Below are 255,004 nucleotides of genomic sequence, written 5' to 3'. Positions count from 1 at the left end.
ATTTTCCCTTTCACATATAAAAGACAAATATGAATATTAGAGAATTACATCAACATATTTTAAGATATATTTTCATAATTTTTCTATAATTATTATTCTAATAAAATAACATTAGGGTTTAGTCATAAAACTGTTACTTGTGGTATTGGTAAAATTTTGAATTTATCTAGTGTTTTATTATATTAATTTAGAATATTGTTTTTTAAAATATGTATTTAATAGTTGAATTTTTTATTTTAAAAATAAATTAATTTATTCTAGCTTACACAAATAAACATGAAAGATTTACAACCAACTTGAAATATCTATTCATTAACTTGAATGTAATTTCTAATCCAAGATTTATCTCAATAAATTCTAATGATATATCATATTATATAGGAGGAGTGTTCATAGTTCGGTTAAAATCGAATTAACCGACCAAACTGATCTATTGGAAGTCAATTAATGATTTTTTAGAATTTTGATTATTGATTAATTAACCGAATTAATCAATTAACTTTAATAAATAATATATAACTTTTGTTTGGTTGTTAACTTTCAAATTTTATGTGTGTTTCTAATGTTTTATTTATTGTTTTTACCTCCATTTAAAGTTTTTAAACTATTAAAAAATGAACATTAACAATGTATCTTTTATATGTTTTATACTAATTTTAATAAAAGACAAAAACATAAATTTCCGTTAATTTGGTTATCCGGCGAATTAACTAAAATATTTCAATTCGGCTAATATATTTAAAAAATTGATTCGATTAATAATTAAATTTTTTTACATTTCAAATAATTCGATTCGACTATTTGAACAGAACTAATATTATACCTGTATATGATGTTAATGATGAAGAGTTACAAAAATTATGAATTAGAATTGCATTATCGGTTATCTATTTCTTTGTTCTCTCTTCTCGAAGAGTATGATTCTCTTAATGTTTCTTTGTTCATCCACCACATCTTGTGGCTCTTCCGGAATTTTCTTGGCTTTGCTTTAGAGATTTGACTCATCCAATTCTTCTCCAATGATTTGGCCAGTCAATTCTATCTCATTCTTGGGTTTCTCTTTTCTCCCATTCTTTTTAATGATTCTAAGGTTTGCTATTCCCATCCCATGCCATCTTGGTTTTTTTTTTTTGTTCTCTAGCTGCTGTTGGAGTGTGTGGGCTTGAACTCCAACTAGAAGTTTCGGCGAGGGTCACTCTTTTGAGATCAAAGGTTTGTTCTTTCGCATCTCATTGGCATGTTTCTTCCACTATCATACACTCCTTTTAGCCTTTACAATGCAATGTTAGTCTTTTCATCATTCATCATTGAACCACTCATTAGTGTCGGAAAAATATCTCATTTGTTGATAATGGTAAGGAGCAAAAGGGAATTGGTCCTAAGCCTTCTTTATCAATATAATCAAAACTTGAATTTTAGGGTTATTATGTCGTTACAAACGCATCGAAAGATAACTATTAGTGGATGAAGCCTTTTACAAATTTTGACAGAGGACATGGCTTAATCCTAAGATTAAGGATTTTTCTTTATTTGGTTCTCTCAACAACTATTGAGCCTTGATGAGTGAAATTTGATCTTTTGTTGTTGCTTTCTTTTTTCTACTTCATGTAAGCCCACCATCGTTCTGTAATGATTTTGAAATTAAATGGAACTCTCTTTGGTCAAAATATATACATATACAGGTAGGGATAACACAGTTTTTTTACTAGACCAGTGTGTTTTGTTATACCATTTTGGATTTATTAATATTTTTAAAAATATTAAATTTATTTATACAAAAATATTTAAAATATCAAATGAATGATTAAATAATTTTAAATATAAAATGTTTATCGCTTATGTAAAATATTAAGTAAATAAACTGTACAAATAAAAATTCTATCATTCAATACATCCAAAATAAACAAAGAATAAAATATCCTTCCATACATTAAACAACAATATTATCGACAACAAATCATCCTATATTAAGGGTGTGTTTACCATTGAGGTTGAAAAATACTTTTAACCAAAACCATGGTTTCAAACAAAAAAATTTGGTAAACAAACAGCTTTTCAAACTAAAATTTAATTTTAAATTCGAATTTTAAACCAAACTAAAAGGTCATTGTAATGACCCAAAATCTGTGGGCACCGGAAAAAGTGTGTTATCGGGCCTCCGTTTTAGTAAACCGAGTTAGTAAATAATTATTAAGAGTAATTAAAATTATGAGTCTGATAGTGTGTTTAATTAGATTTTTTTAGTGAAGTTAGTTTAATTTAAAGTAATTAGGAAAAAGGATCAAATTGAATAAAGAGTGAAAGTCTAATTATAGATTAAAAGAAAGTTAAAAGGACTAAATAGGTAAATATGCCAAGTCCCATAAATGATTATTATGTATTTACTTATTATTTAAGTAAAACTGTTATGTTATTATTATGTTATTATTATTTTAATGTAAAACATAATAGAAATAAAAGAATAGAAAAAGAGAAATAGAACAGAGTAGGCAAACGAAACTGAGGAAGGAAAGAAGGAAAAAGAAAGAAAGAAACGAAAAATGGAAAAATAGGGTTTTTGAGCTTCAAGCTTAAATTGGTAAGTTAATTTAGTCCCTTTTCTTTTAGTTTTGATGTTTTTGGAATCCTAGAACAAAGTATTTTTGGATTTATGTTGAAATTTTGTAAGATATTATATTTTTTTAGACATGGTTCATGTTTGGAAAGATGATGAATTGGGGTTAAATTAATTTAATTTCAAGTTAGAAGTTAGTAAAGGATTGAATTGTAAACTAAGTTATAAGTTTTGAGTTTTAGGGATTAGATTGAAATAAATTCGAAATTATGAAAATATGATAAAAGTTAGATAGTTAAATGTGAGTTTGGCAAGAAATTGAGTAGCAAAAGGGTATGAATTGAGAAAGAAAAATATATAGGTTTAATTAGGATTCAAATTGGAATTAAAGTAAAAGTTAGATAAAAATTTCAGCAATTAAATTGTGTTGTGCTAATGATTGTGAAATTATTTTAATTGTTCGTTGCTAATATCGAGTCTGAAGCATCGGCCCAAAAAGGAAAAAAAAAGATCGTCGAGGATTAAATCTGAAGAGAATTCTGGTTTGTATCATTACAATTCAAACTTTATCATTATTATGTGTTTAATTTACTAATTATGTGTTGCAAGTATTTTAAGGTAAGTGTTTAGTAAAATGAAAATTTATGATTGGGTATTGAAAGTGAGACTGATACTGAGCTGCATTATGAAATACTGAATATTGTTTTTGAGTACTGAATTGAATTGTGAAGTTACTAAATGTTGTTATGTGTACTGCATTGAATTGTGAAATTACTGAAGTAATGAATTACTGAAATACTGTGAAACTGATTGAAATAAGGAATTATAATTGATACTGAACTAAGATAGAAATTGTATTGAAAAGTGAATTAAATACCCTATTAACTAGTCGGGCTAGTCGGATATAGTTGGCATGCCATAGGATATGGAAGAATACGGGTTTTTGTCAGCTTACTGATCAGGCATTTATATGCCGACTCTATTATTCTTATATCGATTCGATACTTTGTGTGTGGGATCTTTATCATTCTTGTTACAAATTCAGCACTTTGTGTGTTGAATACTATTATCATTCTTATTCTTTGCTCAATTCTTGATTACTATTTAGGTGTTGTGTACTGGGGTGTTGGTTGGAATCCGTGTATCGACCGAGTCCGAATCAAGTTAATAGGGGCAAATGAAATAAATTTACTGATAAAACTAAATTTGAATGATATGACATATGTGAAAGGTGAGAATTGAAATAAAGAATTAAGAATGGTATTGTAATAGCCCGATTTTCAGAAATGTCGAAAATAGTGGTACGAGATCACCAAATTCAGAAAACAGGCTCGTAAATTTTATTATCAATAATTACGAGCCAAATATGATTTTTAAGAGATTTTTAAATTAGTAATTTGTATTTTATAAAAATTTATTAAGTCAAGAAATTGAGGAAAAGAGGTATCGAGACTTGATGTTATAAAATGAGCCGTAAATATTTTTATAAATATTTTTGGAGTGTCAATATGGTAGTGTTAAAGTTTAGTTAGAAAATTTTAATGTTTTAGCGATAAATTAATTAAAAGGACTAAATTGAAAAGATACAAAACTTACTAAAGTGATTAAATAGCTTAACAATTAAATAAGGAAGAACTAAAAGAGAAAATGGACCAATTTAAGTGGCTGAGATGGCATACCGTTAAAAAAATCTAAGATTTTTATGTATTAAGGACAAAATTGGAATTACAATAAAGTTTATGTGGCCAAATTTTATTTTAAGCATTTCAAGACCATTTCTTCTTGAAATTTCGGTGGGAGACAGCCATGGAAGAGGGTTTGGAGCTGGTATTCCATATTTTGGCTTCAAGTAAGTTTAATTCTTGCTTTGTCCTTGAAATTTTTATATTTTTACACTTTTACAATTAGGTCCAACTTAGTATCCTACTAGTTTCTCATTTTGTTGAAAGTTTTGGAAGATACTAATGATAATTTCATATGATTTTTGTTATTTTGTGATGAAATTGAGATGTTAATGGATGTTTAAAGGTGTTTTATTAAAAAATTAGTTGAAAACATGTTTTAGGGATTAAATTGAAAAGTATTGAAACCATGGAGAAATTCTGAAATTTCATGGAATACATGGGCTGTTATTGATATGTATGAGAAATACTAGGCTTGAATCAAGGATTATATTGCAAGAATTTCATTTTCCAAGCCTAGGGACGAAATTATCATGTATTAAAAGTTTAGAGTCAAATTGGTAATCAATATATTACACTAAACAGTTTTGGGCAGCAGCAGTGGTCTAACTTTGAAAAATCACCAAAAATTGTGGGAATTGAATTAGAAGATGAATAAAATATGAAATAAAAGCTTATTGAGTCTAGTTTCTCATAGAAGAAATGGTGTGAGCAATAGAATTGTAAATCATGAGATATAATAAGTTTTGTGAGACAATGTCAGAATGATTTCGGGTTTCCCTGTTCTGACTTTAGAAAATCATCAAAAATTGAAGAAAAATAATTATGAGTTATAATTTATATGTTTAGAATCCTTGATGAGTCTATTTTCAAAAGAAATAAACGGAAACATCATCCGAATTTTTTACAATTAGACAATTCATTTTTAGTAGAGAGTGGTCGGAACTGTCAGACAGCAAAACAGGGGAAAGTTTAAAGAATAAATTGTATTAATTTGCTAAACAAAAAATTCTAAAAATTTTATGGTAAGAAGATATGTGAGTCTAGTTTCATTAAAAATTTACGGATCTTAATTTGGAGCTCTGTAGCTCCAGATAAAAATAATTTAGTGACTCTGACTCGGATAAACAGCTTTGAATATACATGTGAGTGAATAGTGAAATTATAGTTAATGTTGTTTAAGTGTGGTATATACATTAAGAATGTGGAATGGAGAGGAGGAGGAGGAGGAAAATTGGAAAATATATGAATGATTTGTGTATAATTGGTCATAGGCTTGATTATAATTGATAAATGATGAAATAGAAATGATGCTTGCATTTGTGCATTATTGGTCACGGTTTAAGCTTATTTGTGAAAATAAAGTTTTATAGTATGTGTGTATGGTATATTCGGTATATGATTTGGTATGAAATAATGTCATGAATGGTTTATGAATTAACACATGTCGGTAAGCGTGATACATGAATAAATGTTGTGCTCATCCATGCTTATAATGCTTGTGCTATCTGTGTATTTAGTTAACGTATTTGGTGTACATGCTTAGGCTTTGGCCAAGCAGTGGCTAGATTATGTCACGTTAAATTTGTAAGTTATGCATTGAAATTGTAAGTGCCTAATTGATATGGTGCTTGTGATATGCGTAGGAAACGGGTGTGGAAAGGTAATGAAATAGTAAGTTCATATGGCTGAAATTTAATGATTAAATGTTAATTTCATGAATTATATAATGTATGATGAAATATATTTAGTGTTGAAATGAGAGTAAAATAAAAATGCGAAAATCGAATAAATGATCAAATTAAGCGGAACGCCGGATTTGAGTACTTCTGATCAAGAGATAAAGTGATAAGTGGTAGCTTTAGCTACACTTATCTGATCAAGTGAAAAAGTGATAAGTGCTACACTTATCTGATCAAGAGACAAAGTGATAAGTGGTAGCTTTAGCTACAGTTATCTGATCAAGTGACAAAGTGATAAGCGTGATCAAGTGACAAAGTGATAAGTGGTAGCCTAGCTACACTTATTTGATCAGGGACAAGTGATAAGTGATCATACGTAATACCATAATTATACTATGGCAAAGTGGAAGTGAAGTACTCAATTTTCCGTAACTGTTCCCTAATTTGATTAAGGATGGTAAGTGACAAATTGGCCCAAAAGAATTATAGTAAATGGATAAGTGGTAGTGAGTTTATACAATGGGACTCACCAATGATTGTGGTTGACATGTGAACTTAGTAAATGTGTTAATGAATGGTATAATCGATAAACATTGAATTAAATGGTAAATACGTATTAGTGTTGAACTTAATGACATTGAATTGTACGTGAATTAAATGGAAAATGCTAATGATATGATTTAGATTGTAAGCATGAGAAATTGCGAATTGAATGAAATGAAAATGAAACATTGAGTTACATGAGTATGTATCGGGTCTCGTAGGACCTAATTATTATGATTATAATATTTTAAGGATATATTGTGAAAAGTTATAGAAGCATGTTAATAATTTTGAAAGTTTTAATTTAGATGAAATTTTATAAATCAGTTAAATACGTTTACAAGTGTATGTGTTCTGGTAATGCCTCGTACCCTATTCCGGTGTCGAATACAGGTAAGAGGTGTTACAGGTATATATATAATCAAATGATAATATAAAATATTGAATTATTCATTAAGTGATGATAATTGTAATGTAAAAGTTTGTGTGTGTGATTCAATGTATTTAAATATAAATTAAATTATAGTGATACCACTGAGTATATGCATACTAAAGCATCTGATTATTTCCATGCATGAGTTGTAGAAGTCAAATCTTGAACCGACATTCAAAGCGGACCAACTTGATAAACTTTTGGTGATGTACATTTTCTTTTGGTAATGTGGCATGTACATAGGATGTATATAAAGGTTATTATGTTTTGAATATAAATGGTTAAAAATGTTAGTAGCACAAGTCTAAGAATTATAATGAAAGAAGTTTATCCGTTACAATTTAATTAGTACATTGATAAATTTAAATTGATATTATATTGAATTGGTTGAATTGGTTATGTTTGGAAATGGATACAGATTTAATTGCAGGGGGTTTTATGTAAAAATAAGCAAAAATACTGTAGAAATTTTTACAAAAAAAATTACGAAAATTTTTTTGGAATACTCGAACAAGTTCCGTTCTACTTTTAATACATGTCTTGGGCTTCGAGAGTCCATTATAGGGATTTAATTATTAAATTATACTATGAATGTCATTTTATTTATGAATTATTCGTAAGTTGTCTGATATATTCTGTAATGCCTCGTAATCCAGTTCTGGCGGCGATTCGGGGTTAGGGAGTGTTACATTTAGTGGTATCAGAGCTATCAGGTTTAGCCGACTCTCGAACTAAATCAAACTTGTAAATGAGTTTAGAAGTACATGCCACATTTAAGTCGAAACTGAGTCGGGTTTTTAGATGCTAATATATTTATTTGATTTTGTTTTATAGATAAAATGTCAGATGAAAGAATGTATGAAGTTGAACAGGAAATGTATACTGGAAGTCGAGAATTTGAAGAAACTGAATCTGCTACACATTGTGTGAATCCGTTAGATAATCAACCTCCTAACGTAGGAAGAGAAAAAGATGACTCACAACTATTAAGAACTATAGCCGATGCATTACGTGTGTGGAAGAGCTATACACTACTACATCATTACCAAGCGTCGACGGGCCTGATTAAAGAGCTACAAAAATATGGTGCCACAGGGTTTTTGGGATTAAGAGGAACTGATCCGTTCGCAACTGAAAATTGGATGCAATCAACAAAAAGAGTTTTGCAACAATTAGATTGCAATCCCCGAGAAAATCTGATATGTGTTGTATCACTGTTACAAAGAGAAACGTATCTCTGGTGGGAATCTGTGATTAGGCATTTGTCGGATGATCAGGTAACTTAGGACTTGTTTCAAAAAGAATTTCAGAAGAAGTATATTGGGGAAATGTACATTGAATAGAAAAAGTAAGAGTTTTAGTCTTTGAAGCAGGGTAACATGTCGATCTTTGGATTATAATGCGAGTTCTCTAGGTGGCGGTATGCTTCAGAATATGTTCCAACCGAGGCTGATAGTTGTAAATGATTTCTACAGAGACTGCGAGATGAAATCAAGATTCAATTAGTAAGTCTCAGAATTACTAAACTTGTTGATCTGGTTGAACGAGCAAAAATGATAGAACAAGTATTGGGCCTGGATAAAAAGTCAGAAATGGGTAAATCAGCTGGGAAACGTATGGGAATTACTAGTTCTAATCCATTACCAAAAAGATCCAGAGAATCAAGAAGTGGTTGGAGATTAAGCTTTCTGATAAGTATGTAGAGGAAAAGCAGATTCTTGTTTCCCTTTGGTAGTGTAAAAGCTCATAGGAAAAGTGAAAATTCTGAATGCGATTATTGTGGGAAAAAACATTTTGGTGAATGCTGGAAAAAAATCGGAGGATGTTTCCATTGTGGCTCTATTGAACACATTGTTAAAGATTGTTCGAAAACTCGGATTTTTTTCCAGCATTCACCAAAATGTCTTTTCCGACAATAATCGCATTCAAGATTTTTTTTCTAGTATGAGTTTTACACTACCAAAGGAAACAAGAAACTCATTACTTCTATCGAATCAAAGCTTGATCTCCAACCGCTTCTTGATTCTCTAGATCTCTTCGGTAATGGATTAGAATTAGTAATTCCCATACGTTTTCCAGCTGATTTATCCATTTCTGACTTTTTATCCAGGCCCAATACTTGTTCTTTCATTTTTGCTCGCTCAACCAGATCAACAAGTTCAGTAATTCTGAGACTTGCTAATTGAATCTTGATTTCATCTCGCAGTCCCCATAAAAATCGTTTACACCATAGAAATCGTTTACAACTATCAGCTTCGGTTGGAACAAATTCTGAAGCATACCTGTTCAGTTTAGAGAATTCTTACTCATAATCTAGTACTGACATATTACCCTGTTTCAGCACTAAAAACTCTTGCTTTTTCTCTTCAATGTACATTTCCCCAGTATACTTCTTCTGAAATTATTTTTGAAAGTCCCAAGTTACTTGATCATCCGGCAAATGCCTAACCACAGATTCCCACCAGAGATAAGCTTCTCCTTGTAATAGTGATATAGCACATATCAGATTCTCTCGAGGAGTGCAATCTAATTGTTGCAAAACTCTTTTTGTTGATTGCATCCAATTTTCAAGAAGGAACTGATCGCTTTCTTAATCCCAAAACCCGTGGCACCATATTTCTATAGCTCTTTAATCGGGGCCCGCTCGACAGCTTGGTACCGATGTAGTAGCAGTATAGCTCGCCACATCAGTAATGCATCGGCTATAGTTCTTAACAGTTGTGAGTCATCTCTTTCTCTTCATACGTTAGGAGATTGATTATCTAACGAATTCACACTAAGTGTAGCAGATTTAGTTTCTTCAAATTCTCGACTTCCAGTATACATTTCCTGTTCAACTTCATACATTCTTTCATCTGACATTTTATCTATAAAACAAAATCAAATAAATCTATTAGCATCCAAAAACCCGACTCAGTTTCAACTTAAATGTGACATGTACTTCTAAACTCATTTACAAGTTTGATTTGGTCCAGAAATCAGCTAAACTTAATAGCTCTGATACCACTAAATGTAACACCCCCTAACCCTGAATCGTCGCCAGAACAGGATTACGAGGCATTACCGAACATATCAGACAACTTACGAATAATTCATAAATAAAATGACATTCATAGTATAATTTAATAATTAAATCCCTATAATGGACTCTCAAAGCCCAAGACATGTATTAAAAGTAGAACGGAACTTGTTCGAGTATCTCAAAAATTTTCAGATTTTTTTGTAAAAATTTCGACAAGATTTCTGCTTATTTTTACATAAAACCCCCTGCAATTAAATCCGTATCCATTTCCAAACATAACCAATTCAACCAATTCAATATAATATCAATTTAAATTTATCAATGTACTAAGTAAATTGAAACGGATAAACTTCTTTCATTCTAATTCTTAGACTTGTACTACTAACATTTTTAACCATTTATATTCAAAACATAATAACCTTTATATACATCCTATCTACATGCCATAATACCAAAAGAAAATGTACATCACCAAAAGTTTGCTGAAGTCGGGTCTGGCTTTGAATGCTGGTTCAGTACTTGACTTCTACAACCTGCGCACGGAAATAAGGTTACGCTGAGTATGCATATACTCAGTGGTATCACTATAATTTAATTTATATTTAAATACATTGAATCACACACACTTTTACATTACAATTATCATCACTTAATGAACAATTCAATCTTTTATATTATCATTTGATTATATATATATACCATTCTTAATTCTTTATTTCAATTCTCACCTTTCACATATGTCATATCATTCAAATTTAGTTTTATCAGTAAATTTATTTCATTTGCCCCTATTAACTTGACTCAGACTTGGCGGATACACGGATTCCAACCAACACACCAGTACACAGCACCTAAATAGTAATCAGTAACGGTAACAGTAACAATAACAGTATGCGACACACAAAGTGTCGAATCGGATTCGTCGCCGAAATAGAGTATGAGGCATTACCAGATTTTACCGAATTTTTTTTTTCAAGATAGATTTATCATATTCATAAGATAATTTCATCACATACCAATACCAAAATTTGTTAGCCATACCAATGACTAACCATACATTCATTTCACATTAACATCTAATTTACTAGCTTATACATGCCATTGATTTCCAAAATAAAGTCCCTTTATGTACCGAGATCTCGAGATTGATAGTGTGATGTGTCTCCGACCAAATCCGACTTCCGAGCTCTTAACTCTACAAACAGGGGAAAAGAAAAGTGGTAAGCACTTTGTGCTTAGTAAGTTCATGCAACAGAATTATACTTACCATACTTATACATCCATCATTTAATAACACAAGCACACATCCAATTCACATAAACATATACCTATCACATACAAACTCAACCTCATACAAATTCATTACAAAGATAAATGATTGATGAGCTCATCAATTCCATGATTTCCATTTCCTTGTTATTTTCCATATTTATCCCGTTGAACTACTTGGAATTTCGATGGATATTCAGGGTACACCTAAGTGTACAAATCCGTCCGTCAATTCATATTCATGTGCACATTTCCATTTCAGAGAGCACACTCCATGAACCTCATCCTTACAAAGGATTACCGATCGAGCTAAATCCCCTGTAATATAAACTCACAGAGTATTGTCGGGATTACCAGTCCAGGCTAAATCCCCTGCAACGACAATTACTCTAATGAGCTTGTATCTGAATTACCAGTCTAGGCTAAATTCAGACCCTAATTCGGATTACCCGTCCGGGCTAAATCCATTTTCCACATATTCTTCGGGAGGGCTATATCAGGATAGGATCACCCGTCCAGGCTAGATCCTTTTTACCGTCAATTCCTTTTCAGAGATCCATCGAATTTTCCTTTCATTCAACCGGGATTTATTTCCTCTTTTCATCCAGAATATCAATACTTCATCAGTTATCATACAATAAACATCCAAATCATATTCACATCAATAACAAACATTTCAAGCATTTATGAATATAATTCAAGTTACACGAACTTACCTCGACAATTGTTCGTAAACAAAAATCTACTAATCCCGAACTTTTTCTTTTCCTCGATCTTGCTTCGTATTTGAATTTTCCGGATCTAAATAGATAAATCTAATCATTAATCTAATACATTTCATGTTCATATGTAACTTTCTCTACAATTCCATTATTATTTATAGTGCATTCAAAGCTGCCTCACTGAGTCACATTCACTAAACTATTTATATCTTGAGCTACAGAACTCCAAATTAAGATCCGTTAATTTTCCCTGAAACTAGACTCACATATCTTCTTACCATAAAAATTTCAGAATTTTTAGTTTAGCCAATAAGTACATTTTATTCTTTAAAGTTTCCCCTGTTTCACTGTATGACAGTTCTGACCCCTCTTCACTAAAAATTAATTATCTCACTGTATAGAATTAGGATGATGCTTCCCTTTATTTCTTCAGAAAATAGACTCATTAAGGATTCTAAGCATATAAATTATAACTCATAATCATTTTTTTACAATTTTTAATGATTTTCCAAAGTCAGAACAGGGGAACCCGAATTCATTCTGACATTGTCTCACAAAATCTATTATATCTCATGATTTACAATTCCATTGCTTACACCGTTTCTTTTATAAGAAACTAGACTAAATAAGCTTTAATTTAATATTTTATTCATTCTCTAATTCGATCTCTACAATTTTTGGTGATTTTTCAAAGTCAGAGTACTGCTGCTGTCCAAAACTGTTTTAGTGCATGGTGTTAATTACCATTTTTCCCTTAAACTTTCAACAATGATAATTTCGTCCCTACTCAATTAACCTCTCAATTGAGCTGATTTTTCTCAATCAACACTTTATCCCATCACTTTAAACTACCTTATAACTTTTGGAAATCAGAATTTTAGCACTAGACTTTAATTCCAAACATTTTCACAATTAGGTCCTATAAATCAATTTCTATTGAAATTACCTAATAAAATCATCTCATAAACCAATTAAAGCATCAATTTCATCCTATTTCCTCATAAACTTCCAGCACATATTCATATCAACTTTCAATATCATTCATAAAATCAAAAACTAATGAATTTAGTAATAGGACCTAGTTGTAAAAGTCTTAGAAACACAAAAATTACAAGAAAAAGGCAAGAATTAACTCACTTGGTGCAAAAATTATGAAAAACCAGCTTGAAGAAACCCTTAGGATGTTTTTTTGGCTGATGAGAGTGCAGAAAAATAAAGAGAAATCTAGATAATTCCACTTTAGTCCTAACTTTTAAAGCAAATTTTGTAATATTCCAATTTTACCATTATTTCTTCAATTCTCCTGATTTTTCTCGGCGTATGCCGCCCAAAATATCTCCTTTTGGGGTTATTTGCAATTTATGTCCCTCCTCATTTCACAATTGAGCTATTTAATCCCTCTAGTAACTTTTACACCTTTTTCAATTTAGTCTTTTTTACTTAATTGACTACCCAAACATTAAAATTTTCTAACGAAATTTTAATACCATATTACTAACACTTCATAAATATTTATAAAAATATTTTGACTCGGTTTTCTGAGATCGAAGTCTCGATATCTTATTTTTACCTAATTTCTTCAATAATTTCTTTTTCTAACTAACCGCTTAATCAAGTAAAATTTTTCTATCGATATTTTCATACGATTTTTCCTATCATATCAATATTCATGCAAAAATATTAAAATAAATTTCTCTTTAAATTGGATTTTTGGTTACTGAAACCACTATTCGATAATTTTAAATTTGGGCCATTACATGAACCATGTCTAAAAAAATATAATATCTTACAAAATTTCAACATAAATCCAAAAATACTTTGTTCTAGGATTCCAAAAACATCAAAACTAAGAGAAAATGGACTAAATTGACTTACCAATTTAAGCTTGAAGCTCAAAAACCCTATTTTTCCTTTTTATTTTCTTTGTTTCTTTTTCCTTCTTTCCTTTTCTTTCTTTTTCCTTCTTTCCTTTCTCTGTTTCGTTTGCCTATTCTGTTTTATTTCTTTATTTCTATTCTTTTATTTCTATTATGTTTTATACTAAAATAATAATAACATAATAATAATATAATAGTTTTACTTAAATAATAAGTAAATACATAATAATCACAAATATATGTATTTTATTTATACACTTGGATTTATTTCTACCACACACTTGTCATAATTTTGGTTTATTTTACATAATAATATAATATAACATAATATAATATATTTTATAATTAAATAATATATTAATATATTTAAAATATAAAAATCTAAGATTTTATCATTTCCTCATTTATGGGACTTGGCATATTTACCTATTTAGTCCTTTTAACTTTCTTTTAATCTATAATTAGATTTTCACTCTTTATTCAATTTAATCATTTTTCCTAATTACTTTAAATTAAACTAACTTCACTAAAAAAATCTAATTAAACACACTATCAGACTCATAATTTTAATTACTCCTAATAATTATTTACTAACTCGGTTTACTAAGACGGAGGCCCGATAACACACTTTTTCCAGTGCCAACGGATTTTGGGTCGTTACAGATATTAAGCCTTTGGCTTTTGCAAAAAATGATTTTCAATAAAATTATCTTTTTTATCCTCTCATTAAACCTTCTGCTTTACAATATCGTGTCTAAAATAGACATTTATCTTCCCATAAACACTTAAGAACAGTAATGGTAAATATTATCAAATTTTCTTGACAACACTTTTCTAAAATACTTTTTCACATCACTTTTCAACATCAATTGTAAATTGGCCCTAAATGTATGTAATAGTGTCACGGGCCAAAGTGCAAAGCCCGTGACCATGCCGCAAGAAGTGCCCCATGGAGGTCTATCGATTAGATGGGGGACATTTAGCCCACAAGAACTGGCCCGATTCAGAGAGCTACTAAAGAAGCCTATCAGATTGAAGTCTGGTTGGCCCAATGATGAAGACATGGCAGCTTAGGTAATTTTGGTAACTAATCTTAGAAGATAGAATAGAATCATATCTTGTAAGATTAGATTAGATTTGATATGGTAAATATTGTAAATCCCTAAAATCAAGGGATATAGTGAATCTCGTTCGTCGATGTACATGTATCTTGACCGTCGGTTTTGGGGGAGCTCAACTATAAATAGAGAGCCTCCCCCTCATTTGTAAATCATCCATTGTAACTTGAATTCTTAAGAGTAATAGAATTCTTGAGCATTTACTTAAACACTTTGTGTGCTTTCTTTCTTTAGCTTTCTGTTGTTCTCTTGTGGCTTCTTTTGGCACAATCGCTTCCGCTATACAAATTGGTGCCTTGGAGGAGTTCTAAAAGAATCCTCTCTTTTGGGAGTTAAAGGTGACTTGGCGAGTTTGGACGAACGGATCGCTTAAGGCCGCACGGATTGAGACGAAAGGTCTAGCCCCGTGACAAGTGGTATCCGAGCCAAGTTTGAACCAAGTTATATTCGAGTGGTTCGAAGGCACTGTTGGGATGTCGAAAGAAGTCGTCGGTCAGAGTGAACAAATGGAGACCCGTGGGAGGGCCAGAAAAGCTAGTCGCTCGAGGGAAATGCTGACAGCTTTAGAAAATCGAGTGGTCAATCTCGAAGAATCCGTTGGGAACGTGAAAGAGACGCTTGAATTGGTCGAGGGACACACGGATGGGTTTGACTCCATGGAGGAGCAACTCAGAGATTTTGTGTTGGATTCTCTCGGTGCAAATAGGGAAAAGATAACGGAATTACTCGAGTCCACTGAGGTAAAGCTGGCAGAAAGGGATGAAGCTCTCGAGGATATGGTGCTAGCCATGCAGAAAGAAATGGAGGAGCTCAAAGGGGAGCTCGCGATTTACAAAACCGCTTTGAGTAATGGGATGTTGTCTTCAAGGCCGAAGCAACATGCAATGGATGTTCCCAAACCGGAGAAGTTTAAGGGTGCACGATCTGCGAGGGATGTGGACAACTTCTTGTGGGAAATGGAGCAATACTTCCGAGCGATGGGCATCGAGGATGATGGCATTAAGGTAAACACTGTTTCAATTTACTTTACTGATGTTGCTCTCTTGTGGTGGCGACGTAGGTCCACGGATGAGAAACGTAGAGGAACGGCTATTGGAACTTGGGAGGAATTCCAAGGAGAGTTAAAGAAGCAGTTTTACCTTCAATATGCCGAGAAGGAGGCTCGAGCTAAGTTAAGTCGTCTCACGCAACAATGCCTTTGCTCGGGAGTATGTGCGGGCATTTAGCGAGTTGATGCTTCAAATCTCTGACTTGAGCGAGAAAGAAGCATTCTATTGGTTCGAGGATGGGTTAAAGCCGTGGGCAAAGTAGGAGTTGCGAAGGCAAGGAATCACCGAACTTACTGTAGCCATGGCCGAAGCAGAGTCCTTTATTGAGCTTGATCCGGCGGGAGACAAGCTTGAGGAATCTAAGCCCAATGGAAGGGGCAATGGTGAGAGAAACCATGAAGAAGATGAAAGGGACATAGCGATGGGGCAACAGCAGATCGATAGCACAAGTGGCAATGGAAACCACGAGATGCGAAGCGGGGATTAGACAACCCAAGGGACAAGAGGAAGAAGATGAAATGCTTCCTTTGTCAAGGACCACACATGGCGTAAATGTCCAAATAAAGTGATGATTTCGCAAAGGAGGATGAGTCAAGGAGGAGGCGAAGCCTACTGAGGGAAACACATCGAAAGTCAATTCGATGGTGCTCATTCTGGGAAGAGGAATGAAAATGGGTTGATGTTTTGGACATCAACATTGCGGGTCGAAGCGGAGTGCTCTTATTGATACGGAGCATCGGACTTGTTCATGTCGGAAAAGGTGCGAAGAAGCTTGGTGCATCGATTAGGAAATCGAATAAGAAGATCAAGGTAGCAACTTCCGAGAAAGCCCTAACTGTAGGAGTAGTTCATGATGTGGAACTACAAATCGGCGAATGGAAGAGCAAGGAAGAATTGAGGTAATCCGGTTAGATGATTACGATTTTGTGCTTGGCTTAAACTTCCTTGTCGAGATTGAGCAACTCGCAACTAGGGCCGATCAAATCCATATTGCCACCGATTCATCAACAAAGAGTATTGTGCCGGTGCATCGGGATGTGAAAGTTGGGACTAAGGTGTTATCGTCAATCCAACTAGTCGAAGATGTTTCGTATGGGAGAAACATTAATTCGTCAAAAAGGAATGCTACGAAAGCCCCTTCGGAAGTGTTAGTGGCGCAAGGGACCGATATGAAGCCTGCGGGATCGACTGTGGAACCAACACCTTTGGGAAATGTGGGTTGTGCATCGGGCTCCAAGGGAAAAGGAGCAATGCAAGGACAGTCGAGACGAGTAAATGCTGCGAGTAAGGTACAGTACAAACACTCTGATAGTGTTTTGAATTCTGACTTGTTGGCTTGGCAAGGTCGTAGGAGCCCTTTCAAAGTGGGTGGTACGAAGCCGAGGTATGAGAATCAAGGGGATTCCAACAGAAACAAGTCAAAATTGGGGCAAGTTATAGCGGAGACTTCTTGCCAGCAAAATGTACCAACGAGTGGAACGGTTCAAGATAAGAGGCGACGGAAGTCGAGGCATAAGTTCCGAAGGAAGGGACAACCTGATCGCAAGACGAGTCGGGAAGAAGCCGAGGCAACGAGAAAGTTTCACAGTGAATCAAGTCAGTGTCATCCAGAAAACGCAACGAGGGCGTTGCGAGATTGGGTGGGGGAGAATGTCACGGGCCAAAGTGCAAAGCCCGTGACCATGCCGCAAGAAGTGCCCCATGGAGGTCTATCGATTAGATGGGGGACATTTAGCCCACAAGAACTGGCCCGATTCAGAGAGCTAAGAAGCCTATCAGATTGAAGCCTGGTTGGCCCAATGATGAAGACATGGCAGCTTAGGCAATTTTGGTAACTAATCTTAGAAGATAGAATAGAATCATATCTTGTAAGATTAGATTAGATTTGATATGGTAAATATTGTAAATCCCTAAAATCAAGGGATATAGTGAATCTCGTCCGTCGATGTACATGTATCTTGACCGTCGGTTTTGGGGGAGCTCAACTATAAATAGAGAGCCTCCCCCTCATTTGTAAATCATCCATTGTAACTTGAATTCTTAAGAGTAATAGAATTCTTGAGCATTTACTCAAACACTTTGTGTGCTTTCTTTCTTTAGCTTTCTGTTGTTCTCTTGTGGCTTCTTTTGGCACAATCGCTTCCGCTATACAAATTGGTGCCTTGGAGGAGTTCTAAAAGAATCCTCTCTTTTGGGAGTTAAGGCTGACTTGGGCGAGTTTGGACAAACGGATCGCCTAAGGCCGCACGGATTGCGAGACGAAAGGTCTAGCCCCGTGACAATAGAAGTTACATAAAAACATACACAGGAAGTTGAGTGAGAGTTTATTGATTGTCTTCGAGTTGCATATCTAGTTGCAACCTACTTTACTAACACTGCAAGAGTAAAAGATGGACACATAAGTTTTGTTATACAATTCGGAAACTTCTTAAGCATGCAAAAGAGAGCTTTACCTAGAGAGTAATTCACTATAAATCTTCATATACAATGCATGATTTTTGAACCATAATATGAAATATAAATATAATTTATATATTCAAATTAAACTTTACAAACAATTTAAATTTTTTTATTTAAAAAGTATTTGAAATTTATATTTCACATATCACAATATTAACAATGGGTTACCATAAATTATTTTATTATATTTGTGGTATAATATAAGTGAATATTTATTAATATCAAAATAATAATAAATTGGCATTGTGGTAATAATAACACATGAAAATAATGATACATAACATTTGAGTCAATTATAATTTAAGTTTATATATTTTATATATCATGATATTAACGAATTTTAGTTTATATATTCCATAACATAATAGAAATTCAATTCCATCATTATTAGATCAATTCATAGGATTCGATGAAGAATGAGAAAAGAATGGATTTTTTTGAGAAATGAGAAATTCAAAATGCTCGGGGATGAAAATGGGGAAATGTCTACAATACCTGGGTTGAATCAGATACAATTTGAAGGATTTTGTGGGTTCATGAATCGGGACTTAACTGAAGAACTTTATAAGTTTCCAAAAATTAAAGATATAGAGCAAGAAATTGAATTTCAATGATTCTCATAATATTAACAAATTTAAATATCATTTAATATTAACAAACTTGTTATATTATTTTTAATACCTTTATTACAATTTAAGTTATATATGCTATATATTTTAATATTAAAATTTAAATATCGTTAAAAACATATTTTTACTTTATAACATAATGTCTAAAATAAACATTTTATTTTTTCAAAAGTACTTATTGACAACAATAATAAACAATATTAAATTTAAAAAAATACTTTTCCATGACACTTTTCAAAAACAATTTTTAATTACAGTGGTAAACTAGTTCTAAGGCTTTCCCTTAAAAGCTATGTTGCCACATAAATAATAAGAACAATTTGCATACAACAAGTATGCACTCAAATAAGTTCTTTTACAAATATGATAAGTGCTTTCACTCTCAGATATAAAAAAGATAACAAGTTCTCTTTAAATAAACATACGTTGGCTTGCAAAATCACAATAAATGTAAATTTCTATCTCCTTGAATTCAATTCGATAAAGCCTTCAACATAGAATAGAATTAACAAATATTTTCTCGATGTAATCTTTTTTGGAAATCAAATCTTTTCAAATAAAAAAAACTTTTATAAGTTAAGTTGTATTTTGATAATAATTAAAGTTTATTAAATTTTTATTATTTATTACTATAAATGATAGAATTTTTTACATATTTTTAATATTATTCATGTATTGAACGTTGTATTCGAAGGAGTTGATGTCAGGCCCGGCCCTGGGCAGGGGTCATCTGGAGGTGCGGCCGCCCAGGGCCTAAGGTTAAAAGGGGTCTAAAATATTTGTTTTCCAGTTTTTAAGGGCCCAAAATTTTTTTTAACTTTTAAAGGTCAAAAAAAAATTTTATCAACTTTTGATGGCCCAAATTTCTTTTACCAACATTTAAGAGACTTAGGGCTCCTTTGGTTTGTCATTGCATACCAGTGAGGTGCGATTGGTGGGGAAATGGCAAGAATCAGCTTGGTCACCCTTTGGTTCAAGATGCCAGTCCGGTGAGAAGCGACCTCCACTGCATGGTCATCCCCAAATCAACTGGAGATTGTTGGTCCGGTAAAAATTTAGCAACTCCAGTTGCTTTTTCTTTTCCTCTTTTACCCATATTATTTCTTTTGTTTCTTTTCCTCTTTTGTTTCTTCTGATCTTTGGTTACCCTTCTTCTCCCCTTTCCCCTTCCCCTTCCCCTTCCCTTTCCCCTTCCCCTTGGTTTGCTCTGTAACCTCTGTTTGCTCGCTTACACAGTAAGTTTATAGATAGATATATGATTTTTTTTTGTTTTGTTTCTGCTTAAAAGATATGTAGAATGATGAATTAAGTAACTAAATTTAGTTCAACTTCATTGAAAGTGAAATTTAGGAAGATCGTAACTCTCTTTTGCTTCGTTTCCTGTTTCATAGAGGAATGATTTGTTTTTAATCGAGATAATAATTTAATTGGATTATTTAAGCAAACTTTTTTGTTTTAAAAATAATATTTAAGTTGTTATTTTCATGTAATTTTTAAGTGTGATTGAATTTTTGTAAATTCAATATATTTTATTAAATTATATATTTTATTAAAATATATTTAATAATAATTTTAATAATTTATTAATTTTGTAATTGTTAAATAATTTTAAAACTTCTATGATATATCATTTTAATCTAATATCCTTAAAAGTCATTTTCTATTTTCACTCACGCTTACAAATTGCGTTTGAATCCAAACACACACTCCAATCGATGTTTCTAATCTCACCGCTACATTATCCAATCTCACATTACAAGACCTAATCTCACCGCCACCGCTGTTTTTAACCTCACCGGAGCTAAACACACCGCCCATCCAAACTAGCCCTTAAAATTTTTTTTCTCCAACTTTTAAAAATTTTAAAGTTCCATTTTATTATCTTATGAACCCAAAAATATAAAAAAAAAAGGGGCATAATTGATGTAATGGTTACATGAGAATTGACTATTTCAAAATTCTACATGTTGATGTATAAATCCAAAGCAAAATAAAGGAGAAAAAGTTAGTAGAATATAAAAAGGGGATAACAAAATGATTTTCAATGGGCCTACAATGACAAATACCAGTCCAGCAAAAGGTCTTCGATCATAATTGTTATAATTACAAGAAACTCCCTTAGGTTTTGATAAATAATGAATTAATAATTTCCCAAAAGAATAGATAATGCTGCTTTATGCTTTGAATTGAGCTCGCCAACGTTGCCCTGACCCACTCACTCCTGACTCACCAAGCACCTTCCCTCCCAAGTATTCTTATTTATTTATATATAATCTATATGGATTAATTCGCTTAATTTATGATTTGACCATTAAAATATATTTATTTTTTCATTTCATTTTTTATTTTTTATTTCAATTTAGTACGTAGAGTACAATTAAAATTTCAATTTTGTACTTAAAATATACTTTTGTTATATTTTTTAATCCATTTTCTGACAGATGTTAAAAATAATAATTTTATAGTCAATTACAAAGCGCCACATGATGTTTTTACGTAAAAAAACAAATATTTTCTTTTTTTGGTCGAAATTGAGGTGTCCATTGCAGGTAATAATGACTAATCCCCTCATCACGAGTGCTCTCCAGAGAGGTAAATGGCTAGTCATGAAATGTGGTTCATTCCGTTAGGTGAGATCAAACCCCCAACCTTATGGTTACAAATAATTTATTTTATAAAATGTATATACACATTAAAAATATAAAAAATTCAAAAAAAATATAAAATCTAGAGAAAAACATATAAATTATAAAATTATAAAAATAAAATTCACAAAAGTATGATAATTGAAAAGAAATTAGTTGAAATTAATAATATTATTACAACAAATATAAAATTGTAAAAATAAAAATAAATATTTTATAAAATTCTAAAATATATAATTCTAAAATTCTAAAAGGTATTTAAATTTTTAAGTTTTTTAATTTTATAATATTTATATATTATTTTCACTTTCTAAAATTTATAATTATATATTTATAAATTTATAAAAAAATATTTTTAAACTTTTTATATATACTATACATGATTTTTTTATATTTTTAATCAATATAATATATAATACTAAAAATAAAAAAAGGACAAATGGTTGTGCTAATAGCGCCTCGTAAACGGTCAACACCGTTAGTCAATTTGATTAACGATCAATCAACACCGATCAACAGTCGGTCAATGATCGATCAAAATAATATTAAATATTAAATATTTTTATTTTAAATTTAGTATTTTATTTTAAATAAATCTAATTGCCACATAACACTTTTTCATTGGTCAAAATTGCCTAATAATTTTTTCAACATCCGATACAAAATGGACCGTAAATAGAAGGAATTGCTACTTTAGATACCAATTTGAGACAAAAAAAAATTTTAATACCAAAGTGAAACAATAGGGGCACGTTTGGTTCGCTGTAATGGAATAGAGACGTAATGGAATAGAGGCGTAATAGCAATTCAATTGTTTGGTTGAATGTAATGGAATAGAGGCGTAATAGTATTCTTGTGTTTGGTTGAATGGAATGGAGGTGTAATAGCATAAGGGAAAAAATTGAAATGACTAGAATACCCTTAGCAAAAATGTGTTTAGGTAAATGATTATTGTTATTGTTATTAAATTTTGATAAGATTATTAATATCAATAATAAATAATTTATTCATATTTTAACATAATTATTATTAAATATAATTTAATTAAAATATATAATTTAATAAAATTCTTAATATTAAATATTCTTATATGAATTTACTAAAATCATAATATATAATATTATAAAATAATATATAATATATTTTATTATTTTTAAACCGCAATACATATTTAATGTGCTAAAATATCATTAGTGAAACAAATAATTTAATTATTCTACAATAAAAACAAAAATATTAGAAGTAATAAAAACTTGAGAATTATATTTTACATCCAAACATAATATTCATATATTAACAAAAAGTTACATAATTTCATTAGTTTACATGTCATAATATCCAAACATAATATTCATATATTAATAAAAAGACTAATTTACTTTTTGATTTAATGTATAAAGAGTAATTTACTCATTTTTCCAGTGGAAAGGGCAAAATACAATGCAACTCCTAATATAATGGCTTCTATAGTACTTTTACCGTTTTGTTTGTTTTTCAAGTATTCTGAAAAAATTGGATTGCTTTTAGCATAGAACAGAGACCTATTACTGTGCAACTTATCAAATGGAGAATTGGAAGGTTGTTTTTTGGTAACTTTGATGTGCAACATTTGGATTATAATTTCTTTTGTAGAAATGATCATATGAACGAATTTCTTCTTCTATTTTTTTGTTCATTATAACTTGAGAGAGATTTCCACAGACAATATGGCTGTTGGAATAAAGCCTCATGATGAATTTTATATTATATATTGGGATGCCTGCACATAGATCGGCCAAGTGCTAAGAAAAGCCAAGTAAACAACAAGGAGAGTTAAACTATACTTCATTTTCTGTCAAATTAAGACCATCTCAAATATGCACAAGGACTTTGACAAATGTTGGTGAGGCAAATTCATCTTTTGCACAAGGTAACTTAATGAAATTTACTGGAGCAAAATCAGAATATAAAATTGATGAATTCACTCAAGGGTATGTCAAGTATATACCTATATCTAACGCTCATCAATTACATCAGTTATAGATGTGGAGTATCTTTGCTTTTCTAAACTCAAAATCAATACTTGACATTGGTTTGCTTAAAAAATGTAAATAGTAATAATGTCTATCAGAATATCAACAACAACAATAATTAGAAAGGTTTGAGAGAAAAATCTGTGAAAAAAAATTAATATGGTCATTTCATGTGCCAAAGAAGTCCTACAAAGTGCATTTATATGAAATAGAAACCTTGGAAAATCAGCCTATTTACTGCTGGAATTAAGGTAAATGATCAGCTACACAAAACCAGCCTAGAAAAGTAAATCAACAATACAAAGACAAAAGATGAATTTTTCAATGAAAATATCCATGAGATTGCACATTTCCCATCCTGAAAGTTATTAAGACTATTATGGCAGCTCAAGATACAATCTATTAAATATATGCATAAAACAAAGTCAAATCAATACCTTTAGGAAATCTAAAGCGGTGAGGCGTAATTGAACCCGTTCTTGGATCTTGACTAGAAATTCTTTCATTGCTGCTTTCGACAACCGCTTCGAGTTGCTTTATAATGTTGTCCTTAAATTCTTTGTTTGAATCCTTGGTTTTACTTGAGAATTTCTCCAGACAGTTGGATTCAACTACTAAAGCAAGAGCCTCACATGCTGCTGCACATAGTGCTTCATCATTACTGTCTAATATGTTGGAGAAGTATGTAATTGCCCTGCATCCAAATTTGCAGATCTATCAATGACATTTCAAATTTGTTTGTAGATGGAAAACAAAACGAAAGACGATAACTATCTAGAGGTTGTAATTGTTAAAAATTTACAATAAATGGGACTTTTTAATTAAAAGGCTCACCCTTGCCAATTTTTGTGACTTAGCCTCCACCCATCAATGGTAGAAAGAAGAAAGGACCAACCGGATATCATGGCAGTTAAAACGGCTAATGAATCTTTCCTTTCAATCTGATGAGACATAGAAGGAAACCTATCCTTTTAGGCTCCAATTTAAATTACAGAATATATAGATAAAAATATCAGTTAAAATTCATACACTAGAGTCAGTTCCAGGATTAATTAAGTCCCAAAGTAACTTCATTACTGATTCAGTCTCATCCGAGTTGCTTGCACCGAAAAATGCAACAAAGTCAAGCAACCAAGAATCTGCGCAATACAAGAAACTAAACCATACATCTAATGCATATGCATAACTCTGCTATATGCATATATATATTCAATGCATAACTGTTTGACTTCATTCATTCAAACAACTAGCATTAGTTTTCAACATATTTTCACAAAATTTCCTTCTTACCACATTATCATATAATTTCACGGCAAACATTAACAAATCTCCCTCTAGATATACATATAATAAACATAAATATCACTTATCACATTAATCAAAAACATAGGATTCGGATGCTAGCCGCAGTATAGAAGCAATATTTGAAAACGAAATTTCATTATTTTTCCTACTGAAAACATGAAACACCATCAAGATACATCTAAAAACACAAATTACAATTGCAGGTTCATATTGCTTACAAGCTTCTGATTTGATGTATTCACGAAAAAGAAAAGATAGCAATGACAGCTTTATGATGTTGGAAATCTATGAGAACTCGAAAAAAGATAATGAAACATACTATTTCTCCTCTTGTCCATTATCTTCTTTGACTAAAGAGATCAAGTAAAACCCTAAACTTTTACAATTATTGCAAATTAAATGTTAACTACTGCATAAACTCTAAACTTTTACTTATGCACTTCTGGAGAAGTTCAAGTTCTGAAGCCAATGGTTCGAAAATACTCGGCTAACATACTTTCATCAGTTCCCTCAGGTAAATTACAAACATAGATGGAACCATTTGTAGGGTATCCTCTTCCTGAATTGCTTGCCATAGTTTCTTCACCTCATCAAAATCTTTCTCGAAAGTTCTAAACAAAATTAAATGATTCGCTAAATTTATAATTAAAAATAAATGTAAAAAAATGCTTAATTGATACTGCATAGTGGCATTAATAGAAAATATTATAAAATTTATTAATATTACAACGAAATAAACACAGATAGAAAAAGAAAAGATTGAAGCTAAATCGAAATTTTAAACAAAATAAATTAAAAAACACTAAAATTTAGGATAATCGGGAAACATAGATAAAGATCAAGCGTAGAAATTAAAGGAAAGGAGACAAGGTATTCTCACTTTGGTAGTAGAGGAAAAAGCGGTGCTAGAAGTTCAAATATGTGAAAGTGATGACATTTTTCGTTCCTGATAAAATGAAGAGCAAAAACGTAGGAGAAGATGGAGCTGAGGGCAGAAATCGGTTTTAAGTTCTCAAACGTAAGAAGGAAAAATCAATGAAGAAAAGAAGTAAAAAGATTACCTCTGCAATCAATGGAAGGGAAACGTCGGAGAGGATGAAGCTTGATGAGGGCAGAAAAAGATTACCTCCCTTCCCGCTACTGTTTCTCAGTCGCTGCAAGAAGCGGAAGAATGGTGAAACCCTTTGGTTGGAAGAAGATGAAGCCGAATCGATTTGGCTTGATTTGAGGATATGAAATCGATGGGAAATTTTTGGGGAGAAGAAGGCAGGCTATTTTGGTCTCAAAATTAAAGAAGAAAACGGTGAATAGCTATTACAAACTAAAACCCCGGAATACCTATTACAGCTGCTGAGGGAATAGCAAGGAATAGCAAAACCTCCGAATCAGTAAACGGTGAACCAAACGGCGTATTAGGTGGGCCACCGAATCGGGGTGTAATGGCTAATCCATTACACCCAACCAAACATAGTGTAGATATTTTTTGATAGCTAAATCGCAAGTTAAGCCTATTTAATTTAATTCTTTTTGTGTCCCACTTTGGTGGGGGAATACTTACAAGCCTCGTTAGACTGTCTTTATCTCTTCTAAAACATAAATAAAAAGAATTAATCGCATTTTTATTTTTATTCAAATAAATATTGATAAAATTAAATTTAAATAATACTAACTTATAATAGTTTTTTTCAGATATATAGATTAAAATTTAATAATTTTATTCAGCATAAATTAATTTTATTTATTTAAAAAAAAAACCGTTTCATATCTTAATAAAAACAAAAAGTGGTTTAGTTGCTGTGGGCAATATACGTAAATATAAAAGCCAAGCGGGCTCATTCATCAAAATTTACAAAAGGACAAAAATGAATTATCTATCTGGATGCCCTAATTTTATTTTCATTGAATTTCGTCGCTAGCTCGGCTCAGGAACGACTATGAACCAACCCGTTCTGTTTTCATTCTAAAATCTAACTCTTTTTTCTTTACCACCAAAAACAAGCCATTTATAAAAACCTTTGCGCTCCCAAAACCCAAATCATTTGATTTCTTCTCATTGAACCAAAAAAAAAAAAAAATCATTTGATTTCTTGTCCAGAAATCGTTCATTTTTTTTTTGAAAAAAAAACCCAGATCTGTGTAATAGCACCCTCGGTTTTCTCTCAAATTTATGATCTAACCTTCTTTTTTTTCCCCTTGAGCTACCAGAGACTAGTTTCTTTCTTTTTGTTAGGACGACCCTCGGTTTTGCCACTATTTACGGCGTTACCCCTTTGGAAGAAACCCTAGCTTTGTTTCTTTCTTCTTTTTTTTTTGTAGTTGCGTACGGATTTCGGTTTTCTAGGGTTTCGAATCTGTTTTTTCGGAGTTTAGGGTTGTGATATGAATAGTAGAGGGAGGTATCCACCGGGAATCGGTGTTGGCCGAGGGGGCGGAGTGAACGCGAACCCTAACTTTCAGTCGAGGCCTTCGCAACAACACTACGTGCAGAGGAATTTGTTGCAGAATCACCATCACTTTCAACAACAACACCAGCAGCAACAACAACAGCATCAGCAACAGCTGTGGCTCAGACGAGACCAGTTGCCCGGCGGCAATGACTCCAGTGTGGTCGATGAGGTCGAGAAGACCGTACAATCTGAAGCCGTCGACTCTAGGTCCCCTTCCATTTCTTCTCCTTTTTTTATTGTTATTTGTATTTACGAAGAATCTTCTTTTCCATTGTATTTTGTTGCATTATCTCTCTAGAGAAGACGATTTAACAGGTTTTGAGTATTCTAATAACCTTAAGTAGTCATTTTAGGGTTTGATTTGGTCGCGAAATTTCCATTTGTTAGGAGGAACTCGATTGTACAGAGAAAGGACTTGATGAGGGATGGGCAATTTTAATTTATTTATTGCTTTTTTGGTTACCCTTTAATTTGCTTTTTAACTGTTAAAGTTTTATCTATGAGTTGTGTTCTCTCTTGTATATGCTATAGAGTGAAACTTAATATTTAGGTGATTTTATCAAATTGAATTTTCTGTTTTGCTTTATTGCCTATGGTTTCAGTCTTATTTACCTCTTTCCTTACCTCCTCTTTTAGTTCGCAAGATTGGAAGGCAAGGCTGAACGTACCGCCACCTGATACACGCTACAAAACAGAGGTATTTTTGTTAATGATATTTGGTTCTGGTGTTGAATTTACCATTTCTTTGGTAAGGAGATTGCACGCAAGAGAACTGTCATTTTAAAAATTGCTTGAAAGATTTTATATGTTTTACCATGATAATCATGATTTCATACCTTCATAAAATAAAATAAAATAATTGGTTAAATTCTGTTATTAGTCCTTGTACTTTATGAAAGTTGTGGATTTAATCCCTGTACTTTAATTTGGTCATTTTTAGTCCTTGTACTTTTCAAAATTTAAAATTGCAGTCCTCACCAAACTGTAACTGTTATATTCATTAAATTAAGTTATGCTATTTCAAAAATTTTATGCATTAAACATATTATCATACATGTAATGTCATGGAAGCTTGTTATTTCCACATATTACTCACAAAAAATCCAGTTAATGGATTAGTGACGGTCATTAGCGTCAAAAATGAAATTTCAAAATTCTAAAAATATAGGGACTTAGAATGATCCAATTGGAGAATATGGCCAAATCTACAATTGTACCATGGTATAGAACCAGTAATTGAATTTAACCAAATAGATTAACTGTCACTGTTTGTGTCAGGACTAAAATTTCAGATGTCGAAAAATACAGGGGCTAAAATTGACCAATTTGAAAAGGATAGGGATTAAAATCGATCAAATTAAAGTAAAAGGACTAAATTCACAACTTCTGCATAGTATAGGGAGAATTGTAAAATTTAACCTAAAAAATTCTTCCCAGCTCTTTAGAATGGTATAGGACAAATTGCTGTCTTATGTTATTCTGGTGTTGCAAGTGATTATTCTTTTTTAATTCCTATTATCTTATGATATAAACTATAAATGCACTTTCTAAAGTTTTTAACTTGGGACGCTGATAACCTAGGGTTTTGATGTTGACCTGGTAGTGAAATTTTAGGTTTGTATTATTTCATCCTCGGTAGCATATCATTTTATTTTTGTGACATATATCTCATTACAAGGCATGAGGGTAGTTCTTTGTCCTTTGAGATATTTGAAAAAGTTTAATTGCATTTTTATGCACCGATCTGCCATTGAATTGCTGCCAGGACGTGACAGCTACCAAAGGAAATGAATTTGAGGACTATTTTCTGAAACGTGAACTTCTTATGGGAATATATGAGAAGGGTTTTGAAAGACCATCCCCTATTCAGGAAGAGAGTATTCCTATTGCTTTAACCGGAAGTGATATTCTTGCTAGAGCCAAAAATGGCACTGGGAAGACAGCAGCATTTTGTATTCCTGCCTTGGAAAAAATTGACCAAGATAACAATGTTATTCAAGGTTAGATCGCCGTCTACTTCTTCCTTTTTTTTTCAATTTTTTTGTTTACCTGTGTATCAGCTATAGGTCCAGTTAATTGGCAATTGGTACTTCATAGCTCTCCCATTTCTATTCTTCATTCTTCTTCTAGTTGCTTGATTTGCTTGTCAATCAGATATTGGCGAAGATGCATGAGTGCTGTTTGCTGCATTTACTATTAACTGAAATCTGAATAATGGGCATTTATATTTATCGACATAGTCGAGTGAGGGTCAAACTTCTGTACCAGTTTGTGAAATGAGTGCATCAAGACTTCTTGCAAATAGGTGCAACGTTTTGCGTCAGTCCAGGCATAAATTTTGATTCTTCTTACTGAAACTTGCACAAATGAAGTTCTTCATTTGAAACTTTTTTGGCTTAAAATGAGATACGTATCAGTTCCCTCTCTGTTGTGTTACTTTTGGCACAAGAAAGTTATTATTGCCACTCTTGGATTTTTTATTTTTCAATATCTGTTCAATTACTTGTTTTTACTCATAATGCATTTTTTTTGGCGCAGTTGTCATACTTGTTCCAACACGAGAACTGGCTCTTCAGACATCACAAGTGTGCAAGGAGCTCGGGAAGCATTTACAAATTCAAGTCATGGTCACAACTGGAGGTACCAGTCTCAAGGATGATATCATGCGACTGTATCAACCAGTTCATTTGCTGGTTGGAACTCCTGGCAGAATTCTTGACCTTGCTAAAAAGGGTGTTTGCATTTTGAAAGATTGTTCAATGCTTATTATGGACGAGGTAATAATTTGGTAGTTTCTCTGTATTTTTCTTTCAGTTTGATTTTCTTTTTGCCTTTCAAGTTTAACATGAGAGAATTTGATGAAGTTATCTGGGAATCTTGGCAAACGGTTTTTTATGGGTTTATGCCTTTTTGATTGGGTGGGATGAGGATAGGTTTTGGTTGCCTCATGTTTACAGCTTGGAAATATTTGCCGCAATTGAGTTGGCAGAGACAATATGAATTCTCTTCATTTTGTTCTTACAGTTTTCTGGTTTCTTTCAAAGGTCCAGATTCTTGAAACTATTTTGGCTGCATCATTTGTTGGATTTTTTGCTTAAAGATTTTAAACATAATTAGAAGTACTTACCGTAAGTTGAGGCTGTAGCTAGCTGCATTCTCTTTGTGCTTACTCTCTTCATTAGGTCCATGAGTCCCGATGTCTGTTGTCTGTAAAGATTGAGATCTTCTTTCCTCATTTACCCCTGATTTTTTTTTCAATTTCTTATCTTTATATAATTGCTTGGTTGGAGCTAGATCTCAAGTGTAAGTCAATAATGCATTATAAGTTTCTGTAAAAAGGAAGCAATACAGTTGTAGGATGGAGAAAATATTTGATTATTTTCCTTGCCTTGTTTATGCACGACTTTTTTTAACATTGTACATGCACAATATGATGTCCTCCTTTTTGGTTTCTTTCAGGCAGATAAACTTCTGTCTCCAGAGTTTCAACCTTCTATAGAGCAGTTGATACATTTTCTTCCAGCAAATCGTCAAATTTTGATGTTTTCAGCCACATTTCCTGTTACTGTTAAGGACTTCAAAGACAGATACCTAAAAAAACCTTATATTATTAATCTAATGGATGAGCTTACTCTGAAGGGTATTACACAATATTATGCTTTTGTGGAAGAAAGACAGAAAGTCCATTGCCTGAATACCCTTTTCTCTAAGGTTTGATGTTATAAAAAACTTTATTTAGTTTTCTCTCTTTACCTTTGTTTGGATAAGTGATGGTATTTATTTATCTCCAGCTGCAAATAAACCAATCAATCATTTTCTGCAACTCGGTCAATCGGGTGGAGCTGTTGGCCAAGAAAATTACGGAACTTGGCTATTCTTGCTTTTATATTCACGCAAAAATGCTTCAAGACCATCGTAACAGAGTATTTCATGATTTCCGCAACGGTGCATGCAGGAACCTTGTTTGTACTGGTATGTTACGCCATGGGAGATGAGCTAATCTTCATCTGCAGTTTGATTCTTTACAAGTAAATCAGTGTTGTATAGCTAATAGTTCAAAGTACTTTCTTTTACTGTGTCTTCTGTATTAGGCTGTAGTTTTCTTTTCACCTTCTATTGCTTTTTCTTTTGTTTTGCTAGAAAATAGCTACTTATTTGAACTCAACGCTGCTGTCTTTAATTATTTATTTCAAGCAATGTACTTCACATGTTAGTTTCGTTAGAATTGAATTGTGATGCATGTGCAGAAAAAGGTTTTATTCTTCATAAGCATTCTATGATAGTCAACATTTAAAGAATAATCTCCTAATGATGCATTTATACATTCTGCAGATCTTTTTACAAGGGGTATAGATATCCAAGCTGTGAATGTTGTTATTAACTTCGACTTCCCCAAGAACTCAGAAACATACCTTCATAGAGTATGTTGGTTAAGATATTGTCTCTTGCAAATTGCAGCATTTGTACCATTTATTTTGTAATCCTCATGGAATTTCTTTTAATGAGCAGGTTGGTCGATCAGGAAGGTTTGGTCATCTTGGATTGGCTGTGAATTTGATCACTTACGAGGACCGCTTTAACTTGTAAATCATGACGGTTAACCTTTCTGAAGCTATAGTAATATATGCATTGAGGTTCTCCTGATTCATTGAGAATTTGCCTGGCCTTTTGTAACAGGTATAGGATTGAACAAGAACTTGGGACTGAAATTAAGCAAATTCCTCCACACATCGATCAGGCAATTTACTGCCGATGATTTATGCAGGATATTTCCTGCTTTGCCTATGGTGGTCAACAACGGTGAGCAACCATCCTCGTCTCCAGTCTTAGATTACATGCATGGAGTAATTTCTTTGTTGTTTGTAGTCGCGATTTACATGCTACAAATATTGATGATGTACAATGGTTTGCATGTTTATTAGGGTCAGTGGAGCTGATCTATCAAGGTGTTTGCCTTGGCAAATGGGTGTGCGTTCAAAAAAGTTAGGTGGTGATGGTGCTGTATGCATGTGTAAGCCCTCAATGCTACTAGCAATTTCTCAAAATTCAGTAGTCCTGAAACGTTGACAGGATAGTAGGAGAGAATGTAGAAAGTTGTGCTTTTGATTTTGTTAACATGTGGTTTGGTACTTCCTACCCTTATGCTAGTCGGATCATGGTGGAACTGTTTCAAGGGTTGTAGCTTTGTGCAAGAAATTTATTTTTTGATTATGCTGGCTCATCTTTTGTCATATGAATAAATAAAGGCATCTGACATTTAAAAAGAAATGACTTGTGTACGCTTGCCATCCATTTTAAATTTGTCTAAGACATTGCTAGTTGCTACTCTTGTAATTCATTTGGAGTGTGCAGAAGAACCAATGTTCAGACTTTGATCCGTCCCTGCCATTTCTGATCAAAGTTTGGCTGGATTTTGGTTGTAAAATTCAGGTGTCATCAATGTAACGCCAGGAAGCTTGCAAATGGCACATCCAAACCCTGGTCTTGGTTGGATTGGAAATTAATTGTATGCTTCAATGTTTAGCCCTAGTTGAATAATATTAAGAACGTGATCTACCGAATTACAGCACTTATCTTTTATTCCACTTTTCTTCAAGAAAATGCATTTCCAAATAAGCTGAGAGGGAAACAGAGAACGAAGCATTCAAGACGTCATTTAATTTTGCATGTTGATGAACTGAAAGCTCCTCCATACCGCCAAAACCCTACAATCTGTAGTTGTTTCCTTAAGAGAATCCAAGCACAGACATGAATGGAATCAGCCTTTCTTTCTTCTCCATAACAGATAAACGATACATCTTAAAGAATGTCTACCGTGTCTATGCTGCACCCATCAGAAGGATACAAATCTCAAAAGTCAATCCTTAAAGCAAAGAGAAAGGTATATATGCTTTAATCAATTCAACAAGTCCAGATGAAAAACCTCCCAACTTGTGTCTAAAAGAACCAAAAAGAAATCTATATCAATCAACGAATACGATGGTAGATTAAATATTTGTGATGTTACACACTGTTTACACACAAAACAAACATAGAAACCGACAAGAAATATACAGATGAAAAACGGGAAGCTTCAAACAACAGTCAAAATTCACATTTGCTTCAACCTCAGACCCCAAACTTTTGAACTTCAGAAACACCCAAGGACCTTTTTTGGAGTTTGTCCGGTTGCACGGTATTTTGCAGCCATTTCCTCCGCCTTGAGAACCTCTTCTCCTCGTTTGGCTTCAACCATAGCCCTCTTTTCTTCTGCTTCCTTGTGAAGCAAAGCTACCTTGTTTTTCATTTTCTCTGCACATTCTGCTTTCTTCTTTTCCAATTGTTCCTACCAATATTTGCACCTCGTTAGAATTAAAACCAATTGATAACAGACCCCCTAAGTAAAATTGATTTAAATCATAAAAAGCAAAGCATGGATGCACACACACACGCACACAAAAAAAAGGCAATAGAGAGCCAGTTACCTCAATTTTTTTCAGTTTTGCTTCCAGAGATGCTTTCTTGCTGTTCTCCCATGCTACAATAGCAGAGAGCTTTTTCTGGGACCTGCTCATCGATTTTAAGTCAATAGATTATTTAACAGTTAAACTCCTCACAGATGGTCATGAGAACCATAAAGATAACTTTCATAGTGATAGAATACTTAGCAATAAACCTCTTCATAGAAGATCATGGAAATTGTAAACTATAAAGAAAATTTTGTATATAGCTACAATTAGTGGAGAACACAACTATTTCGTAAGCTTCAGTCTTCTGTGAAAAGATGGAAAGGGGTTTTTGGCCTTACTTATTCTCTGCTTTGGTCTTTTCACTTTCTTCCCATGCCTTGATGAATGACAACCTTTTTGCCTTTTCAACCTCTGCAAGGGAAATATCTAAAAAAATAGAAGCAATAGATCTTAAACCTCCTCCTTTCATAGATCTTAAATACATTCATCAAATCACCAAGTAGTATCTAATGATAATAAAGCGATAGTATCACTTCATACTTACCTCTATCATGTGATCCTCCTGAGATTTTCTTTGGTTCAGGCTCTGGAGCCTCTGTCAAAATGAAAATAATGTTAAAACCACCAGAATAATTTTTAGCAATGACTAATGATGACAAACGTCATTAGCCCATGTAAAATATTAAAGTTATTACAAAAGACTAATCACTTCAATTCATAGTATGTCTGGATCAATCTAACTTACTACATAAACAAATAAAATTACGCAAATCGGTTCTTTAAGTACATTGATAAGATTCAGGTGTAGTAAGACTTGCACAAAAACTAGCACCGAATTGAGGATTACCTGGAATTTCTATCAATACAGAAGAATATGACACTAATTCTTCATAAAAAAAGATATACCATAATTGAAGCTTCTTTTTCAATCTTAAAAGCTAGTTAATAAGACAAGATATAGCAACAGTACAATTCCTGTTGTCAAAGCAACTTTAATCTTTCACCTAAAAATAATGAAAAAAAAAGGGGTCCATAATCATATTATTAGATGCCCACGACAATAATTGATGGGCAATAACTACAAATAGTGTTAAGCTAATCGACAATAGCACCTTCGAAAAAAAGAAATCACCAATAGCAACTTGCCAACCTAACCATATTCTTGTAGAATCTTCAGTGTTAAATCGGATAATATTCTTCACAATATAAAACGTATCATCACATCAGAGTAAAGATATGTTTCAAATTTGATAAACAGAGAAAAGTAAAGGAATGGTATGGCTCAGAAAGGAAAAAAAAAAGGAAAAAGGTCCCATGGAAAACCAGTACAGTTTACTTTAACTCTTTATTTTCCTGCAAGTTTTCGTGTTTAACATATATTTTCAGATACGAAAAAGAAATTAAAATACATCAGCATAGACAAATGGTCATTTTTAAAGAGAGTTCAATTGTTTCATTCAAAAAGTTTAGTCTTTCTCAATAGGGTTCGGAGTTGAAACTCTACTCAGTCCAACAAAGCGATCAAGTAACTGTTCAGTGTTCATTCAATAAAGGGTAAACAAAAGAAAGACAGAGAAAACTCGCACAGAGAAATCTGGAAAAGGAAATTTAACTGTTCGTTTTATTTATTTTCCCACTTTTGTGTTAAATTTGATCGTATTCTAAAAGAACATAGCACTAAAACAGCAATTAAAGGTAAAGTTTTATACTAATTGTCTTGAGCTCTGTTTTCCTTAGATCAGTTGATTTAAGAGATTCTAGAAACCAGCTTTATATGAATTTTAACTGAAAAAAGGATGGAAACTCGAAATCGAAGTTTTGATTATATGAAACTATCAATATTTTCTTATACAAATTTGAAAGAGAATTTCAGCAAACCATAAATGAAAAATTACTTCACTGAAGAACAAAAAAGAGAGATAAATCCATCTGGAATGAGGAAAAAAATCTGAACAAAATGATTAATCGAAAAAAAAAAGAAAATTCTCAGACTAGTGTTAATTTCCAGTAAATGCTTAAAAGAAAGCATATAAATTTTCATGATTTTCATGTTGAAAGTTGAGACTATATATGTAGAACAAGCGCGAAATGAGGTAACAGCCAAGCTTACTCTCAACTACAACAAGAGCTTTGGACTCTTCAGGTTTCTCCTCTGCTGGCGGTGGAGATACAGTTTTTTCCTCAGATTCAGCTTTTGGAACCTCCACTGCCGGCGGTGGAGCCGCCGTCGTTTCAGCTTCAGCTTGCTTCTTCACTTCCTCCGCCATAACTTAAACAATTTTATGGGTTTGTGAAAAAAATACTCGATAATTTCGTTAGGAATTAAGTGATACTCAAGGTTTTGCTGAAATCAAATTATATAGCCAGACACTCATAATAAATCCACTCTGGATTTTGATATCCTACGCTACGTTCACGCGTAAACACTGTTGATTTTGGATATTATTTTATTATCGTTTGATCCAACGGTTCCCATCTTTTAAACTAGACGGTCGAGAGTATGATGTGGAATCTTTCATGCCGACAGGTAAAACGGTTAAAATGTGTGTGACGTATATCGGCTAGTAGGAAACGACGACGTAGAGTAGTTAAAACACATGATCATTGCTTTGACTAATTGATGTGAAAGTAAAACTGGGGAAAAAGCAAAGGAAATGGGAAATGACAAATAAGAAGAGCGTAGGTCTAGGCTGGTGGCCAACTAAGCTGAGCATACAAATAGGGATTTCATTTCAGTTATTTGTGTGAATGATTTGGTACACCGCTGTTGGTGATTGGAGTGGCCGAATTGCCTTTTGATTATAAACTACTAAACTTTTAATTAAAGGCATGGACTTTAGACATTGCAAGCTTTTTAATCAACATAATTTAATATGAAATGAAAATACAGCATGGGTCGGGGGGGGGGGGATGCTTCAATTTAATACAAGGATGGGCCTGGTCCGTCAGCCTAATGTATATATCCGGATTGTGATCCAATGGCCTTGTTATATGTAAGGCAGCTTCTTGCTAACAGGCTTTTCTAAATTCTCAAATTTCCTACTATTACAAACCATGTTTCACATCTCTTCTTAATCAGAGCCCATTAGACTGCCTGCCCGTAAATTCATACTAAAATATTGGAATATAATACCATCTAGAGTACCTGTCCATGGGCCGGGCTGGATCTGTTCGAAAAGTAGAAGGATTTTAAAAAAATATACGCTTAAAAAATGGTCTTGGGCATAAATATAAAATCTATTTAGGAAACGGACCAGCCTTGGGTAAGACTTTTTTAATTTGAGCCTGGCCCGAATATGTAATAAAAAACTTGTTATTTTTGTTGTTGTTTTTATTGTTTTGTTGCTATTTTTTTATTTTTTTCACCATTTTGTTACCGTTTTACTATTATGTTGCTACTATTTTGTTGTTATTGTTTGAATATTATATAACTCTTGTTTTATTGTTAATTTTGTTACTATTTTAGGAGCATTTGCTTGTTAAGTTGCACCTATCTTAGTGTTATATATATATTTAATTTATTTTAAATTTGTTGGGAGACATTTATTTTAATGTTTTTAGTATTTTTGATGTATTATATATATATTTAAAAAATTATATAAAAAAATTAATACGGGTGGGCCAGGCTTTAGCATTTTTATCCGGACCGGGCTTAGGCAAAATTTTATGTTATTTTTCGAGCCGGGCTTAATAAACGGGTCTAAACTTTTGGTTGGACTCGACCTGACCCATGGACACCTCTAGTCTAGAGGCGATCATGGACTGGACCGGGTTCAACAGAATTTTAGGCCCGTTTTCTAAGCTCAGGGCTGACCCGAATAAATGGGCTTAAAATTTTGTCTAAGCTTGGCTCGGCCCGTTTGTATTACAATTTTTTATAATATTATTTTTATATAAAAACAAATTGAAAAAATATAATACATTAGATACACTAAAAACATTAAAATAAATGTTTCCTAACAAATTGAAAATAAATAAAAAAATATTTCTATTTAAATAACACTAGAGATATATGTAACTTAGCATGTAAATACCTCTAAAATAATAGCAAAATTAACAATAAAACACGCGTTATACAATATCCAAACAATAACAATAAAACAGTAACAAATAGCGAAATAATAGCAAAACAACAGATTTATTTTTTTGCAAATTTGGATTGGCCAGGCCCGGGCAAAAAAAAAAAGCTTACCTGAGGCTCGGCCCATTTAGAAAACGAGCCTTATTTTTTTTCCCAAGCCTATTTTTTAGACCTATATTTTTTGCCCAAATCCTCTCATTTTTCGAGCGGGCCGAACAGCTCAGCTCATGATCAAGTCTAATACTGTCATAGTATGAATGAAAAAAAATTTATACCAGAATATATTTTATAAAAAAATATTTTCAATTAAATCAAGTGAGGTTTTGTTTGTTTAAAATAGCAAAATTAAAGCTATAGTGGTTTCGATATTTTAGGTTCAATTCTTAGTATTTGTGGATTTATTTTGAGTTTATAGATTTAATAAAGTAAAAGCTTTGAAGTCCGATTTTAAAATATTCATTTTAAATTATACAATATAAGATTTAATGTGTTATTTAACAACTAAATAATTGTTTTAGTAACCTAAAGACGTAATTGATATAACCTTAATAGTTTGGAGAAGTTTAAGGATTAATTTAAAATGAGGGTCATGATTTGTGGATGTTTACTACTCTCTCAAAATTTTTTTTCTAATTATTTCCTTTTCCTTGTCCCCTCTCTTTTCTTCTTTCTCATCAACTCCAGATGAAGATTCTATGGTTATTTGGTTGATAGGAATTAATATTGACTTCATTTTTTTATGTTGGGGAGAAAGTTTTTAAGTTGCAGTAATCATTTTTCATTCATCAAGCTTCTGCCTTATGCACCCTAATATCCAGAAATGGCTCCTTTGATTTCCAAATATTGCTAGCAATACAGCTTCTAGGAAGTTAAAAAGTAGCTAGTGTGGATTCTCCTAATAATCTCTTGTTATGTCTATATTCTTTTGTTTTTGGATTCTGTATTTTGTTATTTCGCTAAACATACTTCACTTTGTTTCACACTGATGTGGGTCTCTTTCTCTTCATTTCCATTTATTTACTTTCTTTTTCCCAGAATGTTTATGCATGAAGCATTAGAAGAATCTTACTTTGTTTGAGGCAGCAAAATGGAATTCACATGTTATATGCTCTTTCTTAGTCTAGAAATATTAAAATTCTATTTCATAATTGTATAATTGTTGAAACTTGAAGTGCTGATGGTAGCCACAACTGATTCCAGTACAAGATAATTGTAAACTAAAGATGGAATCTGTATTCGTAGTTGTTTGCTTTACCTATGGTGGTAGAGTATCTCAAGTGGTCAAGACTAAGAACGTCAGTCAAATTACCTAATTGTAAACCAGTGATTGAGAATTCTCTTCTACAATTAATGGAGAAGAAGAAAGAAAGGAGAGACGAATAGAGGGGGAAAAAAGGACAAAAAATATGTAAAATCACGAAAATGTAAAGTGAAATTAAATATTTTAAAGTTTATATGGTCAAAATTTCTTTCAACAAGTATAACGTTTGGCTACCAATTCTATAATAAATTACTATATTCGTAGTGAAACTTTGTGATAGGCTTGGCCATGTCTCGTAGCCATACAACGATGCAATCCTTACGCAAAGCCGTCTTGTGAGATTTTTTCAATAAAAATTTCGATTAATGAAGCTATACGAATTACGAAATTTCATGAGTTCATTCGGGATACACTATTGTCATGAAGGGAGACAACAGCCACCGATACTTATCTTTACTATCCAATCAGCAACTTTGTTCCCGGTGCAAAGAACATGTTGGAAACAAATAGAACCAATGTTAGACGTATGGGAAACAATGTCCCCAATGATAGCCGAGACCTCCCACAATATTCTCATCTTTTCGTGGATCATTTTAATGGTTTTGAAGCTGTCAGATTCGATAATGACATTTTGCCATCTGTTGCGATATATCAACAAGAAACCTAACCTTATTGCCAAGGTTTCAGTCACAAACACATTTAACGACCTCGTTTGTGCTTTGATTCCGTTGATAACATCACCGTTGCTACTCCTCGCAATAGCCACATTGGAAACACCCATAAAGGAGGCATCACGATTGATCTTAGTAGTGTTAAGAGGAGGAGGAGGAGACCAAACAACATCTTGGTTCCTAGTCCTAATATCAGCCCGGTTAAAGGAATTAGCAGCCTCCGAAAACTCAAGAAAGCTGTCCATGGGTTCATTCCATAACTGAATTTGTTTAACAGATACACCTCGAAAATCTCAATTATTCCGAGCCTTCCAAATATTCCAGCATAACCAGGCAATGATATATGCTGGTACCCAAAAAAGCACCAAAATTAGTCAGCTCTTGATTGATCTTCATCCACCCGTCGACAAAGGAACCCAACCCCATTAAGGCCGGAGTATAGTGAAAGGATGAAGCTCTCCAAACAGCTTGGGTGAAAGGGCAGAAAAATAAGATATGTTCTAAAGATTCACAGCCCGCTCTGCATCTCATACAACTTATGGATTTTGTGTGGTGTCTTCGAACTAAGTTTTCATTGGAGGCTAAGGCATTGTGACGAGTCCACCAAATCAATGTTTTTATCTTTTGTGGAGTCTTGAGATTCCAAATAGTCCTCCAATCGAATCCCTGAAAGTGATGGCTCGAACTAGAGCCAATTGGTGGAGGATTTCCAACATTGTATATACCATGAGAAGAATGGTGCCAGATAAGTTTATCTTCTTGATCAGCTCCTCCAATCGGGATCATGGAAATGGCCTTTCGTTCATCTTTGTTGAAACAAGCTCGAAGTAATTCAAAGTTCCATTGTCTACCACAAGGTGAAACAAAATGTTTAACAAGCACCAGTCCCTCTCCCTCTGATTGTGGTGTGGAAAGCATGAAGTTTGTTGTTGTTGGGATCCATTTCTCCTCCCAAATTAGAATATCTTCCCCATTTCCGATATTCCACCTCAGCCCTTTTTCAAGAAAAACCAACCCTTCGTAAATGCTTTTCCACGTCCAGGAGCAGCCCCTGCCTTTTCAAGTTTTAGCATACGATGAATTCGAAAAATAAATGGCTTTAAGAATCTCAGCCCATCTAGCCTTTGGTTCTTGTAACATTCTCCAAGCTTGTTTTGCAAGAAGCACCGCATTAAAGGCTTGGAAATCTCTAAACCCATCTCGCCTTTCTTCTTTTGAGTTGCAAGTTTGTCCTATGACATCCACTGTATTGAGTTCTTGGTGGCATCTAATCCAATCCACCAAAATTTATTAAGCAATACGTTCAGTTCATTACAAAGTAACGGGGACTTTGAAACATTGCATGATGTAAATCAGCATAGCCGACACCACCGATTTGATGAGAACTTGGGCCCTACTTTTGATAGAAGTATCCCTTTCCTACTACCAATTTTCATAGAGATTTTTTCTTTTAAGGGAAGCGAGAGCCTCTTTTTCCCCGTCCCCCAAATGGAAGGCAAACCTAAGAACTTGGAATCTTCTAACATTCAGTACATATTTTGAATTCCACATGTTGAACCGATAGTATTCAAATAAGTGTTGGGGGAGAAGAAAAACGGATGATTTGTCCTGATTCACCATTTTCCCCGTGGCATTTTGGAAAAGAGAAACAATCATGTATGGTTACAACATTGGTGCAATTAACCTTGCAGAATAATAAACAATCATCCGCAAAGAGGAGATGAGTAATTGGCAGACATCAGGGTGTGATTTGTAGCTTTAGTAATTATAGTTGAGAATCCGTTTGCAATTAAATTGAATAAATTTGGCGATAGCGAATCTCCCTGGAATAAAAGCTCCAATTTCCTCTCCATCAACATTAAGCGAGAAGGATGTAAATATGACGCACATCATAATTCTCTACATCCAAAAGTTACAGAATCGGTTTTTATCTAGTTGCGAGGATGTGAGCAATGATCTTGTAAATGAAGTTACAACAACCTATAGGTCGGAAATCACTAACATATTCTAGGTTTGTAACTTTCGGAACAAAAACGAGATTGGTAGCATTAACACCTTGTGGCACGGTGTTATGAATGAAGAAATCTCGAATCAAAATACAAATCTCAACTTTGATAACATCTCAATATCATTATAAATTTAGGGGTGTTCAAACTTCGGTTAAAACCGAATTAACCGATCGAATCGACCTAATTTGGTTAATCGGTTGGTGGCCGAACTTAGTTCCAGAAGCGAATCTAGGGGGTTGGCATGGGCCCCACCCCCCTAAAATGGAAAATTACTATTTAGGCCCTCTAATTTTTTTTAAAAAAATTAAATTAGTAAAGGTAAAATTTCACTTTGCCCCCTAAAATTATAAAATATTAATTTAATCCTTTAAAAATTATAAAGATATACTAAAAATATATATTTCTGTTAATCTTAATGTATTTTTTTAATATTTTTTAACCAAAAGATAAAAATATATAAATTTCGATTAATTCGAATTAATCAAAATATTTCGATTGGGTTAATTTTTTGAACACCCTTAGACAAACCCATTCCATCCGAGGGCCTAAGTGAAAGCTTGATTTCCTTTTCAGTCACGTTGGCCTGTAGATTTTCATTCATTTCACTCGTTATTCGCAAGTAACTCTTCCACTGTAGGACATGTTTGGTCTTTTTCTTTTTGAAATTAAAGTGCAAAGCCGCCAAGTGTGAAATCCTTATTCAACGCGGCTTGTTTGCGGAAATTTTTAGATTCCATTATAATAAAAAAGTATGACAAATTATTATCGTCTTCATAAGGGCACTTTTTGGGGTGTATTTGTATTTTCCCTCATGATGTCAAACTCTGTAAATTTGTTTTAGCACTCATTTTGACTAAATTGAAATTATTTAGATTGTAATAACAAACTGAATCAACAAAATTATATTAATATAAATAGTAAATGCACAAAAATTTTGGATCACGATGTATAAACTTAGTCTCGTCTATTGATTGATTATGTAAAACCAAATTTAGGGTGTATTTGGATCTAAATTTATTTTACTGCAATATCATTATAATATTTAATTTTATTATTATTGTTATTTTTACACTAACTAGTAAACATGTACCATCCATCCAAAAGAATCCTTAACTCTTGGTTAATATTATATATATATATCATCCTATTTCGTTTTTCTCTTGAAAGGCCTAAAATTAATAATTGAGATAGACCCATATATATATATATTCTTCAAGTTGCCCCACCATATATTTTCAAAGAAAAGTCTTGGTTACTAATTAATTCATCATCATCTTTTTCCCCTATTCCAGAAAAACAAAAACCTTATGGGTTGCAGTGATAAAAATCAAATCTTAACAAAATCAACTCAAGTTGAACCAAAAAAAAAAAAAAAATCTTAAGTAAAGAATTAATTTAATAGTTTTTAAAATGATAAAAAAAATTTAAGCCCATATTTTCTTCTCAAACGCATGTCGTCATGACTATTTCTTGACCCAAGTTCCATTTAGCTTAAAACCTCTTCCATTCCACAACATCAACAACACTTCTGCTTAATTTCGATCTTTGTTTTTCCAAGTTTTTACCAGCTACTCTTCATCTCAGTTTTGCAGCTCCATCTCCAGGAATCCAACGCCCCCACTTTATACGCCTCAATTACTGTACTGTGTGCGTGAGCTCGCGAATACAGTTTCCATGGCGGAGCATGTTAAACATGTTCTTGGTGATCAAACAATTCATGGTTGCTTCCCAAAGGTTGGTGTTGGACGCCTCAAGGGATTCGTCTCTACAACTACTATCTTCATATTCTTCTTCTTCCTCCTTGCTATTGCAGCTCTGCTTAATTGGATGGATATTGTAAGTCTCCCTCCAAACCTGTTGCTTACTCCCTCATGTTTAGTGAATTTATATATATTTATATCAAAGGCATTAGATTTCCATATCTTAATAGAATATTTTTTTCCCTTTTTGGTATACTTGCTTCTCAGCCTATCATACAGGGTATTCCACTTGGGCAGGCACGAAGTTCTGAAATTCATCATGAGAGCGTTGAATTTCCTTTCAACTGCTCTAATTTAGTTAATTATCCGTCGGTGTTTGAGCCCAAAGAATCATCGACTAATGGAACTTGCCCAGACTACTTCCGGTGGATCCACCAAGATTTAAAGCAATGGGAGAGTACGGGGATTACAGAAGACATGATTGAAAGGGGAAAACCCAGTGCGGATTTCAGGCTCGTCATTGTCAACGGAACGGCTTATGTGGAGAGGTACAGAATGTCATATCAAACCAGAGATGTATTTACAATATGGGGCATTTTGCAGCTTCTAAGGTTGTACCCTGGAAAAGTACCCGACTTGGACCTTTTGTTCTTTTGTGGAGACGATACTGTGATCAAGAAAAGAAACTACAAAGGACGCTATGCTGCATTAGCACCGCCGGTGTTTCATTACTGTGGAGAGAAGGCAGCACTGGACATTGTGTTCCCTGACTGGACCTTCTGGGGATGGTATAGTATTACTGTTAGATTCTTTGCCCATTTTATTTACATACCCTGTTCATGTTTTTAACTCGTATTACCACAACAGATTTCTAATGCAGAAAAAAAAAAGGCAAATGTTTGATTTTTTTTTCACCTGCAATTAGCTAGCTAATCATATTTGCTTTGCTTTGTTGTGGCAGGGGAGAGGTTAATATAAAGCCATGGGAGGAGACGTTGAGAGCAATAAAGAAAGGGAATGAGAGGATCAAGTGGGAAAAGAGGGAGCCTTATGCCTACTGGAAGGGTAATCCACTAGTTTCTAGAGATAGGAGGCTAAGTTTTATGAAATGCAACCTTTCAGCTAAACACGACTGGAATGTTCGGCTTTATAAGCAGGTACTTCCTGAAATATTATGTTTGTTTTTTTCTTTCTTATGCCAAGCCAAATGGTTAGCTCTGTAACTGACTTGTTAATTCAGGATTGGGGTCAAGAAATCCAAGGAGGTTTCAAGCATTCTAAATTGGAAGATCAATGCACCCATAGGTATATAAGAAACCCTTTTTTCTTCTCATTTCAATTTTAAACAACTTTGACTCTAATGAGATTTTGAACTTTGCTGTGTCCAATCGATATCAAGATATAAAATTTATATAGAAGGAGTGACATGGTCTGTAAGTGAGAAGTACATACTGGCATGCGACAGCATGACCTTGATGATACAGCCTAAATACTATGATTTCTTCTCGAGAAGCATGGTGCCAATGCAGCATTTCTGGCCTATTCGTCGCAAAAACAGATGCAAACATCTTAAGTTTGCAGTTGAATGGGGCAATAATCACCCTCACATGGTACTATATGATTCCCAGCAAATGAAAACTTGGATTCCAATGAATTCAATCATTTAGTTGTCATAAGAAATATAGACCCTTGCCTTGATTTCATTCCATAAATTTGCAGGCAGAGGCCATAGGGAAAGCAGGAAGCAAATTTATCGAAGAGGCTTTGACAATGCGAAACGTGTATGATTACATGTTCCATTTGTTGAACGAATACGCTAAACTCTTGAAGTTTAAACCAACAATACCTCCAAATGCCCAAAAGCTCTGCTCCGAAACCACGGAGCAAGGTTTATGGAAGGAATTCATGGTGCAGTCAATGGTGAAGTCTCCTAGTGATAAACCTCCATGTGCATTGCCTCCCCCATTTGAACCTCAAGCCATTCAAGCTTCTCTGGACGCAAAAGAGAATAAAACTATCCTCAAGCCATTCAAGCTTCTCTGGACGCAAAAGAGAATAAAACTAGGCAAATGAAGACGTGGGAAACCGAGTATTGGAAAAAAACTAAAACATAAGAAGCATTAGATGGTTAGAAACCAAACCTCTTTAATTAGTTTAGCCAATTAAGAAAATATCAGTATATTCTAGGCTACAGCAGCTAAAGCTTGGTGTTTATATGTTACACATAACTGTCTCAAAGTTCGAAGAGCTATGGGATCATATTAGCGAGTTGAAATCTAGTAGCGAGAGGAGAGGACGGGCAGTTCATAGTTTAATTCTGGAACCTCTGATTTTAATGATTTTATTGATCACTGTGAACTGTTGAATTGGGCAAAAGATTCTCCTGGTTTGGTGGATGGCGTCAACTATTTGGAGTGTATGATTAACGAGAAATATAGCTTTGGAAGGTAGAAGAAATTATTCATTTGGCAATACGTGGAGCTTTCCACTGGATGGGGTGATCTTAGCTGAAACTTGGTGGTGGCAGAGTGTGTAAGGGTTAACTCGATGGGGAGGAGCTCCTCAGTTGGGCTGCTAGAAATTTAAGGTGGATGCGTCGGAGTCATGGAACTAGGTTGTGCAAGGGTAAAAGGTGTACTCCGTCCGTGATCATGTTGTGTGGTTGGCACACTAGAATTTTTTGGTGATTAGCTCCTTGTTTATGGTATTTTTCACTGTTTCTTATCTCTTGTTCAGTTTTCATTTTGCTTGTATAGCTAATAGGTATTCTTTTCGAAGGTTAAAATATAAAATTTTATTGTTTAGTTTACAGAATGTAAAAGGAGTGAAAAAAAGTTGTTAAATTTTACTGAGTTAACTATAAAAATATAGAAAAAAAATATATATTAAATATTAAATTTTGTGAACTAATAAATGTTTAATAATTAAAATTTCACTTAAAATAATTAATTGGATAAATCGATATGGTTTAAATTATGTTTCTGTCAATAAACTCTAAAATATTATGATATGGCCACTAATATTATCAATTTGTTATATTTTAAGCATTGAACTATATTAGTGTAACGGAAAGTTGACATGATATATTATTATGTTATACGAAAATTTTAAATTAAATTGCACAATTAGTCTCTGCTTTTAATTTTAAAAATATTCATATTTGATAATGATAATTGTGACATATATTTGGGTATAAGAAATTAGAAATAATATTTTGAAAACATATTTGTACTCTCATGTAACATAAATTATTATTTTTCACTAAAGTTACTGCATATTATAATTTTCTAGTAATGGAAAAAAGAGAGGAGGAAAACTTCATTTAAGAAAGCCAAGCACCATAGCAAACTCCTCCAAATCCACTCCATCTTACGGGAACTACATTTTCTGTGAATACAAGATGCCTGTTTCATACAATATAACCAGCGATGGAAGTCTATATTAGTAGGTCATGTCAAGGTCCACCTGAAACTCGCACCTATTCTTGCACACATTATGAAACTGAGTCCATCACTAAATATTTCTATTGAGCAACCTTCACACCACCTCACTCATACAGTACACAGATGATGAGGCCACGGGACAACTTGCTAAGGATTGGGAGCCTAATTACCTAATGTACTACTGTTTGCTAAATTTGCTTCTACCAGAAAAAAAGAAAGAAGGCCAAGCACCATGCGTTACATATATAAATAAACTCTATCTAATAATAATAATAATAATAATTTTTTTCTCTATTATATAAAAAGATTCTATAGACATAGGGGATTCATTTTTTTTCTCTATTACTGGACCAGACGATTATATAATAAGATTTTACATACATCTCGATTTTTTCTTCTCTATTACTAAACTAAAATCTCCTCTATCATGATGTATTGATACAGCGTATTAACAATAATAATAATATAGAAGAAACAAAAAGGGACAACAAAAACGACAGTAGAGCATGAGTCATCATCACCACGAAAAGAAAAGTCCTACATTGTCTAATACTTACGGGGGAAAATTAACATGAGAAAATGGTAATTAATTAACAAAAGTGCTTTTACACCCTGTTTTCGTCATCCTTCTTCTAGCAGATCCCAAAGCAATCTAATCAACGAATAAAAAAAAAGCAGTCATATTCTCGGCTTTTCTATAACTTTTTATTATTTATGAAAATATCCATTTTAAAAATTATGTATGTAAATGATTCATTTTAAACAGTAAATGTTAGTGATGTCATTTCTATTAGTGTCACCACCTCCAACTTAAAAAAAAAAAACAATTTTTTTAGATGCCGCCATTGTCATTGACGGTGAAGTATGATTATATAAAACATTTAGGGCCTGATGAAATAATTATCCTTTTAAATTGGATGAAAATACAAATGCTTTTATACTTTTGGTCTATTTGCATGTTAAGTCTTTTCTCTTTTAAAATTAAATTGAAATAACCTTTAAAAAATATTAAAAACAATAATCTTAAAAAAATATATAAAAATCTTATTTAAATTATCCAATATATCCCTAAAAAAATTTCCTGAAATAAAAAAGTAAGAATTTAAAGCTTGAGAAGGATATATTTAGGTAATTTAAAAAAGGTTTTCTTTTTCTTCCTCACATCGCTCTGCTTTTTCGTCTAACCAAATCCTTTGACTTTTCCCTTCTAAGAAAAGCTGATTCAACTGTGCAAGTGGGGATGAGACTTGTAATTGTAGTTTGTATGAGGTTCACAAAATTTGGGATGAGGATGCATAGTCCCTTCTCGTCCAGTGATTATGCAAAACCAAGTTTGACTGTTAGATAATATCCTATCTCAATTTTCTCTTCATAGGCCTAAAATTAATAATAGCTGAAATTTTAGGTTCATAAAAACTGGGATCATGATGCATAGTCCCTTCTCGTCCAGTGATTATGCAAAAACAAATTTGACTGTTAGATAATATCCTACCTCAATTTTCTCCTCATAGGCCTAAAATTAATAATTAGATCTTTATTTTTGTAATTGAGTAATGTTTTATAATTAAATAATGTCTTGTGTAAGCAGTAAAGAATTATAATAATTTGTATAATTGAACCTCCCTAAAACTCACCCTCCATCCTTATAATTAAAAACTCGACCTAAAACCCAACCCTCTAATTCATCATCCTTATTGCCTTTAAAAAATATAAAATTTAGATTTAAATATGATAAAAGTCCATATAAGTTTTAATTTTGGAATATCGACTCTCTATACTTGCAATGATTTATTAATCTTGATCTAATTATTGATGACACCATCTAAATTTGTAGTTAATAACAATAACTATAGAAAAGGCAAAATAATCTTTTAGCCCTCTACATTTTTTAAAATTTGTTCCTTACATTTTAAAATAAGAAATTAAAACTCAAAATTTTTAATTTTTTTATATTTTAAAAATTCATGATTTTTGGAGATATAAAAAATTATGGAAGATTCTTTTTAAAATTAAAGATTTAAAACAAGAATTTTCAACAAGTTTTCATATTTTCAAAAAAATCCTTAAAAAGTATAATTTTCCAAAACTTATGAAAAATTTTAAAATTTTAAAAATAAAATAAAAATAAAAATACATATAATTTTTTAAAATCAATAAATTAAAATATATAATAAATTTAAAAATAATTTTAAAAAATAAAAATGAGTGCCAAGAAGTTATTTTTACTTTTATAATTGCCACATGGATAATGAAATTTTGGGTGGTGTATTAATGAGACCAAAATTATTAAATCCTTAAAATAATTAAACATTTTAAAATTTTATAAATTATATATTTTAGATAAAATTAAAAATTAAAAAATAAAAATAATTAAACATTTTAGAAATTTAAAAATATATAAATTTTAAAAATAAAATTATAAAAAAATTTAATCTTTTAGAAAAAGTTGGTTAAACTTTAGAAAATTAAAAAAATATTGAAAAAAAACCTCATATATATTCTAAAGAAATTTAAAAATAAATTAAAAGTGACTGAGATTGAAAGTTGTTCAACATTGACCTGTATTGAATGAATGTTGATCGACAATAAATGGTTGTCGATCAAAGTCTAGTAAATATTCAATCAACATCAGTCAATTGGTCAAATGCCCGATAAACTTTTAATTTATTTTAAAATTTAAATTTCTTTTGAATGTATTAGATTTTTTTTTGAATTTTTAAAAAGTTCATCTAAATATATATTTTTAAAAAATTAACTAATCTTTTTCCTAATTTTTTTTATAAATTTTATTTTTTAGAATTTATATATCTATTTTGTAATTTCTAAAATTTTTAATACTTTTGAAATATATATAGGATTTTTAGAATTTTTAAAATATATTTAAAAGAATTACATTTTAAATCATTTTCAAAATTATAATTTTTATTTATGTGTATACATATGAAATTTTAGAAATTTTTTTAAAAAAAATTACATATTTTTGAAGTATTTTAATCGACGTGGATGTGATGTACTGATGTTATGTTGACATAGACAAAAAAATAAACCACATGGCATGCTGTTGTAGGCGGGCATGACCTTTGAGGGTTTTCTAATAACGCCGTTAACTGGAGGAATGAAAGAAGTGAAAAAAAATGTTAAATGTGGTTAGATTAGAAGCATATTTAAACCTTGTTAAAGTCTCTGTCAATGTTTCATCATCTTTATTGACACTTCCAGACACCTCAAAAAGTCATTAGTTATGGTCTTCGGAATTGAATTTTCAGCAATAGAAGTTACAAGTCATGAATTACATCTAATATTTTTCAAATAAATTTAAGCCCATATTTTCCCCTCAAGGCACGTTGTAATATAAAAAACACTGCTGCTTTGCTTACTTTTGACCTTGTGTTCTTTTTTTCCCCAAGTTTTTACCAGCTGATCATCTACCCCAGTTTTTGAGCTCCATCTCAAGGAATCCAACAGTTTCCATGGCGGAGCATGTTCATGCTGACCATGCGATTCATGGTTGCTTCTCCAAGGTTGATGTTGGACGCCTCAGGGGATTCGTCTCTACAACTACCATCTTCGTCTTCTTCTTCTTCCTCCTTGCTATTGCTGCTCTGCTTAATTGGATGAATTTTGTAAGTCTCCCCCCCAAAACTGTTGCGTACTCCATTACTTTAATCATTTTTAATGAATATAATCCCAGGAAAAACAATCAAGCATTATTATAGACATGTATATAATTATAATTAAACAGATTATTTCTAAAATTTATAATATGACCAATTTTTTTATTATAATTTATAAAAAAGCCTAATTTGATAATTGAATTGAATTTTAAGAATCCAAATTACAATTTACATCCATCCATCCATCGTCTTTGTCGACATGTGTATTAGACGAATGTCTAACGTAATTTGTTCATATAATTATTTTTAGAAATACCATAAAAAGAATATTTACGATACATATTTATAGTTAAGAAAATGATTTAATCTACTCATGATGTTTTGAGATTTCACAAATAAGGTATATCCCTTTAGAGTGGAATAAAAAATAAAAATAAAAATAAAAATAAAATTTTTAACCGAAACTGAAATTTTTCAATATCAGACTATCAAATACTAAGCAGCATCAAATTTTCATGAAAAATTGATTCAAAGATTTTTTTTTTTTGGGGGTTGGGGTCAACTTGTTTCTCAGCCTATCATAGGTGGCACTCCACCACCACCACCACCACCACTAAGCTCTGAAATTCGTCATGAGAAGGTTGAATTTCCTCTCAACTGTTCTAATTTAGTTAACCATACGACGGTGTTTGAGCCCAAAGAATCATCCACTAATAAAACTTGCCCAGACTATTTCCGGTGGATCCACCAAGACTTAAAGCAATGGAAAAGTTCGGGAATTACAAAGGACATGATTGAAAGGGGAAAACCCATTGCGGATTTCAGACTCGTCATTGTCAATGGAGAGGCTTATGTGGAGAGGTACATCAGGTCATTTCAAACCAGGGATCTGTTTACAATATGGGGTATTTTGCAGCTTCTAAGGTTGTACCCTGGAAAAGTACCAGATTTAGACCTTTTCTTCTATTGTGGGGACAACACTGTAATCATGAAAAGTGACTACAAAGGACGCTATGCTGCATTAGCACCGCCAGTGTTTCATTACTGTGGAGAGGAGGCAGCACTGGATATTGTGTTCCCTGATTGGTCCTTTTGGGGATGGTAATTTCTGCTACATCATTAACGACTTGCACTATAGTATTAGAGTTGGATTGATCTACAAACCCTGTTATTCGATAATAATAAAAAGATTCTCATGCCTCAACTTATAGTACCACAACAAATTGCTAATGAAGAAAAAGATTGCCATATGTTAAATATTTACACAGGTAATGATATTTAGTTTGCTTTGTTGTGGCAGGGTAGAGGTTAATATAAAGCCATGGGAGGAGCAATTGAGGGCAATAAAGAAAGAGAGGGAGAGGATCAAGTGGGAAAAGAGGGAACCTTATGCCTACTGGAAGGGTAACCCAACTTCTCCAGATAGGGGAGATCTTTTGAACTGCAACGTTTCAGATAAACACGACTGGAATGCTCGGCTTTATGTGCAGGTAATTCCTGAAAAATTATGTTTCTTCTTTGATGGGGGCAGGGCCAAGCCAAATGGGTAACTCTTGTTATTAATTCAGGATTGGGCTAAAGAAATCCAAGAAGGTTTCAAGCATTCTAAATTGGAAGATCAATGCACCCATAGGTATATACGATCACCTTTTTCTTCCCATTTTAAACAACTTTCACCCTAATGACATTTTTAACTTTGTTGCGGTACAATCAATATCAAAGATATAAAATTTATATAGAAGGAAGGACGTGGTCCGTAAGTGAGAAATACATACTGGCATGCGATAGCATGACCTTGCTGGTAAACCCTAAATACTATGATTTCTTCTCGAGAAGCATGATGCCGATGCAGCATTTCTGGCCTATCAGCAATGAAAACAAATGCAGAGATCTTAAGTTTGCAGTTGAATGGGGCAATAATCACACTCACAAGGTGCTAATTTTCAGCAAATGAAAACATGGATTGCAACGAATTCAATCATTTAGTTATCATAAGAAATATATACACCCTTGCCTGAATTTCATTCCATAAATTTGCAGGCAGAGGCCATAGGGAAAGCAGGAAGCAAATTTATTGAAGAGGCTTTGACAATGCAAAACGTGTATGATTACATGTTCCATTTGTTGAACGAATACTCTAAACTCTTGAAGTTTAAACCGACAATACCTCCAAATGCCCGAAGGCTCTGTTCCGAAACCACAGAGCAAGGCCTATTGAAGGAGTTCATGGTGCAGTCGATGGTGAAGTCTCCTAGTGATAAACTTCCATGTACATTGCCTCCCCCATTTAAGCCTCAAGCCATTCAAGCTTCTCTCAAGGCAAAAGACAAAATAGCTAGACAAGTGGAGACGTGGGAGACTGAATATTGGAAAAAACTAAAAGCATAAGCAGCATTAGATAGCTAGAAACCAAACCTCTCTTTCTCGTTTAGTTTTCATAAACTTCAATTAGTTTTCATAAACTTCAATTAGTTTAGCCAATTAAGAGAATAAATATTCCACACTACAGTTTGGTGCTTGTTAGCCAAAGTAGCTTCCGCCTTTTTCTTTTTAAAACTACAAGCAGTTAGTCTACATAAATACCTATTTTTTGAATAGTTTTTACTTAGGGATAAAATTCCGAGTCAAATCTTATTATTATTTTCATTATGTGTATGTAATTTTTTATTGTCATCAAATTCAATTGATAGATGACATTAACTCAATCTGACGGAAGTAGAATGCTTACGTGGGGGAATACTTCAATTTGATACAAGGATGGGCCTGATCCGTCAGCCCAATGCATATTTCTGGAATGTGATCCAGTGACTTTATTTTATATATATATAAGGCCTTTGTTTGTATGACTTCTTAATCAAGGACATGGTGCCATTGCGGTGTTGGGCACTACAGAAAACAACAAGTGTTGCGGTGGAATTGGGTAACCCACCCTTATCCTACTAACAAGTTTGGTTTTCTAAATTCTCAAATTTGGATAGCATTTTCCGTCACCAGCCATAGGAATGGCTGTCCGCAAATTCGTACAAAGCGATCTATTACTGTAATGTATATGATTACATGTGATCCGCTTATCAAATGAGGAGTAATGGCATGCTCGCAACCTTGTAAATGGAAAAAGAAATTATGATACATGTCCCGTGGTGATTGGACTTTCCATTATTAATCGAAATTTTAGACTCTAAAAATAAATACAAATAAAAGTACAATATGTCAATTAAGTTTTAACTCGGTTGGTATGAGTTTAAGTACATTGAAGCACATTATCTTCTATTTTATAAATTGAGGAGGGGCTATAAGTATTATATCAAAAAGAGCAGATATGATTAAAACTTATAATGAAATTATATAAAATAATAATAATAAAATAAAAGTACAACATATGCCATAAATAGAGGTTGGGCCGAGTTTGAGTCTAGCCTATGCAAGGTATTTAGATCAAATTTTCAAGTCCGGATTTGACTCGGCCCGAAAAATAGGCTTTTTTTTTTGCCTAAGTCCAGCCTAATTTAAGAAAAGTAAATCTAGGTCTGGCCCAACCCACCCATACTTAATTTTTTAGATTAGTTTTTATTTAAAAATATTTTAAAAAAATATATATAATGCTCTAAAAAAAGGCTAAAATAAAAATTTTCTTACACACTAAAAATTCTTTATATTAAAAAAACACTACCATCGATATAATAAATATTTTATTGTAGTAAATATAAATTTTAAAAATTTACATTTTGGGTTGGGTTATTTAGTTGAATTTTTTTTTAGATTTTGGATAATGAGTTTAATTGTTATTAAGTTAGTGATTTAATATAAATATAAAAATATATATAATTAAGGCTCAAGTTAAAAAAATAATTGCCCAAGGCTTGACCCATATAAAAAATGGGCCTTAGATTTTATCCAAGTCTATTTTTCGGCCTCGTATTTTGTCAAAATCCTTTTTTTTTCTAACAGACCTTCGAGCCTAGATAGATAGTCCGATTCATAAACAAGTCTAATTACAAATTATTAACTTCTTTTAAATTATTAATTATAGCATATAATTACCATTTGGATGATATAATCTCTCAATTTTTTATTGATAGAATTAAAAAATTAGGATAATTATTTAATACATTAGAATGGAAACTGGACCTATTTATTGTTAAAATGTTTAAATATAACTGACAAAAATAATTATTCAAAAAAGTTAAATCAGTATTTCTTCATCTTTGTCCCCTCCTCTTGCCTGAGAAAAATCAATAGCTTATGGTTTACGGAATTTAATTCAGTGATGAAAGTCAAATCGTAACACTGCTGCTTGATTTTGACCTTGTTCTTTTCTCCAAGTTTTCACTACCTGATCATCTCAGTTTTGCAGCTCCATCTCCACTTTATACGCTTGAATTACAGGTATATGATGATCTTCGTTTTTTTTTTCTTCTATTTCTGTATATGATTAATGATTACTCTCATACAACAAGATCAGACTATGTTTTACATGCACGATCAAGTTTTTCAATTCTTAATGATTTTAGAGATTGTTCTTTGATTTGTTTTGTGAATATGTATGATAGAAGTCTCCTTCAAACGTGTTGAATCATAAATATTTCTTGAGTCTTTGAATAACGTTAACATAGATTGGTTTTGCCCAAACATTTATTTCTATGGTTTAATAATAGTAGTGGTTTCAAATATAATTAAAAAGCTAGGACTGTATCCACGTCAACTAAAGTCTCTACAAGCAAAAGTTAACCCTCCAAATTGAATCGGGTTGAATATGCATGCCAACTCATTAATTAGTCAAAATAAATATTTAAGGCAATTTATAATGTCTTGCCTTATAGGGAGGATATGCATTTATATGTATATATACCAAGGCATTGAAGCAGGAATAGGGCTGTGGGGGAGCTTGGGAAATACGGTTTCCATGGCGGATCGTGTTCAAATATTTCAAGGGGTTAGGGCTTACGGTGATGAAGTCATTCATGGCTGCTTTTCAAAGGTTGGTGTTGGACGCCTCAAGGGATTGGTCTCAACAACTACTACCTTCATATTCTTCTTCTTCCTCCTTATTGCTGCTCTGCTTAACCGGATGGAAATTGTAAGTCTCCCTCAAAACCTGTTGCTTTCCTTCATCATTTCACTTTTTTTTTTTAAATCATTTTTTAATAGGATGAAAAGTACTAAAAAAACCCTTCATCAATTCAACCTTTAATCCAAAAATAAGCTCTTTGAATTGTCATTTTCGTTAAAATCAACATGGCGGGTGACGTGATGGCTAAGCGTGGATGGTTTAATTTTTTTTTAGGATAGCTTAATTGATTTTTAATTATTTTAGGAGAGTTTAATTGATTTTTAGGGATTATATAAAAATTTTCAACAAATTATATTTAATTATTTAATATTATAGAATTATAGAAAATTATATAAATATAATTAAAATGATAAAAATTCTATAAAATTAATAAAAAATTATAAAAACTTATTGAAAGTATAAAAATTTGTAAAAAAAAATAAAAAATAAATATATGTATAAGAAAATTATAGTTTTTTTTAAGGTTTGGATTAGATTTTAATGGAGGAGCTTTAAGTCTGATGATAATTTGATTTGGATGGGGTCTCGAGTAAAGGATCTTAGAAATAATGGATTTAGTATTTGGTGGTTTAAAGTGAGTGATAAGTTTTAGTTGAGGATAGGTAATCGATGCACCTTGATAAGGTGAAAAAACAAAAAATGAGTAGTAATTTTTATTAAAAAGTTTTAAAAATTAGTAGAAATTACTAAAAAAATCAATTAAGCCCTCAATGTCATCGTTTTTCCACGTCATCCGCCATGTCAGCACTTAATGGTCCGTCAGGGGCCTTAATAGAAATGACAATGCAGAGGACCCAATTGATTGTTATTTTTGAAGTAATATTCTAATTGCGTACACTTTTTAAGTAGGGGTCCAATTGATTTTCGAGGAGTTTTTTCATTACTTTTAACTTTTTAATAAATAAAATTTTGAGGGAAAAAATAACTTAATAATTAAATTAACTGTCAAATTATAAAATTCATCTTTTATTTTACTGAAATAAATAAATTAAACCCTTTAATTTTTTATTTTAATTTGTCAAAATTCGATCTTTTCACTTTATGAAAATTAAAAATTTGGTCTATTTATTAATAAACATGTGAACTTGATTGGTTGGTTTTAAATAAGTGTTGAATGTTTTGTGTATTCTTTTCACCAATTATACTAAAAGAATTAGTTTATTTATTTTTATAAAATAAAGGGTAAAATTCATTATTAAATTTTAAAAACACAAATTTGCAATGATAATTAGTAAGGTATAGTAATCGATTTAATCGGTTGGTTCGATCAATTTTTTTTCGAATCGACTTAACTAATTTTAATATGAGAAAATTGATCCGACCAACTTTAATTGAACAAACCGGTCAAACCAAACTAACATTGATTTGGTCAATTCAGTCGAATTTTTAGTTAACAAATTCGAATTTTGTTGGTTAAGTTTAAAATTATTGAGTTGAGTTTATATGATAAAATATTTATTATATATTACATAAAATAAATATAGTTTAAATAATTAGAAAATATTATAAAATAAGTCCCTACCCAACTAAATAAAAATAAAAATATTCTGTTGTGTTAATTTTTCGATTTTTCAGTTAAAATTGAGTATTACTTCCTAGTAATTACCACATATATATTTGTTGAAATAATTAATTTTTAAAAAAGTTACAAATTTGAATTTTTAAAAAATATATTCATTAGTACAATTATAGTATATATTAAGTGACTGATTGAGTTAGTGTTATTTATTAATTGGTTTCATCTCAGTTATAAAATTATCAAATTAACCAATCATTTTACAAAGTAATAAATGTGGTGTGAGGGCTTTTTTTTCTTTTCTTTTCTTTTTGTGATAAATAAGAGAATAAAGAAACAAAATTACAAAACACAATTCAAACCCCTTAGCGGAGAAGTTTCAAAAATTTGCAACCCTTGCTCATTTATGTGAGCCAACTTTGTCAATCCGTTAGCTTCTTGATTCTTTTCTCTAGGACCAATATTGAGTCTGTGCTAGCAGTTAAAGTGAGTCCATCTGATTAGTCTCTTGGATGGCACTAGCCACTTCAATAAAAATAATTTTACATAAAAACATATCTATAATAGTATTTGAACAATATTTTAATTTTACCATTTTACTGAATTGTTTTTATATAAAGTTTTAGGAAATATATTTATTAAATAAATTTTTTGACAGTATATATCATAATTATTTTGTACAACTTTACAAATAAAATTGAGTTTGTACCATGGGTCTATAACTCGTATTTAAAATTTTAAAAATAAATAAATTAAATGTGTAGCAAAATCTCACTGAGTTCAAAATATGTATACCATTAGATTTCCATATTTCGAATTTTGAGAATAACAGAATAATGCAATTTTTTTTTTTTGTTTTTTTTGTTTTTTGATCTACTTGTTTCTCAGCGGGGCACTTCAATTGGACAGTCGATTTTTGACTCACGAACTTCTAAAACTTATCATGAGAGGATTGAATTTCCTCTAAATTGCTCTAATTCAGTTAATTTACCCCAAACATGCCCGGAGAATTACCCGTCGGTGTTCCAGCCCCAAGAATCATCGGCTAGAACTTGCCCAGATTACTTCCGGTGGATCCACCAAGATTTAAAGCAATGGAAGAGTTCGGGGATTACAGAAGACATGATCGAAAGGGGAAAACCCAGTGCGGATTTCAGGCTCGTCATTGTCAACGGAAAGGCCTATGTGGAGAAGTACAACAAGCCATATCAAACCAGGGATGTATTTACAATATGGGGCATTTTGCAGCTTCTAAGGTTGTACCCTGGAAAGGTACCAGACTTGGACCTTTTGTTCTATAGTGGAGACAAGACTATGATCATGAAAAGAGACTACAAAGGACTCAATGCTACATCACCACCGCCGGCTTTTCATTACTGTGGAGAGAAAGCAGCACTGGACATTGTGTTCCCTGATTGGACCTTCTGGGGATGGTAAATTCTGCTACATATTGCCTAAATTCACACGACGTTAATGGAGAAAAAAATGCCTAGTGTTTATAACTTTTTACTGCAATTATCTAGTTAATCATATTTACTTTGCTTTGTCCTGGCAGGGCGGAGGTGAATATAAAGCCATGGGAGGAGACGTTGAGAGCAATAAAGAAAGGGAGGGAGAGGATAAAGTGGGAAAAGAGGGAACCTTATGCCTACTGGAAGGGTAACCCATACGTTGCTAAAGATCGGGTAGATCTTTTGAAATGCAACCTTTCAGATAAAAACGACTGGAATGTTCGGATTTATAAGCAGGTGCTTCCTGAATTATTATGTTTCTTCTTTGTGTCATTGATGGGCAGGGCTTTTATAAATGGATTGAAATCATAAGAAACTTAGGCAACGCCAAGCCAAATGGGTAACTCTGTGTTTGTAACTCTAATTGGTTATTAATTCAGGATTGGGGCAAAGAAAGTCAACAAGGGTTCAAGCATTCGAAATTGGAAGATCAATGTACCCATAGGTATACATATGCAAAACCCTTTTTTTCTCCTCCTTATGGAAGGTTTTTAAATTTTCAATTTTAAGCAACTTTCAGTCTAATGAGATTTTTCAACTTTGCTGCGGTACAATCTATATAAAGATATAAAATCTATATAGAAGGAGCAACTTGGTCTGTAAGTGAGAAATACATACTGGCATGTGATAGCATGACGTTGTTGATAAAGCCTAAATACTATGATTTCTTCTCGAGAAGTATGGTGTCGATGCAGCATTACTGGCCTATCCGTCGCAAAAACAAATGCAGGGATCTTAAGTTTGCAGTTGAATGGGGCAATAATCACCCTCACGAGGTACATATCCTCAACAAATGAAAACATGGATTGCAATGAATTCAATCATGTATATCTATCTCTTAAGAAAATATATAATGTACCTTCAATTTCGCTTTATAAACTTGCAGGCACAGGCCATAGGGAAAGCAGGAAGCAAATTTATCGAAGAGACTCTGACAATGCGAAATGTGTATGACTACATGTTTCATTTGTTGAACGAATACTCCAAACTCTTGAAGTTTAAACCAACAGTCCCTTCAAAAGCCCACAGGGTCTGTGCCGAATCCGTAGCATGCTTGCAGAAAGGTTTATGGAAGGATTTCATGGTGCAGTCAATGGTGAAGTCTCCTAGTCATGAACTTCCATGTGCATTGCCTCCCCCATATGAACCTCAAGCCATTCAAGCTTCTCTCGACAGAGAAGACAAAATAACAAGGCAAGTGGAGACGTGGGAGACAGAATATTGGAAAAAAACTAAACCATAAGAATCAATAGAAAGCTAGAAACCTCTCTTTCTCGTTTTTTTCTTTCATCAACATCTGTAATTAGTGTAGCCAAATTAAGAAAAGCTTAGTCTATTTCAGATCATTCTTGCACTGATCATATGGAAGAATTTGTAATTGTAATCAAATACAGGACTGATTTGTAAATAGCATTAAGAAACAGAGGAATTCCTAACTTTATATCACCATTTAGACTACAAGGGTTTACTTGGGATATTAGAGGTTATGATGTTAAGTTTTCAGAGGAAATACCCCATTTATGTAAAGTTCCTTCTTTATGTTAAAATTTAGCTCTAGAATATATATTATATGATTTAGTATAATTACCAAAAGTTATGTGAAAACTTTGCTATAGAATATATATTATATTATATGATTTTACATCAATAAATATTATTAGGGAACATATCAGTCCACTGAAAGAGTGGTAATAATACAAAAGACCTTAAGACCGTTTCAAAACAGCAACACAGAGAAATAGAACATCTAAAACTTCTTCAAAATAAGCTCCAGAAAACAGAAGCAGCAGCAACATAATTCCAAAGTCAGTGCAGAAAAGGCCAAAGGCAATGAGCTAAACTCCCTTGATACATGTCACCGCAGCTCTTAAATGGAGAAACAAGGTGTTGAAAAATATTGTACGATTTAGTAGGTAAAAAAAACACTCTATTCCCTGAGCAAATTAATCTCTCTAAAAAAATTCAAAAAAATTTATTTCTTATTAATTTTAAAGTTGGGCAAGCGAGAACAATAGATAACAACAATGGCATTTTCCGTCCAAAAATCCTACGCGACAAAAAGAAAAGATAAAGTTTTATTTCCAGGTGTTGAGTTCTTATTGGACCATGTAATTTAAATCGAAAACTTCATTTCCAATGTAACAACAAAAAATTAAATTTCTAACCCAGTAGCCCACTTACCCACCACCCAAACTCGATCTTAGCCGATTGCCTAACATTTTCGAAATATTTTTTTTGGATTGCATTATTTGTTATTGTTATTTGTTGATTTTCGAAATTAACAAAAATGAATTTATCCTTAATTTTATGAGAGGAATTACTTTCTTCAATTTCGAATTTGTACTAATTTAGCATAAAAATTATTAAATAGTGTAGTTAATATTAATATCGTAAAATAAGTCAAAATTTGATTTACTCACAGTAAAAGTTAAAGTAAAGATATTAGGTAATTAACATTGAAATAAATAATTATAATTATATTCAATGTTTCCGTAAATTATATTATATTATATTACATTTGCAATAACAATATTTTAAGTATTAAAATTAGATTTACTTGACAATAATATAAACGTAGAAGTATACAATATAATAAAATGTTTAAGTAATACTATATTATATTTAAAATAATATTTAAAAATTACTTAGTTAAATATAACTTTTTATAAATGAAGATTGTTTTAATTAACGTTAAAAAAATTCCATGTTAAAGTATGTATATTAAAAAATGTACACTTGGCACAAGAAAAAACTATGCAAATGAAGTCAACTTTCCCTACTTGCGAGAATTCCTTGCCATATAAATGTATGGCAGGTTTGGTTTTAAATCAGGAATAGAGTTGTGGGAAATACGGTTTCCATGGTGGAGCATGTTAAAGTACTTCAAGAGGATAGGGCTTTTCAAAGGTTGGTGTTGGTCTCAACAACTACTACCTTCATCTTCTTCTTCCTCTTTCTTATTCCAGCTCTGCTTAATTGGATGGATATTGTAAGTCTCCCTCATATCAAAACTTGTTGCTTTCCTTCATCTTTATACTTTTTTTAATCATTTTTAATAAATAAATTTTGAGAAATTTTGTTTTTACTACCATCGACTTATGTTATGATAATAATAATTGAGAATAAGTTATATTAATATCATCCTAAAAAGTATCGTTTTAAGCACAAATAAAATAATATCACGTCATTAAATTTTAAACATGACAAAATATTATTATACACTCATTTATATCTAATATATTCTCCAACTTAATTTAAATATAATAAATTAATTTTAAATTATAAACAAATAATTTTATTCTTTTACAATTTTAATAATTTTTTCCATAATTATGATGGGATTTTATCAATATTTTATTTTGTCATTTCAACCAATACTTTATTTATTTTTATTTAAATTTTTAATAAATATATTTGTTAGATAAAAGTTTTCAACCATTTTGTGTCATAATATACTATATATTATAATTAGTTTGTAAATTAACGGTGAAATTTTTTAACTCTAGGGTTAAATTTGTCCAATGCATTCTTAAATTATATTTTAAAATTTTAAAATAAATAAATTAACTGTATAGATAGAATTCTATCTACCAAATAATTACTCTTTTATATATTTCCAATCATGTATAATATATTTCCATATTTCGAATTTTGTTAATAAAAGATTAATGCAGATTTTTTGATCTACTTGTTTCTCAGCTTGTTATACGGGGCACTCCAAATGGGCAGTCGATTTTTACATCATGAGAGGATTGAATTTCCTCTAAACTGCTCTAATTCAGTTAATTTACCCCAAACATGCCCGGAAAATTACCCGTCGGTGTTCCAGCCCCAAGAATCATCGGCTAGAACTTGCCCAGATTACTTCTGGTGGATCCACCAAGATTTAAAGCAATGGAAGAGTTCGTGGATTACAGAAGACATGATCGAAAGGGGAAAACCCTGTGCGGATTTCAGGCTCGTCATTGTCAACGGAAAGGCCTATGTGGAGAAGTACAACAGGCCATATCAAACCAGGGATGTATTTACAATATGGGGCATTTTGCAGCTTCTAAGGTTGTACCCTGGAAAAGTACCAGACTTGGACCTTTTGTTCTTTTGTGGAGACGATACCGTGATCAAGAGAAGAAACTACAAAGGACGCTATGCTGCATTAGCACCGCCGGTGTTTCATTATTGTGGAGAAAAAGCAGCACTGGACATTGTGTTCCCTGACTGGACCTTCCGGGGATGGTAAATTCTGCTACATATTGCCAAAAGTCACACGTTCTTAATGATATATCAATTTTTTAATTCTGATTACCGCAACAAATTGCTAATGGAGAAAAAATGTCAAGTGTTAATAACTTTTTATTGCAATTAGCAAGCTAATCATATTTAGTTTACTTTGTCCTGGCAGGGCAGAGGTGAATATAAAGCCATGGGAGGAGACGTTGAAGGCAATAAAGAAAGGGAGGGAGAGGATCAAGTGGACAAAGAGGAAGCCTTATGCCTACTGGAAGGGTAACCCATACGTTGCTAAAGATCGGGTAGATCTTTTGAAATGCAACCTTTCAGATAAAAACGACTGCAATGTTCGGATTTATAAGCAGGTACTTCCTGAATTATTATGTTTCTTCTTTGTGTCATTGATGGGCAGGGCTTTTATAAATGGATTGAAATCATAAGAAACTTAGGCAACGCCAAGCCAAATGGATTGGGGTAAAGAAAGTCAACAAAGTTTCAAGCATTCTAAATTCGAAGATCAATGTACCCATAGGTATATATATGCAAAACCCTTTTTCTTCTCCTTCTTATGGAAGGTTTTTAAATTTTCAATTTTAAACAACTTTTAGTCTAATGAGATTTTTCAACTTCGCTGTGGTACAATCCATATAAAGATATAAAATCTATATAGAAGGAGCAACTTGGTCTGTAAGTGAGAAATACATACTGGCATGTGATAGCATGACGTTGTTGATAAAGCCTAAATACTATGATTTCTTCTCGAGAAGTATGGTGCCGATGCAGCATTACTGGCGTATCCGTCGCAAAAACAAATGTAGGGATCTTAAGTTTGCAGTTGAATGGGGCAATAATCACCCTCATGAGGTACATATTCTCAGCAAATGAAAACATGGATTGCAATGAATTCAATCATGTATATCTATCTCTTAAGAAAATATATAATGTACCTTTAATTTCTCTTTATGGGAAGCAGGAAGCAAATTTATCGAAGAGACTCTGACAATGCAAAATGTGTATGACTACATGTTTCATTTGTTGAACGAATACTCGAAACTCTTGAAGTTTAAACCAACAATACCTTCAAAATCCCACAGGGTCTGTGCCGAATCCGCAGCATGCTTGCAGAAAGGTTTATGGAAGGATTTTATGGTGCAGTCAATGGTGAAGTCTCCTAGTCATAAATTTCCATGTGCATTGCCTCCCCCATATGAACCTCAAGCCATTCAAGCTTCTCTCGACACAAAATACAAAATAACAAGGCAAGTGGAGACGTGGGAGACAGAATATTGGAAAAAAACTAAACCATAAGAATCAATTATTACAGATACTGAAATAGCATTGAGAAACAGAGGAATTCCGACCTTTAGACTACAAGGGTTTACTTAGGATGTTATAGGATATGATGTCAAGTTTTCTGATGTAGCTTAGATACAGAGAAACTAAAAACGGGAAATACCCCACAAATTAATAGAGATTATTGAAAAAGGAAACGCCTTGAATGGAGTTTTGAGTTATATAGGAAGGAATTAAAGAGCTCGTGCTTTGATGATGTCCAAGGTCATCTCACTTGGATCTGTTGCCTGCAACTCAGCTTGAATCCCATCCAACTGTCTCTTGAATTTGTCCTTGGAGCTTGCATAAAGCATCTTACTCCTCACCCTTGACCCATCAGGTGACCTGTACATATATTATACACCACCACAAAGGAACAATATTATTGTAACAATCAGTTTGAGTTATTGGTAAGGGAACAATGTGTTTGTCTTGGTACCATGCAAAGAAGAAAATCTTGCTTTTCTGACAATTCTCATCTGTGGTAAAATCATAGTCGAAGACAGCATAGCGGCATTCATGTTCGGGCAAGGAGTTGGTGAAATCTTCGTAAGTTTCTTGGGGACCTCCCAACTTGTCTACGATCACCTGTTGTGTCTGCTCGTCGATCTTGTACACGATGAAACGATAATTTCGTTTTGCTTTTAGTTCCAAAAACTTCAGCTTGCAATCATCGTTCACATACATTCCAGATGATGAATTTGCCTATTTATAGCACCACATATGTATTAACACCACTTAATAATAAATAACATGCAATGTTAAAACCGTGGTCATTATTTGTTTCGGATCCGCATAAAGATCATACTAACTTTTTTCAAAATTAATTAATGGAAATAGGATATGCAATTGCCACATGGAAAAATATCTGGTCCATTGAAATCAATTTCTCTAAGCTTCCTTCATCTTTCATTCTCATTCTTCTTGTTCTCTTTTTCACAATTACTAATAAATATTACAAAGTTATATAGGAACCAACAATTACAATAAAAGAAAGATTTGGGAAGCATACCATTTTGTTCTGGAAATGAAGCTTTGGTAAACCTTTTGGCAATGGTCAGCAAGGGAAATAAAATCTGACTGAGAAAATAATTAAGAGAAGAGAAAAGAAATTGAATGATTTTAACTAGGGAAAACAGAAAATAAGAAATGCGAGGGAGGGGATGAGAGATATTTTAGGGTGGGAATAAAGGGTGGATTAATCAGAATTCATTTGCCTGAATTGCCATTATTTGTGGTCGATCTGTTCTTAGATCAGGTTAAATTGTGGTTCAAAATTTTATTTTTCAGAAAAAGAAAAATATTGACATTTATTAATTAACTATATTTTATCTATATTTATATATTTACACACTTTAATTGAGTTTCACCTTATTTCTAATTCAGTGCAATTGAAAAGAAAACTATATGAAAAATACTATATTATTTTCAAAAATCTAACATTCTTTTCAATTTTAAATCAAACCAAATTTTGATTGTGACTTATCAAACAAAAAGAAAAGGAAAATTGTATTAATTATTAGCATTTATTTTATTTAAAATTAATTGATTCTCTTAAGGGTATGTAATAAATTTACCACTTGATTGCATTTGTGACTCAACTCGTTATAATATTTTGGTTATTATTATAATTATAAGTTGTACCCTGATTAAAATATATATTTAACATGACTAATGGTTTACGAAGTCTTTAAAATTTTCGATAAATTCAATTAAATCCTCTAACTTTTTTATACTTAATTGAGTTTTAAATTAATAAAATTGGTCAAATAGACCCTTTGACTAATATTAACTGTTATAATATTGGCGTAAGGAGACACAACACAAAATTATAAAGTAATAAAAACCATTAAAAGTTAAGTCCATAATGAATTTGGACATAGGATTGTCCATATTCAACGTAAATTTGGGCAGCTCTATGTCCATATTCATTCAAAATGATTTTTTAAATTATATAAAGTTTAAAAAATATTAAAATTATTTTTCTTTAAAAACTGATATGTGTATAAATTTTAATTTTATTGGTACCTTTTAGAATGTATAAAAATATTTTATAAAATAAACATAAATAATTTTAATTTTATTAATTGTATGTGTAAAGATTTTAAAAACATATATGAATATATCCAATTTAAAAAGTGTATCAATTATAGTCTATAAATAGCTTAAAAGTTTTAAATAATTGGACATTTTCACACATTAAAAAAAACTTTACACATACGATTAGTAAAATTAAATTTATTTATATTTATTTTATAAAAATATTTTTATACATCCTAAAAGGTATCAATAGAACTAAAAATTATATGAAAATTAATTATTATTATTTTTAAACTTTATATAATTTAGAAAAATCGTCCAAAATGGACCTGAACATATGGTTGTCCAGATTCATTTTGGACTTAACTTTAAATAGATTTTTAAATTAATCTCTTTAAATTTTAAACTTTATTTAATATTTTATAAATTTTAATAATATTTACAAATTTATAAAAAAATAAAAAAAATATTTTTTACCACGTCAGCAATTGTTACTTACATAAAGCGCCATATCAGCCTCGTTAATAGTCACGTCACCATTCTAACGGTTAACGTTGGTCAAAAATTTATTTAACCAGTGATTCAATTTGATTAAAAAAATAGTAAAAACTTAATTTATTTTTTCCGAGAAAATTTCAGGAACTTTTAAACAATTAAACTTATTTAATGTTAATCGAAAAGAACAAAAAAAATATAAGAAAGTAGAGTTGATGTCATGGTCCACTAGAATTGTATTTACCATATATATAAATAATTATTAAACAAATCACCTTAAAACGTGTGGAAACTTGAGAGTTAGACATCTGAATTTTCTTTTCTATCGCAATCTTGAGAGGATAAGCTCAATATAATTAATAATCAGTACTTATTCAATCATGTAAAATATTTTTATTTTTTTAAATGTTTTTCCGGTCAATTGGATATATTATATTATTATATTTCCTATCTTGATTATGTGGAATCTTTAGATTAGACTAAAATGTTTTTGCTTTGTAAAGGAGGACAAGAATATGCATGATTGGGTAATTTAATATCTTATTTACACGGTACTTGTGTTTTAGGGACTAGATTAAATTAATTCTTCTATTATTAAATTCATCAATTTAGTCCCTATATTATTAAAAAGAATAAAATAAGTTCAAAATCTAATTGAGAGCACTTCAATTCCAAACAAAAGGTTTCATTTACATAACCATAAAAATTTTAAAAATATCAACTCTATTAAACGATAAATGATCTTTTTAAAGCAGTAAATGTTACCTCTATTTTAATTTGACATTATTTGATTCTTTTAATAATACAAGAACTAAATTGATCTATATAATAATCGAGACACTAATTTGATCAGAGAGACCTCTCAAATATATTCATATTATTTTCTCATATCACAAGAGGTAAATGATATTTCAAATTACATATACGATGGTATGCAATAAGATTTTATTTTGATTTATAAATTAATACAATTTAAATAGTTGATTTTTTATTATTATTAAGATGTTTGATAAAAACTTTGAGGTTGAACTCGTTGGAGGACTTAACCACAGTTTTAGGAACTTTTCAGTGATGCAAAATGCAACTAATTGATAATATTCTCTGCTTTTCCTTTGTAAAAAGTGCCTCGTACAGAAAAAGACATCTTATTTAGATAAATTATTTATATTTTTAACTTCTAATTTATAAAAATTATTTTTTAACCTATACTTGCATAAATTTTAACATAAATTTATAATTACATTTTAGTTTATTCAAATAAAACCAAAAAAAAACCCAAAATTTATAAATATAATATAAGTATAAAAAGTTATTTAAGAAAAATAAAATCTAAAAACAAAAGGTAAAATAGTAATTCCGCACGTTAAATGAAACGTGTAGAGAAAAGGAAGCGAATATATTAATCGCAAAACATTCAGAGGAGTGTCGAAAGGGTGAAACAATATTAACTACGGTATAGTTGCCGTTACAATTGCCCATCGGTCGGTTTAACTTGGTCCAAAAAATAGGTTTGATTTTTTTATTCAAGTCTATTCTAGATAAAATACTAAAATTTGAGTTTGGGCTGTATTATTTTTTTAAAATTTATTTTATCTAAAATAATTTTAAAAATAATATATCAAATACACTAAAATATTAAAATAAATATTTTCAATAAATTATAAATAAATTAAAGAAATATTTATAGCACTAAGATAAGTACAACTTAACAAGCAAATGTCTCTACAATAATAATAAAATTAATAATAAAATAAGTGTTATACAATATCTAAACATTAACAACAAAATAGTAATAATATAAACATTAAAAAAATAATAACAGAACAATAAATTTTTTTATTATAAATTAAAGCTAAGCCTAAGATTAAAAACCTTACTCGAGATCCAATCGATTTTCTTCACGAACTTTATTTTTTACTCAATCTCAATTTTCAAACTTATATTTTCACTAAAAAAAATTATTTGGACGGTCTACCGTGACATGTAGAACTCTAATTGTCGTGAACGGTCACGATTACGATGGCCAAACAACAAAACAAAACGGAGATTGATAACTAAATAATAAACTATAGACCCGCCCTTCCCGTCTCTCCTTCCTCTTTGTTTTTTATTCCGGTTTTGGTCACTACTTAAGACACCAACCATTTATCTCTCAGACTCAGTCACCTCTTCCCCTTTTGTTTTCCAGAAATATAGTTGTTACTTGTTAGTTCGATTATATTCGATCATCTTCTCGGCTAAGTTTCTGAGATGCTGGTCATAATTAGTCTTCAAGCTCTCTTTCACTTTCCTAACAGAAGATTTCAGTCTTAATATCAAAGGTCAGTTTGTGTCTTTCTTATTTTCTTTAACTTGGATATCTTCTTTTTTGTCTTTTTTCTGTTGCAATGTTCATTTAAGGTTTTTGCAAGTCTTGATTATCTGATGGTTGAGTTTTCTTTGATTTGGACCATAACCTTACACAATTACTTCTGACTCTTTCCCGTTCTGACATGGAATTTCCATTTGTCCATATATGCATTTCAGTTTCTTGAATGAAGTTCATCTGTTTTAAATTCATCCATGCATAGAGATTGATACTTCTTGTCGATTTCCTTATATGATGCACATTTCATCATTGTTGAACTGTTAGTTTTCTTCCTTTTTCTCAGGTGTTGTCGTATCGGCCGCCGATTATCTTTAGCACTGCAGTATATTCCTTTCCTGTTTTAATTAAGATAAACCATGAGTAGTTTCAAGTTAGGGGTTGAAGTCGTGGGGGCTCATGACCTTGTAGCCAAAGACGGGAAAGGCTCGTCTAATCCATTCGTGGAGCTTCATTTTGACGACCAGAGATTCCGCACCACCACTAAAGAAAACGATCTCAATCCAGTCTGGAATGAGAGTTTCTATTTCAACATCTCTGATCCTAACAACTTCATCAAGCTCCCTCTTGAAGCCTATGTTTACAGCCATAACAAAGCAAACAACACCAAAACCTGTCTTGGGAAGCTTCGTCTCACCAGAACGTCTTTCGTGCCCTACTCTGATGCGGTTGTTATGCACTACCCTCTTGAAAAACGAACCATTTTCTCCCATGCAAAAGGAGAGCTCGGTTTGAAGGTATTTTTAACTGATGACCCTTCAATCAAATTATCAAATCCACTTCCAGCAATGGAATCTTTTTTGGATACAGACGTAGGCTCAGGTTATGCACAAACTCCAAACTTCCCGAGTTCACTTCCTAAAGAGAAAACTGATAAAAGGCATACATTTCATCATCTTCCAAATGCAAACCACTCGCAACAAAAGCAAAATTTTACCTCAGTGCCACCCCAACAACAAATGAATTATGGAGTACATGAGATGAAATCCGAACCACAGGCAGCGAAAGTTGTTCACATGTTCTCAGGTTCATCATCACATTCACAACCATCTGATTTTGCTCTTAAAGAGACGAGCCCATTCCTTGGAGAAGGACGAATTATTGGAGGCCGAGTCATACGAGGAGACAGGCCAACAAGCACTTATGACCTTGTTGAACAGATGAGATACCTTTTTGTGCGAGTGGTAAAAGCCCGAGATCTTCCTTCAAAAGATTTGACAGGCAGCCTTGATCCATATGTTGAAGTAAAAGTTGGAAACTACAAAGGAATCACAAAGCATTATGAGAGGAACCAAAATCCCGAGTGGAATCAAGTGTTTGCCTTTGCCAGGGAAACAATGCAGTCAACTGTGTTGGAAGTTGTTCTCAAGGATAAGGATTTAGTGAAAGATGACTTTGTTGGGATTGTGCGCTTTGACCTCCATGAGGTTCCGATGAGAGTTCCACCGGACAGTCCATTGGCTCCAGAATGGTATCGGCTACAAGACAAGAAAGGAGAGAAAAAGAAAGGAGAACTGATGCTTGCAGTTTGGTATGGCACGCAGGCTGACGAGACTTTTCCGGATGCCTGGCACTCAGATGCTTTTGCCCCCGGCGATAGCACTTCCATTGCCTCCGCATATATCCGTTCAAAAGTTTATCACTCTCCAAGATTATGGTATGTCCGAGTTAATGTTATCGAGGCACAAGACCTTGTTCCATCAGACAAGAACAGGTTTCCTGATGTATATGTTAAGGTTCAGATTGGTAACCAGATTTTAAAGACAAAAACAGTTCAACCTCGAAATTTGAATCCAATCTGGAACCAGGAGTTTATGTTTGTTACTTCAGAACCCTTTGAAGATCATCTCATATTTTCAGTTGAAGATCGTGTGGGATCTAATAAGGATGAGACCATGGGAAAGGCCGTTGTACCATTGAACTCTGTTGAAAAGCGTGCGGATGACCGAGTTGTCCGTACTCGGTGGTACAACTTGGAGAAATCTTTATCAGATGCCATGGATGGGGATCGTGCAAAGAAAGATAAGTTTCATAGTAGGCTCCATGTTTGTGTTTGTCTTGATGGAGGATACCATGTGCTTGATGAGTCAACCCAGTATAGCAGTGATCTGCGGCCAACAGCAAAGCAGCTCTGGAAATCATCAGTCGGTGTTCTGGAACTTGGAATTTTGAATGCCGATCGGCTCCAACCGATGAAAACAAAGGATGGGAAAGGTACATCAGATACGTATTGTGTGGCAAAGTACGGCCACAAATGGGTTCGAACTCGAACCATAGTAAATAGCCTGAACCCAAAATATAATGAGCAGTACACATGGGAAGTTTATGATCCAGCCACAGTTCTCACTGTGGGGGTCTTTGATAATTCTCAGATAGGTGATTCCAATGGAAACAAGGATATTAAAATTGGAAAGGTCCGGATTCGTATATCTACTCTAGAAACTGGTCGAGTTTACACACACAGTTATCCACTGCTGGTTCTTCATCCATCTGGTGTCAAGAAAATGGGTGAATTGCATTTGGCAATACGATTTTCATCGACATCAATGCTTAGTATGATGTTTCAATACTCACGACCCCTTTTGCCAAAGATGCACTACAAAAGGCCATTGAGTGTGATACAACAAGACATGCTGCGATACCAGGCTGTGAATATCGTGGCAGCTCGGCTTGGTCGGGCTGAACCACCTCTCAGGAGAGAAGTAATTGAATACATGTCTGATGCAAATGCTCATCTTTGGAGCATGAGGCGCAGCAAGGCAAACTTTTTGCGCCTGACATCGGTTTTCTCAGGATTATTTGAAGTTGGAAAATGGTTTGGTGAAGTTTGCAAGTGGAAGAACCCAATGACAACAGTGCTGGTGCATTTCCTATTTGTAATGCTGGTTTGTTTTCCAGAGCTGATTTTATCAACAGTTTTCCTATACATGTTCCTGATAGGGGTATGGAAGTATCGTTATCGGCCAAGGTACCCTCCCCACATGGACACAAGCCTCTCTTGCGCAGATGCAGTTTCTCCTGACGAACTAGATGAAGAATTTGAGTCCTTTCCTGCATCAAGGAGCTCGGATCTAGTTCGGATGAGATATGATCGTTTAAGGAGTGTGGCAGGAAGAGTTCAGAGTGTTGTGAGTGACATAGCCAATCAAGGCGAGCGTTTTCAGGCACTCTTAAGCTGGCGGGATCCTCGAGCCACTACCATATTTGTGATATTCTGTCTTGCAGCAGCCATTGTATTGTATGTGACACCTTTCCAAGTGTTTGCTCTTATAGCTGGACTTTACTTTATGAGGCATCCCAGGTTTCGCCACAAGATACCCGCGGCACCAATTAACTTCTTCCGACGTTTGCCCGCCAGGACAGATAGTATGTTGTAAATAAGGTTATGGAAGATTTTCATGCAATTATCAGTTTTAGATTCTGGTTGTCCAGCTATGCTTTTAATGCCTGATTTCTTGCCAGTAGTTGTTTTTTGGTGAATGCTGATATAAAACTTTATGCATTCAGTGTTAGCCAAATAAATGGAAAGAATCAGATATGTGATGCCTTTGACTTAACTGGAAGAAATTGTCCCCATTGTCTGGTATCCAATCTGATCCATTGACTTAGGACACTCCCAAGGCATGTCAAGTCAAACTATTGTAGTCATAATTACAATTAGAGAATTTTTAATCATTCCCCTGGAACTGTTGTATTGGCAATACAACAAAGTAAATGGAGAAGGAAAAACTAAAACGCAAACTGAATCATGGGACCCAAGCGGAGTTATTAATGGGGAGTTTGATTTCAGGCCTCAAGATAAAAGCCGAATCTTTCTTCTGCTATCTAATATCCTTATTCTCTTTGCTTAAATCAATCATGCATCTGACCAGTAATTGTCCATCCACCCCGTTGGTCAGTAGTCACTCCCAAGGCCTCCCAGACCGTGTCATCGATGATGTTATTAACGCATGGAGGTTGGTAACTATGTCCACCATCACAGCCCATTGTGGCGTCACATTCATTGACAACTTTAGCTTTAACAGTTTTTCCGTTCCCATGTATGTTAATATACTTGAGACACCTTTTTTTTCCTTGTTGAACCATCCTGTTGAAAATGCCACCACAAGTTCTTTATTGGAGTGGTACTTGTTATCACATTCAGATGGTCCGCGGCCATCCTCACCATCATCGAAGCCGTACGTTGAGAGTCTGGGTTGCCTTCATATGGTTTGAAACTTGTGGGGACAAATGTCATAAAGCTTGCCTTCTTTGCAGCAATTGGAGTCATGTTTTGTATTATGTTCCTTAGGAGGCTTTTCCCTCTTATCTTGCCACTTGGCTTGCAAGTCTTTGGATCTGCTTCAACTGTCTAACAGTCTGAAACAATCAAGAGAAAACAGATGAGAAGAACGAATGCAGAACAAGCCTTGTTGTTCATTTTGACTGAACTCTATTGTTACTTATTATATGGTTGGTGAGGGAAACATGAAAATGGTGGTGGGGTTTATATACAAATGAGCATTGCATGCTTCTTAAGACAACTACCATGTAATTTTAAGACTGAGACAAGTTTACAGTCTGTTTTTACAAGGACTCCATTATTTAAATTAGAAATATCGTATGAGCAACATCACCAGTTACAAAAAGGTTAAAAAAGAACAACTGGAACCATAAAAACCCATCAACATAAATAAAAAAAATCTGTACTTAAATTTGACAATCCAAGAGTATATAGCTTAAGAGGATGACTTAGAGAAATAAATAAATCCTCTTACTCTTAGATTCTTTTAGGTTCTAATAATTGAGATTCTTTTGGGTACTTAATTTGGTTGCATATTCATCTATGGAGGCATCTTCCTGGAACGATTTTGCCGTTATTATACCAAATTAAGAACATTTTCCAAGAACAATTAATTTACAAGAGAAGATGTCTGATTTTGATGCGAATGTGAAATATATCATGTAAGAAATTTTCAGACCTCGAAATCTCACGGATATGTTAAGCTAAAATTAAACAAGCTAAACACATTTTTTTAATAAAATATCCAATTACAATTTATAAATATTTATAGAGTTTGAGAATCTGAAATTAAGTTTTGAGATAAATAAAGTAAATTGAGACTTTAAATCAAAAGTTAAAATTTGAGTGGTGGTATCCATTAATCTTGAAAATCTAAGTATCATCATTTTAGAACTTTCTAAGACAATATATCAAGTCTAAAAACGTCACTCCCCAGATATCCCACGTACACAACTAAAACTTGAACTTGTAAAATAGTAAAAGAGAGAGCGAGTACAAACTACTCAATAAGTAACCGATATTCCATTTGGTTGGGTTAAGCAATAATAAAAGTATTTAGGCCAAAATGATTTATTAAAGGCATGCATGAGAACATCTTCAGAAATTCATCAAAAGTCGAATTTCATGACATAAACATGTATAGGTCAAAATAAAAATTCTAAGTGCATACCCAATTAAGGCTGTTCAAACGGTCGGTTCAGTTATTAACCGAACTGAATTACTATTAACCGAATTACCCGAAATGTAAAAATCTCTAACCATTAATCAAACTGAATTTTTTTTCAAACACATTAATCGAACCGAAATATTTCGTTAATTCGATCGGTTAACCGAATTAACCGAAATTTATATATGTTTTTGTCTTTTGGTTAAAATAAGTATAAAACGTATAAAAAATACATAGCTAATGTTCATTTTTTTAATAGTTCAAAAATATATATTATATATTATTTATTTCTATTAATATAAAAAATAATTGTTCAAAACATACATTGATAATATAAAAAATCTTATATATAATATCTTATTTATTTCGATTAATTCAGTTAATTACCCAATTTCAAATCGAATTAACTGATAATCGAAATTTTAAAAAATCATTAACCGACCTCCAACCGAACTAAATTCGGCCACCGACCGATTAACTGAATTAGATCGGTTCGGTCGATTAATTCGATTTTAACCGAACTATGAACACCCTTATAGTTTATTGAGTCTTAACTCGATTAATATTAAATTAATATCTCATATTAATATTAAGAAAATACTATCTAGATAAATATTAAATTTAATTTAATATTAAATTCGTTAAAACAATATTATGTTTGGAAAAGTTAATTTGAAATCAAGTTACCCGGTAGAGTCCCACTAGGAGTCTAATTTTTTCACTCCTCTACCACCGAAGAACCGCCGCCGCCAACCATCCGTTGGCTGCCAAATCGTCACCGTCATAGTCGCCATGCCCAACTGTGCCATTACCAACGTGCTCGAATGGGCTTGATCGGTTTAACTGTTGTCGGTTCAATTTGGGCTAGTGACGACCCGACCGGTTCGGTCCAGCCACTAGTTGGATCGTCTACCCTGCTTCATACACAAGGCCACATTCAATCAGTTTTTGGATTTTAGTCTCGGGTTCAATTTTCGATCTCAGGTCCAATTTTCAAGTTCAATTACCCTTCAAACCAAATGTCTGACTTGAAAATCAATTTCCAAAAATATCATATTTATTTTAATTAATTTGATTAATTTAATTTTACTTGATTAAACTTGATTTTCTTAAAAATCACTGAGATTTTCCTAATTAATTTTTCAAGAAAATTCTTCAATTAAATTCTCTAATTGAAAAATTCACAAGACCACCTAATTTAATTCCACTCGAATAAATTGACTCAATTAAATTATGTCTAAAGTCGTAGAATTTTTTTCTGATTCGAATGCAGTTCGATCGAACTTTTGTTGAGCTAGCAGAAGGACCAATCAAATACATAATGTCTAGAAGCATCGTCCCGCTATTTCGTAATTTACTTAATCATGGAGTCAGTCCACAAAAAGTATTATGATTAAAAACTCTTTATTGTATACTCTTTACCAAAACAATTTATCCACCTACTTTGTCCAATGATCTCACCATGCGTGTGTTACCCTTATATGATATCATTGATTTCTTTGAGTTAAATCCGTCCACTCAATACAATTATATTTTATCTCATTGTCAACATTGTGTCTTCTTAATGGTTAATATGATCACTGCCAACTAATGACTGTGATAAATTGCTTATTTGAGAACAAGCAACTCGTAGCCACATTCCATATTTACCAATACACACAATGCCAATGAGAGGATATCGTTAACTCTTTAATTGAGCAATGAATTTCATTGTTGCTAGGAAAGCCATGCCATACACAAGTCATGTACCAAACATTCTGGCTATCGATCATCTTTAGAGCATAAGCCTCAAATTATATCAAAACACATGAGTTACATACGCATGGTCAGTGATTAACTCGGGATTTAGGAAAGTCACACTATGAATGCCACAAGTAAATTAATTCACAAACGGATTCAGAATTAATTATAATTGGGTCAAGTCTAATGTGAATTAATTATACTTGGGTCAAGTCTAATGTATCATTCTTCCAATGAGTATATTTTTGTCTCTACTCGTGGAGTCAACTGCTCTGATAGCCAAGACTAGCTATCTCCCTAATTGGAATTGTAGACGACATAATAATCCTTCTATATATTTGAATTAAATGTTCACTTTGATTCTTTTACGGGATTACGAAATCGTTTAGATTATCTACTGAAATAAGTTATCTTTCTCGCAATATAAACATTATTATCGTGCCACTTATCATCAACTTGAACTTAGACAATCAATGAACTAATATTTGTTTGTCACAATTTTGCTATGTATGCAAAACATGAAAGATAGAAACATAAAAGATATAATAGTGAAATGTGAAATTAACTTTATTTATTTATCCATCATTCAAATACATAGAAAATAGTTACATGTTTACTACAATATGGACACATTTCCCAACAATCTCCCACTTTTCCCAGTGAAGTAAATGTGTCATGTTTCGCATTCTCATATCCTCAATTGTTTGTTAAAACTCCTAGTTAGAAGAGTCTTAGTAAATAGATCCGCAATGTTATCTTCAGAAGCTATTTTCACCATATTTACTATCCCATCGGCTATTGTCTCTCGTATCAAGTGATACTTTCGGTCAATGTGTTTGATCCTTTTGTGACTTCTCATTTCCTTGGTATTAGCTATTGCAGCATTGTTATCACAATACAGTGTTATACCTTTTTCTATACCAGGAATGACTTCAATATCGGTTAAGAACTTTTGAAGTCAAATTGCTTCTTTTGTTGCCTCAAAAGTAGCCATATATTCGGCCTCCATAGTAAAGTCGATAGTGCAAGTTTGTTGAATAATCACAAAGATCATATCTGGATTGAGATAAGATTGTAGATTATATCTGACCCATCAGTGAATATCATATCACCTATAGAAACATATTTGGAGAATAGGATCATGTTTATCTAATTCCTTGGCTCTAGAAAGTTGGATCAATTTGGAAAGTTGAAGTGTTTGCTACCAATAGTCCTTTTTTTTTTACCTTGATTGTTGTTATATTGTATTCAGCTAGTTTAGTTGTTGTTTAATGGAGATTGTGATAGATTTTCGTTATGTTAGAAGTCTCGAAAAAGTCTATACAATTGATAAACTTGTATAAGTTGATGTACTAATTTTTTTAGAGCACTTAATCTGTTCAAGTGAGGAACATTATTTGTGTGACTACATTTGATTGTAAAACATTTGTCTTGTAATTTTACAAGCTAAGTTCTCAGGGGAGAATTTAGTGGTAAGAGTTCTAGTCTTCAAAGTACAAGAGCGAGAAAATTATCACAAAACTATCATTAATGGATCAAATATGGTCAACTCAGTAGTAAGAATGTATGAATTTCCTGTTAAATTAATTATAATAAACAAATTAGTAATAAAATAGTTGAGGATGACTCTTAAAGTTTGCTTATGATCCTAATATAGTCAAATGATGGAGTTTCTATAGTTGTAGAGACATAGGAGTTTATCATATATGCCTAGGATTGTTTGGTTGCAATATTCAATTTTCAACTATTAAAAGTTGATGATGAGAATCATGTTATTTGAACCCATGATATATTTGGTTTTTATTTTAACTAAAGTCATATTTGAGTTTTTATTTTACTTTATTTAAAATTTTTACATATTTTTTCACTTACATCATGAGTGTGCCATAATATAGTCTATATATAGGATGTGATAATATATTTAAAGAAATGATATAGATGATACTAATTAATATATATAAAGTGAACTCTTTTTGTTCTAATCACAATAAAGTGGCAAAATAAAGACCCAGAATTAGGCAACCTTAGAACGATCTCTAAAAGCTTGCAAAGAGAAAATCTATGATGAAAAATGATGCGCCTCCGTTTGATATTTCTACATGCTAAGAGAACATTATAATGTTCTTTTACTTGTTTAAGTTTTTGTGATAATTGATTTCTCCAATTTAATTTGTTAGAGTATATAATCCTTAATATCTCAACGCAGTAGTGAAAGGAACACCAATCAGTGGCAACCAATTCTTTTTGCTTAAAAGGAATGATTGGATAGTAAATTGCATGGCAGTCACCCTATCGATCTTGTGGTAACCCTTCCAATTGACCCTTGCATTGAGGTTAGCACCAGGGCCACGATTGTTGTACTCAGCATAGTAAAGGGTTTCTTCATAATTGACTTTATCAGGTCCTTCAAAGAGTATCCACCCTTCAGGCTTAATGAAGTCACCCAATGTGGATTCCATGATAATAGTTGTAGAAAATTTCTTCCACGACCTACCCAAGTATGTTGCTATTTTGAACCTATCATTGAAGAGCTTTTGCTCAAGGACGATCTTGCAATTTTGGATTACAGTACCAGTGTTCTCATCAATGAAGTCCTTGCCTTGTGTTGTTACTGTGTTGAATTGATTATCCATTGGCCTCCTTACAATGATCAATGAGTTCTGGATAACAGTAGGAGAGTCACCGAAGATGAAGTCAATGGTTCCAGAGATGACACAATTGCGAAATAACTGACGATTTGCTTGATTGTACAAGGTGTCTTGGTAGGCATCTATCCTGCAATTGAAGAAGGCTGACTTATCTGATTGAATGCGAAGAGCTACTGCCTGGTGCTTTTCAGGACCAGCGGTGTTTTGGAATCCCATGGATTTGGCAATGAACCCATTCCCAATAGCAGCTGCACCATTAAAATTATGAAATCATTTTATTGTAAAATACCATCATGGGTAATAATTATGATGGATTAACTAGCTCGAGTTGTCTTCTACAAGATTATGAAACTATATAGGTTGTTTTATAATTATATGTTACCTATGTTATATTGGTTGATATGGAGGACCTTTTCTATTAATCAAATCATTATCCTGATTGACTAGAAAAAAATATAATCGTTCGAGTTCTTAGAAACTTACAGAAAGTGGCAGTTTGCCAGGTGGTAATTCCGCCACCATTTTTGACACCCTTGCGACCAGTGACAATAGTTTTTCTTGGACCATCACCATACATCATGATGTTGGTGTATTGTTTGTCTACGGTGATGTACTCATCATAGATTCCAGCCTTGATATAAATCACATGTCGAATATTGGATTTTTTTGGAGCAGTAGCTAAGGCTGCACCGATGGTTTTGAATTGGCCGTTGCCATCCTTAGCCACAACAACATTTGGTTTTAAGTTGCTATTATCAATCCTAGCAAAGATGGCGGTTTTTAGCTGAGAACCATGAGGGATATACATTCTTCTCAACGGAATAAAGTTTATGGGAGCTAGTATTATTTAACTGGATGCCAAATTTGGAAAGAATATCCGACAACTTTGTTGTTATTGTCAAGGCATTACCTGTGAGTTCATGAGCATCGATAATACCCTTTTGCATGTTGTTATCGTGTTCGAAACCATCCAAGCATGATTGTTGGTATGATATAACAACGCTCAACCAGGTTCTAAGATCATTTTTGTGATCATTAATGTAGGGCAATTCACTACCACCAATTTCAGAGTACGATGCTTGAAGTGAATCAACAGCATAGTCCATCATATCCTTACAATCATTTAAGGCCATCTTTGTAAGGTTGTTGTTCTTAACTTGAACTATTAGGGAATCAGAATAGTTGAAAAACTTCTTGACTGCTTCCTCAGCTGCCAATATAGCCTTCGAAATGAACTCTTTAGGATCAGTGCTATTAACAGAGCTGAGAGTCTTATGGCAAATGAGCAAAAGTTAGACACTGCCTTCATTTGTGGAGATAATGTTTCATTATCATTGTGATTTCGATGAACTGTTGACACAACACCAATGGCGACTCCCACCACAAAAATGATTGAAACCCCGACAATCATTTCTTTTCTCAACATCTTTGTTTTTTTAGTGAAGATATTATATATTTGTTGCCGTTTAGTGATGACAAAAAACCATATAGTAGAAAAAGTATATGATTCCTACCAACCAAAATAAATAAGGAGAAACCTTTATTGAGAAATAAAGCTTCCCTTCCCTTTGTTTTTGCTTTTGTTGTTTGACGAAATTCATTATACAATGAGTTGATTTTACAGCAAGTGAGAGCCTTTAAAATTAGGACTTTTTGCATGTAAAACGAAAATGATGTCTTAACAAATTATTGTGAATAGGTTAGAATGTATTGGTTTTAGACAATGTATTTAATTGATCAATGGTTGTCATCTTTAAATTTAGAAAAATAAAGTACGAAAATGCTTTTTGTTGGAGTGGAAAAATTTTATTTATCTTAGTTATATATTTAACTTGTTTTGGATGTTTTTATTTATTAAGATCTTAAGATCTAAAATGTAAAAAAAAAAATCAAGAATTCAAACTTAATGAAAAGATGTACAAAATTATGAATTTTATATTCTTGGTCATGTAAGAAATATTTAGGCTTAATATGCATTTGCCTTCCTAGGAAAACTATATATTAGCTACTTAAAGTTGTATAATCATAAAAGGAAAAAATCTCAAATTATAATAACACAAAAGTTGTAATTTTTTAAACCATAAAATTATTTAAATATACTCTAAAAATATCATACAACTATTGAAAAATAAAATAAATATAATTTTTTTAAAAATTAAAAATTAATATATTTTTTTTAAAATAACAAAAAGAATTTAAAATTATAATCATGATACAATAAGTGGCGGAGCCACTAAGAGACCTAGAGGGGCCATAGCCCTCCCTAAAATGGTAGATTTTTAATTTAGGCCCTTTATAATTTATAAAATTTTAAATTAGTAATGGTAAAATTATACTTTGGCCCCAAAAATGATAAATATTTGATTTAACCTTTTAAAAGTTATAAAGATATAGACTATTAAAATGTTGAAATTATATTTTTACTGTCGTAAAAATATACAATTTAATTTCGGACCCCAAAAAAGAATTTCGACTCGCCATTAGATACAATGATAAATTGCTTGTTTTGAAAAAATTACATAATCGTTGAAATTTCTAAAAGTTGTGCAAATTTTTACAATTAAAAAATAAAAATCTTTGAAATTTAATATTATAATAATGCAAAAATATATATTTTAAAATTTCACAATTTTCTATTTTTTTAAAAATAACAAAAATCCGAAAATTAGAAAAGTGGAATTATTTAAATCTTGTTTGTTTGGTTTTGTTACAGGAAAGAGGAATGGGTTTTTATTTTATTTTATTTTATTTATTATTTTATAGCTTCAATAATCATGATAAACAATTTATTATTTCATTTTTAACAAATTTTTAAAAATTATTAATTTATTCTATTTAGTCAATTAAAATTTATTTATCTTTATTTAAGGTTTTGTTAAATTTAGTGTCACGAGTTGAATGAAACCAACTCAGTCACTAAAAGTATAAAGGTCATTTTTATTTAAGAAAACTAAGAAATAAAAGGTGTAAATGTGAATTAACATTAAATTATAAATAAATTTATTAATTATGTTAAAATTATAGCTAATTAATTCATACTAGAAATTCTATCACAAGTATACATATGTGAAAATCACATGTTTAGAACACAATTATGTTTATAAATAACACAAACATTTGATTTGAAACTAATTAATAATAACATATTAAATTTGTAATATATTAAAATGAAAAATCCAAATTAATTTGTAACATGGATTGAATCAACAACACTATTAATATAAATATAGTTGACAAAGATAATAAAATGAATGAAATATATTAAAATTAAGCTTTGGTAGAGTGGTAAATTAATATTTTATTAATGTAATTGGCATGGGTTCAAATCTTATCATATGTATATTTTATTATTTTTTCAAATCAAAAGATTAAATTACCCTCAAACAATATAACTTATTTTAATTACAAAAAGATTTTTTTCGTAATTTTCCTAATTGAGTTGGCGCTCGGTTGACACGTGACACCAAGTCAGTCAAGAGTTTAAATAATAGTATGGATATATACAACTTGTGGAGGTAGCAAAATCTGCATATTAAAATTAAAATGTATAAAAAATTATCAAAATAAAGCTCGGTTGAACCTTAAATTTAATATTTTACTAATATGGTTCCCATGGGTTCAAATTATACTATATGCATAATTCTATTGCTTTTTTTTAAATCAAAAGGCTAAAGCATCCATAAATAATATAATTTATTTTAAATGTGAAAGGACATCAAAGTAATTTTCTTAATTAAATTAGTATATATTTTGTAATATTTCATTTAATTTTGTATATATTTTTATGTCTTGTTATTATTACTTTTCAACTTTAGGTTTCATTATTTATTATATATTACTTTTAAACACGCATTTATATTATAAATATGTTATTTCTACACAAATATGTGTGAGATAAATTTTATAGATTAAATAAAGATGTTGATTGCCTGCGATGTCTGTCATACCAGATTTTACGAATAATCAAATAAACGTGTAAATTATATGTAATAATGATTGCATAAATATATTTAAATATGTAAAAAGTAGGAATGGTCCGATTCCAAAAGTGACACCATAATCTAAAAAGCTAAGAAAGCTTTATTCTAATATTAAATTAGATGAGATATTTATTTAATATGGTAAGATTTATCAATTAGGCATCGGACCAGGTAATATCTAGTTCGCCTTGTTCGCTTTCAGGCACTCCTAAAGCCGTCCAAACTGCTTTTGAAGCATCAACAATATTATTGCGGCACGGGGGCTGATAAGCATGCTCATCATTACACCCTTCTTGAGAGTCACATTCATCCACTACCAAAGCCCTCGCACTCTTTCCATTCCCATTGATGTTAATAAATTTATTGCAACGGCTGCTCTGGCTAAACCACCCTGTTGAGAGTGCCACCACGGGTTCATCATCTGAGTGATATTGGTTGTCACATTTTGATGCGCCACCACCATCTCCACCTTCCTGGAAGCTGTTAATAGTTAGGGTTGCCGGTGTATTGTCGGACACCGGCGGTGAACACGTGTATGTTGTGTAAACTTCGCCTTCTACACAACAATCAGCATTATTGTCTTGGTTGCATTGCCCTGGTGGTGGCGTTGTGCCCGGTATGGTGCCGCTAGGATCGCATGTCTGAGCTTCAATACCTAGACTGATGAAAAGAAAATGAAAACAAAGAAAGATGATAAACTCAAAAACACTAAATAAAACTTGCTTCTTCATTTTTCCTCTGCTGCTATTTTTTGTTTATTATGAAAATTTGCAACTGCATAGAGCTATATATAATGACCCAACATCCAAAAAGAAAAAAAATGAAAGACAGTAGGAAGATGACTAGGGAAAGATTATGGGTCAATTTCATCTAATAACGGATTTGAGGGGGCATTTGATTTAACTAAAAAGTCACAAGCAGGACTTTTACTACCACATATTAATTTGAAGTCAAAAAGTTTTCAGATTGGTTGAGGGATGAAGGGCTGGGGAAGTTTCCTGATAAAGAAAAAGCTTGGACGAGATTCATATATATCGTATACGTGGATTAAGTTTTGAAGGATTCAAGGTTTTGACCACTTACATATTTGTTGAAGGTTTAATATGTTGTTTAAAAGTTTTTTTTTTATTTAGTTGGTATGTTGATTTGTATTTCGTTATTTAAGTTTGTATTTTTGTAATAATACCGATTATTTGTATTGATGTGGATTGATAAACAATTTGATGGTGAAAAGTGACAGCCTCACAGTATGCCACGCGGCAAACCAAAATTAAAAAATTAAAAATCTATAAAATGTATAAATTAATTAAAAATATAAAATTTTCTAAACCAATAATGAAATTGGACAAATGATTATCCAAAATATCTAAATCTGGGCACTGATTTGCTTATATTCATTTTATATGTATGTTTTAGTAAATTTATATATTTTAATTTTTATAAAATATTGATTTTAAGTTATTATTATTTTTAAAAAATAAATTTATAAAAATATATTCAACTAAAAGTATATAAAAAGTCTATAATATTTTGAATAATATAAAAATTTATAATATATAATATATAAATTTATAAATATACATACATGTGTATATATATATATATATAAGAACCAAAAGCACGTCTAATAAGGATAAATGGCTGTCCACATGCATTTGAACCTAAACAACCTTATGCATAGGTTTACTTTTGATGTAAAAACTATTTTATATATTTAATTAAGAGTGAGTATTTGGTACATGGCAATATACTTTATTATTTTAAAAGCAGCCTTAAAATTGACATATATTTTTTAATATTTTACTATATTTCTATAGGACACTTGTCAACTCTCGACAATGTACCAAATATTTTTCTTTTTGTTAATTTATATATTTTTAATTTTTATATATTTTTAATTTTAAAATAATAATATAAATAACCTTACATTTTATAAAATAAAAATAAAAACATATAAATTTACTATAAATGCATTTGAAATAAATCTAAACAAATGAATGTTCAAATTCAAATGTATCTGGACAACCATTTGCCCAGGTTCATTCTTGTGAAAAATTATACTTTTTTTTATTAGTTTATATATTTCAAGTTTTTTTAAAAATTTATGTCTGACGTGTAGCATACCGAGAGGTTGCCACGTGTCACCACTAGGTTGGCTAGCAGTGCCACATCAACATAAATTAATGGTCTTAGTACAGTGGTATCAACTTAGGTGACAGAATACAAGTTTAGGTACCGACTAGGTCAAGAAAAAAGTTTAGGTACCAACTAGATACTTTTGGACAAGTTCATGGGACAAGCTACATATTAACCCTTTTTAAATAAACATGAATAGAAAAAAAAGAGCAAATAATTAAGATTTAGGACATAGTTGTATTGCTTAAAATATAGAAAAACAAAATATGTACAACTTTTACTTAAATAGTAATATGTATAAACATTGCCTTAAAACACACAAGAAATCTTTGTTTTAATATATAATATTATAATCTAAAGAGATTAATCAGTATCAGACCAATAGATATTCATTTTGCCCTAATCACTTTCGGGTACTCCTGAAGCTTTCCAAACTGCTTTTAACATGTTGACAATGTTATTCGGACAAGGAGGTTGATAATCATGATCAAAATCGTACCTTATCGTCAAATCATGTTCATCCACAACCTTAGCCCTCATAGTGTTTCCATTGCCATGATGTTGACATACTTCAAGCACCTCTTTTTTTTGTGGTTTAACCATTTGGTTGACATTGCCACCCCAAGGTCGTTATCTGAGTGGTACTAATTTTCACATTCTAATGGTGTATCAGTGTCACCTCCTAGTTCGAAGTTATTAAGCATCAATGTTGCTTTTGTGTAACTTGACACAGGTGGTGAACATTCATAAGTGGTGTACCCTTTGCCACTTTTACAACAATCAAAGTTATTTTCTGGGTTACATTGCACTAGTGAAAAGGTTTTTTCCTCTTATCTTCCCACTAAGGTCGCATGTTTGAGCTTCAACACTTAAAACATAAAAAAGAATGCAAAGGAGAATAAAACACTTGAACAAACTTGCTTTATATTCCTTTTCAAAAATCTTTTTAAGTCACTTATGTTTTGATGTTTTAAATGAGAAACTAAAAAATGAGTGAAAAGCAATATATAAATATTACCCTTAAGTAATTCAAAATATCAATCTTATTAGGACAAATTTGAGGCCATATGGTTTTCCAACAATAAGATTTGTTTGCTAGAAATATTCTTGTAGAGATTAATAAGGTATATAGAAATAATGTGAAATAGATTAATAAGGTATATGGAATATAATATTTAAGTGAACCCTTTTGTTCTAATCATAGTAAAGTGGCAAAATAAAGATCTAGAGTCAAGCAACCTTAGAAAGATCTCTAATTAGAGGCTTACAAAAAGAAAATCTATGATGAAATATTGCCTCCATTTGCTATTTAGACATGCTAAAAGAACGCTATAACATTCTTTTGCTTGTTTAAATTTCTTCTATATTTTATAATTGATCTCTCCTATTTAATTTGAACTATATGATCTTTAATATCTTAACGCAGTAGTGAAATGAATGTCAATCAATAACAACCAATTCTCTTTGCTCAAAAGGAATGACTGGATAGTGAATTTCATGGCAGTCACCCTATCGATCTTGTGGTAACCCTTCTAATTAACCTTCACATTGAGGTTAGCACCAGGGCTACAATTGTTGCACTTAGCATAGTAGAGGGTTTTTTCGTAAATGACGTTGTCAATTCCTTCAAAAAGCATCCACCCTTCAAGCTTAATGAAGTCACCCAATTTGGATTCTATGAGAATTGTTTTAGAGAATTTCTTCCATGGTCTGCCTAAGTATGTTGTGATTTTGAACCTATCATTGAAGAGCTCTTGCTTAAGGACAATCTTGTAATTTTGGATCACAATGTCAGTGTAATACCCTGAAAATTATTACAGTAAGAAAGTAAGATATTATCCTTGATATTGTAAAGTAAGGAAATAAAGTGAGAAAAAGGGAAATTTTGAGTTAAGTCAACTAGGGGTGAGCAAAACTCGATACGACTCGAAAAAATCGAAAAAAAAATCGAATTTCGAGTTAAACGAATCGAGTTATTCGAGTTAATCGAGTTATTCGAATCAACTCGAATTTTTTTTCGACTTTCGATTTCGAATCGAGTTGAGTTTTCGAATTCGAATAACTCGAATAATTCGAATATCAAACTATAATATTTACATTTTTACCCTAAATTCCCAAACCTTTTTATTTTTCCCTCAAAACTTTTACTCCTTCCCACTTCCCCCAAAACTTTTACTCCCCTCCCTTCCCAACCCCCAATCTACCCAAAATCCATTTCCCACCAAAAATTTACTCCCCAAAACCCTCAAAACCTTTTATTTTCCCTCAAAATTTTTACTCCCTCCCACTTTTCTCCTAAAACTTTTATTCTCTTCCCATCCCACCTCCCATCTACCCTAAACCCCCCCTCCAATTTTTTTTTAATATTTTCCCTCCAAAATTTTACTCCCCTATTTACTTTCCCTCAAACTTTTATTCCCCAGAACTTTTTATTTCCCCCTTAAACTTTTACTTCTCACCCTTTACTCTCAAAGAAAAAATCAAAATTATCCAAAAAAAATCACTAAGCATAAATAGTAATAATTTTATTTATATCTACTATTTATATTATTAAATTAAATTTCACATTTTATATTATTTATATTATTGAATTGTTTAGTCATATTGAATATTTATATTAAAATTGAATTATTAATTATGCCATAAAATATTCATGTTAAAATTTTATATTGGTATCAATTTCACATTTTATTTTTAAAATAACTTTTATTTAAAAAATCATATTTTTACATTTAATATATTTTTAATTCCAAAATACATAGTGACAAGAATCAAGATAATTGAAACAACTAAGCAAGCAAAGAAGCTAACCAGTATATAAAAAATTAATAAATAAATTATGAGGTGATGAAAGTTAATAAAAAATTGATTAATGTGGTCAAATTTTATTACGATGGGTGACAATGGTTACAAGGACCCAAAATTATTTTTTAAAATTTAACTCAAACAAATATATTCGATTCGATTCGATTCGAATTCCATCTCACTCGACTCGATTCGAGAAAACTTCAAATAAAGTTAGGATGATAAAATGAGATTCGAAAACTCGATTAACTCAAAAATTTTCGATTCGATTCGATTCGATCGAATGCTCACCCCTAATGTCAACATTGGGAAGTATATTATGATATATTAATTCAAGAAAAGACTAAATCGCAAAAGTAAAAAAAATTGTGGCCCAAGGGTAAGTACTCAAAATTTGAGGAGTTAAAGTGTAAATATGAAAAAGTTGAAGGACTAATAGTGAAAATATTTTAAGGGTGGAATGATCTAGAAACTAAGGAAAATGGATGAATTAGGACCAAATTGAATATGTGAAGAATTATGAGGGACTAAATCGTAATTTTACCAAATTAAGTGATGACTCAAGGATGAAATTTTAAAAGATCATAAAGGGAAAATTGGTCAATTAGAAAGAGAGAGAAATCTAGAAGGCAATGATGATATTAGAGATATTTTAATGATATTTTAATGATATTTAATTAGATAAATATTATTTTATTAATATTTTAATGAAATATTTTATTATTATTTTATTTAGTATATAAGGAAAGAAAGAGGAAGAATTCTCTTCATCTTTCCATGCACCCATGTGAGGAGAGAAGAGAAGAAAGAAATTTTCTTTTCTTTACAATTTGGTCCTTTTACCAAAAATTCACCATTTTCACTTAGAAATCAAAAGAATTTCCATAGCTATCAAGAGAGTAAAATAATAAGGAGACTATGGAGAGCTACAATATCAAGTTAGATACAAGAAATAGAAGCTGGAGGAGAGAGAAAATCAAGTTAAAGATTGAAATCAATAGAACAAGGTAAGAACATCAAGATTTTAATATATTTTAAGTTTGATATTATTGAAAAAACATGAAAATGATGTTAAAGTAGAGTTTTATTATATAAGGTTCTATGTTCTTGATATGTTAGAGAAGGGAAATAAGAGGAAGTGATGGGAAATATGGTAGAGAAAGGAAAAGAGGGTGTTATAAACTTAGTTATCAACATTTTACACTAAAGCAGTTTTGGACAGCAGTAGTAGTCTGAATTTTAAAATTTACCAAAAATTGTAGAAATTGAATTAGAGGTTAATTAAAGTACTAAATTAAATCCTATTGAGTCTAGTTTTACATAGAATAAATGGTGTAAGCAAAAGAATTTCATATTATGAGATATATGAATTTTTGTGAGACAATGTCAGATTGATTTCGGGTTCCCCTGTTTTGAATTTGGAAAATCATCAAAAATTGTAAAAAAATAATTAGGGGTTTAAATTTTTATTTTTAAATTCTTAATGAGTCTATTTTCAAGAGAAACAAACAGAAACATCATCCAAACCCGTACTAAGAGATAATTAATTTTTAATAAAGAAAGGTCGAAGCTGTCAAACAGCAGAACAGGGATAAATTTGAAGATTTTACTGTACTTATTGGCTAAATATTAAATTTTTAAATTTTTATGGTAAAAAGATATTTTAGTCTAGTTTCAAAAACATGAAGCAGATCTTAATTTAGAATTCTGTAGCTCAAGATATAAACAATTTAGTGACTATGACTCAAGCGGACAGCTTTGATATGAACATAAGTAAATAGTGGAATTATAGATAATATTACATATAAGCATGTTATATACATTAAGAATGTGGAATGGAGAGGAGGAAAATATATGAATATTCAGCTAGCATGGGTTTACATTAAAATGGCTAATTTGCATGTTTTAGGCTCATGGACTAAATTAAATAAAAGTAAAATTTTAGGGCAATTTTGTAAAAATATCAAAAGACCAAATTGCATGAAATGAATTGTTTTATTGTCTAAATTAATATATATTGAAAGAAATTATTAATATCAAGTGGGTTTAGAGCTTTAATTTTGTTGTATGATGATATTATAAAGTGATTTTGTTAAATATTAATGTTAGTATCAAATTGTGAAAATAGTTAAAATATTAGGATTTGGTATTAAATTTATGTTTTATTAAGGGTTGTATGATAGCTTAGAATATTTGGATAAATTATTAATTGAGAAAAATTAGTTGATTTGATAGATTAACTAGTTAAGGGACTAAATTGTAAAAGTTAAAAAGTTGGGGTAATTGTGTAAATTCAAAAATTGAAGGGTATAAATTGTGAAATAAATTGGAACTGGAATATATGCTGATGAATGAGTAATTTTATATTTTAGATTAAGATTCTCAGAGATACTTGTGAAAAAGGAAAAATAGTGGAATAGTCCCCGAACTCCTGCAATTATTACAATTCAATTCATGAAAGTTTAATAATTATATTGAATTGACGAATGATGTTACGTATTTAATATATTGTTGAAAAATGGAATGTTGTTAAATTATTATGTATTTAGCATATTGTTAAAAAAATGAAATATTGTTAAATTATGAATTGAAAAGAATACCCAGTTAAAGTGGAACGCGGGATTGAGTACAATCGTTTTGTGGCAAAGGATCAATTGAAGACAAATGCAAAGGATAAATTGACAGCAAATTACCCAAGTAAACCGAGGTTCAGCATTTGTTGCGAACTTTCGTGTTTACTTTCCATTTAGCTCTCACGAGCTTCTGTTAACTCATATGAGTTTCAGTTTAACCCTTATAGGTTTCTGTTCATCTCTTTTTAGCTTCAGTTTAACCCTTATGGGTTTTTGTTCAGCTCTTACGAGCTTCAGTTCAAACCTTATGGGTTTCACTTATGTGCTTCTGTGCAGCCTTTGGGCTTCTGAATACAATGTACTCATATCCGTAAGTTGTTCCCCGATTCGGTAAGATCTGATAAGTGACATATGAAATTAATGTTTGAAGACTTAAGGTTATTATTGGTGTTGATCTGAAATAAGTGTATTCATCGGTTGAAATTGTGATGAGTAATAAACTCAAGTGTGATATGTTCATAAAATAAGTTTATCAATGTTGAATTTATATGAAATATGTTCAAGTATGCTAACAAATTTTGTTATTGATGCTTAGACAAGTGCCAAGCTACTGGTTAAATGGTAATATGTTTATTTATATGATGCGTTGAAAGGGTAAGTGCTTAAATGAAAACATACTTATGCTCATGAAAGAGTGGTAACTTTTAAGTTATGCAATTTCTTATGAAATGGTTTATCATGTGATTAATTTTAAAAAGGGCTATGTTCAAATGCATTAGCTTGTGGTTATGGTGGTATGGTGAAAGTAAAGAAATGCAAATGAAATGAAAATTTAGAAATTTGGAATGAGTGAGGAAAGTAAAGTTGTTGAATATACTTTATGAATATTGGGGTATCAATATTGGATTATTCTGGATATATATAAATTTCTTATTTAAAATGAATTGATATGATTAAAGTTTATATAAGCCTACTAAGCATTCATTGCTTACGTAATTGTTTTCCTTTACTTTTCATATTATCGGAAGCTCGATTAGGTTGGAAGCTTGTTGGAGATATATCACACTATCTATTGGTTCTATCGATATTTTCGAATGTTTTAATTTTAGTCATAATGACATGTTTAGGTATTTTGTTTAATGTTGGTTTATATGTAAATTGTTGAGATTAGCCACTTATTTTAGCTTGTGTTGAATGCCATGTTATAGTTTGTAGATTTGTGAATTGGTAGGGCTAGGTTAGTAACAAATTAGGTGAGAAATATGGCTTGTAAAATAGCTTATTTTCGTCCACACGGGCAGAGACACGGGCATATGTCTCAACCATGTGTGACACACGACCAGGTGACATGACCGTGTGTCCCTTGTATCTTAAATTTGCACAAAACAGAATGCTCACACGGCCTAGGACACGGGCATGTGACTTGGCCGTATGACCCAAGTCAGTATACTCACACAGGCACGGACACGGGCTGAAACACGGCCGTATGTCCCTATTTCGAATGCCCACACGGCCTGAGACATGGGCATGTCTCCAAACCGTGTAAGTCACACGGCCTTGTGACCCTTGCAATGTTGAAAATTTTAAATATTTTTCGAAAAATTTTCTGAGTCTTCGATTTAGTTCCTATTTGTTTCTAATACGTAATTTTTGCCTCAAGGGCTCGTTTAAGGGACAATATGTATGATTTTGATTGGTTTTTAATATGAATGCTAGATGGAATAAAATGTCTAATAATTAGTTTGTAAACTTCGGTAATACTCTGTAACCCTGTTCCGGCGACGAGTTCGGGTTAGGGGTGTTATAGTCAGTGTTCACATCAATGAAGACCTTGCCTTGTATTGTCAATGTGTGAATTGATTATCCATTAGCCTTTTTACAATGACCAATGAGTTCTAGATAACACTAGGGGAGTAACTGAAGATGAAGTCAATAGTTCCAAAGATGATACAATTGCAAAAGAACTGACAATTTGCTTGATTGTACAAAGTGACTTGGTAGGCATCTATCCTACAATTGAAGAAGGTTGACTTATTTTATTGAATGCGAAGAGCCACTGCCTGGTGCCTTTCAGGACCAGCGGTGCTCTAGAATCCCATGGATTTGACAATGAACCCATTCCCAATAGCAATTGCACCATTAAAATTATGAAATTATTTTATTATAAAAAAATATCATGGGTGATAATTATGATGGATTAACTGGCATGGGTTGTCTTTTGTGAAATTATGAAACTATATAGGTTTCTTTATAATTATATGCTACCTATCTTTTTTTTCTTGAGAGCAAGGACCAAAGGCTAAGCAAAATATTATTAATAAACAACATCATTAATAACAAACGAATGGATCGAACGAGGGTAGCACTTATATGCTACTTATGTTATTGGTTGATATAAATGACATTTTCTATTAATCAAATCATTATCCTAATGGCCAAAAAAAGAATGATTAAAGTTCTTAGTAACTTACAGAATGTTGCAATTTGCCAAGTGGTAATTCCACTACCATTATCTACACCCTTGCAACCAGTGACGATAGTTTTCCTTGGGCCACCACCATACATGATGATGTTGGTGTATTGTGTGCCCATGGTAATGTACTCATCATAGATTCGACCTTTGATATAAATCACAATATCACATGTCGGATATTGGAGTTCTTTAGAGTAGCAACCAAGGCTATACCAATGGTCTTGAATTGGTCGCTGCCATCCTTGGCCACAACAACATTTGGTTTTAAGTTGCTATTATCAATCCTAGCCAAAATATGGTGATCTTTAGCTAAGAACCATGAGGGTATTCATTCTTCTCAACAAAAATAAGTATACGGGAGTTTGTAACAGCCCGATTTTAGCTAAATCAAAATAGTGGTTTCGAAACCACAAATCTGAGGTCGTAAAATTATTTTTATATTATTTTGTGTGTTTATAGCATGTGAATTAATATGTGTGAAAATTTTATGAATTAATTTTATTAATTAGTTGTCTAATTTGATAAAAGGACTTAATTGCGTACAGTGAAAATTTCGAGGTCTATTTGTTAAAGGCATCAAATTGATATAAAATGGAAATGTGGAGCACTTTCATGTCAATTATACCATTAATAATAGTGATGGACAATATTGGACAAGGTTAGGTAGATTTTTATGTTAATTTATTTAGGATAAAATAGTAATTTATGTTTTAATGTTTATTAAATTAAAACAAAACAATTTCTTTCTTCATTATCATCATCTTTGACCGAAACTTGAAGAAATAAATAGCTTAAAAAGTTTGCTAGGGTTCGGCACATTAGGGGGTTAATTGGTAAGTGATTTTGACTCGGTTTTTGATGATTTTACGTTTTTGAGATCGTTGCTTTGTATTCTAGCTAACCTGTGTACTAATTTTTGAATTGGTTGATGAATTTGTGAGTTGCCATTGATGATAGCTTGATTTTTTTGTTGTTTAATGATGAAAAATAAATATTTGTTGATAGATTATTAAATTTTGTTAAGTAATTTTTGATAAAAATCCAAATTAGGGATTTAATTGTGAAAATGAGAAATTGAGGGGCTAAAATGTGAAACAAATGAAATAAGTGGGCCTATATGAGCTAAAGGAATATTCGGCCAAGCTATGATATTGTCAAATTTTGAATGTTTTGTGTTTTGTGAAATAAGGACTAAATTGTAAAAAATGTGAAATGTTAGGGGTTAAATTGCAATTTGCCCATTTATGTGTTTTTTGAATAAATTTGAATGAAATGTGTTATTAAATAGCCAAATTTGAATTTATATAGATCAAGAACAAAAGAAAATGGAATTAGATCGGGGAAAGTCGAAAGTGGTCGAGTAGTCGATTCCATCCGCTTGTCTTCGTCTAAGGTAAGTTTGTAAGTAAATAATTGAGGCTAAATTTAATGTACTTATTTTATATATAGCCGAATCAAAATATGTGTATTTATACTACAATGCTGAATTGTATTTAACATAGGTTGACTAATTACGAGATTAATTTGATTGAATTACGACATCCAAAAGTCATACGAAGCACAGGAATGTTGAAATGTGTTATCGTGTAAGACCACGTCTGGGACATTGGCATGGATTTGAGATTTACGTGTAAGACCCTATCTGGGACATTAGCATCTTATATGATTACGTGTAAGACCCTATCTGGGATAGTGGCATTGATATTTGATTACTTGTAAGACCACGTTTGGGACGTTGGCATTGTACGAGATTTTTGGAGATATCCGAGTATCTTTATTGATTCTGAATAGTTTAACGGGCAATGCCAGGTTACGATCGAATGTGAAAATCTAGCTAAATGGTTCAGGTACGTGCAAATTAAAATGTTTATGAAAATATGGTAAATTTAGCACTTGAAACAATGATGTAATTTATGCATGTTATGAAAGGTAATTTATATGTACCTGTGCCTATTCACATTCGACCAAATAGAAAAATGTGGTGAATGTTCTTATTATACTTTATTTGCTTATGACTTACTAAGCATTCTAAGCTTACTTTGTGTGTTCATTCGGTGTATTATAGATTTTGGAAAGCTAGTTACGAGCTCGGGGATCGTCAAGGAAGTTCATCACACTATCGACCGTTAATTTGGTATTTTAAAAGCTTGAAGTATAATCCTTTGGCATGTATAGGCTAGTGTTCGTTTGGTGAAATTGTGAATTGAGTATATATATAGCCATGCGAATATGGCTTGATGATGATGTTAATTATGATGTGAACCGGCCATGTATTTAGCTTATTTTGAAAGTAAGTTTTAAGATATATTTTATGTGATGGATGATCTTATAATTCGACTTAAGAAATGAAGTAAATGGTGGATGCATTTTGACTTATGATATGTGTTTATAATTTGCCTTGTGAGTGGCTTAAAAATGTTGTTCAAGTTTGTGTGTATTCGGCCTTGTACTTAAATCATTTTGGGGATTATGTTACATGGTTTAATATGTGGTTATAATGTTTTAATGAATTGGAAATGTTGAATGAATAATTTTGGAAATTGGTTGATTATGTATTAGTTAAATTATTAATAAAAAATTGATTTGGTCATTTGTGAGATAAAATCTGGTATAAAATATGTCTTTACAATTCAGCTAATGACATGTGGAATTTATATGTGTTTTATAATGCCATGTGTAATTGACTAAATTAATATAGTTTTATTGTTGGTTAAGTGATCGATTAAGTGATGATGGAAGTTGATATAATATTGGATGATATATATATATATATATATATATATTAGTATGAAATGCGCCTGAATTGGTGTGTCTTTGGCTGGAATTTATATGTTAGATAATGCCTTGTAAATATATATGCTGTCCAATTTTGGTATGTTTGGTTTAGGTAAAAATACATTTCGAATTGATCGTATTATTATGGTCCGAATTGGGCATAGTTTGGATATGTATTAGCTGCTTATTTGAATGAGATAAATAGTATAAAAATGTATTGTTAAAATGACATGTTCAATAATTAGCTAGTGGATTATATATATATATATATATATATACAAATGAATGTTGTGAAATATGTGCATAAAATATGAAATAAAGTATGCTTGATTTTCATTAGTTATTGAATGTTATGAAATTTGATGAATATAAGGTTTGAATTATGCTTTATAAAGCAAATGTATTATGAACTTAATGCATGATAGTTGATTCGATATTTTGCTAAATAAATAATATTGATATTGTTGGATTTTGAAGCATGGATTGTTTATGTATTATAAACAATAAAGCATGATTATCTTTATTTGATTAAGTGTTTAATATATGCGAATTTGAATTTTATATTTGAAGTAGGAGGTTGATGTTCGAGATTGAAAACTATTAAAAGAAGTTGTTATAACTTTGAGCATGTTTTGTATTAAATGACTGTACTGAACTGTGTTTAGATCGGTAATGCCTCGTGAGCCTAATCCGGCAACGGATACGAGTTAGGGGTGTTACAGAGTTAGTAATATTTTATTGAATGTCGAATTTGGAAAGAATGTCTGACAACTTTGTTAGTATTGTCAAGGCATTACTTGTGAGTTCACTAGCACCGACAATACCCTTTTGCATGGTTTCTTTCATGTTGTTATCTTGTTTGAAACCAACCATGCATGACTGCTAGCCAGTATGATATAACAGAGCTCAATCAGGTTCTAAGATCGGAATGTTGTGCAATTCACTATCACCGAAGTCAGAGTATGATATTTGAAGTTGAATAAACAACATAGTTCATCATATCCTTACAATCATCTAAGGCCATCTTTGTGATGTTATTGTTTTAACTTGAGCAACTTCTTGATTGCTTCCTCAACTCAAGATAGTCGTTGCATTGAACTCTTTAGGATTAGTGCTATTAATAGAGCTGAGAGTCTTTGGGTAAAATTCTCGATAATGAGTAAATGAACAAAAGTTAGACACCGCCCTTTACTTGAGGAGATAATATTTCATTATTATTGTGATTCTAATGAACTTCAGACACAACGCGAACGACGACTCTGACAATCATCATTTTTCTCGACCTTTTTGTTTTTTTGAGTGAAGATATTATGTCTCTACCGCGGTTTAATTGTGACAAATAACCATATAGTAGGAAAACTATATGATCCCCAACCAAGCAGAATAAGTAGGGAGAAACCTTTATCGAAAAATGAAGCTTCCCTTTCTTTTGTTCATTATACGCGTTTAAAATTAGGGTTTCTGACTTGGAAAACAAAAAATAAGGCCTCACATAATTGAATAATGATTATCAGCTTTAAATTTAGAAAAGGAAAAGTTTGGAATGGCTGTTTGTTGGAGTGGGGAAATTGTTGGGTTTAATTGATTTTGGATGGTTGGGCCTGATGTGCAAAACATTAGTTTTCAAGAATTATGCTTAATATGTATGTTCCCTCTTATTCTATTTCCTACTTAAAACTTGTATAATTATAAACATATCTCAAATTAAAACTTTGTTTGATAAAAAGAAAATAGAATAAATAAAATTCCAAAAATAACTCTCAAAATTAAGATAGTAATACACTTGTGAATTGCTTGTTTTGAAAATCTTACAAAATTGTCTAAATACATATGTATGTATAAATTCTTTACAATTGATAAATTCTTTGAAATCTAATATATACATTGAAGTTTTGAGTTTCATAAAACTCGGCTTAAATGAACAGTTCATAATTTATTCTTTTCTAGCATGAAACGACCAATAAATTCACATTTTTCTGACTTCTAATCTTAATTTAAATTGATTTCTTCATGGACCCCCAAGTCTGGAAAGTTCTTCAATTTTTTAATAAATATTTAATCTTAAAAAAGAAAACCTCCAATCCTCCATACAAAACCAAGCTTGCAATATTGTCTACCCATAGATTACACAACACTAGAAATTTGCTGAGGAAAACAAAACACTAAAGCCATGGCTGTCTACAAAGAGAAGAGAAGCATATCTTATTTGGTTCAAGCAGGAGAAATGAAATGCAAGTCTAGGATCAGTTGAAACCACGACCTACTAAAATATTTAACTAACTGGTCATCAAAGCTACAAATATCAGAGCAACTCCCATTCTGTCATTGTCATGGGTAGTAGATATGGATGTGAGAATATCATCAAAGCCAAAAATCAGGCTCTGCCCTCCCTTTCTCAACACTTCCCACAATAACACTTTCAAATTACAATCCGCTGGCCCTTCAACACCAAACTATATACATTTCTCCCCAAACTATTACCAGGAAACAGTCATCATCCGCGCATTAGATCAATGTCGACATGGCTATTGTTACGCATATCCATTGATCTCGACCCAGGCCACACCCCTGCCGGTGCACTTGGAGTCATATTTTGACTTGGTGATATGCCTGGAGGAGCTACTAGATTGTCAACCATCTGATCATCTGAATCTTTTACCCCTTCTTGCCCTCCTTTTTTGTTCTTTGCCTTTGATCCACCCCATATAAAACTCCCCACAATCACCTGCTCATGATATATAATTAAATTCCCAGGTAAAGCATATGGTAAGTTTAAATGATTTAAACTTTGAAATGGTATTACTATGTTGGCTTCCTGCTTTTTCAAACTTGCAATGAAGCAGGCCAACTTAATTTTTAGTTGAAAAAATAGACAGCTAGGCTGCCACCAACATTCCTAACAATGTTGAAACCACCTACTCTCATCTAACCCTTACTACTTAAGGCCGGCAGCAAGGCATGCATATGAAGACAGTATTTAACCCGTAGACCTATATACTGACTAGAAATTAGAATTGCAAATAACCCCATAGATCTCAGTACCTGCACGGGGCTTGCTGCGATAAGCATCCCTCCAACACCTCCCCCAATGACACGGCCATCAGGACTGGCAAGAGAAACACTAAGACCACCAGTTCGATTGCGAGAGCCAGTATTGCTTGTCAGCAGGTACGAGCCTGACAGACATAATATCTCAAATCGTCCCTACAGAAGTCAAAACGGACAAAAAAGTGTGTTTCAATAAAAATATGCATTGAATCAAGAGAATCTCTGAGAAAGAGTAAAGAAAAGTTCATATATCAGAAATGAAAAGTTTGTTCAATGGCATTACTAAAACCTAGACCAATTCAACAATATCGGACAACAAAAATATGTGATTTATATGCAATCTTGTGTTTTGTTACTTTCACAAGGAACGAGTTAGTAATAGGCAAACCTAAATCCATTCAATATAACTCAGCAAAAACATCTGAACTTGCCTAAACATATCTTTCACAAACAATATAAGGGTCGGGTTATTGAGTGCCAAACCTCGTACGTAACAGTGCCACCCGACGATGACGGCTGTCGAAGAGTTACGGTAGAGACAGCACCATTGGCTGACAAAATGCATACTTCTCTTGGTCCTTGCTGTGAAAATGACATTAATTTTGTTGCAATGTCCTGCAGGGAAAGTAAAAAGTAATTCTCAAGGGAAAAAAAAAAAAAAAAGAAATTTCTTCCATTACAAGATAACCTACCTCAAAAAGTAAGCTTCAAGACAGAATATCTACTTTTTGTTAGAGAAACAATGAAAAACCTAAACAAAACTTAACGCCCTCATGCCTAGCACAACTGAAAGAAGTGATCTACCATATTTAAAAAAAAAAAAGACTCAAAATACAACAAAATCAACAACAGTGTTTTTTTACATAGAAAACCATGAAGAATAATAGCAAGGACAACTAAGCCTAGAGAACCCTAATTCTTGTATATTTAATTTTGAGGGTAGAGTCCGAGGCCTAATTAATAAAAGAAAATTGCGTACTTCTCCTATTGCAATGGTGATGACATGCGGAGTAAAACTCATCCCAGCTGAACCAGAAAGCAATTCACCTAGCAAAACAAATAGACAATTGCAGCATCATTCACATTGCATGAATAAAACATGTTAGAATTAAGCACCACGAAACAGAGTAAACTGCAAGCACTGATATGATATAACATGTTAATTCACTAAGGAGAATGGAATGTCAGCTTTTAGGAATTGATGAATTGTTAGCTTTGAAGACTTCCACATTTGAACGACTATGCCACTCAATAGTTATTTAATGTCTGAAACTTTCATCAATTCTCGGCATATTCCAATACATAAAGGCTGAGCATAAATTTTATAATAGTAGCCAAACATAAAGATAATGTCATTCATCTCACGGCAACTCTTGAAATTTTCTCCTATTTTCATTTTGCATTCATACCCTTTCTTGGGATAAGCTCTAAGTTCTGTCCTCTCATTTTATGTTGCCTCTAATTTGGTTCTTTTAAATTTCCACTGCTTTATATTTTATTGCTTCCATTCAGACTGAAAATTGACAAAATTCCACATATTATAGACAGGACACTAAGTTGTTTATTATTTTATTGAGATCGAATATATTATTCAATTATCAAGGAAGCAGCTTGTGACCCCGCCCCACCTTAAAAAATCACAATGTGCCAGCAATTTTAATGAGCTATAAAGAAAAATGTTGGCGATATTAAGTAGTCATGGCAGCATTGACATAAGCCTGATTAAACTATAAGAACACAACAAAACCCTTTTATCCTAATCAACAAGAAAAATATGTGCAACATAGCTTATTTCCGCAAGGTTAAGCTACATGTTACATTCTGCATAATAAGGCTCTAAACAATACAAACAGATACGAAAAATATTTTACCAAGGGAAGATAACTGTTGCTTCCTTCCAGAACCCGGTGGCCGCCCTCTTCCCCGTTTTTGGATTGGAGTTATTGTTCCAGGATGAGTAGCTGATGCAGGAGTCAGTGCTAAGGAAACAGTTCCATCAGGTCCATATTTCCGAGGTCTTCCTCTTTTACGTTTCACGGCCTCACCAGGCTGCATGGCTGGAGGTGTGCCTACATTGACATTATGAGGGGTAATTCCTGACAAAGGCTCTACAGGTAAGGTTGCTCCCATAGTAGTGGCACTAATGCTTGATTGATATTGCACATTTGGACTAGATAATGGATGAATGCCAGGTGATCCATGTACCCCGGACTGTGTTCCAGACCCTGACCCAGTTATTCCTCGTTGTTGCATATAGTAAGATGCAGACCCCGATAACGCCATAGCATCCCTTCGATCCATGCATTTACCTCAAATAACCTATACTTGAATTTGCCTTCACATCAACTTACAAGCCAATTTTAAGAAACCAAAAAGGATAGCTCTATTTTTTTCTAAACTTCAAAGTAATGCCAAATACTCCATACACATGAATCTCCAAATTGTGACCACTAAACAGTTAAAAACATATGAATCTTGGAAGCAAAATGAAGAGGTAGAAAAAGAACAATCTATTTGAAGGGTTACAATAAGTCAATGAAGAACTTGTTTCCCAGTTCATATTCCCACGAAGCAAATTTCACTCATGCATGGCTCTGGAAATTGAGCCACGACTAAAAGCAAAGAAATGCATTTAGGGTTGTAGAGGAAACCCTTAAATCCATAAATGAAGGAAAAGAAAATGAAACGCCATGTGCTCGCAATAATGCTAAATTTAGAAGAGAGAACAGTAAAACACAGCTGGTAAAACTACAAGCCTAGGAGCGGAAAAAAGCAAAATAATCTACAAGCAACCAACAGGGAGAAACAAAAAAAATAAAGAAAAAAGGAAAAATAGTTGAAATATCAAGCTCATAACTTGAGAGGAAAGACAAAAATGCGAGCTATTTCACAGCTTACCAAACAGTAGGAAACAAAGAAAGAGGCTTCATGTTAAAGAAACAGAAGAAGCAGAAGGAAACTGAAAACCAGGTCACAACCTCACCAACCCATCATATACCTTTAACACCAAGCATGTTCCACAGAAACCCCCCCCCCAGAGCTTAAGACACCTCAAAATCACAATCCCAAGAAACGATTTATTCACATAATTAAGAAATAAAAAGAAGCAGACAAAAGCTAAAAGCCAATGCCATAAAAGAAAGTTAAACCAAGTTGAAAGCACAAATACAACTTCCTTCGGAAACTAAGCACACACGGGTAAAAAATTTAGCTTCCCTCCATGAAAAAAAAAAGGAAGAAACCCAGAATGAGAAAGTAACTTACATTAGTGAACAGGGGTTAAACTGTTAAAAGGTCCAGCCTTTTGAAAGTAAGAAGCTTTGAAGAAGATGGGTCCTTTATTTTTTTTTCTGTTGGGAAAACAAAGAGACTGAAGTAGAGTATTGATGAAAGGAATTAAAAGCAAAGTGAGAAACAGAGAAAATAGGCCATTTTTGCTGTGAGGAGTAAAGGATGGAAAAGAAAGCGTTTTTTATTACTTGCTACGAAAAGCTCCTTTGCAGACACCAGTCCTTATCGGGATTCATATTTTCTAGGGCAGAGCTTTCTCTCTCTTTCTGTATAGTAAAAGCTGTTTAACTTTTTTTTTTTCGCCTTCTCTCTCTCTTTACCTAAAAAGGTATTGTCATGTTTATCTTTTAGTTTCTCTCTCCCTCTTCTTCTCAACTCTTTGAACCATATGAGTGATCATGCTTGGGTTTAAGACATAGTAATTGAAAATTATTAATTTTTAAAATTTTTATAAATATTTTAAAGGTTATTATTCAATCCACTTTCCAATTTCAGTGAAGTTTCTTAACATCACAATCAATATTAAATATATTTATTTGCTGGTAACATTTGTAAATTTTGAGGACAAGAAGACAAATAAATTTTGTATATTTTAAAAGTAATTATAAGGTGTAAGCATAGGTGAAATGCAGTTGAAAAGAGGGAAAGTGAGGTAAAAGACGAGGAAACAAAGGGACAAAGAAAAGTTCAACAGAAAACAAAGCGTTTAGTTGAAGGATAAATCCTCTTTCCTTAACTGATATTTATTTCTTTGTTTGAAGTTGGAATTTGAATATTAAATGCTATGTCAAGAAAAACCTGTCTGGTCCCACCTCCCACGCGCGCCTTTTTCACTTGTGCTATTTCTCAAGTACGTATACTTCAGATTTTAATTTGAAATTCAAGTGGTACGTACCTACATCTAAGTTTATTCGTCAAGGTTATCATTCCATTAAAAAAACGTTTGGTTAATTAGATATAAAGTTATCTTTAGTAATAAGAGTATCAAAATATAAGATTATCTAACACCAAGCATAAGGAATTTGCACGATTCTTGATGTTATAGCGCCTCTTAACTATGATTGGTATTTGAATTTTTCGTCATTTTTTGGGCACAACAAGAAATAAGTGTTTGAGCAAACGTATTTACAGTTGGGAGAATAAGTTTCTTTTTATTGCAGGCAAGGAAGTTATGCTTAAAACAGTGGCTCAGGCTATTTCTGTTTATAATATAAGTGTACTTTTACTCCCTTACAATGCGTGTAATGAGTTGCAAAAAATGAACTCTTTTTTGTGGGGTTTTGATTATGACGAGTGAAAAATACACTGAGCTTCTTGAGATAAGCTTTGTGTCCCTAGACAGTATAGTAGGATGGGCCTTCGTAACTTGTATTGTTTTAATCTAACGTTCCTCGAAAAGCAAGGTTGGCGTTTCCTTTCTACGCCCAAGTCTCTTTCTAGTAGAATTTACAGAGCTAGATATTTCCTAAATTGGGGATTCCTTGATGTAGCTAGAGGTACTTCACCTTCTTTTATTTTAAAGAGAATTTATAATACTATTACGATGCTTTCTAAAGAGGTTAGATAAAGAGTTGGTGATGGGAGGGCGATAGAGGTCTTCAATGATCCTTGTGTTTGCAACGATGATAATTTCTTTATTAATTCCATTCTCATCGAGGGTTTGAACATTCGAAGGTCAACAATTTAATACATACAAGTGGTGGAGCTTGGGATACAAACATGATTGAGGGACTTCTTACCCCACATAATGTAGAACAAGTGTTTCGTGTGTCACTTAGTTGGTCTTTATGTGTCAATCAGCTAGTTGGCATTTCTCACCTAATGGTCGATATATGATAAAATCTGCTTTTAAAGTGGCACTAGACATTTTTACAAGTAATGATATTTTTTATACTGATGGTCTTTAGAAAGCTCTATGGAATGAAGCGCTGACGGCTAAAGTAAAAATGCACCTTTGGCATTGCTTGTGGGGGTTTATCTGTGTAATGGTATGTCGATTCACCGTGGGATTTATGTTAATTCTCTTTGCTTTCAATGTTGTAAAGCTAAATAAGATATTGATTATACTCTTTTTCGTTATTATAACAACCCATTTTTCAATGATTTTGAAACCCTATTTCTGATGTTCAAGTTCGTAAATATTAATGTTATAAAATTTTAATTAACCAAATGACCAAATGAACAATTAGCTCTTTTCAATGTGACAATCGATATGGATGGCAATTGGAACCCACCAAATTTGTTAATTATGTTTAAGGTTAACTTAATTATGTTTAATTAGATTAATTAAGTTAATTAATTATTAACCTAAATGTAAAAGACAAATTTAATTAAAAATAAAACATTTGTGTTCGTCTTCTTCTTCTTCATGAAGTAAAGAGGGGAAAATAGTGTTTCAAGCATTTCAACCTTTTGGCCTTAATTAAGTATGTTCAATTTAGTCATTTTCTTGTATTTTTTAGCTTTTGAGGTCATGGGAGCTTGATTTAGCTAGCCCATGTACCAATTTGTAAAACTGTTAAAGTTTCTAAAATTTGCCATTGATGGTTTCTTGAAGAAATTGGTATAAATTGTTAGATTTTTGGCTTAGAACTGAAAAAGGACTAGATTGTAAAATTTAATTACTAGTTTTTGAACATGGGGACTAAAGTGTATAGATTTTGAATTTGATGTAAATTTCCTATAATTATTGATAGTACAAGGTCTTAAAAGGATTATTTGATTGAGAATGGTTGAACGAATTGTTTTAACATGTGTTTTGGATGTTTGGTGCAGGTTAAGTTGTGCATTTGTGCACAAAATAAGTAAGTTTGGGTGGAAGCTCGAAATAGGTACCAAATGGTTCAAATTTTTCCAAAAAACAGAGTCTCACCTTGACAACCATACTTCCTCGTCGCAATGCTAGGCAATAGTATGTGATGTCATGACATCGAGTGGTTGACGTTGTGATGTCATAAATTGTTTGCCGACGTCACAACATGGAAGTGATGACATCACGACGTCGATCTTGAAGTTTTGAAACTTTACAATTTAGTCTTATTTCATGCTCGGGTCAACAAAAGAGCTTTCTTCAGCTCGATTAAGACTCAGATTTAATTGTTTAATATAATGTAAATGTGTTTAAAATATAGTTGCTTGTTTGAATTATTATTTTCTATAAATCTGATGGTGGTTACTTCGGGAAAGAATGTAGCATTCTGTAGCTTGAACCCAACGACCAGGTCGGGCAAAGGGTGTTATGGTTATTCTTATGCAAAAGTTGTTTGGGATCTTTTGGGCATTGATTCCCAATCGGGTTCTATAGTAGATTTTATTAGCATGGCTCTTGTTGATTGGCGGATTGAGTGTAGAAGGAAGCTTTTATGTTCTCTTTGGAGTATTTGGCACCATTATAATATTTCCCTTTGGAAACAACAAATATCGACATTGGAGTTTGTTGTGCATTAGGCGCTATCTTTTTTGCATAGGTAGTGGCTGCTCACTTGGTGTTAGAATCACAATTGGTGCTTAGGGTGTTGTTTGAAGGTGGCGATGTTCACTGGTGCTGTTCGTCGGTAGGTTAATTTAAGTGTAATTTTGATGGCACTATTTTCACTGGTTGTGATTCCATAGGTTGGGCAGTGGTGTTGCAAAACGATATGGGAGGCTTTGTACGTTGTAGTACAGGTTTTGTTAGAAGCAATTTGGACATTTTTATGGTTGAAGTCCTTACTACACGCGATGCCCTTTTCAGGTTAAAATCATTGCAAGTGGATGATATTATGTTGGAAATTTATTATCAACGGCTTTGGTATGCTTTTTCTAATAATAGTTTGGATATGTTGGATTTAGGGTTGTTGATAAATGATTGTTCTCATATTAGTTCCAATTTTCGGTCTTTCTTTATCCGTAAGATTCGCAGGAGCACTAATAGAGCTACTCACACTTTGGCGCGAGTGACTTTATGTTATACGAACTACTCTGAATTTGTTACTTGTCCTTTTACTATCTAGGATATTTAAGTTGTCAATTGTTCTATTGTTCTACGAAAGAATGAGGGGAGCTAGGATTGGGTGCATTGGATAAGGCAGATTGCTTGAGTACAGTGGCTCTCCAAATTTCTCATTGTTTTTGGTTTTTCAGCTAATGAAATTCTATTTTCCTATAAAAAAAGAAAAGAAAAGATTATCTAACACATTATCTAATATGTTACATAAATTATTTGATTCATTTGACTAAAATGTAAGGTTTTATTTTATAATGGATGGAATATAATATTGTCTAAAAGCACATTTTATTAAATTGTTGTATTTATTGTAGAATTTGTTTCTTTTTTAACATCTATAAACAAAGAAGTCGAAACAATTTTAGGCAACATTAGCATACAAATAATGGTGTTTGATGAAATTGGTGCTTTTTGATTAATATTTAACATTTTATTTAAATAATAATTTTAATACGAATTTAAGTGTATATTTTTAAATCCTTGTATTATCATAATATTCAATGTCAATAGTTTTACTCATTAACACTTTTTTAAACATAGGTATAAACTATATTTTAACATTTTTACGATATGGATGAAAGAAGGTATTAAAATTATATTTATAAATAATCATTAAATGAGTTATAGGTGTATATATAATAATAGGTGTTCTTAAGCATAGTCTTATTCGAGTCATGAGTAGTATTTATATAAAGTTCTTTCAATAATATTAACTCTATTTTTCGAACATTGGCCAAATAGTAAATTGATCATAATATTTCATAAAATTGTATATTATTTAAGGAAGATTGGTGTTAAGACGACCTTATATTATTAAAATGTAATATTACTGTCTCAAGATCATTTTTAATTTTTAAAAATATTATTTCTAAAATTTACATTTTCAATAATATCTTACAAAAGATGTTGAGAACTATTTTATAACTCACTAGAAACTTGGAAAGATTGTAAGGAATTATTTATAAGTAGTTTTAAAAAGAAATTATATTGTATAAATAATTAAAAATAGTTCTCATCATAATACTGAATTAGTTATATTATTTTTACTTTTTTAAAGACAACAAAAATTTACATTTTGAGCTCATATTCTTACATTAATAAAACATTTATTTTACCACTAAATATAAAATTTATAATTTTGTAATCTAAATAAGGAGTTGCTAATAAATTTTTATTGCTTTAATTAAATAAATACCATTTCATTTACGACAATTAATACAGATTCCTTAATAAATTGCAGGAATAAATGTTGTCAACGTTGACAAGGAGCGCGTGGGGAAGAGGCAAGCACTAGTTGAAAGTGGGGAGAAGGAGGGCAAAGCCTTGTTTACTTTGCATCGCATGTGACCTTTCTCTGTTTACCACTAATATTGCTGTGTGTGTAGACAGACCATCAGTCTCAAAATATCTTTCTCCAAGCACTGATAACATCACCCCACCCCCCTTGGCCTTCTATAATCTAATATCTTATATAAAATAAATCAGAAGGAACACCAAAATTATTTTGGTAAAGTTAAATGCAGGCATTCTCTTTGAACTATAGCGATTATAAAAATAAAAAATTGTCAATTCTTTTTATTAGATTCCTTTCCATTTATAGTAAATAAAAATTCTTAAGACTAACTCATTTCGCTTCTGTGTCAAATAAATGTAGAGCGGGGAGATAAAAAGGTCTGTTTCCACCTCCCTTCTGTTTTGGTACTGCTAACAAAATAAAACAAATCTAGCCTATTTAATATACTATTTTATTCTCATCGGTCAAGGTTGACTAAATAAAAATTAAAAATGAGTTGATATCATAAACTATTTTGCCCTAGTTTGTTGTAGGTGATATAATATCCTTTTCTTTTATATAATTACCTTTCTAAAGCACCTGGAACTGTGATGTTTATATCAATTCTATCATTATTTGGTTTAATTCATGATTTGATCCTTGGCTTTTTATTTTGATATCTCAACTTCTTTTTATCCTAATCTGGCACCTTCAATTTAAAAGTGTGCCGCATCTCTCACGATAAAACCCTCTTGTTCTCCTTGGACTTCCTCTCCAACGTTGCCTGCTACCCGCATTGTTCCTGCTTCTAATCAAAAACTATCAGAAAAAGTGAAAAAGTCTAATTTCATCCAACCGTGTCCCTAACTAGGAATAAGAATAGGATTATTAACCCCCACTCATTTTCATGACCAATATATTTAACTTGTTAGAGCTTAAACAATAAAATTTCATTAATTACAAGAATATGTGTACATGTTTATATACATATAACAAATGATGATACCCGAAATATAGATAGTCATACATACAAAGAAATTACTAAGAAATAAAAAAGAAAAAGAAACAACCATGGCCATGGATTGCTGAATCACTCTGAATTCCTCAAAGCTGGTAACCCCATCGCCATTGAGATCAAATTGCTTGATCATCACCATACCTCCATCAACCGACTTCGACTCCCCGAATTCCATGAGCATTTTGTTCATCTCCATCATGCACCCCAAAAGCTTCTCTCAAATCCTTCATCTTTTCTTCTTTCCCGTCTCCTTCCATCAACTCTATTAGGAGTCCAATGCTAAGTTGGATCTGCAGAAATGGGTATTCGGAAGCTAAGTTTATATACATACATATAAAAGAGATATAATCAATAATGTTTCAACGCACCTTCCTATGATATTAAGATTATGGTAATTTCATCCTCTGTGTGGTAGTAGATGATGATAAAAGAGGACATCCTATAATATCATAAATCATATATATTATATGTACATAATGATCCTTTAAGTTTTTTGATCGAGGCATCCACTTTCAGTAGGCATGCGTAGGTCATACTCTTTTACTGCTTTAATATGTAATAAAGATCAATAATCATTAGTTATAAATTCTATTATGTGACCTTTCAGGGTTTGAGAGGCTGTAAATTAACCAAATAAGGTTGTTTTATTTGGATACATATTGCTTCCTTACATACAAATATATATATAGGGGAAGACGATGATCATGAGAGCTTTCATGGCTTCCCATATGATACATATTATATGACCATGTAGTTGCTAAATATTGTGGCGAGCCTGGTTGTGAAGGACCTGGAACGAAATCCAACGAATGTGTTGGTTTAGACGCTAAGATGGTGAGGTGGTGTTGCAACGAAGAAGATGAAAAAAATGGAAAACAAAATGGGTGAGTTTATGGGTGGAAGGAGATGAAAGAAAAAAGTGAATTTAAAAATTAAGGTTTCTAGATATCAATAAAATTTTGTTACATTATTAAATTTTAAACACATGAAATTATTACTATACACTCATCTATAGAGAAATTATTTCATGGAATGTTCACATCACATTATTTATGGTTCATTTCCAACTATTTAATGACATTTTAACAATTCTTTTCATACTAATGACACATAATTTTGGTAAATTTTTTAAGCTTGAACCCCAAACCCTCTGAATCTAGAATCTTCAATCTTGAACCCAAAATTTAGAGCTCTAAACCCAAACTCAAACCCTAAACCTTAAATTCCAAACTCAAACCTTGAACCTTAAGGTTCAGGGTTTAGGGTAAAATAATTACCAAAATTATGTGTTAATGACATGGAAAAAATTGCACAAAATTACTATTTGTTTTAAAAAATTGTTTGCACAAAAAATAAAAAATATTAACTTATGAAAAAAAAAAAACAAAATGATTAAAATTTGTAAGAGAAGAAAAGATGTTTGTTTATAATTTAAAAATTAATTATTTTAATTAATAATTTAATTAAAGTTAAATTAAGTTGGAGAAGATATTAGATATAGATGAGTGTATAATATTTTTTTGTTATCTATAAATTTTAATGGTGATACTATTTTATTGGTACCGACAAACTATACTTTTTAAGATGATATTAATATAATTTATTTTTTAACTCACTATTTCCGTTCAAATGGAGAAATAATGTCTGTTAAAATAATAGACTAAAAATTATAATAGATAAAAAATTGAAAATTTGGAGTCCAAATAATAAATTAAACCTTATTATTTTTGTCTATTACTTTTTAATACATTAAGCATTAACATTTACATTTTAGAGATGACTCATATAAATTGTACTTATGAATAATTATTAAAAATAATAATGAATAAAGAATAGAAAAGAGGTTGACGCAATTCGTAAACTATGGTGCTGGATTTTTTTTATTAAAAGAAGTAGCATTTTCTTATCCTTATTTTGGGATTTAATTTAGGAAAATTTAAAATATTTTTTTTGAAAATAAGCCTATTATGTTATAGACAGAGTTTAGGTTGGATTCAACAATCCTTTTTTATTCCCAATTTTGAAAAGAAAATTTATAAGCAAAATTGTTTATGACTTAGATGAAACTAAATAGTTAAAAATTGAATATTAAAAATTAAATAGAGCTGAATTTCAATCTATTCAAATTAAATTTAAAGTGGAATTGTAATTATAAGTTTGAGAAATCTGAAATTATCATCATGGATTGAGATAAAGGGTCAGTGCCACTGAACTCACAAACTTGTGCAAAGTAGACATCTTATCTTTTGGCTTTAATTTAAAGACGAAATATAATTATCAACTAAACTATACATAAAATAAACTTCATAAATAGATCATATTGAATTTGCAAGTCAAGAGGTTGGAACATCTTAGGGGCCCACCTTTGAATACTTCTTATTATGATAGATTTTAAAATATTATCAAAATCACCCGAGTTACACTAATTGTGCTACTGTCAACTGTCAGAATTTTACTACAATATGTTAGAAGAAGATGTTGACAAAACATCAAACCATTCCCGTACACAATGACAATAGGTCTATAAATCTCTAAGGTTGACTCATTTCCACTCTACTCACACACAAGTCATATCACATATTCATTGAAAATCTCCAGGGCTCGATTTTTTTAAATATAGTAAACTATTTTATTTTATTGGTAAAAAACACCTAATTGCCTATCATACATTAATCCGATTATTCCTAAAATTCTCTAAACTATTTTCATAGTCCAAGTTTCTCTCGCTAGTTTGACCCTAATTTTGTGCTAAACTATACCATATTGCTCAATCTAATGAAATCTTATTAGTTTCTAAAAAATTCTGTTCGTCCGCATCCCATTTCAAAATCTTACAAAGAAAAATATATTAGCTTTACTCCTTACTACTACTTTTTTTCCCTAAATCAATTGGAAGTTAGAATAAAAAATATGGGCTCTCTTTGGGGTTAGATTTCAGAAGAAAAACTAAAATTGGTTACGAAAGAGATTTCCTCTGTTGAATAAATGTTAAATTACTTCTACCAAGATTAGAAATAGCTGTGCTAATAAAATTAGTTGTTTTAGGAATTATATATAAATTTTGATTTAATGTGTAATTGTATACGTGAATTTTAATTTAATCATACACTTTTAAAAATTAAATATTTTATTTTATATTGGATAAATATAATTAATTATGCATGCAATATATAAACATAAAATGATGTTATATTAATAATTGTGTTAACGATTTATAAGAATTGGATCAAATCGTAATTACACAAAATCAAAATTTATGTATAGTTTTGATATTTATCCATTCTTTTTTATTATGAGTTTACACTATAATAAAATTAAATTAACAATAAAAAATAAGAAAGATTAAAAAATTACTTAAAAGATAAAAAAAAAAAAGTTGTAGCTTTTATCGTCTATTGATGGTAAAAAGAAGTGGGGCTAAGACGATATGTGGAGAGCCTAAGTTGAGGAGAGATCTCAAAGGAAGAATTCTTTTAAGTCAAAATGAGATATTTATAGATATGGGTGATCTTTCAACTCGAGAAATAATCACGTGAACAACATTGATCATATCATGATCGACCATTTAGAAGACACGATAAAACTTAAATGAACAAAAATAGAATAAATATAAATTAGATAAAATCCACGTATGAATCATATTAAAAAAGATAATATCTATCACGATATGATTCTAAAAGAATCCCATGTCTTGCCTACAGGTAATAAATTCGTAACTCTCATGAATTACCACTCTTGGCGAGGTGAAGGTGATCTCATGGTAAAGCTGTGATGGCTGAAGTTTGGTTAACAAATTGACGAGTGTTGTGTTATCCAAATGAGAATTATCTTAACGCTGAAATTTAAGTGGAATTCAAATGAACATAAAGTACTAAAATTTTAACAATTTTTACAATTTTTTTATTTACCGTCAAACCGAGTAATAAAATTTCACCGACAGCTCGCCAGGTTCTCTGCCTACTTCCATCAGTTTTAATGGTTAGTTCAGCTCCAAATTTTACTCTAAACACTTATCAACTAGGTACCACTACAATCAGATTTAAGCAGGGTGGGTGACCCGTGAACAAGTACTGATAAAAGTGAAAACGACGCCGTTGTTGATTGAATGATCTTCTGGCGTGAATGAGGATGATTGGAATGTACAAATTTCAAGGCCTATTGCGATCCCACCGCCCGGCAACACCATACAGCAGAGAAAGATGACAATGCAGAGCAGCATGCAGGCACTAATAATTTGACTGCTACCATATGTTCAATAAGTGGTCTCCTCATTCACCATAGAAACTAACTTCCAAAACTTTAGATGCATGTCACTGCATAAAGTTTTAAACATGACTAACCCAGATTATATATTACAATGCACAAACGTATTTGTGTGCTAAACTCGGTGGAGACCTGGACTGTAATCACCGTGTGCATCTCTGTGAACTCATGGGGCATCTAGGATAAAATTATCATTTACTCTATTCTTTATCCATTCTATAGTATAATTCTAACCGACCAAACAATGCAGTAAATTTAAATATATATATTCCATTCATGATATCTCTCTACTCCAATCCTGATGAATAAAAAAACCCAATGTTTCAAATGGCCAAACATTTACAACTTATAATCTCATGGTTGGTAATGATATTTGGTAGAGAATAGTTTACCATAATCCCTCCCATACTTCCTACAGTGCTAACATCAACAACTACCACGCTACGCCCCTTTCCTATCAGATAAATGCTGTTTCCAATAGCAACAAGCTTACAGGGTGGTCTTGTAAGTGCCTAAGTGGGTGGGAAAGACTCCATATGGCCACCCACTCCCTCGTATCCTTCAGCCACATCATTGGCCTTGTTTCAGGACTCTCATCTACATCATAAAGGTTTTACTCTGTAAGAAGGAAAGAAAACTGAAAAAATGGAAAATTGAATGGTGAAAAATTGAATGGAAAATTGCATTTGATCAAAGCGTAAATTAATTATTTATGTTAAAATTTTTATCAATTTGTACTGTTAAAAATTGATGTGCCTGATTGAATAACCAGACCGTGACACGTTGTGTGTCATGTATACGCCATGTCAATGCACAGAGATCAGTTTTTAATAGTAAAAATGGACAAATTTTTTAACAAAAAGACTATTTTACTTTTTATCTAACATGTAATGATTAATTTACCTATTTTTTAAGTAGAGAGAATAAAATACAATATGATTCTTATTATAAGGGTTTCCATAATATTTTTACCATCAAATTAATAGTTTCTCCTTTTTCAATATTTATTTCTTTTAGAATCATAACAAATAAAAAAGTTAATTACAAACTGTACCGAAAAAATGATACCATTTCGGCATTTTCATTGAATCTGTGGAATAACTGCAGTTATAAACATCAACTTAAAACAAAATTATAAAGGGCCCAACCCGTTCAAGCTACGGACCCTTTTGTTCTGTGCAAATTGAAATTAATACTACATGATAATAAAATAAAACTAAAACTTAACAGGGCCCAACCGAGTTTGAACCGGTGACCTCTCGATCTGCAGCCAAATGCTCTACCACTGAGCTATAGAGCCTCAATATTTTACAAATGAACAATTTAATGACAGATGATGTTTAATATGGAATATTGTACAAACTATACTAAAACTTATAAAACACATCCAAGTTTGGTAAAAGTAGCATGGACGTCTTGTACTAGGAGTTTGATTGTATTTTGTCATATTTATTCAAAAAAGTGGGTAAATTAGTTCCTATCTTTTAGATCAAAGAGTAAATTGATCATTCCGTTAAAAATTTCATCAATCTCTATTGTTAAAGTGATGATGTGACAAACGTAGCAAGTAGGCAGTGACATGGCGTGCCACATGTACTTCATTCTGGCGTGGCAAAATGTCACGTCAGTAAATATTAAAAAAAATCCTAAAGTATTAGATAAATATTTAAAAATTATTAAGAATTATAAGAGATTATTAAAATTATTTTAAATTACAATAAATATTTAAATTGCAAATTAATTATCATCATCGATTGACAATTTATTTTAATATTTAATAATTATTATGATGAATTACTATAAATATAAAAAAATTGAAATGAAAAATAACTATAAGCATAATGTAAAATTTGATGGTAGTGAAAGCTTTTGTTTTAAGCAGTTGTTTGCCTCGCATTTTGTTCTATGCTTAGTCGACCAATATGAGAAAATATCTTATAAAATTAGACAAAAAAATGAACATTTAAGGAATATGGTCAAAATAAATGCTGTGAAATATAAATACTGCTCACTGAAAACAAAAATTACAGATTTTATTATTTTAAAAATCACGTAATGAACCTCAACAATAATAATTATTAAAACCTTTTATTTACTTTTTAGGATTTTAAATATTTATTTACATAATATTTGTACATGTAGCATGCCACATGTCATTATTCGATTAAAACATCATTTAATGGTAGAAACAGAAGAAAATTTTAACAAACTATCAATTTACTCTTTGATTTAATATACAACTAATTTACCTATTTTTTATGCGAAGACAAAATGTAACCCAATTTCAAATACAAAAACTTACCTCCAAGATCACTTCAATCAACAAAAATATAACAGGCTAATCAACCATGTTAGAAACCAACTTACAGAACCCAGAACTGAATCCGCAAAAAGTGGGGTTAAAATGCAATAGTTGTACAGATGATAATCCCCCGATGTTAAATATAAAAGGTGGAGCTTTCCACTATTGATACAATATTTAGCCCAGAATACATGTCAGAAAGGCTTCACTCTCCTCCTAAACCTAAATTTGCTTGAGCACTTCGAAATGCTTCCTTTGTTACTCCATAATACACCGGTTTGTTGCCTGCAAAGGTGATAAAGTTCCACCCAAAAGCAGAACCCCCAACAATATATGTCCCTGAAGCTTCACCGTCTTCAGATTGTGGTTTACCAGTGACACTACTTGACTGGAATGTCTTGTTTTTGGAGGAAACTGCTGGTGCTGGCTTAACGAATTGTGCCTGCTCCTGGGGCTTCTGCTTCGTTCCACTTTCACCTTGCATTGTCTGGTTTCCTGCTCCATTATTACTTTTCTCTATAGAGACTATCATCTGCTTGTACAAATCCACTAAATGCTTCATCTCTGCAAATCACAAATTTGGAACACATAACCTTAAATCACAAAACCGGACATAAATAAACTATGTCCCATGCGATTAGCAAAGATCATTCTAAAGAAGCGGTTCCAGCCAAGTGCAAGTTAATGTCAAGTTGACACTTAAAAAGCAAAATTTCGGGTGCAATATTATGTTCTGAAACAAATGCATGAAGCCAAATTGAGAGAGTGGATCCTTATAATACAAGTGATTTTAAGAAACAGGGATATTACAACTCAGTATAATACAAGTTTCTTCACTAATGGAAATTTCCATTTTGACTTAAAAGAACCAAAATTAAATCATAGCTAATAGATGTAAAACAAACTAATGAGATGCTAGTCCTTTTCTGTTCCTACAGAGTACAGACTAAGCCAATAGATAGCAGTAACAGATCAAATCCATGAAGACCGTAATTTGCAACAGTTAACTAAGCCAGAGACAATACTATTACACCGAGAAATACACTATGGCTATGCCAAAAGTCGCAAAACTTAACAAAGCATATTGTGAGCTTACTTTCTTTAATTTCATGGGCGCCCTTGCAATTTCGAAAATCAGGCGTTCGAAGAACCTTCAAGGAACATAAAAATCCATATTATATAACATCGACAGAAGGAAAACGAAAACAATTCAAACATTACATCCAGATTGATGAAGCTATTTCAGGCATATATAAAATCTTCGGTGAGAGTAACCAAGGAACTGGCTAATTCTAATCAACCAATCACACACATCATAAGGACATACCAACAAGATCTTCCCTTTACATTGTTCATGCTATAATCAAACATCATGGGTGATGGAATCAACAACCATTGTTTAAACTTGAACAACTATCCCTTTTCCCTTAATTAAAAAACATAAATCTCGAGATAACCAAAAATGATAAGGTCACTTGACCAAAGAATCCAAAATCAAGATTTGAATTCTTTTTAATCCAATTATACTGCCATATATTAATTGGGGGAAGTCAAGGGGAGGCTAGTCCGTAAAACTGAGACTTCTTTTTGAAAGTATAAAACTGAAACTAATCACAAAAACAAGGGGTTACTTTTTCTCTTCATCTTATATCAACAAGCAGGAAATAAGGGGAAAAAAACAATAAATAAACAGAAAAGTAGAAAAAATTTGGAAATATATGTAAGTAAGATGTACCTCGATGAAATGAGGACGAAGATCTTTGAGGACAAGGCGCATCTTGAAATACGGGGAGTTTTGGTATTGGTCATTGCTGTTTTCTAGAGGTCTTTTCCTGCTAGCTGGTTGCTCTGGTGCTGTTGGTGGTGGCTGTGGAGGAGGAGCCGTTGTTTGAGCAGCGTTTACGGTTGCTGTTGGTGCGTTTGGATCTTGGGACGGTGGTGGGTTCTGGGCTGCTTTCGGCTCTTCCATCTCTCAGTTCAAAATAGCCAAAAAGAACAAGTCAAAGGCTGCGTGTGTGTTTTTCCCAAATTGGAGACTTTGGGTTTGGGGAAGTAAAAGAGGGGGCGTGTTTGGTTGTGGGAGTATCTATGTCTACTACCTAATCTGATCGCAATTAAGCGGGATAAAGATAAATGACATAATAAAATAATTATACGTTTGTTTGCCAGTAAAATATTTTCCGTAAAATGATTTCTGAAAAATGTTTTACTTTTTTGTAAAATGATTTACTGGAAAATATTTTCGGTGTTTGATTGAATCATGTAAAATATTTTCTCTTGCTTGCAGATTTTTGAAAATATTTTTCGGAAAAGTTGTTTTACATATATTAATATATATTAATAAATTTTATATTTTAAATTATTTTTACATATATTGCAATGATTTATTTATAATAATACTCAATTATTAAGCTATAATATTAATCGTTATAAATTGAAAAAACTAATATCAAATAAATTATTTGTAATTGTGTTAAAAACAAGTATTGAATAATTAAAAAACAAGTTCTTGGAAAATCGATAAATGTAAGCGGTTTTCTACGGAAATGAAGGAAGAAATGAAGGAGGCGATAGAGAGGAGAGCACGGAAAATGTCTTACGGAAATTGAAAGGGTAAGATATTTTCCCTAAAATGTAACCCATTTTCCCTTGTTTTGGAGTTTATTTTCCAAATGGAAAATGTTTTCCGCCAATCAAACGCTAGAAAAGTTAGAAATGATTTTCCGGAAAATCAATTCCGTCAATCAAACAGACCCTAAAATTTATTACACATTAATTTTGATTTAATGTGAAATTATCACAATTAAGCGGGATAAAGATAAATGACATAATAAAATAAAATTTGAGATAAACCCCAAAATTACACATTAATTTTGATTTAATGTGAAATTGTTTACATGAATTTTAATTTGATATAACTATACATGTGAAACATTAATTATGGTTTAAATATATACTTAAAACTTTAATTTTGATTTAATCATACACATTTAAATAAACAAATGCATCAATTTATTTTTATATTGAATAAACATAATTATTTATGTATATAATATTTAAATATAAAATGATTTATATCAATAATTGTGTTAATAATTTACAATAATTAGATCAAATGAAAATTTCAGTATATAAAATTATATAAAATTAAAATTCATATATACAATTACACATTAAACTATAATTTATGTATAATTTAATATTTATCAAAAAAAAATTCACCAAAAAAACAACCTCGGTCTCACTTACCTTTCCAACATCTCCTCTCTTCTCATTTACCTTACCTAATCAGATCTCGGACGTGTTTTGTTTGGTGACTCAGAAAATTTTTAATTTTTATCTACCTCTTAAAATAAAATATTTAGGGCATTATATAAATTTCAGTGTGTATATAGATCTTTTGAAGACAGAAAAAATAAAAAAAAAAGGTTCAATGACAGTCCCTGATTATTTTTCTTAATGTTCACTGCTAATATTTATACTAATTTTAGTAATTGAAACATGTATTATCTTTCATAGCAGGTAAGTAAAAATTCTCACATACTTCCGTTGTTTAGGCGAATATCCACAAGAGCCGTGACACGACACAAATTCGTAAAGAAGTGTTTACTGTTAAGGATTTATCCGAATAAAATCCTGAACATGTGTATCGATGTCCTTCACAAACATTGAAACAACACCCACTTCTGTCTTAAACTTACCTACTCCTTGGTTGGCAGTTGGCACCTCTCTTCATTTTTTTCACACTTCTTTCTCCTTTGGAAGCCCTAACAACATAGTAACATGTCCGAACCCTGACTCATAATGGCTCAATCTCCCAACTCTCCAAAGCTCTCCCTCTCTTCCAGCTTTACCTCCAAACCCTTCCTCCACTTTCACTCCAACTCCTCACTTCCTGCCAAATTCAAGCGACCACCTTCTTTCAAAATCCTTTTCTCTGCTTCCCAACCGCCGCCGCCAAGCTCCAAGCCCACCACCGCCCCTAAAACCTTTAATCTTATCACCCTCCTCCGTGCTATCCCAGACTGGGCTGATCGTATTCAAGAGCGTGGAATGCAACAAAATCGCGCTCTTTACAACCACGAGAAATGGGTTCATCATAGAAGTTCACTACGTCACCTTCGACATCTACTTTCCAGTTTACAGTCGCGTGTCATCTTATCATTGGTTCCACCTGTTTTAGCCTTCACTTCAGTAGCTATTGTCGTTGCCTTGTACAACACTGCCGTGGATTTGCATTGGTTCCCTGGCTTTTTCCCAGTTCTGAGAGCTTCTTCGTTGCCTTATCAGTTGACAGCGCCTGCATTGGCTTTGCTGTTGGTTTTTAGAACCGAGGCCTCCTATTCAAGGTATGAAGAGGGAAGGAAGGCATGGACTAAGGTAATTGCTGGTACAAATGATTTCGCTAGGCAGGTAATTGCTGGGGTCGACAATTCGGCTGATGACCAGTCCATCAAAGCTGCTCTCTTGCAATACATTATGGCTTTTCCTGTTGCACTTAAGGTGAGTGTGATTTAGAAAATTGAACGTACTGTATGAAGGTAGGTAGTGATCAATGGTTAATGGCGTTTTTGCAGTGTCATGTCATGTATGGCTCGGATATTGGCAGAGATCTTCAAAATTTGCTTGAAGTAGATGATTTAGCGTTGATACTGAACTCAAAGCATCGGCCACGCTGCATAATCGAGTTCATTTCTCAAAGCCTTCAACTGCTGAATTTGGAAGAATCAAAGAGAACTATGTTGGTATCTCCCTTCTTGGACCATTTGATCTTTAGATTTCACCAATAAAAATTTGAAAAAAAGATATCCATCTCTTTCTTTTTTAGATTGCAGTAATCTTATGATCTCATTTCATTCCAGGAGTCAAAGATATCATGTTTCCATGAAGGAATTGGTGTATGTGAACAACTCATGGGGATTCCTATCCCTCTATCATACACTCGGTTGACATCAAGGTTTTTGGTCCTATGGCATCTCACTCTTCCTATCATACTCTGGGATGATTGCCATTGGATTGTTGTTCCTGCTACTTTCATCAGTGCTGCTTCCTTGTTCTGCATAGAAGAAGTATGCATCTTTTTTCCAGAGTTAACCCCATAAGATCGGACTATGTTTTATTTTATTTTTGTGCGCATCTTTGATCTTTAAAAGTTTCTTTCATGTCACAGGTTGGTGTTCTTATTGAGGAGCCATTTCCAATGTTGGCCCTTGATGAGCTCTGCATCGTAACGCAGAACAATATAAAAGAAGCGATAGCAACAGAGAAGGATATTCAAGCGATGTTAAAGGGGAAAAGAAAGAGGCATTCTTACAAACATTCACCTAATGGTTGCCCCAACACATAGTGTAAACAGGGTAATTGCCGAAGGCTGTGCTTATTGTGAAATGTTTTTCACAATTGGTCTTTGCCTTTTGCTATCTGGAATCTAGATGTACAAAAGTATAGTTAAATGATGCATAAAGAAATGATAATCATAGAATATCTATGTATATTGTACACAATTTTCTGATAAATAGAAAATAAATTAGCTTCTTATTGACTTACTGTTTTCTTCTGCAACTTATAGAGAATGGTTCTAGAATTCCGGCAATTTCTTATGGACCAAGATATCACATGCCAGCTTCCAAGTGCTAGTTTCTAAACATGTAACCAACTAATTGATGCCTAATGATATGCATTAACTACCCCCAAGTTGTGGGTTGCTTCTCTTTCTCTTTCCCCATGGTTGAATTCTATGGAAATGCTTGATGAAAATTTTCTTGGATTCTCAAGTATACTTTTTATCATATGCAATGACATTTTCATTTTGATTTTTACAAAAACACGAAGTGGCAAATCAAGAAAGTAAGCCAAGAGAAGTCACATTTTGCCTGGTTCAGGGTATATGTATGAAGAGAGAGCTAGCATTGAATAAATCCTCATGTGCCCATTTGTCTGCAACTTTTTCAGCTGTTTCCCGCCTATATATAATGTTCTTTTAGAAGTATTTCAAGCTGGAAGATGTAGTTTCCTACAGCTTGTGGAGATATTATTCATGCCTCTGCAAAAGTTTAAAATATTTAGCTCATTGCAGGATCCAATGGCAATGATCCCAACACTAAGTAAACATAACCCAAATGCAGACTAGTGTATGCTGAATTACGAGAAAAAAATATTTTGGAGTGGAAATTTATCAATGATCTACTAATATGGACCACCCTCCTTATACCTGAACAACTTTCTGATGTCATGTGTCTGTTCCAAAAGAGAATCCTTATAATTTGATAAATAAATAAATAAATAAAAGTAGCACCTAGGGTTATATAGTCTTTCAAAAAGATTGAATTTACCGTTCAAGGAGCAGATGGCCTGAAACTTTCCGTCGTGATAGCAGAAGTGATAGCCCGAGTTGTTGAAACTTGAAAGGATCGAAAGAGTAAAAGAACTTGAGCTTGACAAGAAGTGGTTTCCACTCTATGAATTTTTCTGTTTGGTTACTAAGAAAAAAAAAGAAAAAAAGGATGATGACTTTGATTTCCTTTCCTTTTTTCCTGTCTTGATTTTGGTTCTTCAGGCAATTTTGCATCTAAAATTTTATTCTGGCGGGTAGGAATGATAGAAAAAAGGCGTAATATGGGCTTTAAATTTCGTAAGTGAACCAAGCCTAATACGACGTCACTTTTCATAAAATTGTCACATTTTAATTTTCGAGAGAGAAATCAGAACAGAAAGGGAAAAAGAATACCTCTAAAACTGACAAGACTTCCGTCTAAGCTCGATTCGAGTTCTCAAATTTCAAAACCCTAACGTCCTTCCAGAAGAAAAACAAAACAAGCAATTTCAAACCGTCGCCTTTGATCCATGTCCCTTGAGACCCGCGTAGACAGTCGACGAGCTGAATCGGAGCCTGACTCCGAAGAGGACTTGGAGGAGCTGGAATCAGATGTGAAGAAAATGGCGGAGAAGATTCTAGAATACAGATCCGCTATTCCAGATCAACTTAAGACCACTCTAGCTTCAGCTCTTTCTTATCAAGCACCCGACTTCTCCGGCATCGATGAAGCTGGATTATCCGGAGAGCGTAATCCAGGTAGGTCCGTAAACTTTTTAGGGGTTTGTGAAATCGGGATTGAATAATCCCTCTTGATAATTGACTAAGATTTTGATTTTTATAGGTTCAGAAGATAGAGAATTAGATACTGAGAAAAGGACGAAAGAGAAGATACAGCTGCTTAAAGAAAAAATTTCAAGTAACATTTCGGCAATGCCAGTCCTCGTGAATCGAATGAAAGAGTGTATTTCCAGGATAGAGGAGCTAGATTCTGGCGATAGCGTTATACATCCTGCTTTCAAAAAGAGAATAAGTTGTTCATCAAATGAAGGTTGATCTGTAATATCCCGGTTCATCAATGGAGGCCTGATGATTCATATAATTGACAGAAGATGGAAACGGTGGATTCATTAATGCATCTACAGGTTTTGGAAGAAAAGAGGGTTATTGAATTAGGTAGTTTTTTTTTCTAACCCTTGGAGATGTATTGTAAATTACTTGAAAAGCATTGATTTCCTTGTCTGCAGTCTGTACTACAATGTCTCGGTTGATAAATCTACAAATGGGGGCATCACTGTATTGATATGCTAATTTTTTTTTTTTTATAAAGGAGTATTGTATGTCTATGGTTTCCGTTTTTCTTAAAATATTTAAAAAGATAGAGAAAACTGAATTGACAAAGGACTAGTTTCAGTCCAAATGTTGCAGTGATGTAAGATTAGTTATGGCAATTGCTTCCTTGAAAGAATTGGGAACTGCAAAAGAGAGTAAGAGAACACTGCAATTAAACGTTTAAACGGGTAAAAAAAAAAAAGGATCGAGGAAAAAATGGAAGAGATAAATGTCAGAGAAAGAACGTGGGAAAACGAACGGGGATTTGAGAGTATATAAATGGTGCAAATTTAAAGGGTAGAAATGAATTTCTAAACAAAACTATGCTATGTTTTAGGCATAAACATCCTCACATATTGTTGTACAGTAATCTTGAGGCTCTTCAAGAATAAATTAATTATCACTTCCAACTCTTTCAAGCTAAGGTTTAAATTGATCTCGGTGTTCAGAGATCATACCCGTTGGTTTCAGATTCAGTAACTCAAGTATTGGATCTCCAAAAATCTTGTCATCAAATCTTTCCTCCAAGGCTTGCACGTAGGCCTCTCCCATGTAGTTACTCATCCACTCTTGTACGTGACTTAACTACCGTGCCAATCGAGGGTCTTCCTTTCCAAATTAATGACCATCAATTTAACCTTGTTCTCCTCTGGTGTTTGGTCAACATTAAAGAATTGATGGATCTTGAACTAACCTTTAAGGTTATTACCATTAAACTTATGGAAGCCTATCTTTAACTGTCTAGTTGAGAAATAATGATCTCTTGGAGCGGTTGGGGCTTTGGGATGTTGCAACTGAATCATGATCTGAGCTTGCTACACATTCAAAGAAGTGGTGCCACTTGTAAGGTTTGTAAGAACCTTTTTCTGGTATCTTGACTTTGTTTATTGTTGGATAGTTTGCAGATAATTTCTTCTAACCTTTATATGTCACGTGATCCTGTGACTTCAACCTTAATTCCATAAACTTAACTCTAATACCAATTTAATAGATGGGAAAGAAATAGGAAGGGAAAAAAGTTTTTTAAGTAATTAACCTTTAATTCAGTCATTACAAGTTATATACTAGAACAATTACATGAAATGAATTATTGATAATGTGTCAATTCAGTAACTGACTTAATAGCCTTTACCACCATTTTTTACCAACTATTTAACAACCTTCCTCGTTAATTCTAACAACTCATATCCTGTGCCTTCTTCCTTCAACTCTCCAACAGGTTCCCATAATTCTTTCACACATTAGTCAGTAAACTTTTCACGGTTTGTCTAATCGGGATTGACAAATCTCTCCCCGTCATTGACTTAAGATTTTAAATTTATACAGAGCGAAGGATGTAAGAGAATATACAACTGCTTAAAGAAAAAAAAATGTACTAAGCACGATCATCCAAACATATAAAAAAAGATTGTGCAGACTTATGGATATTCCATAATCATTCCCAAAATGTGAACAAAATTCTTTTGCAGATTCATGACAGTTTTCAGCTATCAAATGGTAATCATCAAATGGGAATGAGTCTTTCCGAATTTCAAATCTGCTAATTAAACAGCCACTACTACCATAGCAATTATCATAACTAATATCAATCCCCAAAATAATGCATGAATGCTAAAAACTGAAAGGTGTTGTACAGCATTAGAAGATATCCAAGCCCAATCAATGTTTTCAGATGGCCAAACATTTACAACTTACAATAATCTACCATTTGCAGTGAAATGTTTACAGCTTATAATAACCTCATCATTTGCAGTGAGTGCTGGTACATAAGCACTCGCCATCATCCCTTTCATATTGTCTGCAGTGCTAACATCAACTATTACCTACACCCCCCCCCCATCCTTACGAGATAAAAGTTCTTTCCAACAGCAACAAGCTTGTAGGGTGGTGGTGTTCTATGTATGGGGAAGCCTCCAAATAGCCACCTATGCCCTAATATCCTTCTGGCACATCATTAAATTTCCAAAAATCTCATATACAACATAAAGTGTCCCATCTACAACTGCAGGACCCGTCAAAGAGGGTTTGGGGTGGCAGAGTCAGCAGTTGTTGACTGAAAGGTTAATATGTGACAGAAGGATATTCAGGTGTGGGAGGCTTTCCCCATACTTAAAAAACATCCTACAAGCTTGTTACTGCAGGATGAAAGAGAGTTTTATCTTAATACAGAGGAGGCTTTTTTTTATGTGGAAGAGTCCACGCTAGGGTTTAGTGTGGTGTCTTTCCACCAAAATGCTATAAAGCAACTATCCGGATTAAGAACTTATAAAATGCTAGAAAACTCGGAACCTAGTCCTTAGTACAAAAAGGTCTTACATTTGACCATAAAGCTCAACACATCAAATATTAACACTATAGAATAGTTCAAAGCTTTGAGACCGTTGCTGGGTTTGGGGGCCTAGCCATCCTAAGCAGTGCTTCTTGAGTCAATGATACAACAAGCTGCAAATCAACATATACAAGTATGGTGATTGGGCTGGTAACACTAAAATGGGATTTGGCGGAAAAAGGAAAAGCAACTCAAGATAAAAAAGGGAAGGAACAACAAGATAAAGAAAAAGAAGGGTAAACTAAATACCTCTCCCTTTCTGTTGAACATTTGGCCCGAAACAAAGCCTCGGGTGACACTGGCTGTAGGACTAACAATCTGCATGACATTGATTCCATTAACGATTTTATTTCATTAAGAAAGTGAAAAACAAATTTCAATGCTAATTCATAGGTGAAAATAGACATCATCTTAAACCTACCACAAACAATAACCAGTCATCAGCCCTAAGATGCCGGTGGAACCACATCCTGGAAAACACGAAGGAAAGAGTAAATAATGTCAAAACGAAGTTTGGGTTGTGGGACTGTGACCCACAGACGATTAGAATAATGTTGATATGATGCAGATTATAGCAGATGCTTACGAGTGGTCCAGGCTAAGGGAAGCTGACTTAAAACCCTTTCTGCGGTGTGGATTCAAACTGACAGAACTAAATATCAGATCTGAAGCAAAGGCCACTACACATCTGTAGAAAGAAAACCACATAAACTGAATAAAAGATAATAAAGTCTGAGCTACACCCCCAATCTATATACATACACGATTGTTGCCATATGCTTATAATTCTCTGCCAAGATGGGAAACTGGAAAGGATGTGTGTGTGCACATGGGCATGGACAGAACAGACTCAAGTAAGCTACACTATATGCAGAAAAGGTTTCAAGTATTTTGTTAAGTCATGAACAGCCAAAACTAGTAAGGAATACATACAGACAAAAAGAAAAGTATTTGGCATTTAAAAGAATCACTGACCTATGCAGAGCTTGATCATCTGAAAGTTTTCCTTTGGCTCTAAACCAATACCTCAAACTGTAAAGCAAAATATAATTTTCAAATAAGATATAGCACTTAAGAGTGAAAACATGATAAGGTGGCAGCTAAATGGGTTGATGCATATTAACATATAACTGGAAAATATGAGATTTTGAAACACCAGAAAAATTGCCTAACCTTGGATCAGATTTTGTCTGGTTTGTGTTAGTATTAGGTGCACAAAATCTTATCTCTATGGGCCAAGGAACAAATTTCTTTGTGGCCACCTTTTTTCGGTAACTCCTGAAATAAAATATATAAATCATGGCACATAATACAGCGAAACTCAAAAAAAGCACACTATACAAAGATATAAATATTAGCCCACAAGATAAGTTTTTGCCATTCATTTCTTGGGGAGGGGTTAAATAATTAAACAAAAAATTGTTGAACTTGAATGAGTTCCTAATGATACAAATATACTATATAAAATATATCAGCAGAGAATGAGAAAATATAATTTTCTTTACCACAAAAACAAACAAGTAACCAGGTAAACATAGAATAAATTAGATAAGACAAATGTTTTGAAATCATATTGATGCTTTGAACCATGAAAAAGTTACATATATATAAATAAAATTGGGTACCAAAACTCTTACATAGGAAGACGGGGATCAGTGAGACGTAACTCTCGTAGCTCATCCAATGACAGAAGCTGCAATATGTCAAAGAGCAATAATGTTATCTTGCCCACCACAGCAAATGACTGGAAATGTTAACTTAAGCATGTATTAGTTACCCTGTCTGGAGCTGGCACAGATGGCATCATTGCTTCTTGATGATCAAACCCTTCTTCTTCTTTCTGGAAAATCAACACAGGCAAAAAGTGCAAGTAGTCTGAGATGCTACAAGTATCCATTCAGCAGTAATCACATATTACAACAAATCAGGAACTTCAGTAAACTAATGGGAGCCTGACATGCTATTACACCAACAAACCAGTACAAAAAGAAGTAAATAGTGAAAATGGCTGCTGGATAAAACACTATAGCATATATCATCATTATCAAACACCAACTCCACAACTAAAAATGTATATTGAACAAGCTAAAAAGGGAAAATTCAACTTGCTGTCTTATGCTTTGATAGTAATATGTAGCATTTTTTAGTAAACTATCCCAGAATCCAAAAATTCTACCATTCTTAGAACCTCCCATAAAAGAACAGAATAAGGGATGTTAAACAGATCTACTTATATTTAATGTTCTTTAAAGGCATCAGTCAAAATATTTTATCCCATCGATATCAATCTACAGATAGTAATAGTATAACAGAAACTGACTATCCCATGAAGGTGAAAAGTGGATCATAATAGTTCTTCGCAGATACATGCTTTAACATAACGGTTCTACAAACCTGTCAAAATTTGTTTAACACTTAAGCTCACGCGAAAAACTGAATGAGCCAATAATTGAAGAACTAAAAAGCTAGATTGGAACCTTCAAAAATAAAATGAGAAGACAAATCACACCTGAAAAGAAGCTAATAGTGTGAATACGATGTTTCCTTTTTGTATTGCATCTACTCTACGGGTAGCAAAGTTTCTACCATCACGTAGACGATTAACTTGATATATTATTGGTACTGTAAAAAAGAACAGAGATAATACAGATATAAATATTTGCTATTAAGAAAACTTTCACTTGAACTGCTAATTTCAATATCAAGATGAACTGGTGATTTACCATGAAAAGTTCAATAAGCAAAAACAATGTAAAAGCTATGATTTATTCATGGTACTGGTTTTTTTTATATGAAAGATGTTCAAATAATTTACTCACAAATTTACATATACATTAAATTCAGACACTAGCTAGAAAAGCATACTCAAAGCCTTTCATCCAACCATAATTTCTAAGACAAATTCTTAAGAAACGGGGCAGAATCAATAAGTGTTTGGAGGCTAAAAGTGAAACAAAATTGCCTATCCAGCTTACTGCAATTTTTTTTTTCATTTTAAGAAATGAAAGAGGGTAATGAGTTTATAATTTTTCTATCTACTTGTACAATTTTGACACCTAATATTCATTTCTCTGAGGTCATGAGTCATGGCATATCTTCTGCTTTCTTTACTTGCACTATCTAACTTTCCTTCCAAATGACAGGAAGATAGAAAATGAAGAACGAAATTTGTTCGATTGGACATAGTTCAAATTGTTACAGTTATGAAGATTGAAGATGTGGGATAATGACCCATTTATAAGGACTCATGCACAAATTTAGTTAAACAGTAAAAATATCAACCGCAGGAAATTTCTAAAAACCAGAAAAATATGATGAATCTATTTATTGAATAATGCTCACAGATAAGGCACTTACTATTAAAATCCCCAACCATAAGAAAATAAGAGTGCAAACTATGGACAATTTTAAGAGAATCAACAGTTTTTGATGCTGCAGCCAGTGCCTGAACAGTGGCGACAAAAAAAAGGATAACAATTACCTCAGTTTAAACAGCATGACAATCAACAGGAAGCAAATAAGACAACAACTACTAAGTCCATCAAGTCAATTAAACCACTTAATGCAGAAAACATACTACCTCACTATGAACTAAATACCAACAACCATATTTAAGTAGATATATATCCATATAAATTCACTGACGGCACAGCATAATACATTTACCATTTGCTCAAAACTCTGAGACAGTCAGTGTTTGAGTGCCAGCAACTTCATGTCTAAATCAATACCAATCCAGAAAACATATTAGGCCACCGTTTAACCTCACAAACTACCAATAGAAACTTATAATCTCCACCTAAAACAACAGTGCTTAAATATCATTGACTATCACAAGCATCAAGCACACAAGTAAATACAAAAGCAGCATATTAAATGATGCTATCATACGAGGTAAATGTGAGGAACTTAGGATCGACAATGTGAATAAAGGAGAGAAGAAGATTAAACTTGCCTGTCCAACAAACTGTCCTCCAAAGACCTTCCCAAATTTTGGTGCATCTGGCAAAGTAATCCCCTGGAATATGTTTAACTACAACCAAAAGGGGGAAAAAAAGGTCTAGGTAAAGAGGTTATGAGAAGAACCTAATTAGATCAATTGTTTTCCAACTCTATTAACATGTTTCTACAAGGAAAGAAAACTGCCACAGTTAAAAGTATACGAAGAAAACACGAACTCTCAAACTTCACTCTTCCTAATGGCAATAGAATAAATAAAAGAGAAAGAAGAAGCATACTTCTATTGGCTCCAAATGCAATATACTTTCCACGAGCGCACAGGTCTCCGTCGTCCTATCTGTGCTCCAGATAGATTTTGACTGAAGCAAAGTGCAATGCTCGTGAGGTAGAAACAGGCAGGTCAGCTGTAGTAACAAGTAGTCCATGTTATCACCAAATATATTTTTATAAGCTTGAGTGGTTGGAAATTGGAATGTTCTAATTAACCAAGAAAAGTTATGCAAAAGAAGAAAGAAATATGTAGCTCTACCTTAGTTAAGGCAATTATATCTGCCACGTGAACTGATTCAGGATTAACTGCAAAAGCAAGCTCAATTATATTCAATTTAGGACTAATTCCTCCATCATTAGTTGATTTTAGGCGGTTCTTGTTCATATAAGATCGATCACAAAGAATGCACACACAAAAACTCTTCAAACTAAAACAGGTCAATATTCAAAAGTTGCAAAAATATAACACTGAGGAAAGATAGAGAAGCTTTAACCATGGCCAAAGTAATCATATCGTTTCAATTGATACTCAAGTCGGTTTTCTTCTTCAGCATGGACTGATCCAGATACTTCAGCCTATAAACCACAAAATTGAAACTCAGCAAAAAGGACTCTATTTGGTTCATATTTTTGCTTCTAGAAACAAATAGTACTTTATTTGTATACAAAATTATCAATTTTAGCTATTTCCTCATCGTCAATATATATTTATATTGCATCCATCTTTGAATAATTTTTGAAAAGCAAATAAATAACTGAAAGTAACAACCTAACGGAAGGGATAAAAATGTACTTAAAATAGGGGGGAGAGGAAAATAGAAAAACCAGACCTCTCCTTCCCATACGAAATAGATACCGTCTCCAACTTCTCCTTCCCGAACGACATAATCTCCTTTCTCTGCAACGCAAATTATTTTAAGCAAAACCAGTAAGTAATCAGTTTTAATATATTTCATTGCAGTTCGATTTAACCTGATGAAAGATTCTGTTGGGTAGCGTATAAAGCAAATCAAAGACAAAATATATGCAGTCACGTAGATCAAATGAAAATTCAGATCGAAAAAATTTCATTTAACTGAATTCGGATCAGAACTTCATAAATTACCAAAGTGCTTAAATTTTACAACATCAGCGATTCTCTTGAACACAGAACTCGGTAATCTCTGCAGCAAGGGAACGTTGCCTAAAAACTCAATCACTGCAAAAGAAAGCCAAAAAAAAAAAAAATTCCACACAGTTTGGAGACAAAATCTTCGGAGAAAAACTTTTCTTGCAGTTTCTGGTCTATCAATCGGAGGAATAGCGAAAATAAACTGACAGAGCCAAAAGTAAGAAAGATTTGCCTGTTTCGCTGTTCATACTAAAGCTTAAGCGCGTAAGGCCGAAAACGGAAATTGAAGAAGATGAGTGGAATGATTGAGAGGGATAAGAAAGTCACTGCAAATACAGAGTAGACAAAATGATTTGTGGGTGTACTGTATACAACATTGATTATTTATTTAGAAATTTCTTATTTTTTCAATGACTAATTTGCCAATTTGGGCAACACATGAGAAATTATACGAAAAAACACTACCAAAAAGCTGTTGAATTCATTATACTATTACTGTTTTCATATTTTACGTAAAACAAAAAGTACTTAATTTATTAGCTACGCATAGCTTATCAGTCGTACATGATTTGTGGTTAATAATTAATGGTCTTTGGGTACAAATTAATAATAAACAATTAGTAGAACCCACCCCCAACCAATAAACACTCTAATTAAAATATTAATTACAAAACAGAACCAGATTAAAAGGATAGCGCACACTATAAAAAAGTATTGTGTATAATTTTAATAACCTTTTGGTTGAAATAACAAAACTCAAGCTTTAATTTTTTGGAGTCATTTAACTCTTAAATTTAAGCCCCATGAGTTTTTCTGTAATTTATAAATAATTTAATAATTTAGATAAACGTGATAGTTTATTAGTTTTTTATTATAATTATAATAGATTAATAATTTTAAAGTTTTGTCATGTCTTCTAGGTAATTCTTCAACATTTCAAAAATTATATGCAATAATAATGGTATTACATCATATTAATGGGTTTACGAACCCGGAAGATTAACAATCAGATTTGTTTCAGTTGATACATTGTGAAACCAAAAAATTACATCGCATTACTAGTCATTTGACTTGAGAAGAAAATTATTACATATAATTAAGTTATGATACACTCTGAGATGGCTGAAATCATTTGTATAACAAATCCATAAAAAAATGGTATAAAAAAGAAAAAAAATTGAGTTATTCAATATTTTAATATTTTATGATTGAGTTATTCAATATTTTAATATTTTATGTATTTTTTGAATTATCAAAATATAAAATGACATAAATACTTTCAAAATAATTTTATTATTTTATAAAATTAAGACACTTTTGGTAATTTCTTAACTAAGTTGAGATCTAATTGATGAGTGACACCAACTTAATCAATCTCTCAACATTGACTAGTTTTATGACACACGGGGTGAAAAACTATATAAATAATATATTTATAAAAAGTATATATTAAAACCAAATTGGAAGTTAATAATTTAAAATAAAATTATTATTTTATTAGAAAACATGAAAAGATAAAAACACTGTTGTATTAAATTTTTTTATTTTACAAAAATAAAATATAAGTATAAATAAGGTAAGCATATTACGTTAAGAGATAAGAACCAGAGAGACAAAGAATCTTAAGCCAATTGAATTATTTTTGGTATGAACAACAAAAGCAACACATCCGATGCTGCCAAAGCCAATATTTCGGATCTTGTATGGCATATAACTGCATAGAATATGTTCCAAAGTAACAGTGTGTTTTTCCTTCTTGTTTTTGGGTTACGTAACCCGCATAATATACTCTAAATCTCTGTATTTTATTATATTTAGAATTTAGACTCTTTATTTATATTTTTAATAATATAATTTTTTATTTTTTATTTTAAAATTTAAGTCTAATAATTAATCTATTAAAATTGTTCTATTAATGTGAAATTTTAAAATAAAAAATACTCAGTAAGCATGTAAAAAGAATATAATAAACATGAATTTAAAAATAAATTGACGAGGTTAATAATTAGACTTATATTTTAAAATTAAAAAGTAGAGAAATTACATTTCTTAAAATAAAAGTAAGGGATTAAATTTTAAATGTAGGAAACGTACAAAACCTTAAAGCATATTTTAACCCATAATACGATAAGGAAATGTTTCATTATAAAAAAAAAACTAATTAAAATTTATTTCTGGTAACGCAAATACATAATTTCTCCAACACAACATTAAACAAAGTAGACACAAAAAAAGCAAAACAAAGTGGTCCTAAATTGTAGGGTTGATCGCCTTCCTCGTTTTCTTTTGTGATTACCCTTTATTTATTTATTTTAATTATAATTATTTTTGGTTAATATATCCGAAATTATTGGTAATTAAAGCTTTGATGTGGAAATCTTGGGAGATACCCATCTTGTGAGGTAAAATGGAAAAGCATATATATAGACACAGAGAGTTTTATGGTTTATTAAAAAGATAATTAGAATGGGAAAAATCTTTAATCTATTGGATTTGGGGGTCCTATTACAAGAGAACTCACGTAAGTCGTAAGCTCCATTTACAAAAGATGGTAGAAAATGGGTTAAAGCCGGAAGACTTGAGAGGATGTGGTTGAAACAGGAAAGCAGTTCTGCTATTACTATAAAATTATAAGGATCCCCACTCATACAATTACTTACAAAAAGTGACATGAAATTCAAATCCCAAAATAAAAAGGTCTCATTCGGTGATGCTGGAGAAACATGGAGCATCAAGAGCCTCTTGCTGGAGATAACTGAGTTAAAAGAGTAAAAGAGCAGCAGTGGTCCAAAATAATTCACCATTGCGATCCCTAATTTCATTCACACGTGTTTGTCAAATAAATTAAAATGAGAATACTATTTGCTCTAATATTATGCAACATTTGTTGTGGGAGGGGCAAACGGAATGGCACAAAATACTTCTAACACTTTTCCTACTCTTTTATTATACCTGCAGATATAGAACTGCTTCCCCTGCAGCAAAGATGGGAGTCAATCAATTTACTCGATGCCATCACCATCGCGTTGTTCAATCTGATCTCATAATGAAATATCACACCTACCTCTCCGACTACAAAACTGAAATTCATTTAGAATTTAAAAATGGATATTGTAACTTACCATGCATTCGCTTCACAAACCGTTCAAATTCCATGAAATTCTGTCTCTCCATGAGAAGTGGGGTGAGCCTTAGGTAAGTAAAAGACGAGAAATGTCTCCCATCTGGATCATTTACTGGTTTCACATTCTCCAAGATCTTGTTATAGCCTACCCTATCATGGCAAACAAAAGCATTCTCGCTTACAACTGTAATGCAAGTCTCCCATGCTGCATTCAGCACCTGAAACAGACGAATTACTAAGCTTCTGAATTTGAATAAAGAATTTGCACTATTGAATTGTTATTCCCCTCCCCCCCCAAAGAAAACGTACAGCAAGTAAATATTAAGGTTTATTAGGAGCTCTCAAAACCTCACCTGCCAGACTAAACCCTGAGGATTTGCCAGTGCTTCCTGCAGGTCTTCACGCTGCTCCAAAAATTGCAGTTCAGCACGTGCAAAGTTTAAAGCAGCTCCATGCTTATGTAGCATTGCTGCTATTGCGATATATCCATCTCGATTGCAAGGATTGTAGAATCCAGCCGTTAATTCAGCAGCATGACTGGATGTTTTGTACCACCAGTGGATACCTGGCAGCTGCGCAGCAATTAAAACATGGAAAGAAAATAACACTACATGGTTTGAAGAAACAACTTATAAAATTAGCTTTCAGATCATAAATTTTACATTTAAGTGAACTTAACAGCAGGAGGGGACTTCTATAATTTTAGAGGGAAGGAACAAAAACAAAAGCATAGGAAGAAAAAGAAAGGGGAGGAAGAAGTACTCTTCATTTGCAGATTCAAATGATCTTGTCAAAACGGATACATAGCATTTCGAAAGGAAGTAAAAATAGAAATTGTAAAAGCATGTTATACAACAACTTTTCCTTGTGGAATTTGAACCAAATGATCCATATAAGAATTGAACTTGAATAAGATAAATAATATACTCTTAAAACAATAAAATGTTCAAAGTGTGTAACATTAAGACATGAAACAAGACTTGGACCTTAGAATACTTCAAGCTCAGCAGGCTTGATGGGGTTTACAGATTGAAAAGTGCAACACTTCTAAAGAAGCATCAGGGATAGAGGGGGTTCAAGAGAAAGAAGATTGCTATCGAGCCAAACAATGAATCTTAAAGTCAACTTTAGAGGGTAATAACAAAATATTCACTTGGGTATAAGATACCGGTGCAGGCAGACTCACCTTTGCTGCAATGCAACTGCCTTCAAAAGCTAACTTTGCCAATGAGAGTACCAGGTCTCCATGATTGATTAATAACTGAGAGTACCAATTAAGGAAAAACCGACCATAGTAACCATCATAGTCTCCTTCGTCACAAAAGAAACCAGTTTCATGTGGGTGGGAACTATACGATCCGGCATTATCTGGCCCTCTAGCCCAAAAGCTGTGTCCCCTCATTTCTGCTGCCTTCATCAGGCTTTTTAACATGTACTGATCATAACACTGGAAAAGCAAAGTGTTAAATGATGCCCAATGGAGAACCAAAAAACTAATGTTGGCAAGACCACAAACAAGCAACATACTGTACAGAAACACATGAGCAAAAAAAAAAGAGAACCAAAACTTGCTATGCTTGCAATAGATCAGTACTAATAGTCATGAGGTTACTTGCACTAAAGTTTAAAAGAATCACCTACAAGGAAACCACCTCTTAACAGAAGTGGGTTAGATAAGAACACTGGGACATAAATGGGGTAAGATAACCAGAGAGGGAGCAAAGATGTAGGCTATGTTTCCAGGTGCATGAAAGTTGAAAATGTATGCGATTGAAGCATCTAGGATTGGCACAACATACATATAGCAGCAAAGTAATATATTAATCTGTATAACAGTGATTTAAAATCAGTTAACACATTTTGGGCAAAAAAATAACAGTTATCAGAGTTAGGGTAGAAAAATCAAATTGGTGAATCTGATGCTACAAGCAAGTTTTCTGTCGAATTTCCCACTATAAACAGCTAGTATAATAAGCTAAATAAGCAGCCAATCAAATGAGGTGAGAATATGGTAGATTTAAATAATGCAAGAGTTAATATTCAAATTGTAATAACAATTACCTGGAACTCCCCAATCCCAGGATATCTCCATCCATGCTTTACTGGGCAAGATGGGTACCGTAGCTCCCCACAGGGACCTAGTCCAACTTCAACCATGGATATGATGCCATCCTCAAAAAATTCATTAAATTCCACTCGGAAACTTCTCATAAAGTCAAAGTACACCTATGTTTTCCAACAAAAACTTAAAACATATCTGTTTACAATATCCCTCAAAAGAAAATTTCAGAAAATAGCAAATTGAAGTTACTTTATTTTTGTAGCCATGTTGATTTGAACATAACAAGGTAAAGTGGTAAACTCAGATCCATTACCAATTATATAATCAGAACATATGATTGGAACTAGCTTCAATTGATCTCAAATGAATTCAATGATTCAAAACAAAGGCAGTCTGCATGATGTACACAATGATATTGACAGTTATATTAAAGACTAATACCTCAACAGCAGTTCGGCCCCTTAAAACTCGTTCCTTATCAATTCCCCAGGAGAGGCATTCAGTGTTTCTTCTTCCTTCCCTATCAGTAAAAAATATGTCAGGATTGCTTCTACCAATTTCTGCAACCCAATGGGGAAGTGGAATACAAACATCATCACCAACATTGCCACCACATTCATGAAACGACATCACAACCTGATCCATCAATAAGATAACTGTTACACTTGGGACAGATAAAAGAGGAAAAAATGATGCATCATACCTATCTCATATCAAAACCCAAGCTTCATTTTGAAGAGAAAGAAACTCTACAATCACAAATGGCAAAATTACTTATCTCAGACACCTTATCAATAAGAATGCCAGTCCTAAATTTCTAGGGTTACTAACCTGAATTAAGTTATAAGTGTTTGGATTGTTTTATTCTGTTAATAGTAAACTGGTCAAAATTTCAAATTTCCTTCTAACATTCAAAAGCTTCAGCTAAGTTTTAGGATGAAGTAAACCTAAATGCAACCTACCCTCCTAAGGCATACCACTGCATAACATGGCCAGCAATTACATTGGTGTTTTCTTTCACAAATTGCATCGCAACAGCCTTCTCCAAAAGCATATTACTCCGCCATGCAGCCATAGGCAAAGTCTGACATCTGGAGACACAAATGGGGATTCAAAAGGCATATCAAACCCCCCAACCCTCGTCTTGCTAAGTAACCCAAATCATCATGCACAAGGATCAACAAAAGCAGACATCTAGACAAACTCTGCCAGATACCGAGGTAAGTAAAGAGGCTTTTGACTAACTTTCGGCTTGAATTGAATTGTAGCACTCTTGGAGGAAGAGATGAGCCTAAACAAGGGGGGCTACCCAATGTTATACTCAAATGAACAAATAACTCAAATAAATACAAGGAATAAAATATAATAAAGGTCTTTACCATAACAGATGTTGAATATGGATATTGAATACCACCTCATGCAATGAGAAAGCATTCAACCAGATACATGTTCCTGATTGAAAACTCACCTGCAACTTAAGCTTAAGCTCATGAACCATCTGAAAGAGTCTTCGGTAACCATTCCAGTTATATTCTTGAGGAGCATCAGCTTCCACTATTCCCCACCAGCAGTCAATCATGACCCCATCTACATTGATTGATTTCAATACTCTTAGCTGCTTTAGTAGACCGTCTGGATCAACTAGCTCGCACTTCATGTTGACAACCCCCAACTGCCACAATTGAAGTAAATCATTTGACTGAAACTAAGAAAGCATCTTTAAAATGCGAAATTTGGCATTTAGTCGGTGTTGAGAAACATTTCAGCATCAGAAAATCCAAACTCTGACGTGGAAAACTGAAAGAGTTACACATCCCAATTTGACAAAATGGCTATGAAGTGTTGAAGAGCGATTATGAACCGAAGTAAATATAGTGAAAAAAGGTTCAAATTAGCAAACTCACTGGTAGCATTACATAAACTGGAACATAAGGAGTGCCAGCAAAATCACGTTCTGGTAGCTTAGGAGGTAGTCCAATAATCTATAAAGGTTGTAGATTAGGTGACAAAATGAGCAAATAAAATTATCAAAAATGCCACACCGTATCATTTAAATATAAATATGGATCAATCATATTTTTTGACACTCAAGTACTAGCAAGGCATACTGGATCCAATTTCCAAACATCATTTGGTATTGGCAAGTCAGCAGCCGAAAAGGCACACGTAGTTATTCACATGTGACCTCATATAGCCCTCTCATACCTGTTCATTAATCACTTCCATCGAGCCAGCAATAAGAGGAAGACTTTCTGTTTGTTCACCACCATTTCCAACCATGCCTGAACTTTGAGAATGGCCACTTGAGGATAGATCATAAGGTGCAGGAGTAGGCATGAAAACACCCTTCATATGACAAGCATTGTACTCTACCGAGGCGCAATATCCAGAGGAGACTCCCTGCAAGGAGGTAGGTGGAACCTGTTGTGATAGCATCTGAGAGGATGATGAAGTCAAGCCAGCGGAAGAGTCACCAGCAGGCCTTGAACCCTGTAAAGAGAGAATATTCCCAATTGGATTTTCCATAGATTCATCAGGAACCGAAGATCAAAGAAGCATTAAAGAGAGGTGTAGTTAAATGCGTAATGCACCATTAATATTGTGCAGGAAAATGATTAATATGCATATACAATCCAAGATTAAACAATGTGTGAACCAATTGAATTAATAATTTCTCGATAGATATTGAATGAACTAAATGCTAAATTTAAGAGAGAAAATTGATGCATTTAAAAGGTTAGCACCTGAGATCTTGATGGAAAAGTGGTTCCATCGGGAAGAACAACCCAGCCAGCTTCCCTGGCCAAAGCTGCAATCACATCATTTATATCAGCTCTAACCCTCAGGTTATAGTTCCCATGCTTCCGCAACCCTGCCAAAATCCTTGCTGTTATTGCTCTTCGATGCCGCTCTCTTAGCTTTGTTCGCTCCTTTTCTTCTAATGGTCTTGACCTCCGAGCTCCTCCACCTGGGGTGCTCACTTGCTCTTGAAGTTGCTGCTGAATTTGAAACTGATGACTGGTACTTGGCATCACTCCATCAGCCCCCAACATCATCTGAGCAGCAATATGCTTCTGTCCATTCTCATGATCCTCATTATCCTCTTCTTTTACATCCATTTCAATTTCTTCTTCATCATCTTCCTCATTAGCTCCTATCAGCTTCTGCATATCAGCGGACATAACTTCCCACTCTAATCCAGGACCCTTAACCCCAAAATACCTTAGGATTAAAACTTATCTGCATGTATTTCTCTTACAATGCAACAACCAGATCTGCTGATCTCTCTGTCCCAGCTCAATTTCAGATTTTCCTGTTAACAATAAAAAATAAATTCATCTTTCAAGAAAAAAAAAACAATTCATATTATTACTCAGAAGGGGACAGTTCAACCTTCCAATACTACATGTTTCCCTTAATACAATGACCAAAAGAATAACAATAACTAATATAAGGCACCTACTAAGCTTCTTAGGCCTCAGAAATATCAAATATCCCACTAAATTGTCAGGAAAGAAACTATTTTGTCTCATTTGGACTTAAATTTCTGTTTATGAAAATTAATACAACAAAAAACAAAAGTCAAATTTTATTAGCTTCCATCTCTTATACAACGCTTTCTCAGCAATCACATAAAGAAAATTAAGTACTTAACAGAATTCTCCTAGGCAAATTAACCATAAAACCTACACAGGCAAGAGAGAGAGAGATTCACTCTAGAACTTCATACAACAAACAAAATTTTCCAAGAAAATTGGAGTACGTATCAACTAAAGAGAAGATGGACAAGTCCAGCTTGAAAGTTTTCTCCTGATAAAATTACCTTGAAAGTAGCATCTCAGTTTCTCAAGTAATTCTCACGGGAATCTTCAATTCTCCAGAAATGAAGCTTCGAAATATCCCCAATCCTTCGTCTTCTCTTCAAGTTCCACGTTCTCGCCTCCAGCCGAGCAATTTATGTGAACATATCAAAGTTCCCGGCAACTGGAGGCATCTCCGACGTGGAAAGACGAGTGTTCCCCAGTGATGCGAAGATGGAAGAAGCGAGGGAGTAGGGCGGAGAAAATGGCTATTTCCAGCAAGGGTGAGGTGGCGCGTGAATGAGGGAGAGGCGAGCGCGTGAGAGAAAAGGTTTCACGCGTGTGAGGGATGGACGAGCGTGTATGTGTGTGAAAATTAGGGTTTGGCACGAATGGGGCGTGTGTGGGATAGTGTATTAAGCTGAGTAAAATCTATGGACGGGTGAGGAGACACGTGTGAAACGTGCCGCGGGCTTTTTCTTCATAGCAGAGGGACCCGACCGGTCACGAGATTTGGGCGTGTCTGTGACCCGTGATTCGTGCTAAAGTCAGTTTTTTGCGAAACCACTTCGACACATTTAAGCAAATTTTTTTTAAAGAATGGCAAGTAACTGCTAGTGGCCAGTGAAAAAAAAACATTTATCTTAAACAAAGTTTAATCGTATTGTAAATAATATTTTCATAAAATGCAAAATCCTACATAAGAATAATTATTACCTAAGACCTATGCTAAAAATCAAATCATAAGACAACTCACAACTCCCATCCAATAATTATATTACAATGCCATGTGACAATTATTGTTAACGCAATAACATCACATCAATCAGTCACTAACTTTGAACAAATAATAAGGATTAAAATTTAATTTTTAAATATTAATGATAATTTATCGCTGCTTTTTATTTGAGAGAGCAAATAGTCAAGGCTCAAGAGGAACGGACACTGCGCTTACTAAATAGCAATATAGAAAACATATACTTTTACATCCGTATCCTAAATTATGTAAAAAGAACATCTACAAAGTTATACGTATCTTTCTTTCTCCTAAGCAGCAACCCGTCCATCCTTCCCCTTGGGTGGTAGCAGGTTTTTCAGTTCAATGGGAGATCTGATATTGCTTCCCCTATAAATGATGATGGCATAACTTGTTAAGTTTCAAGTTATTGATAAAAGGTATGTAGTTTATATACTTGTAGAAGCAGTACAAGCTCCCAATACAGTTACTAAGGTTCCGTTTATCAGGTCAAATCTACTACTTAGGAAGATCATCTGTTTATCAAAATGAAAGAATAAATGAGAGAAGGGAAACTAATATAGTACCATGCATCCCCTTGACAAATCTTTCAAACTCTACAAAGTTGCGTCTCTCTATCAGTGCTGGGTTGAGCCTGAGGTAGGTAAAAGCAGATAAATGGCGGCCATCTGGGTCGTTCCGGGGCTTGGCATTTTCTAGTATCTTATTGTAGCCTTCTCTGTCATAGCATGGAAGAGCATTCTCACTAGCAACCGGTATGGAAACATCCCACGCGGCATTCAGCACCTGGAAATTTGAAAGATGGTAGCAAAATTAGATGTAGTTTGCCAGGACAACCAAGCCATAGACTCATCCAACATCACCATTGCACACATGATAACCAATTGAATGGGCCTGATGCAAAGATTCTTATACTTGACCGAAGATAGGAGTCTGGTCAGAAATCAACACCACTCTTATAAACAACAGATAAATCAGTTTTTATCGTAGAACACATGCTAACATAGTAATAATCTGTTTCTATTACAATGTTTTCTACTTTAGTAAAATCAAATTCCCAGAATTAAAAAAGAAATGCTGTTACCTGCCAAACTAATCCCTCTGGGTCTGCCATTGCCTCTGGGAAGCCCTCGTGCTGATTTAAGGTGCGCAATTCAACACATGTGAAGTTTAATGCAACCCCATGCTTCTTCAACATTGCTGCAATCAGAGCATAGCCATCACGATGTGCAGGATTGTAAAACCCAGAAGTCAGCTCTGCAGCATGGCTAGCTGTTTTATACCACCAATGTATACCAGATAGCTGGGAAAGAAATCAAAGCAAAGCCACAATTGTTTACAACAAAAGGCAGAGAAGAGTTTTCTTGTAGCTTTATTTTAAAGCATATAATTTAAATCAGCTCGAGAGAATCGAACAGGCTGCAGCACTGACCTTTGCAGCAATGCAAGTGCCTTCAAAAGCCAAGTTGGCCAGAGCAAGCACGCGATCACCATGATCAACCAAAATTTGAGAATACCAATTAAGAAAGAACCTGCCGTAGTAGCTGTCATAATCACCTCCATCACGAAAGAATCCAGTCTCATGAGGTGCAGAGTTATAAGAACCAGAATTATATGGTGCTCTACCCCAGAAAGTGTGTCCTCTAATCTCTGCTGCTTTCTTTAGTCTTTTCATCAAATATTTATCATAACACTGAACTAAAAAAGAGTTCCATTAGGGCTTGGAAGATAAGAACTGAAAACGAATCAATTAATGTTGAATCATCAAAACCGGTAGTAATTAACAAAGGTTTAAAATGTACCTGAAATTCACCAATACCAGGATATTTCCAACCATGCTTTACAAGATACGACGGATAACGTAGCTCCCCACATGGACCCATTCCTACTTCAATTTCAGCTATGACTCCACTCACAAAGAAATCATCAAACTCTACACGAAAGTTCCTCATGTAGTCAAAGTAAACCTGCACTCACAAATCAAGCCAATATGTCTTAAAGGTTAGCCATGCATCACAAGAAAAAAAATTTATTTGACAAATGATTGAGGAAAAAAGCAAACAACAAGAGACTTCTGTTCTAAATATTTTCAATCCTATAGAATCCAAATCTGTAAGGCTGTGCAAAATTTTTTATAAATAGGTTGAAACTTGTTAATGTCCAGAGTCACAGGAGCAGAACAGAACCAAGCAAGATAGAGAAAGTAAGAAAGATATTCTCAAAGTTATTAGTAATAGATAGAAGCATAAATATCCAGTGTAGCTTAATAACCATAGTCAACTGTAATACCTCAACAGCAGTTCGGCCCCTTAGAACCCGCTCCTTATCAATTCCCCATGTAAGGCATTCAGTATTGCGCCTTCCTTCTCTATCAGTGAAATATATGTCAGGGTTGCTGTCCCCAATTTCTCTTACCCACTGAGGGAGTGGAATATTTACATCATCTCCAACATTCCCTCCACATTCATGAAATGACATTACAACCTGTGCCAATTTTATATCAAGAAGAAAAGGATTTTCAAAAGATCAAGTGCCAAATAATCTCAGTTGAATGATATATTGATTTCCATGTTGGTCTCAAGACTTGAATATATGAAATATTTCATATAAATGATATAAGATCACCCTATGCCTATATCAAACTAAAGCATGGCATTCATAGATAAACAACAAGCAGTAAACAACCTCATCTCTGTTTCAGCTTACATAAACTACAAAAGCTAATAACTCAGATCAATTTTAAAGATCAAGTCAGGTCATCACAAGCTCACAGTTTAAAAAGATAAAATGCGGAATAACTAGTAACTACTAACTAGTCCTTTTCCACCTACAATACATACTGAAGTAAAGGGAATACAAGTAGCATCTTTAATAGAACGCATAGTTAATTAGTTATTGTTAAAACAAACAATGGCAAACAAGAATTACTGCACTATTACTCACCTGCAACTTAAGCCCAATATCACGCACAATTTGAAAAAGCCTCCTGTAGCCACTCCAATTATAAGTTTGAGGGGCATGCGCCTCAACTATCCCCCACCAGCAATCAATCATTACACCATCCACATTAACTGACTTCAAAATCCTTAACTGATTCGTCAAACCCTCAGGGTCAACCAACTCACAGTTCCTGTCAATAACACCCAGCTGCCAACCCCAACATTATATAACACAAACAAAACAAACAATCTAGTTTTCACTAGGAAACATTTCAAAAAATCATGCGATCGAGTTTAAAAAGCTTACCGGTAGCATAACATATACAGGAACATAAGGTGTGCCAGCAAAATCCCGCTGTAATGATCTCGGCCACGATTCTGCAACCTACCAAAACAAGACATTTAGTTTTAGATTCTCAATGGATTCTATTTCTAGTGAAAACAATAATAAAATACAATTTACGGATTGGAAACCTTCGTGTCATCTGTGGAATCACCGGCTAGTGGATAATCCTCCGTTCTTTCTCCTTTACCTTTAACTAAGGCTCGAACCCGGGACGATCCGGAAATAGAATAAACTAGACCTCCCTTGACCCGAAACGAGTTGTAACGCAATGAGTTGGGAAACCCAGAATGTAATGTTGAGTAAGCTATAAGAGAAGCACATGGCGGGTATAAACTATTGAACAACCGAACTGATGAAACCGCCATTTTGATTTATTCTTTTTTCCAGTAACTGCCTGAATTGGAATGTAATTGAACACTTTGCAGAGATCAACTTGGAAATAAAATGGAAACATTTCCTTTATTTAGAAGAATCTGACCGTAATTCTTTTGGCTTTTTTTCATTTTCGATCGGAAAATATTTCGGGGCAACTCAACGGAAAAGAGGGAGGGAAGAGTGAATTTCGTGTGGCGGGGAAATAAAGGAAAGACTGAAATGCTTCACAGTGACGTTTTATGGATCCAACAGCAAAAAAGAGTTTTTTTAAGTGCCGGTTGCCATTAAAGTAAGCCAGCTTGAAAAAGAAAAAGAAGAAAACTAATGAGGCTTTAGCTGAAAGGAGGAACGTGACAGACCACTCTTTTCTTTACACGTGGCTGATATTTTGACAGGCTTCGTCCCGTTGGTCTTTGATAAAACGATATACAAAGGCCCAAATATCGGATTATGGCATCCAAACTCCAACACCCAATGGCTTTATGATACAGCAACAAGCCCATTTCAATTATATTTCTTTTGTCAACTTTAGCCCAATATCAAAGCATACATGAGTCTATCCATGTTTTTTTTGAAGTATTTATCCAAGTTTTCTCACTTTCAATTTAAATGAATTATTAGAAATAAATAATTATGTAGTTTTAATTTACTCAAAATTTAATAAAATAAAAATTACACTATAAATATATACATACAAAGTTATAGTATTCTTAAAATTGAACGAAAGATATTATACACTTAAATGTGTTAAGTACACATCTTTAAAGATGTTACAGTAGCAATAATACTAATTGATTTAAAATTCAATTGATGACAAAACCATTGTATTATACCTGTTGAATCAATGCATAACGAGGGAGGACGACAATGAGAAACAAGGAGGAGAGAAACGTGACACCATGGAAATTGGTTTACCTATAGAGTTCGAGAGCCGGAACAAAAATAAGATGACAATTTGATTAAGAGGATAATTGCTTAGAGTAACTTTGAATGTTGAAAATCAATATCATTTCTTTATCGCTGATCAAGATATTTATAGGAGAGGTCCCCTTGTCCAATAGTGTGACGTGGTAGACTGCTATGAGGAAAGTTATCCTCATCTAATGTGTGAAAAACGTGCACCTTGTCACCCATCTTGTTATTCCTTCAATTAGTACTAGATTGTTATACTCAAGTGGATCCTACATGACCTTAAAGGCATATTCACACTTAAAAGGCAGGGGTTGACTTTTTTGAGAAGAGTGAATGGCCTTATCCAAAAGTATTAATAGTAAGTGGATAAAGATTTAGGATTTAGAGTTTAAGGGCATGAGATATTAATACTCCTTTAATTCAAATAGATGGTCTATCAAGACACAATTTTAAACAGAGTTAATAAAAAAATCAATACTACTTTTGATGCTAACACATTCCCGAACTACCAAAGGTATAACAATACCAAATAATATCTCGTCAATTTATGTTTTTAACTTAAATGAAATAATATGAAATAGAAGTGTTTTCAAACCAAATTTTAACGTAAATGAAAACTTAAAAAGCAAAATGTTGTTTTTTTAATAATTTTTATTATGACACTTATAATAATAGGTCATGGATCATCATTCATGGGCACATGCTTGACGTTGATTTCGGTTTTTTATGTTTGTTTGGTTTCTGATGTTATAATTAAAGAACCCTCAATCAATCACATGTTTCATCTGAACCTCGACCATCATAGCTCTGCTCCGTCCCATCAAAAACTCTGCATTCTCGCGTCTATATGAACATAAATTAAATATAATATATTATTAACAAGTTATTATATTATACAGTCAAATAAAAAGAAAAGAAAAAGTAAATACTAAGTAAATTTAAACAATATACACAAAATTTCTTTATTAACTCAGATACTCAGAATCTGATATAAAAAAAAAGAAGTTAGGATACCAATTATGATAAAAATTTAAGTAAGCTAGCGAGTAATGAAAATAGATCAACTTTGATGCTGGTTGGGATGTGATGTGATGTGCCAGTTTTAGGCATGAAGGTTAAATGGGCAGATAAGAGCGGGCCATGCCGTCAATCAAAGGACGTGTTTGTAAACTTTTATTTCTCTTTATTTCATCTTTATTCAAGTAAAAAAGTCATAACTGAGAACTGGAACAACCCACTCACCCAAAACACATGCACTTACCATTATTATCAATAAGAGCAACGTGATTTTCTTTGCCCAGAATCTTTGCTTTAATGATAGGTGCTGGCTAGTTTTTTTTTTTGTTCTTTTTGTACTGCCATCGAGGACGTACAAGGAAAACCAGCTCCCCACATTTATAGCTTCAAACAAGGTCAATTTTTTTCAACTTCAAAGTTTCACATTAGAATATGTATTGGTATAAAACTATAAACCATCCCACCTGAGAGTTATTTATAGTTTTCCATATTTTTGGGTCTTTACCTAACAATTCCCATTTCCCACTGAAAGACATTAACAAGGTTTCATCTCATTTATCATTTATGGATGCTAGCTTTGGTTTGTTTTGTAGTGCGGATAGGCAAAGCAAATTTCCTAAAGGCACGATAACCAGGGCAAAATGAAAACCAGTCAAACGCAAGATTCCAATTTTCCAAAGGGAACTTGTTTGGGGTTGTTTCCAGACAACTTGGACATTTGCCTGATGCATGCAATTGCAAACATAGTCTCATTTATTATAATCTTCCACTCCAAATTTCAGAAATATATATTTGACTCTGAAAATATGTTTTGATATAAAGAGGAGATTGTGATGAGCCGTGAGATGATTGAGATGTGATATTGGAGAGAGGATTGGAGAGTTAAGTAATATATCTATAATGTGTGAATGACGAGTATTAAGTAAATAAATCCAATAATTTAAACTCACAGGTACTGAATGTATAAATTATACATAATAGGTTAAATGATGATGGGAGGTATAATGTGGACAATAAAGCACTCACATAGGTGATGCCAAAAAGATATTATATTAAGAGGACCAAATTTTAACGAAAATGTAATGTAACTCGGTGGACGCTCATCTTTTCTTCTTCTTAAGGCGAGGAGGGAGGGGCCTGGCCACTCCAATAATGTATACGATATAATAATATATTTCACCTTGGTATTTATGGGTTCAACACCACTAAAGCCTGCCATCGCGCTTTCTACGGTCCCTGCCTTTTACAAACCTCACCTACCATTCTCGCCCTTCATCTGCATTTTGTTTTCCTGCAGACAAAATCACTCTATAATGAGCAGCTTAGAAGTGTCATTGGTCAATTAGATTCGAATAAAAAGTTTTGTATACCTAAATAGATCGGCTTTTAACTTAATTTGAATTTACTCTGATAAGTAATTTGACTTTTCAAGTTCATTGAAACCAAAATAATACCTGCGCTTATATCATGAATCTAACATTATTATTTCCCCGAAATTCTGATTTTTAAAATTTTTCTACAACACCAAATCTACAAAAAGTATTTTAAAAGATAAAAGAAATGAAAAAAATTAAAATGTTATATCCAGAACATATAAAATCAAATGTGCGGGGTTTCTATATTCAGAAAAGAGATGTGTGGGGTTTTTGAAGTAAGGGTTTTGCCACCAATAGGTACGGGGTTTATTACTTTAGTTGTAAGAAATTTGATATAATTATTAATTATAAAAAAATCTAAGAAAAATAAAGTGAAGATTTTGCCTTTATGAAGACAAAACAAGAAAGAAGAAAAGTTGCATAGATAAGGCTGTGCCTTCTGCTGGTCTATAACCCATAGTACTTGCATTATTGAATTCAATTTCAAGATCACTTATAAAGATTATAATGCATAATTTTGTATTAAATTAAAGAAAAGTGTCATCCCGAACTGTCAAATGATAAACATTTAGAATTGACAATGACAAGTTATCATGGTGGGAAAAAAGAAGGCATGACATATAAATTTTCATAAATCATAATTACTGCTTTAAAAAAGTTCGAGCCTAGTGTTGGAAAAACAAAACAAAAACTTTAAAACAATCAAATATAAACATCCATATAATTGTTGTTTGATAGTCCCATAGTATTAAAAAATTGGTGAAGTTGTAATTTTTTTGTGTTATGGTATTCATCATCTCTGATTTATTACTCGAGTTTTCAATTAGATCTCGACTCGTAATTTGTATTGCTTGTATTTTGAGTTCGTCCGTGAGCGATTTTCGCATTTTTTCATGAGTTTACACGATATGAATTCGTATCTTAATGTATGCGAATTCATGCATAAAAAACATGTGTTAATCTTAGAATAGAATACATATTGACATACATAATGACCTACTTACGACATTACATCTAGAAATAATAATAGTATTATATAAATAAAATATTTAACCTAGAAACTCACAGACAAAAAAACACTCAACGGTTCCATATTCACTTAATTATCAACAATAATGAGCCTTATAATAATGATAATAATAATAATAATTTCTGACGCATGATTCTAATTCTTCGTTTTCTCTCAAAAGAGTTCATAAAACTTATCCGCAATGAATTTAAAGAAGAAAGGATCAGGAAAACGATGCAATGGATAAATGCCGGACAGATTCTGTTTGCATTTTTCTAAAAAACAAGTTGCCATGTTGCTCTACATTTTCTTTTTATTAAATTCAGAAATATTCTTGACCTAGCTTGTTGCAATCTTAAAGAAGGGGGAAGGAAAAAACCAAGTACTATAAGCTCCAAACTTTGTCTGTCTTTGGTCATGTCCTGGCTTTTTGAGTTTGGACATATTCCACTTTGCTGAAAGCAAATTTATCAGTTTTGGGTTAGCTGAGAAAAACCTGTCAAAACAAGGGTGGATTTTGTTGTTAATAGGTTTTCCAGAAATAGCAAGTTGAATTCCAGTCATATTTTTGTTATGTCAAATGGCTAATGTTGTTAAAAACCAGGTTGGGGTGCCAGAAAACTTAAGGAAGCAGCTTGCTGTGGCTGTTAGGAGTATACAATGGAGCTATGCAATCTTTTGGTCTTTATCAGCTACACAACAAGGGTATTTTTTCATACTTGGATCATTTGCGTTCATCAACTTTGATCTTGTTCATGTATCTCAATCCTTATTTTTGGTTAAAATATGTTTTGATATCCGATGTAAACTAAATTTACCACAAATAGAACTCTGGGTATGGTAATGGGAGAGAATCAGAACTCTGGGTATGGTAATGGGAGAGAATCATTTTTGGTTAAATTTACCACAAAATGATATGGCTTTGATTGATAATCACCAGGGAAATCCAATGGGGAGATGGTTACTACAATGGAGACATCAAGACTAGGAAGACTGTTCAAGCATTGGAGCTTAAAGCAGATAAAATAGGGCTACAAAGGAGTGAACAACTGAGAGAGCTTTATGAATCTTTGCTGGAAGGTGAAACTGATCAAAATAAGAGACCTTCTGCTGCATTATCTCCAGAGGATTTGTCTGATACAGAGTGGTATTACTTGGTTTGCATGTCTTTTGTATTCACTCCTGGACAAGGGTAATAAATTATCAATCAAACTCTATTGCCTTATATCTGTTTGTTGTTTTGCGTAATTGTTAATTCTTGGTTTTACATTGTGTTGCATAGTTTGCCAGGAAAAGCATTTGCAAATGGTGAAACCATATGGTTATGTAATGCTCAATATGCAGATAGTAAAATTTTCTCCCGCTCTTTGCTTGCTAAGGTTGGTTTGTTTGTTTTTTTCACTTGGCTTGAGTGTTGTTAATCTTAATGCATTACAAGATTGCCAATTGACTGACCTGTCAACTTGCTTTTACATGACTTGATGTCCATCATTTCCCCATAGAGTGCATCTATTCAGGTAAGATGATACCTCCTTGTATGAAGTAAATCTTGTCGTAAAATTAACCTGTCTCATCTTGGCTATTAATTTTGCTGTGCAGACTGTGGTATGTTTTCCCTACCTAGGAGGTGTTATTGAGCTCGGTGTAACTGAACTAGTAAGTTCCTTTTTGGATCTTGGTAAATGTAGCCATAGAACTTATCAAGGAATCAAGCAATTATGGTACTTTTTATTTTCTCTGAAAATTCTTAATTCTTAAGGTTCCGGAGGATCCAAATCTGCTCCAGCATATTAAAGCTTCCTTGCTGGACTTCTCAAAGCCTGTTTGCTCTGAGAAATCTACCCCTGCCCCTCATAATGCAGATGATGACAAAGATCCTATATGTGCCAAGGTTGACCATGAGATAGTGGATTTGTTGGACTTGGAGAACCTCTATTCCCCTGCTAAAGAAATCAAATTCGATCACGAGAGATTCAACGAGTTACATGAAAGTATCAAGGAAGATTTCAATATCAGCTCCCCTGATGAGTGTTCAAATGGCTTCGAACAAAATCATCAGATGGATGACTCATTCATGCTTGAAGATGTGAATGGTGTTGCTTCTCAAGTTCAAAGTTGGCATTTCATGGATGAGGACTTCAGCATTCAAGAAAAAGCAGCAATCTCTTCTCCCAAGCGGGGAAGTGTAAGCCATTCTCATCTTAAAGAATTCCAACAAGGAAATCACACAATACTGAGCTCCTTGGATCTTGAAGTTGATGATGACTTGCACTACAAAAGAACTGTTTCTGCTATTCTAAGTACTTCAAACTGGTTGATCGAAAGCCCCAGTTTCACTACCTGTGGCTATAAATCTAGTTTTATCGGTTGGAAGAAAGAAGGAATGGAAAATTTTCATAGACCAAGGCTACATCAAAACATATTCAAAAAGATTCTATTTGCAGTGCCTCTAATGCATGGAGGCAAATGTAGCCTTGGGAAATTGGAAAACAATATTGATGCCACAGGACACGTTTTACCTGAGAAAAGAAGGGAGGAAGAGAAATTCCGGGTCCTCAGATCAATTGTTCCTTTTATCGATGAGGTTATTTGACTTTCATAGATGCTATTTTATGTTATCTAGAAATCCACTATGACATAAAATTCATACATCTTTTTTACATACGGTGTCTTATTATAAAAGTTTATTCTGATCTGCAGTGTTTGTTTTTGCAGATTGACAAAGAATCAATTCTCAAGGACACAATTAAGTACTTGAAAGAGCTAGAAGCAAGGATAGAAGAGTTGGAATCTTGCAAGAATTCAATTGAGTTTGAGGCAAGGCCTAGAAGGAATTGCCTGGATGTGGTGGAGCAGACTTCAGATAATTACGAAAATAGAAAAGTTGACAGTGTCAAGAAGCCTTGGATAAACAAGAGGAAGGCCTGTGACATCGATGAAGGCCTCCATGAATCTGGTTCGGAATTAAATAGGACTATTCCGAAAGATGGCCTTGCACCAGCCGTGAAAGTAAGCATAAAAGAACTGGAAGTTATAATTGAAATAAAATGTCCTTGCAGGGAATTCTTGCTGCTGGATATCATGGAGGCTATAAACAACTTACATTTGGATGCCCGCACGATCCAATCGTGCACTCTTGATGGTCTTGTCACATTAACCCTGAAATCTAAGGTTCGTACTATCAGGCTTGTTTTAACAGAATCCTCAGTTCTTTATTGTTCCATTCTTAACAAAGAATCCTGTCCTTTTTTATTTTCCCAGTTTCGTGGAGCAGCCATTGCACCTGCAGGGATGATCAAACAAGCACTAGAAAAAGTTGCAGCTAAGTGATGATGAGAACCAGATCATAAACTAATCATCAACCGGTATTGAAGTTGTTGGGTTTCTAGGTTCAGTATGCTCATCTCTTGTTTTTGGGTTACTTGGTAACCAAGCAAATGCACTGTTAAAAGGAAGAAAAAGAAACTTAGTTTTTTCTCTTAACAAGCATTTGTTGTCAGCCATTGTAGCCTTCCCTTTAGCTACCTGTACCTGTTTCTTGTAAGGCTTTAGGTTGAACCTCAGTTATGAAATTACTTTATTTTATGATCATGCAATGTCCACTTCATCACTTTTCTTTCCTTAAATTATTAACCATACTTCATCTTCTTAATATTTGGGGATTTTCCTCCCTAAAGCAGCAGTTAAATTTAATTATTTATAATTAGCATAATATCAAATTTAGCCCTTAACGTTTACATCTTTTCAATTTGACCCTTATTCCCTTTTTGAGCTTAATTTGACCCTCAAATTTTTAAAAAAGAGTCAAATTACTTTTTTTTGACGGGAATGCTAACTAAACCACTAATTTTTTTTAAGGATATTGGTGTGATAACTACATAACAGTACATATGTATTTTCATGTTGACATGGTATTATTTCTCTTATTTATAATGTGAACAAATAATTTTAAAATATCAAAAATAAAAATATTTAAAATTCAAAAATTATAAAATTAATAAAAATAGCATGAAGCACATGTGAATTGTCATTCAAACTGTCATGTTTAAAAATTTAATGTTTTAGTCTGCATTTACATTGAAAACAACAATTTAACTTCCGTTGAAAAACAACAATTTAACTTTATTTGAAATGATGAATGTTTAAATTCAACTTTTTTTAAGATTAAGTGCCAAATTTAGCTAAAAAAAGAACAAAGGCCAAATTGATTAAAAATGTAAATCTTTGAAGGCTAAATTTACATCGTATACATATACAAAATGAAAATAAATAAATAAATAAATTTTAGCATAATGACTTATTTGGCCTTCCAATTTTATAAAAAAATTATTTTATTTTTCTATTTAATTTTTGCCTTTTTAACTATTAAACTTATATTATTTGTTAAATCACCTCAAAATGTAGGAAAAGTTACTATTAATTTTGTTGACGGCATACACTTGGATTGCCCAATTAATTAAGTTTTAATTTTAAAAATTTAAAAGTTATAACTTTTAAAAAATTTAAGAAATATAAAATTATAAATATATATTTTTAAAATTTAATTAATTGCTAACATGACATAAGTGTAAACGGACGCGTAAATGTCATGTCAATAAAGTTAACTTTTTTATCTATTTTGAAATAAATTGACAAGAAATATAAATTAAATTATTAAAAGAGACGAAAAATTAAATAAGGAGTTAAAATAAAATTTTATTTTAAAAGGTAGAAGTTAAAATAAGTTATTATATAAAAAATTTCACCCAAAAAACCGAAATTTAAGAGGATTACATCCATTGTGGCATGGAATTCATTCCTTTAATTAAGGGGAGAAAACCCCTAAAAACAATTATTTGACTTATCCAATCTAACACACAATTAAGCCGCATATGCAAAAAAATGGAATGCACGTCTAAATAAAATTTCCCTTTTCCATCTTTCAATTAGTTGAAATTTTTGATTGAATTAAAGAAAAATTAAAATATTGAGATCATTTGCTCTAAAATATAAGCTTATTTGCGATCATAATATAACAATATAAAACGCCTCCCAATCACGACCTTCATAAATAATAAATAAATATTCAACTACAACCAAGACATAGAATGCATGTCCTATAATCAAACCAAAGAAGCTACAAACTTTTTGCAAAATTTTCCTAAATATTCAAAACCCATTCTTTATTTTCTCGGATTCAATATTTTCCTGCCAAATTTGTATCTGGGTTCTATCTTGTTGGATAAGGAAGCTGAAACAAAATCCAGCAATGGGACGGTCAAGATTCCTGGTCCATCCTTAGCATGGTGACATGGATACAGAAAAAGAAAGTGGGTTAGTGTTTCTTTTGGAAAGATATGATGCTTAGGAGGGAACGGTTTCAAATGGTCCTCAAACTGCTACATAGCTTCAATGGTTTCGAATTCAAATCTGTATTATACCCTTTAAAGGTAAACTTATTTGAAAAACAAAAAAGAATGTTTAACAAAGACCGTTGCTCACAAACGTTACTTTATTTGTATATTTTTTCAGTGAGTTGTGCTTAGAATCTGATAGCAACAACGACCTGTGACTGTAAACAAAACATCTTTTGCTTTTTTTACTTTGATGGCCACTCTTTTTCTTTTCTTTTCAGTTTAGCCGAATTTTTGCTGCCTACATATTTGAACCAAGGCTTAAAAGTCCCATCATTTCTGTTTGTTTTGATTTTTCATTATGATTTAAAAATCTTCATTTTCTTGAGCCCCAGTAACCAGATTTTGATGGCTATTTGCAGAGTTGAGAGTTGTAATTTGGGTAAAATGGAGAATTTATCCAACTCTGATGAAAATTATGATCTGGGTTATCAACCTTCACCTTCTTTTGTTGATCAAAATGATCAGTCAATTCCAGAAACTCCTGGTTACTCAACGTTGAGTGGTGAATCATTCGTGTATGGCCGAACTTGCTCTGAAACCTCAGCATTTTCAGACCCTATCGACGATCATAGCTGTTGTAGTAAAGCTTCACCTTCTCACTGGCCACCAACAAGATCCATGGCTCAGAATCAAGCTGTTCTTAGCAGGCTCGGAACAAAGCAACGCGGAAGCAATGAAGATGAAAAGCAGCTTGATTATCTAGAATCATTGGAATTAGGTCAAATATCTGGAAGAATTATATATACCTTTTATTCTAAACCATGCTATTTTCTTTTCTTTTTTCCTTTTTTTGAATGCTAATTTGTATAAAATTATGTTTGACAGAACTTGAAATGATGAAGGAAAGATTTGCAAAGCTTTTACTGGGAGAAGACATGTCAGGGAGTGGCAAAGGGGTCTGTACAGCAGTTACTATCTCAAATGCCATAACCAATCTCTATGGTAAAATAACATGTTTCAGACAAACCTATGACTTTGTGTTTCTTTTTACTTGTTTTTGGATTTTCTATTAAATTTGCTTACTTATGTTAATTTCTGCAGCTACCGTATTTGGACAAAATTTGAGGTTGGAACCTTTGAACCCTGAAAAGAAGGCACTTTGGAAAAGAGAAATGGACTGTCTTTTATCTGTTTGTGATTACATTGTTGAATTTAATTCCAAGTCACAGAATTTAAGCAATGGAACAGCTCTTGAAGTAAGATTTCATAATTCATACCAGAATTGTCTAAATTGGGGTTGGTTTGTCATCTTTGTCCGCTTTAACATGATCACTTTTTTTTTTTTTTTGGACATCTTTAGGTAATGAAAAGCAGACCAAGATCAGATATTTATGTCAATCTTCCTGCACTGAGAAAGTTGGATGCAATGCTCATTGTAAGAAGGAAAAATCATAATATTTTTGTCATTACAAAAAGGCTCATCTCATAGCTCATAAGACATCCTTTGACAGGAAATATTGGACAGTTTCGAGGACAGAGAATTCTGGTATGCAGAAGATGGGAGTGTGTCATCAAATTCAAGCCGAACAGGCTCGTTCCGAAGGGTTGTTAAGAGAAATGATGAGAAATGGTGGGTACCAGTGCCATGCGTTCCTCCATGTGGGCTATCTGAGAAAGCAAGGAAGCACTTGCGGCACAAACGAGACTGTGCTAATCAAATTCATAAGGCAGCTATGGCTATCAATAGTGGTGTTCTAGCAGAGATGGAAATTCCTGACTCCTATGTCGCGTCTCTTCCCAAGGTTAGTCCTTCTGTTCGTCAATTTCCTCATCAAACTTAGATTGTTCTCAACTTGAAGCATGTTCCAATTCTAACTTTTTGTTTAGAACAAGCATTTGAAACGTTGTAAATAACTGAAGCCAATTCAATTGAATAAAAGAGAACATTCACGGTTGCACAATGATCCCGGATTTAGCTTAATTAGTTCATGAAATCACTTATTCAAATTCAGATTCTAGCATTTAGAATCCTATCCCAAATTGAGATATCTCTGTGAAAAAGAAAATGAAAAATATGGTTGCTTAAATAGTACGGTGGGGATCTGCTGTGCTGATAGTAGTAAAGTTTGGAGAAATTACTTATTTGTATGAGGGAAGTTGTACAGAGCGGAAGGGCCAGTATAGGAGAGTCGATCTACAGGTTCATGTTGGGGACAGAAAAGTTCTGCCCGGATTATCTGCTGGATTGTCTAAGTATAGCATCGGAACATGAAGCACTACAGCTTGCAGACAGCGTGGAAGCCTCAATGTATACATGGAGACGTAAAGCATGCATAAAGCATTCAAAACCATCATGGGGCATGGTAAAAGAGCTGATGTCTGATGTTGATCTTAGTGACAAAAATCACATATTGGCTGAAAGGGCCGAGAGCTTGTTGTTTGCCTTGAAGCAAAGGTACCCCGAACTTTCACAGACGTCCTTGGATACATGCAAGATTCAACACAATCGGGTAAGTCATCTTATCGGTCAAAAGACATGTAAATTTAAAAATTGGGAGGTATTCTTCCATAAAATGTAAAGTTCTGAATGGAATACATGTGTTGCAGGATGTGGGGCAAGCAATCCTAGAGAGTTATTCAAGAGTGCTAGAAGGTCTAGCTTTCAACATTGTTGCTTGGATTGAAGATGTGTTTTTTGTAGACAGAGCAGTTACAAGTCAAGAATAAAGCAAACCTCGAAACAGATGGCGCTAACTCAACCCCATTGTCATCCATTCAACAATTTCTGCTTTTTCGATTTTGTACCATCCGGATGATAAATCTATCATAATTTTTGTATTAATTATTCCTAATTTACATTGGTATCAACTTTTGTAGGGTTTCACGAAAAAATAATAACAAAAAGAGAAAAACGCTCCAATATAATAATTTGACAACTTCAAATCAATAATTCGAAATAGAAAATCACTAAACAGGGGGGAAATACCTACAAATCCATTCATTTGATTATCTAAACCCACAACTAATTGCAGAACATCAGGATTTCATCTGCCTGCCTTATGTATTTGTTCATCTACAAAATCCAGCCATCCATCTTCACACATAATTAAACCATATGCGGTTAATCCTCGTACATAAATGTAAAAACACAATTCAGTTTAAGCACGCAGTAATGTATGCAACAGAGCAACATAAGCATTCATATACATGGGGTGTCGATGTGTTAAGCATCCATGGCTCTCTCTGAGCGTGTGTTAGAGAGAGAGAGAGAGAGAGAGAGAGAGAGAAGTAAAAGATTGATTAGATAAGGAAGAGCTACATGTAATTTCTTGGGATATTATACCTGATCAATTGGTAAACTGAAACAATTATCCTCTATATATACAACAAAGCCTCTGAACCGCACCTGTGAGTACATACGGCCCAGACAGCGGGGGCATAAAATGACAGTCAATCTGCAATGCTGAATAGAAGATGGCCTACATCACTACATCATCACATTCTTTCACAAGGATTCCAGTATGCCCAACCAAAATGTGAAAAACAAAATCCCCCCTCTCCACTGTAAAACATGGGACAGGCAAGACCAATGTGCACAACAAATAACGCTTTAATTTACCTGTTGTGAGGGGCCTTGCTATTCCGTAAGACCAAATCTAAAAACATAGTTGAACCTAAAATCAGCTATCATCATCCACAGCGCCAATATACGATGGGTCTGTCCGTCTCACTCTTACAGCCCCCTTGAGCCAACTTGAAGCTCGAAGATTAGCATTGTCACTGCCTCCAATGGCTGCAGTGCTACTTGAAGATGGACCTGATCCTGCTCCGTATTCCAAAAGTGTCCATGGGTCAATTTCCATATCATTCTCTTGTGATAGCACTGACTTGGATTTTCCTGGCATATTATTTGCATTTCGTGCTGACGCAACCTGTCTCTGAGATGGATTAATAGTTCCAGTGTAAGATCCAGGGACACAGATGCTGGGTTGAAGCAAACTAAGAGCACCAATAGGGACAGAGGGTGGTTGGCAGGAGACTGTATTGTGAAAAGAAGGAAATAATATAGGCATTGCGGCTTGGATTCGCCATCTAATCATCTCAGGCAATTGCATAGAATCTAATTCATTCTGCACCCACAGAATAAACAGTGAAGTAAGTAAAGAATCATCTGTAATTTTATTTCAATGCTAACTTCATTCTAAATAATTTTCTATCTTGACAGGAATGACATCTCAAAGCTTGTAACTCGAAGAAAACTGATTATTTTCTTTTACCTGCAATGAAACTACGTGAGAGGTGGTGACTATTTGTCAAGATAAAAACAACTAAAAGTACCCACTTTTGGACAGAAAATCAATTGCAAAGTCAATAAACCAAAATATTGACATTCGGTCAAATTAAAAGTACCCATTACTAAATTACATTACACGTGCAACAATTAACACCTCATGAACTCATTTCCTCATGGCATTTAGGCAAATTTCTTTACCTCTAGAACTCTCAAAGCCCAAAAATTTCCCCCAAACTTCAACTCTTACAAAATCATCAAGGCAACTACTCATGATTACATCAGAAAATGAATAGGCCCCAAAGCCAATGCATACTGGAAAACAACACTCCATATCCAAGTAAATTGACAAAGGATCTACTTAACTGGTGCCTTTAAAAGTACTACTTTCAGAAATCATTTGCTTTTAATCATTACTTTTACTGAATTCAAGAACTGATGTCTCAGTTACACTTTTCTTTCTATATATATCATCTTAAACATCTCCTGTTAAAAAAACCTACCATTATGAGATAGCAAATAATGAAATATTCAATTTGAGAAGAAAAATTCAAAGCTCGCTTTCAAATAAATTTATGGTTTTTTTTACCAAAACAAGCAGCAGTAAATTCAATCATCAACAAGACAAAAAATATCAAACCTGCAGACCCTCCACTGCTTCACGGTCAAATCCAGAAAAATCCTTGGCATCCTTTGACTTCAGCCAACTTGGCTTGCAACTGCTTAACAACCCATGCAAAACTAACAATAACCGATCAAAAAGACTATCTCCAGACATTTCTGTGGATGCAACAACTGGCATCAGCTCCATGTCCCTCTTCAGCTGTGCAAGATTAGAAGATAGGTCGACATCCTCATGCACAACCCTGCTTCCGAGTAATCGAAGTATTACAGAGGCAAGCATATTCCTCATGCTTCGTGCTGATGGTTCCCTGAATAATCCAACAATGAACCTTCGTAACTAATTTATTAAATACCAAAATAAGATAATACTGCTTCCATAACATTGTTGCATCTGTATCAATTAGGATGGCAAAATTCTTTCCATTGGATAGTCAACATTCAATGAATTCCCAAAAAATAGAAGAAAAAATGCAGAAAAAATTTGCTACCACTACTCTCATAAAAAGAAACAATGTAATCCTCACATTCAATTAACACCAACGGGGAAGAGAAATCAAATAATAAAAAATTGCTCACACTAAGATAATGCAAAAGATGTTCAAATCACATAAAAAGCATATCCAAGAAGTGAAGTTTTCAATCTAAGAATTTTATGAATTAGTAATTCGAATAATAACATCAGCCTTTGAAGAGTGACAAATCATTGAAATAAAAACTTAATACCCTGAAAAACTAAGGCTTGCAATTACAAAGTACTATAAAAATGAGTCAGTATCATGGATCAACAACACAGAAAGAATTAAAGCTAATTTTCCAGGATCACTTTCAACAGATAAATGAAACTAGAAAGGCTTGAGCTGAGACGAGATTAACACAATTAACCATGGGGATTTCATAAAGAAAATTCAACAAGTAAACTAGTACCTATTCATTTCCAGAAGAAAGATGCATGTACTACTAGATAAACAAAACAAATTGACAGAACATATGAATAGTTCATAGCAACAAGAAATCTGCTTAGTCTATCAGAAAAGGTCTCACAAAGCAGTAAAGCACAGATACTCATCATATCCTTATTTAAAGTTGAATAAAATGGAACACGCAGAAAAACATATCATATATTTACCCATCTGCACATATTATTGGCAGCAATCTCACAATAAACTGCAACCTCAATGACATAGAAGCTCGCAAAGCTGCAGGGGAAGGAGGCGGAGCAGACTCCACAGGAGCTGGTGTTCGTTTAGCCAATCCAGGGCTACCACCTCTTATGCCTTTGCGATTGTTAATTTTATTAGTAGGACCTTCAATTCCAGAAGAAGCAGTGCCAGTCTGCTTGCTTACACCACGAGTAACTGAGTTTATCTGTTGCTCAATGGTGTTAAACTGCTTTATCAAATCACTTGCAAAGGTATTGTGTGAGTCAGCAGAGCTTTGGTCTATGCAAGGAATAACTAATTCAATGAAAGCCTTCTCAGTTACATGCTGCTGATTGATACCAGAACCCTCAATATCGACTTGAGTGGACCCTTTCACACACCCCTTTGACTCCATGCCCTCCTCAATGACTTCGCCTTCCTCAAGAGATGTGACTTCAGACTTTCTCTTCTCTCCACTGTTTGTTACAGGATCAACACCAGAATAGGACCAACCCCAAGGCTTCCAGAACTGTGACTTGGTAGAAAGGTTTTTATTTTCAGCAATATTACTGAGCCGTTGCCTAACAGTTTTCCGTCCCAAAAGAACATCCAGGCCACCTAAGAACCATTTAGCCTGCATCAACATCGAATCCTCTAATGATCTCCCAAAAAGATGAACCACCTCTGAGAAAAGGGGAGCAGCATCAGGTCTGACCAACAATCTGGTAAGAATAATTTCGATGAAAACTTTCTCACTCTCAGAAGGAGTAGCTCTTTCAGAACTAGGTGAGGAAGAGCGAATAGCATCCACTATGGACATGTCATGATTCTCAATCTTATCAATAAGTGCTTGTTCATTTAAAAGGAGCCTTAACTCAACCCACTGCCAATGAAACTTAGCAGGTTGAATAGTGTCCAATGCACAAACAAGCTTATCCAAAAGCTTAGATGTCTCTGCACGAAGAGCTTTAGACTCACTATGTCCAGAAACCCTATTCCCATCATCCTGTGTAAAAGCAGAATTAGGCATTTTACAATCAATTATAGCATTTAGAAAGAGCCTTGCACGAAGAGGGACAAAGGCCATGGATTTCAAATGCATGTCCAAACCATTCAACTCTAGCATGGCAGCAAACTCAGCATCAGTTGTATCTGCAGCTACAATATCATAAAAACCACGAGTATCCCTCATACAAACATCTCGAAAAGGTCTGTGTTTTATGGCATCACCAATGGCCACTGTTAAAGACTGATACAATTGCTGAATATCTTCACTTCTTGCAGTATTACTGTTTAAGATGAATGGCTTCCATATCATAAATGCAAATATTGCATAAGCTGGTGGAAAGACCAAATTAATTGGGAGCAATCTCTGCATCCTTGAAAGAGCTAAAACTGATTGTTCACCCAAGAGCTCCAATACTAGTCCATCACAAACAGTTCTACAGTTCCCAACAAACAGCCGAAACAAGTGCACATATACTTCAACTGAGTTGTCCACCTTAAAAGCCCCAACAGATCGGGCATTACCATTAGAGCTGGTTTTTGTGCTCCTTACAAATTGAACAACATCCAATCCTTCCTTTAATCTTAAGACAGACACCATTCTCTCCAAGCTAATAACTCCATGAATAATGGCCCCAATGACAAGGGCAGAAACAGCAGCTGCCATTTTGGTAGTTCTCCCAAGAGTCGCTTTGGCAGAACTGTGCGAATTGTCATTAGATATGTTTGCATGAGAATCAAGAGAATCAGGAGACAACAACTGACCCCGAGAGGACTTTGCAGGAGCAAATGCTACAGCTAAAGCAGAAAAAGCCTCTGTTGCAAGAGCTATCTCAAATGCTTGGCTTTTGCGCTCTCCAAGAGCTTCCTTTAACAGGCATAGACATATTAAATGGATGTGCAATAAGCGCTTAGCAAAATTCAAGTAATTCATAGGCGGCTGATAATTTGAATAAGTGCTGCCGCTAGTAAAATCAGGTATCTTTGCTAGGGTTGGTCCAACATTGCTAACAATGGCAGAAACAGCAGAAGACACCAAACCCGGGTCCCCTTCCTGAAAAGCACCACCGGTCTGCCTAAAACAGTCCATTAGTCCCATTATAATTTGTTGAGCAACTTGATAATCATCATCCCCTTTTTCAGTAGCAGGACTTCTTTGTGTGTTGGCTGCAAAATGTTTTCTCTCTTTGCCTAAGATATAGTGCAAGACATCATCAATACGACGCTGAACCATATCTCTCATGCTTACACCAGCTCTAGATAACCGTCCGACATTTATCCTTTGACGACAGTAATCATCAGGATCTTCAGTCCCAGCAGGAACTCCATGTGGAAATCCAAACTCTCCCTCTGTTCGTCCAGATTCAAGTTCAGACAAAAGTCTTTTATCGCAGGTCTCCTTGAAATTCTTCTCCCATTCAATCACACTGGCAATACTGCCATACCTCCTCAACAAATAACAAGCAAAAACTAGGGCTCCAGAACCTGTAATTCTTCCGTTAGTGGCCATAAATGAAGCAACATGACGCATTGTAGCAGACAGAGCTTCAGGCACAAGATCTGCGGCAATAAGTATGTTCTCATACCTGAACAAAATTCATTGTTAAGCATGTAAGACTACACGTGCAGGTCAAGAAACATAGACAACAATGACAATAGGTTTTTCCACAACAGGATTAGTGGCTTGATAGTCCAATCTTGAGCAATAAGACTAACTTTCAGGGAAGAAAAATATGTCTCCCAATCTTTCAGGACAGTTTACTAGATATCATACAATTCCAACCAGACACCCAAATAATGCATCATTCAACTATTTCATGCACTCGATAAAACACATTCACAAACAAAGCCAGAATAGTTTGATTTAGAGAAATGGGTGAGAAAAAAAGAAAAATAGGCTAAATTCATTGTTAAAGATCAAGAAAGGGCAATGGCATCAATTCATACTGCAACCCGATGGACACTAACAAAGAACCAACCTACAGAACAAATTTGACAGCCAGATATGTCTGTCATGAACAATTTAATCAAATTAAGAGACAAAACAAATGATATTTTACCTTCGGAGAGATGATAAAAGATATGCTTCCCCCACTTCACAAGCATAGTTTTCCACATTCCTGGGCACCATTAGAATGTTTCTCCCACCATGAATGGCAGGACTGGGATTACTAATAGCTTTTGGCAACAACCAAAGGAGAAATTTGACAGCTGAAGCTGAATCACAAGAAACATCCAATAGATACAGAATGGCTGATAGCTCATCCTCACCAAGCTTCCATCTTAAGGGACTCTTCTCATCAGCTGCAACAAAGGGTCGACCATACTGGCTAGCCTTGGGGACAGATTTCTCTGACTCTTCAACAAGCTGCCTAACTACAGATAGCAACCAAATAGTGACAACCCTCTTCTCTACAAAGCGAAGCTGCTTTAAACCCCTCCCAATTGAAATAATATCTGCATGATGGGTTGTTCTGATCCCATCAACTGGCTTCAAATTTTCCACCTCAGTTCTATGATGTGGACAACTTATCTTGTTATCACAAACGTGACTTGTCGATGCTCCCTGGCTATCTTCAATTCTAGCAGCAGCTAACTGTGCTAGACTCTGAGTTTTACGCACAGGCTTTTGCCTACCACGAGATGCTTGCTTTGTTGACTTAAGCAAGGGATCAACTTTGGAACCCTCCAAGTTTTTGGGCCCCTTCCTCACCCACCAAGTATCATCATCATCTGATGGAATGGGTGAATATACTTTAAGACATGAAGTCTCATCCTCACTTAATTTCAGTCTTTTAACCCTTTTACAATCTTCACACCCAGGAGTACCTTCTACAGAATCCATCTTGCTGTGTGTTGACCCAATAGATCTTTTGATACTCCCTTGAGACTCATCCTCTCCACTATCTGCAGAACAAAAAGATGAACTGGGGAATTGCAGCAAAACTGAGATGGAAGCCTTCAGTTCTTCAAGGCCCACTTCTCTCCTGAAAGTCTTTGAAGCTTGAACAGTTCTCCTCTTATCACATGAAACCTGGGAATCAACATCTCTTCCTAAGGTAGGACGACAATTTAGCTTCTTGGCTAGTGCATGAGAATTGTTTGTATTATTATATGAATCAAAAAAAAGTTCCTGAAGGACAAGAAGGCGCTCATTTGAGTAAACATTTATAGCCTCAAGCAGTTCTGAGCCCTCAGCAATTCTTGCTTCTTCCAAAGCATTAAGCATAAACTGCCCTGGGAGCTGCTTCAAGATTCGTTGATGTCTCTTCCTTCTGTTTAGGTCAGCCATCGGTCCATTTGTATCAATAATTCCACTAACTAATAGCTGCCTCACATATGCCTGAGGATAAAAAATTCCAGAACGTATGAGTTCCAACATAAAAAGCTGAAGACGTTTGCTACCTTCTCCTTTATGTCCTTCATGCTGATCGATCCAGCACACAATAATATCATGCAGAGGACCAGGGCTGTCAAATATATCTGAAAAGTTCCTCCTCCTTCCATTTAAACCTTTTCCATTGCTTTTAGCTTCATGTGTATCTCCCAACAAATCCTTGCTGGAATAGCTATTCTGCTGACTGGTATTCTTTCTTGATGCCCTTCCCTTCTTGAGTTTTTTCTGCAACTCTTTCATCTTCAGTTTCAAAAGCTGAATTGCAAGATATATTTGTGAAAAATCTTTACTGCCAGTGAACTTCACGTCAGAGGGTGGAGCAGTCCGGAAGTCTCGGTAATCACAAGTTGCCCACTCACAAAGGAAAAAAACTGAGCAAATCAAAGACAAATTCACAGTTTGAAGCCATTTTAGTGATGATCTTAAGCTTGGACTGACTTCTGCTACCCAACCCTCGCCTACTGCTCCATCATAAAGATCATTGAAGATATGTTTATAAGCATCTATCACATCTCCTTGCAAAAGAGCCTTGTCCAGGGTCTGCACAGCTTTTGCCACACTTTGGCTAGGATATCCAGCAGTTGCACCTTTAGCAAGATTGTCAGCACGTTTCTCGACGGTGGAAACAACATGATTAAATGACAAGGATTGGTATTGGGAATCAAACCCTTTACCTCTGACAGCATATGCATCTGCTGTATAATTTTTTTTTGCTGCATCATCAGAGGGCTTAGATAAAAAACCACCATCACTAGGTGTATGTGAGAGTACACAAGTAGGTAAAGGAAAGCAATCTAAAGCAACAAATGTATCTGGTGTAGCCTGTATCAAATAGCGGAGCATCTCAACTAGTGCAGATATTGTGTATGCTCTCCGGGAGTTATCAACCAAATCAGATCCACCTGGAGAAGGTTCACGGATGAAGCGAATAGCTACACCCACAAGATTGCGTACATATGTCTGACACAGAATGATGGTTTCCAAAACTCCATAAATGATAGGCAACAGCAACTGCAGAATCTCAAGCAAATCCTTTTCCTGGAAGAGCACAAATAAAATAATCAGAAACCAGAAAATGTTCATAAGCTCAATTATTTCCTACATGAACAGATCTCTCAGAACGGTGGTAAAATTAAATACAATTGAGGGCTGAATACATCAAATACGATACCTGCAGTTGATTCAGAACCCAATCAATAATGAGTGAAGGAAGAACCAGTCCTTCTGCATGATGCCACTGCAAGAGCCGCACTACATACCACCATTTAAAATGAAGAGACGGTTCCTCACCATCAATGACTGCTGGTGCCAGATCACTCCTATGCTGCAAAGACCCAGCATAATGTATTTGGGGCAACCGATCTCTACCATGTTGAGTAGAATGAGAATTATTTCTCGAAAAAAATTCATCTAACAGGTATTGCAAGTAATCAATAACATCTTTTGTCCAGAGCTCTGTACGAGATAATTGAGTTTTATCAGGTGCTCCAGACGAAATTGCAGAACCAGGACGAACCTGCAAATGATAACAATAAATCTGCTACCTTCCAATATCATGAATAATCTAGCGCAATTACAGAAAGCATGATCATACGGTACAAATATATTAAGGCTATTGTACCTGATTAAGATATGTTACTTTGATAAACCAAGTTGCTTTAAGCAATGGAACATTATTCCTGATAAGAACCTCTATTAGTGGTCTCTTCTTATACCCTAGAGGAACTTGATCGGCCAAAGAACACAAAGGCTTGTGTTGCAGTGATAAGCCCTGAGAAAAATATGAAGATAATGTCGAGTTCACGTATGAAGCATAGTTTTGCCTTTCACCAAGATCCATGAAGTCAAAAATAAAAACTAAACAAAAAAGGAATATAAAAAAGTTTCGTGCAAACACGTAGGGGAGTATGAGATTACCTCAATCCATTTTTTTCTGAAATCTTCATTGCATGGCCTTTGTTCAGGGAAAACCCCTGGTTTACTTAACAGTGAACCAGAAAGAGGGACACCATAAACCTGACCAGCCTGACAAACAAAATACAGAGCTTTGAAAAGAAAGCAATCATACAAGTACATAAACAAAAAACAACCATGAAAAGAATGAATGTATCACCTTCCTCTTTTGAGCACGAGATTCATTGATAGCCCTTAGACACTTTCTAATTGCCTGCAAAGAAGAGAGGAATTATTTATTAGAAAGTGAAAAACTGACAGTTCCGTTACACAAGGAAATTTTTTTTTTTTTTTTTGAGTTGATAAGTTAAATTAAATATGAATAGAATGGTCCGTGTGACAACCATAGCATCCCAAACAAAGTGACTTACATCTCTGCATTTCAAAACAACTGGCTTTGTAAAAGCCTGAACCTGAGTCAATGAAATCTCTTTCGAATCCTGAAAAGATGGCAGGACCATGTTAAACAACAAATATGGTGATAAAAGAAGCTAACCAAAAACAGTTAACTTCCTGGAATTGTCTTAAAATTTTCGAGATTTAAATTTCCTACAGCTTTAAGAGTTGCTAAGTTGTTATATCAGCATGAAGTCAAAACAGCCCTTATACAGACACTATCAGATTTCAATCTAAGATAAGCACAGAAAGTACTGAAGTTACATAAAAATTGAATCAAACAGCATCATGAGGAAGAAGAAAGCAAAGTTTTAGAAAGATGAGACAACAAAAGGAGAACCCTGTGCTTACAGCATATACATCAGATGAAGTTCCCAAACCATAATAATTTAATGGAGACCCAATTATAATAATTCTATAGCTCAGGAAAAATGAAAAAGGATGTGATTGATGTTCATATGTATTGGTAAAGCAACCATAGCTGCCAACCACTCACATGCAGCAAAAATCTGCATAAGGGTGCTGCAGAAAAACAAAAAAAACAGTAGTGAATTGTGATCAATCATAAGACTATACCTCCAGTCCATCAATAGTATCCTTATACCCATGCTGCACATTTTCTCTAGTGAGCGTCTCCTCGGGGCAATTCTGAGTCTGAGGATGAAAGTCAGGGGGGCCAAGTCTGAAAGGAACCAAAAGTTAGTACGCAAGATATGCATTAACTTAAGAAGATGAATTTAAGAATCAAACCAACTGAACCATCAATTTAGTTATACAAAGCAATAAAAAAGACATAATCTAAATGGATAAACTTAAGAATCATATAGTAGGACTATCGGCTCAGTCAGTTTTGCAATCCACCATTACATAGGTATCATAAGTAATATATAACCTTGTTCTGATTCATTACTTAATCATTCTGCATAATATAACTAACATAATAATTCAATTCAATTGCATAATTACCTGGAATTCAGATGTTCCTTATCACACTTCAACTTGTAGGGTGCTAACTGAGATTGCCGCCTACAAATAAAAATAAAAATAAATGAAACCAGGTAGAAAGAAGTGTACTTTCAGCAGGTAGCCAGCTTTACAATTCTAAAAATGCCAGCGTAAATATGCTTTGGAAAAATAATAACAGTCTCATCTCAGTGTGGAAAATCTATTTTTAAGAAAACACACAAATGATTTACAAAAACAAGAGGGGCGTCAGAGGAATTCATGCATTACCTTCCACTTCTAACAATAAGAAGCAGCTTATGCACAATCTCAGGGTCAGACAAAAGGGCACAAAATACTCAGTACAAGACTTGGAAAAACTAATTCCAAATTGAAAGTGTTCTTTTAGTAGGAGCAGAATATTCTCAAAATGTGGTCATTAATTGAAAAATCATCAAATAAAAATATCCAAATATATAATCAAACACCAATTTTAGAATCAATAAATTAAGTAAATTCAAGAAGGCAAGAATATGTGAACAGAATACAAAAGAACATGGTATCTAGATACCTAGAATTCAATGAGAAGTTAGGTGGTAATGAAGATGAATCAGCCCGGGGAGTATCCCTAACTGAGGCTCCTCCTATTGCACTGTTATTAACTGCACTAGTGCAGCTGGGAGCATGATACCTTTGCATTTCTCCCAACTATCAGCGGCATACTGCTTCCAACATCAAATCCTAAGAAGGAATGTGAAAACAAAACTGCACAGTGCCAAAAAATATATAAGGAAATAGAAATTAGAACCATTTAAGGCATAAGTAAAGTGACAATGAAAATAAAATTAAGAATAGATTCAATGAGTGTGTCACCTCAAACATATAATGTACAAATCAACATCACTCTGACCTGCCAGAAAAATGAAAGTCATCAGTGCCAGTTCTAGCTCTACCGTCATGTGGTTAGAGAAATCAAGTTATATAAATAGAAAGCACCAGATCACTGACGTTCAAAAAGGAAAGCAAATCTAAAAAGGGGAATATGATTCAATTTTAGAGGTTCTAGGACACGGAGCTCAGAACATTTCTTCCATTGACTGCTTAAGAAAACACGACCTCACAAAATCAGCTGCAAAACTATGAACATCATACGATTAAGCTCAATAGTTTCGTTCTACTAAGAACATATCCAATATATTCACGAAGCTGTTTCATACAATTAGTTTTGACAATACAAGAATTAACTTTAAGTTAGAGAAAAACATTATTACAATAAAAAACTTAAAAGTCTATACATATTCCAGTAATGATTTAAGAATTTTGAAATTAAGGTAAAACAAATCAACTCCCAGCACTTTGAAAAGCTAAGCAGGAAGGCAAACTCAAAAGCCATGTAGCAAAACAACAGCCTTAAAGAATCAAATTGCTTTGATCTATTAAAATAAACCAAGAGAAACAACCAACACATATCAAAATTCAAAATTCAAAATGTTTCCCTCCCCAGGTGACTCAATCCAGTTTACCATTAAAAAAACACAGGATATAACTAAAAACTCTACCTTTTTGATTCGGCAATGAACCAAATCTACTGAATCAAGCAAAACCCCAAATTGAACTGAACGCAAGCTATGTTCTTTTACATGCTAAGAGATAAAAATAGAAACCAAATCATTTAGCCTAAGACTACGGGAAACACAAATTCGATGAACGATGCGAGAACTAGGGTTTATGTCAGCTGAAAAGATTGACCCTTTCCTCTCTGTTTTTTGCAGATTATTGAAACTAGGGTTTTAATGGCAAATTCGTAAAATAATGTAAGGCAGACAAAGATTAAACGGGAACAATAAAACATATGAAGAAGATGGAGATTGCAAACAAATAAATGGAGCCTACCTCTGATTAAAATTAGGGATTTCGTAGCAGAAAAGGGCGAAATCTAGAGAGAGAAAGGGGATTTTAGAAGGAGGAAAGAAAAAAATAAAGGAAGGAATAGAGAGAGAAATTCGAAGGAGAGAAGGATGTGGCGCTTTGACTAATTTTTTTTTTTTTTTAGCTTTGGCTGATTGATGAGATGACGATTTTCCTTTTTCCAATCTTTTTTAGCTTTGGCCTTGGCCTTCTGTTTTCTCTTGCATTGCTCTCATATAATTAAAAAGAGGAGAGAAATTGGGGGCCGATGCGATCTACTCACTACAAAATTAATTTTTTATTATTTTTGTGTTCGTTTTCCCATTTTGCCCTTTAGTCGTTTCCTATTCCTATCAATCTCCCACGTGACGACGAGGTGATAACAGTAGGGGCTATAATGGGAAATTAATTGTTTAAAGTATTGATTATGCCACACTTTTTTTTCAAACTTTGTGTTTAAGTGTGAGTTTGGATGGGTGGTGCGTTTATCTGCGATTAGTGTAAAAACAACGGTGGTGGTGAGATTAGATACTGTAACGATACTATAGCGTGAGACAAAAAGTAAGCTAAACACACCGCACCCAATCGCCCATCCAAACCCGCCCTAAAAGACCTGAACCAAACTACTAATAATAATAAACAAATAATTTTTGTTTTACAAACTCACATTTAATATCCTACCACTAAAGTTTTTGTGCCAAAGAATTAAGAGAAACAGTTCAAATGTTTATATTCCACTAGAATGGATAATAGGAAACATTAAGTAAAACATTTTTTTTCATTTCTTTGTCTGATAAGAAATAAATAGAAAAATCAATTTAAATATACACTTTAGCTTAAAAATATGTGCCCATGTTTATGTTGTTTGCAATATTTTTTAGATAACGTAGGCTTGGAATATGCCTCCAACTAGGTGTAAACGTTCCTCGCAAATAAACGTCAAACTTTGAAATTAAAATATGCCCTGCAGATTTAGGATTTTATTATACATTTTAAATCCACAAATACAAAGATAATATATTTTAGCGTACTTGAATTTACGTTATCCTGTACTGACAATAATGTATATACCAATCGAGTTTATTTATTACAATTTTGTTATTTTTAAACTTGTGGTTTTGAGCTTTATTCTATAGTTAATTAATATCTATTTTTATACAATATTAAAAGTGTTGATGATGATCGGATTTGAATTCATATCAAATAGATATTTAACAGGTATTTTTAACCACCACTTTATATAAGTCAAAACAATTGAATAATATTTTTATCTTTCTTTTAATATTCAAAAAAAAGGTCAAACTATATATGGCAGGTCACTTAAAGAAATCCCATTAAAGTATCTGATGAAATTAACTGAAACAATTTCACCTTGAAACAAAAAGTACACATTTCAATAAATAAAAACTAGAAATGATTAAATTATAATTGAAGGATTAAATTTGCAAAAACAAAAGAGAGCATAATACAGGGATCTTATATAGAAATTGACCAAACATGAGCCGTCCTTGATAATCTGAATATGAATGTTAATCGGCTTTTTTTTTTTTTTTGGGGGAGGGGATCTTAAAGTCATGCAATATTTGTCATGTTTTTGGTATTGGATAATCTCACGTAATTTTTTTTTTGTTTGTTTTTGGAGAAACATTTTTCATATTCGACTCGTTTAGTGGGGTGAAGCTTAATGGACAGGATTAAAAAGAAGCACTATGGTGGGCACTGGGAAGATAAGATAGCCTCACATCAATATACACAAATGCTTAAGATTTAAAATTTACATTTATCTGGTGTTAATAAAATAACTTAATTGAATTAAGCTTGGAATTTATTGATTCTAACTTATTGGATATGCATTTGTTTCTTAAGATGTGAAGGTATACAATATTTCATTTCAAAATGTATATTCCTTATTCAGTATCTGCAATTCGAAGAAATCCATGTAATTTGATTGATAGCAAGGAAACTATGGTTTCATTCCAATTTTAATAATTCATATGCCGAATAATAGAAATTTATTTATTGAGATAATTACATTATATCTTCATTAATCATGACTCTCATTTAAAAATTGGTTCTAAATCTTAAAATGTTCTCGTTACATATTCAAACTATTAATATTACATCAATAAGGTCATTGCATTATTAAAATTATTAATTTAGTCATTAAATGACACATTAAGGACCGTTTAGTATTAGTTCGCGAAGCACTTTTGAAATAAAAGCATTACTAAACAATATATTTTTGAGCTTTTCAAAAATATTTTTGAAACAAAAAAAGTTTTGCAAAAGCATTTTCTTTTATCAAAAGCAGAAGCAAAAATCTTAACTTTTGATCAAAAATGTTTTTAGTCCAAATGTGTTTCGAGAATAAATGCTAAACCGATCATAAATTTAAAATGAAAATTTTAAAGAAATAAAATGTTTTCGCATAATTAAAAAAACTCAAAACAAAGTAAAATTAAAATTTCTAAAAAGATAAAATAATAATTTTAATAAAAAAATCTAATCCATATAACCTCAATAATATTAGAATAATTTAAATTTTAAATATTAATTTAAAATTATCGAAACATTTGATTCAATTAACTCTTATTTATTTGCCAAGAAGCTGTAGGAGCCAAACATAGTTTCAATACCAATAAGTTGAGCGCCAATTTGTCCAACCATGTCCCTGCAAGTCTATCATCGATGAAGATAAATTTCTTGCCAGATCTGTGGAATATATTGTAAATTTGTTAAGCTTGTTTGGTAAGTTAAGGTAAAAAAAATGTTGCTGACTTTCATTGGTCTTTGGGTGGTCCAGTAATGGAAGAAACTATAATTAATGCTAAAGAACTTTTGAGCCGATCAGGCAATAGCTGTGTTACATCTCATTGACAACAGCTCCATTCTCCAGTCCAATATTACCTTCCCATCAGTTTATCAACAAACTACATTTCCATCATCACTCTGTAGGGGAAAATCACCATCTATTTTGTCAAATGCTCGTGATACAAAAAAGTTCATGAAAAAAACATTCCACATAGTAATTCACTTGACTTGAAAATTCAAAACCAGTAATGAACTATAATAAGTGTCACACTTATTGGTATACTAATAAATAAGCGCGTAAAAAATAATAAAAAGTTGTTAACATAATTCAAATATCATTGTATCCAAGTAAATTCCTCACTTACCTTTTCTTACCGAAAGTAGAAACAAATAACTCAAAAAGGTCAAAAAGAAGAAGAAGGGTAAACTATCAAATTAGTTACTTTTGTTTACCTCATATTACATTTTAGTCACTTATATTTGAAATGTTACGTTTTAGTCATTTACGTTATCGCGTTGTAATATTTTAGTCACTGAACCGTTAATTTCCGTTAACAATGTAATGGGAAGCTAACATAACACTTTAAATCATCATTTCAAACAAAAATTTTATGTTAATTTATACAATCGATCCCTATTCTTTTTTTTCATTTTGAGCAATTTAATTTTTTCTTAAATGTTCTTTAAACTTTCGTTTTTTCTTTATTTTCTCTTTTTTTCCCTCTATTTTCCTCCCTTCTCCATTTTTTAATGTAGTTTTCTATGTTTTCATTTGTTAAAACTAGTCCCTATTTTTTATTTTTTGAACAATTTTTTTTCGAGTGAGACGAGCTTGTGCATTACTTTTAACAAATGGAAAACATAGAAAAACTACATTAAAATAAATAAAGAAGGAAGGAAAGTAGAGGGAGAAGCAGAAGAGATTAATGGAAAATAAAAAATGAAAGTTAAAATAACATGAAAGAAAAAAATTAAATTGCTCGAAATAAAAAAATATAGGGACCAATTGTAAAATTTAACCTAAAATTTTCGTTTGAAATGATGATTTAACGTGCCATGTCAGCTTACCGTTACACCATTAACGGCTTAGTAACTAAAATGTTACAACACGATAACGTAAATTACTAAAATGTAACATTTCAAACACAAATAATTAAAATGTAAACTGAGGTAAATAAAAGTGACTATTTTAATAGTTTAATAAAAAAATCACATAAAATGTTCCTTGTGAGTTTGATAGTTTACTAAGGGTGAGTTTGAATGGACGGTGCGTTTACCTGTGGTTAGTGTAAAAACAGCGGTGGCGGTAAGATTAGATACTGTAGCGTGAGACAAAAAGTAAACTAAACGCACCGCACCGCACTCAATCGCCCATCCAAACCCACCCTAACTCTCTTGCACCAATCCCATGAGTAGATTGCCTATTTATAGGCTTTCAAGATTTTGATGTTAAGCAAGAGGTAAGTGGGGGAAAATATAAAATTTACTTGTTGATTTTTATTGGTTTTAATAATTTTACATAACAGTCAAATAAGTAAAACAAACAAAATAATATAACATTATCTAATAATATGCCAAAAATACTTAACAATATATCAATAAATTTTACATTTCAAATAACGAAACGTAATATTTCATTCTTTATTTAATTTGAAAATTTTCTCTCTGGTCAAATAAAACTTTAAAGGGTAACAATTTCAAAGTTTTGAATCAAACAAAAACGAATCGTTAAGATGAAAACAAGATCTTAGCAAGCTTTGTTGAAATTCAACTTCAATTCCACCCAAAATCGTGAATAAAGAATTCAAGCCCTAATATTAGGGAACGCTATGTTGTTTGGATCCGGACTTTGGAGCATATTGTATCCATAAGCCCAACTTAGGCCTTCTTAACATTTCTTCGGCCACAACATTGAGGTGAATCAAATAGTCACCGTAAGATCTGGTTATTTTAGATCAAATTAATTTATATTTAATTTTTTTTCTAAATATTTTTTATTCAACTTATTTTGGAGTTTTATGATTAGTAATATAAGTTCTAATTACTTTAAGTGAGAGGTTTTTTAGAATTTTTTTTTATGGATCTCTTTCACTAATAACGGAGCTAGTGGAGATTCAGGGGTCATGGTCTACCTAAAATAATAAAATTTTTATTTATGATTTATTCATAATTTTTTAATTTTAAATTAATAATAGTAAAATTGTAACCTTTTAAAAACTATAAAGATATAAACTATTAAAATGATAAAATTATATTTTTACTATCGTAAAATATACAAGTTAATTTTGACCTCAAAATTTCAAGTTTCATATCGCTTCCCACCACATCATTCATGATCCATTTTCAATTATTTAATGAATTTTTAATAATTTTTTCATATCATTGATACATAATTTTGATAAATTTTTATTCTAAACCCTAATTTAAGGTTCAGAATTTAAGATTTAAGGTTTAAGGTTCTAAATTTAGGGTTTGGAGTTTAGAATAAAAATTATCAAAATTATGTTTCAATTAAATAAAAATTATTGAAATATTGTTAAATAATTTTAAAAGAGACAATAAATAATATAATGGGAATGATCCATAAAATAATTTAGATGATTTTAAATTATTAAATTTTTATAATTAAATAAAAATTAAATTAAAAAAGGAATTTAACTCAAAATTCACGTACAGCAGCGGTATATTACCTTTATTTTGTCATCAGCCTCCTATGTAGATTAGAAAGAAGGGTAAGAGATGGGCTTTAATGAGTTGTAGATGCGGCCCACAGGTATCACGTCAAAAGGCAGTGGGTGAAATAATTATTGTACTATCTACCTAAACTCTGAACCCAGTCATGTCTTGAATATTTTTGAACCTACTGACTAATAATATCACCGTGAACAAGAATCTTTACGCTTTTTATACTTTTTTTCTGCGGTACTGTACACTTACACTCGTTTTGAGTACTTATTTACTGTGCACTCAGTTGAAAAAAATAAATTATGCTTGCGTTCATATATGGGAATTAATAAATTTTTTATATATTAAAAAGTATAGCTTTAATAATCATATGGAAACCCCACTTTTCATTTTTTAGTGGCACTTTCTTTGTAAATGCTCCGTAACTTCCTAGTCATCTCGAAGAAACCGAAAGGGAATAAAAAGTCAAATTTACTATCAATTACTATATTATGTGTAAATTATATATTTAATCTTTATACCTTTTAAATTTTAAAATTTAGTCCTAATTAATTAAAGGAGCGTTAAATTAGTTAAGTTATTGATATTTTAGATTCCAATTTGTGGCTTAGTGGTAAAGTGATCATCTTTTCTAAGAATAACTCAGGCTCAAATTACAATTGTATTAATATTCACAAAAATAACACTTTGTTTTAATTAAAAATTTAATAATTATAGTTTGACAAAGGACTAAAATTTTAAATTTAAAAATAACAAAATAGAATAACGAAGACCAAATCCACAACTTAGCATGATAAAGGATTAATAATAAATTTTGACTTTATAGAAATTTAAATTATTTTAAAATTTTAAAAATATAATATTAAAATCAATTAAATTAAAATACAAAATTAATTTCACAACTTACTCCTAAGAAATTGAGAGCTTAAGTTGATAAAAGAAGGTAAAATAAGTGATGCAATATTTAACGAGGAAAGGAATAGGAATTAGCCTGTGCAACCAATGGTCACTTTAAAATATAGTTTGTATTATTTTAATCACTCTATTTTTTTTAAAATTTAGTCACATTAAATAAGATAATTGTGCGAATTAATTATTACTATTAAAATTTTGTTTTTTAACAGATTATTGACGTGACATATCAACCAATTGACAAATTATATTTTTGTTGACTTTTGATTAAAGTTCAAAGACTTCCCAAAATTTTGGACTAATGATAGCGAGATCCTAAAAAAATTTTAATGTTAGTAATTAATTCACACAATTATCTTATTTAAAATGATTAAATTAAAAATAAATTAAAATGACCAAAATAAAACATTCCTTAGAGTTAGAGGGTGTAGTTTATAAAAAAATAATACTAAAGATCAGTGGATCCCAAACCAAAAGCAGACAAAAGATATTTGTTCATTTTCCTGCAATACATAAAAATAAATATTTTAATTAAAATCCGATAAATCACAGCCCTTAGATCAATAGCACTTAAGTCCTAAGGCAAAGAATCTTGTCTTTTTCCATTTCCCAACAGGGGCAGTGTGGTGTATACCGTTGTCAGCTTGCCAGGAAAGTCTCTTCCCAATAGCAAATAAAAACTTGCCTTTGGCACTCTGCCTTACAACTTTGAAATCAAGTGATCAGTTTAGTGGGAAAAATAGAGAGATCACTGAATAAAACTTGTAATGGATCGCATGACTGATGCTGCTGAAACCATATATGTTGCAGTTGGAAAAGCTGTAGAAGAAAGCAAGCACACTCTGTTATGGGCATTGCAGAATCTTTGTCCCACAAAAGTTTGCATTCTTCATGTTCATCAGCCTGCTAGTTTATGCAACTCGAGTAAGCTCTGCTCAGTGCTAGTAGTGATCTCAATTGGGTTACTTCTTTGAAATATGTGAATATTTTGATTTTTTTTCCCTTGGTATTTAGGTTGTATGAATTTTACAGCAACCAGGCTTCACCAACAGGATATTGGGAAGAAGATTCTAGATAGGATCATGGACGATTACCTTCTAATTTGTGGTCAAAAAAGTGTAAATATAATTTCCTTCTTTTTTTTTTTAGGAACTGGTTAAAAATGAAGGAAAATATTTTCTAATTTTGGCCTTGGTTATGATGTGTTTGATGTAGGTAGAAGCGGCAAAACTAAATATAGAGATGGATGATGCTGGAAAGGGGATTGTTGAGCTAATTCGTGATCAAAGTATCAAGAAACTTGTCATGGGAGCAGCAGCTAACAAGCATTTTTCAGAGTACTAATTAACTTCTCACTCTAATTTCACTATTTATTCATTCTTCTTTTTTATGCTTATAATTTCTGAAAACTGTTGCTGTTTTACAACTATGCTAATGACTCTATGTTCTGAACCCATGAAATGAAGGAACAGCATGCAAGTTACTTAATATGTTCTTAACATTGCAGGGGCATGACTGATCTCAAATCTGAAAAAGCTCAATATGTGGAGCTGCATGCGCCACCTTCCTGCAAAATTTGGTTCATTTGTGGGGGACAACTCGTCCATCGAAAGTGTGCTAGCTAACAGTCTTATTAATCTGTTCTGAAGTTTCAGCATACTTGTTTAACCGATGATTTACTGTAGGTCACTTGTTGAAAATGGACAATCAAACCTGAGCAGCTCTGCTTCAAGTTCTAGTTATTGGACAGTCTCTAACAAAGTGGCTAGCAGTTCTGACTCATCTGTGTCTGAGACACTAGGGGAGAGTCCAGACTGGCTTGAGTTCAATGTACTATTCGACTTCCGCGAGGATCTTTATTATTTATCAATGCCTGAAATTTAAAAGCTTACATTAGGGGACCAGATATAGACATCAAGCATTTGTCAAATTCTTTAAGCTTCTCAGTGAAATCCTATCTATGGTTTATGAATTTTGACAGGAAGGAAGCGGTGATGATAAAGTCTTTGAAAATCTAGAACAAGCCCTATTCATTGCTGAAAAATCAAATCAAGAAGCATTTGACGAGTTGGACCGGCGTCTGAAAGCTGAAAAGGATGCTCTCAATGCTGTAGTACGCCAGGTAATGCCCCCTTCCTTTATTTTGCTCTCTTTCTGTGTGTGTATGTATATTTGCCTCAAAACTTATAGAATTATAGTTACATAATTGTTGTAGGGAAACATGTTTCTACTGATACAAGTTAGGCCTTTTGAAGTTCAACTTCTTCCATTCTTTGACATTGTCCAAGTTTTTGTTTTGTCTTCAATAGAAATGACCTAATGATTTTCCTACGTAGACTACACTAATGTTTGTCGGGAACAATGGAAACAATGAAGTAAGTATTTCATGTAACTGCTTATTCTGTTTATTTTGATTGATATTTATTGTATCAAGTTTGGCCGGAAGTTCCAAATGTCTGATTTCTGCCCCAAGATTTGGTATTTTCGTACTTTCTTAACCCAACTGGTAGACTTTAAACCTGCTTTTGTTATTCCTACAACTTTATAATGACAGCCATTACTGACTTGTAGGCAAATGAAATGAAAAGTTCATACATTGGAGAGTTAAGACGCAGGAAGGAAATTGAAGGAACGCTTAGAAAACAGAACGAGGAACTTGAACAAGTCAAGCAGCAAAGAGATGAAGCACGCAAAATCGCCAGAACTCATAAGTTATTATTGGAGAGTCGAGGTGCCAAATCTGATCATGTTAAAGTATTGGAAGCTAAGGTATCATCTGCAATGGAGCAGTTACAAATTTACCAGAGAGAACAAGATGATTTGCGGGCAAAGCTCGAAAGTAAGTCAATTAAAGATCATTCAACAATACAGGAAGAAGGGAGTTCTAATGTGCATATGCAGCAATTCTTCTCAGAGTTCTCTGTTGCCGAAATCCATGATGCAACTGAGGACTTTGACCCTTCTTTCAAGATTGCAGAAGGAGCATATGGGAGCGTTTATAGATGTACCCTTCGTCACACTGAAGTGGCTATAAAAGTGCTCCATCAAAATAGCTTACAAGGGCCCTTGGAATTTCAGAAGGAGGTAGGCTTAAACTGAAACTTTTCGAGTCACTCAATATACATACATATTTTTTTTTTCAGGCTGGCATTTTTAAGAAAATAGATTTTACCATAGAGAAAAAAATAAGGTGAGTGTGCTGTATACATTTCAGGTTGATATTTTGAGTAAGCTGAGGCATCCAAACCTGGTCACACTAATTGGAGTCTGCCCCGAAATATGGGCTCTCATCTATGAATATCTTCCGAATGGTAGCCTTGAAGATCGTTTGATCCCCAGGGATAATACTCCCCCATTGTCATGGCAAACTCGAATTCAAATTGCTACTGAGATATGTTCTGCCCTTATCTTCCTACATGCCTCTAAGCCTCAAAGGATGGTTCATGGCAACTTAAAACCAGGGAATATACTCCTTGATACCAACTTCGGCTGCAAACTTAGCGACTTCGGCGTCTGCCATGTGCTTTCTTCTCTCGAGAAATCAAACAATATGACTGATATAAGCCGCAAATTTCCTTATCTGGATCCTCAGTTTCTTAACACAAGAACATTGACTCCTAGTTCCGATATATACTCATTTGGCATTATATTACTACAGTTGATTACTGGGAGACCGCCCTTGAGTATAATAGAGGACGCCCAACGTGCAGTAAATGGAAACCGTCTTAATGATTTATTGGATCCGTCAGCTGGAGACTGGTCATATGTAGAAGCTGAGCAGTTGACTCGCTTGGCTTTGAGATGCTGTGATACTAACCGAAGCCGTCGACCAGACCTTGCTTCAGAGGTGTACAAGGTGCTTGAACTGATTAGAAATACTATTGGACCCTTATCAACAATCCATGCAGGGTCTGAACAGCTTCGTCAGCCTCCTGATTCTTTCTTTTGTCCCATTTCAAAGGTTAGCTTCCATCATTACGAATGGCACTTTTATCAGTTACCAGAATCAAGTATTGCAAATCAATGTCGTCTCAACATATCCCTTACTGTCAAATGCTAGATTCTGGATGCAGAAGGGTATTCTAAACCTACATAGCATGATTGGTTTGCTTATGTTTGCAGGAAATCATGATGGACCCACATGTGGCAGCCGATGGGTTCACCTATGAGTTCAGACAGATACGGAGATGGCTGGATGGTGGGCACGATACCTCTCCTTGCACGAATATTCCACTTGCTCATCGCAATCTCATCCCTAACCATGCACTTCGTTCCGCAATCTTAGAGTGGTAGAAGCAGCATCACCACCATTAACGTTGTTCCTTATTCCAGGAACATATTTGATCAGTTTCCTACTGTTTTTCCCCATAGCCTATGTTGTGCGTTTCTTTCTATGTAGCATCCTTGTAAGTTGGAACCTTCATGCCGTTGCTTGTTTAAATAGAATATATACAGTGTGAACCAAAAAATATTATCTGTATGTATGTATATATGTATATGTCTATGTATGGATGGATGATTTTCCTTAAATTTACATTAAATTTATAATATTTATATTTGTTTGGTCTTATTATACTTGTTTTATTAGGATACTCCCCTTGGCAAGTAGATAAAACAAGCCTCAATTACAAACTGGTTTATTCCATTATATACGTATGTCTATCCATAGCATTCGCTGGTAATTGCATCGCAAATTTTGCTCTCTTTTTTTTCTCGGAGAAATGTAGACACACAACGTTCACAGGGATCATGTTCACACAGGATTGTAGAAAGTAAAGCTTCTAGGAGATTAGCTGAACTAGTTTCATACTAGTCTGTTTTACTGGTTAATTTCTAAACGTGTTGCAATAACTATACTGCAAATATTACATTTGTAGCTTCTCTACAACCTAAAAGAGCAAAAAGGTTTATCAACTGGCACACATTTGAGGTACTTATTGTACAGGGTTTTATTACCATTATTCTCTCTGTTCTAAGGGCTGAAGTTGGACATGCGGACAAGGCCTTTCCGGTTCTCCTCTTGTCCAGAGAGTTTTGAGATCACCTCTCTTTTTCCCCAATGTAATAAATGTCCCTGCACCCAAAACAAATGACGTGTTGTAAGAGATATTTAAATGGAAGAAAACATTTCATCTGGGGTTTATGAGGAAAGCATTGCATGTTACTACAACCAAACTGCTTTTAATCTCATTGCTACTTACCAAGAATGAAAGGAACAATGTAAAGCAACGCAGGTTGGCCATGTCCATCCATCAAGTTCAAGGCCACATACGTGACTAGAAGACCTGTTGAATTATTTTAAACAGATATAGAATTAATGAGTGGATGGTCCTTATGTTGCAAGGCAGGAGACAAGGAAAATAAAACTGCTGAGAAATATAGTCCTATCACATTATTTTGGGACAGGTAAAATCCGTACAATATCATTTTCTTCCCCTTTCAATTCGGGGGATTATCAAATTTAGGGAAGATAACCTCTGCAAGTCAGGATCAAAATAATTATTACTACAACTTAGCAGTAAAGGGCTTAAGCCTCAACAAACAAAGTAAAATTCAAGCTTGTCTAAGTTCCCACATACAGCCCACCTATGAACAGGTTGGCTCTGCAGACAAGAGTTTTCTCATACCTAAACCATAAGCAGTCATTGCCCATATGAAGTACCCTGCTCGAAGAGTCTTTTTTGTCAGCCAATCATATCTGCAAAAATAATCGACATTATCAGTCAATGAGCACTGAATAGACCAAACATAATAACCCGTCTCACCGTTGGAACAAATCCACACACCATAACATTTCAATGAAGATAGTGTTCTGAAAACAAATAGCACATTCATAAGCTAAATTGACATAATTCCTGGACTTATTGATGTACTTATTGTAAATATGGCCTATTAACAAATTACAGCAGCATGTTTTGGTCTTCGGTTATAAGGTCTTAAAACTATATAAAGCATAAAGAATCAACAAAAGTAACAAAGACCAAAACTAATTCATTGATCCTGGCATAGATGTCACCAAAAAAGTTACTTATGGCTCCAATGTACCTTAGTGAAAATGCCACAAGCAGTCCAGGTAAGATAATGTCTCCAAATCCAATAACACTGTAGCCACCCCAAGGATCATAGATCCGGGGAATTTTTAGTAGCATTGGTATGCCATCCTCTCCACTTTTATCACCACGAGCTACCTAAAATAGAAGGATAATAGCGGATAAAGGAAGTAACATCATTCCCTCAATGGTCAAAACGGTTTACAGAAATCAGAATTCAATGGTGAAAAAATAATATTATATTCACTTGCCACTATCATCACGCTCTCATGAAACCACCATTTGGAAACAAATACCCAGAAGATATCATACAAGAAAGCACAACCCAGAAGAACTGTTCCAACCTGATTCAACAAAATTCACCACTAAAGAACATCAAAAGTTTTTGCAACTCTTCTATTCTCATATGTAAACTAGCTACATGCACATACTATATGCATGCATCTCTAAGCAGTAGGCGGAAAAAGGCAAGTAATAAAGATACCTTGAGATTTGGCACACGAACAATCTGAAGGACTGTGATTATAAGTGCAATACCCTGATTGAGAAGGCAACAGGGGAGGTTCATATATCATCAGTTCACCATGATAAGAGTGTTAATCAGACTAATTTCTGAGTACATTAATTTTCAATGAGAACAAGAAGTCACTACAAGCAAATGGACACATTAGATACAATATAATCACCTGACAAATCCAGTAACAAAGAAAGGTAACAATAACATAAGATACTAGAAAAGTTGGGTCTTACAAGAATATCTTGCCCTATCCAGGCAAAGGATATACGACGATACACTGCCCAAACAACAGCAAATGTTATGCAAAAGGGACAGACAGCCAGTGTCAGATGCGAAACAGCTCCAAATAAGGGTACTTTAATAAATGATTCTGCAAAGCGTTGAAAACACCTGAAACTATATATTTGCGGCAGTCAGTGTCATACACGATCCAACTTGTTCACTAAAACTTAGAAAGAAAATGCATGTATTCTATTAATAGATCTGCTTTTCAAAAAATAAGGATTTAGTTATTTCTTTTTTCACATTTCTGAGACACTTTGGTTTTAGTTATGTTCAGTTACAGTCATGTTTACAAAGCAGAACAATCAAGCACGTGTAAACATAAAAAAAAAAAGCAATTTCAGAGGAATATGCATACCATGATAACAAAGTCACCAAGCACGTTTGCAAGCCCTGGAAGCATAAAGGGATATCTGGGATCAGCATTCATCTCAAAAGAGTCTTCCCCTACCCCACCCGCAACCCTTTGTCCTTTCTATCAGGCCTTATTGCAAGTAAATGTCAGAAAAAGGTAACAAAGCATACAAATATGGCATCTCATTAAGAAACTTGTGAACTACCAATAAAACAAATGGAGTACATAAGCCACAATGAAATAAGCATAAAAATATATGAAGACAAGCGCACCTCTACTCCACCGATGCAAAACAGAACCACAAGAACCTCAACAAACCAGAATGACATAAGCTTGTAGAGCATGACCAAGAAACATGAAGCAGCCACAACAAAGAAAATTGCTGACATTGTATTTATGTCAACAAAACCACTAGAACCTGCACCTCTAACTTCTAGAATTTCTTCTGATGCATCCTGTGCATACAACATTAATCAACATAATACTGTGGTGAATGGTTGAATTTATAAAAAAAAAAACTGTTGTTATATGTACTAGATCAGAGTTTAACAAAGAATGCATAAAATTTGCAATTAAAGAAATGAAGTGACCTTTAGCAGCTTGTCTTGCTCAATAGCAACTTCTCTAGCAGTCCAAGCAGACCAATAAGAAGCACACAAAATGGTACCAACAGCCATTAACCACAAAAACACTTCAGCAATATCAACTGCCGGCCGCTTGGGAGAGTAAAGTGCAACAGAAACTACATTGAGATAAAAAGGTGCATAAGATTTTAAAATCCATTCTGCCATGATGCCATAAGAGGTATTATGGAGAAAAGAAAAACACCAGAAGAGAGTACTTTTCCAGAACAACAAAGAGGAAGGACAAACTAGGACATTGACATAAAGGAAATGTGGAAACTCATACCCATGGTGTTGTTACTTATATATTTCTCCAAACGTGAACCGGCATCTTGAGGGAGCATAAGAGCTGGTATTTTTATATCTACATCAGCATCAGATTCACAAACCATCTTGAAAAGCTCTGCATAATAAGATTAAAAATTTTCCAATCACAGTAGAAGTAGATTTATTAATTTTCATGATGATGGATACAGTTGAAAAATGAAAAGATAGCTAAAATGAATGCCTACAAAATTTCTTCAACTTTCTAACTTGAAGTAAGAATCTTATCATTTATTGTGCACAAAAAAAAAGGACACTTTTATTTTTGTTCACAAAGGAACCAACATACCTGTTTGGTTGTTTATTATGAGGATGGCAGAAGCACCGGCTTCTTCAGCAACATTTGCCTTCATTGTGAAACTACAGTTACCTCGATGCACCAGAATAACCTCCCCTGTAAGCTACCAACAGAGAAGATATTCAAGATTATGAATGACTTAAGGAACAAGTTTAAGGGAAACTGATCAGATGAAAGAACATGCACGCCAGAAAGAATATATCTAAGAGTCAAATTGGATGAATACATTGTAAAAAAGATTAGAATTAGAAAACCTGATTCCTAGGTTTGCTGCAACAATCAGGAGGATCTGCAAGTGCAAGCCTGGTATGGTTTGCATGTTTTTCTTTTGACTCCAAAGTAGGTCCAAAACGAGCACCAACACCAACATATTCGTTGTCTTCTAAACCATTAATCCATGTCGGGACTTTTACCTATGAAACAAACATATTAAATCAGCTCTAATATGCAAAGGCCATATACATTACTTTGAAAATGATGTAATAAAAAACAGGGATAAAGCAACATTTAGCCCCTAAATTTAGCAACTTTTTCACCTTGGTTCGTGAAATTTTTTGGTCCACATTACTCTCAGAATTTAACAGCTTTTCTCAATTTGGTCCGTGAACTTAGATTCTGTTAAGGTACAACGACATGGTACTCTAAGATTGTGCCACATCATCACTTAAAAAAATTTCAAAACAAAAAGTTTCTTCATAATTTTTTTAAGATTATAATATATGTATAAATTTCAAATGATGATGTGGCAAACCTCATAATCTCACGCCATCAGCTTATCCAATCCAAGTTCAAGTACCAATTGAAGTTCAGGTGCCAAATTCCGGGACTAATGTGGATAAAAAAAAGTTCAAAGACCAAATTGGGACAAGTTACCGAATTAAGGGACGAAATGTTGCTTTAATACTAACGAATTTGATGCAACAAAGAAATAAAGATTCCAACATACAAGCACCGTTTCTAACTCAATTTTCAAAGGGAAGCAAAGAAGTAAGAAAATCTACTATTAAGTCCAAAATTAAGAAACAGAAGAAGAACTAAAACCACAAGAGAGGGGGGGGGGAAGAGAGCCTATGTTTACAATCCCATCAGGATCAAAACCACAAAAATAAGTCTAAAACAATAAAAAAAATTGCCACCATGATCTCAGCAGTCAAACAGGAAGAACTAAAAGACAAGGTCAAAATTTGAAGTAGATAAATCCTAAAAATAAACAATTAAACTAATTATAGATACTAAGGAACAACTTAATCAAACATCAAGTACAAGAGCAAAAGTCAAGATTCTTTCATCATTCATCCATTTTCACAGCAACCAAATAGACAACAAGTAAAAAAGCAAAAAAAAAAAAAAAGAAAACGAGAAAAGAGGGGAAAGTTCAGGAATTTTGTAAGAATACCAGAACAAAATTATTAGCACAACCAGGTCTCTTTGGAGCAACGTCGTCTTGATGAACAATATCACCAGCTAAACCCAACCCAGCACTCGAAACTACAATTAAAACTACTATTAATACGCCTCTATTTATTTCCATATTTGGAAATAATTACCTTCAAGAAACGGATTCTAGGGTTTTTCTTTCTTTCTTCAAGAGAAAAAATAAAAAGGTGAAAGAAGATGGGAAGCAGGGAAAAAAAAGAAAAATATCACTTTTTTTTGTCGTTTGAAGTTCGAAACATGAAAGAAACGCCGTGTGATAATAGCTGTGATTGCATTTGATTTGCCTTTTACTCTTTTACTGTGTGGTTGACGCTCTAGTTCTGCGTCTGCACCTCACGCAATTACTATCTTGGGGAAGACTTGGTCTATGTTGCAAGGAGAAAACCAAAATTTATAGTTTTATTTTTATACTAACCCAAATCTTAGTCTAAATTGTAATTGTAGTTATTACTTTATCATAACTTCACTTGTTAATTAAAGTAAGCCATCAATCATTGTCTAATAGTGTTCAAACTAATAACTACTGTAGTTTAATCAATTCATAAATAAATAAACCAGCTATTTTAATTGGAATAATATTATTGTAAAATTTTACTTTAAGTACTCACAAAAAGAATATCATTATTTATACACACTAATTGATATCATTTCATTATTAATTTATATTTTTATTTAATGCATTAGAGTGTTTGAAAAATTCATTGTTTACACTTTTTTAATTATTTTTTATTATCGTATTGTTAGTATAAATATTAGTTTACAATATAGAGTAGCGAAAAGATCAAACATAAATACTTTTAATTATTACCTGAATCAAATATCAAAATTCAAATTTTGTGACATCATTTACGATCACGTCAAACTACTGACGACGAAGACGTCAATTTAGTTGTTAGAAAAATTAAAAATCTCTAAAATCTTATAAACACTCAAAAACCTCACTGAATGAAATATTTTTTATTTTTAAATTTTCGATACTTAAAGATCTTAAACTTAATTGATATTTATAGGGTGATTCTTCGTAAAACATTTACCAACTACATATACACCATCACACAAACAAATGTGTGAAATGAAAGTAATGGGCAGCAAAACGTGAGGTGATTCCCACAAACCAAAAGCAGTTCTAACACATAATGATTAATTTTTTGGAATAATATCTATATCTTAATTCACTAATTGCGCTACAGAAAACATAAAAATGGTTGGAATTTTTTTTAAAGTCAACTGACATTTATTTTCGCTTTTGGAATAGATTCATTTCCATTGTTAGGTCACCAAACAGGCCCTTTGGCGGTGGGGGTGTAAAATAGTTGGAATCGAGAGAGCGCGTGGGACAAACAGACACTATGTAATCAAAGTTCAAAGGTTACCGGCTACTGTCTGAACTGGTTAAAGGTTTCCGTATAGACCGTACAGATAAGACGGCATAATAATAAATAATTACTTGGATCTGGATTAGGTAATACCAGCCTCACTGATTTCTCGCTACATTTTACCTGATTATTGGTTGTATCCATTTCCAGCCAATGAAAACAAAACACGCGACTATAGAGATGCTTGACACGGACGGCACTGAAGCTGCAAAAGGACGGGCCCTCACATGGATACCCGGTCAGTTATGGCAGCCTATTCTTTTTAAAGGTGGATCACACGTGTGGCAAATGGCACAAGTGTCGACCAGCCCACCTGTTCAATCTGTACGAGAAAACTTCAGCTAGGATTTTCTTATCAAGAAATCGTTGAAAACATACACGCATTCGCGTCGTCTTTATAATTATATTTAGAATATTACTTTTCTTTTCATGTCTCTGTATTTCAAATTATGTTTTTGTTTTTTTTTCCTTTTCATATTGTCCAATATTATATAAAAATCAAGTTTAATCGATCTTCTTTGGCACAGATCAAAATCGTTTCCAAAATGAAACAAAATACTAAAAACCATTTTATAATTGAGTACGGAATAATTAATACATAGTATTCTGTTCATTTTGAAAAGTTGGAATCTTTTATCTCAAATACAAAAGAATACGTATATGTATCTCGAAAGGACATTTCAAATCGTGGTGGACAAATGACCCAAGAAAACCCAGTCAGTGCTCGGTTATGATTTTTATGAGATGTTGGGTCCAATCCACCAGAACAAACTTTGGGTCCTAGCAACAAGCCGTGGTTGCTTTGTTTGGTTAGACAACTGAATATTTCTCAACCAATGAACCAAATATGCACACAATTTTCGTTCTAATTTTTGCTATCGAAATGAGTGGAGGAGCATTATTGATGTTCAACACCGTAATAATGTAGGGTCCATGTCCTTTTATGGTATATCCACTTATTCAATGCCGACAGGGAATCTACATTCACAAGGACTAGTCTAGCACCAATACTTAAAAAGCTATGACATATAATACATTAAAAATAATATATAAAGTGGCATATTACTGCATTTAGTACACAATAATTAGTATAAATAGTATGTTAATCTTAGCGGGGAAAAGTATAATGAGAAAAAAAAAACTAAAATTTGCACTAAAAGGCCCCACAAATTCCAATCTGATATTGAACATTTGACTTCCAAGTTGTAAAGTAACATGAATTTACGGATATCCCCTTTAAACTGCAGGCCAACAACATCCAACCAAATTCCATAGCTTATAAACAATTCCCAAGAAAATTTCTTCATAAATTATTGGTGATTAGATGGTGTGGGTGACCAGAATAGAAGGCCTTCATATGGTAGTTGAAAAGCCCTTCGGTCTTCATACAGACCAACTGAAAACAGCATGAATTCTAACACACAAAAGATAAGCTACTTTCTTTTGGTTTTTTGTTGCAAGAGAAGAGTAATTGATATGACCAGAACTGGTTCAACAAAACACAGTTCCCTTCTTATTTCTTTCTATTATGAAAATACAAAGAGGTTGCCCTCACAATCAAAATTGCATACTAAGCACAACAAAAAAAAAAATTAAAAGAAATTTGAAAACTTACAAAGGATCCACAATGCCAAGGATCCCAAGTCCCAACCCTTATAGGTGTCATCTTTCAACCACCTGAAAAGCCTCTTATCAAAAATTGTTCACGCTGTGAGCCGAACGAAGGAAGTGCTCATCATCTTTGCTCAGAATCTAGCCATCAATACACAAATAATTTACTGTTAGCTATTTACTTGTTCGATCAAACAAGACTTGAAAACAAAAGAGAAAACAAAGTTTGGTTTTAACTTCCAACCCAACCATCACAACCAAGAAAACTCATTAACTGATCATCAGGAGAACAGGAAATAATGCAAAACATGTAGCTTATTTTGTATACAAGTTCAACTAGTTACTTTCACAACAATTGACATGGTGTAAAAGCAAGTAGAACCACAGATAATAATTCTATCAAAACTTTTCACCAGACAAACTTAATAATAGAAAAAGGATAGCAACATACTTGCATATCTCCTTAGTGAACCATTTCCATTAAGAGAAAAATGCACCGGTTTCCTTTCATGACCAAAAGATAGAATTTCTTGCATTCTTTCTGGCCAATCTGAATTCAATCTACGGGCAAAATCTTCCACCTCCCTAAACAAAAGATAAAAAGATAGATAATTTGGGCTATATATACAAACTTCCTCCAACATAGCTAAAACGAGTACAAGATACTGACATTGTTACTTCATTGGATACAGTCAGCTTACTACTTTTCCTCAATTCATATGAACAATACCTAAAAATAATATGGACAAGTACATAGATTTCAAATGGTCAAGACCAATGATTTCAGATTCTTTAAATTTTCCAAAATAGTCCCGATATACAGAATAAACACAATATCAGACTGTCAAAGAGATGCAGCAGCGCTTCCTTCTAGATATATAAATGGACTTGCACATTTATCATTGAGAAACAAATAAGGTTAGGTCATAGTGTCTAAAGTCTAGTCTTTACAATGTTTATTTGGAAGCTCATTCAGTGGGACACCTTGTCTGTAATAAATCGACAGAAAATGGAGAAGGGAAAAACGAGAGAAAGGAGAAACAAACCCAGCATATCTTTAACCCTTATTTTGCCTCCCAAATATGCAAAAAAAAACCACTTAAGACAAAACGTCAAACCACAAAATCATGAATTATTTCTCTTAGACTAAAAGGCAATTGAAAAAGATGAAAACACCGAAGTCTTAAAGCACAGGGTTACGTGACCACTTTTCCTTCAATGCTCCAGAGGAGATGAGGAGGAAGGGAGCAAAGAGGAACAGGAAGATTTAGAGGCAAAAATTCGTCTTTACCTGTCTATTTTTTCTTTCAATGCCGGATCAATCTCGTCATCAATATCACCATCATCAAGCTCATTCTTATTGTCAAAAATATCATCTTTGACATCATGTAAGTTTGAGGTAGCACCAACACCAGCCCGAACTTTCTGACCAACTTCGGCACTATGGCACACTTGGTTAAGACCATTTGGTTCCTGGAACAGGAGAGGAACTTCAGTACCTTGTCAATATTCCAACAGAAAAAAAAAGAATAATCTAGAGGTTCACACCTTATTATGGTTTTTAATGGCTTCATTGGCAGATGTGTTCTTCTGCTGATCTTTTCTTCTTCGGTTCTTCTTTTTACTCTTTGAATTTTTTATTCCTTTAGAATCTGCAAAACAGAATTCCCTTACCTCCTATGAGGCCTTCAGAAGGAATTATAAAAGGAAGACTAAGAGGCAAAGCTTATGGTATCCATGAAAGCAGAACAATTTAAATGGTTATAGTTCCAATATATAAAACTTATGTGCTGGTACCAATGCCAAATATAAAACAAACAAGTATAATTAGCTCTCTAAACACTTATCAGTTACTTGATATTCACAATAGAGTAAAAAATCTCGACAATTTTCAATTTTAGTTTGTTGGAAAACTACTCTAGATAAGGATCCTCAACAATGACAATTGAAGGAAACAAATAAGCACTTGATCATTTTATAATCCTATTCACTAAAATCTCTCCATAATCTTCAAAGAAACATCATGTGTTTTCCATGCCTTCACAATTATAGATCATCAAACTGGTTTCTGATAAAGAAACACAAAAAAATTGCTTCTCTTGTCCAGTCGAAGTTCTATCATTCACTTTTCAGCCCTCAGACGCCCAAATGACTGCAGGGAAATAAAAGATATTTGGGCATTGAGGTTGAGAATGATACATGAGATGCAAACACAACAGAACTGAATTTTACAATTCTTTCTAGGAGAAGAGCTATCTCATCAGTAAAACCATCTATCAAGACTATTCTAACAATATAAGCAAGTCAATCAACCATATACTCTTAAAACAGAAGGTTTAAAGAACTATTATCTTTGGATAGAAAATTAAATATATTCAAACTATATCAAAATGAAACTTAAGCATACCTCCATTGTCTCCATTAATAAATGACAAGAGATCATCAACTGAACGATCATCAACACGCTCTTCTTCAACCTCAATGTTCTGAGACACAGAAGTTTTCATTTATTTACACGCATATTAAGAGGAGTGTGTAATGATGCCTTATAAAATTAATTGACAAAGCAAGTTCATCTAAACCAGAAAAAGGCTTTACAAATAAGTAAAATTGCAAAGGGTAGGAAATAATAAAAGAAAACAGGAAAAACAAAAAGTAAAAGCAAAAACAAGAGACGGTGACCTTTAGTTTCTGCCTCTCCTTTAGTTCCTTCCTCTTTTTTGCATACAATCTATTCAACAGTCGAATGCGTGGGTCATCAGTTGTGTTCTTCAGAGGCTCCAACTTTTCTTCCTAAACCAGTAAAATAGGTATTAAGGATACGAAAGAGATTAAGAGAACAGACATCATAAATAAGGAGGTTTCAACTAGCACCAGACACACCTCAGTAAGATCATCAGGCAAATGAAATATCTCCCGTATCTCCTCAGGACTTTTTCCCTCAATAATTCGTGCAAGGGCACGACTAGTAAGATCAACTAGAGGTTTTAACTGAAGGCTATCAGCAGCAGATGTCAACTCACAAAGCCTCTTTGTGTCCATTCGGATAAACTTTTCGTCAAAAGACTTGCGTTCCTTCCAACAGAAAGAACAAACACAAATGAATGGGAAAGGAAGCTCAGTGTTAGTTTGCTACATGGAATTATCCTAGAAACACATATAAATTTTATTTTTCCAGAAATAGAAGTGGCAAAAGAAATGAATTATACACCCAAAAAAAAAAAAAAGCCATCTATACCTAAAGGAAGTTAAAATTGGCTCCATATATGCCACTCCAGAAAGATTAAACATCTATTAAAGAAAGCAAGAGGATAACACCAAATATAAGAGGTAAATGCTAATTGAGAGACATGTTTAACCTACTTTGTTAGAGCGACCAGGCACTTGATGAAACCGACAATAATCAAGAATTAGGCTTAACATGGCAGGATTGACTCGCTGCGGAAGAGATATAGCATAATTCTTGGAGGATCCCATGCCCTTTTGTATCACTTCATGACATATCATGGGACAAAACATTGCAACCTCCTGTTCCACTTGTTGGATTGAGCCATCAGCAGTTTGAAGCCAAATGTATGACTTCATCATCTGAGAACAAATCCAGCAAGGCATCAGAATAAAAACTTAAAGATACACTCGAAAACCAACCAAGCCCAGCCAAACTATGAAAACCAAATTCACCAAATAGAAACATAGTTGTCATTCACCACCCCTCTCAAGACATTATTCCAATGGGGTGCCCGCAATAAATAGATCAAAAAGATAAATTGCTAAGAATACAGCCAAACAAATTTGTTTACAGCATAATGTTTAGGTCCATATTGCACCAGAGCTAAATCTTTTCCAAGTTACCTAGGTTATTTAGTTTCTATAGAAATGCAAATAATCCTGAACAATATGCCTCTGATACCTACCAACAGAATCTGGAAGAATTTGAAAGAAATTTCTCTCTTTTGAACTATATAATTATGATCAACCTAAAACATAAAAGAAGTGAATAGAAAAAAGGACATACTTCACCAGGAAAATAAATACTCTATAATTTAAGAGGACTCAGAACATCTTACCTCAGGTTTAATGACTGCCATATCCACTTCTGACATTTCAAATTAAATTTTAAACACCAAGAAAGGACTTCCTGTAAAGCTTGTTGCGGGATAAATTCTGCACCCTGCTTCTCTGGAACTCAAAAGGTTGAGTAAAGTAGATCAAACAACGGCTTTGCACTTCTTAAGTGATAGAGACTCTCAAACCTACAAGTTTCCCAGGGTACTATTATCAATGGAAATTTTCCCACTTGCACGAACATTGATTTTGGAGGTAGATCTCAAGAAGTACTTAAACTTGGATCATGAAGCTGTTCAATCAAAAACAATACAAAAATATGCAGCAGAGTTACAACAGATATTTCAGCTCAATTAGAATAACTGCATTAATAAACAATTGTATCAAAATATAGACAAATTTCTAAAGTTAAGAAGTTAATTGGTAAAAGTACCATAGAGGCCCCTGTACTAGGAGTCATATTGCATTTTGCCCCCTCTATTCAAAAAATGGGCAAACTAGTCCTTGTACGTTAAATCAAAAAGCAAACTGGTCCTTCTGTAAAAAATTTCATTCAATTCTACTGTTAAAAACCAGTTCTTGTACATCAATATAAGGTACACACCTTTTTGTTATTTTGTCAGCTACGCCAGTTTTTAACAGAATAAATGAATTAAATTTTTAACAAAAAGCACCAATTTGGCCTTTGATTTTACGAACAGGGACTAATTTGCCCATTTTTTAGTAGAGAGGGCAAAATGCAATTTGACTCCTTGTATAAGGGCCTCCATGGTACTTTTACCGAAGTTAATCACATAACATGTTACAAGAAAATATACACCTAAGCCCTGCACTAAACATCGAAAAGCTGTCCCCAGAACCCAAATAAACCGACTCTGTCAATCAATATTTTTTATCCATGTCTGAGTTAAGCTTTGACACACTGTTAAAACCATTCCGACTGAGCAAAATATTGGCCTTTCAAAACAAAACAGGGATCTCAATGTTATCATGATTCTAGTTGCTGCAACCACTAGCATCAGAGCCAAAGCCAGCAGCAGAATTAAAATACTTGACATTGCAAGGGAAAATAGCAAAGTAGTCGAAACTCGAAAAAGTAAATCATTTACTAGGATTATCTCAACCTTTCTCTGACCAAGAAAAAATACTTTCTTTCTGCTGAATTTGCTTTAAAGAACCAAACTCCAACATTAAGCATACAGATAGTTTCAGTGCAGCAGGACAAGCAGGAGTCATGGCACGATGATTCCCTCATAGGAAATCAACATACAAATTTCTGTTACAGAGCTTGACACCTATTGTTAAGCACTCCCCCGATAAACTATAGTTATCAATTAAGAATTCAAAGTTATGCAGCAATAGCCCCACTGTTGATGCGCAAATGGTAAACGCGAGATAAATGAAACCCTTCTTCCAAAGTCAACACGTATCCTCTCAGTACTTCACCTCTTAATTCCATTTGTCTTTGTTGCGTGTGGATAATAAATCATAAACACGCGTGCATTACATCCAATTTCTCTAACTGTACTCCGTACAAAACTACCTTTGCTGGATTACCACCATTCCTGAATTAGTCCTTATTTGACCCTACCTCCAAAGATTCTGATTTTGATCACTCCAGAATATTATTTCTGTTATTAAAACCATTCCACCTCTATTACCCTTTTACGTAATTGACTTTTAAAATGAGCTATTCAGCTTATGGTAACTTAAATTGTTACCAAGAAGGAGAGCTAGGTCACTCAACAGTTCTAAAAAATACTGAAACACCACGTGGCAGCGAAAACTTTCATCTGCCGTGCTTCTGGGAGAAAACCATTCCACCTTTATTACCTTCATTTCTTGCATGTATTAGTTACCAACACAACCAAAAACGCGTTACAATTCAATATTAAATTTAGTTCATTTTCCTACACTTTTTCTAGTCTTATTACCTCTACTCGTTTTCTAAGCAACCAAACACCTTTTTAACAAATTAAAACACGGAGAGCATCAAATCAACAGAAATTTATTTGCAAAATCAATAAAAAACCTAAACCTACCTAGCTCAGACAGTCGAGCAGCTAATGTATCGGGAACTAATAAATTGAACAAAAAATTAAATCAGAATAAGAAAATGAAACACATTTCCGTCACCAATCGATCCTAAAGATAAACCAAAAACAATGAACGAACGATTCGAGAAAGTTAATCTTAACAGAAAAGTACAAAACCGATTTTCTCTTTCATTTTTAATGTTAAATATATAGTATTTCATTTATTTTTGCAATTCATAGGCAAAAAGGCGTGGTTCCGATTGTACCTGTGTGTAGAAAGCAGCAGAGATTTCAAAGCTTTCGAACTGCTCAGATATGGCGGTTGTCGGCGAACTCCGAAATGGATAAATGAGAGATAGAGAACGGAAAAAGAAAGAGAAAAATATAGTGTTTTTTTCTTTAATTTATAACGTATAAATTTTTTTATTTAAAAAAAGTTAAATTTTCGGAAAGATAAATATTGTGGAAAAAGGGAAAATAAAGGAAGGGATTGTGCCCAAGGTGCGAGCCGTGTCGCTGTCTTTCGACGAGCGAAGGGTCCGATAAAACGTCCCCACACACTCTCACACACGCACGTGAACCCTATTAGAGTTGGTTAGGGTTAGGTGGTTCTCTCTTTTCTTTTTCTTATTTTTTTCTTATTTTTCCATTTCCGCCCACCCCACCAGCCACCCTGGAAATACCCAAGATGCAGTTCTCTTTAAAGAAAATTCTAAATTCCTTTTTTTATCCAATTAAAGAAAATTATGAAATTAATAAGGATTAATATAATTCTTTTCCTCTCAGTTTCACAACTAAGCCTATATTTATTGTTTTTTCATTTTATTATTTCAACTTCAACTTTGTAAAAATATGATACATAATATGTGATTGTGGACTTATTTATTATATTTAGATAATGTTAAAATATGCTCGAAATTTATGTACAATTCTTCTATTTTAATTTCAAAAATTTAAAATTGTATTTCAGTAGTACAATTATTGATGGGATGTAATATTCAAGTGCTTAGTTAACCGAATATAAAATTATTTTATTTGATTCATTTAGTTGAAATATAAAATTTTTAATTAACGACATATAAAATTACTTAAAATAAATTTTATTATATTATCTTTGTTATAAAATTTTGTCTCTTACAAATTTACGTCTTTTAGCCTTTTTTTGTTTTTTAGACTCAAGTGTTTCATAAAATTACAATAACTAAATAAGTTAATTTTATTACATATTAACTTTATCATATAAATTTAATTGAATGTCTGTTAAAGCTATTTATGATAATTTATTAATATTTTAGGAGATCATAAGCGGGCGATGATAGAAACCTTTCCTCGAATAGAGAATAATTGGATCTCTTCCTTTCCCATACTACACATATCTTTATATTCATATTAGTAAATATGATAAATAGAGGAGATTTGAATATAATTTAGGTATAATACTTTTTTATCCTTTTAATTTTATAAACAAATATTTTATTTTTATTTTTAACTATTAAATTTTATATTGTTTGTTAAATCATTTCAAGATTGAAAAAGTTAACGTTTATTAATTTTGAAAACGTGACATACACGTGCAATTCATATGATAATCCATATATATATATCATATTAGTAAAGTTAATAGACGTTAAAACTCTTTCATCATTTAAAATAATTTGATAAATAATACAAATTTAAACGCTAACTTTTTTTTGTATTAAATTTATTATGCATAATTCACATGATTTGAAGTTTGAAAGGGTGAAAAATAAAATAAAGCTGTCATTGCAAAAGAAAAATTCCATAAATCAAAGCCAGCACATCGTCACCGTCGAAATAAAATCAATAAACACCAGTGAAGTCAAGTAAATGGAAAATCTATGGAATATTCATTCCAGCGTCCCTTGTCGGCATAAATCTCAATCCGTAAAAAAAGAGATTTTTTATTTATAAATTTATAAATAATAATTATATTGATTAATATAACAAGAAAAATTGTAATTTTGATCTACATTTCATATTTTACTTGGAATATTAGATAAATTAAGAATGAGATTATGATTTATTGATACAATTTAAGAATATGTAATTGTGAGATGATCAAAATGTTGAGAATTCAAACATCGTAATCTCATTCCAACATGAAATATTATGGGCAATTATATAATATTCAACTAACCAAAAATCTCCACTAGTTCATTTACTTTTGAATTTAAAATACAAACTTTAATAATTCTTTTGGTAAATTTAATATCTTTTTTATTTTAATATATTACACCAAAAATTTAACAATATAAATAAATAATCTAATTTTAAAATCTAAAAATAAAAAATTAAATTCTGAAAATAAAAACAGTGATTAAATTCTAAATGTATAATGAATATATAAATTTGTAACATATTTTAATTTTTATTTATATTTGAACAAACTTTCTAAATAATTTTCTAATATTTTATTTTGAAGAAAAATATTTATTTTTGTACAGAACTCTTTTTCTTTTGAGGTACAATAAAGGGTACAGGTGGTACTTGAAAATCAGAAGAAATTCAAAGTTTTTGTAGTATTTTAGCTTTACTTTTATCCTCTAGTCAACTATAACGAAAATACTATTAGATGACAATGGTTTTAAAAATTAGGAGGAAAAGAAAAGAGAAAGTATCCCAACAGTTTTCTTATTTAATCTATGCTTATAATTTTATATATAGAGAGAGAGAGAATGTGTTGGAGAAATGCCGGGTACTTTCAAACACGGGAATAAAAATTTTGCATAATGATCTATTTTATCTTATAATTTTTAAAAGATTATTTTAACTCTTTATTAATTTTTGCTTTTTAAGTGATTACTCTTTTATGATTTCGAGAATGTCGAGCTAAAATTTATTTAGCTATCATTTCAAAATGGATGAAAAGATTAACGTTTTTAACTTTACTAAAATGGCATATATATGAATTGTCATGTTAACTTTTAATTAATTATTTTAAAAATGTTTAAAAATAAAAATATTTCTAAATTTTAAATAATTAATTAATTTCTGAGATGTTATCCACATGGTTGTACATGTGTATGCCATCTTAGAAAAGTTTAAAATGTTAACTTTGTATTTATTTTGAAGTGATTTAACAAAAAATTACAAGTTTAAGAGCTAAAAGAGACAATTTTAAATGAAGGACAAACATAATTTTTTTATAAAGCTGGACGACGAAAAAATTTGTTATGCCTTAAAAGTCTTTCGCTTTTCAATACATTAAAAGCAAATTCTTACCTATTTCACATACCAACAAAATATAACATTAACGATAAAATATAAATATGACACGTTTAATATATTTTTAAAGATAAAAATAAAAATTTATAGCCATATTGGGGGATTAACTCTTTTGGAATAATTTTTTGAAGTGACGTCTCTTAAGTTAGTTAGATGACCCCAATAATGGTCGGATATTGCACATGTGCCAGGATTTTGTCTCTTACATCTATTGAAAGCCCTAAGGGATTCATAAAGTGAGAGCGTCTCACTTACCAAAAAGATGTGAGCATTTACTTTTAGTGGGGTTTGGACCCACCTGGCTAGTGCCACTATAGGGGATCGATTAGTTGCTTGGTAGACGACACTTCAAAAATGTCAACCCCTATCCAATAGAAAACAGCACAAATATCACTACCTAAAACATGATAAAAGACACAATAGGTTGGTGCAAAATGCAATTACCCTCTTATGATTTCGAAAATGCCCATTTATTATAGGGGTTTAAAGAAAATCTTGTAGCCCATTGAAATCTATTTACTAAGCATTTTTTTTAAACAATCTTATTATAGTTTCTGATTATATCTGTTATTTTTAACACAATGCCTAAAACTACCGATAGTCCCTTCCCAACCCATAAATAGGAGGATGATGCGCTTAAGCGCACTTGAACCCACATCCTCCTGCATTAACAACAATGTCCATGCTAATTGAGCTACGATTCAATCGGCATTTACTAAGCATGGGTTTGGATGGGCGGTATGGTGCGATACGTTTAACTTACTTTTTGTCTCACACTACAGTATCTAATCTCATAGCCACCGTTGTTTTTGCACCAACCACGAGTAAACACATTGTCCATCCAAACTCACCCTAAACAAAATTTAAATAAAAAACAATTATACTATTGATATTATTGATTTGTATATTTCTATTTTGTTTATTTTTTTTTTCAATTTAATTACAAAAGTAATGAAATTTAAATTACATATTAAAGTGAGATAGAATTAAACATATCTAACCTTTTATAATATATATTTAGCTTCAATTAAAATCAAACATTTCAAATTTATATTTAATTGGTATAAATTAACCTTGAAATAAATTCATTAAATTATTAAAAGAGCTTTCTTAAAATTAATATATACAATTAAATTAAAATTTAAGAAGTTAACATGCATTGGCTTAAAAAATATTAAAATAAATAAATAAGAGAGGAGACATATATGCTTTTCAGCTTTTCCAAAAATAATAAAATTAAAAGTTTTAAAACTTGTGACTAGTATCTACCCTCTAATAGGCCTACAAAATGCGAAGAATTAGTTACTGGACTTGCTCTGATAGATATCTTAAGAAATAAATAATAATAATAAAATTATAGTCAATGATCAGTTATCTTAATGGTAAGATTAAGGACTTAAAAACTTTAATATATTAGGTTTGAGCCGCTCTCAATATAAATCATGGATTGGCTCTCAATCCATATTAATTTTGATTTATGTTGCACCATATTTGGCAATGGCAAAGCTAAGGGGGCTGGTAGGGCCCCGGTCCCCCCTAAAATGAAATTTTTTTTATTTAGGGTTATTTATAATTAATAAAATTTTAAATTAGTAATGGTAAAATGGCATTTTGACCCTCAAAAATGATAAAATTTTGATTTAATCTTTTAAAATTTATAAAGATATATTGTTCAAAAAATTATAAAGATGTAGGCTATGAAAATGGAGAATTTGTATTTTACTATCGTAAAATATACAATTTAATTCGATCCCCAATTTTTTTTAGATATAATTTAGTCCGGTCTAAATCAACGTGTTTTAAATATATTCTTTATAATTGTAATGTGATTATACATGTAATTTCAAATAACATATAGTTATATCAAACTATAATATAATTTATAATTAAGTTTGATAATTAGTATATTTTATAATAAAGTAGATTTTATTTTAATTATAAATTATTAAATAAAAAGATTAAGGATAACAGAAATAAATAAAAATAATGACTAATCAATAAAAGATAAAGTTGTCATTTTATTTGAAATTCATTCCATAAATAAACTTTAGATGGTAAATCTTAAAAGTTAATATTTTTCAAAATTTAAGGGTAGATGGATTTTTTATAGGTTTTGTTGATACAATGGATCAACAAAAGTAAAGATGGAGGTCCCCAAATGAGAGAAAACAGTATTATCTTGTTTTTGAGAAAAATAAAATGGAAGTCGAAAAAGGATCCCCCCTCACTTTAGGGTCTAGGGTTTCTTTTGATTATTTCGGGTCAGACCCCGGGTCGGGTCATTTTTATTTTATTATAATTATATAATAATTTGTCCCCCCTCCATCTAGTCGAAGAACAGTTATAAAGTGACTCTTCTGAGACAAGCTGGAACTTTATTGAACAAAATTTTGTTGTCCGATAGTGTGGAATAGGAGTCAAGAATTGTAATGTAGAATACTGTAAACTGTATTCCCCATAAGAAAAAAAATTATAAATTAGTGGACTTAGAGAAAATTATTTGATATTAGTTTCGATCTTAAACTAACGAGCTATTCGGAGGCTGAGATCTTAAGTCAACGAGCTATGTGAAGTTGCAATCTTAAATTAACTAACTCAAATAATTGAAGGTTGTGACTTTAAATCAACTAACCTTTATAATATGAGCTGAGAAAGTAGGTCTGTGAGCTGTTTTGGAGGTCACAATATTAAACCGATGAGCCTTAAGGTTACAGTTAAGAGCTTAAGCTCGTGCTAACTGTTTTGGAGGCTGCGGTGTTGAACCTGCGAGCCTGAGATTAAAGCTGGGAGCGTGAGCTCACGCTAACTGTTTTGGAGGCTGCGGTATTGAACCTGCTAGCCTTAATACGACAGCTGAAAGCTTTTAACTCTCGCTAACTGTTTGGTGGACAACTGAGAGCTTTTAACTCTCGTTCTCGCTATTTGTTTAGAGGACAACTGAGAGCTCTTAACTCTCTTTAACTGTTTGGAGGACAGCTGTGAGCTTTTAACTTACCGCACCATTGTTGATACAATGAATCAACAGAAGTAAAGATGGAGGTCCCAAAATGAGAGAAAACGGTATTCTGTTGTTTTTGAGAAAAATAAAATGGAAGCCGAAGAAGGAGCCCCATTCACTTTTGGGTCTAGGTTTTCCTTTTATTATACCAGGTTAGACCGCGGATCGGTCATTTTTATTTTATTATAATTATATCACAGGTTTAAATACTTTTCCCTAAAAAGTATGGTATTATTTTATTTATTTTTTAATTAATATCATATTTTTATTTGAAATTCTAATATATTTGATAAATTATATCATATTTAGATTTACACAACTTAAAAAAATGCCTCCAAACTCTTTTTTTTTTTTTTTACTTTATTATTAAAACAAACAATATATATAGGATGGTAAAAGTGTAGAAAATGAAAGGAAAATTGTCCAGTAGAGTCACTTTGCCAGTAGTGGTGGGCGTGCTATTTGAATGATCCAATAATGCCGCAGCAATTTTGGCCACGCACCACTCACAACTGATGCTACCGTACCAAGCTCTCCTTGCTTTTCCTTTTTTTGGTCCAAATTCTAGCATACGAGAGGTCATGGCATTTTCAGTAAGAGTAGGTCACTTGAGCTGGCACTTTTCTTGTTATGGGGTGGATATTTTTGTTAAAGAGATGATTGATAACCCAACTAAAATAGAATAAAATCATATAAAATCAAATCAATGAATCAAAATAAGGTGGTCTCTCAATTTTCAATCACCAATCACCTATAATGTAATGTTACATTGGCATAATCACGTACATCTAATATACTTTTTAATTAATAATAATGGCCTTTAAAGTTGTGTCTTGTTTTGGTAGTACCATGTACCTGGACCATCACCATGCTAGTTAGGATGATGAACCACCGTACTTCCTGTCAGTTTCACCACAAGCATGGTAACACACGTTTTTGTTTTGGATGCAACTTAACCAACCAAATTTGATGATACCATGCCAAAAAGCAATAGAATTAATAAAGGTTAATTCATGTAAGTTTAAAGGTTAATTATCAATATTTACATTATTTACTTTAAGTAAATGAAGATATTTTTGCATAAAAATAAATATATAATAATATCATGCCTTGGTGGGCTTTATTTGCGTTCTCCTCCTCTGAGAGGGAGAAAAAGAAAAAAAAATGGTGATTGGTGTAGGGCCAGTCGCCCGTGCATTTTCATTAGATTGTGACCGAGGCAAGTTTTTGTGCGTTCGTCTCTACTTGTGTATTTTATAGAGTTTGATATTTAACTTTGGTAAAATTTGTGACAGATTAAACAATATTTAAATAAGTAGTCGATTCGTACCATTATAATAAGAGGTGATATATAGCAATAAAATATCGTTTAAAATACTTGAAAATACTACGATACAAAATATTGAAAATTAATAATAAAAAACGGTTCACATTGTTACGGAGGTATAAAGATGTTGAAATGACAGTGGTTCACATGATAAGAGTCCAAAGAGTCACTAACCTTGATGATAGGATTATAACCAAGTAATTTAGATAGCTATTGTGATGAAAAAAAATTAGGTAGCAAGTTGAGAAAAAGAGTTTAATTTAAATACTAATTTATGGATTATACTTTTAATATATAAAAATTAATTCTATAGTAAATTGTTAAAATAGTCATTTTTATTTCTCTTAGGTTACCTTTTAGTTACTTATGTTTGAAATATTATGTTTTAGTTACTTGCATTGACGTGTTGTAACATTTTAGTCACTAGGCGTTAATTGCCATTAACGGTGTAACGGTAAGCTGACGTGGCACGTTAAATCATCATTTCAAACAAAAATTTTAGGTTAAATTTTACAATTGGTCCCTATATTTTTTTCATTTTGAGTAATTTAATTTAATTTTTTACGTTAAAAGAGATGGAGAAGGGAGGAAAATAGAATGAGAAGCAGAATGGAATGAAAAATAAAGAAAAAAAAAAGGAAAAAGTTAAAAGAACATAAAAGGAAAAAAATTGCTCAAAACGAAAAAATATGGAGACCAATTGTATAATTTAACCTAAATTTTTTGTTTGAAATGATGTTTTAACATAACACGTGATGCGGTCGTTGGAAGCACCAAAAATATCCTATCCCTAATAAATAATGAAAAGAATAGTAAAAGGAAGTAGGGTCAAATCCTCGTGGACTGGACTTGCAAAATATCTTGTTCGTGATATCCTGCAGTAGTCTTGCCCAAGACAACTGCGTTCTGAAAAAATAAAAACAATAGCGAATTAAATTGTTGGATCTAGAAACGAAAAATAAAATAAAATGAATTAAGAATATTTAATTGAAAATTCGAAAAATTAAAAATAAAGTTAAGAGAAAGAAAATTCTTATGGGAGATTCCAGCCTCCAGTTGTCTCGTTCCGCCTTGGGTTCAATCCTCAGCTTTTAGATGATCCTTCCCAAACCAAATAAGCCAGTTATAGTGGAAGAGGACGCCTACGACCACCAGCTCCAATGATTTAGAATACGATTTGGTGGAACCTGACTCTAGCTAACAATCGCTTCTGTGGGATCGTCTTATGCTAGAGCAACGCTTCTCAATGGCGAATCCCACGCCATTTTGTCTCTTGGGCTCGCCAACCTCTGACGCAGTAAGCTAACGAACCGACTGTACAACCTTCCCAAAACATACAAAGCGGCCGCCTTTGCATATGTTGAAAAACTTACTTCGTAAGGGACTTGGACGGAAGCGTCAGCCCCGTAGTGCGGAGAAACGATGAATACTCAGCGAGAAGGCTAAGTACGGATTCTTAGCCTCAAGAACCTTTTTGGGGATTTTTGACAACCTTCGGCTAGATGGATTTAGTGGCTCATGGTTGTGGTAGAAAAGAAAATAAATAAAATAAAAACAAAGATTTTATTGAAAGAAAATATGAAAAGAACAAAAGCCTAGACTTTTAGGGAGAGAGTGTTTACAGAAAAAGATGAGATCCTCTTTTGAGTCACTTCACCCCCTATTTATAGTGCTAGGGGAGATATTCTAATTCTACTTAAATTCCTAAAAGATAAATACATTTAATTGAAGATATATAAAGATAAAATAAAATCCTAAAAATAATCCTTAATAATTATCTCAATATTAATTATCCTAATATAATTAAAATAGAGTTTAATAAAATAAAATCTCTTCTTTTTGCATTTCAACCCTTGTGTCCTCCATGCTTGCACTTTTGGCACCAACTTTTCCTTGTGTCGCACATTGGCCCATTTTATCTCTAAATTCACGCTTTTGGCCCTTAATTTCACTTTTGCCTCAAATTTAGTCCCTATGAGATAAAAGATCATAAATAGCTCAAATTAGCAGGATCATACTCAGAATAAATACATAATTAATACATAAAATACGTTATTCTAGAGTGTTATCAAATCCCCTACTTAGCCCATGCTTGCCCTCAAGTATGGTTCCTATCTCTTGTGAAAGTTAGATTCGCCATAAAAGAAATACAACTCCAAAGTTTTATAAAAATCAGTCAAAAATGCATATGAAAAATAAAGAGAACCCTAAGCTTGCTTTAAGTAAAACAGAAAAAGATTTCCAATTAATACACGCAAAAATTAGAATCAACTTGAATTATTTAATGAAAATTAGGTAAATTACCAAACCTACCAAGACACCCTATTTGTTTCCTCCTTTAGTCCCCAAATTATTTTTTTTTTTTTTTTTTGCTTTTTTTTTTGTTTTTTTGTTATGCTTTAGGAATATACTGAACCTTTTGACGCGAAGAGAGATGACAGCCAAGCACCCCACCCCGGTTACTCAGCCCAGCAAACTCCTAATTTATTATAATTTTTCTTAAGAACACATCAAACCTTTTGACGCGAAGAAAGATGACAGCCAAGCACCCCTCCCCGGTTACTCAGCCCAACATGTTCTTAAAAATTAATTCCGGTTAGCGGAGTTTTACCTAACACGTCACACAACCTTTTGACGCGAAATAGGATGACAACCCAAGCACCCTACCCCGGTTACTCAGTCAGTCACATTTTTAAGCTGCACTCATAACCACGGAACATTAAATGACATTAATAATAAATTCTTTTATGAGGACTTTAGAGAAAAATAATAATAATCAAGTGTCAAAAATAAGTTTCAGTAATTACCTTAATAGTCATCAACATATTTTAGCATGCAAACGTATTAAGTGTCCACTTTGTATTTAAACTTGATCAATATTACGAAAAGCAAGATAAAGTTATCTTTATGAATCACAATTATTTTTACTCTAATAAAAATAAAACAGTGGAGATGGCATCAATTATGAAAAATTCGTAATTTTCTCAGAAAACAAGAATCATGCTTGTAGGTCAAACAGTAGGTAATTCTTGGTAAAAATCTTGGGCATGAAAAGAGGCAGGAGATTCCAAAAAAAATAAATATGGACAAAATAAAGCCTCAAGCAGAAACACCAGCCAAAAATAATCACAGCAACAGCAACAATAACCAAAATCACAGCAGAAAATGATATTAATAACGAAGAGTACCTAATCCCCCCTACTTAGCCCATGCTTGCCCTCAAGTATGGTTCCTATCTACTGTGAAAGTTAGATTCTGCCATAAAAGAAATACAACTCAAAAGTTTTATAAAAATCAGTCAAAAATGCATATGAAAAATAAAGAGAACCCTAAGCTTGCTTTAAGTAAAACAGAAAAAGATTTCCTATTAATACACGCAAAAATTAGAATCAACTTGAATTATTTAATGAAAATTAGGTAAATTACCAAACCTACCAAGACACCCTATTTGTTTCCTCCTTTAGTCCCCAAATTATTTTTTTTCTTTTTTTTGCTTTTTTTTTTGTTTTTTTGTTATGCTTTAGGAATATCTTGAACCTTTTGACGCTAAGAGAGATGATGACCAAGCACCCCACCGGTTACATTTCATTGACAAACTCCTAATTTATTATAATTTTTCTTAAGAACACATCAAACCTTTTGACGCGAAGAAACATGACAGCCAAGCACCCCTCCCCGGTTACTCAGCCCAACATGTTCTTAAAAATTAATTCCGGTTAGCGGAGTTTTACCTAACACGTCACACAACCTTTTGACGCGAAATAGGATGACAACCCAAGCACCCTACCCCGGTTACTCAGTCAGTCACATTTTTAAGCTGCACTCATAACCACAGAACATTAAATGACATTAATAATAAATTCTTTTATGAGGACTTTAGAGAAAAATAATAATAATCAAGTGTCAAAAATAAGTTTCAGTAATTACCTTAATAGTCATCAACATATTTTAGCATGCAAACATATTAAGTGTCCACTTTGTATTTAAACTTGATCAATTTTACGAAAAGCAAGATAAAGTTAACTTTATGAATCACAATTATTTTTACTCTAATAAAAATAAAACAGTGGAGATGGCATCAATTATGAAAAATTCGTAATTTTCTCAGAAAACAAGAATCATGCTTGTAGGTCAAACAGTAGGCAATTCTTGGTAAAAATCTTGGGCATGAAAAGAGGCAGAAGATTCTAAAAAAAATAAATATGGACAAAATAAAGCCTCAAGCGAAACACCACCAAAAATAATCACAAAGAACAAAGAACAATAACCAAAATCACAATGAGAAAATGATAGTAATAACGAAGAGTACCTCCCCCTACTGAAAGCACATTGTCCTCAATGTGGACGAAAAGAAATAAATAGGTAGAAAAGTTTAGAAAAACTCCCCATGTGATCACAAATGATGGCAATGAGCTTGGTCAGTTGCTGGCCAAAGGTTTCAAGTCAGGCTTTAATGCGCTTTAAGTGTTGCTTAACGGTTTGCTTCATTTTTTTTTCTAAGCAAAAGAAGAAAAATTGATTAATATCCAAATAGGTAATAAATAATAAAATAAAGTAATAAATAAAGTAAAGAAAAATAATAATAATAATAATAATAATAATAATTGGGTTGCCTCCCAACAAGCGCTTGTTTAACGTCGTTAGCTCGACGCCGTTATTGGTTCTATGGTGGTTCCAAATAGATTTTCTTAACCGTGTGGGCTTGAAAATTCTCATAAAATGGCTTCAACCGCTGGCCATTGACTACGAACCGCTTTCCAGATTCTTCACTCTCTATTTCAATCGCTCCATGTGTGAACACTTTAGTAACAATAAAATGTCCTTGCCATCGTGATCGAAGCTTACTCGAGAATAACTTTAACACGGAGTTATAAAGTAAAATTTTTTGTCCTACCGAAAAATGCTTCTAAGCTATTCTCTTATCGTGAAACAACTTTGTCTTGTCTTTATAAATGCGAGCATTCTCGTAGGCATCATTGCGAATTTCTTTTAACTCTTGAATGTTTAATTTCCTTGCCTTTCCTGTGGGTTCTAACTCCAACTCTGGTTCCTGTATAACAGAAGGTAACAGTTTAGTATTTGGAGATAATAACTCATTAACAAATTCAATTTCATCAAGTTCAGAATTATCTCCATAAATTGACTGAAAATTTTCTTCCACCAAAGAGTCAATTATATCGATACGATTTACGCTCAAGATTTCGCTTAGATGGCTAATGGCGTCAGAGACATTAAACTTTACGATTTCCCCATCAAACTCCATCGTGAGAGTTCCACTTGAACATCAATTTTAGTACTAATGTGTCTTAAGGAACAGTCGACCAAAGAGAGATCCAAGATCCGAGTGCTATCCTCCTCCATTTTGATCACATAAAAATCTGCAGGAAAATAAGCTCGTTAACTTTTACCGAACATCCTCAAGGACTCTTCGGATGCACAATGCACTGTCCGCCAATTGAATGATAACACCTGTTTTGTCAAAAACCGCGTTAAGTGATTCATAAATAGAATATGGCATTACATTTATAGAAGCCCTAGATCACACATAGCCTTCAGAATTCCTAGATGGCCTATTTTGCATGGTATTGCAAACATGCCCCTATCCTTGCATTTTTGGCATTTTCGTTGTAACATCATGGATACATTCTCACCAACATTCACCCTTTCATTACCGTTAATTTTCGCTTGTTGGTGCAAAGCTCTTTAAGAAATTTAGCATACCGTGGTATTTGCTTGATGGCGCCCAACAATGAATATTGATCTCGACATTCCTAAATGTTTCAAGGATTTCCTTGTCCTCTTTACCTCTTCGACTTTGGTTGAATCGTTCGGAAATGGAGGTTGAATTTTAGGCAATGGAGGCTTCTTTTCGGACTGTTCGTCTTTCTTGGGTTTTCTGGGCAATTTCTTGGGCAAGATTCTCGTCAGAATCGATTCGAAGACTTTTCACTTCAGAACGCCACTTTGCATTTGCATTTTGTCTAGGGTTTGGTTCATTTGTGACGGCGGCTTCCTTGAGAGTTTAATTTCTCGATCGATGTGGTCAACTCTCGATAGACGCCTCGGTTTTCTATTGAAAATCCTTCATCTCCTTTTGGAAATTAAGATTTTGTCTTGAAAATCAAGAACATTAGTCGCTAACTTATTGACCATGGTTTCTAGAAAATTACCCGAACTCTTACTATTATGGAAATCTATTTTGGTATGGTGGTTATTTCGTAGGTTGGCCCCATAACTTAAGTTAGGATGGTCCCTCCACCCTGGGTTGTAGGTATTAACGTAGGGGTCGTACTGCCTTTGTGGTGGCCCAGGAAAATTTCCAACAGCATCCAGATGGGCCGTGGTATCATCATACAAACTGGGACATGCATCAGTTGTGTGATCAGGTGTAGCACATATTCCGCATAATCGAGCTGTCTTCGCTTTTTCTGCAATAAGAGAATTCATCATATTAGTAAGTCTATCAACTTTATCCTCTAAGGTTGAATTACTTAGCTGATGAACCCTTCTAGGGGGTTCAGTATTGGCTCGGAACTGCTGAGAATTTGCAACCATCGTGGAGATCAAGTCTCTCGCTTGTTGGGGAGTCATGTTGACCAATGCTCCTCCACTAGCAGCATCTACCATATTCATCTCCATGGGCTTCAAACCTTCGTAAAAGTATTGGAGGAGAGATTGCTCTGTTATACCATGTTGTGGACAGCTTGCACACAACTTCTTAAACCGCTCCCAATAATCGTAAAGGGACTCAGCTTCTTTTTGCCTTATTCCAACGATCTCTCTTCTTAACTCAGCTGCTCGAGACGCTGGAAAAAACCTGTTCAGAAACAAACGAGATAGATCAGCCCAAGTTGTAATAGATCCAGGGGGTAAATAAAATAACCATTCTTTAGCGGAATCTGCTAGGGAGAAAGGAAAGCACTTAATTTAATCGATCCTCGCCACCCCGAGGTTTCATGCTAAGACAAACCATATGAAATTCTTTCAGATGCTTGTGGGGATTTTCATTTTGTAACCCACGAAAAGTTGGCAATAACTGGATTAAACCTGACTTCAATTCAAAATCAGTATCCATAGTAGGATACGCGATGCATAATGGCGGTTGTTCTGTTGGAGCTTCGGCCAGTTGCCGAATTGTTTGAGCCATTGGTTCGTGTGCTAAATTTGGGTTTTCGTTAACCCTAGCGTTAAACACTTCTTCTGGTGAGTCGACTTCTACTTTTTCGCTTTCAAGTGTTCGAGTAGGATTTTCGTTAACCCTAGACTCAGCTTCGTCGACTTCAATTTCGGCAAGGATTACTTTGAGTTCCAACCACCACGATCGCTTTTTCAGTAACTTTGTCTCCTTGCGATTGGCTCTAGCGATCTTCTCAATTTCGAATCGAACGCAAGAGTACCGGAGCAGATCTGGTCATAAGAAACAAAAACAAGATTAGTATCGTTGCTAGTCCCCGGCAACGGCGCCAAAATTTGATGCGGTCGTTGGAAGCACCAAAAATATCCTATCCCTAATAAATAATGAAAAGAATAGTAAAAGGGAAGTAGGGTCAAATACTGTGGACCGAACTTGCAAAATATCTTGTTCGTGATATCCCAAAAGAGTCTTGCCCAAGACAACTGCGTTCTGAAAAAAATAAAACAATAGCGTAATTAAATTGTTGGATCTAGAAACGAAAAATAAAATAAAAAGTAATTAAGAATATTTAATTGAAAATTGAAAAATTAAAAATAAAGTTAAGAGAAAGAAAATTCTTATGGAGATTCCGGCCTCCAGTTGTCTCATTCGCCTTGGGTTCAATCTCGGCTTTTAGATGATCCTTCCCAAACCAAATAAGCCAGTTATAGTTGAAGAGGACGCCTACGACCACCAGCTCCAATGATTTAGAATACGATTTGGTGGAACCTGACTCTAGCTAACAATCGCTTCTGTGGGATCGTCTTATGCTAGATCAACGCTTCTCAATGGCGAATCCCACGCCATTTTGTCTCTTGGGCTCGCCAACCTCTGACGCAGTAAGCTAACGAACCGACTGTACAACCTTCCCAAAACATACAAAGCGGCCGCCTTTGCATATGTTGAAAAACTTACTTCTTAAGGGACTTGGACGGAAGCGTCAGCCCCGTAGTGCGGAGAAACGATGAATACTCAGCGAGAAGGCTAAGTACGGATTCTTAGCCTCAAGAACCTTTTTGGGGATTTTTGCCAACCTTCGGCTAGATGGATTTAGTGGCTCATGGTTGTGGTAGAAAAGAAAATAAATAAAATAAAAACAAAGATTTTATTGAAAGAAAATATGAAAAGAACAAAAGCCTAGACTTTTGGGGAGAGGGTGTTTACAGAAAAAGAAAAAGATGAGATCCCCTTTTGAGTCACTTCACCCCCTATTTATAGTGCTAGGGGAGATATTCTAATTCTACTTAAATTCCTAAAAGATAAATACATTTAATTGAAGATATATAAAGATAAAATAAAATCCTAAAAATAATCTTTAATAATTATCTCAATATTAATTATCCTAATATAATTAAAATAGAGTTTAATAAAATAAAATCTCTTCTTTTTGCATTTCAACCCTTGTGTCCTCCATGCTTGCACTTTTGGCACCAACTTTTCCTTGTGTCGCACATTGGCCCATTTTATCTCTAAATTCACGCTTTTGGCCCTTAATTTCACTTTTGCCTCAAATTTAGTCCCTATGAGATAAAAGATCATAAATAGCTCAAATTAGCAGGATCATACTCAGAATAAATACATAATTAATACATAAAAATACGTTATTCTAGAGTGTTATCAACACGTCAGCTTACCATTACACTGTTAACGACAATAATGGATCAGTGGCTAAAATATTACAACACATTAATGTAAATAACTAAAACGTAACATTTCAAAAATAAATGACTAAAATGTAATCTAAGGAAACAAAATGACTATTTTGATAATTTACCTTAATATAAATGGAAAAAAAGACATTATTAAATATAAAAATAAATACAATACAATATAATATTTTTAAAAATAAAAATAATCTGGGTGGTCTAAAATAGATTTGAGTTAATTATTTATAAATATAAATAAATTTAAACAAAATTTCAAACTTATATTTTGGACTACACCAAATTTAAGTAAAGTTACCATATTTAAACTCCTTTACTTTCTAATCGAAATAATATATATAAATATATATCCAGATGAGTATGATCCAAAAACTGATGGTCAATAAAAGACCATCAAAGCAAAGTCATCTCTGGAGCAGTCGAGTTTTTTGCTATTTCCATGGCACGTAAGAGACACTATCTTCTTTCTTTTGTTCCGGTAAAATGGTCTAATCCACCATGAGATTGGATGAAACTTAATACGGACGAATCCTCTGTAAGAAACTTGGGGAAGACGGGTGTGGATGCCATTATCCGAGACCATGATGAAAATTGGGTAGTAGAATCGTTCGCTATATCCCTTGCACCACAAGTGCCGAAGTCGAGTTGTGGGCTACTAGAGATGGACTCCATTTGACGGTTGTAATTAGCTTTATTTCCAATGATCAGAACTCTAATACCTACTTTAATTGATGATTGTAGAATACTTCTAACTACTATTCAGAGTTCATCGATTAGGCATGGCTTCAGAGAAGGAAATAGGAGCACTGATGCCTTAGGAAGTCAGTTCGTACCTTTGACCACTTTGACGGATGGTTTTATCAAAGGTTTTGTTCTTGTTTGAATGGAACCTCCTACTAGTACTGTTCCGCCAAAAAAGAAACCGATGATGCGAAGGTAGCCACCTCATAATGGAAATGGATTGGTTTGGTCACATTTTCCTACCACTTGTCATCGTTTTGTCATTCTCGTAAGAAAAGGCACTGCATTAATACACCCATAGTTTAAAGCTACCAGCTTGATCAGCCAAAGTAATTTATCAAGGTAACTTAAAGAACTCAAGTCCAAAATATTTTATTCTCTCGAGGCCCCGAATGTGTCACGCTCTCCCACAGCGGCCAAAATGGTTTCCTCATCAGCCTCCACATGCACATTCACATGCACATGCAATGCAATTCCTCGCTTATTCGGCCATTAAGGAGAGTTTCTTTCGAAATTTGCTATTCCTGGGAGAAATAGATAAGATCAGAGCCTTTGAGCCAACATATACTGACGTCATGACAGATCCTTTTACGTTTTCATTTTGGCACTTTCCACTCTTCATTAATCCCATAAGAAACAACTTTTAATCAACATTGCTTCTTTGTTAGCCTTTCTGTATATTACCTTTACTCTCACCACCTTTTCAGAACCCTTTACCTTATCTAATTCCATCAAGCTTCAGATTCTTTCTCCATTATACCTAGAGAGAAAAAAGAAATGGAAGGCAAAGAAGAGGATGTTAGGCTGGGAGCAAACAAGTTCTCAGAAAGGCAACCTATAGGGACAACAGCACAGACAGACAAGGACTACAATGAGCCACCACCAGCTCCACTTTTCGAACATGGTGAGCTCTACTCATGGTCTTTTTGGAGAGCTGGGATTGCTGAGTTTGTGGCAACTTTCTTGTTCCTTTACATCACCGTCTTGACCGTCATGGGTGTTAATAGGGCACCTTCTAAGTGTGCCAGTGTTGGTATCCAAGGCATTGCTTGGGCCTTCGGTGGCATGATCTTTGCCCTTGTTTACTGCACCGCTGGTATCTCAGGTTAGTTTTTACATCATCTATCTCTTATCTCTAGGCTTGGTTGTATGAATATTTGACTAAAAAATAATAAACATTGAACTTGTTTGACCCAAAAGGCAAACATGGAGAAACATAATGGGAATGCATGGACTGAATATTTGATTTTTGGACCAAAAAAAAAAAGGTCAAAATCTCGTTTGTTAGGTTTTACTATTTTGACATAGATTTATATTATATTTATTTCAATTGCAATTTCCTTAAACCTTGTTGTGTGCTGAGAAAAATAATGAAAAGACTAGGAAATGTTTGGGTTATTGCTTCACTCTCGGTTTTTGCTCTGTTTCATCTCCTTTATATGTTCAGTTGGGTCATAAAATGGAGGTTAGGTTTCATTAGGTCCCCAAAAAATTGGAAAATATTACGTTTCAGAAGTCTATTTCTCTCCCTTGTCTAGTGCCTAGGAGAGTCATAGAACTGTTAATGACTTCTATAAAAAAGACTGTTGGAAATTTCAGGTAATTTTTATTAACTTTTTTTTTTTTTTTTTTGCTTTTCATGTTCATGCATTGAGTAGGTGGACACATAAACCCAGCTGTGACATTTGGTCTGTTATTGGCAAGGAAGCTTTCTCTGACCAGAGCCATCTTTTACATGGTAATGCAATGCCTGGGCGCAATATGTGGTGCTGGGGTGGTGAAAGGATTCCAGCCATCAAGATATGAGGTGTTGGGTGGTGGAGCCAATGTTGTGAACCATGGATACACCAAAGGGGACGGCCTTGGAGCTGAGATTGTTGGTACATTTGTTCTCGTTTACACTGTTTTCTCAGCAACCGACGCCAAGAGAAATGCCAGAGACTCTCATGTCCCTGTAAGTACTATTTCTCCTTCAAAACCATGTGTGTACTTCCTTTGCGTTTAAGTAATTAGGTAATGCATATGCATCGAAACTCTCACCATAAACCACGTGTACGTACTTCCTTTAACTCATTCATATCCGATATATCAGTGTTCCTTCAGCTTGGACAAGCCATTGAATTTGGAGAACTATTTGGTACCGAGAAGGCCGCTGGTTGTTGACATCTTTTGATCTACTTTTTCATGTTCTGTTTGACATTGCAGATATTGGCCCCATTGCCAATTGGGTTTGCAGTGTTCTTGGTTCATTTGGCAACCATCCCCATCACAGGAACAGGCATTAACCCTGCCAGGAGCCTTGGAGCAGCCATCATCTACAATAGGGACCATGCTTGGAATGACCATGTAGGTTTAAAAACTATTATAACTATATATATTGTTGTTGTTTCTTTGTTCATATGCTTGACATAATGGCTTGCATTTTTCACCCTTTTGACAGTGGATCTTTTGGGTTGGACCATTCATTGGGGCTGCACTTGCTGCGCTTTATCACCAAATAGTCATTCGAGCCATCCCGTTCAAGAGTAGAGCATGAAATCTGGGTTTTGTTCTTTATCTACTACTTTGTGTGTAAAGTGATCTTATTTCCGTACTAAAAACTTTCCGCTGCAAGAGCGTAATAGGTTACTTGCTAAGAACTTAAAAGAATATTATAATAAAATATTTGTATCTTCATTACATTTTATTATACTAATTTATGTTGCATGATTTTGCACTCAAGTGATGCCCTTTTGCCTTGGTAAACTTATATATGACACGATTTTTTTTTAAAATGGCATAAATTTTGAATCAAAATTATATTAAATATTGCCAATATCATTAAGCCATCATGAACCCCCTGCAGCTCTGCCCGAAAAGCTGTACAAATCCTAACTTGTATTCATATCAGATGAAGCTCTTTCGGATACTGCTTTCATCACTCCATTGGTGTTCTAACTTAATCCAATTAGAAGTAGGAGCGGCCCGGCCAACACTGTTGGTCCTTCTTCTGATTTGTCCGTCATTCGGAAGGGTATTGTGGCCTACGTTCCTCGCTCAGCTCGTGCTTTGGGCAATAATGTTTATCTGTCGCATAGGTGTCATTTCGAAACATCATATTGGTCAATATCATTCATAAATGAGGAAAATGTTAATCAATGCTACTCATTTTGGTCAATATGATATTCATAAAGGAAAATAATTAATTAATGCATTATTGTTTTTCTTACCTTCCATGCAAATATATTTATCTTTGTGTGATCATTGATTGAACTAGCCGATACGTATCATTTTGGACACGTATCGTTTTAGTCCTAAGGTCAATTCTAATCAATATTTTGATGGATTTCAACAATTTCGATAAGTTTCAGCCCGTTTCAATCAATACATTAGTATGTGTTAGTTGGTACAAATTTATAATATTTTAAACTAACTTTTAAATTTTTTACTTGATCATTTTAAATTTTTATAATTACATTTAAAATTAAAAGTTACAAAATTAAGCATTAACTTATATTTACATATAAATATTTTATATGAGTGTAAATTAATGAGATATTTTGTATGCATCTTTAATATATATATATTTTATCAAAATAACATATAAATTGTTAAGAAATTAAAAATTATATTAGAAATATGTTTGTGAGAAATATTTAAGTACATCTATAATTTGTTAAGAAACTAAAATTTAAATAATAAATATATATGTGAAAATATTTAAAAATATGAATAAGCTTAAAATAATATATCAAAATATGTACATACCAATATTAAAATAAAAACAATACACCGATATAATACTAACTACGTGGATTACAACTCATGCCTCTATGATGGAAACTTAATGCATTCTTGTTTTTCTTCGTTGTAGAAACATTACCTTCAATGGAAATTAAATACTTGTAGATCATGTTACATATTGATAGTTGAAGTTTGAGTTTCACTATAAACATTTATATATATTAATTTCTACTTTAGATTTTATTTTAAACTTAAGTTCCCATATTTAAATTTATTTTAATCTAAATTCTAATATACTTTTATTATTAATTTAATTTGTAACAATTTCATTAAAATTATAATTATACAAATATATTAATAGTAATTATAATTCCCATATATTATTTGTTTGTTTGTTTTTTGGTTACAATGTAAGAAGTTGAACTTCAAAGTTTAATCATGAAGCCAAATTTTTGTTGCTTAACACTTATCTCGCAACATAGTATCTTGCACCACTGGAGGCGGGTGAACAAAAATATGAAATCCAGTTGCGCAGCCCCTAATCCATTTAGACATAGCATCAACAATCATATTCATCGTTTTTGGCACATTACGTATTTTTATTTTCCAATTTCTCTTCAGTCGACACAAATAATTATAGCATATATGCAACAGGAATTGCAAGAGTTGCTACTTGTTTGTTATAAATAATTGAAACAAAAAGGGTAAAAAAAAAAAAGATTGAATTATCCATTGAATTTTAGTTTGGTTGGTATCGACATTATTATTAGAGCAGAAGATGAGTATTTGAATGTGCTGAAACTTATTGATTCTCTCATCTAAGAGTAAGAAAAGATTGTGAGTAGTTCTAAATATTTTATAAAAAAATGAAATTATATTTTATAATGAAATTATAATAAAATATTAATATTTTATAAACATAAAATAATAATAAATTTTCGAACACAAAACCCGGATCCAATTTGGCCAGCAAAAAGAAAGAAAAAAGGCAAGTATTGGTGAGGTTAGCGTTGGTCGTTGCATCTACCTACCCAATATGGCCGTCATAACTCTGCATCAGGTGACTCACAATTTCCCAAATTAAATGCTGTTCAAATTAAGTTGAAGCCTATTTGGCCCTTTCAACCTTTTTTTTTCTTTTTCTTTTTTGTGTGTGGATATACCCCAATATTTAAATGCCATGGAATTCTACATGCTAGATGTTGCTATTGTTGGCTTCATAAATTTTTAAATCACTTTAATAAGTCATGAGAATTACAAATAACGATATATATTTTTTATTTTAGGATTTATATTTAAGATTTGTGATTATTTATTTCAACAATATCAAATCTAAAATTTTAACATCATTTGTCACTTAAAATACAATATACAATATTATCATTACACCATTAGTATAAATAAGGATGTTTGATAAATAGGTTGTTTTACTTGATTCTTTTTTCTCTGATTCCATTTAATTCTTGAACCAAAATGCAGCTCTTAATAAAATATGGGTCTGCTTGTGTTGACTTTGATAATGAATGACAATACATTTGATGTAAAGACATTAATTAGTATGAATAGTATTATTGGAAGAATATGTATAAAGATAACTTTTCATATACTAGTTTTTTTAAGTAAAAATATTATATTTGAATTAAACTTATGAATGATGAGACACAAATTTAAAATATTCTCAAAAGATTGTGATAAAATTAAATTAAATTTACAAAAAAAACTGCAAACATTCGAATTATGCTTCTCTTTTAAAACAAGAAGGTTTTCCAAATTCTTCTAAATCCCACTGCACACGTAATCTATATTTTTCAAGGAATGAGATTTGCCTCTAACGTTATTACTTGCTTAAGAATATTTTAAGGCCACCTATTAAAGTAGAAAACCCATTGAAAACGCTTCAAAATCTTCCAACTACTCCAACCAAACCTCTACCACACCAACTTCAATTCAATTATTTATTTATTTATTTTTTTAATCTTTTGTATTTAATATGTTAATTTTAATTTAATTAGGAAATAATTGTAGATATATATACACCACTTTAATCAATGCCATACATGACACTTATTTATATTAATTTTACATTAATTAGGAAACAAATGTACTTATATACATATCAACCCCTTAATTTAAATAGATCTTAACAACATTCTTATGTCATGCACTGACAATATCATATATGTAAATAAATTTTGAAAAGGAATTAAAGCATGGGTTGACCAGGTCATGTAGATTTTACTATTTTAGCTTCAAGTCTTGCTCTACGTAAATATAAGGATTTTTTTAATTTTTTAATTAATTACTATGTTAATTATCTTAATAATGCTTTTACTATTTATTTTAAGAATTTTGTTGAAGTAGATATTAGGCACTATTAATAGTGCATTTTTAGAGCCATAAACAATACTAAACAAAATTATTTTTTAAATCAAAAGCGCTTTTGACCCCAAAAGTAAAAATATTTTTAGCTTTTGCTTTTAGCAAAAACATTTTTAGGAGCAAAGGACAATTTTAACCCTTATAAAGTATTTTATATGATATTTATATTGGGTATGTAATTACTTTCCTATTGAATTTTATTTTAAATATATAATATTATATATTTAAAATTTTATTGGTTATATTTTAATATTTAAAATATAGTTTATATATTCAATTAAATTTTATAGATAATTAATATTAATTGCTTAAAATATTTAAAATTTATATTTCATATATTAAAATATTAACAACAAATTATTATAAATTGATTTTATATTCTTACTAAAATATCATAATATTAACTAATTTGAACATTATTTAAATATATAATTATTACTTTATAACACCATGTCTAAAATGAACATTTTATTTCTCAAAAGCATTTCTCAAAATTACTTTTCCACAACACTTTTTAAAACCAATTCGAAAAGTAATGTTAAACTAGTCCTCACTCAAGTAATTGTTATATATTTGCAACCTAAGAAAAAGAAGTTGCTTAATATTTTATGGATGTATCATGCATGTGGTGTATAACTACCAACATTTTAAGTCAATATAATAAAATATATTAATTTATTCCTTAATAAATGTTAATAGAATTATTAAATAATTTATTTGCTTAAATGCAAAAAATGTGCAACTGTAACACCCCTAACTCGTATCCGTCATCGGAACAGGGTTACGGCGTATTACCGAAATTTATAGAACATATAACAGACATTTCATGTTATTTAACATTCATATAAGAAATCATTCATAATGAATCATATCATCCCTTATATGAGCCATCGAGGCCCAAAATATGCATTAGAAACAAGTCGGGACTAAACCAGGCACTCAAAGAATTTTTTACAAAATTTCAAAATTTTTTCAAGGTGCAGGGGACACACGCCCGTGTGGTCAGGCCGTGTGGGCATTCGAGATAAGGCATACGGCCGTGTCCCAGCCGTGTCCATAATCGTTTAACTCTCTGACTTGGGTCACACGGCCAAGCCACACATCCGTGTGCCAGGCCTTGTGATCAATTCTAAGCATTCTGTTTTGAATTTTAAAGATACAGGGGACACACGGCCAGATCACACACCCATGTGCTAGGCCATGTGTCACACACGGCTGAGACACACGTCCATGTCTCTACCCGTGTGGACAAAAATAGGTCATTTCTAAGGTCACTTTTCTCACCCAAATTGTCTTCCACCTACATCAACACTTTAACGCATTCACAAGGGAATACCAATCATTCAAATCAAGCTAAAACCAAGTTTAGTATATATTATAACATCCTATATATCCAAGTATTCAATTTCCCCTAATTGAACCATTTCACATATATGCATATCTTACCAATGATACTAACTCAAATCAATTAATAATGAGCCTATATAATTTCCATCATTTAAGCAATTCAAAGACTCATCAAACACATTAAGACCATGTATAAACTCATCAAAATATGTCATTCACAAGCCATTCCAATGACTACTTACAACCAAACATTTACATTGTCATCATTGGTCATATTTAGCCTATATATATACCGAAAAGTCCGAGGGATAGTGTGATATGACTCCAACCAGCTTCCAACCTTTACGAGCCTCCGAGTACTATAAAATAGAGGAAATAAAACAGAGCAAGCATTTAATGCTTAGTAAGTTCGTATAACAAGAAATTAACTTACCATTCATTTTCATTAAAATAAATATACAAAATGCATCCAAGCAATTTGGCTAATAGCCTAAACACACAACTTCATCAAACATGTTAGTCATTTATCACATGAATATCAAGAATCAAGTATGAGCTCATCAATATCAAATTTCCATATATTTCGTGTCTATACAGATAACAATTCACTTTGAATTCATTTATTTTCTCATATCAGGATTTTTCTTGTTGAATCATTTAAAATATCGATGGATACCCGGGTAGTACACACGAAGTGTACAAATATGAAATCCGCCAATTCATATTCGGGAATGCTTATGTAAGCACATAAATAGGAAGCTCTCTCTCAAGCCATATAACGGGAAGCTCATGTGAGCCATGTAACGGGAAGCTTATTCGAGCTGTATAACGGGAAGCTCATAATAGTCATAATCAGGAAGTTCAAACGAGCCAGTATCGAGAAGCACCGGAGAGCCATATATTAGGAAGCTCATAAAAGATCCTTTAATCGGAAAGCTTTGAAGAACCATATATTGGGACGATCATAAGAGCTTTGGTGTGTCTGCAACATATACACGATCACGACCAATTGGGATGCTCCGAAGAGCTATTAACGGGAAGCTCACAAGAACCATATAACGGGAAGCTTTAGGGGGCCATATATCGGGATGCTCATGAGAGCTAATAACGGGACGCTCTTTCTAGCTATGGTGTGTCTGCAACATATGTAGGACCACGACCAACCGGAAACCCTGTATCCATCGAATTTCATTTATTCATACGGGACTTAATACTTGTCAGATATTTCCCGGATACAGATCAATACTTATACATGACAATTATATATTTCACATACATATTACTCAATTTAAACATATAAATATACAATTTAGTTACACAAACTTACCTCAACTAATCTTCGTGTTCGCAAAATCTACTAATTCGATACTTTTTCTTTCCCACGATCTAACTCTATATTTGGTCTATCCGGATCTATACGAGTAAATTTAACTTAATCATATTCAATTCAATCCAATTCACATTTTAGGCAAAGTTACCATTTTGCCCCTATAATTTTGTTTAATTACGATTTTGTCCCTAGGCTCAGAAAATGAAATTAATGCAATTTAATCCTTATTCCAAGCCTAGCCGGTTTTTCAATGTCACAATAGTAGCCCATGTATTTCATAAAATTCAAAATTTTTCCATGAATTTTGAAACTTTTCAATTTAGTCCCTAAATCATAATTTCATCAAAATTCCCTTTACAAAAGTTGTTTATCTATAAACAACCTTTCATTTTCTACCATAAAACTTCATAATTCAACTATATTCATCCATGGAAAAACCCTAGTACTTTGATAACTTTGCAAATTAATCCCTGAGATAGCTAACTTAAGCTATTACGATCTCGGAAACATAAAAATTACTAAAAACGGGACTTGAATACTCACCTAATTGAGCCAAAGTAAGCTTTTCTATCTTAAAGCTTCAAACTAGGGTTTCCATGTCTTTTGATTTTAGGAAAGATGATAAATGATGATATTTAGTTTTATTTTATTATTTATCATCTTTCCAATTTTATCATTTTCTTTTCTTAATTTTTCATGGCTGAATCATCATACTTATCTACTAACTCCTCTTAATGGTCTATTTACCATATAAGGACCTCCAATTTTGAATTCCATAGCTATTTGATACTTATAGCTACTAGAACTCAACTTCTGCATTCCATGCAATTTGGTCCTTTTATCAATTAAACATGTAATCGGTAAAATTTTCCTAACAAAATTTTCATATGATATTTCTATCATAATTCAGACCATAAAATAATATTAAAATAATTTTTATTTTCGAACTCAGATTTGTGATCCCGAAACCACTGTTCTGATTTCACTAAAAACGGGTTGTTATAGCAACAATTCTAGTTGCTCGTGGGCAATTCTAATTGCTCACACAAGCTGACATTAAATCAAAGTTACATGTCCGGGTTAAACCTACAATACGTTTAACTCGAGAATCTGTAACATATGTTAGATCTCATAATAACATGTAAATCCCTAATCAAATGCGTGTATAACCCTAATGGCATGTCATACGAATCCTAACTTTTTACTAAGTCCATTGCTATCGGTATCTTTAGTTCCAACGGTCACTAACTTTGCATTAAATGCAAAAATTATCAATATCTTTTTAACTGGTACCGATAGTTATTATTATAGGTAAATTAAATGCACTAGTTTTACATCCTCAACGGTTCTATTCATATCTCCAACAACCACAACGGTTGGAAATCAATTAGGGGGTATAAATACCAACATCCAAAGATCTTACAATAATAAGAGGGATAATTAAGCTTAAAGATCAATAAAAACAACTTTAGTGCTTAATTCTTTCATACTTTTATTATGCACACTTGTGAGCTTTCATTGTTTTTCTTTAGCTCAAGTGTATTCTTCTTTATTTGAGCTTTAATGGCAAACATTTTGATCTTGTAAGAATTATTTCTTTGTTTGCTTCTATGTATCTCTTTGAGAGGGTTGTATATTAAGGTTTGGGTTGAAACCTTAAGTGAGTTGCAATCTTAAGATTTTGGATAGAAATCTTAAAGAAGATTGTGAGATTAAACCTTGTCCTCAAAGGTTATCAAATCAGTGAATTTGGGAAAATCCTTAATTGTGGAAAGCTAAGGCAGTGAAGTAGGTACTTGAGGTCAAACCACTTTAAATTCTTGTGTTCTTTATTTCATATTCTTTTATTGCTTCCACCACTTTTCTTAAAAGTCAATTCTTCTTCCCTCTTGGCGATTTCAAGTTGAATTATCGAGCTAACAAATGTGCATTTTGGTTGTGAACTCAAGTGATGGTATCAATGAATTGTTTGATAAGTACAGTGTTATGGTGTATGATGATTTCTAAATTGTTCACTAGTTACTTTGCATGCCTGTTGTTTTGGTGAGATTTTTGTTGTAATGTTGATTTATGTTAAGTTTGGTATGCAAATGTATGCCCGGTTATAAGCATAAGCTTGTTGTATTTATAAGTTGTTACTGGGTAAAATGCTATGGATTATGATATATTAATGAATGCTTGATATGTGTTATTTGGTGAAAATGAATGATATGTGGAGTATGGAGGGATGTAATAATGGATGAAAGAATAAAGAGATGTCATGTTGTGCACATTGTACCATATCTTATTTGGCTTTGCAGAGGTTTGGTTGGATAGTAAGAGATATATGTGCACAAGTATATGATAACCCTAAGAGGGTTCTTCTCAAGTATGAGACTTTGTGGAGTCTAAAACACTAACCTTCGTGTATGTATGCAAGTCCCATGGTCATGGGCACACGCAAGTTATAATGGTTCATTAGATGTGTCCTCAAGTTTCCATATTAAGGCTATACAATAGACCTGTCATATAAAAATCAGCGAGATTATCTTTCAAGTAAGAGTTCGCATGAACTATCTTTCAAGTAGGAGTCCGCATGGACTATCTTTCAAATAAGAATCCCCAAGAACTAATTGATGAGTATGAATCCTCAAGTTTAAGTTCACCAGTGTATTATCTCATGAATCTAAGTCCACCAAGAATGAGTTCACATGCAATACTCCGCGCATATGGGTCTACATGTGTGAGCTTGTGTAAGCGTGTCCATTAATTAGAGACTCGTAGGTAGGAACCCGCAACTATGAATCCGTATCTATGGATATGCATGTATGAAATCAATATATATGCACAAGTGGAATCATCCTATAAGATATACTAACGCACGAACGATGAAAATGGAGAACTGTGTCAATGTATAAAATGTGTCAATTTGAAAGTTGTGTTAGGGAATGGTGTCAATAATGCACCGGGATGACACAAGGTCTACTATCATACAAGTGACGTCAAACATAAGACCAGACCATTGAAGTCATATGATAATATCAATATCGAGTATGTTATTTTAATAACACGAGGTCCATTCAGACTTACTTAGCTTATTGTAATGCTTCTCAGGTAATTGACTATACGAGATGCTGGAGAGGGACTAAGCCAAAAGTTTTTGAGCTAACGTGAGCTATTTTTCTAAGTTGTAGCATGCATATAATGGGGAAATCAATAGGCTAAGCCTTAGGATCAGGGATTAGTGTAACTGGAATTCAAGAACAGTGTATTAATTTAGCATGGGTCGAAGGTTATAAAGAAAAGAATAAATATATTTTAGTAACCATCATTGGATTATGTACTAATGCTTTCATCATGAACTTAGTGGGAATTGTAGCATTTTTCGTTTGGCTAGTTGACTTGTCTAACATTTGGGATGTTACACCACAACGTCATTCTAAACTTTTGAAATTTTTGTAGTTTGGTCCTTATTCGATCCCGGGTCAACCTCAGAGCATACACAAGCTCGAATATGACTCAATAAATGTTTTAAATTTTGTTTAATGTTTTAATTAATGGAATTAAATGGTTTTTCAGTTAGAATTTATCGATTGAAATCTGTAACTGTTTCATATCTCGACTATAGCATTTTGTAACTCTGACCTGACAATCGAGTCGGGAAAGGGGTGTTACAGGGTAGTTATATCAAGTTCTCGTGACCTTAAATCTATAAAAATTACAAGAAAAATGACCTAATTACCTTGAATAATTTTTGGTCAAAAGTTGAGAAAGCTTACAAGGTTTTCTCTTTTGTTCATCTATGAAGGACAGTCATTTGGAAAAGAGTATAATGGAATTTTCCACTATCTCAACTTTATATACCTTGATTAATTAAGGTTAATCTAACTTAATTACTTTAATTTGGTTTTAGTAACTTAAATTTAACTATTGATAATTCTTAATTTAGGGTCTAATTGGTATTTTGGACTATAGTTTAATTTCCATTTAGGTCTTCAAGCATTTTGTCAATTAAAAACTCTATAGCATTTGGACTTTACAATTTAATCCTTGTAACTAAATTAAATAATTAATAGACAAATTTGATGGGCCAAACTTTAATATTCTTTTATACCAACTCCATAAATATTTAATATTCACGGTCCCGGTTTATAGAAATGGGATTCTGAAACTACCTTTTTCGGCACCATTGAAAATCGGGCCATTATATGGCAATGGTGGCAATGAGAAACCACTTAATGGGAAGTGGAAGCCCAACAACAGATCGAAGGGGCTAGTGAAATGCTTCCTTTGTGATGGTTCGTATGTGGTAAAGGACTGTCTAAAAAAGTCTGCGCTTTTTGCCATCGAATGGGACGATAAGCCAAATAGAGCATCGATGAGACTTGGTTCGATTGTGCATTCTGTCGAAGCCAAGAGGGTCAGATAAAATGAGACGAAGCCATTGAAATGCCTTATATTGTGGTTTGCATAGGATGCAGGACTATCCAAAGTGATCCAAGATGTCTGCAATCAATAAAGGGAATGAAGCGGAGCCTGTTGAGAGTGAGACTTTAAAACTTGGGTTAATGATACTCAATTATGCAAAGACGAAGAGGGACCGCAAGTAGAAAGGGGTTTTTTTTTTTAGTTAAACTTGATTTTCAACCTTTTAAAAAGAATTAATTTTGACCATAGACATTTTAAAAAAAGTCAAATAGATTTTTTTAATAAAAATATTGACTAAAAAGTCAATTTTAATTTTTTTAATGAAAATATTGATTTTCAATCAATATGAACACTTTATATTTTTGAATTTTGATTTTTTAAATTTTAAATTATTCGTTGACATGGAATATAAGACATATTGTGATGTTAGAATGAAGTACATGTGAGTTATCATGTGGGTTACTATACCAACGTTATTAAAAATAATTTAATTGCAATTTTGTTAATAAAATTGACTTAATTTTTAAAAAATGAATAATCAAATTTAATAAAATTTAAATTAACAAAAAATGTAAATATTAAAAGCAAAATTTTACATTATGACAATAATTTATTCATGTAATCATCAAAGACGAAGTGCAATGAATTCTATCATTAGCGGACATGTCAATATGTCTTTTTCACATATTAATTTTCACCATGTGGCATTAAATACTAAATTTTATTTATTTACTTTTGCTGAAGATTTTGGACATGTCATTTAATTTCAAGTCCCTTTTAATATGAAAACTTCCTCACCTAAAGCCTCAAAGTCAATTTTGTTTGCCAAACACGCAAAATTTTGTTCCCGTATTATAATTTGATTGAGTTTGATTATATGTATGTATTATCATCAAACATAGAATCCAGTCCAATATTTAAGGATGAATTTTAAATATTATTAAATTGAATAACATGACAATATATTATAATATTCTTTCTTCACATTGTAATCTATTAGTCTATATGGCGAAGAAAATCTAGGAATAAATTTATAAATTTCTTTACCATAAATATTAAAATTATATATAATTTTTATTTAATGTGAATTTTAATTTTGTGTGATTTTATATATAAAATTTTGATTTGATTCAGTTTTCACAGACCACTAACAACATTATCGAATTAACACTATTTTAGATTGATATATTGCATACACAAACAATTAATCCAATATGAAAATATTTATTTAAATACGTACAATTGAATCAAAATCAAAGTTTTATGTATACATATAAATCACAATTTAAATTTCATATATAAAATTGCACATTGAACAAAAATTCACATACAAATTTAACATTTATCTCAATTTGTTATCCCTAAAAATCTTAAATTTAATTATTAATATTTAAGAGGTGTTAAAAAATTTTAATTTAATTTAATAGGCTAAAAAACTTGAATCGAATTATTACTTTTGGGAGGGGTCACAATTAAAACTTGTCCATTTATTAAGGAAGCGAATGTCCTCCTCTAAGCTATATATTAAGAGTTCATATTTGATACACCGGTGGTATGTAAGTTCATACACTATTAGTGGACCATACTATGTATGACTGATCTCGAAAAACTTAAAACCGACTTGAACCAATGTGTCTGATCATTTATGGAATACAAGTTTAAAAATTGCAATTATTTGAAATCGAATTGAATTCTATTTTTATTTTATAAAAGATTAATTTAAATATTTGTGATATAAAATAAATATTTCATATTTAAATATTTTTATTTAAAATAGGAAAAATAATTTGAAATACACTAAAATTTGTTATTTTCTAAAAATATTTATGAAAAATGCTTTGAAATTTTTTCAAATAATATTCAAATACTATAAAATAAAGCTCATTCTATTAAAATAAACCTAAAAATTCAATACGAAAAATTAATATAATAAAAAAAGAACCAAACTCATTCGAACCAAATTAAGATGGACGATTAAAATATCCAAAATATCTAATTGAACCCAACCAATATCACCCTCGTTATTAAGTGACTATAATACCTTTCGATGCATCAAATAGACAGACTAAAAGAATCAAATTGAAAAAAAATTCAATCCTGGATTTAATTCAACTTTATATCTAATGAAAATTGAGTGTAACAACTAGATATCAAAGCCTAGGAAAAAAAAATTGACGTCATATTCTTCTAAAGGGAAAAGATAGGCGAAATTCTTGGTCTGTAGGCCACCAATCTTTGATCTAAAAATAACTAATTATATATCTTGGGGTGGTGGCGACTGGCAACCCACCTTTCGACTTAATTTGAGCCATAGTTACGCTATCAACCAACATTGCATGGAACACAAAAGTATAACTATACTTACCTTTTCATACATATGTTGATAATGTTTTAATAAATTTATTTAATCAATAGAAAATTTAAATTTTAATGGAAAATTTGCCAGTATTGTTTTTGAATGGTAGGGGTTTGTTAAAAACAATTACTGATTTGGAAATTGACCAATGTGCATTTAATCTTACATAAATTTTTTTAAAGAAAAAAAAACCTTGGGTGCTTCGGAAGTAAATATATTAATTAGGGCGCGCAGAAAGCGGTTGAGCAGTGAGCAACCATAATCTCAAAATTCAAATTAAACTATTAATCATTCATGGAGTTTCTTTTCAAATACTAACAAGAAAAGGGTGTATCAGTCACTTCAGTATAACCTTGCGTGTTCCGTCATTCTGACCCGCCATAACCTTAGGCCTATTCTCGTAATTTAAAGTTCAACCGCCACATTTAAAACACAACGTTCCCTTCCCTTCTCTCCTCCCCCCTTAAAAGAGCGGAGGGAAAACAGCACAGCTACAAAGAGAAAAACAAAAAATGGCTCCACCAAAAGCAGGGAAAACCTTTCCTTCGATAACGGAATGCGATGGATTGAAGTACGAATCGATCGCCGCCGATCTGGATGGCACGCTTTTAATCTCACGAAGCTCTTTCCCCTACTTCATGCTTATTGCCGTCGAAGCGGGAAGCCTCCTTCGAGGTCTTATCCTTCTTCTTTCTCTGCCTCTGGTCATCATATCTTATCTCTTCATTTCCGAAGCTATTGGTATTCAAATCCTCATTTTCATCTCCTTCGCTGGACTCAAGATCCGCGACATCGAGCTGGTATCTCGCGCTGTTCTTCCCAGGTATCACCAGCAAAAGAGATCCGAACCTTTTCCTTTTTTAAAATATTGTCCAACTTCATTCTTGCTAAACTTTTAGAAGCATTTTAAGCTTATCTTGCTGATTTATTTTATTTTTCATAGATTCTATGCTGCAAATGTAAGGAAGGAAAGTTTCGAGGTATTTGACAGATGCAAGAGGAAAGTAGTGGTAACGGCGAATCCGACGTTCATGGTGGAGCCGTTTGTGAAGGATTTTCTCGGCGGAGATAAAGTTTTAGGCACAGAGATTGAAGTGAACCCTAAAACAAAGAAGGCGACGGGATTTGTGAAGAAGCCCGGGGTTTTAGTAGGGAAGTTTAAGAGATTAGCCATTTTGAAGGAGTTTGGTGATGAATCGCCTGATCTTGGAATCGGAGACCGTGAATCTGATCATGATTTCATGTCAATTTGCAAGGTTAGTCTTCTTACTAGAAGTAGCCTTACTTTTCTCGTCTTTCTACGACCTACGATCATCTATTCTATGTTGATCGATATTCTTCATTTATATTAAGCTTTGATTCATAGGTTTTCTCTTTGTTTCTGTCACTTTTTTCTCTCGAGAGGAATTAATAATCGAGGGACATTCTGAATTATGAAATTAAAGCGACATAAGTTCAGAAAAATCTTTAAACGGTAATATACAGGGTAGAGTTAACGTGATAATCTTGCAAAACATATTTATTTATATCATTAAAGTCATGGTCGGTGTAAACTTGATTAACTTGAATTGTTTTGTTGCTGTAATTAATTTGTAATATTTCCATCACTCTAATTAGCCTAAACAACATAGATTTTGTCTATTTACATATGTATCTATCAATAATTTATCTAATTATTATATAAGAACATTTATGTTATTATTTAAAAATTTGATATAGTTACAATTCAATTACAAAATTACTAAAAATTATTGTTTTATAAAATAATAAATATTATTTTGAATATAGTTTTATCTTTTATATAAAATTTAAAAATATAATATTTGAACTTAAAATTTTACTATATTAATTTTACTACTTCAATCAAAATTATATTTAATTTTATAAATTTGTTGCATAGATTTTAACCCACATAGTAATTAAGCCAAAATCTAGTTAACATAAATTTGTTTGAAATATTTTTTCTTTTTCAAAATTTAAATTAACATTTCATAAATTTATGGAGTATACAAATAATGAAGTCTAGTTTTATTAAAAGTTTAATTCAGACTGTCATTATAATTATTTTTTATCCAACAAGTTAAGGTTCATAATTAATTTTTATCCAAACAGATAAGGTTAGGTTAAAGTATTAATTTTTGGATTGGACCCACAGTTTTAACATAGCTCAACAGCCCACCAACACAATGAGGTGCGGGTCCACCTCATAAATGTGTACCTTTTTGGGTGGCATAGTTTCATTTAATGATCGTATCTCGTAACTCGTTTAATCTAAATTTTGTTATTTATTGATGAATTAGTCTCTAAGAAGGTCTAGTCCTACCTTCAGTGTCTGTATTATTTTTGGACATTTAAAATTTATTTATTTTTCCTTTTAATCTCGTGTTTTTCTTTAACAATTGAAGTCCACGTAGAAAAAAATTGTTAAATAAAATAAAATAATATTTATGAAATAAAAAAATAACATAATTAATATTACACATGTGGGAGATCAAATAAAATAAGCAAATAAAATATTAAATTTAGGATTTTAAGATTTATTGTAGTTGTAAGATCTTTTTAACATTACTTTAGAGAATATAGTGAAAGTCAATACTTTTAGGTGAATTATAAAAATAATTATTTTTGTTTGTCTCAAATTATATTTTAATTATTTATTTTTGAAATATTATGTTTTAGTCACTTGCGTTATTGTTTTGTTACAAAGTGGTCACTCTACCGTTAAATACCGTTACCTCCCTAACGACAGTCCTACGTGGCAATCCAAATGGCTTGGATGTTCAGTTGTTGGAATAAAAATAGGTTTTTAATTAAATATATTTAATTTAGACCGCTATGTAGGACATTCAAGTTGGCATTTAAAACCCATTTGGACTGTTGTTATGGAGGTAACAGTATTTAACGGTAGAGTGACTACTTTGTAATAAAATGATAAAGTAAGTGACTAAAACGTAATATTTCAAACATAAGCAACTAAAATATCATATGAGGCAGACAAAAGTGATTATTTTTGTAGTTTACCAATACTTTTATTTTTTATAGGGCTTCTATGTAATTTTACATAATTATAAAAGGTATAATAATTTTATTCGCCTTCCAATTTTATAAAAAGTCATTTTAGTTTTCTGTTTAATTTTAATTTTTAACTTGTATTTGTTGTTAAATCACCCCAAAATAGATAGAAAAATTAACATTTTTAACTTTGTTGATGTGGCATACATGCGATTCTTGTATGGATGACACGTTAGTATTTAATTAATTTTTAAAATTTAAAAATATTAAAAATAATATTATTTTATTAATTTTAATGATATTTAATTTTAAAAAATAAATTTTGTAATTTTTAAAAGTAATTAAATGGTAATGTGTCATCCACGTGGCAATCCACGTGTATGTCACATCAGTAAATCTAAAAATGTTAATTTTATCTATTTTGAGTAATTTAATAAAAGATGCAAATTTAAAAGCTAAAAAATGAAAAATTAAAAGAACTAAAATGATACTTTTATAAAATTAGAGGTCTAAATAAATCATTATACCTTACAAAAATTACCACGTAATGTAATTTAATAGTATCCTCTAGATGTTATCAATTGAACTTTGAAATTCAACATGAAAGCAACTGATAAGCAAGTGATAAGTTATTATAAATTTGAAACATTCACTTAAAATACGGACGTATATAGAAAAACAAAATGTAGGATATTGCAATTCATTTCTACAAGTTATCTACCTTCGATGGATTTATAGTATTCTTTTTGCACTATAAACTAAACAAGTGTATGAAAATTTGGGATGTGAACAGGAGGGGTACATGGTGCACCCTAGCAAATCAGCATCACCGGTACCGCTAGATCGCCTAAAGAGCCGCATTATCTTCCACGATGGTCGCTTTGTCCAACGTCCGGACCCACTCAATGCCTTGCTAACCTACCTTTGGCTGCCATTTGGCTTCATCCTCTCCATTATTCGTGTCTACTTCAATCTACCTTTACCCGAGCGTATCGTACGCTACACTTACGAGATGCTCGGCATTCACCTCGTGATACGCGGAAAGCGACCTCCCCCACCATCTCCCGGGACCCCAGGCAACCTCTACGTCTGCAATCACCGCACAGCTCTTGACCCGATTGTGATCGCCATCGCACTTGGACGCAAAGTCTCGTGTGTCACATACAGCGTAAGCCGTCTCTCGAGGCTCCTATCTCCAATCCCAGCCATTGCTTTAACTCGTGATCGTGCGGCCGATGCTGCCCGAATTTCAGAACTGTTGCAAAAAGGTGATCTAGTAGTTTGTCCGGAGGGGACCACGTGTCGTGAGCAATTCCTGTTGAGGTTCAGTGCTTTGTTCGCAGAAATGAGCGATAGGATCGTCCCCGTTGCCGTCAATTGCAAGCAGAGCATGTTCTACGGGACGACCGTGAGAGGGGTCAAATTCTGGGACCCTTATTTCTTCTTCATGAATCCAAGGCCAACATACGAGGTCACGTTCCTTGATCGATTGCCGGAAGAGATGACAGTGAAGGCCGGAGGGAAATCGGCGATCGAGGTAGCGAATCACGTGCAGAAGGTGTTGGGTGATGTCCTGGGGTTTGAATGCACTGGATTGACTAGGAAAGATAAATACATGTTGCTTGGAGGAAACGATGGTAAGGTAGAATCGATGTACAATGGCAAGAAATAAGTTGGGTTTGTCGCATTTCAGGAGAATTTCTCAAAACATATGGATTTAGAAAGTGACATTAGGAGGCTTAATTAGTTTGGTATTTTTCTAAAGTGGATGTCTGGGGAGCACTAATTTGCTTTGAGCATATTATGAAATGAGAGGTCTTTGAGGGATTCGTCATTTATGTCATATTTGTTAAAATGTATAATTGCTTCGACTTTTGCGTATTACTTTCATGCAAACTTTGCTATTGTTTGATGGGTTACATTTACCATTTCCATAATGAAATGATGTTGTATTAGTATGACTAAAATTTAATTTGCAGGCAGGGCAGGTGTTTCGAATAAGTTAATTTTGCATGTTAGAAAGAGTTGAGTCGGTCTTTTCTACGAGTTGTTTCTGCGCTTATTTCCCTGCCCCTTTTCTTACGCGAAAGTGCACCTTTTTTCACTTTATTTTTATTCCCTTTATTTTTTTTTTCAAGGATGATTCTTTATTTTTCCTTTCTCAATGAGATCTATGCTTCAATTTAATGTGTGTTTTCTTTCAAAAACTCAAATTAAGTGGATTTTCGTTTGTTGATTTTTAATTCGATCTAGTTACTAATTAAATTATTAATTTTTAATTCGATCAATTTAATTAATTTAATTAAATAAATTATTAAAAATAGATAAAATTAATTTAATTTATACAATTTACAATTCAATTAATTCAATCTTTTATTCTAAATCAATATCTTAATCCAACTAATCTGAAGGTTTGATTTTGAAAAAATGGTTGATGATAAGCCCGATGCCTAGACCACTTTAATTGTAGAGTATAGATTGTTTAAAGTTTTTATTTATGTTGCTTGATACTATTGGTTTGTTTTTCCTTTCGATTTTGTGCCTTTTGGGTTCCATTGTTTGATCCATGGAGTCTGATCAATCTAGCTTTTTGAGTTGTTGTAGGTTGATTGATTGTGCTAGGCCATGTGGCCCTTTTGCATGTAAGTCAGCTATTTTTTGGACTTGAGTGACGAATGCATCTATGTTTATACTTTTGCATTATATTTTTCTTCGTAATTAAAATATTAATCAAAATAATTTTTTTCCGAACCAATTTAGGTAACTACTTGGTTCAACGTCTGAGAATACCTCTATATATGTATCATCTAGTAAATAAAAATTATAATAAGGTCAGTCAATTAATTGAATCGGTTTAATGAAAAATGGAAATTTTGTTAAATATGATATGATGCAGAAAAAGAAAAGAAAAATTCATTGTACCATATTTTCCACTTCCAATTGTCACGATGATAAAATTCCACAAATGGATTTTCTAAAATAAAAAAGTAGTTAATTAAAATTTGCTAGCACTTCAATTTCAATATTAGTTCAGGTCCTTTTCCGGCGTGCCTTTGTCCCAACTTATAACTTTTTAGCGACAAGGAGGGTGGCGGCGCTTCTCGTTAACCGCGGTTGAGATTTCCCCCATCTCATTTCCAAAAACACTCATTTTAAAACAACTTATTTACCGTCTATGCCACACAAATCTCACCGTAATATCGAAGTGCATGGAGGGGTATTTTCAGGATCCTGTTGCTTCTTCATCTTTCAGTGGATTAATATCTCACGTGTCACACTTTCGACCCTCCTTTGCTTCCTTATATTAAACCACTGAGATTTTTCCCGCTTTGAAAGAAAATTAATAATAATAATAAAAATAAAGCATCCACAACAAAATTTCTATCGAAGAAAAAAAAAGAATCTTTTGTTTATCCGTTCAAGCGTCGAAGGACGTTTGGACAAAGAGCTAAAAACACTGTATCGGTTATAGATTTTTTGAGCATTCTTTTATAGCTGAATGGTATAATTAGCTTTTAAGCCTCACACTCTTTCGCTCTAAAACTTGTGTTTCTGCAATGGCTATGAGCGGTTTGGTTTCCAACCGGAATTTCGGTCATTTTATCGGTTCAGGTATTGTTTTACTACCTTAATTGGAGATGATTCCAATTGTTGTTTGAGCTTAATGTTCATCTGCATTTTTTTTCTCGAGGATTGAATACTTGCATGTTCTTTTCCCCTGGTTTCTCGCCTCCTGGTTTATTTTTTTTCTTAGAAGTTATCAATTTTGCATTGATACGTCTTTGGATTTGAATTTCATTTTGAGGTGGATAACAGTAGCTTGGAGCCTTAGCTACCGTGGAATCTGATTAAATATGATTGCATGAAGTATATATCTTGATTTTTCTATTCCGAAGTTCAAATGTGAAGTGGATAATTGATAAATGATGTTGCTTTGATTTCTTTTTCCTGCTGAATTTAGTGGTTTGCTTGGTAAACAGTTTGAATTTTGATTAATTGATGATGAAACTACAGTTTCAGTCTTCTCATCTTTTCGATTTCCATTCTTTTTCTGCAAATAATTAGAAGATTGTTTTGCCAAACTGGATAATACATAAAATGGGGGTTTCAATTGTTTTACGGTTTCGATGGATATGAGGTTGCTGTGGACTGTAAGTAAAAGTTATTGACTGGTCATAAACTTTGGGAAATCCGCCTTGTCTGCGTAGTCCCATGATTCCCCTTTATCTATATTAAACGTGTATTAAATGCAATGGTTCTACTTTGAATTTTAAATACTGTATTTAATGGATATTCCTTATTAGCTTCATTCTCCATTTAATGTCAATTACTATACTGAATTGGCACACAAATCAAGTGTCTTTTACATCTGGAATATCTCTGTAATTTGGTAGCTCTGGCTGAGTGTTGTAAACTATGACAATGGCAGGTATACTATGTCGAGGGGAGCAAGCCATCTTGCTTCCCAGGGGAGAAAGATTATCTGTAGCTGTTGTGCATGGGAACATTGTGAAACCTATATCAGTTTCTCCGAATGGAAGGCAACTTATTTTGTTGTCACTGCACCATAGTGATAAGTCTCACAGAGATTATCCTCAACAAATAAGTAAAGGAAGTTTTGCATGCTGTTCTTTCTCAAGTTCCTCGCCTGGAGGTTGGCTTGAGGCAGGTGACAAGGACAAAATAGTAGAAAACAGGACTTCTGCTTTCTATAAATCTGAGGAGTATGACATAACAGAAGCGAAGTTGGACTCTTTGCCGTCTCCTGATGAAAACAATGAAGCTATTCTAGTTGAACGAGATATCCCTTGGTGGCAGAGTTTTCCAAAGCGCTGGGTTATTGTACTCCTGTGTTTTGCAGCATTTCTGTTATGCAACATGGACCGTGTTAGTAACTCTCTTATAAACTATAGGACCACTATACATCTCTATATGCTTGCTGACTCAGCTGTGTGTTATATATTCGTTTTGCAGGTCAACATGAGCATTGCTATACTCCCTATGTCAAAAGAGTTTAACTGGAATAGTGCAACAGTTGGTTTGATTCAGTCCTCTTTTTTCTGGGGCTATCTGCTCACTCAGGTGTGGTTCAACTACTTTAAAATATGCAGAATTATTTAGTTTCTATTTAGGAAGTTCATTACATTGGCACGCTTTAACCTCTATGTGGTTTTCATTCAGTGTTTGTTGATGCCAGATATTCTTCTAATCTTTTTAATATGGTCTTTTCTTTTGACACATAGATTCTTGGAGGCATATGGGCAGACAAAATAGGTGGAAAGCTAGTCCTGGGTTTTGGTGTTGTCTGGTGGTCAGTAGCTACAATTTTGACGCCAATCGCTGCGAAAATTGGACTTCCATTTTTACTTATTATGCGTGCTTTTATGGGAATTGGCGAGGTTGGCCCTGCTTTGCTTGTTGGTTTCTAATATTTATCCTGTGCTGACTTGTGGTTGATCACCTATTACCTCCAAAATTCACCTGCTGAGTGAAGCAGCCTTTTTGTTTCTGTTCTAATTGGCTAAGAAGTTAGAAAATTTTTATTAATGTTAATCAACTTGTAAGTTTGAAGTAGGTGAAAGAATGATAGGAAAAGAAAAATAATTCGTCAGGTTTAATGGATTAGAGACTTTTACTATTATAACTCCGTAACATTATTCACTTGGCCAATAGTTCCTAACTTCCCAGAACGAAAACGCAAGAATTCTCATCTGTTTGATCTATTTTGTTTGCAGGGTGTGGCTATGCCAGCAATGAACAACCTACTTTCTAAGTGGATTCCAGTGTCAGAGAGAAGTAGATCACTTGCACTTGTATACAGTGGCATGTATCTTGGTTCTGTTACTGGGCTGGCTTTCTCCCCCATCTTAATCCACAAATTCGGGTGGCCATCTGTTTTCTACTCATTTGGCTCCCTTGGAAGCATCTGGTTTGCTTTATGGCTCAGAAAAGTAAGGCCCTAATTCCTTTAGCCTTATTCAAAATATATTAAAAGAATCGACATAAAAATCTCTCCTCTGGAACTAATCATTTGTAAGTGATTAGGCTGCATGATGCTTGAAATGAGCTTAAAACAAACCGTACCTGTTCATATCCTATGAGACATGTTAGAAATCCAGCCATTTCTGCTCCCATTATAACTAAAAGTTTTTGACTGCCAAGCTTACTTTTTTACTATAAATCAGACACTCTAAACAACTAGTTTGGGATATTCTATGCATAAAAAGGGGAAGTGATTGAATTAATGTACGTTCATTTGGATGTCACTCCTTAATACTCAGTTTGAACTTCTTTGTACCACTTGTGGGTGTTGGTTCTCAGGCATATAGCTCCCCAGAGGAAGACCCAGAACTTAGTAAAGAAGAAAAGAAACTAATCATGGGAGGCAGCATATCAAAGGAACCTGTTAAGGTCATTCCATGGCGGTTAATCTTATCAAAAGCTCCTGTTTGGGCTCTTATAATCTCTCACTTCTGCCATAATTGGGGAACTTTTATTCTCTTGACATGGATGCCTACTTACTACAATCAGGTATTTGAAACATGTTCAATGAACAATGTCAACCTTACAATTGGCATCGAGTAAAGTCTACAAGACATGCTTTTCATTTGCTTAAATTTTCACTTGCATTTGCAATATTTTATCTGAATATCAGATATTAGCTTTGGCATATGTTTCTGAAGAGACTTGGCATCTCTCATCAGCACTTATTGCCTTGCTGGGTATGAGGCATGAAGTGTGTATGGCTCACAGCTCAGGTGCAGGCTGTATTGCTGTTCCAGCCCATGCCTTTCCATGAATTCATCCTTACCTGCCAAAATTCATGTTTGGTGTGCTGTGAATTAGATTTGCTGATCATTAATTTCTAATTTCTCGCTACTGTTTCCTAGCTATCTTACCTTTAGCCTTTTTTACAAATCTAATCTAGCAGCCAGAAAATGATAGCTAACTTTGTGGTTGTTCTTATAGGTTTTAAAGTTCAATCTCACTGAATCTGGACTCCTCTGTGTTTTGCCTTGGTTGACTATGGCCGCCTTTGCAAATATAGGAGGGTGGATTGCAGACACACTCGTTAGCAGAGGTCTTTCCATAACAGCAGTGAGGAAGGCAAGGATTAGTTCTTCGTTGATTCTTGAAGTTTGACTATTTCAAAGGATTATTAAATGCTTGAATGTACCAATTTGTAGTATTTGATTGATAACTCTGGTTATAACCCTTCTGCGTCTTAGTTAAATTCAATCTCCTGGTCTTTTCTGTACGCATCATGGTTGCATGGTATCACAAACAACTCGTACCATCTTAGAAATTCTTATAAATTTCAAAGGTTAACTTGATTTATTGAGGGAACAAAATCACACCTAGAAGCCAGCGGTTATACAGTAGAAGTCTCACATGGCATTTAGACTTGACCTGAGATAAGATAGAAAAGAAATTTAGTAGTTCAGTCAGAAAGTTGATGAAGTGATTGTAAGACTACTTGATACATGCCTCTTAATGTAATCATGTCATAACTAGTTAATTTTGCAGATCATGCAATCGATAGGCTTTCTGGGGCCAGCCTTCTTCCTTACACAGCTAAGCTATGTCAGAACTCCTGCTATGGCAGTGCTGTGCATGGCATGTAGTCAGGTATCATTTTTTGTTTTTCAGTTTAACCTCATCTTTGAATTTGGGCATTGCCATCTTCATTTTTATTCCTCCACAGCTATGAGATTCTTATCCAGATAAACTTCCTTTCTTTTTATATAAAAAACAGTGTGTGCAGGAAACTCCTGTATTAGACTGGCCATACAAACCGGCTTAGGTGTTTGGTTTCTATTGAGGTTCTTAATTTGTCACATCTGGCAGAGATAGTGATCCATAATTTTATTTTCTCGACAGGGATCAGATGCATTTTCTCAGTCTGGTCTTTATTCCAATCACCAAGACATTGGCCCACGCTATGCTGTGAGTTTCTTATAATAGAATATAATTTATAACTAAAAGGAGATGTCATTTATTATAATGATATCCCAGTACTTTTCTGCTCATACTGTACTTTTGTAAAAATGTGAAAGATGGAAGCAATCTTCCCAAACACTTAGGGCGATACATGGTAAAATCAGTTTGACATGTCTGCAAGTGCTAGAACCAATAATAGCATATCGATATGATAATCCTCAAATAAACATAACTAGTAAGGCTTTTTTCTATTTTGGAAGAGTAATTCTCTATGTGGTTTTTATTTAAACAATTCCCTTAATCATCAGTGTTCAAGAATGGCAATTTTCTTTTCCTTTTTTGGAAGTAACTTGTTTAGGTCGATCACAGGGAGTTCTATTAGGACTGTCTAACACTGCTGGAGTGCTGGCTGGTGTTTTTGGTACAGCTGCTACTGGCTACATACTCCAACGAGGTTTGAATTGGCCTCATGTTGATTTGATTCTCCTATATGCCACATCAAGTTTATTTTATTCACATCTACAAACATATCCTCCGCAGGCTCATGGGATGATGTGTTTAAGGTGTCGGTTGCATTGTACATCATAGGCACATTAGTCTGGAACTTATTTTCAACCGGAGAGAAGATACTCGACTAGTAAAATACTATACCCGGAACAACTGCATCCTACATAACCAAGCAAGACAACTTTCGGAAGCGATAGAAAAAGGAGCGAAGGTGAGTGAAAAATCCATGATCAAACAGCCTTTTATACCATCTTATAAGCCTCTTGTGCAGTTCAAAAAAACACTTAGTTGGCCGGAGAAATGTTTTATTTAAAGGCTAAATTCCTTTGTTTTTTTTCTTAGTTCATTTTTGTTTCGAGTGTATTGACTTTATTGCTAATATTTTGTTCCGACCCATGAAACAATATCTTTGCCCATAAAATGTTGAGACACAAATAATGTGTACAATTCGGATGCCCGAGTTAAACTAAATATTTCACCCTGTGCTGCATACCTCCCTAACATGGTGGGCCATACATTACATGTCTAATTGTAGGAGAGATAAGGGGTCCTTAATGCTGTAATTTGAAGTTGGGTGCATACATTTATAGTTGTATGCCTTCATTTAGAACGGGTACTATTCGAACGGGACTTTTTGGGCCAGATTTCAAGGGGAAATGTGGGTCTATTCTGGCCTACAAACAGCTAATACTTCCGTCCGAAAGTGTAAAGACTTAAAAATCAAAATAAAAGTGACAAAATTAAAAGGGATATTTTTGTTATTTTATTTAATACTGAAAGCAAGCTTATCATTTAAAAACCCTTTTGGAAGGAAGATGTTCATATCATCCTAACTTGAGACAACAGAAAGAATAAAATAATCAGATCCCAATATGTATTCAAAGTAAATTAACTTAATTAATTCATTGAATGATTGAATTCATGTCACGCCCAATTCCATTACAAACAAACAAGAAGATTTATGAAACAATTTTATAAAATAAATTCAAAAGATTCCCTACAAGAAAAGCAAAGAAGTATATATATTAAATTGTAAATTAAAAATACCTCTCCTTCCTTTCTATCTTATAAAAGGATCTTCCATGATTTATGTACCCAACTTCCTTGCTTGCTCAATATCCGTGAAGAATGCAACTCTGAGTGGCCCCCGCCCCATCTGATCATCACTCTCATCACCATGCCTTATATATTTGCACTAAAATTCACAATTTACCCTGCATTTTCTCTTCACTCGTAATCTTTTCAACAATTGCCCCCAAATCTCTTCCATGCACGTTAACTTTAAGCCCATATTTCATAAACAACGTCAGTGACATTTTCTGCTCCACCTTATGGCCAGGCACCAAAGTCAGCTTATGTCTCAGCAGTGCCGCAGCCGCCACCGACTTCATTTGTAGATAAGCCAATCCTTTCCCTAAACATATTCTTGGCCCTGCATTGAACGCCACGAATTTATAAGAGTCATGCTTTATAAATTCCTCCCCGTCCGCTGACAACCACCTTTGAGGACGAAACTCGAGGCAATCGTCACCCCATGTTGACCTCATTCTCCCTACTGAATATATTGAATACGTCACCGACGACCCCGCCGGAACAAAAGTCCCATCCGGCAGCACGTCATCGGCCACCACGTGCTTTGAATCCTCCGGCACCGAAGGGTATAGCCTTAGGGTTTCTGATAATGCTGCCTTCAAATATATCAGTCGGTCAAGTTCTTCGAACCCTAAGGGCTCGTCAAGCCACGTTGACGTGTCAATGCCACGTGTCTCGATTAAGACGTTGCAGATTTCCCTTAGGATGTTGTCTTCAACTGTTGGGTGTTGAGAGATGAGCCAAAAGAACCAGCTTAGAGCAACGGCTGATGTGTCACGTCCAGCTAGGATGAAATTGAGTGCCACGTGTTGGAGAAACTCGTCTGAGTAGGATTCCTTTTTCTTCATAAATCTCGACAGCAAATCGTCGTGTGGGTTCCCATCTTTTTGCTGACTCAGCAATTCTTGCTTACGTGTATTGATGACGTTGGATAGATATTCATCCATGTGGCCTAAGCTTCGGCTCAGACTCACTTCTAAGCCAAGCCGGAGCCATCTCTTTAGCTTCCACAAAACCTCTGGCAAAATAAACCTTTGAAGAGAGGCCTCGGTGGCTCGGTCGAAAGCTGAAGCGAAGCCATTTTTGGGTAAACCTTGGGCGCATGTTTGTGGATCTTTACCAAAAGCTAAGCCGCAAATGTTATCAAAGGTGAGCCTAAGCAATACGTCTTGTAGATCAACCGGCTGACCTTGGCTTTGAGCTTTCTCTAGAATGGGGCAGAAGCGTAGCTTGATGGCTCGACTAACCCAACGAGCCATGGCTTGGCGGAGAGTCCTGGTGGTGAATTCCAGCGCGGCGGTCCTCCTTTGGAAGAGCCACGTGTCACCGTCGGAGTTGAAGATGCCTTGACCGAGAAGATCATGGAACACGGCTTGCCACGTGGGACCTTTGGGATAATTGTCGAAACGAGACTTGAGGATGTGCTCCAAATTCCTGGGATCGCACGTGACCGTCACGAGACCTTGTTTTCGAGCCAAGAAGGGGATGGCACAAATGCAGGTCTGGTACGTACCGCCGCAAGCGCGGAGGTTGTCGGAGATCCAGTCATGCATGCGGTCACAGTTCTCGATTAAGCCCGGAAGGCTGCCCAATAGAGGCCAGACACGTGGACCTCGTAACGACCGTGAGATGAACGTGAACCACAGCAGGTAAGCTGTGATAGCCGCCAAAAGGAGCAATGCAGTCGATATATCCATATACCTCTTAACTACAACAAAACAACTCGCTCCTACCTCAAATTTTCTCTAGAAAAAAATGGTTCTAAGAAAAGTTGAAAACAATAACTTACCTAAAATATGGGTTTTCTCTCAAAAAGAAATGTGGAAACACGAAGCACTGAAAGAGATATTTTTACGTAAAAGAAATGAGGGTTCTGCTTTGTTTTTTTTAGTTTTTACGTACATGAAAGCTGCTTCATCAAGAAATTAAAAAAAAAAAGGAGGATTAAAGATCTGAAAAACAGAGAAAAAAATGAAGAAGAAGAAGAAGAAGGTGATTGTGCAAAAATGGAGTATAGAAAGAGGATTTATAGGTGAAATTATAAAGAAAGGCAATTATTAAGGACAGACTGTTCCTTTGAATTGCACCATCAAATCTCTTGTTTCCACTTTCTTTTTAATTTCTTTCTCTTTAGTGTCATCTATCAGATGCACCACCATAAATGCGCTGAGAGGTCGTTGAAACCTCTTAAAGCCTTTTTTTTGTTAAAAAAAAGAAAAGAGTCCTAACCATTACTCGGTGTAGCAAAGCCCAAAATTAACTCTCATCTTATTCTTTGTTTTTCCTATTTCTCTTTCCTCTACGAATTTTCACCTAATTTTTGCAGGGTATGAAAGAGGGTCTTTAATTCAAGCATTGAATGAAGAGAATTAAATGAGTTTAGTTGAGAAAGTAAAAAAGAAGAAGACTACAATGTCAATGAAGCAATAAAAAGATGAAACAAGTGACGCAAAGATAAACAGTGTGTATTTTCTTGGTCCCTTTTAGGGTTTAATAGAAAAGGATGGAATGGGAGATGTAAATTATGAAAATGGGTTTAGTCATGTGAGCTTTGGTTAGTGTTGGATGAGCAACCCACCAGCCACCACCACCTACAATTCATAGCTCCTTGACTGCTGCTGCTGCTGCACCTGTATCTGTATACTTTTACTATATGCCCCCTCCCCCACCCCACCCTCTCCTTTTTTTTTTTTCCTGCTATATATACATGTATATGATCCTGCAAAATAAAATTCTTGAAATTCGATTCCATGGATCATAAAAACTTTGACCTTTGCTTTCTTTAAATGCTTTTTCTATGTTAAAAAAAGGTGTGCCCAACCCATTTGCCTCTCTCATCTCACGGCACAATATATCCTGCTAAAATGAGAAACAAAAAAGAAAAAAAAGTCAAATGCATAAATGGGAACGCAATGCTGAGACTCAGAGAGCACAGGTGGTTCAGCAGCACCATTATATATATAATAACTTTGATTTCTAATTGTTATGTTTGATTTTTTTTTAATTTAAAAATTATGACAGAAGGATCTTTCACATAAACTAGCTAGTAGGAGGTTTAATTTTGCACTGAGTATTTGCTGTACTTATACTAAATTACGTAGTTGAAATAGGTAGGTCGTGGACAATAATCAATGCCAAAATTGAGGTGGACTTCCACTCTATTTAAATATGTAGGTTTTTCTTATTATAATTACATTTTTAAAGTTTAATTAATTAATTAATTAATTTGATTGGAGTTATTGATAGAAGTTGTAACTCTTTAAATATTTCGATTTACTTAGGAAAATTAAAAATTATGTTATCAATATTTTAGGTGAATTTCAAATTTAAATATGTATTTCATAATATAATTGACTTTTTAAGATCATGCTTCATATTGATTCATATATAAATATATATTCAACATAAATTTCAAATACATACTCTAAAAATAAAAGAAACAAAATGGGAAAAATAGTTTATGCAAAATTTGATATATACAAGTTACAACAACCATTTCAAATTTAAAAAAGAACACTAGAATATATTTTTTTATCAAAAGATATTGATTCATATAGGGATGTGGGTGTAAATAGCTTGGGAAGGAAGAAATTAGAAACTTGTTTCTTTTCTTGTGGAAGTCAACCAATAAGATATGTAAAATTCAGAGAAGAAAAGAAAGGTAAATAAATAAAGAAGGGAGAGGGAGAGGGAGAGGGAGAGTAGGTGTATTTTGTGTAGAAAGTCCTCAGCTGGTCCATCGCAGTTGGCTCATGTTGCAACACTGATATAAAACAAAACAAATAACATAACGTGTAAGAACGGAACCGGTCGAACGTAGGTCTAATCTAGGTGGTGCATGCATTAGATCATACTCTCTACTTTAACTTTCATTTTCAACCACTTACCAATTTAATAAACCCACATATATATGTGTGAGTAAGTATCTTTTTTTCTCTTATTTTCACCTATTCGGCAAGTTGATCCATTGATGAAGAGGATGGGGTCAACCGTGAAGTAAATATGGAATACCATGCATGTGATTCATTCACTTTTCTGTGGGCATATATTTAAAGAAATGGTGAGTAGATCAGGAAAAAAAATGGTTTCATCATTTATTTGAATATTGAATATATATATCTACATAAAAGATTTTAGGTCAGCATCCCACAAGTATTCTAACAAATGTCAGAAATTCAGAACTGGTTGGAATTTACTTTTTATTGTTATTTTTGGTTAGACCATTTTAAGCTGTTAAGATAAACGATTAAACAGAAGAGGAGGAGGAGGTTGCTTGCTAGCACCTGACCATGAATATTTAAGAACAATGCATGCTAAATTTTTTACATTTAGGTGGATGGCCCAATCCATATATAGTTGGGGTTAGTTACTAGGCAAATATTGGTCAAATTTCTCTTTCTAAATTCTGCCACCTCAGATCTTTATCAAAGTTCACTCCTACTTTAATTGATTAATTGTAATATAATAATTACTATAGTTGATATGTTATTTCCATTTTATTTTATTTGTGATTGGGTTTAGTTCTTGCCTAGAGTCATTTACTTTAGTTCTTTGAATGCTTTCTTTGTTTTGAGTAAGTTAACCCCCCTAAAAGACATCAGCACATGCACGAAAAGTAAATTATGAATGCGTCCAGATGGAACCCATAGATGCATAACCGATAGATGGCAAAAATGGATGTCGGCAGTTCATTTCCATGTGAGATTCATTGATTATTCACAACCAGATTGGAAATCCAAAATCAGAGGTTTTCATATATGCTCGGGGGCTTAAGAACCTTACGACAACCATAACCACAAGTCAAGCAATGTTAAAAACAAGAATCTGCATCTTAAATTTCTAAATGAATGTTCATTAAGATATTTGTAGAAACCTAACAACAAGATACAGTTATCGACTAAGACGCTAAACAGTATTCCCCTGCAAGTGCCTTTACAAGTTCGGACTACCATGGATAATGGACTCTGATTGTCGGTTCTTTCATATATTCTGTGTCCATTACGTTAGGTTAACAAACTTATGATTAACATACAACAGATCCCAACGCCACAGTAAACAAGAATTATCATCTTCCAATTTCCTGATGATCCTCTGTAATCAGTTGACAAGGAAAAATTTGATGATGAAGCATCAATCATCTTCTGTATAAGTATTTTGATAAAGGGAACTTAAGGCTCCTTGCGACCTGTATACAGTTGGGAATACAATATGGTTTATATATACACAGACAGTATAATCACATACGTAAAGTGACTAAACAACCAAACAATGTTAGATAAAGAAAATTCACGAAAATTACAAGATAGATGTTGAAGACATTACCTTCAAAGCTAAATCTTCACTTACTGCAGTACGATATCGAGTTGACCCCTCCAATGGACAGCTTCCTCCTTTAATAATAAAATTAGCATTGCATAGACTGGACAGTTGCAATAGTACATCAGACATGAGTCCTCTACTACCTCCCTCAACTGTTAGCTCATGACTTTCTTCTTCATCAAGGGAATCTTCTGCTAAAGATGTTATACACTGAAATATGGCTAATAACCTCTCCAATGGAAATGTTCCAGGCCCTTTCATAAGCAATTCCTGCTCTGCCATTTCCTTTTGATCCATTGATTTTTCAGATGCCCTATACAAAAAGCATTCGGTCAAGATTTAGTTTATATTTATAAGTAAAAAAAGATGCATACAAAAAGTTTAATGAGATTATTAGTTCTTAGACAACATGGAGCATCTAAGAAAGATATTTAGAAATCAAAGCAATTTTGAATCATCAGGTTATAAAAGATCACTTATATGTACTAACAATTAAGAGCCGGACCAGCACCAATAAAAGGAAATTTCTATACAAAATTAGAAGCAGCTCATATAACACAATGCCATTTCATTCAATTAGCTGTGCAAACATGACTAAATCAGTTAATACTATACCATATATTCAAGAGTAAGATTATGGCAGGCTCTTGGACTGTACTTGAAGTTTTTCCAGTAAGCACAACTGCAGTTTCCACATAACAGGCATATAAAACAAAAAAGCATGTCCAATAGAAGAGTTAAAGAAACTCATTCCAGAAGAATAAGGGAGCTCTAATTAACAGCTATATGCCATTACCATACTAGTTGTTTCCAATATAGTCAATTGTAGCTCCATGGCCTAGAAGTATATTCGTAAAACAAAAGTTATTGTTGTGCTTACTTCCTCTTTCGTTTGTGGCTATCAGAAACCCCAGTTGAATCAAATAATGATGCATCAAGAGTAGCAGGGTTTCTTGAAGCAAGGAACGCTGAAATAAGAAGATACTTTGCAGAAGTAGACATGTGAAAATCTATCTTATCAAAGTCTTCTCGAACTCCCGGCATCCTTGAACTATTAGTTTTCTTTGTCTCCTGGTTGGTTTCAGCTTTGAGGAGTGGCTGAGATCGAACCTGGAATGTTTCATTCAAAGCAGAAGCAATGTGTGGCCGAATATGACTAAACAACCTTCTCTTCATTTCTTCATTGGGTGCAACTTCCTTGTCACTTAAGGGTTCAGAATACTTTTTAAATAATGAAGAAAATGCTGCAGCCAATTCGTCTACTTGTCTGGTAACTCTACAGAAAGGCCTTAGCACGACACTGGGTGACATAAAAGAAGAAAGAGATTCATTAGTTGACACACACAAAAGAAGCGTTCGTTGGCTTCTGGTCTTGGTACTTAGTACTTACTCAAGAAAGGAGGCATACAATCTGCTGTTGGTTTGATTTGCCATAAAAATATGACGAAGATCAACTTCTGTGTAGTCAGGAAAATAAAGAGGGATTGGCTCCGCATAACCAATATTTAAGTAATATGTATCGGGTGAGGTATTGCTAATAAAGATCAAACCGACCTCGGGCATCTTTAAAATATCATTAAGGTTGAATAAAAAGGGTAATATGGTAGAACTTTTATCCCAATCTCGAACGCGCTCCAAATTATCAAAAACCAAGTAAACCATTGTTCCATCAGGCCGTCCACTCATCTTAGAACTCACTTTCCCTGAATTCCCCTTGAGATTAGTAATCACATTCTCCAATGCTTCACGAAGATAATTAACAAAATCAGATGGCCTCTCACAACGTTTTACGCTAGAATAACTATGACCTGAGTCCTTCCTATGAAACAACAACTGGTTCAAGATGGACTCAAACAAGATCCTTGGACTGTAACATGTAATGCAACTGGAATAGATGAAAGGGCGATTTAGATGCCTGAAAACCTGGAGAGTAACACTGGTTTTCCCAGTAGAAGGGCCACCATAGACCAAAATAGGAAACATGGGGGAATTCAAGGGACCCAAAAGGCGTAAAAGCTCTAGAATTTGAGAACGTCGACCGGGGAAAGAAGAAAAGAGATCCTCCAACCTAAGGGGTTGCTGTCTGAATCCAAGGTCATTGATTGTCGGTTTGTAGGATTCAGGGGGGTTTGTTGATTCAATGGCAGTGTTGGAAGCAGAGTAAGATCTAGTTGCTCTTCGTGTAACTTGTGGGCTTTCCTCCGTAGCCATTAATTTGCATTTAAAGAAACAATTCACTGATAACATTAAAAGAAAAATACCATTTTAAGAAATCAGACTGAAAACAGTACTTGCTACATAAGAATGATAAATAAAAAAAAGCAGCAGCAGAGAAATAGCAGTTCAACACTAAAGGGAAATCAAATAAACGCTTCATTCTGTACCGATAAAGAAGTGGAAATCCGGACAATTTTAAGAAGATAGAGAAAACAAATTTCCAGCCAAGCAAAAGAAAGTATTACTTAGTTTTTTCTGTAATCAGGCATCAATGCATTCCTTTTTGTTTTTTTAATTCTACTTTTTGTCGACAACCAAACAAATGAGAGATACAGAAGCAGAAAAAAGAAATGGAAAAAAATAGAAAAAGAGAAATACCTGATTAAGAGAATCAAATTTGCCAAATGGAAGAGAAGCGACCAAACTCAATAATCCGTGGGGAATTTAGAACCCTAAAATGAGTGGGTTTGGGATTTTGGTGTTAGGAAGAATAAAAGAAATTGTGAAAAATAACTTTTCCCGCCACAACTGCCACTGAGGGTTAAAGAGAAGCTGCTTAAATTTGGTGAGGACAAGTGCAGGCAGGCCAGCCCATGTCAGGCCCAGCTAGTGATGTAATGGCTCAAATTACACCTGCGCAAAAGACAGAACTGGATCTTGGCATCTTGCTACAAGTATTTTGAAATTTTACCCCAAACCCAATTTAAATATTCATATTATTTCTTAAAAGTTAATAAATTAATTAATACTAGAAATACTATCACACGAGCATATTTGTGAAAACCATTAATTTAGAATATAAATATTTATTTAAAAATCACATAAATAAATAATAAAACGTATAGTTTGAAACTAATTAATAATAACATATTAAACATGTACGTTATTAAAATGAAAAATTAGATTAATTTTTTATTATGGTATTGTAGTCAATCTTGAGTCAGTACCGAGTTAACTTATGGCATCAACTCAATCAAACATATTATTAATGTAATATATACAACCGATGAAAGTAATGAAGTGTACATAACAAAATTAAAATGTAATAAAAATATCAATGAAAAGCTTTAGTTGAATTATGAATTAAATGTTTTATTAATGCAATTAGCGTGGGTTCAAATCCTACTATATGCATATTTTTATTTTTTAAGTGAAAAGACTAAAATACCCTCAAATAATATCACTTATTTTAATTACGAAGGACATTTTCTTAATTTCCTAATTGAGTTGGTGATCCGGTTGAGGATGACATCAACTTAATAAGACACTTAAATAATAACATAGATTTATCATATAGTCTAACAATTTTAGATAATGTCATATTTCATTAATAAATAATATCTTGTACTAGTTTAGTCATGGCTTTGCAAAAAAATCAGCTTAAATCGAGGTATTTGGATGATTTATGAAATGCATGTTCAAAAACACAATTGCCCCGATACAATTGGATTCTTTTTTATTTAATATATAAGCAATTTAATTTTATGCTATAAAAATAACTATTTTATATTTAAAATAGATACAATAATTTAAAAGTTCTTGAAATTTTATATTTTTATAAATATTTATGAAAAATCTTAATTTTCATTAAATAATATTAAAAACCATAAAACACAACTCATTTTATCAAAATAAGTCTTAAAAATCAAAATAAGAATTTAATATAGAAAAACTAAAACCGAACCAACCTAAATCGAATTACGATGAATGGTTCAAAAATTATAAAAAATTGACCAAACCGAACCAATATCATCCTACAGTTTAGAGAAATCCGAATTAGAATTTTTTATTCAAATCCGAACAATACAAACTAGAATCCATATCTATACTTTCATATACTATTTTTAAAATCTTTTATTAAATTGGCGTTACAAGTCAACCACGTACCAACTTAATTGTGAAATGATTAATAAAATCATGCTTTTATAAGTCAAATTATATTATTATAAGTGTACCCTTTTTTTTCACATTTTTATATAAAATTAATAAAAAAATTGCATAATGATATTTACATCATGAATTTTAAAAAATTTATTATTTCAACTAAAATTTCATTTGATATTTATATAAAATTTTAAGAAATATTTTTTTACCTAAATTAAGTTATTACACCGATTAAACCTAGTTAATTTATTATGGGGCGTGCATTGAGCGGACCTAACCTAATTCGACCAAAATCAAACTTCCTCTTTTCCATCCTCCCCGTCTTTCTGCCAACAAACACCCAAGTACAGGAAACTTCTCTTTGTACAGGACATGTATTGACTATTGAGTGCAATAGTAAACGTTCAATCATTAAAAACATTATTATTAGAAAGAGTAATCTTAAAAGAAATTAGTGTCTGAATTGAAGCATACCTTGATTTAAGAGAAAAGAATTCAGGTTTTGAATCTGACAATATAATTAAATGGGAAATACAACTGAACAACATTATTAATGAAGGTATGAAATTATTGGCACTATAAATAGTACCAAAATACTAATCATGGATGAAAAACTGAATATTATCTTCTTTTGCTTATTTATTAGAAACACATCAAGAATATGAAAATCTATAAAAGTGTAGCTTTTTTACTAGCTTTTTTTTTTTTTTTGTCTAATATTTTCTAGCTTTCATGGCAGGTAAAATGATACATCAAATCATAGAGGAAATGACCAAAGGGGAGTCCTCAAGTGGGAGCGTATTGCCAACTTCCCAATATGAGATTAGCAGATAATAATTCCAGTGGTAACTAAACGTGAGAAGCAAGACCTAACATAGCTTTTTTAATCGCAGACAATGGTAACAATATAAACATAAATTGCATACTCTTTCAACATGCAGCAGCTATGTAGCTTATCATGAGAGATTAAGACAAATAAGTTAATCAAACAGCAAACCAACACATTAACACCCAAATCAATCTCCATCTCATTTCTCTCTTACTATGCTTTTTCATCATCATCATCACAACTTTTAGCTGTCACCAGGGAAGGTGCCCCTCACAAAAGAACCTCGACGGTGGCCACCAACGATGACTTCTTTAAGACGATATATGGAATCGAGCACCCTACCAGTCTTCTGTCAAAAACCCAAAAGATGAAAAAGCAAGGTCAAAAATATCCCAAAGGCACAGTCAAGTCAATCACAGACGAGAGAAAGAGAAGAGGGACGAAGCAAAGGGAAAGAAAATTAAGAAGCACACTCAATATGCACAATACTATAACAGTTTAGCTCTAAGACAGCCGCCTACAACAAACAGCTATTCCAACTTCCAAGAATTCAATTTTAGAAATAAACAGTTAACAAGCCTCATAAACTTCGATATTGTAGAATAAACAGTTGGCAAGCATATCTTTTCTAAACCAATTAATATTAACATACAGCAAAGAACAGAAAAAATAGTAGGATCTTATTTTCTTTCGTAACTTTTCTTTTGTTTCTCACTATCTCGTCTACCCAAGCAATAGGCTTTCCTTCTACAAAAGGTTACACAACCAAGGGTTTTGCTAGAAATTTTTTTAGGAGGGTCAGAATTGAATTATAAAATTTTTAAGATTCAAATGTAATTTTACATGTATTAATTTATAATTTCATTAATTTTGAAGGGACTAAATAGAATTTTTTTTCAAATTTAAGGGGGGCCAAAGTGCAATTTTACCACAAACTAATTTGCAATTTTATTATTTTTAGAGGGACTAAAATAAAAATTTTCATTTTTCGGGGGAGCCAAGACCCATGCCAGCCCCCTTAGCTTTGCCTCTGTACACAACCATCTATTTGGAGGCTCTTCACGAAAGTAAATACTTGACAGCTATGTTATTCAGGCTCAAGTGCGAGTGTTGGATGCAGGTATGTACCCGAAACAGGTATATTTAATATTTTCTAAGTTTGTCCATGTATTTCATGGGTCTTTAGAAGGTCATATCCTCGTACCCAAGTTCGGGTATTTATTTGACACAAATACAAAGGAAAGTAAAAATATACATCAATTAGCAATCAATAAATATACCTCGTTGTTGATGCTGAGCTGCCACTTAAGTTGCAATGCCTGCCACCTCTCTTGTTGCCAACGCTGCCCAAGAATCACAAGGCCCATCACAGCTGCAGCAATGAAAACGGACCAAAATGTATTTGTCTCTTTTGCATGAACATACAATGAAACTGCTCTTCTCTTCCACCAAGCTTCGCATGGGAGATCAGAGGCATCACATTTATCATCTTGAGGCTTTGGGGACTGAGGGATATCTGAAGGAAAACCTAAGCCTTGCTCAGAAGCTTCAATAAGTTCAGAAACAGTGGCATCCTCACCAAAGGTGGTTGTTCCACCAAGTGCTTCCTCACTATGGAAAGAACCAAATGTCGCAGCACTATACAAACTCTGGCCCTTGTCAATCAAATCCAGTCCTTGCAGTGTTGTTCCTTCATCAAACTCTGTACCATGTTTTTTATCAAAAAATTGCATACCTGAAAATTCTTCATGCACATTCAACCCTCTCAAAGACCAATCTTCTTCTTCTTCCTTTGTCCTAGATCTACCACCTTCTTCTACAACACCTAATTCATGGACCACGTCCTTGCCTACACGTTCACTACTATTCTCGGGTTCCAATGGCAAATTCTCATGCTCGCTAGGGGGGAAGACAAAGTGACCAGACATGAATAAAGCATGAGAAGTTTCTGCTTCCCCTACTTCATATGAATCACCCTTGTTATCATCCTTTGTTTCAACTTCTTTTGGACCAGGAGCGGCAGCATATGCAGATGCAGTTAAGGACACAACTTCCCATTCATTCCCACGTGGGATATTTTCCTCTTTTTCACCATTATCATCCATTCTCAAGATTTAATGCTTCCTAGAGTTCATAGGCATCATATTAATTACTTTAACAAACAATGAAAACAAAAATAAAGGATTCCATAAACTTGTTTTCCTTATTGAGAAAGAGAGCGGGAGCTTAGAGGAAGATAATAGTAAAAGCAGTCAACCATGAAATAGCAACCGAATAAAACTATAAAACCACAAATTAACAAAATTAAAAGAACTCAAAGCAATTTCATGTTTATCAACATGAACATACCAAGTTTGACAGAGAAATAATATGAAAATAACATTTTAAGTGATCTATTTTCCTCAATCAAAGGGAATACAAAGTACTTGCCAAATTTATCTTTCCCTCACACAAGAAAATTTACTGAAACCACCATGGCAGGCCAATTTTTTTAATAAATTATTAATAATAATCGCATCCGTGAAATTTTCCAACAAGCGGGTCAATCGATTCAGGGAAACATCAATACCATGTTATATATACTTATTAAATAAACCTTAACAGTTCCAGGATTTTTTTTCCATCTGCCTGTTAAAAGAAAACCATTAAATAAGTTCCACCAAATCCATATCAAGTCCCAACCAACAATTCAAATCAATCTAACCAAAATCGACTTACTTAATGAATCATGTAGATATCCAACTATACATGAGAAATTAATCAAAGGAAAAAGAGATCAGAAAACCGTATCAACCGTAGCATAGCCATGCGATGATTACAAGAAATGATTAAACATCAAAAGTATAAAAAAATTAAAATAAAAAACAACAACAAGAGAAGACTAGTCACCGTCAACAGATAATAGAAAGATGATCAGATCAATAATTAATAATTCTGGTTTTGTCAAATTTAAAAGGATAAAAGAGAAAAAAAAAGAAGAAGGAAGACGAAAACTTAAAAGACTTGAGAGCAAAACTTACAGGGAGAGATCTAAAAGGTAGGAGCACCAGATCAATCGGAGACAGAAACGATGAATTAACTGTTTCGAGAAGTGAATATGGGAATCTGGGTGAACTTTTATAGATCTCGAGAGTCTTCGTAAAGGGAAATTAAAAGGATTATGAGACCGGAGGAAAAGGTCACTGCTATAAAGTGGAAAGGATAGGGTTACCGGCAGTAGTAGGTAAAATAACGTCGCCTAAGATAAATCTTCTCGTTATCCGTACAGAAGGGAAATGGTAGGAAGAAGTGATGTAGTTTGCGTGCAGAGTTGAACTTCGTTCATTGCGTGCGCATGGTCGCATACACGATACAAAGCCACAGCCCCCAGTCCCTAGATAGAAAATGGCATCTACATAACTTTTTCATAAAAATTTATCTCCAATTTTACCAAAAAAATATTTTAATCTTCCATTTAATTTTTTATTTTTTATTTTTTATTTTTTATTAAATGAGTTTATATTTTTATCAAATCACTTTAAATTAAATAAAAAATTAAATTTGTTAATTTATATCATGTGAATTGCTATATAAATGACACGTTAACATTTAATTAATTTTTAAAATTAATTAAATGTTTTTAAATAATTGTTATCAAATTTATAAATAATTTTAATAATTTTAATTTTAAAAATATTTTGTATATATATTTTCTTAAATTTTTAAAATTAAAATTAATTAAATATTGACGTGTCATCCACGTGGCAATCCACATGTATACAACGTCAAGTAAAATTAAAAAACGTTAATTTTTTCATTCATTTCAAGTAATTTAACAAAATTATAAGTTAAAAACTAAAAGACAAAATTAATTGGAGAACTAAAATAAATTTTTTTATAAAATTAGAAGACCATATAAATTATTATGCCTTCTAAAAACTATTTACTTATATTTACTTTTTATGAATTCGATATTTTAATTATTATTATTTATATATAAGTTATAAATTAATGTGGATATTGATTTCTGAATATTTATTATCACAATTTATTTTATTTTTATCGATGAATTATTTTGATTCAAATAATAAATATTCAAATCTATTTTATTTTTACAAATAATGAATTTACATTTAGAAATCAGGCTATCTTATTTACTTTACTTTTTAAAATTTTATTTTAAAAATAATGTACTTACTAATTGTTGATATTAGTGAATGCATATCAAACGATTAATTTGATTAATTAAAATTCATATAATAATTCTAGTATTTAATACATATATTCAATTTTCAAATAAATTTTAAGCTTAAGCTTTAAAAAATGTGAATTTAAGCACATATCATGAATGGGCAACAAACTGGCGCATTGTTTGACTATAGAAGGTTTAAGAAGGGAGAGGATTACTTATCTATTAGGAAGAGTGCCGAATTTTGTAGCATAAGCGGTTGAAAATGACCGTCAGGGGTGAACGCAGTTGAGAAACCCTAAGCGACGGTGGAATATTATGGTAGGCTGCTATAGACAATCGCTGAGGAGTTGATGGGGGGTCGCAAAGAAATCAGAGAGCTTTGGTGAGGTGGATTTGAGACTTGGTATTCGGTTTTCTCGTTGGGGATCGGTTCATGTCCCAAAGGAAAGTTTTAGTTCTTAGCAAAGAAGAGGACTTCCGATGCTTTCAATGTAGGTCTTTGAAATATCGGGGGATCAAGATACTATGCCTGGGATAATGTTAGGTATTTGTTTTAGACAACAAGTTTAGTCTGTTTTTAAGGGTCGATCTTTTTAGTTTTCATTTGTTATGAGTTTTAAACCGTGGTTTATTTTCGTATTATATAAATTTTAGTATGTTTCCATAAAGAAAAAAACAAATTTTAAAAAACTAAAAATATTCGCTTATGTATCTCTTCTCTTTTAAATGTGATTTTGGCTTATAATTAAAATTATTTTTAACAACAAATATGTAATAAAAAAACCTTTTTTATGGAGTTGATGTCATAATAAATTTGTTTACTTTTGCAACAAAACTCTCCCTAACATGTATTTTAATTGTAGGTGTTATCATCACATCAAAGAAATATGCCGTGACATATTTAAAGATGGGGGTGGTGAATTGATGCGTCGACGATGATA

General features: G+C 33.1%; 29 protein-coding genes and 4 pseudogenes across 59 annotated transcripts; 13 read left to right on the top strand and 20 right to left on the bottom strand.

The window, feature by feature from the left end:
- Positions 1 to 23,943: 23,943 nt before the first annotated feature.
- On the bottom strand, positions 23,944 to 25,577 carry LOC105800927 (uncharacterized). Its single transcript, XM_012632286.2, has 5 exons — positions 25,499 to 25,577; positions 24,727 to 24,836; positions 24,532 to 24,638; positions 24,135 to 24,391; positions 23,944 to 23,975 (listed from the first exon to the last, which is right to left on the bottom strand). The coding sequence occupies exons 1-5, from the start codon at positions 25,575 to 25,577 to the stop codon at positions 23,944 to 23,946; spliced, it is 585 nt and encodes a 194-aa protein (XP_012487740.2).
- Positions 25,578 to 26,893: 1,316 nt separating this feature from the next.
- LOC105802677 (DEAD-box ATP-dependent RNA helicase 8) lies at positions 26,894 to 32,717 on the top strand. Its single transcript, XM_012634462.2, has 10 exons — positions 26,894 to 27,656; positions 28,086 to 28,146; positions 29,215 to 29,449; positions 29,988 to 30,226; positions 30,909 to 31,160; positions 31,241 to 31,421; positions 31,782 to 31,870; positions 31,959 to 32,032; positions 32,127 to 32,249; positions 32,372 to 32,717. Exons 1-9 carry the CDS (start codon positions 27,382 to 27,384, stop codon positions 32,203 to 32,205), a joined length of 1,485 nt encoding a protein of 494 aa, XP_012489916.1. The 5' UTR covers positions 26,894 to 27,381; the 3' UTR covers positions 32,206 to 32,249; positions 32,372 to 32,717.
- Positions 32,718 to 33,412: 695 nt separating this feature from the next.
- Positions 33,413 to 36,271, bottom strand: LOC105802678 (remorin). The gene is made up of 5 exons (XM_012634463.2): positions 36,009 to 36,271; positions 34,443 to 34,493; positions 34,237 to 34,324; positions 33,914 to 33,995; positions 33,413 to 33,774 (listed from the first exon to the last, which is right to left on the bottom strand). Exons 1-5 carry the CDS (start codon positions 36,163 to 36,165, stop codon positions 33,580 to 33,582), a joined length of 573 nt encoding a protein of 190 aa, XP_012489917.1. The 5' UTR covers positions 36,166 to 36,271; the 3' UTR covers positions 33,413 to 33,579.
- Positions 36,272 to 39,658: 3,387 nt separating this feature from the next.
- LOC105800928 (uncharacterized) lies at positions 39,659 to 40,156 on the bottom strand. The gene has a single exon (XM_012632287.1). It carries the CDS (start codon positions 40,154 to 40,156, stop codon positions 39,659 to 39,661), a length of 498 nt encoding a protein of 165 aa, XP_012487741.1.
- A 3,031-nt stretch (positions 40,157 to 43,187) lies between these two features.
- On the top strand, positions 43,188 to 46,463 carry LOC128031872 (uncharacterized). Its single transcript, XM_012634468.2, has 6 exons — positions 43,188 to 43,756; positions 43,888 to 44,408; positions 44,582 to 44,777; positions 44,861 to 44,925; positions 45,020 to 45,230; positions 45,340 to 46,463. Exons 1-6 carry the CDS (start codon positions 43,595 to 43,597, stop codon positions 45,691 to 45,693), a joined length of 1,509 nt encoding a protein of 502 aa, XP_012489922.1. The 5' UTR covers positions 43,188 to 43,594; the 3' UTR covers positions 45,694 to 46,463.
- A 3,870-nt stretch (positions 46,464 to 50,333) lies between these two features.
- LOC105802681 (uncharacterized) lies at positions 50,334 to 53,382 on the top strand. 2 transcript variants are annotated; one of them, XM_052623481.1, is made up of 6 exons: positions 50,334 to 50,686; positions 51,252 to 51,778; positions 51,978 to 52,167; positions 52,246 to 52,310; positions 52,514 to 52,610; positions 52,718 to 53,382. In XM_052623481.1, the coding sequence occupies exons 1-6, from the start codon at positions 50,534 to 50,536 to the stop codon at positions 53,063 to 53,065; spliced, it is 1,380 nt and encodes a 459-aa protein (XP_052479441.1). In that variant the 5' UTR covers positions 50,334 to 50,533; the 3' UTR covers positions 53,066 to 53,382. The 2 variants fall into 2 exon arrangements, with proteins under 2 accessions (XP_052479441.1, XP_012489923.1); XM_012634469.2 differs by having other exon boundaries at positions 50,339 to 50,686; positions 52,400 to 52,610.
- Positions 53,383 to 54,853: 1,471 nt separating this feature from the next.
- Positions 54,854 to 65,113, top strand: LOC105802680 (uncharacterized). Of its 3 annotated transcripts, XM_052624156.1 has the most exons (8): positions 54,854 to 55,063; positions 55,498 to 55,754; positions 58,153 to 58,697; positions 58,820 to 59,012; positions 59,156 to 59,220; positions 63,656 to 63,866; positions 63,976 to 64,015; positions 64,097 to 65,113. In XM_052624156.1, exons 2-7 carry the CDS (start codon positions 55,515 to 55,517, stop codon positions 64,000 to 64,002), a joined length of 1,281 nt encoding a protein of 426 aa, XP_052480116.1. In that variant the 5' UTR covers positions 54,854 to 55,063; positions 55,498 to 55,514; the 3' UTR covers positions 64,003 to 64,015; positions 64,097 to 65,113. The 3 variants fall into 3 exon arrangements, with proteins under 3 accessions (XP_052480116.1, XP_052480115.1, XP_012489920.1); XM_052624155.1 differs by having other exon boundaries at positions 54,855 to 55,063; positions 63,976 to 65,113; XM_012634466.2 differs by lacking the exons at positions 63,656 to 63,866; positions 63,976 to 64,015; positions 64,097 to 65,113 and adding exons at positions 59,341 to 59,551; positions 59,662 to 60,314 and having other exon boundaries at positions 54,856 to 55,063.
- LOC105802683 (actin-depolymerizing factor 10) lies at positions 64,529 to 65,555 on the bottom strand. The gene is made up of 3 exons (XM_012634471.2): positions 65,347 to 65,555; positions 64,774 to 65,039; positions 64,529 to 64,679 (listed from the first exon to the last, which is right to left on the bottom strand). Exons 1-3 carry the CDS (start codon positions 65,347 to 65,349, stop codon positions 64,529 to 64,531), a joined length of 420 nt encoding a protein of 139 aa, XP_012489925.1. The 5' UTR covers positions 65,350 to 65,555.
- A 3,436-nt stretch (positions 65,556 to 68,991) lies between these two features.
- On the top strand, positions 68,992 to 72,791 carry LOC105802679 (FT-interacting protein 3). Its single transcript, XM_012634465.2, has 2 exons — positions 68,992 to 69,190; positions 69,521 to 72,791. Exon 2 carries the CDS (start codon positions 69,594 to 69,596, stop codon positions 72,609 to 72,611), a length of 3,018 nt encoding a protein of 1,005 aa, XP_012489919.1. The 5' UTR covers positions 68,992 to 69,190; positions 69,521 to 69,593; the 3' UTR covers positions 72,612 to 72,791.
- Positions 72,792 to 73,072: 281 nt separating this feature from the next.
- Positions 73,073 to 73,654, bottom strand: LOC105800929 (putative ripening-related protein 1; annotated as a pseudogene).
- Positions 73,655 to 78,613: 4,959 nt separating this feature from the next.
- On the bottom strand, positions 78,614 to 80,498 carry LOC105801456 (pectinesterase-like; annotated as a pseudogene).
- A 2,554-nt stretch (positions 80,499 to 83,052) lies between these two features.
- LOC105802684 (putative ripening-related protein 1) lies at positions 83,053 to 83,828 on the bottom strand. The gene has a single exon (XM_012634472.2). The coding sequence runs from the start codon at positions 83,781 to 83,783 to the stop codon at positions 83,208 to 83,210; it is 576 nt and encodes a 191-aa protein (XP_012489926.1). The 5' UTR covers positions 83,784 to 83,828; the 3' UTR covers positions 83,053 to 83,207.
- A 1,723-nt stretch (positions 83,829 to 85,551) lies between these two features.
- LOC105802686 (kiwellin-1-like) lies at positions 85,552 to 86,490 on the bottom strand (annotated as a pseudogene).
- Positions 86,491 to 86,597: 107 nt separating this feature from the next.
- Positions 86,598 to 97,087, bottom strand: LOC128034841 (pectinesterase-like; annotated as a pseudogene).
- Positions 97,088 to 97,837: 750 nt separating this feature from the next.
- LOC105802687 (AT-hook motif nuclear-localized protein 9) lies at positions 97,838 to 102,439 on the bottom strand. Of its 3 annotated transcripts, none has more exons than XM_052623911.1 (6): positions 102,127 to 102,439; positions 100,734 to 101,197; positions 99,842 to 99,909; positions 99,346 to 99,477; positions 98,857 to 99,018; positions 97,838 to 98,539 (listed from the first exon to the last, which is right to left on the bottom strand). In XM_052623911.1, exons 2-6 carry the CDS (start codon positions 101,161 to 101,163, stop codon positions 98,309 to 98,311), a joined length of 1,023 nt encoding a protein of 340 aa, XP_052479871.1. In that variant the 5' UTR covers positions 101,164 to 101,197; positions 102,127 to 102,439; the 3' UTR covers positions 97,838 to 98,308. The 3 variants fall into 3 exon arrangements, with proteins under 3 accessions (XP_052479871.1, XP_012489928.1, XP_012489927.1); XM_012634474.2 differs by having other exon boundaries at positions 100,734 to 101,186; XM_012634473.2 differs by having other exon boundaries at positions 100,734 to 101,181; positions 102,127 to 102,437.
- A 12,542-nt stretch (positions 102,440 to 114,981) lies between these two features.
- LOC105802691 (uncharacterized) lies at positions 114,982 to 117,047 on the bottom strand. Its single transcript, XM_012634482.2, has 3 exons — positions 116,730 to 117,047; positions 116,091 to 116,145; positions 114,982 to 115,558 (listed from the first exon to the last, which is right to left on the bottom strand). The coding sequence occupies exons 1-3, from the start codon at positions 116,961 to 116,963 to the stop codon at positions 115,200 to 115,202; spliced, it is 648 nt and encodes a 215-aa protein (XP_012489936.1). The 5' UTR covers positions 116,964 to 117,047; the 3' UTR covers positions 114,982 to 115,199.
- A 1,528-nt stretch (positions 117,048 to 118,575) lies between these two features.
- On the top strand, positions 118,576 to 120,540 carry LOC105802690 (UPF0187 protein At3g61320, chloroplastic). 3 transcript variants are annotated; one of them, XR_008191211.1, is made up of 4 exons: positions 118,576 to 119,497; positions 119,572 to 119,735; positions 119,857 to 120,063; positions 120,148 to 120,297. XR_008191211.1 is itself a non-coding variant. In XM_052624333.1 (4 exons), the coding sequence occupies exons 1-4, from the start codon at positions 118,799 to 118,801 to the stop codon at positions 120,223 to 120,225; spliced, it is 1,152 nt and encodes a 383-aa protein (XP_052480293.1). In that variant the 5' UTR covers positions 118,576 to 118,798; the 3' UTR covers positions 120,226 to 120,540. The 3 variants fall into 3 exon arrangements, 2 of the variants coding, with proteins under 2 accessions (XP_052480293.1, XP_012489934.1); XM_052624333.1 differs by having other exon boundaries at positions 119,572 to 119,739; positions 120,148 to 120,540; XM_012634480.2 differs by having other exon boundaries at positions 118,582 to 119,497; positions 119,572 to 119,739; positions 120,165 to 120,540.
- Positions 120,541 to 121,669: 1,129 nt separating this feature from the next.
- On the top strand, positions 121,670 to 122,658 carry LOC105802692 (uncharacterized). Its single transcript, XM_012634483.2, has 2 exons — positions 121,670 to 122,066; positions 122,152 to 122,658. The coding sequence occupies exons 1-2, from the start codon at positions 121,838 to 121,840 to the stop codon at positions 122,361 to 122,363; spliced, it is 441 nt and encodes a 146-aa protein (XP_012489937.1). The 5' UTR covers positions 121,670 to 121,837; the 3' UTR covers positions 122,364 to 122,658.
- A 1,590-nt stretch (positions 122,659 to 124,248) lies between these two features.
- On the bottom strand, positions 124,249 to 130,735 carry LOC105802688 (acyl-CoA hydrolase 2). Its single transcript, XM_012634476.2, has 17 exons — positions 130,542 to 130,735; positions 130,304 to 130,396; positions 130,029 to 130,096; positions 129,693 to 129,774; positions 129,458 to 129,504; positions 129,207 to 129,332; positions 128,924 to 129,001; positions 128,326 to 128,413; positions 127,478 to 127,590; positions 126,746 to 126,808; positions 126,606 to 126,661; positions 126,142 to 126,246; positions 125,944 to 126,000; positions 125,555 to 125,656; positions 125,390 to 125,438; positions 125,218 to 125,286; positions 124,249 to 125,081 (listed from the first exon to the last, which is right to left on the bottom strand). Exons 1-17 carry the CDS (start codon positions 130,555 to 130,557, stop codon positions 125,004 to 125,006), a joined length of 1,290 nt encoding a protein of 429 aa, XP_012489930.1. The 5' UTR covers positions 130,558 to 130,735; the 3' UTR covers positions 124,249 to 125,003.
- A 2,035-nt stretch (positions 130,736 to 132,770) lies between these two features.
- On the bottom strand, positions 132,771 to 139,959 carry LOC105802694 (beta-amylase 7). 4 transcript variants are annotated; one of them, XR_001136261.2, is made up of 12 exons: positions 139,319 to 139,955; positions 138,240 to 138,808; positions 137,701 to 137,985; positions 137,400 to 137,477; positions 136,964 to 137,167; positions 135,937 to 136,131; positions 135,495 to 135,659; positions 134,620 to 134,880; positions 133,787 to 134,005; positions 133,432 to 133,651; positions 133,262 to 133,344; positions 132,771 to 133,121 (listed from the first exon to the last, which is right to left on the bottom strand). XR_001136261.2 is itself a non-coding variant. In XM_012634485.2 (12 exons), the coding sequence occupies exons 2-12, from the start codon at positions 138,675 to 138,677 to the stop codon at positions 133,107 to 133,109; spliced, it is 2,103 nt and encodes a 700-aa protein (XP_012489939.1). In that variant the 5' UTR covers positions 138,678 to 138,808; positions 139,319 to 139,956; the 3' UTR covers positions 132,771 to 133,106. The 4 variants fall into 4 exon arrangements, 3 of the variants coding, with proteins under 3 accessions (XP_012489939.1, XP_012489941.1, XP_052479324.1); XM_012634485.2 differs by having other exon boundaries at positions 133,262 to 133,284; positions 139,319 to 139,956; XM_012634487.2 differs by lacking the exon at positions 137,400 to 137,477 and having other exon boundaries at positions 133,262 to 133,284; positions 139,319 to 139,959.
- A 187-nt stretch (positions 139,960 to 140,146) lies between these two features.
- Positions 140,147 to 144,006, bottom strand: LOC105802695 (beta-amylase 2, chloroplastic). The gene is made up of 9 exons (XM_012634488.2): positions 143,466 to 144,006; positions 143,299 to 143,376; positions 142,996 to 143,199; positions 142,342 to 142,536; positions 141,855 to 142,019; positions 141,485 to 141,745; positions 141,137 to 141,355; positions 140,619 to 140,838; positions 140,147 to 140,421 (listed from the first exon to the last, which is right to left on the bottom strand). Exons 1-9 carry the CDS (start codon positions 143,700 to 143,702, stop codon positions 140,390 to 140,392), a joined length of 1,611 nt encoding a protein of 536 aa, XP_012489942.1. The 5' UTR covers positions 143,703 to 144,006; the 3' UTR covers positions 140,147 to 140,389.
- Positions 144,007 to 148,156: 4,150 nt separating this feature from the next.
- Positions 148,157 to 151,617, top strand: LOC105802696 (transcription factor GLABRA 3). Its single transcript, XM_012634489.2, has 8 exons — positions 148,157 to 148,731; positions 148,967 to 149,218; positions 149,309 to 149,405; positions 149,529 to 149,543; positions 149,626 to 149,682; positions 149,786 to 150,610; positions 150,742 to 151,197; positions 151,288 to 151,617. Exons 1-8 carry the CDS (start codon positions 148,607 to 148,609, stop codon positions 151,354 to 151,356), a joined length of 1,896 nt encoding a protein of 631 aa, XP_012489943.2. The 5' UTR covers positions 148,157 to 148,606; the 3' UTR covers positions 151,357 to 151,617.
- A 1,922-nt stretch (positions 151,618 to 153,539) lies between these two features.
- Positions 153,540 to 156,290, top strand: LOC105802698 (rop guanine nucleotide exchange factor 3). Its single transcript, XM_052624634.1, has 7 exons — positions 153,540 to 154,140; positions 154,248 to 154,364; positions 154,464 to 154,618; positions 154,723 to 154,797; positions 154,874 to 155,164; positions 155,528 to 155,872; positions 155,970 to 156,290. The coding sequence occupies exons 1-7, from the start codon at positions 153,768 to 153,770 to the stop codon at positions 156,087 to 156,089; spliced, it is 1,476 nt and encodes a 491-aa protein (XP_052480594.1). The 5' UTR covers positions 153,540 to 153,767; the 3' UTR covers positions 156,090 to 156,290.
- Positions 155,267 to 169,245, bottom strand: LOC105802697 (mediator of RNA polymerase II transcription subunit 12). 17 transcript variants are annotated; one of them, XR_008191375.1, is made up of 17 exons: positions 169,003 to 169,245; positions 167,983 to 168,019; positions 167,681 to 167,874; positions 167,134 to 167,193; positions 166,744 to 166,849; positions 166,143 to 166,211; positions 165,932 to 165,985; positions 165,736 to 165,843; positions 165,440 to 165,589; positions 164,990 to 165,334; positions 162,482 to 164,856; positions 159,404 to 162,007; positions 158,294 to 158,585; positions 156,706 to 157,492; positions 156,349 to 156,456; positions 156,097 to 156,183; positions 155,267 to 155,841 (listed from the first exon to the last, which is right to left on the bottom strand). XR_008191375.1 is itself a non-coding variant. In XM_012634492.2 (14 exons), the coding sequence occupies exons 3-14, from the start codon at positions 167,806 to 167,808 to the stop codon at positions 157,043 to 157,045; spliced, it is 6,741 nt and encodes a 2,246-aa protein (XP_012489946.1). In that variant the 5' UTR covers positions 167,809 to 167,874; positions 167,983 to 168,019; positions 169,003 to 169,245; the 3' UTR covers positions 156,679 to 157,042. The 17 variants fall into 17 exon arrangements, 1 of the variants encoding a protein (XP_012489946.1); XR_008191376.1 differs by having other exon boundaries at positions 156,353 to 156,456; XR_008191374.1 differs by lacking the exon at positions 156,097 to 156,183.
- A 6,806-nt stretch (positions 169,246 to 176,051) lies between these two features.
- LOC105802699 (U-box domain-containing protein 33) lies at positions 176,052 to 179,995 on the top strand. 2 transcript variants are annotated; one of them, XM_052624349.1, is made up of 11 exons: positions 176,052 to 176,349; positions 176,440 to 176,543; positions 176,641 to 176,762; positions 176,933 to 177,037; positions 177,111 to 177,255; positions 177,407 to 177,547; positions 177,641 to 177,664; positions 177,762 to 177,800; positions 177,997 to 178,509; positions 178,640 to 179,386; positions 179,548 to 179,995. In XM_052624349.1, exons 1-11 carry the CDS (start codon positions 176,193 to 176,195, stop codon positions 179,716 to 179,718), a joined length of 2,268 nt encoding a protein of 755 aa, XP_052480309.1. In that variant the 5' UTR covers positions 176,052 to 176,192; the 3' UTR covers positions 179,719 to 179,995. The 2 variants fall into 2 exon arrangements, with proteins under 2 accessions (XP_052480309.1, XP_012489952.1); XM_012634498.2 differs by lacking the exons at positions 177,641 to 177,664; positions 177,762 to 177,800 and having other exon boundaries at positions 176,054 to 176,349.
- Positions 179,996 to 180,214: 219 nt separating this feature from the next.
- Positions 180,215 to 185,560, bottom strand: LOC105802700 (signal peptide peptidase-like 4). Of its 2 annotated transcripts, XM_052624350.1 has the most exons (14): positions 185,271 to 185,560; positions 184,129 to 184,287; positions 183,866 to 183,977; positions 183,539 to 183,655; positions 183,220 to 183,371; positions 182,902 to 183,084; positions 182,633 to 182,667; positions 182,226 to 182,388; positions 181,960 to 182,013; positions 181,723 to 181,819; positions 181,471 to 181,609; positions 181,053 to 181,123; positions 180,627 to 180,710; positions 180,215 to 180,499 (listed from the first exon to the last, which is right to left on the bottom strand). In XM_052624350.1, exons 1-14 carry the CDS (start codon positions 185,403 to 185,405, stop codon positions 180,384 to 180,386), a joined length of 1,617 nt encoding a protein of 538 aa, XP_052480310.1. In that variant the 5' UTR covers positions 185,406 to 185,560; the 3' UTR covers positions 180,215 to 180,383. The 2 variants fall into 2 exon arrangements, with proteins under 2 accessions (XP_052480310.1, XP_052480311.1); XM_052624351.1 differs by lacking the exon at positions 185,271 to 185,560 and having other exon boundaries at positions 183,866 to 183,970; positions 184,129 to 184,278.
- A 2,539-nt stretch (positions 185,561 to 188,099) lies between these two features.
- On the bottom strand, positions 188,100 to 194,829 carry LOC105802701 (SKP1-like protein 21). Of its 2 annotated transcripts, XM_012634504.2 has the most exons (11): positions 194,666 to 194,829; positions 192,366 to 192,655; positions 191,662 to 191,886; positions 191,182 to 191,373; positions 190,981 to 191,091; positions 190,706 to 190,784; positions 189,847 to 189,950; positions 189,590 to 189,771; positions 188,969 to 189,028; positions 188,750 to 188,883; positions 188,100 to 188,439 (listed from the first exon to the last, which is right to left on the bottom strand). In XM_012634504.2, the coding sequence occupies exons 2-11, from the start codon at positions 192,399 to 192,401 to the stop codon at positions 188,423 to 188,425; spliced, it is 1,140 nt and encodes a 379-aa protein (XP_012489958.1). In that variant the 5' UTR covers positions 192,402 to 192,655; positions 194,666 to 194,829; the 3' UTR covers positions 188,100 to 188,422. The 2 variants fall into 2 exon arrangements, with proteins under 2 accessions (XP_012489958.1, XP_012489959.1); XM_012634505.2 differs by lacking the exon at positions 188,969 to 189,028.
- Positions 194,830 to 212,199: 17,370 nt separating this feature from the next.
- On the top strand, positions 212,200 to 214,228 carry LOC105802702 (aquaporin PIP1-3). The gene is made up of 4 exons (XM_012634506.2): positions 212,200 to 212,654; positions 213,208 to 213,503; positions 213,755 to 213,895; positions 213,990 to 214,228. Exons 1-4 carry the CDS (start codon positions 212,327 to 212,329, stop codon positions 214,083 to 214,085), a joined length of 861 nt encoding a protein of 286 aa, XP_012489960.1. The 5' UTR covers positions 212,200 to 212,326; the 3' UTR covers positions 214,086 to 214,228.
- A 13,307-nt stretch (positions 214,229 to 227,535) lies between these two features.
- LOC105802704 (probable glycerol-3-phosphate acyltransferase 8) lies at positions 227,536 to 232,070 on the top strand. Its single transcript, XM_012634509.2, has 3 exons — positions 227,536 to 227,914; positions 228,035 to 228,347; positions 230,897 to 232,070. The coding sequence occupies exons 1-3, from the start codon at positions 227,604 to 227,606 to the stop codon at positions 231,773 to 231,775; spliced, it is 1,503 nt and encodes a 500-aa protein (XP_012489963.1). The 5' UTR covers positions 227,536 to 227,603; the 3' UTR covers positions 231,776 to 232,070.
- Positions 232,071 to 233,444: 1,374 nt separating this feature from the next.
- LOC105802705 (ascorbate transporter, chloroplastic) lies at positions 233,445 to 239,022 on the top strand. The gene is made up of 11 exons (XM_012634510.2): positions 233,445 to 233,715; positions 234,533 to 234,990; positions 235,078 to 235,185; positions 235,347 to 235,502; positions 235,839 to 236,054; positions 236,425 to 236,634; positions 237,073 to 237,210; positions 237,631 to 237,732; positions 237,985 to 238,050; positions 238,414 to 238,498; positions 238,585 to 239,022. The coding sequence occupies exons 1-11, from the start codon at positions 233,661 to 233,663 to the stop codon at positions 238,680 to 238,682; spliced, it is 1,692 nt and encodes a 563-aa protein (XP_012489964.1). The 5' UTR covers positions 233,445 to 233,660; the 3' UTR covers positions 238,683 to 239,022.
- A 402-nt stretch (positions 239,023 to 239,424) lies between these two features.
- On the bottom strand, positions 239,425 to 241,639 carry LOC105802706 (cytochrome P450 86A8). The gene has a single exon (XM_012634512.2). It carries the CDS (start codon positions 241,338 to 241,340, stop codon positions 239,754 to 239,756), a length of 1,587 nt encoding a protein of 528 aa, XP_012489966.1. The 5' UTR covers positions 241,341 to 241,639; the 3' UTR covers positions 239,425 to 239,753.
- A 2,812-nt stretch (positions 241,640 to 244,451) lies between these two features.
- LOC105802707 (origin of replication complex subunit 5) lies at positions 244,452 to 247,699 on the bottom strand. The gene is made up of 5 exons (XM_012634513.2): positions 247,558 to 247,699; positions 246,353 to 247,199; positions 245,843 to 246,262; positions 244,966 to 245,275; positions 244,452 to 244,828 (listed from the first exon to the last, which is right to left on the bottom strand). Exons 2-5 carry the CDS (start codon positions 247,171 to 247,173, stop codon positions 244,778 to 244,780), a joined length of 1,602 nt encoding a protein of 533 aa, XP_012489967.1. The 5' UTR covers positions 247,174 to 247,199; positions 247,558 to 247,699; the 3' UTR covers positions 244,452 to 244,777.
- A 2,133-nt stretch (positions 247,700 to 249,832) lies between these two features.
- LOC105802712 (ATG8-interacting protein 1) lies at positions 249,833 to 253,159 on the bottom strand. Of its 2 annotated transcripts, none has more exons than XM_012634524.2 (3): positions 252,913 to 253,159; positions 251,173 to 252,016; positions 249,833 to 250,238 (listed from the first exon to the last, which is right to left on the bottom strand). In XM_012634524.2, the coding sequence occupies exons 2-3, from the start codon at positions 251,995 to 251,997 to the stop codon at positions 250,137 to 250,139; spliced, it is 927 nt and encodes a 308-aa protein (XP_012489978.1). In that variant the 5' UTR covers positions 251,998 to 252,016; positions 252,913 to 253,159; the 3' UTR covers positions 249,833 to 250,136. The 2 variants fall into 2 exon arrangements, with proteins under 2 accessions (XP_012489978.1, XP_012489977.1); XM_012634523.2 differs by having other exon boundaries at positions 249,833 to 250,241; positions 252,913 to 253,138.
- Positions 253,160 to 255,004: the final 1,845 nt, after the last annotated feature.

The sequence above is a fragment of the Gossypium raimondii genome, chromosome 11 (genome assembly GCF_025698545.1).
Source record: "Gossypium raimondii isolate GPD5lz chromosome 11, ASM2569854v1, whole genome shotgun sequence".
Classification (NCBI taxonomy): domain Eukaryota; kingdom Viridiplantae; phylum Streptophyta; class Magnoliopsida; order Malvales; family Malvaceae; genus Gossypium; species Gossypium raimondii.
Note: the sequence above shows the minus strand (reverse complement) of the source record. Positions and strands in the feature narration are given on the sequence as shown.

What these genes read in the sequence shown, in the direction of transcription:
- LOC105800928 (XM_012632287.1), bottom strand. Translation starts at nt 40,156, where the DNA reads ATGGACAGCTTTCTTGAGTTTTCGGAGGCTGCTAATTCCTTTAACCGG.
- LOC105802696 (XM_012634489.2), top strand. Translation starts at nt 148,607, where the DNA reads ATGGCTAATGTTGTTAAAAACCAGGTTGGGGTGCCAGAAAACTTAAGG. An exon ending in GTATTCACTCCTGGACAAGG is followed by an intron (nt 149,219 to 149,308) that starts GTAATAAATTAT and finishes TGTGTTGCATAG; the next exon opens with TTTGCCAGGAAAAGCATTTG. An exon ending in CATTAACCCTGAAATCTAAG is followed by an intron (nt 151,198 to 151,287) that starts GTTCGTACTATC and finishes TTATTTTCCCAG; the next exon opens with TTTCGTGGAGCAGCCATTGC.
- LOC128031872 (XM_012634468.2), top strand. Translation starts at nt 43,595, where the DNA reads ATGGCGGAGCATGTTAAACATGTTCTTGGTGATCAAACAATTCATGGT. An exon ending in TGCTTAATTGGATGGATATT is followed by an intron (nt 43,757 to 43,887) that starts GTAAGTCTCCCT and finishes CTTGCTTCTCAG; the next exon opens with CCTATCATACAGGGTATTCC. An exon ending in GCAATAATCACCCTCACATG is followed by an intron (nt 45,231 to 45,339) that starts GTACTATATGAT and finishes ATAAATTTGCAG; the next exon opens with GCAGAGGCCATAGGGAAAGC.
- LOC105802694 (XM_012634485.2), bottom strand. Translation starts at nt 138,677, where the DNA reads ATGTCCGCTGATATGCAGAAGCTGATAGGAGCTAATGAGGAAGATGAT. An exon ending in CTTTTCCATCAAGATCTCAG is followed by an intron (nt 137,986 to 138,239) that starts GTGCTAACCTTT and finishes CTCTCTTTACAG; the next exon opens with GGTTCAAGGCCTGCTGGTGA. An exon ending in GGGGCCGAACTGCTGTTGAG is followed by an intron (nt 135,660 to 135,936) that starts GTATTAGTCTTT and finishes TGGAAAACATAG; the next exon opens with GTGTACTTTGACTTTATGAG.
- LOC105802678 (XM_012634463.2), bottom strand. Translation starts at nt 36,165, where the DNA reads ATGGCGGAGGAAGTGAAGAAGCAAGCTGAAGCTGAAACGACGGCGGCT. An exon ending in AGGAGGATCACATGATAGAG is followed by an intron (nt 34,325 to 34,442) that starts GTAAGTATGAAG and finishes CTATTTTTTTAG; the next exon opens with ATATTTCCCTTGCAGAGGTT. An exon ending in CAAAACTGAAAAAAATTGAG is followed by an intron (nt 33,775 to 33,913) that starts GTAACTGGCTCT and finishes AAATATTGGTAG; the next exon opens with GAACAATTGGAAAAGAAGAA.
- LOC105802707 (XM_012634513.2), bottom strand. Translation starts at nt 247,173, where the DNA reads ATGGCTACGGAGGAAAGCCCACAAGTTACACGAAGAGCAACTAGATCT. An exon ending in TTGTATGCCTCCTTTCTTGA is followed by an intron (nt 246,263 to 246,352) that starts GTAAGTACTAAG and finishes TATGTCACCCAG; the next exon opens with TGTCGTGCTAAGGCCTTTCT. An exon ending in AGCCACAAACGAAAGAGGAA is followed by an intron (nt 245,276 to 245,842) that starts GTAAGCACAACA and finishes CTTTTTGTATAG; the next exon opens with GGCATCTGAAAAATCAATGG.
- LOC105802701 (XM_012634504.2), bottom strand. Translation starts at nt 192,401, where the DNA reads ATGTCAGAAGTGGATATGGCAGTCATTAAACCTGAG. An exon ending in TGCCTGATGATCTTACTGAG is followed by an intron (nt 191,092 to 191,181) that starts GTGTGTCTGGTG and finishes TTACTGGTTTAG; the next exon opens with GAAGAAAAGTTGGAGCCTCT. An exon ending in AGGAGAGGCAGAAACTAAAG is followed by an intron (nt 190,785 to 190,980) that starts GTCACCGTCTCT and finishes TCTGTGTCTCAG; the next exon opens with AACATTGAGGTTGAAGAAGA.
- LOC105802705 (XM_012634510.2), top strand. Translation starts at nt 233,661, where the DNA reads ATGGCTATGAGCGGTTTGGTTTCCAACCGGAATTTCGGTCATTTTATC. An exon ending in TGTTATGCAACATGGACCGT is followed by an intron (nt 234,991 to 235,077) that starts GTTAGTAACTCT and finishes TTCGTTTTGCAG; the next exon opens with GTCAACATGAGCATTGCTAT. An exon ending in TTGCTTTATGGCTCAGAAAA is followed by an intron (nt 236,055 to 236,424) that starts GTAAGGCCCTAA and finishes GTTGGTTCTCAG; the next exon opens with GCATATAGCTCCCCAGAGGA.
- LOC105802690 (XM_012634480.2), top strand. Translation starts at nt 118,799, where the DNA reads ATGGCTCAATCTCCCAACTCTCCAAAGCTCTCCCTCTCTTCCAGCTTT. An exon ending in CTTTTCCTGTTGCACTTAAG is followed by an intron (nt 119,498 to 119,571) that starts GTGAGTGTGATT and finishes GCGTTTTTGCAG; the next exon opens with TGTCATGTCATGTATGGCTC. An exon ending in CCTTGTTCTGCATAGAAGAA is followed by an intron (nt 120,064 to 120,164) that starts GTATGCATCTTT and finishes TTCATGTCACAG; the next exon opens with GTTGGTGTTCTTATTGAGGA.
- LOC105802683 (XM_012634471.2), bottom strand. An exon ending in AAGATTTTCTTCTTTGCATG is followed by an intron (nt 64,680 to 64,773) that starts GTACCAAGACAA and finishes ATATATGTACAG; the next exon opens with GTCACCTGATGGGTCAAGGG.
- LOC105802695 (XM_012634488.2), bottom strand. Translation starts at nt 143,702, where the DNA reads ATGGCGGTTTCATCAGTTCGGTTGTTCAATAGTTTATACCCGCCATGT. An exon ending in GGGGCCGAACTGCTGTTGAG is followed by an intron (nt 142,020 to 142,341) that starts GTATTACAGTTG and finishes TTGTGAGTGCAG; the next exon opens with GTTTACTTTGACTACATGAG. An exon ending in ATTTGTCAAGGGGATGCATG is followed by an intron (nt 140,422 to 140,618) that starts GTACTATATTAG and finishes CATCATTTATAG; the next exon opens with GGGAAGCAATATCAGATCTC.
- LOC105802691 (XM_012634482.2), bottom strand. Translation starts at nt 116,963, where the DNA reads ATGGAAGAGCCGAAAGCAGCCCAGAACCCACCACCGTCCCAAGATCCA. An exon ending in TTCGTCCTCATTTCATCGAG is followed by an intron (nt 116,146 to 116,729) that starts GTACATCTTACT and finishes TGTTCCTTGAAG; the next exon opens with GTTCTTCGAACGCCTGATTT. An exon ending in CGCCCATGAAATTAAAGAAA is followed by an intron (nt 115,559 to 116,090) that starts GTAAGCTCACAA and finishes TGTGATTTGCAG; the next exon opens with AGATGAAGCATTTAGTGGAT.
- LOC105802706 (XM_012634512.2), bottom strand. Translation starts at nt 241,340, where the DNA reads ATGGATATATCGACTGCATTGCTCCTTTTGGCGGCTATCACAGCTTAC.
- LOC105802677 (XM_012634462.2), top strand. Translation starts at nt 27,382, where the DNA reads ATGAATAGTAGAGGGAGGTATCCACCGGGAATCGGTGTTGGCCGAGGG. An exon ending in TGAATACCCTTTTCTCTAAG is followed by an intron (nt 31,161 to 31,240) that starts GTTTGATGTTAT and finishes ATTTATCTCCAG; the next exon opens with CTGCAAATAAACCAATCAAT. An exon ending in TACGAGGACCGCTTTAACTT is followed by an intron (nt 32,033 to 32,126) that starts GTAAATCATGAC and finishes CTTTTGTAACAG; the next exon opens with GTATAGGATTGAACAAGAAC.
- LOC105800927 (XM_012632286.2), bottom strand. Translation starts at nt 25,577, where the DNA reads ATGGCAAGCAATTCAGGAAGAGGATACCCTACAAATGGTTCCATCTAT. An exon ending in ATCCTGGAACTGACTCTAGT is followed by an intron (nt 24,639 to 24,726) that starts GTATGAATTTTA and finishes ATGTCTCATCAG; the next exon opens with ATTGAAAGGAAAGATTCATT. An exon ending in AGTCACAAAAATTGGCAAGG is followed by an intron (nt 24,392 to 24,531) that starts GTGAGCCTTTTA and finishes ATTTGGATGCAG; the next exon opens with GGCAATTACATACTTCTCCA.
- LOC105802688 (XM_012634476.2), bottom strand. An exon ending in ATATAATTGCCTTAACTAAG is followed by an intron (nt 129,333 to 129,457) that starts GTAGAGCTACAT and finishes TTGTTACTACAG; the next exon opens with CTGACCTGCCTGTTTCTACC. An exon ending in TCCCTTAGCCTGGACCACTC is followed by an intron (nt 125,439 to 125,554) that starts GTAAGCATCTGC and finishes CGTGTTTTCCAG; the next exon opens with GATGTGGTTCCACCGGCATC.
- LOC105802699 (XM_052624349.1), top strand. Translation starts at nt 176,193, where the DNA reads ATGGATCGCATGACTGATGCTGCTGAAACCATATATGTTGCAGTTGGA. An exon ending in GCTAACAAGCATTTTTCAGA is followed by an intron (nt 176,763 to 176,932) that starts GTACTAATTAAC and finishes TTAACATTGCAG; the next exon opens with GGGCATGACTGATCTCAAAT. An exon ending in CAGACTGGCTTGAGTTCAAT is followed by an intron (nt 177,256 to 177,406) that starts GTACTATTCGAC and finishes GAATTTTGACAG; the next exon opens with GAAGGAAGCGGTGATGATAA.
- LOC105802698 (XM_052624634.1), top strand. Translation starts at nt 153,768, where the DNA reads ATGGCTATTTGCAGAGTTGAGAGTTGTAATTTGGGTAAAATGGAGAAT. An exon ending in TCTAGAATCATTGGAATTAG is followed by an intron (nt 154,141 to 154,247) that starts GTCAAATATCTG and finishes TATGTTTGACAG; the next exon opens with AACTTGAAATGATGAAGGAA. An exon ending in ATGTCGCGTCTCTTCCCAAG is followed by an intron (nt 155,165 to 155,527) that starts GTTAGTCCTTCT and finishes GAAGTTGTACAG; the next exon opens with AGCGGAAGGGCCAGTATAGG.
- LOC105802684 (XM_012634472.2), bottom strand. Translation starts at nt 83,783, where the DNA reads ATGAAGAAGCAAGTTTTATTTAGTGTTTTTGAGTTTATCATCTTTCTT.
- LOC105802704 (XM_012634509.2), top strand. Translation starts at nt 227,604, where the DNA reads ATGGCTCCACCAAAAGCAGGGAAAACCTTTCCTTCGATAACGGAATGC. An exon ending in TCTCGCGCTGTTCTTCCCAG is followed by an intron (nt 227,915 to 228,034) that starts GTATCACCAGCA and finishes TATTTTTCATAG; the next exon opens with ATTCTATGCTGCAAATGTAA. An exon ending in ATTTCATGTCAATTTGCAAG is followed by an intron (nt 228,348 to 230,896) that starts GTTAGTCTTCTT and finishes GGATGTGAACAG; the next exon opens with GAGGGGTACATGGTGCACCC.
- LOC105802712 (XM_012634523.2), bottom strand. Translation starts at nt 251,997, where the DNA reads ATGGATGATAATGGTGAAAAAGAGGAAAATATCCCACGTGGGAATGAA. An exon ending in AGCTCAGCATCAACAACGAG is followed by an intron (nt 250,242 to 251,172) that starts GTATATTTATTG and finishes GGTTTTTGACAG; the next exon opens with AAGACTGGTAGGGTGCTCGA.
- LOC105802700 (XM_052624350.1), bottom strand. Translation starts at nt 185,405, where the DNA reads ATGGAAATAAATAGAGGCGTATTAATAGTAGTTTTAATTGTAGTTTCG. An exon ending in CATAATAAACAACCAAACAG is followed by an intron (nt 183,656 to 183,865) that starts GTATGTTGGTTC and finishes CTTATTATGCAG; the next exon opens with AGCTTTTCAAGATGGTTTGT. An exon ending in CATTGTTCCTTTCATTCTTG is followed by an intron (nt 180,500 to 180,626) that starts GTAAGTAGCAAT and finishes TTTTGGGTGCAG; the next exon opens with GGACATTTATTACATTGGGG.
- LOC105802680 (XM_012634466.2), top strand. Translation starts at nt 55,515, where the DNA reads ATGTATATATACCAAGGCATTGAAGCAGGAATAGGGCTGTGGGGGAGC. An exon ending in GATTGGACCTTCTGGGGATG is followed by an intron (nt 58,698 to 58,819) that starts GTAAATTCTGCT and finishes TTGTCCTGGCAG; the next exon opens with GGCGGAGGTGAATATAAAGC. An exon ending in ATGTTCGGATTTATAAGCAG is followed by an intron (nt 59,013 to 59,155) that starts GTGCTTCCTGAA and finishes TTATTAATTCAG; the next exon opens with GATTGGGGCAAAGAAAGTCA.
- LOC105802697 (XM_012634492.2), bottom strand. Translation starts at nt 167,808, where the DNA reads ATGCAAAGGTATCATGCTCCCAGCTGCACTAGTGCAGTTAATAACAGT. An exon ending in TTGTTTTGAAATGCAGAGAT is followed by an intron (nt 165,986 to 166,142) that starts GTAAGTCACTTT and finishes TCTTCTTTGCAG; the next exon opens with GCAATTAGAAAGTGTCTAAG. An exon ending in AAGCAGTGGAGGGTCTGCAG is followed by an intron (nt 157,493 to 158,293) that starts GTTTGATATTTT and finishes CTGTGGGTGCAG; the next exon opens with AATGAATTAGATTCTATGCA.
- LOC105802692 (XM_012634483.2), top strand. Translation starts at nt 121,838, where the DNA reads ATGTCCCTTGAGACCCGCGTAGACAGTCGACGAGCTGAATCGGAGCCT. An exon ending in ATCCGGAGAGCGTAATCCAG is followed by an intron (nt 122,067 to 122,151) that starts GTAGGTCCGTAA and finishes TGATTTTTATAG; the next exon opens with GTTCAGAAGATAGAGAATTA.
- LOC105802702 (XM_012634506.2), top strand. Translation starts at nt 212,327, where the DNA reads ATGGAAGGCAAAGAAGAGGATGTTAGGCTGGGAGCAAACAAGTTCTCA. An exon ending in CTGCACCGCTGGTATCTCAG is followed by an intron (nt 212,655 to 213,207) that starts GTTAGTTTTTAC and finishes TGCATTGAGTAG; the next exon opens with GTGGACACATAAACCCAGCT. An exon ending in CCAGAGACTCTCATGTCCCT is followed by an intron (nt 213,504 to 213,754) that starts GTAAGTACTATT and finishes TTGACATTGCAG; the next exon opens with ATATTGGCCCCATTGCCAAT.
- LOC105802687 (XM_052623911.1), bottom strand. Translation starts at nt 101,163, where the DNA reads ATGGATCGAAGGGATGCTATGGCGTTATCGGGGTCTGCATCTTACTAT. An exon ending in GCAACAGTTATCTTCCCTTG is followed by an intron (nt 99,910 to 100,733) that starts GTAAAATATTTT and finishes TTGTTTTGCTAG; the next exon opens with GTGAATTGCTTTCTGGTTCA. An exon ending in GTGGCACTGTTACGTACGAG is followed by an intron (nt 99,019 to 99,345) that starts GTTTGGCACTCA and finishes TGACTTCTGTAG; the next exon opens with GGACGATTTGAGATATTATG.
- LOC105802681 (XM_012634469.2), top strand. Translation starts at nt 50,534, where the DNA reads ATGGCGGAGCATGTTCATGCTGACCATGCGATTCATGGTTGCTTCTCC. An exon ending in ATGCTCGGCTTTATGTGCAG is followed by an intron (nt 52,168 to 52,245) that starts GTAATTCCTGAA and finishes TTATTAATTCAG; the next exon opens with GATTGGGCTAAAGAAATCCA. An exon ending in GCAATAATCACACTCACAAG is followed by an intron (nt 52,611 to 52,717) that starts GTGCTAATTTTC and finishes ATAAATTTGCAG; the next exon opens with GCAGAGGCCATAGGGAAAGC.
- LOC105802679 (XM_012634465.2), top strand. Translation starts at nt 69,594, where the DNA reads ATGAGTAGTTTCAAGTTAGGGGTTGAAGTCGTGGGGGCTCATGACCTT.